Below are 288358 nucleotides of genomic sequence, written 5' to 3'. Positions count from 1 at the left end.
TACTTCCTACAGTACTTGTAGTACTCCCTACAGTACTTGTAGTACTTCTTCACACAGTACTTGTAGTACTTCCTACAGTACTTGTAGTACTTCATACAGTACTTGTAGTACTTCTTCCTACAGTACTTGTAGTACTTCATACAGTACTTGTCGTACTTCTTCACACAGTACTTGTAGTACTTCATACAGTACTTGTAGTACTTCTTCCTACAGTACTTGCAGTACTTCCTACAGTACTTGTAGTACTTCTTCCTACAGTACTTGTAGTACTTCATACAGTACTTGTCGTACTTCTTCACACAGTACTTGTAGTACTTCATACAGTACTTGCAGTACTTCCTACAGTACTTGTAGTACTTCTTCCTAAAGTACTTGTAGTACTTCATACAGTACTTGTAGTACTTCATACAGTACTTGTAGTACTTCTTCCTACAGTACTTGTAGTACTTCCTACAGTACTAGTAGTACTTCTTCACACAGTACTTGCAGTACTTCCTACAGTACTTGTAGTACTTCTTCCTAAAGTACTTGTAGTACTTCATACAGTACTTGTAGTACTTCTTCCTAAAGTACTTGTAGTACTTCTTCACACAGTACTTGCAGTACTTCCTACAGTACTTGTAGTACTTCTTCACACAGTACTTGCAGTACTTCCTACAGTACTTGTAGTACTTCTTCACACAGTACTTGTAGTACTTCCTACAGTACTTGTAGTACTTCCTACAGTACTTGTAGTACTTCATACAGTACTTGTCGTACTTCTTCACACAGTACTTGTAGTAGTACAGTACTTGCAGTACTTCCTACAGTACTTGTAGTACTTCTTCCTACAGTACTTGTAGTACTTCCTACAGTACTTGTCGTACTTCTTCACACAGTACTTGTAGTACTACAGTACTCATAGTACTACTCCTCACATGGCAGGATGTCTTTGTATCGGTTCTTCTTTGAGTTTTCCTTCAGAGCTCCGGCCTCGGAGGTCAAACCAGGATCTCTCTTCAACAACGAGGTCTGTGAACGCACCATCTGAAACACACACACACACACACACACACACATTTTTTTTTTCTTTCTTTCTTTCTGTTAATTAATTCATAATTTAAAAGAAGTGTTTCGTTATAACGGTTTCATAATGAATACAAACATGTTGAAATATTTACAACATACCACTGTGGCATTATGGGTAAGAATCGCTGAACAGAAAAGTACTGTAAAGTGTCAAAACTCACACACACACACACACACACACACACACACGCACGCACACACACACGCACACACACACACACACACTTCCTGTTTCAGAAGCAGAACATGTGTTACAGGTTGAAAGCCGAGTCAAAGACACACATAGTTTGTCATTTGTGTGTCAAAGTTACAAAGTTGTCTCCCTGTTGGTGCATTCAAGGACCGTCCGACATCTCACCACTGCCTCAGTTTAGGTTTAGATTAGATTCCACCGTGCGTTCATGCTCCACCGGTTGCAGAAAATGAGCCCAACTGCATGCTGGGAATCTCTTCTGAGGGTACTACAGTCTGTCACTTTCAATACGAACCTGAGGCCGGACTGCAGCAGCAGTTTCAGGTGCGTCTCTCAGGGGCCGACAGGAATGAGTCATTTCAGGAAACGACGAGGAGGAAGTTTCTCTGGCGGGTTAATGATGAACCGGCCTGAGAGAACGAGGAAGCGGGACTATTGACCAACTCGCCGCCACACGGCAAACTGCGTGTGTTCTCAGGCGAACTGCAGCTCACCTGAGAACACGCTCACTAGACACATCGTCCAACAAGGCAATACAAATCATTGCCTTCCTGGTCCGCACACATTTCCTAGACCGCGTCATACACGACACGCAGAAGCTGCTGAACATGTCGGTACGCAGCATGCCTGAATCGGACAGTGTTTTGGCATAAAATAAAAGTCGGGTTACACGCCGCTACTACCTTCGATCAGTGTCCCAGTGTCAGTGGCGCTCATGCTAGTTCCCCCGCTAACTTCCGCTAGCGCTCCGCTAGCTCCCCGACAACCACCGAACGTAGCGGGTCCAGCCCCGGCTCGACACCCGACTTGTGCAGAGCGGACGCGGACGGTAGCAGCAGGAGCGGGGAGCTAGCAGCAGGAGCAGGGAGCTAGCAGCAGGAGCAGGGAGCTAGCAACAGGAGCAGGGAGCTAGCAGCAGGAGCAGGGAGCTAGCAGCAGGAGCAGGGAGCTAGCAACAGGAGCAGGGAGCTAGCAGCAGGAGCAGGGAGCTAGCAGCAGGAGCGGGGAGCTAGCAGCAGGAGCAGGGAGCTAGCAGCAGGGAGCTAGCAGCAGGAGCAGGGAGCTAGCAGCAGGGGCAGGGAGCTAGCAGCAGGAGCAGGGAGCTAGCAGCAGGAGCGGGGAGCTAGCAGCAGGAGCAGGGAGCTAGCAGCAGGAGCGGGGAGCTAGCAGCAGGAGCAGGGAGCTAGCAGCAGGGAGCTAGCAGCAGGAGCAGGGAGCTAGCAGCAGGGGCAGGGAGCTAGCAGCAGGAGCAGGGAGCTAGCAGCAGGGGCAGGGAGCTAGCAGCAGGAGCAGGGAGCTAGCAGCAGGAGCAGGGAGCTAGCAGCAGGAGCGGGGAGCTAGCAGCAGGAGCAGGGAGCTAGCAGCAGGAGCGGGGAGCTAGCAGCAGGAGCAGGGAGCTAGCAGCAGGGAGCTAGCAGCAGGAGCAGGGAGCTAGCAGCAGGGGCAGGGAGCTAGCAGCAGGAGCAGGGAGCTAGCAGCAGGAGCAGGGAGCTAGTAGCAGGGGCAGGGAGCTAGCAGCAGGAGCAGGGAGCTAGCAGCAGGGGCAGGGAGCTAGCAGCAGGAGCAGGGAGCTAGCAGCAGGAGCAGGGAGCTAGCAGCAGGAGCAGGGAGCTAGCAGCAGTGCTAGCTAGCGCTGCTGCTAGCTTGCTACAGCGGGACACTGAGCGGAGGTAGGAGCGGCTTGTAACCCGACTTTTACGGTAAGTCATTTTTCCATTTTTTAACTGAACGACAGTTTTTTAACTGAATAACCTTCCTAACATGCCAATGCTTTGTTGGATTGTGATTTTTTGTTGTGAGAATCAGATTCTTTAGGTCCTAATCTTTCCAAAAATGTGTTATTAGTGTGTGGGTTGTTGTTGAGGCGCTGAACCAAACAGTTTGAAAAACTCTGGGACCGCTCAAGGAGACATTTTTGGGGGATCTTGCTCATATCATGCTGGATGTTCGTAGTTATGATGAAAATATGATATAATCGTGTATTTTTTTTAAATACACATTTTATTCACAAAGAAATTCTGAAAAGAATCATGTAAAATAACACAGGTATTATAACTCATTTGGGGTTCATACTGCTGGAACACGGGGAACAAGAGGTACAGAAGGCTTCTAGCCCCATTTTTAGGGGCTCAGAAGGATAAAGGACCTGGTGAGACTGTGTGAGAGGTGAGTGCGGCTCAATAAAGGGTCGGCTTCAGAAGACATGAATGTATTTCCTCTCTGTGGTTCCCAACTCCCCCGAATATAACGTGCACGCATGCACACACACACACACACACACACACACACACACACACACACACACACACACACACACACACACACACACACACACACACACACACACACAGACGCTTAACCCCTCTAGATGGAATACTACCCGGTTGAACATCAAACCATTTTCTAAACTTTAAAATAAAGACTCTGGTTCTTTATTCAAATTGTTCATGTTTGATGAAATGTTGTAAAACTAGAGTCTCGGTCTGTCATGAGCCCAAATAATCCAAAACCACCCGATTGAGTTTAAACTTGCAGAGTGAGGTGACCGAAGGACGAGGTCAGCGAAGCTGAGGAGCCTGGAGAAACTGACCCGATGAGGAGGTGGAGTTCTGTGCATCTGATCTCAGACTGACGAGAACGAAAGTTTCTCAGCGTTGCTATTTCAGGTTGTTTTTTTAGTTTGTTGGTTTGATGCTCGTGAAGCTGCTGCACGTAGTCACACCGGGACAGAGTTCATTGCTCAACGTTTCAGTTGGAGAGCCGGTGGAGGGCGAGGTGTCACCTCATCGTTATCACCAGAGTTAATAAGTACAGGGGAATATAGACGGGAGAATCATAACATGTGGCATAAGTTACACACGGCTCTCACAATGCAGTCAGGTTCCCAAATATGAAGCCTTTTGACATATAAGAAGAAAATCATCCGCGTATAAATGCACATTTTCTGGATGTCGTCGTTAAAACTCGAGGCCGCTGCGTCTTTTAACCCTGAAAGTGTCACGGAGGAGCAAAGAATACGAGAATAAACACGGCTGAGGGCAAATAAAGAGATCAGAGAGATTCAAACATCTGATTTTAAGATTTTATTCAGAGGAACATTAAAGGCCGATCTCAGCGGGTTTTATGCAACCGCTACTTTTTCTACCGCAGACATTTTGTGGCGAAAATTGCGAATGGTTTGCATCCCCATACTAAATAATGGGCTTTTTGAATAATTAAAAAAAGTACAGAAAACCCTTGTGAGACGAGATAAGAAGTTCTTATAGGTGTTACTGGTCTATCGGTTCATGATAGTACACAGGAAAGAAAAGAATGAATAAAACATTGGGGTCTGGAGTTAATAAAGTTAAGTTCTCAAATGTTTATACGTGATAATTAGAAATAACGCACCGTCATGGAGGACCTTTAAGTTCTCCATGAGAAGTCATTATGAAACCACTGAGGGTTTTTATTCAGTGAAGTTCAATACAAGTCGTATTGTTGGTGTTTATGAACACTGAGTTTAACTTTGCATACCTGACTCATTTGAATGAGATGCGATCAGAGCGCCTGCAGGTGTTGCGCAATAGACACAACGAGAGAGAGAGAACCTTCAGGCGAGTTCAGACCTCAACAACACGGACGCTGTGAGAAGAGCTCCATCCTGTCTGGTATTCATATTCATTATTATGTTGAGATCCTGAAACTCTCAAAGCCGTCGACGAGGAAATGTTGTTCATAAACAAAGCAACACACACACACACACACACACACACACACACACACACACACACACACACACACACACACACACACACACACACACACACACACACACACACTCACGTTGTACTCCTGGTCCAGAGTCCCGGTCTCCAGGTTCCTCAGAGAAGACAACAATGAGGAGAGACGGTCCATGTTTCATCGAGTAGCATCCAACACTCACAACTCTCTGTCTGTCTGTCTGTCTGTCTGTCTGCCTGTCTGTCTCTCTCTCTCTCTCTCTGTCTGTCTGTCTGTCTGCCTGTCTGCCTGTCTGTCTGTCTGTCTCTCTCTCTGTCTGTCTGTCTGTCTGCCTGTCTGTCTGTCTCTCTCTCTCTCTCTTTCTCCCTCTCTCTCTCTCCCTCTCTCTCTCTCATTTTCTCTCTCCCCCTCTCTCTCTCCCTCCTTCTCTTTCTCTCTCTTTATTTTTTTCTCCCTCCCTCTCTGTTAATAATTCAACTCTAGATAATTAAGCCCCTCCCTCTTTCTCTTTGAACCAATAGAGAACGAGGAGGAAGTGATGCAGCTCGTCTGTGAAATAACAGAAAGTTTGCAGACAGGAACTCGATTGTTTCGTTGAGTTCTGAGTTTGTTTCCTTCCTCGAGGAAAGGAACCAAACTAGGAACCTTTTAACCAAACGGTGGGAATCTAAACCAGTTCCACCAGTTCCACCAGTCTGAGTCTGCACTGGTTCTGTCACCTGGTAGAGATGTGAGCGTCTGACATCAGACAAGACATGAAAGGCACTAAAGATATTAAAGACATGAAAGACATTAAAGACATTAAATATATGACAGACATTAAAGACATTAAAGACATTAAAGATATTAAAGACATGAAAGACATTAAAGACATTAAAGATATGAAAGACATTAAAGACATTAAAGACATTAAAGATATTAAAGACATTAAAGACATTAAAGATATTAAAGACATTAAAGATATTAAAGACATGAAAGACATTAAAGACATGAAAGACATTAAAGACATTAAAGATATGAAAGACATTAAAGACATTAAAGACATTAAAGACATTAAAGACATTAAAGATATGAAAGACATTAAAGACACTAAAGATATTAAAGATATTAAAGATATTAAAGACATGAAAGACATGAAAGACATTAAAGACATGAAAGACATTAAAGACATTAAAGACATGAAAGACATTAAAGACATTAAAGATATGAAAGACATTAAAGACATTAAAGATATTAAAGACATGAAAGACATTAAAGACATGAAAGACATGAAAGACATGAAAGACATTAAAGACATTAAAGACATTAAAGACATTAAAGATATTAAAGACATTAAAGACATTAAAGATATTAAAGATATTAAAGACATTAAAGACATTAAAGATATGAAAGACATTAAAGACATTAAAGACATTAAAGATATGAAAGACATTAAAGATATGAAAGATATTAAAGATATGAAAGACATTAAAGACATTAAAGATATTAAAGACATTAAAGATATTAAAGATATTAAAGACATTAAAGACATTAAATATATGAAAGACATTAAAGACATTAAATACATTAAAGATATTAAAGATATTAAAGACATTAAAGACATTAAAGATATGAAAGATATGAAAGACATTACATATATTAAAGATATTAAAGACATTAAATATATAAAAGACATTAAAGATATTAAAGATATTAAAGATATGAAAGACATTAAAGACATTAAAGATATTAAAGACATTAAAGATATTAAAGACATTAAAGACATTAAAGACATTAAAGATATTAAAGACATGAAAGAGATTAAAGACATTAAAGATATGAAAGACATTAAAGACATTAAAGACATTAAAGATATGAAAGATATGAAAGACATAAAAGACATTAAAGATATTAAAGACATTAAAGACATTAAAGATATTAAAGACATTAAAGATATTAAATATATGAAAGACATTAACGACATTAAAGACATTAAAGATATTAAAGACATGAAAGACATTAAAGACATTAAAGATATGAAAGACATTAAAGACATTAAAGACATTAAAGACATTAAAGATATGAAAGACATTAAAGACATTAAAGATATTAAAGACATTAAAGATATTAAAGACATTAAAGACATTAAAGACATTAAAGATATTAAAGACATTAAAGACATTAAAGACATTAAAGATATTAAAGACATTAAAGATATTAAAGACATTAAAGACATTAAAGATATTAAAGACATTAAAGACATTAAAGACATTAAAGATATGAAAGACATTAAAGACATTAAAGATATGAAAGACATTAAAGATATTAAAGATATGAAAGACATTAAAGATATTAAAGATATTAAAGACATTAAAGACATTAAAGATATGAAAGACATTAAAGACATTAAAGATATTAAAGATATTAAAGACATTAAAGACATTAAAGACATTAAAGATATGAAAGATATGAAAGACATTACATATATTAAAGATATTAAAGACATTAAATATATGAAAGACATTAAAGATATTAAAGATATTAAAGATATGAAAGACATTAAAGACATTAAAGATATTAAAGACATTAAAGACGTTAAATATATTAAAGATATTAAAGACATTAAATACATTAAATATATGAAAGACATTAAAGACATTAAAGATATTAAAGACATTAAAGATATTAAAGACGTTAAATATATTAAAGATATTAAAGACATTAAATACATTAAAGACATTAAAGATATTAAAGACATTAAAGACGTTAAATATATTAAAGATATTAAAGACATTAAATACATTAAATATATGAAAGACATTAAAGACATTAAAGATATTAAAGACATTAAAGATATTAAAGACGTTAAATATATTAAAGATATTAAAGACATTAAATACATTAAATATATGAAAGACATTAAAGACATTAAAGATATTAAAGACATTAAAGATATTAAAGACATTAAATACATTAAATATATGAAAGACATTAAAGACATTAAATACATTAAAGACATTAAAGATATTAAAGACATTAAAGATATTAAAGACGTTAAATATATTAAAGATATTAAAGATATAAAGGAGCCGAGACGCCGGTTCAAACCTCACCTGTGTAGTTTTGTTTGTCACAACTTGATGTTTCAAACGTTTGATTTTTAACTTTAGCTCATTTCACTGTTGACCACGGAGGAGGAAGCTAGCTAGCTAGTTAGCTTAGCTTAGCTAGCTTGACGGGTGACTATTGTTAGTTTTAGTAGACTTTAAATTAATAACTTTACACCATTTCATTTGTATCTTCCAGAACCTGACATTTTCATGATTTACAAGTTGGGTCGAGCTAGCTAGCCTAGCTTAGCTTATCTAGCTTGACTCTTAGATCTCAGGCTCCTCCAATGAAACGAGAACGTGAAACAAGAAGAAAAAGAGCAGAAATCAAAATGTAAAGATAAATTACAATTTTTTTTAAATGAAATATAACTAAAATATAATTTTTTTTTGGCAGATAATAGCAGATATATACAAATATATAAATAAACAAACAGGAAGATATAGAGACTTTGTTGGGGACTATTTTCAGCGGCGGATTAATCCACAGTAGGCATTTTTTAAGTGGGCTTAATTCTGAATAAAATTGTATTAAGTTAATATTTTTATTAATTAAAATAATTACACTGTTTAACTATTATTATTGTTTTTATGCTGTTAATTATATTTCATAATATTGGTATTGCGTAGTATTGTGTTTCTTTCAGTGAAGTCAGCTGGAGTGAAACCACCACGACACCACCAGGGGGCAGCAGAACTGAGAGTGTTGAAATGTGTGTGTGTTTCTCGTGTTAGTGCGCATGCGTGCACGTGTGTGTGTGTGTGTGTGCGTGTGTGTGTGTGTGTGTGTGTGTGTGTGTGTGCGTGTGTGTGTGTGCTTGTGTGTGTGTGCGTGCGTGTGTGTGTGCGTGTGTGTGTGTGTGTGTGTGTGTGTGTGTGTGTGTGTGTGTGAAAGAGAGAAAGCAAGAGCCGAAAGAGCAAAAGAAAGGATGCATGATTGTGCAGACAAATGTGTGTATTTGAGTGTGAGCCAACCTTGTTTGTATGCTTGTGTTCGTAGGCCTGTCAGTGAGTGTGTGTGTGTGTGTGTGTGTGCGTGTTTGTGCGTGTGTGTGTGTGTGTGTGTGTGTGTGTGTGTGTGAGTGTGTGTCCTGACAAAGGCTCCATCCAGCCAGACTGCAGAGGGCTGCTGGTTCCCAGAGACCCTCAGAGCTCCAGGACGTCTCTCTGCTGCCTGCAGCCCCGACACAGCAGCCCCGACACGGACACGGAGCCTCAGCCTGCCCCTCCTGCTCCTGGAGCTCCTGGAACGCCGGTCTGGGTTACTAATGGACGGGACCAACGGAGTCAAGCTTTAAAGTGGGAAACTTCAAGAGGAGCATTGGGAGTTTAAAAACACAAGTCTGAGAAGAGAAGAGCTTCATCTCATCAGGACTACAATCTTAAAACGTCAGCGTTTCTTCATCATTTGGCAACTTGATGAAGAAACTTTGATCTTTTTATTAAAACTTCTGCCGGCTTTTTTCCGTAAATCAACATCTTCCTGGATTTTCTCGACTTCACCGAACAAACTGTCGTCTTTTCATCGATTTCCAGGAGCTCTGAATTAATCCTGCAAAACCTCTAAAAGGTTTCGGAGACTTTTCCCTGACATCAGGTCGGTCGTTTTGTTTGTTGGCATCGGGACTTTTGGAATTTAATTGGATCTCAGCGCCAACTGTCTTCTCGTGACATCCTTTAACTCTAAAGCAACCGAACCCCGATCAGTCCTGCCGTTCAAAGTCTCCGTCATGGTCCCGTCTGCCGGCCTGTGGCTGTTCCTCAACCTGCCGCTGCTGTTGACGGACGCCAAGAGCGTCGTGCCGCGCGGCGGTCGGAGCGACGCCCTCGAACCCGTCTGGATCGACGCCCCCAACCGGAGCCACCCCCTCCCCGAGATGCTGGACCTGGACGTGGAGCGGAACCGCCGCATGGCCCGCGGCGCCGACGAGGACGAGCAGCAGTCCACCTTCAGCCAGTCCTTCGAGAACGACTCGGTGACGGCGCCGCAGGCCACCGAGTTCGACAACGGGACGAAGGTGGGAGCCGGGGGCGCCGGCGGTGATGGCGGCCTCCGCGGAAACGGCTCTGGCTCGGACCGCGACCCTCCGGGACTCTTCAACCCCTTCTACCCGCTGGCGGACGGCTCGTACGCGGCATACGCCGTCCTCCTCCTGGGCGGCCTGGTGCTGGCCGTGGGCGTGGTGGGAAACATGGCGGTCATGTGCGTCGTCTGGAACAACTACTACATGAGGTCCGCCTGGAACTACCTGCTGGCCAGCATGGCATTCTGGGACTTCCTGGTCCTGGTGCTTTGCCTCCCCGTGGTGGTCCTCAACCAGCTCTCCCATAGGAGGATCCTGGGCGACATCACCTGCCGCATGGTGCCTTATATGGAGGTGGGTGGGGCTTATGTGGAAGTGGGAGGGGCTTGTGTGGAGGTGGGTGGGGCTTGTGTGGAGGTGGGAGGGAGTTGTGTGGAAGTGGGAGTCAGTGAGATTGATTTTGTGTTTTTGTGGTATAAATACTTTCAATGTGATTCGTCCCGGTGGCTCCAGAGGAAAGGGTTCATCCTCTGAGGAGCCTGAAGGTGTTCAGAGGTACCGCTGTGATAAACTGGTGGTTGGACTGGCCCCACCGGTCCATTCGGTTCTCAGGGACCAAACCAGGGACCCGAGCTCATTATTTTATTGTTCTCCTTCTCGTTGAGTGTCAACGTGATTAAATCTGCAGGAGACGTTTTAGGAAATCATCAGCTGACGTAAAAAAGTTCAACAGGTATTCAATTTGTGGAAGTCTATTTTATTTATTTATCGGAAGTCCAGTTGGCATCAGCACCATTATCAACATTATCACCACCACCACCATGAGTATAACCATCACTATCACCATCACTACCACCATCACTACCATTATAACCATCACTACCACCATCACTACCATTATAACCATCACTATCACCATCACTACCACCATCACTACCATTATAACCATCACTATCACCATCACTACCACCATCACTACCATTATAACCATCACTACCACCATCACTACCATTATAACCATCACTACCACCATCACTATCACCATCACTACCATTATAACCATCACTACTACCATCACTATCACCATCACTACCACCATCACTATCATTATAACCATCACTACCACCATCACCATCATTATAACCATCACTACCACCATCACTATCAACATCACTACCATTACCACCATCACTATCACAACCACCACCATCCATATTACCATCACCACCATTATTACCAGCACTATAATCACCACCACTATAACCACCATCATTACCACTATAACCAGCACCACCATTATCACCATCACTATAATCACCACCATCACAGGACAGAGCCATGAAAACCCGCCTCCCACAGCTGAAGCCCTGTTCTCAAGTCTAACCAGTCGGTCTCCATGGTGACCTGTTGCTCCGTCAGCTGGAACGTCCTGCTGCTGCTTTCACGGTTCGACGGGAACAAATTTGGGGTGAAACTGTGTTTGTATGATTTGTGACCCGGCGTCCATATTGGATCAGCAGGAATGAACAGACGAGATCAGCAACGTTGTGAAAGCAGATTAAAGTTGAAGCGCCGCGACTCACAGCCATTACAGTAATATCACGTATATTTAATAACTCACCACCATTACAGTAACATCACGTGTATTTAATAACTCACCACCATTACAGTAACATCACGTATATTTAATAACTCACCACCATTACAGTAACATCACGTATATTTAATAACTCAGCACCATTACAGTAACATCACGTATATTTAATAACTCAGCACCATTACAGTAACATCACGTATATTTAATAACTCACCACCATTACAGTAACATCACGTATATTTAATAACTCAGCACCATTACAGTAACATCACGTATATTTAATAACTCACCACCATTACAGTAACATCACGTATATTTAATAATTTACCACCATTACAGTAAAGTCACGTATATTTAATGACATTAAATTATAGCAGTGGTGGGCCGTGCATTTCTACCTGGGCCTTCAGTGCCGTCTGATATAGTTTACACAAATACGCACACGACGGGATGCGGTGTCATTAACGGACAATGCATCAACTAGAACCATCACATTTAGTTATAACAAAACATGACAAAACAATCCAACAAAACTGCGGCACTAAAACACCACACACTGAAGGGCCATCATCAGTAAATCCACCAGCTAGTCCGCTTCTCCTCCTTCAGCCATTGAGTGTTAAAAAACCTCACCAAGCAAAACACTAAACATGTCATAACTTCTCTTATGTTTCAACCTGAACCCTTCTTGCTACTACTGAGTTTTGCTAGCAGCTAGCTAGCTTTCTGTTGACCAAAGTCACGCATGTTAATGCCTCACAGGCACTGCACGTCAAAGAATACGGCCAGCATGTCAAACTAAAGATCTGATTGGTTGAAGACTATGACATCACAATAACATCCCTGTGTACTTTAATCTGCAAAGGCCAGCAGGAAGTGCTCTGCTTCCACAGAGACACAGGGGTGAAATCTGATTGGATAAGAGCTCTCCTTAAAAAAGCTTCAGGCGCTGCAGGCTGGAAGCAGAGCAACAGAGGAAGACAGGAGCTGTTCAATGAGAACATAAGCTAATAGGGAAAAATAATTATAATACCTGTAGTTTATTTGTGAAAAACTATTAAATTATGAAATAGCTATAACTTTGTGATTCTGTTTAGGTCAGCAGTGAAGACTTACAGGCCCTGACGGCCACCACTGCATTACAGTAACATGGAAGTAACACGGAAACTGGGCCTTTTTTTAAATGTAAATGAAAGTATGTATGTATATTTATTATATATATATATATATATATATATATATATATATATATATATATATATATATATACATCTTTCGGTTGACGATAAGACAGATTGAATATAACGGCAACCACTTTTTAAACCTTCTCCGAGACACAACTCAGGGAACTAAATGCACTTTTAACCGGCGGGAGACGGAAATGCACTTCCTGTTTCCCCAAAACAATACAGACTGGGTCCTCTGGGGGAGGTATTAACGACATGTGAGTGACGATAGAGATATTATATATATGTTTTGGTTTCTTCTTCTTCTTTTAATTGCAGACCTGAAACAAGTGCATTTCTGTGTCTCGGCCCTTTAAGACGACATCACATTAGACTCTCGTCTTTTCTTTTCTTCTTACATATCTAACAGGATGTTTTATACCATGAAGATGAGACAACGACTGAATGAAAATAAACTGCTCTTCTAACAACGGAGTTGGACCATATTACATATTATGATTTATATCATATTACATTCCGTTTCCTCTTTCAAGCAAACGGCCCGTGGATGCTAATGCTAACACCAGTTAGCGCTCCAATGGATTCCATGACTTTTCCATAACTTTAAACCAAATTTCCATGACAAACATTTAGTGAAATCTGGGTGTAAACAGTAAAAAGTGAGTAAATGTAGTATTTAAACTAACAATGAGAATACAAAGCATACAGTAAACCTTAAATGACTCAAATGAATGAGACAATAGTTTGATTAAAAGAATAAACATTTATATAGATGCCTGTATGTATGCCTGCTTATATTCTGAGTCTTTCTTTTAAAAGCATATTCATTATTTCAAACTCAGTGTAAATGAACGACATGAACACATGAATATAACACATTTACATGAACACATGAATATAACACATTTACATGAACACATGAATATAACACATTTACATGAACACATGATTATAACACATTTACATGAACACATGAATATAACACATTTACATGAACACATGAATATAACACATTTACATGAACACATGAATATAACACATTTACATGGCTGTTCCAGGTTTTCCATGACCGTAAGAACCCTCATGGTAAAACACCCGATTGACCTCTGACCTCCGTCCCTGCAGACCGTGTCTCTGGGCATCACCTCCTTCACCCTGTGCGCTCTGGGCATCGACCGCTTCCTCGCCGCCACCTCCTCCTCCTCCTCCTCCTCCTCCTCTTCCTCCTCCTCCTCGTCCTCCTCCCAGCTGAAGGCCCGGCGGGTGGAGCGCTGCGGCGCCGTGCTGCTGAAGCTGCTGCTGGTGTGGCTCGCCGCCCTGACGCTGTCCAGCCCCGAGGTCTTCCTGTGGCAGCTGAGCCGGGCCGAGTCCCCGTCCTCGGGCCGGCTGCTGGACTCCTGCAGCGTCACCCCGTCCTCCCCGCTGTCGCTGCTGCTGCCCGACTCGCTGCACTCGCTGCTGCTGCGCTACCACCAGGTATCAAACCGCATCACCACGTGCACGCGCTCTTACGTTCACCTTTCATCTCCGTAGAAAAGATGTTTGGGGAAAAACATCATTTTGTTTTTTTTGTGGAAAGTGAGAGTTGATGCACAAAATGAAATATGGAAAAACTTTTGTAGAGCAAATTCTGTTCAGCTGTTTCTGCTGTCAATGTCTTCCTGGAAATATATTTATATAAATGCACTTATATAGATATATATAAACCCTAACCCAGCATAAATTATATAAAATGTTTATTTAATAATTTATAAATACATATATTTCTATAAATATATATATATATTTCTATAAATATATGCATTTCTATAATATATATACAAATATTTATGTTTATATAAATATATATACAAATATAAATATATGTATATTGCCTTTATTTCCAGACCACACGTTGACATTATAACAACTATTCAAATGTCTTCTTCTTCTTCTTCTTCTTCTTCTTCTTCTTCTTCTTCTTCTTCTTCTTCTTCTTCTTCTTCTCTCATTACCGGTAGATTATAGAGGAAAGCTTTATTTGCTCGAAACCAGTTGATGGAAACGCGTCACATCACGTTTTGAGTTTGATTGAAGCGCAGCTACATGCTCACTAATAATCCACTATTATTAAAAAACATAATATTGTGATAGGTTTTAATGCAAACATGATATTCTGTTTTTACTGCACTTTGGGACTGTTAAAGTGTTTTGGGGGGAGTAGAGATGCATGAAGAAAAGAACATTATGACATTAACCTGACTGGATGCATGTTAATGGTAATATTTGTTGACTATTAGTGGAATATTTGTCTAATATTTTTTTTCTGTAATAATGATAAACCCAGAATATTGTGCGCATGTGAACGTAGTCATTATGAGTTTGAGCATCAAAACAAATAACAATAAAAAAGTAAAATCTACAACTTTTGGAGGCGCTTTCATCCACAGCTCCTAAATGAAGTTTAAAGTACAGTACACAGAACCCGACAGTACCACGATAAACACAGTACTCCTGCAGAGTAATGTAGTGGTAAAATATAGCATTGCTTATGTTACAACAGGCTTTAGAAGTTAACTAAGCCGATGTAAGCAGAAGTGATGTGGCGGCCTCTGTCCTGACGGCCCGCAAGCTAGCAGAGCTAGCAGCGGATCGCAATGTGCCTGGGAGAGGCCTTTAAGTACCTTTTGCAAACTTTACATTGATAAGAGTTGGTTGTATTGTATTGTGAGAAAAATGCTTACGAGGCAGAAAGCACATCTGGTTAGGAACAGTTCATTCTACTAGTGTTCCACTAAAAAGTGGTGCTACTTCTGATATGCATAAATATGCTGGTGACTTTTTCATGTCGAAGGAATCTTGCAGCAGACTGCCTTGGTAGCTGCTCCATGTTTCCTCCTTTCTTGCAAGAAACAAGCAGACAAAGACAACTTTGATTCTTGAGACTTTATTCCTCCTTCCTCGAAAATCTTCCATCACCGTAATCAGACTCCTGGCCTCCGTTTCAGGGACGGATGTGGTGGTGTTTCGGCTGCTACTTCTGCCTCCCCGTCCTCTTCACCGTCCTCTGCCAAATGGCCACCCGCAACGTCAACAGCGACTCCAGCTCCGCCCAAAAGCAGCGCGGCGGCCACGACGACCGCTCCTCCAGTCAGAAGCGGCAGCAGCACCGCGCGGTGGAGCGGCAGCTGAACTGCACGCTGCTGGCGCTGGCCGTGGTGTACGGCGTCTGCGCGCTGCCCGAACACGTCTGCAACATCACGCTGGCCTACGCGCGCATCAGCGTCTCCGAGGACACGGCCGCCACGCTGGCGCTGCTGCATCACTTCCTGCTGTTCTTCAAGTCGTCGGTGACGCCAGTGCTGCTGCTGTGTCTGTGCAAGGTTGGTCGAGAATCAGTGAGGCAGAAGCACCAGGAATGGCTGTACAGAAGTATATCTTCATGCGTTAAAGCTGACCACCAAGGGGAGACTCCTCTGGTTGTATAGAAGTGTATGCTTTATTTGTTAAAGCTGCATTCTCTCTTTGACCGCCAGGGGGTGACTCCTCTGGTTGTATAGAAGTCTATGCTTCATGTGTTAAAGCTGCATTCTCTCTCCTGACCACCAGGGGGTGACTCCTCTGGTTGTATAGAAGTCTATGCTTCATGTGTTAAAGCTGCATTCTCTCTCCTGACCACCAGGGGGTGACTCCTCTGGTTGTATAGAAGTCTATGATTCATGTGTTAAAGCTGCATTCACTCTATGACCACCAGGGGGCGACTCCTCTGGTTGTATAGAAGTCTTTGAGACGATGACTTCTCACTGCTCTGCATGTCGTCGTGTTTCAGGCTCTCGGTCAGGCCTTCATGGACTGCTGCTGCTGCTGCTGTCAGGAGTGTCAGCCAACCAGCGCTCAGGGATCGCCAAGCTCCGCCCAGATCAAACTGAAGGCAGCCAATGAGGCGTCCATCTTCTTCGACAAGGCTAAAGACACGTCGGCCATCTTGTCCATCACAAGCTAGAGCCACTTGTCCCTCTTCATCCATCAATCCATCTTCTTCTCCTCTTTTTTACGGTTTCTCTTCCATCATTACTTTTCGTTAACCCACCAGTTTCCTCTGTCCTCAACAGTCATCTTTTCTTCCTCCTCCTCCTCTTCCTCTTCCAGAGTTTCCATTTGTATGATACTCCTCTATGGACACAGTGTTTCTCCCTCCAGCTTCCTGTCTGTGCAGGAAGTGAAGTTTAATCTGTAGTAATGGTAGAAAAGTTGCTGTTTCAGGACTCTTCCCTCCGACGACTGGAACAACGTTTGATGTGAAACTGCAGGATGTTTTCCTCGGTCGGTCTGAAGATTTCATGTGTTTGATGGGAAAGCAGCAAATGTTCAGCTGAGGACGGGACGCTGAAATAAAACGGGCGTAGAACGGACTTTTAAACGGGCTGTTTGATCGGCACAAAATGAAATGCCGATTGTTGTCGTGACCCGCAAGTGTCGGCTGGCTAGTTAGCTGGTTAGCTTGTCCTTCTCCGGAACGATGGAGGAGGGCGGGAGCTATTGTTTTGCTAGCTAGCTAACTAGCCAGCTGTGAGCAAGTTAGCGTGCTAATTCCACCACGCTTCGATGCTACACTGGATAAAGAGGGACGATGAAAAGTCACAATGCATGCTGGGTAGATTTGTGTCCGACTTGATCCCGACCGGCTCTGACGCCGTGCACACATGGTCAACGACGATCTCACGAGAGCAAGATTTTAGAGCCACCGACTGCGTGGCCCAGTGCATGATGGGAAACGCCTGGCTACATCCACATCAGAGAGCTGATTGGCTCTTAGATTTGACAACAAACACCACGTTTTGTAGAAAAAAACATATTTTCTTTGTAGTTGTAATAATAATAATAATAGCTAGGATTTATATAGCGCCTTTCATGAAACCCAAGGACGCTTAACAAAGACATAAATAAACAATAAATAAATAGTCTCATGTTTAATCTAAAAACATATATTGTGTGGTTGATAATAGTAAAGCTTATTTATATAACACATATCAAAATGAGTAGTAATGTATTTCACATCAAAATAACAAATTGTATATATTTACAAACTTCTTGTGAGTTCACGTTGCCCGTGAACGTACGCTTTACTTCCATTTTACTTCCATTGAATCCGGCCGACACTGAAGCGGTCGTACAGGGTTTTTGTGAAGAATGTGTTCGGCTTCGGGAATGTTTCTCAGAGGGAAGGAAAGGAGTGAAGGAAAGGAGTGAAGGAAAGGAGGGAAGGAAAGGAGTGTTTGAACAAGACCCGGACCGTCTCGGTCTCTTTGTACAGGACGTGCGTAGGAAGTCGTATTAATGTTCCTTTAGCGCTGCAGCTTCCACTCAGACCGTCGAACTCAAAGAGCTAGAACAGAAGATACGAACTTAGCTGATTTTTAATGTTGTAACTAATCTCTATATGAAGGGAAGTGAGTTGTTTTGTGTCACACGGTTGTTCATGTCTCTGTTAGTCTCACGAGGTTAAATCATACAAGCGTCACTAACTTTACCTTCTTCTGCAGGATCCCTCCCAAAGCTGCAGGCGTTTACTTCGTTGTAGTCGGGATACGAACCCATCCAACGTGTTAATAAGTCAGACTTCATCTGCAGATGTTCGGTGCCATAAACATCTGCTGGTTTTACGGGTTACATTTAGATTCAACTCCGTATTAGACCTCATTTAACAGCCAAACCAATAAATTACACCGTAGTTTGTCAAACCTTCTGTAAAAGTGTATTTTGGGGAAAAACTGCAGAAGTATTTGCTTCACTTGAAAGCTTTAGCATCTTTCAAGATTTTATTTGTCATAATGCAAAATAAACATTATTATTATTCCCACCTTTTGGTTCCAATTTATCATCCGAATTGTTAATAATCGTAACCATTTGGCCGTTAGCCGAAGAGCTAAATACTTAAGACCATTTATTTATATTTCTGTGCGTTTTGCAACCAATATTGTTTTTTCACAATAATATAACCAGGAGCAACCACTACCATCCCATAATGCTCTGACGCAATGGAAAAGCTAATGTAACACTGGCATCTAGCTAACGGTATGCTGGCATCAAGCTAACGGTATGCTGGCATCAAGCTAACGGTATGCTGGCATCAAGCTAGCGTTTCGCTGGCGTCAAGCTAACGATATGATAGCATCAAGCTAACGTTATGCTGGCAAGATCCAAAGTCAACAACAAACAGTAAATGTGATTTAACAGTAAGTTACAATGTAATTAATTTGCCTTCTGTATTTGGCTCCTGTTGAAACAAGATGTGTTTTTTAATAACACAGTTAAAAGAAAATGTGAAGTGGAAATCTTTTGTAATAAATTTGAAAACAAGTAAAATCCCAAATGTCACTTCTGTCTTCATAAATAATCATAATATGAATTTATATTTGACATCCAGCACTTTGGCAGTGATCACGTTGTTGTTTGGGTCCTTCTTTACCAACTTTGCAGACAAGCTTTTACATTGTTTTTGTGTTTTTGTGTAAACTAGACAAAAGAAAGAAGACGTATGAACTCATGTCCTCCTGGTGTGTTGGAGTTCAGTGTAAATGTGAACAAAGTTGGCTTCTCTTCCATAACTCTTTAATAAAGGGGCAGTCCACACAAACTAATGCACTTCTGTCTTACATTTGTGTGTCTGTGGGTTGTTTTTTTCATCTGGATGGGGTGTCCGACATTTATCAATAAAGTTGTTGAATTTAACCTGAGAGTTTATTGACAGAATGAAGGTTTTATTGGCGTTAAACGGTTTTGGAAGTAAAGAGTCTTTGATTATAAATTGGACATAAAAACCTGAAGGAGATAAGTACTAAGACTCCCAGGGTGCACTTGGGCAAGAAACATCCAACTGGTCCAGCATTGAAGGAGAAGGCTGCAGACGCTACACAAGTTGTGAATTAACGTGCGGTTATTTATTAGTGTAGCTAATAGCTAACTGCTAACAGCTAATATTAGCTGTTAGCGGTTAGCTCGGTACCAAAGTATCGGTCCAGAAACCCGGACTAACCTTTGACCCGATGACATCATAAAACACACAAGAGGAGTCGTTTCAGTTTCCTGTTGGAGGACTTTGTCTTCAACGAGGCAGAGGAGGACTTTACCTCAGCAGAGCTGCTGAGCTGCATATCAATGACCTCACTACTGTCCCGTCGCCGTGGATACCAACCCAAATTCATTCTCTCACACACACACACACACACACACACACAGTTGTTCATTTAGAAACTTAAACTCTTTTCTAATCGATGCGAGTCTGTCTTTAGACAGGAGACAGAGAGAGAGACAGAGAGACAGAGAGAGAGAGAGAGAGAGAGAGAGAGACAGAGAGAGAGAGAGAGAGAGAGAGAGAGAGAGAGAGACAGAGAGAGAGAGAGAGAGAGACAGAGAGACAGAGACAGAGAGAGACAGAGAGAGAGACAGAGAGACAGAGAGAGAGAGACAGAGAGAGAGAGACAGAGAGACAGAGAGAGACAGAGAGAGAGAGAGAGAGAGAGAGAGAGACAGAGAGAGGCAGGCAGAGAGACAGAGAGACAGAGAGAGAGAGAGAGAGACAGAGAGAGAGAGAGAGAGAGAGAGAGAGACAGAGAGAGGCAGGCAGAGAGACAGAGAGACAGAGAGAGAGAGAGAGAGACAGAGAGAGAGAGAGAGAGAGACAGATAGAGGCAGGCAGAGAGAGAGAGAGACAGAGAGAGAGAGAGACAGAGAGACAGAGAGAGAGAGAGAGAGACAGATAAAGGCAGGCAGAGAGAGAGAGAGACAGAGAGAGAGAGACAGAGAGAGAGAGAGACAGAGAGAGAGAGAGAGAGAGAGAGACAGATAGAGGCAGGCAGAGAGAGAGAGAGACAGAGAGAGAGAGAGAGAGAGACAGATAGAGGCAGGCAGAGAGAGAGAGAGACAGAGAGAGAGAGAGACAGAGAGACAGAGAGAGAGAGAGAGAAAGCATTTGGGGTTAAGTGTCTTCGCCCAAGGAAGCCGGGGATCGAACCGCGGACCCTCTGGTTGAAGAAATATTCTGTTAAATCACATTTACTGTTTGTTGGTAACTTTGGATCTTGCCAGCATACCGTTAGCTTGATGCCAGCATAATGTTAGCTTGATGCCAGCATAGCGTTAGCTTGATGTCAGCATACCGTTAGCTTGATGCCAGCATAACGTTAGCTTGATGCCAGCATAATGTTAGCTTGATGCCAGCATAGCGTTAGCTTGATGCCAGCATCGCATTAGCTTGATGTCAGCATACCGTTAGCTTGATGCCAGCATAGCGTTAGCTTGATGCCAGCATAGCATTAGCTTGATGCTAGGATAACGTTAGCTTAATGCCAGCATAACGTTAGCTTGATGCTGAGCGGACAGATCTCCTGTTGTCAAGTCGTATCTGCGGTCCATCCTACGTTTCCATTGCGTCAGAGCATTATGGGATGGAAGTGGTTGTTCCTGGTTATATTATTGTGAAAAAACTATAATGGTTGCAAAACGAACTGAAATATAAATGAATGCACGTAAGTATTTAGCTCTTCGGCTAATGACCAAATGGTATCAGAGGTTGCGTCCATAATAAGGTGAGGTGTCCATAATAATATATATTTTACATTTTTTTTAAATAATAAGCCTTGGCTATACTTTCTGCACGGACAACTCATGTTTGAATGATTTATCTTGTGGTATAAAGTCACAAGATTCCTCAGACGTAGTCGTCAGGTGAGATCTCTCGTCGCCATCTTTTTTTTGTTGCAACCAGTGGACAGGAAGTGACCATATTTGGACTGAGAAGAAGTGACGCCAGAGATGCCTGGTTGTATAGAAGTCTCCTTCTCTCCTGGCTTCCCGACATGGTTGCGGCCGTAATCCAAGATGGAGGACTGGAGGTTTCTGACTGTTCTGACACATTTTCATCTATTTGTTTTGTATCTTCCCTCGCTGGAAATGAAGCAGCGAGGAAACGTGAGAAAACAACAACAACTTTAAAAGCTTCTAAAATATAATTTAAATGTGATGAACTTCTTCGTGGAAGCAGAGCGGCTGATGGAGGAACAGAGTGTTTCAGGAGGTGATGATGTCGTCCTCATTAGTAGTGATGAGAGCTCAGAACAGAGAACAGACCGCCTCTGTTCACTAATGAAGCCACACACACACACACACACACACACACACACACACACACACACTCTCAGGGGCGACTAGACCTCCATTGGTCACACAAACCTCTCTGAGACAGACTGGACGGGAACCAACTGCAAGCTGAAGTTACGAAACCCGGAAGGTCACAGGTTCGAGTCCCACATCTAATGTTAGGTGGGGGCGTGTTTCACCCCTACTTCTCTCTTACTTCTCACAACCAGTGAACAGGAAGTGACCATGTCAGGTGTGAACCTGTCAATCACCTTGTAGCCCCGCCCTAAATCATCAGTAGTAGAGAGAATGCAGCTTTAACACATGAAGCATAGACTTCTATACAACCAGAGGAGTCACCCCCTGGTGGTCAGGAGAGAGAATGCAGCGTTACCACATGAAGCATAGACTTCTATACAACCAGAGGAGTCACCCCCTTGTGGTCAGGAGAGAGAATGCAGCGTTACCACATGAAGCATATACTTCTATACAACCAGAGGAGTCACCCCCTGGTGGTCAGGAGAGAGAATGCAGCTTTAACACATGAAGCATATACTTCTATACAACCAGAGGAGTCACCCCCTGGTGGTCAGGAGAGAGAATGCAGCTTTACCACATGAAGTATAGACTTCTATACAACCAGAGGAGTCACCTGTTGGTGATCAGGAGAGAGAATGCAGCTTTACCACATGAAGCATAGACTTCTATACAACCAGAGAGCGTGTGAATCCAACTGTGTGTGAGTGTGTGTGTGTGTGTGTGTGTGTGTGCAACTTAGCCCTCTCATCAGCAGCACATTGTGAGTGAATGAAGAGCGTTAAGTGTGTGTGTTTCTCCCCGAACACAAGCTCAATGAACACAAACTAATCTGACCTGAATGTCTCACACACACACACACACACACACACACACACACACACACACACACACACACACACACACAGGAGCACAATGTTGGTTTTGTTCTGTGGGAAAACTGATGAGGGAAGGAGTGAGTGGGGGGGGGATACTGTTGCCACGACAACAAGCACGGTGTCCCCCGATGAGGAGCTAGGTTGACTCTCATTTTGGGAACAAACACACACACACACACACACACACACACACACACACACACACACACACACACACACTGGTGAGACCACCTTGTACTGCAGGCAGGAAACACTGAGGCCTGCTTCTTTGTTGATTGGTATAAAAGTAGCTCGACACACACACACACACACACACACACACACACACACACACACACACACACACACACACACACACACACACACACACACAGCTCTTCTCAGTTTGTTCACGTTGAAGCCGAATGACCGGCTTCTATTTTTTACTCCTTTTCGGTTATTTACTAATATATGTATTCATATATTTATTAAGTGATACATTAATTAATATATTAATTTCTTCATATATTAATTAATTTAGATATATACATATATATTGTTTTGTCCGTCTGCTTCTGAATTTCTGAGAAAACTGAACTTTTTTTCTTCTTCTCTAAACTCAATGAGAAGAAATAAAAGTCAGAGATGTGACGTCCTCTAGTGGTTCAGTAAAGTACTACATGTAGAAGTACTAGTAACTACATGTACATGTTACTAGTACTTGTACAAGTACTAGTAACTACATGTACAAGTACTAGAAACTACATGTACAAGCACTAGAAACATGTACAAGTACTAGTAACTACATGTACAAGTACTAGTAACTACATGTACAAGTACTAGAAACATGTACAAGTACTAGTAAGTTGAGTTCATACCAACCAATAACAAGTGTGTACACACACACACACACACACACACACACACACACACACACACACACACACACACACACACTTATTGGTTATTATGAACTCAACACAGAGCAGCAGGACGCACGGTGTCACGTGACGTCCCCCTCCTTCACACACTCTCTCGTGACGGCCCCTCCCTTCCGGGTTCCTTTACTTTCGCTTTGGGAGCTCGTGCGTCGCAGCTCTTCTTCTCGTCTGAAGGCTCGTGAGGACTCTTTTCTCTGAGGGACTCTTGGAGGACTCTCTGGTCCTCCAGGTCCACAGAACCAGTTCACGTGGAGGTCAGAGGAGGATCCGTGAAGAAGAACACGTCACAAAGTTTGCAGTGCGCGTGTCTTCTTTCCTCGTGAAGGAACCAACGGGACTTTGGATTCAGTCTCGCGAGAAGAAGTTACAGAAATACTTTGTTTTTCTTCATCAACGGAGTACAAATGATTTAAAACCAAGTTTCGTAAGTACAAGTAATACGTCATCGTCCGCTGTAAAGCCACCGCACCTTCCTCGTAGGGATACTTCTGTAGGGATACTTCCGGTCCGGATTTCAAAGTAAAACATCACGTGAGTTCTAATTTACGTTATTTTAGATTAAAGAGCAGAACATTAATTTATGAGCCTGTTATTTGGAATCAGTACTATTTAGACTACAGTCTAATATACTACTTGGACTTGTACTGTGTACTTCCTGTGTGGTGTCATGTCAAAGCAGAAGAGCAGTAATGTGTGATCTCTCCAGCAGGTGGTGGTGTTGGTGTGAAGGTGTGGACTCTGCTATGAGTCAGTGTGAGGACCGAGAGGAGGGAGTCCCTCCCTCTAAAACCAGTCTGTGTGGGGACCATGACCAGACCAGAGCTCAGAGGTGAGAGGACCATCTCTACCTGTCATGACTCTTCTCATGTCCCTTTCCTCTTCATGTGAGGTTTACATTTTAAACGCATATCTTTAGCTATGTTTATACTGAGCGTCCTCACTGCAGACAAACGGAGGAGGACGGATCCGTCTTTACTAGTGCTGGGCAGAGATGGACACATTTAACTGATTAATCAAATGATTTGTCTGAGATTAACAGCGATTAATCGCATTATGCGCAAAATTCTATAATGAAGTAAAACCTAGTGTATTGTACTCTGGAGCAACAGGAAGTTAACAACAGTGTATAAATCATTTTTTATCAGTTTATTTTATATAGCCCAACATCACAAATACAAGTTTGCCTCAGAGGGCTTTGCAATCTGTAACATAACATCCTGTCCCGGGACCTCACATCGGATCAGGAAAAACTCCCCCAATAAAGATAGTAAAAACCCTTTCACAGGGAAAAAAAGGAAGAAACCTGAGGGAGAGCAACAGAGGAGGATCCCTCTCCCCGGATGGACAGAAGCAATAGATGTCATGTGGCCAGAATGAATAACATGACGGAGTTACAGCACATCAGACAGTAGTCTCAGTAGATAACTGTGTTGCAGGAGTAGTATATAGGTTATAAAAATGCACGTGCACGCCAGTGTGTGCACATTTCAAAAAATGCAAATGGATAGGTGGAGTTATTCTGAAAAGTGGTTGTGACCGTATGTCATTTAGAGGTGTGTCATAACAGTGGGGTTTTGTTTAAATATTTGTATATATATATATATATATATATATATAGGACTGTTACCCCATGCTATTTTATTTGCTTCTGGACCTACTGGAATAAAATATCTATCGCAGGCTATCCTTTGTAGAAGCCTGAGCTCTGAGACACTGAGGATAATGGTGTTGTAGACCTAAAGTATACTTTATACTATATTAGTATAAACTATCAGCAAACCATGAACATGCTTATTGACTAGATTAGTTTTCTTTTTTATTATAATTGATAGATAAATATGTATATGTAAGGAGCTCCAAGTGTTTCAAGTTGAGACTTCTGAGGGGAAAAAGGGCCTGAAAGAGAACAGAAATAGTACACAGAACCCAGCAAGATATACAAAAGTTCCCCAGTACTTAAACTGAGACTATAGGTTTGCTGGTGTTATGATATTCATACAAATAGAAGCTACAAGTAAGCAGATATTCATAAAAACTGAGGCTATAAGTCAGCAGTGGTCTGACATTAATACAAAAGAACTATAGGGCAGTAAGTTAGCCGGTGTTCAGATATCATACGAACTATAGAGCTGTATGTTAGCCAGTGTTCTGATACTTATACAACATTGATAATATAGTGAGCTGGTGTTCTGATATTCATACAAACCAAGGCTATACAGTCAGGTCCATAAATATTTGGACATTGACACATTTTTCATTATTTTGGCTCTGTACACCAAAGCAATGAAGTTGAAATGAAAACATCAAGATGTGCTTTAAGTGCAGACTTTCAGCTTTAATTTGAGGGTATTTACATCCAAATCAGGTGAACGGTGTAGGAACTACAACGAATGTATAAGTGGCCACCCCGTTTTGAAGGGACCAAAAGTAATTGGACAAATTAATATAATCATATATCTCATTGTCACTTTTTCATTTCCACTTGTTCATTTCAACTTCATTGTTGTGGTGTACAGAGCCAAAATAATGAAAAATGTGTCAATGTCCAAATATTTATGGACCTGACTGTAAGTCAGCAGATGTTTTGATAGTCATAAAAACTGAGGCCATATAAGAGCAGGCTTGTTAACCGCAATTCTGATTTTATTTATACAAACATCCATCTCTAAGTTAGCCAAGCTTCTAACGTTTAATACAAACCAAGGCTGTAAGTTAGCTGGTGATCTGATATTATATACGGAGCTATAGTGCCAGCTTGTGCAAATCTTTGAGGATAACCAATGTACAATCTGTTGCTGTATGTAATTGTGTTCTGTTTCTTTCAACAGTTATGACTTCCAATCAGTTTTAATACAACCAGCTGGACTGTACAAAGCTAGCCTGCCTTTGGAACTATACCAATTCAAGTAGTCATGTTGAGACTACTTATATGACATATAACTTGTAGTAATAATAACAACTACAACTTCATATTCAACAACTTCAATTCTCATAATTGTTTTTATGTGTATGGATGCAAATTTGATTCATTAAAATGTCTTACTTTTTGCGTGACGTAAGCACACATTTAAGCGGTCACGGAGTTTCAGCTGCTCAACGTCAGTAGGAACATGCGTTATGAAATGTAAAAATAATATGAATTATAAAGGTCAGAATTCAATACTAAACTATTAATACAGCACACTATGATAGTCAGCGTACTATGCATTTTGTATAGTTTGGAGCATCAGCACAACTTTGTAAAATGTATTTAGAATTAAGGATATTAAAAACATAATAAGATATTAGCATATTTTTTTCTTTTTGAAGCACTGATGTTTTCGTGACACAAATTGAACAATGCAATGATAATATTTCTGCACTGACTCAAAGAAGTGAGACATGAAAACACCTTTCCTGACATTTGCAGTCCCCATTTGACCTATCCCATCCCCCAACCTCCACGGTCACTGAGTTTCAGCTGCTCACTGTCAGTAGGAACAAGCGTTATGAAATGTAAAAATAATATGAATTCTAAACGCGAGCATTCAATTCTAAACAATTAATTCAGCACATTATGATGGTCCGCTTAACTATGCTTTTTGTATAGTTTGGAGCATCAGCACAACTTTGTAAAATTAATTTACAATTAAGGATATTAAAAACATAATAACATATTGTTTAATATGAGTTGGTCTACTTTATAATAACTACACACTATTTAGTATTAGTAAAGCATGAGTAAAGACTTAATTCAATCATAATGCATTGTTCCAACATGAACACTTATTAGTAACTCATTAGAATGCAATTCATGAACACAGTTATGAATATTTCATTCTTGATTAATCAGCTTGACTATTATCTGTGTCATGATTGGGTTTTCATACTTTATAAATTATGGACCAACCCCCTTATGTAAATTAATTAATATGTGTTGCAAACCAATGATGTAATATATATTGCTAACCAATTATTAAGGACTTATAGATGATGCACATGTGCTTTTATGAATTTGTTTTAATACTCAATTGTGCATGTTCCTTTTTGTGAGCACAATCCTTTGCCCAGTGATATGTGCTTTGGCAGACTGCACATCTCGTCCTTCTCCCATATCTGTGGAGTGGATTCGTCCCTTGAACAGCCGTATGGTTTTGTGGGCTTGACCTGACATTACTTTCACGCTTGCCTGTAAACCGTGTGGAGTAGGCAGAGTCGCCAGCTCCCACACTCACACGGAGGTCATCAGCTCCCTCTTGTGGAGAGTTATCGCCAAAGATTCTCTTCTAGCCTGACTTCATGTTAACAAACGAAAGCTCTGGGCAAGCGGTAAGTGCCAGTTGTTTGTCTTTAACATGAAGTCCTGCAGTATCCAGTAGCTTGAAAGCTAACACAGCATCTGGAAGCTCCATCTTGAAGTAACGTAGTCTGTTGTACCGGCGCTCAAACTCGATAATGTAGTCGACCGTAGAGACGGCATTTTCTTTCCTGATCCGGTCAAACTCCGTGTACGCCTCGTACTAGCGATCCTTTTCCTCTTTCAAAAAAATCTAATTCCAATTTCGTGAGAAGTATAAGCATTCCTCCATCGACGCTCAAATCCGCTGCGGCGATTTCTAGCGCACTATCCCTCGCTCTTCCCGTCAGCGATCAAGCAACCGCCAAGGCCTGCTCCTCCTCCAGGTCCGTCACCAGCCCAAAATAATGACAGGTGAAGTCAAACTGCTACAAGATATGAGTAGTTTTATTTATTACGTCTTCGCAAACAAGTCACCATAAAGAAGCTGTGCCTTATTTACTATCAAAGAAATGTTGAAGCTGTAATAAAATGATATTTTCCGTCTAATAAAACCAGTGAAAGAAGAAATGTAAATCCTTTAAGTTCAGTAAATGTCAGTGTTTCTATCAGTTCACAGAGAGAAAAGTCTCCTGAACCCAGCTGTGTGTCCATGAAGAGTGATCGGTCTAAAGGTGGTTGGATTGACTTCAAAGATGGACGCCGTTCTTATGACCCAGAGTAAGTTCTTAAAACAGATGACTAAATGTTCTGATTCTCAGTCATGAAACACAGAATTGGTCGTGCATCATTTACAGTGTTGTTTTCATGATGATCAATCATGACAGAACTCAATATATTTAACTAACTGCTCAGTAGGTTCTGTATGAATCATAAACAATAAACAGTCTCTGGTGCAAACACAATGTGAGTTTATTCCTCCACAGACCAGGAGAGGTCAGAGTTTCAGAAAGCTCCAGAGTTCTGGGGACTCGGTACAGAATTTCAGGGACTACCTGCTGTGGTTTGTGGAGAAGTTTCAGAAGACTATGGGCACATATAATTGTGTGTTTATAAATATAAATATACATAATTGTACATATATTATGTTTATAAATATATGTATTTATATTTACATAAATAATTGCAAATAATTTGGTCAAAAGTAAAAAGACACCGCTGTAGTTCAAGGTTAAAGTTAAATAAAGTATTAAGTTATAAAACATAACCTTTCCCTCAGTCCAACTGATGTAACGTTACCTGTGAACAAATTATAAACTCTGAGAACAAAGACGGAATTATATCTCATGCTTAATCGCTATGGAGACATCGGAGTCAGCAGATCATTTCAAAAAGTCCTGCCGAGATGAGGCTGCTCTCGGTGGGCAGCAGAGCGCTGACTGCCTGGTCCCGTGAGCAGGACCTCAAATCTCCGAAATCGTCTCCGTATATTTTTAAGTAGGCTGAATCTTGACAAACCGACCACAGATTTGATGCTTAAACAACTAACTTCTCACCTGAAAACATCCTAAAATTACATTCTGTGACTCAAAAACACAGCATTCAGAACATTCTCATCCGCCACTGTTCCCTGTCGCTGGTGCGAAATGCATTCTGGGATATTGGCTGTCCCAAGTACGCACAAGTCACCTCTGATGCATCTTGGGTAAAATGAGCAGAGCAAGCCACATCCGGGCGTTTGGTCTGGGGACTAGCTGCAGGGTTCTGGGTCTACATTCAGAGGTCTGGGGACTAGCTGCAGGGTTCTGGGTCTACATTCAGAGGTCTGGGGACTAGCTGCAGGGTTCTGGGTCTACATTCAGAGGTCTGGGGACTAGCTGCAGGGTTCTGGGTCTACATTCAGAGTTAATAAGCTATGCAGACATGTGTCAGAAGTCTGCAGGCAGAGTGCAGTTTGATGAGGAGTCAGTGGTTTTAAAGAGTTGTCTGTTGGAGGGTTGTCCTCATGAATCCTAGTTGTTTTTGGGAACTAGGCTTTTTTGTTGGGACTTCCTAAGATTTGAACTGTTTAGACACATTCAACCATCGGTGGTTGAGCTTTGGGTTTCATATTGTCCTCTGACTGTATAATCACTGGTGAACTTTAAATGACTGTGTTCTTTGTGTTCTTTAATGTCTGCTGGTTATCTTTGGAAGATCCTAAATATAAGTGTCTCCACCGCTCAGAGACAAACTTCTACAAGATTTGACTCCAGTAGTTTTAGTTATTGTGTCTCATTGTAGCGAGTTGGTTGAATAAGAAAACAACAAGTCACAATCAAGAAGCTGTGTCTTCTTTACCATTAACTACAAGTTTTGATGAAAAATGACATCAATTTTACTGTCCAATGAAACCAGTGGAAGCAGAAAAATTAATCTTGTATGTTCAGAAATCCTTTATGTTCAGTAATTCTCAGTGTTTCTATCAGTTCACAGAGAGAAAAGTCTCCTGAACCCAGCTGTGTGTCCATGAAGAGTGATCGGTCTAAAGGTGGTTGGATTGACTTCAAAGATGGACGCCGTTCTTATGACCCAGAGTGAGTTCTTTAAACAGATGAAACAGATGACTAACTGTCACACAGATGGTCGTCCTTCATCTCCAGTCTTAAGCATCTGGTTTATGAAATGATTAATCATGACAGAACACAACATCTTTAACTTATTGTTGTATTATTGTTTTAATATCATGAACAATAAACAGTCTGTGGAGCAAACACAATGTGAGCTGATTGTTCATGACTCCTCCACAGAGAGGACCAGGAGAGCTCAGAGGTTCCCAGAGGTCCGTCTGCCCAGCAGCATCAAACACACCTGGACTCCATATTTATGGTCTGTACATGTACAACTACTTTTACATCTATTCTGTTCACATCATCTCCATGCTGCACTCTTTAGACCAGTGGGTTGTCAGTCTGTCCAACATGGATCTGATGTTTGCTTCCATGGTTTTAGTTTGTCATTCATAGAATATTCTGTTCCAGCTGCTGGAGGAGAACATCCTCACTTTTGTGAAGGACGAGCTGAAGAAGATCCAGAAGGTTGTGAGTTCAGATTACCCAGAATGCTTAGAGATTCAGAGTGAGGATGAAGAGGTGTTGGATGGTGAGGATGAAGAGCAGAGGAAGAGGAGCAGAGAAGCATTTCAGAAGATCTCACTGCACTTCCTGAGGAGCATGAAGCAGGAGGAGCTGGCTGACTGTCTGCAGAGCAGTAAGAGGATTTCTCTAAAGATTCAACATGCTGGATAAATGGGACGTTTACTAATGTCTCAAGAGATGGACCAGAATATATTCATAGACTCATTCTTTGAGGAAATGACATGTTGAAATCTATTCTTTGACTCATTGATGTTCTTTGTTGTGTGTTCATTCAGGACTTCCTGCTGGAGTTTGTCAGCGTAAACTCAAATCTAACCTGAAGAAGAAGTTCCAGTGTGTGTTTGAGGGGATCGCTAAAGCAGGAAACCCAACCCTTCTGAACCAGATCTACACAGAGCTCTACATCACAGAGGGAGGGACTGCAGAGGTCAATGATGAACATGAGGTCAGACAGATTGAAACAGCATCCAGGAAACCACACAGACCAGAAACCACCATCAGACAAGAAGACTTCTTTAAAGCCTCACCTGGAGGAGAGGAACGAATCAGAACAGTGATGACAAAGGGAGTGGCTGGCATCGGGAAAACAGTCTTAACACAGAAGTTCACTCTGGACTGGGCTGAAGACAAAGCCAACCAGGACATCCAGTTCACGTTTCCATTCACGTTCAGAGAGCTGAATGTGCTGAAAGAGAAGAAGTTCAGCTTGGTGGAACTTGTTCATCACTTCTTCACTGAAACCAAAGAAGCAGGAATCTGCAGGTTTGAAGAGTTCCCGGTTGTGTTCATCTTTGACGGTCTGGATGAGTGTCGACTTCCTCTGGACTTCCACAACAATGAGGTCCTGACTGACGTCAAAGAGTCCACCTCAGTGGATGTGCTGCTGACAAACCTCATCAGGGGGAAACTGCTTCCCTCTGCTCGCCTCTGGATAACCACACGACCTGCAGCAGCCAATCAGATCCCTCCTCACTGTGTTGGCTTGGTGACAGAGGTCAGAGGGTTCACTGACCCACAGAAGGAGGAGTACTTCAGGAAGAGGTTCAGAGATGAGAAGCAGGCCAGCAGGATCATCCCCCACATCAAGACCTCACAAAGTCTCCACATCATGTGCCACATCCCAGTCTTCTGCTGGATCACTGCTACAGTTCTGGAGGTCGTGTTGAAGACCACAGAGGGAGGACAGCTGCCCAAGACCCTGACTGAGATGTACATCCACTTCCTGGTGGTTCAGTCCAAAGTGAAGAAGGTCAAGTATGATGGAGGAGCTGAGACAGATCCACACTGGAGTCCAGAGAGCAGGAAGATGACTGAGTCTCTGGGAAAACTGGCTTTTGATCAGCTGCAGAAAGGGAACCTGATCTTCTATGAATCCGACCTGACAGAGTGTGGCATCGATATCAGAGCAGCCTCAGTGTACTCAGGAGTGTTCACACAGATCTTTAGAGAGGAGAGAGGACTGTACCAGGACAAGGTGTTCTGCTTCGTCCATCTGAGTGTTCAGGAGTTTCTGGCTGCTCTTCATGTCCATCTGACCTTCATCAACTCTGGTGTCAACCTGCTGGCAGAAGAACAAACAACCTCCCTGTTGTCTAAAGTATTTAAACAAACAACCTCCCTGTTGTCAAAACCTGAACCAAGACATCTCTACCAGAGTGCTGTGGAAAAGGCCTTACAGAGTCCTAATGGACACCTGGACTTGTTCCTCCGCTTCCTCCTGGGTCTTTCACTGGAGACCAATCAGACTCTCCTACGAGGTCTGCTGACACAGACAGGAAGTAGCTCACAGACCAATCAGGAAACAGTTGAATACATCAAGGAGAAGATCAATGAGGATGTGTCTCCAGAGAAAAGCATCAATCTGTTCCACTGTCTGAATGAACTGAATGATGGTTCTCTAGTGGAGGAGATCCAACAGTCCCTGAGTTCAGGACGTCTCTCCACAGATGAACTGTCTCCTGCTCAGTGGTCAGCTCTGGTCTTCATCTTACTGTCATCAGGAAAAGATCTGGAGGTGTTTGACCTGAAGAAATACTCTGCTTCAGATGAGGCTCTTCTGAGGCTGCTGCCAGTGGTCAAAGCCTCCAACAATGCTCTGTAAGTACAGAGAGAGTTAGATTCATAGATCATAACTTAAATACGCTGCTATCTTTTCCACGTATTATTGTTTTCTTCCTCCTTGTCTCTTCAGACTGAGTGTCTGTAACCTCTCAGAGAGAAGCTGTGAAGCTCTGTCCTCAGTCCTCAGCTCCCAGTCCTCTAGTCTGAGAGAGCTGGACCTGAGTAACAACAACCTGCAGGATTCAGGAGTGAAGCTGCTGTGTGCTGGACTGGAGAGCCCACACTGGAAACTGGAGATTCTCAGGTCAGATCAAGTTAGTTTGTCTTCAATGATATAAATGTGTCTCTAAACTATCAGGTCCATTTAGTGTGAACAGACTCTCTCTTTCTGAATCTATGAATTTGTTCATCAGGAGGTCAGATTTCATGAACCACTTAGAGCAGGGCTCAGCAACCTTTCCTATCCAAAGAGCCATTTTACCCTTTTTTTCTCCCAAAAAATGTGTCTTATAAAGTTGTATATATAGTCATATTATAAATACAAAAACTATAGTTTGTTGTATTCATGAAATTATAGAACAAGAATGAAGACAATTCTTGAGATTGTATTGCTATTTTACCTGTTTTAACTATCAAACTCTTATGAAGTCGGCTACATTGAGATCAATTATGATGACAACGATGTGGACCTTGAGTCCTATCAATATGTGTGGCTAATGTGGTAGAGCAGGGGTGGCCAACCAGTCAGAGACTAAGAGCCACATGTTTTACTGTGTTACCGAAAAGAGTCACATCATACACATGAACATCACCCCATCCCTTCCTCACACACACACACACACACACAGACCTCTGCTCAGCCAGATTTAGTGTAAATGTCACACACCAACATGATGATGACAGAAATTGACTCCTACAGTACTAAGACCACAGGCCAGTCATTCTCAACACACACACAAACTCTCAGTTCAACCAAGTCCACAAACAAAAACATAATAATTTACAATAGCGTTTTTCTTTTACTATGCATGTTGCTTAGTGGGACTTCTGGCATTCCTTGCCTTGAACAATCCTCTTCAAATCTGGCTTGTATTCCGTTGTTGCCACTCGAAGCAATTCTTCCACATGGGTGTCAGTCAGAACAGATGGATGCTTTGATTTCACGTGTTTCAGGGTAGAAAACAGACTCGCAGACGTATGTTGACCCAAACATTGACAGTATCTTAAGTAGGGATGGGTATCGTTTGGGTTTTTTCCGATACCGGTGCTAAACCGATACTTTTAAAACGATACCGGTGCCTGAACGGTGCCTGAACCGATACTTTTTTTTTGCTAAGGCAATTTTTTTTCTTCAAATTGAACAATATTATTAACTGTTTGAAGTATACTATAGATATAAATAAATAAGTACATACAAAACACACTTCAAACTAAAGCTTCAAACCTTTTAACTTCAAACTATGAAAATATATATTTAAAAAAGAACAGACACAAGCATCATGGCCTGATGGGACCGTGTGCAACAGAACTCAGACTCTGTTGGATCCTAAAACTGCTGCTTTATGGACTACACGTCATCATTAATATCAACTGGAGAGATTTGTTCCATCAAGCCGAGGACGGACGTTCAAAAGCTCGTGCTCGTGTCTCCAGCGATCTCTGTGTGCGCGCACTGTGTGTGAGCGCTGGAAGCCCCGCCCCTCGAGCCCCGCCCCCTCGAGCCCCGCCCCCTCGAGCCCCGCCCCCTCAAGCCCCGCTCTGCATGCAGGCGGACAGAGAGCAGAGCAGCAGTGTGCTCTGATCCGCTATTTTAATAATCGTTTTTATTGTGCGGGCACCGCGCTACCTTTTTAGTATCTATATACTGTGCAACTTTACAGAGTAGTGTAAAAAAAAAAAGTATTTAAATCGGCTCAGACACCGGAAGGAAGCACCGAAATCTGCGTTGCTTTTCGGTCCGGTAGGTACCGGACGTGTTGGTTCTCGGTACCCAACCCTAATCTTAAGCGCAGCTTAATTCATTTTCCCAAGGGGCCGCAGGAGAAATTTGTACCGTTGTGGAGCGCCGAACCAATAGGCTGAACTTAATTCAATTAACTCAATATGAATGTTATAGCTTGATTAAAAAACTGTAAATTATATGATTTTGAGCTGCTAATGGTGAGAATACATGTTACAATAAGGCTATGAAAATATGTAAAAAATGTGATTACATTTTTTATGATTCTTTTTAAACCTTAGCTTAAATATGTACAGTATGTTAAAGACCAGCAATTTATTAACTTTATACAAAAGCAATCAGTGCTTTTGATGTTTTCCAGTTCAGTTCAGTTGTTCTTTCTCAGTGAGAAAAGTCCAGTCTGTGTTGCTTAAAAAAGTGCACTGAAGTCTGGTTGAATGAGGTGGAGATGAAGGACAGCTGGCAGAGAGAGAGGATCTGATCTGTTGACCTTCATCACTAGAATGTTTGTTCTCATGAGTGTTGGTCCTAGAACTGCAAGGTATCAGGTTCAATCCCCACTGGAGGTTTACATTTTAAAACGCATATATTTTGCTTTGTTTCCACTGAGCGTCCTCACTGCGCCGGACTTTTTTACCAGCGGACGCCTCAGTGTCTCATGAGCTGCCACAGAACCAGCAGCAGTGGTGGAGTTTGGAGACGTGATCCACTTCCTGAAAGTAGATCTACTTCACTCAGTTTGCTGCAGCAGTTGAGGAATCGTTCTTCTGCAGCTTGATAGCTTGTTCTGGAAGAGTCTTTCAACAATAAATGTTTTGTTTGCTAATTTCTCGTCACATATCAAACATATCAGCATCGTTGGCAGTGAAAGCAAATTAATACGCCCACGAATTCAACTCTCTTTTTTCTCTGTGACTTTTATGTATTTATTTTTATCCGTTGATAGTTTAACGAGGGCGGGGCTCTGGAAATCACGAGTAGCCAGCTGCAGGGAGATCGATGTGATCGGTGAGATCGGTGTGAACATTTTTTTTGAACATTTTTGTTGAACAACCACAACATCGGTGTAAACATTTTTTTATTTCCATTGACCCAATATCACCTCAAACTCCAAGATAAGAGGAGTACCCTTTGATTTTCCGCTTGGCAAAAAAATAAAATTAAAAAAAAAGTTATTATTATTTTATTCCTTCCCAAAGCCTCCGGAGCTAAAGATCCGCGGGTTACCGACCCCTGACTTAGAGGAACTCGTCTCAGAGACTAAACTAGAGAACCTTGTAGAACAGACACATTTGATCCACAGTGGATTAATAAACGATGGTGGCGTTTGAAACATAATTTTATTTCAAAATAAGCTTGCTTTAAGATAATATATATTTGATATAAGTAAGGAATGAGAAGGAGAAATGCAGGAAAAGAGACTGAAAACTTGAATGTGTCTCTACATTCATGTCGATGCTCTGTTTTACTGTTGTTTATATCTTTTATGCTTATCTTTTACCCTGTATTATTTTATTGTATTTGTAAGGTGACCTTGGGTGCCTTGAAAGGCGCCTCCAAATTTAATGCATTATTATTATTATTATTACAGTGACGATCTGTTGAGAGTTTAATGGTTGTTTATTTCTGATTGAGAACGTAACAAACAGAATATCAAGTTTAATTTCTTGTGTAGCCCCCTCTCTAATTGCTGTTCTAAGCAGGGGCCTCATACCATACCCCTGTTGCACGGGAGGTGCAGTGGAGAGGGTCTACTCCAAATATCGCGATACTGTTAGTGTGAGCTCAAACTCCCATGCATTTATACACATATACCTGTAACCTTGGTTAGTACCCCTTATTTCTTTAAGTAAAAATAACATTAGGTTAACACATGAATGTCGTACACACACATTGAATGCAACACCATCGACATTTAATCTGACCACAAACAACAACCCACGTTGTGTAACAAGAACACCCAAAGAGTATCTAGTAGTCCATGCTAGGGAACCCTATGTTGGTGCGCTTGTTGGAGCTCATGTCAATCCTCCACACTAAGTGGCGGATTGACTCTCAGGTCAGATCAAGTTAATTTGTCTTCAATGATCAAATGTGTCAATAACATAAAGTTATAAATAAAGTTTAATTTCTCTTTCTCGCACTTTGTTTTCTCTGTCTCTCTCTCGTCGGGAAAAGAACAGAAAACCCAAACTGTGTTTTTAACTCTAATAATCAACATTAAATATTTACCCCTCATCCTGATATTAATAATTCAGTACTTCCTGTTTCCAGTAGAGAACACTGAACTGAATTATTTCATCTTGTTTAGATTAAAAAAGCAAGAGTTTTATCCACTTTCACTGAACACATCATATTTGTTCTTTCTGATTCTACTTTAGTCCAGACTCATTATCAAAGAGGATTTCATTTTGACATGAATATTATTACACACTGGAGACTGGAGACTCTCAGGTCAGGATGTAAACATGTAAAACTAGTTGACACTCAGATCCTGATTTACATTCATGGATAAACTCGTATCCTCCTCCAGATTGTCTTAAGATGTGACGTGTGTTGTGTTGTGTGTTTGCAGGCTGTCAGGCTGTCTGATCTCAGAGGAAGGCTGTGCTTCTCTGGCCTCAGCTCTGAGCTCCAACCCCTCCCATCTGAGAGAGCTGGACCTGAGCTACAATCATCCAGGAGACGCAGGAGTGAAGCTGCTGTCTGCTGGACTGGAGGATCCACTCTGGAGACTAGAGACTCTCAGGTATGAAGAGGCTGCAGCCACAGAGCATCAGTCTGATAGAGGAGGTAGAGCTGGAAACCTGTTCTCTGTCACACTGTCAGCCTGGTTAATATGACCCTGACACACCAAGCTGACCTCAAACTACCAGAGACTCATCTAACTGTTTGTGTCCCACACGATGTTGCACGGTGTATCGATACTAAAAGGTACCGCGGTACCCGTACGTTAAAAACAATGTGACTTTGCATATCTTTAGTATCGATGCTTCATTAAAATAGTGTGCGATCAGAGTGCACTCACTGCTCTGCTCTCTGTCATGCTGCCTGCATGCATTGACTGCAAGGGGGCGGGGCTTAAGGAGACAGGTCTTAAGGAGGCGTGGCTTAAGGAGGCTTAAGGAGGCTGCCCAGCGCTCTCACAGCGAGTGATCAGGGGAGACATGATGGCCTCAATGCAGGAGCTCTTGCCGACTGTCCTCGGCTTGTTGGAACAAAAGATGAAGAAGTGAAATGTGAAAGTACTTTGGCTCCATTACAGACTGAAGGAAAGCCCACTGACACACAGAGACCCGTCTAACAGACCAAGGGAGGACACGTCAAACATGGCAGAGCTCCTTTCAGACAGACACCAGACAACAGGCTACATAGCCGTGTAGAATCAATGCTGTGATGGCACCATGTAGTGTTCATTAATATCTTGCTGGAGGCTAATACTAATAATATGGCATTTGTTAAGTGTTCAAAAAGCTGATAAAAGCTGGTTAAAAGGGAACCAGACAGATGTTTGATTTATTACTTTTCAGTCTCCAGTGTGTGTTTCCCTTTAGTCCAGACATTACTGTGAAAAGACAAAGAAACAATCTGTTTAAACCTTCTTGATGAATCATCACAATAGGAATGTGTTGCTGTTTAAAAGAGTTCAGCTCCACCTGGTTTTGGTTTGTTTTGCACTGAGAGACAGTTCTCTGGCTGATAGAGTGGACTTGTTGAAGCTACAGGTGACAGTCGGCCACAGACGCTCAGCTGGTGAACATAGTGGAGCATTTAGCAGCTAAAGAGACAGATGTTTCCCTCAGGAGGTGGAGACCAAACACAGAGCTAAGAGAGAGAATAGTGGACTTCCATTCATCAGGTGACACAAACACAAAGAGTCCTGATGAGTCATCATGTTGATGTGGAACTGCTGGATGTGGAAGCAGCTGGTTGATATCATGTCAGACACAACTACTTCATAAGCTGATAATGTGTCAGATGTTGTGTTTACAGCTTGTTTTCACTGAACCACAAACAGACAAAGAATCAACTGATGCAGGTTTAAACATCTGATTTACTGACTGACTGGTAGAGGAAACTGAGTCTGAACTGGAGGATGATTGTCAATACAATACTGATAATAATAAATCATGAATCAGTGAACGTGATGAGCTGTCGTCATCGGCCAATCAGAAGAAGCTCCATGAAGTACCAGAATATGAGCTGATGAATAATAAGTGGTCCATGTGAACATGAATAACAAAGCTCTGTGATGAGAGTGATGTCATGTTCATGTGTTCATGCTGCTCTGACTCCTCCTCCTTTCAGGGTGGAGCCTGCTGGAGTCCGATGGGTCAGACCAGGTCTGAGGAAGTGTAAGTGTGCTTTGAGTTTGATTCATGAAAACATTCAACCGTCTTCAGACTGTGACATCACTCATTCACATCTCTGATGTCATCATCAAAGTGTCACTAGATGAACAGATGATAGATTCATAACTGCAGCTGTATTGTGTCTTGTTCTCTCCATCAGATTCCTGTGAACTCACACTCGACACAAACACAGTGAACAGGAACCTCAAACTGTCTGACAACAACAGGAAGGTGACATGTGTGGAGGAGCATCAGTCATATCCTGATCATCCAGACAGGTTTGACTCATGGGAGCAGCTGCTGTGTAGAACTGGTCTGACTGGTCGCTGTTACTGGGAGGTCGAGTGGAGAGGAAGAGTTTCTATATCAGTGAGTTACAGAGGAATCAGAAGGAGAGGATACAGTAGAGACTGTTGGTTTGGAATGAATGATCAGTCCTGGAGTCTGGAGTGCTGTGGTGGTTACTCTGTCTGTCACAATAAGACAGTAACACACATCTCCTCTTCCTCCTCCTCTTCCTCCTCCTCCTCCTCTGGTAGAGTAGCAGTGTATGTGGACTGTCCTGCTGGCTCTCTGTCCTTCTACAGAGTCTCCTCTGACACACTGATCCACCTCCACACCTTCAGCACCACATTCACTGAACCTCTTTATCCTGGGTTCAGGTTCTGGTTCTTGTCTGGTTCCTCAGTGTCTCTGTGTTCTCTGGAGGATTGAGAGTCTCCTCCTGGTAGAGAAACCTTCTCTCTGCTGTCCAGGTAGTTCAGCCTGTACAGGATCACACAGCTGATGTTAGTTAGCAGCAACCTGATCTCTCAGTGGTTGTAAACAGGTGCAGCAGGTGAGGGGTACCTGAGCTGGTCTGGACTCAGGGGGGTTGAGAGCTCTCTGGACTTGTGGTGTTGCAGATGGATGTGTGAGAGCTGAGCGAGGTCCATGTAATGACCTGAAATGATCTGTTTCTGAGAGAAGAAACATGTTTTACTTTGTGTATAAAACTCAACTTTGTTGTCTTGAAACATTTGTTTGTGTGAAGAAAAACCTCCGAATGTCAAACGAGAGTCTTTCTGGATCAGATTCAGCTTCTGTGGAGAAATAATCACAACTTGTAAAGAGTTGTTTTGATTTGAAGAAACTAAATTCATCATCTTTTGTTATTTTTTCATTAATTCTTTTTTTATTGTAAAAATAAAAAGACAATACATAGACATAACATCAAGAGGACGACAAAACCGTGAGATACAAGCCAGCAAAACATTATATATTCAGGGTATAGAAGTACGGTGTGTGTGTGTGTGTGTGTGTGTGTGTGTGTGTGTGTGTGTGTGTGTGTGTGTGTGTGTGTGTGTGTGTGTTTATTATTTCATCTAAAAAAGGCACAAAGTATAGATGAGGGCAGATTCATATGTGTGTGTGTGTGTGTGTGTGTGTGTGTGTGTGTGTGTGTGTGTGTGTGTGTGTGTGTGTGTGTGTGTGTGTGTGTGTGTGTTTTATTATTTCATCAAAAAAAGGCACAAAGTATAGATGAGGGCAGATTCATATGTGTGTGTGTATGCATGTACGTGGGTTTCAATTGGGTTTCAGGCTAAAAATGACAAACAAGTGAATATGAATAGAATGAGTCATGAAACAGTGAAGGACGACCAGGTGGAGTTCTGTTGTATTGTAAATGATGGAGGATGTTAGACTGTCCATTGAACTGTGTGATCATGAGGTTTCTCCAGTGTGTGATGTGTATGTTATTCCTTCATCTCCAGGTCATGAGGATAGTTTTCTTGGTGATAGTTGAGGCCACGAGGTCACCAGCGTTAGTTTGGCTGAGCTTTATTGTAGAAATGTCTCCTAGTAAACACAGGGATGATGGGACCAGGCCATTTTATCTTTTTCTTTTTTCATCTTTTCTTCTCTTCTTGCATTATCCGTTGTCGTAACCTTTAACCTTGTTATTGTCAAAACTAATAAAACTGGTTTGTATGTTGTACATTCCAACCAAAGTCCAGTGTTGCTGGTCTCTGAAGGCGTCTGGTCGTCTCCACACGGTGAGAGAGCTCTTCTCCTGCGATGGGCTGACAGGAGTGAATGATTGGTTCTCCTGAAGGTTCCAACCACACGGGGTTCCTCCTCCAGTGGTGGCCTCTACAACCTTTAAAAACCACCTATCTTTAGCCCTTTCCTCTAAATGTCATCCCCAAACTAAAAAGGGTGCATCTCTGCCACCACTAGGGCTGTTTGAATAATGTTGGTTATAATAAAAGGTACACATGTGAACATTTAGGTCAGATGTGTAAATATCAGTGGACTTCTTTGAACTTTGTTTTCAAACACATTTTTTTTGTATATTTCAAAATGTTTGCTCTAAATTTCCATTGAAACTATTTATTTAAAGCACATTTGATGAATACAGATTTAAAATATACCAAATATGTTGTATATTTTAAGTAATATTTTAGTGTAATTAGTAAGTAAACTTATTCGTGCTATTATTTCAATATATTAATATTCTTTTGTATTGTGTTAAAAAGTATTAGTGAAAATGCACCGAAAGCACTTTTTTAAATTATATATTTTGGTATCTTTCCGTTTTAGTATATCTTATTCATGCTTATATTTCAGTACATTATGTGTACATTTCCTTGAGAAAAATGTAAATTATTATTATAAATACAAATATTATTTATAAAAAGACATTTAGTCACAAACTAACATTTAACCAACAAACAACACAGAACAATAAATACAGTTGAAACTCTTCTTGTCGTTCAGAGCAGTGGAGGTAACCCTGCATATGGTTCCCCTACATACGTTCTCCTGGTTCTGCAGAACAGAACATGATGTGACAAATGCAGAATGTTTGACTCTCATGGGGCAAGTTTGTTGAAATATTCAGTGATTTATATTTAAGGAAAGACCTCTGCTGCCCTCTAGTGACCAAAGCTGAGCATATTGTTTAGTGGCCTGTTTGAAAAGCTTTTTCTGAGTACGAACCTGAGTTCTATGAAGAAGTCATGTTGCATGGCGTCGTCCACTCCCACATGAGGCTGGTAAGCAAATTGCACAGGGTCCATCGACGATTTCACCTGCGGTCGGAGGTGAGCCAAGACCAGCCTCTCCAGCACCTTCATCACATGGGAGGTGAGGGCAACCGGTCGGTAGTCGTTGAGGACGGATGGAGTCGACTTCTTCGGGACAGGGACCAGGCACGACGTCTTCCACAGCACCGGGACCTCCTCCTGCCTCAGGCTGAGGTTGTAGAGGTGCTGCAGGACACCAGACAGCTGGGTGGCGCAGGTCTTTAGGACCCTGGGGCTGATGCCATCATAGGGTCGAGAACCAAAGAGATGAGAACTGTCTGCTGAAGAAGATTGTGACTTATGGGTGAAAGCACCAGAACGGCCACTCAAGGGAGCGTGTGATTTTATGAATTATTATGATTATTTTTACTAGTTACGGCTTTTTAAAGGAAAGAAACCAGATCTCGGACAAATTGAGTCTCATTTACAGTCGAGAATAAACTTGTTTTATGCTTCAGGTGTTCAGTTCGTCAACATGTTTTAAAACGGGTTATATAATAATAATATATATATATATATATAAATATATATTAATAATATACATTTATATATATTATATATATCATAATATATATTATTATATATATTATAACATGTATTTTAATATATATGTATATATAATATATTATTATATACATATATACATATAACATATATAGATACATATATTATATATAATACTATATATATAGTTATTATATATATTATAACATATATAGATAGATATATTTTATATAATAATATATATAGTTATTATATATATTTTAACATATAGATATTATTATAATATATATATTATAATATATATATATATATATATATATAATATTATAATATATATTATAACATATATAGATAGATATATTATATATAATAATATAGTTATTATATATATTATAACATATATAGATAGATATATTATATATAATATTATATATAGTTATTATACATATTATAACATATATAGATAGATATATTATATATAATATTATATATAGTTATTATACATATTATAACATATATAGATAGATATATTATATATAATATTACATATAGTTATTATACATATAACATATATAGATAGATATATTATATATAATATTATGTATAGTTATTATACATATTATAACATATACAGATAGATATATTATATATAATATTACATATAGTTAATATATATATTATAACATATAGATATTATGATAACATATATATCATAATGTATATAGAAAGTGGTTTGCTGGTGAAAAAGATCTTTCAGAGTCTCTGTTCATGAGGATCCGTTTGTTTTGAGACGCTGAACCTTCAGTCTGGACTCCGTCATGTTTTTGGTTTTTATTTGAGGATGGAACCGTACGCTTCACTTCCTGTTGTTCCAGCTCGGCCGTGACCACAGGACGTTACTCCTTCCTGTTCCTGTTTGTCCTGCGCTCTGATTGGCTGCTGTCGGGACCAGGACGTGTCGTGAACCAATAGGAGAGCAGAGCTGACCAAGACGTTGTTGAAGGAGATCTACGTACGAAGGGTTTGGAGCTGAGAACTTTAGTTCTGGTTCTTTCCCTCAGTCTTTATTATATACAACACACATGTTATATGTATCAAATAATATCATGGCTGGAAATGCTTTATCACCAAAATGAAGATTTAAATAGTTTCCAGTTTTCTTTTGAGCTTAATAATAAAAAATAAACGTGAAATGGACATTTTTTCAAATTGTTTTATCAACCTGAAAATTAAACAAACTGGAGTTCCATTTGAATATTAGTTTAAATAAAATAAAGTAACTCATGCATTGGGATTCTTCCAGGTCTTTTCTCTGAAATTGACAAATATGAAACAGACCATGAAATAAACATCTTTTAATATTTAATATTCATTCGCCATGAAGCTAAAACAAGGATGGAACTAAAGTTGTTTATTTCACTTTAACTTTCTCGCTGAATGTTTTCATTTTCAACCATTACAATTATTTTCCGATTCAACTTCTTTCACTTCTTCAAACATCAAATGCAGAAAAGTACGTTTTTAATTTCAATTTCAATATTGTTCTGCAGACGAATATATTGTACATTATTAAATTAGCTCATAAACACGATGTAATGTTCGTGACCTCACGAGTCGTGAAAATCCGTCGGGAGAAAAACAAATAGATGAAAACGGTTCAGATAAATGGATTTTTAAAATAAACATTTAATATGCGGGAGTTTCAACGCTGAATTAATTACATGGCTGCGTTTCATACCGACGTGATGCGTGAACGCTGCGTGTGATCACGTGACACCCCGAGGTCCAATCAGCGGCTCGCATCCAGAGACATAACAATAATAATACAAAAAACAACAATATAAAACCAATAAGAATAAAAAGCTTATTACAGAGATATGAACAGAAACAACAACATTTCTCCAGGTCAGAGTACCGACTTCCTTAAATCTGGACAGACCAGCTTATGTTAAGAAGATTATTAACATTATTCTCATTATTAATATCTTACAAAAACCAAAATCAAAACAGTGCAATAAAAAGTTTTTTTGTTTTTAAATCCCTCGCTCGGCACGATGAGGGGGCGGGGCTTGTCGGCGGGGGGCGGGGCTTGTCGGCGAGGGAACGAGAGAAGGTAACATCCAAAAATAACAAAGGAAGGAAGGATAGAGGGAACACAGAGGAGGAGGAGGGAGGAAGAGGAGGAGGGAGGAAGAGGAGGAGGGAGGAAGAGGAGGAGGGAGGAAGAGGAGGGAGGAAGAGGAGGGAGGAAGAGGAGGAGGCGGAGCTTCTCAGGATTATATAAAGGTGAAATAAAGGAGGAGTGGATGGATGAACCATGTGGAGGAAGAGAGGAAGAGAGGGAGGATGAAGGCAGGTCTGTGACGTCATGAAGGAGGGACCAGGGGGAGAAGAGGAGCATCATGGGAAAACCCACACAACAGGCTCAGAGCTCCGTATTAACGAGGAAAAGTTGAGCAAACAGACGTTCTGAGGCTGCTGTGTGGATCTGAGAGGACGCTCTGATGACCACTTCCTGTTTGGTCGGCACCACATTTCAAAATAAAAGAAGTTTCTATCCATGAGACCTTTAGTGTCGACTGGTGTTTTTTAGGGAGTTTCTTCTCGTGGGGGAGGGGAGGACCTTTTATTAAATATTTTTAATTATAACTCATCTTGGTACCTCACAGTACTACAAAGTAATACTCACAGTACTACAAAGTAATACTCACAGTACTAGTGACTCCCTCTGTGCTTTTATAAACAATAGAATAAAGAGTATTGCATTCCCTTTCAAGTAAACCAGATCGCTCCATCAGACAAAAAGAAAAGAAAAGTACGATCACTGTTAGAAAAATGAAAATAAAGTTAATCAAAAAATAACTAATATTGAGTTACATCTTATTGTGGAAAACAATTAGCTATGTTCTAACTTTTAAGCCCAAGGCGTGGAGTCACACAGCTCATCAATAGGCTCGTTGGAGATGATCAGTTCTGATCAGAATCGATCGGCGCGCAATGCATGCTGGGTAGATTTGTGTCCGACTTGCTCTGGTTGACGTGGTCAACGATAATCCCACGAGAGCAAGCCGGCCTTCGATTTTAGAGCCAGGCGCCGCAGTAGCTCTCCCCCGACTGCCTGGCCCAGTGCATGATGGGAAACGCCTGGCTGTCGCCACATCAGAGAGCTGATTGGCTCTTAGATCTGACAGCAAACAGCACGTGTTGGAGAACATTATTATTTTATGTGTAGTAGTAATACTTAACGCTGGATTGTTGACTATTCGTCTCATGTTTGATCTGAAAACATATCTTGTGTGGTTGATAATACAAAATCGTATTTATATAACACACATAAACCAGTAGTAATGTGTTTCACAGGCAGACATAAAAAGAACAAAGGATGCAGCTACGCACACATTTCTACATAAATACATATTTATAAACACATATGAATAAATCCAAACGTGATCTGTAAACTACACGTAGCCAAAAGATCGGAACTAACAGGAAGTCATGTTTTCTGTGACTTCCTGTGTTTACTTTGAAGGCAGCTGAAAACTAAAGCTGTCCGACTTGACCTCAGGTTATTGTGAACTCCTCCTGCTGCGCCGCTGCTCTCTGGATCCCAGGAGGCGGAGCTCTAAGAACGAGCCGTGTCACTGCGGTTGCGCGCGCAGCTCTAAGAACGAGCCGTGTCACTGCGGTTGCGCGCGCAGCTCCACTCCACAGGCTTTTGCCAAGGCGTTTTTATAGCGGCTGCACTTTTAACAGTCAGAGCAGAGAAGTAGACGACCATGTAGAGACATACATGACAAGCTGTCTGCAGATATGATCAATAACATTCGGCCGTTTAGTTTGTTTAATAAAGAACAAGGTGTAGACCAGGGTCCTGTTCCTCGTACCTGGTTACTGAGTTAGTGGATAACTGTCAGGATAAGATGACGTAGGTCAGGCGTTCTCGGTTTCTCAAAGCAAGCTTAGATAAATCACCATAGCAACACATCCAAAAATGTAAACCTGCTCCCGGGCAGGTTAACTGAACTTCACTGGATAAGATGGACACTCCACCGGACAAAAAGGCAGCTCCCTTCCTCATTGATGAAGGAGCGATATTATTATATTAGTTTCATAGGGAGAGAGTTCTTTCAGATCACAGGATCCATCCTTCACATCATCATGACTTCCTGTACGCGGCGATATAGATTAGAAGAATAGAAGAAATAGAAGAAATACTTTATTTAGAGAGCTTCTCGAGCCGCGGACATTGATCACCACAGACGCAGCTGATCGTCTCAGACACAGACTGTCAGCCGCTGCATGCCGCTGTTCTTAAGGTTATTTAGCTCTTAAGAAACTTATGGATGTGTTGAAGCATCATAATTATATGACAGTGTTATTAGTACACCATGCATATCATTATTGTAGAACATGATTAAGGTGATCGTGATGAGAAGACAGAGAATCACACACAATGTATTTTCACTGCTTCAATTGATTGAATTTCTGATTATGAATAATACATACATACTGATCCGCCCATACACATATTCAAACTCCTAGTTATATAGTAATCTACACATACATGTATATATAGTACATGATGCATACGCGCAGACAGTACATATATCCTCATGAGTATATATTTATTCGTAAATATAATCTGATTGATTTGTGTGATGAAGCACTTCAATGTTGCAAAAACGTTGGAATATTCTCAACACGTTTGCTGTGAATGATGGTTACGGTCTTGACTTCCTCACATGCCTTCATGGTCATCTCCTGCTTCTCAGCAGAGGAATAAAAAGAGGTTCCTCTGAGTTTATTGTCATTGTACTGGTAGAACATGGTGGGGTCAGTGCTCCATTATTATCCTTCTGAAGAGGAGCGGCGCATTTATCAGATGACTGACGTCTGGCTAGAATGAACGAGACGTTTCAGCCGTGAAGAAACCCAGACAGCCTGATGTCAATCATCTCGCTCATTTAAACTGGAGATTAGGACATCTGCTTGACTTTGTTTAGCCAGGTACGAGAAACAGGGCCCTGGTCCGACGTTTCCTAAAAAAATAAACAAACAAAAATTTCAAAGCCTCGTCCGGCTGTTTACTGACGTCATGTTTAATGAAGAGAGAGAGGGAGAGACATACAGGCAGGCTTCTTCTTTGTGTTGTTGTATAAATGCCGTTTAGACAATTTTGAAAGGATGTTGAATTCATGTTCATAAATGTCACGAGAATTCACAGCTAGAAAAAATGTATAAAAATGCGACTAACTTGGCATTCATCCTCTGCATGGAAATCAGCACCAGCATGTGAAGTCACTGCTCTTCATCCAACGCTCTGCAGGAAGAAAGCCTGGACCACAGCCTACAAGCTAATGATGGAGTCATTCACACAACACAAGCATTGAGGTCTGAGGAGAAGTTCAGGAGATATTTCAAGGTGCGTCAGAGAAGCAGAGGCTCAACATTCCTTTACTGTTGTTCCTGGTCAGGAGAGGAAATGGAAAGTGCAGTGTGTTTCCAACACAACTGCATCACAAGTTAACTATGAGAGTGACTCTGTGGAGTCATACTGCAGGAAGAGTGTGTGCTACACATGTATTGATACCTTGACTGCAGAGCTCAACAGGAGATTCCATGGAGCATCACTGGAAGTCCAACTGGCACAACCATACAGTCCTTCCACTCCAACAGTGTGTGCCAACTGGACAAGCACCCAAACCAGAGGAAGAAGTCCATGTTCTGAGACTTCTATGAGGAACATGAGGACCAGCTGAAGACAGAGGTAAAGCTGTTCCACTCCAGCTTTCCTCCAAGAACCGGCAAGACATCCTGTCCATTGAGGAGGAGAACACTGGCCAGCTCATCTTTCCTACATGTGAAGATGGTAAGGATCTATGCAACACTGCAGTGACAACAGATTCAGTGGAAAGATCCTTTTCCAAACTGAAGATAATAAAGAACAGGCTCAGGAGTCTGTGGGGAAGAAAGACTCAGACCGTCTCCTGCTTGCATTGAGCAAGACATTGGAATAAATCACAGTGAAGTAATACAAATCTCCCAAGAGACGCACCAAGGAGGATGCTGGGAAGATCCTTTCATTTATCCACAGCAGAGTTTTGAGAAGTTTTAAGTGAGAATATTTTTGGATTGCATTTGGTTATAAATATGGCCTCTTTTGTCTGTTTTTACCCGTTATCCATTTATTTATTCCATTTGATCATTTGAGTTAGTTTGTTAACTAAAATAAATATGTAAGTTGAAAATATCCTGCTGTGTTTCTAATTCATTATTGTAAATACTTTTGCCGATGGGTGCCCTTTGTTCAGTTTGAGCACCTGCCCCCCAAAACGTCTGTGCACGTGCCTGGTTGAGAGTGAGGGGTTCAGGAACTGCTTCAGGTCCTTGAGCCTTCATATGTTTTGCCAACCAGAAAGGTTTGTATAGAACATGTCTAGAGAAGTAGTTGATGTATCCAATTCATTTAATATTTCATTTAAATATATTGATTTGCTTTTGGTTTAATTTTCAGACTGTCAAAGAAATGGTGGCCAAAAAATATGAGGAGGAACGAGAACGAGTGAAAATGAAAGTACAGCAAGCTGTGGCAGTGAGTAGAACAGCTGACATGTGGACATCTGTGAACATGGAGGCTTACTTGGCTCTTACCCGTCACTACATTCATGACAATATGCAGTTGTGTACATCTGTGTTGAGAGTGCAATACTTTCCACAAAGTCACACTGCTGACAGTTTGGCCCGAGTCACAAGGGGCATGATGGATGACTGGGCCATGACTAATAAAGTAAGGTGTCTTGTGACCGACGCAGCACCAAACATGGTTTCATCCACAAAAAATCTAAAAATTCGGCATTCGATTTGCATTGCACACACTCTAAATGTATTAGCAAAGAAATCATGAGATCAAATCCCTACACTTACATCCATCAGACACAAATTGTAACAGACTTCAGATCAAGCACCACAGCCAAAGAGAAGCTTGCTCAAGTGCAGCAACAGATGGGACGGCCAAGCCTGAAACTCACCAATGAGGTGCCAACACGCTGGAACAGCGCATATCAGAGGCTGGCAAGCGCGAAGGATATGGTTCATTCTTCTCTGTGAAAGCAGGGGGGCTTTGCGGGGGATAAGCACACGGACAAAGGGGTTTGCGGCCGACTGCAAGGTTGGTGGTTCGAACCCAGCCAAGGGCAAAGAAGATGCTGCACATCTGTCCTGGTTGCCTGGTGCTGAAATGGACTATATGAGGTCACCAGACAGCAGCTGGACAGCCTGAGCTTTATGGTCCATGTACAGTTATTTATTTATTTATTCTCATTCACAGCTGTATGAAGCTCCACATCTGGTCTCCTGATACTGGACTCCATGAGGTCATCAGACAGCTGGACATCCTGAGCTTCATGGTCATGTTTAGTTATTTATTGTCATTGTCATGTCACCATTTCTATCATAATGTCGAGAGCTTGTATTTAAGATCATATAAGAAATAATAAAGCTTCAAACAAAGTTCCGATTGCAAGACTTTTATTGAAATAAATAACAAACACAAAATAAAAGATGGCAAATAGTAATAAATAAAGAAACAAGATAAACAAACTAGTGTGTGTATATATACATATTATAAAAGCAAACAATAAAATGTCCCTCATCCAGAGGAACAGCCGACATGCAAAGAAGGGGTCGGGGGATGCGGGAGGCTGGGTGTAGATGGGCCGGGTTTGGGGGGGACCACCAGAGATTCAGCTCACCGATGAGTCGAGACCTCCCCCCGCCGTCCCTGGTAAACAGCACCCGACCGATCCACTGCTGCTGCTCTGCAGTGAGAGCTGCCTGCCAGGACTCGGGCAGCAACTGGTGAGACGACACAAACAGACGGGACATCTTCATACCTGAGGACACTTCATGAGGGCAGCAGAGACACATGAGGCCTCATGTGTTTGACAGACAGACTCACCTCAGCGCTGTCGGCAGGTGGTGGGGGAGGGAGGAAGGCTGGACCGGGGAACTCCTCCTGTTCCTCCGGTGGCGGCGTCCGGGTGGCGCCGTCCGGGTGGCGGCTGCAGGCCGGGCCGAGGGAGCTGGTGACTGCATGAGGCTGCACCAGGCCGTCTTTGTCCTGCGTGGCCTCCAGCAGCTCCTGGTCTGTGGGCTCATGCGGCACCGCAGAGTCACCAGCTCCAGGATGTGGTGCTGAGGAGGAGGAGGTGGAGCGAGAGAGGGGCCTGTACATCTGAGGCTTAAAGAGAAATAAACGGTTTGGGCTGTAATGACATGATGAGAGAAGAAGCAGGAAGTAAACAGTGCACACAGGAAGTTCAAAAAAGATGAATTAACTCTATAATTTATGCTGGACTTACCTGGAAATGCAGGCTCAGGGCCCACCATCTTCTTGACCTGGGCCTGCATTTCCAACGCAGACAGAGAACGCCGTCCAGAGACAAAGGCCGCAAGCGACGTACCTGATCTTTTTTGAGTCCTCAGACTCGTACAGGCTCTGCAGGGTCTCAAATTTAAAGTCCCCGAAGCCAACAAGGGCCTGTCCCTCCTGCCCGGGCTGGCGGGACTTCCCCCTCCTCAAACGCACAGTGGAACCTGACTGCCTCCACAAAGCCAGGGTACGCTGAGGAGTAGCGGGTGAAGACGTCCTGCAAGTTCACAAAGGAGGTTAAAACGGTCATTTCTCTCATTTGTGCTATGGCATGAACGTGTACTGAAGGACTCCACCTTGTTGGCCATCAGCGGGGACTGAGACGCTGTCCTCTCTCGCTCCTTCTGGTGGGAGGAGACCAGGTTCACTCAGTAGCCCACGTCGTTCTCCAAGAGCCAGTGGAAGGTCTGGCCCAGATACTGACCAAACTGCAGCTTCCACCGGCTCAGGTTGAGGGCGGCGTTGGCAGGGTCGCCCCCCTCGGAGACGACGTGGGCCCTGGCCTCTGCCTCCACCTCCTCTGGCTGCTTTGGCCTGTAGGGTTGGCCCCTGCCGACCTTCTGAGCCCGGGCTGCTGGCGAGGCCCTCAGCAGGAGAGTTCCATTGGAGGCCCTCACAAATGTTGGATGTTCCATCTAAACATAAAGAGGAACATAATAATATTACTATGAATAGTATGTGTATTATTATAATATACACACTAATATATAATACAAGTGTATTAAATAGACAGTGTGTGACATATAATATATACTATTATATATACTATAATAAGTTATAATAAAAGTGCATTGAACAGACAGCAGTGTTATCAGCTCAGCTTGCTGCAGGCAGGAGCTACACGTGAACAACAGGTTTAAACAGCAGCGACCCCCGCCCGGTAACACAATCATAATAAACTGACTATAATAATATTGAAATATATAATAAAAGTGCATTGAACCGACAGCAGTGTGTTAGCAGCTCGGCGCTGCGGCAGCCGCACGTCAACACAACACGTCAATAACACGTGAACAACAGGTTTAAACAGCAGCGACGTCCGCTGCCATAATAAATAGACTATAATAATATATAATATATAATAAGAGCATTGAACCGACACCTAACAGCGCAGCGGAAGCTACACGTAAACACAACACGGCAATAACAACAGAGCAGACTGGCTGATTATAAGTAACTCCGGGACTGTCAGCCACTAATAACAGCACTAATATGAGCACTAATGTGTCACACAGTCATATGTAACAGCAGTTCATAAGCACGGCGTCGATAAAGTGTAATAAAATGTACTCGTATTGTACTCACGTCAGTGTGGTCCGCTGTAGCGAGGATCCAAGATGGCGGAGCCTCGGGACTTTCCGGAGAGGTTCGGAAGGTGAGACAAGTTCGTGAGATGAGACAACCGAGCCATCTGATTGGACGGCAAAAGCTTGGATAGCGTGATTGGCTCGTACAAGTTGAGACAAGATGAGACAGATGAGACAGAGAAGAATGTTTTCTAGGGAGCGCGACAGGGGGAGAAGGAACCAGTGTGGGTTTCCCTCGCCTCACTAAAAACAGACATAACTCCACTTACGGCTGATGAGTTTACATCTCAGGAGAAACACTTCTTGTGCTGGCTCCTTTCCATCAAGCTACAGTGGAGTTGTCAGAAGAGAAGAGAGTTTCAGGGTCAAAGGTCATCCCCATGATGAAAACGCTCCATCATGCACTTGAGCGTAACGCTTCAAATGTGCACACGCAGGCAGCAATACACCTCCACGAACACCTGAGGCGACGAGTCACAGACACTGCTTCCAGTCTGGAGTCATGAAGTGTGTTGACCCCATCAACACTTCTAGAGCCCAGATTTAAATCACCGGGGTTTCGTAGTTCCTCCAAATGCAGTGAAATCTGAATGTGCGGCTGTAATTGGGCGCACACAGCCTGGACCTTCTTCACAACGGCGATCGGCACCCACTTCAGGCATGTTCTTCAGTTTTATCTGTTTTTTTGCTTGCAAATCATGTACTAAAATGCCAATGTGTTGTTTTTTAGATAACCTGTACAAGCACCTGGATGAGGAAGCTGGCAGGCAGACCACCAACGTCACAGCCGATGCAATCATTGAGGTTCAGAAATACCTGGTAGAGGGCAACATTCCAAGGTCCCAGGATCCTCTGAGATATTGGGACAACCAAAAGAACACATCCCCAAACCTCCTCCGGCTGTCCCTACAACTGTTGTGCACACCAGCCTCATCTGTGCCGTGTGAGCGGGTGTTCTCTAAAGCTGGAGAACTTGTGTCAAAGAAACGTAATCGCCTGAATGCCACGACATTGGAACAACTTCTTTTTTTGAATAAAAATGTATTAAAAAAAAATCCCCTCCCTGCCTCAAAGACAAGTACATAAGCATCCTCACATTCACATGTTAAAGATATCAAATATATGTTAAACTTACATTAAGATATAGAATAATACAATAACTTAAATGATATTATTCTATATACTAAGTCATTAAATCAGTATGGCAGTTGAGCCTGTCAACTAGGTTGCCTGTAATGGTGTTTAAGATCCAGCAGGTGGCAGTATTGTGCAACACAGTGACACAGTATCGATACAGTTTGGGTAATGTTGTTACGAGATGTGCCGACGCTTCGAAGCGTGTGTCGAGTAATGGAGGGGGCGTTTCCCTGAAGCGGTATCGAGGCTTGCTTCATTTAGGGGAGGAGCCAAAAATGATGACGTCCGAAGCCTCGCTGCCCGGCTGTACCACGTGACTGCTTCGGGAAGTGGTTCAGATTTTGCCGGGAGGTTTGACAGCAATATAAACCCCTCAGGCTCCATTCAAAATGTGGGTTGTTGGTTGAGAGTTTGGATAGTTTGGATAGCGTTTATGTAGTTTGGAGAGAGAGAGAGAGAGAGAGAGAGAGAGAGAGAGAGAGAGAGAAAGAGAGAGAGAGAGAGAGAGAGAGAGAGAGAGATGATAAGATGGAGCCAGCTAGGAAGAGGAGGATTTCCCCTGTGTGGCAACACTTTGATTTGATAAGTCCTAATAAGGTAAGCTAAATCTAACTCTATTTCAGACACATTAGGTTTGCTTATCAAGAACTGTATTTTTCACAGTTTCTTATGTTATCCAAAGGTGAGGTGTTTATTGTGCTATTGGGGTACAATGACAACACCTCGTCCATGCTAAGGCATTACCGTGCCTTGCATGAGAATAAGGAGGAAACTGGAGCTTCACCCAGCCATGGTAAGTCACTACAATATCACAAATGCACCATCACAATTTTTCCCTGTTCACTTTTGTTTATTGTGCAAATAAAGACAGGTAACAGACACTGTATTTATTCTCTTTTAACCAGCCACCAGAAAACAAGAGCTGGATGAGGCCCTCGTCTCCATGATAGTGAAGGACACACAGCCCTTCAGTATTGTGGATGATGTTGGATTCAGGGCATTTGTGTCCAAACTGGATCCTAATTATGTTATCCTTACAAGGCAGGTATGTATGGGTGCATGCATGAAACAATTGAGTACTTTATTGTGTCTCACAGTTCAGCACTATATATATATATTTTCCTTTAGGCGCTGAAGGTGGAGGCCAAGTATGAGTCAGCTAAGGAGAAGGCTAAGGCTAAAGTGGTAAAGGTGGCTGCTGTTAGCCTTACGTCTGACATGTGGACATCCATCAATATGGATGGCTGTAACATGCCATTTTGTGGGTGACAAAACCACACTCAGTTCAGTGCTGTTAGGAGTGCAGGCATTCCCCCAATCACACACTGCTGAAAATATAGCTTGTGTGAAAGCCTCCCTGATGGAGGAATGGGGAATTGCTAATAAGGTGACATGTATGGTCACTGATGGTGCTCCCAATATGGTTGCCTGTGTGAGAGGGCTGAAGCTTCGGCACCATATTTGCATTGCACACACACTGAATCTGATAGTGAAGAAGGCCCTTGACCAGCAGCCTGTGCTCTCTGGCATCCGGGCCAAAGCACGGAAGCTGGTTGGCTTCTTTAGAAGCAGCACCACTGCTAAGGTATGCTCGTTCCTTTTATTCCAATTTCTAATAACACTCATAGTTTGTCTGTGTTCCTACTGCAGTCATTTAATGGCCTACTTATCTGATCTGTATCTTTAAAGGAGAAGCTCACACAAGTGCAACTTCATCTGGGGATGGCAAACAGGAAGCTGATGCAAGAAGTGGAGACCAGATGGAACAGCACATATTTGATGCTGCAACGTTTGGTGGAGCAAAGGGAGCCAGTAGGAGCAGCGTTAGCAGGGTTACGACATGACGTCCCCTTCCTAACAGCAGAAGAGTTCAACATTGTCGGAGGGTGCCTTTCTTTGCTGTCTCCCTTCTCTGATGCCACTGTAGAGCTGTCGGCAGTGGAAAATGTGTCTGCCTCCAAAGTTGTCCCCCTCGTGAAGATGCTGGAGCACACCCTTCAGGAGGAAATAACAAAGCCGGCACCTGCAGCAGCATTGGAAACGGGAAACCAGCTCATCAGACAACTCCGGGAGAAGCTGTACACTTTGCAGTCGATGAGCATCATGTCTCTTGCTACCCTCCTGGACCCCCGATTTAAAGTAATAGGATTTTTCAGCCAAACAAAAGCCACCGAAGCAATAAAACGACTGACCTCCGAGTGTGCCGCCATTATACGGTCAAAACAAAGCAGAGAGGAAATCCCCCAGGCTTCCACCTCTCATGATGTCACAGGAGGTAATCTATTATTTTACATTTCGACAACAATTATTCCAATGAGAACACTTAGTAACATGAACCTGTTAATGCGTGCTAATTATTGGATGCCTGGTGTCGCCTCCAGAAGAACTCAGTTCAACAACTTCTCTCGTTCTCTATATTTATTTACTAAATGATCACAAGCAAAGTACTCAGCGCTGCAGTTGCAAAAGCAGTGAGTGGTCCAGCAACACGCAGGTTGGGTCCAGAACCACTGCCCCCCAAACGGAAGTGGGGCCTTTCATACACAGGTTATCGTCACAGGTTGGTCTCGCCTCGTCCTCACATCTGATTGGCTCTATCCTGTCAAGAGGAGGAGAATCCCGTGTCCTCATCTTTTCTCACAAGACTGGACCACAACGACCCGTCTGCTTCACTAGTGTCAACATACTGATAAACAGGTGTGAGTGTTGAAGTGCAGGCGTGTGACTGACTTCCCTTGAGAACTGGACCTTTCATAGACACAACCAACTCCAGCTGCATAGCTGTGTTATACTGACCTCGCTGACCTGAACTTTAATAGGCATGAAGAGTAATGGAGAATATCTGCAGAATATAAGGATTTATATTATCAATCCCCCTTTTTACATAATTTATTATGTAAACTAAACAATAATATAAAGCTCCAACCATGGACTATATCAGTTCATAGCTATGTGTGTTAATTATTTAACAGACTGGAAATCTCTAACAGACATGGGTTACATCAGTTCATAACTCTATGTGTGTGTGTTTCTTAACAGAGTGGAAATCTCTAAACAGACATAACAGCACACCTATGTTATAAATGTTTTTATAGAAAGCTAACATAATTTTTTATATAAAAAGCTGAGCTAAAACCACCTATATCCAGGAATGTATATATCCTTCGTACTAGAGAACCGTTGTCTCTAGGTATTTGTAACCCTCACACTCTACTGGATAATCCTCTAAGCACATAATATGGCACAATCAAAAACAGTATAAAATCACCCTGTCACACGCCTTCTACGTGGGTGTGTGTGTGTGTAGAGAGATAGAGATAGAGATAGAGAGAGAGAGAGAGAGAGACTATATGGGATATGGTCAACCATTAGCAAGTTATATGTACAGAAACGGTTGGTCTAACTCGTTCTCTTCTTCAGATCCATCGATGTTGAATCTTACCATACCATCCTCGCCATTCTCCTCCAACAACTGTATCTCTTCTGCTAATAGAGCCATTTGGTATGGTCGGGGCAATTTAGAGTCCACTGCGGTGGTGATACACTTCAGGCATAATTGTCTAATACAGGGGATGGAGCAACATCCACATAAGGCCATCACTACTATCCCTATCACTATGGAGAGGACTACAGATATGATCACGCCTTTCCACTTGCCGAACATACCGTTTAGCCAATCATTCAGGGGGTTCTCTCTGCCTGAGTGTTCTGCCAATTCATGGGACATTGCTCTCAGACCATCTAAGGCCGTAGTGAAAGATCCATCTGGGGCTGTGTTATTCGGGCTGAAAGTGCAACAAGTTTGGCCAAACATTGAGCGCACTCCTCCCTTCTCTGCTAACAACATATCGAGTGCCATCCTGTTCTGGTAAGTCATTAGGGAGGTGGCAGACAACTGTCCATGCACTCCCTCTAAGGCGTCTCGGGTCATGTTAGTCAGACGCTGGATGTTGAAATGCACATAGTTTAAACGGTCAACATTTTTGCCTATGGTTATCATTGGGATGATTGATTCAAAACCGGCGGCTATCTGATCGATCAGTTTGTACTCGTCTGGCACTCCTCTGGGTACTCCTATGGCGTCAAAATAGATTGGAGAGCCAGCTTTTAGGTCAAAACTTCTTTTCTTTCTATCTAGGGGGCCCTGGGGTTTTACGTGACTGACGAGCTCCTGGGCACCTAGTGGGATCACTCTGATTGGGACTATTAGTGGAACTGAGGCACAGGTTCCTTGCCAGTCACTAGGGAGGACATTCATCAATCGTCTTCCCCCACAGAACCAGTATACGACGCTACTATCTCTCGGTCTAAAGTCTGATGGCTGTGTCCGTCGCAGTAGTAGGTATCGTCTGGGTCAGTCAGTGCCTCTCTCTCTAAGGTCTGGTGCAACTTCATTTCCTGGTCCGTTGCCTCTGCACATACATGCTCGTCCCCATTGCCCATCTGTGTTGCCATGTTTTTAGCTGAAGCCTCGAAGTGTATGTGTGTCTTAGTCAAAAGGTTTTGCAGCGTTGCCTGCCTTGCCGCGGAGAGTGTGAAAGCGTTTGACTGCAGAAACGCCACTACTCCGTGTGTGGAATGTACAACAGTCTGGTGCTCCATCGTTAGATGGGCTGTTTTTATCAGTGCTTTCCCTATAGCCGCTACGTGTCTGACACACGTAGGATGTCCCACTTCCACATTGTCCAATTTCCCACTGTAGTACATCAAAATCCTTCTACCCGTGCACCCCTCCCCCTTTTGAAATAGGACGGAATTCACAAATCCGTCCTTTTCATCAACATCGAGGTGAAAAGGTTTTGAATAGTCGGGTGGGTTCAATGCAGTCGCACTGGCCATGGCTTGTTTAGTGGCTATAAAAGCGGCATCAGCTTCCTGGGTCCATACCAATGGTTTTGAGTAATTTTTATAGCCCGCCCCCTGTATAAGTCTCCTCAACGGGGATACCTGCTCTGAAAAATTAGCAATGAAATTCTTACTCCATGTCACCAACCCTAAAAACTTCATCATGTCTCTTACTGTTGCTGGTTTTGTATGCTGTAAAATCGAAGATTTCTGTCCCTCAGTCATAGACTGTCCTGTCCTGGCCACTATTCTTCCCAGGAAAGTGACCCTCTGTCTCCCAATCTGCAACTTAGACTTGGTTACCTTGAACCCATTTTTATGTAACCACCCCAAAACTACAGTTGTGGCCTCCATAATGGACTCTGAGCTGGTTCCTGCTAGCAAAATGTCATCCACATACTGCAACAGCACCACTCCAACTGGTAACTCCAGCTTTGCTAGAATATTCTTTAACACATGGTTGAATATGGAGGGCGAGTCTAAATAGCCCTGTGGCAGGCGTGTGTATGTGTACTGATTTCCCTGATATGAGAATGCAAATATCTGTCTTGAACTTTCAGCCAATGGAACACAGAAAAATGCATTTGCCAAGTCAATGCAGGAGAACCACGTCTTATCTGGACCCACAGCATTCAACATTGTGTATGGGTTAGGAGTGTCATAGTGAGTTGGTACTACCACCTTATTTATTGGCCTCAGATCATGGACCATTCTGTAGTCTGGTTTTCCAGGTTTAGACACCGGATTGATAGGCGTGTTCCAGGGGGACCTTGTTCTCTCCAATACACCTGCTTTCAACAGCCCTTCTATTGTCTTAGAAATCCCTACAGTTTGTTCTGCCCTTAAGGGGTATTGGTGACGATAAATTGGAATCGTCCCTGGTTTCATCTCTATTTCAACGGGAGCCATCGGAATCAGTCCCACATCAGCTCCCCCTTTTGTCCAAAAGGTGTCTGGAAAAAAGCCTAGCATGTTTTCAGTGCCTTCATGATCAGTGTTTTCTCTACCATGCGTGCGGCTAAGCATGTGTGTCTCCGGGACTAACTCAACCTCCGATGTGTGTGCAATTCTGTACATGTTTTCAGACGGTGAGTAGTGCAAGTTCTTATTCTGTGTGGGTACCCAGTCCGTTGCCTCAACCCCTGCTCTGACCATTGGACCCATGTTCTTCGATTCACTCCCACTCTGGACCAACACTGTGATGTGTGGGGCTGAGGTGTCATCGAGTGCAAACAAAACCTGCAACTCTGGTGTCAACTCTACAGCCGCCGCTCGCCCTTGCTTCCCTGCATAGATCTCTCGAGCCTTCACCGTCGGGTTTCCATGAACCTCACTCTCGTGTTCCAGGCCTTCCCACAGGATCTCATAATTCTCTTCTTGTATCAGGGAGTAATTAAAAGTACAATGTTGTGGGTCCACTGGGATGGAGTATGGATGTAGGACCTTGAACCAAGGCCCCCATTCCCGGATGGTGTCATGCAGAGGTGTAACGTCATAATCACTTACTCTGCCCCACCAGACCTCCGCTTCCCTTTCCAATGTCTCTCCAGTCTCCAGTTGAATCATTTGGTGACCATTGTAGCGGGGTGTGGCACATTTTTGCTGGGTTCCATCAGGGAACGACACTATAACACAGTCTTTAGTCATCTGCATGGTTACGTTTTGTGCACACAAAATGTCTCTTCCTACCAGATTCACTGGACAGGCAGTGGATACCAAAAATGATTGGTTAAAACAGAGTGATTTCCACTTACATGGAACTTGTATTGACAGCGGCCACTCTTCTGATTGGCCCGAAAATCCGACCACTGGCACAATATTCCTTGATGGTGGTAGTGGCGTATTTATCGTGGAATACCTGGCCCCTGAGTCCAGCATGAACATATAGTCTCTTCCATTTATCGTGAGAGTGATCATAGGCTCTGGATACAGGTCGCTGTCAGCCGTTGGATCTGGGCACCGCTATGGCATCTGTGTCTGGCCCGGGGCCTGGTGCCACGGACCACTATTGCCTTGTGGCTGTGGCTCTGTGTTGGGTGCTTGTTGGGGCGGGGGATAGACATTATAGGAGTACTGAGGTGGTCCTGACTGAGACTGCTGACCCTGTGATGCCTGTGCATAGGACTGAGACGGTCCTGGCTGATATTGCAGACCCTGTGGTGCCTGTGGACAGGTATTATACCAATGTCCAGGCTGCCCACAGTTGAAACAGTTATTATGTCTGTTGCCTCCACCTCGGCCCCTACCTCCTCCTCCCCACTGTTTTTTCGATCGTTTAAACCATCCGTACTGTGGGGCCCCAGTCATGGGCTGCTGACCCGCCTGCTGCGGGACATATGGTTGAGGGAACTGGGCTTGAGGTGGTGCAACTACGGCTTGCTGTGGCTGTTGATAGATCGGTGCATATGGATATGGCAGAGGGAATGGACACAGACCATAAGGGCCGTAAGGGCCGGGTGCTTGTGCTGGTACCTGCTGCTGCTGCAATACGGTCTGTGGCATCTGCTTTGCTTCTGCTTTGGTTAGGTTCACCTTCTCTCTGCTCTCTTTTAGCTGTGTTTTAGCTAATTGCAACTGTAGGTTACTCAGTTCCGTTCTGTCCTTATCCCACATTTCCTTTTGTTTATCTACATGGTGTTTCACCTGAGCCTTCCAGCGATCGTAATCCATGTCTGCCAGCCCTACTGTCCCTTTCACTGCTAGCACTGCATGTGTCTGCTCTCTTCCCCTTTTAGCCATGCTCAGATGGCTCACTAGTTCCCTGCTCGTTGGTTGGGGAGTTTTCTCGCCTCCGAGCATGCCCCTCTCTTGCATACTTCCTGCCCACTTCACATATCTCTTTGATGCATTCTTCTTGTCTACCTTTGGGGTTTTGTCCATAAACCTCTGATATGTTCTTAACAGGATATGCCCTAATGTACCTTCTGGGCACCCCTTCCATACCTCGATTGTTTTCATGGTCTTTCCCATTTTGATCAGCCTATGGAGGTTCGATGCGGCTAAAAAAAAATAAAAAATACCTACATGAACCAAAAAAGAAAATAATAATAAAAAATTAAAGCTAAAAAATTAAAACCCGAAAGGTTAAACGTCCCAAAAGAAACTTAAAAATTAAAATAATGTGATAAACTGTGATTAAATGATTATTTGCTTTCAGTTCCTGTTCTAATGATGTATGAGAGTGTAATCTGATTTTAGCTTAAAAATGTTTTATTTCTCTTATCAGTATTTTATCCTTATACTTATTCTTACTACTTATTCAACTCTATAATTATTATTAATCACTAGCTTTGATGTTTGGATGGTGTACGACAGCGTCAGTGTGGTTGCTAAAGTGTGTGTTAGTTCATGTGGAGGAACAAGTGGACATACATTTTGGTGCCAAAGGGTTAAATCCCTGCTGTACCCTATCTGCCCACTGGGGTATGAGTGTCTTGTCCCTACCTCTAGGGGCACTCTTTCTTATTTTGGGTGTAGTGCTCCCCCCGGCCACTAAGTGTCTCCCTTCTATCTTTATTGTGGCTTGAGATGTTCTTGACTCGTCTTTTCTTTTATTCCTTTATTCCTTATTCCTGTTATGCTAAGGGGGTTAGCTGATATGCTAGGCTAAGCCTCGTGGCTTTCTGCTCTCTTTTCCCTGTATCTCCTCCAAGTTTCCACTCTGCAGCTTCTGGAAGCGTTTTACAAAAACGCTGTTACGCTCCGCTCTGTACTCCCTATCTTATCAACCCTGACCTCGTCCAACCAGCCACAAATCAGACCGCCAGAGGACACAAATCAGACCGCCAGAGGACACAAATCAGACCGCCAGAGGACACAAATCAGACCGCCAACTCCCACAGCACCAGAAAAACTCTTTTCTTTTCTCTCTCATCCAGCACGCACAGCGACTCTCCGGTCTTGCTCTCTGTACGTTAGACTCTCTACGTTAGTTATTTCAACAGGACACGCCTCCACGTCACCAGCCGGACTCTCCGTGAAGACCGTACAGGACAAAGTTTATTTTATTTATTTACACGTATCCTTCGAAGCCAGGAGAAATGGATGCATTACCCAATATCGTGAATCCAATCAAGAAGCTTCTACTGTATCAGAGAGATACAGCGCTTGATTGCTGAGGACTTTAACGCCAATTCAACAATATTGTTTTATTTCTCCCTGCTTCGTAGTACCCTTAGACTATGATTTTCCCTTTTATTCCCCTTCAATGCCCCACAGGTATGTAGTCTGGTCGAACACCATTCATCCGAGGAATTCTCAGTTTCCTGATACACCCGGATTTCAGGTCTCGTCAAAAACACCAAGATCTACAACAACCTCCCACACATTTGCCCACACAGCATATGAAAAACAACAAATCTGTCCCTGTGTCCTTCCCTCGCCTTATAGCGGCATCGCTCCCTGCGATAAACTGACCGTACACGAGGACCCAGTCTTCCGTGCTTTGAATATAGTGGCTCAGTTGCCAGAGGTATCTACATATCTACGGATTTCAACTTGATTTAACAGAGGTATCTACATAGCCTACGGATTTCAACTTGGACTTCTATCGACTAAGAGTCGACTCCGGTAGCTCCAACGAGCGTCCCTTCGTCCTTTTTAAACACTTTATACACTTTTTACCTAGATCCCTACCAGCGGACACTTATTGTCTTTCCCTATAAAAAACCATGGAAATATGTGCTTTGTACTTTACGTGTGATCAGGAACACTTTAAAACCATTTCTAAACTATGGGTAGAGGCTTATTCTGCTGTTGACAACTAAATTTAGTTTATCCAATCACAGACATTTTATTCATTTGAACAAAAGGTTGTCTGCTCACCTGTTATCTCTGAGGCCTCTCGTTGTCAACCGCCAAACAGCCGCCGGCCCTCGGCAGGGGGCCCGGGAAACGGACGTCACCGCTCTTTGTCTTTATCTTTGTCCAGATCAACCATCACGTCAGGGTCACCACTGTTAATGCGTGCTAATTATTGGATGTCTGGTGTAGCCTCCAGAATAACTCAGTTCAACAACTTCTCTCGTTCTCTATATTTATTTACTAAATGATCACAAGCAAAGTACTCAGCGCTGCAATTGCAAAAGCAGTGAGTGGTCCAGCAACACGCAGGTTGGGTCCAGAACCACTGCCCCCCAAACGGAAGTGGGGCCTTTCATACACAGGTTATCGTCACAGGTTCGTCTCGCCTCGTCCTCACATCTGATTGGCTCTATCCTGTCAAGAGGAGGAGAATCCCGTGTTCTCATCTTTTCTCACAAGACTGGACCACAACGACCCGTCTGCTTCACTAATGTCAACATACTGATAAACAGGTGTGAGTGTTGAAGTGCGCAGGCGTGTGACTGACTTCCCTTGAGAACTGGACCTTTCATAGACACAACCAACTCCAGCTGCATAGCTGTGTTATACTGACCTCGCTGACCTGAACTTTAATAGGCATGAAGAGTAATGGAGAATATCTGCAGAATATAAGGATTTATATTATCAATCTGTGGTTTCCTCTTAGGTAGCAAACTGTGGCATCGTTTAGACACCAGCGTCATGGAGGCACGGAAGACTCAAAATGTAACAGCAGATGCCACTGTGGAGGTCCAGCGCTACCTTTCCGAGCCAAATATAAGCAGGCTGGAAAACCCTCTGGAGTACTGGGAGAGGCAAAAATTCCTCTATCAAAATGTACATAGACTTGCTCTTGCGTTTTTGTGCACGCCAGCATCTTCTGTACCCTGTGAAAGGGTGTTTTCAAAGGAATCGTTTAAAACCAAAAACTGTTGAGAAACTGTTATTTCTGAATACAAATTAATAAAATGTCCCCTGTCCTGTACATCACTGTCCAAGTTACACAAGCATATTCAGTCCCCTCTTCCTAGTTCCACAAGCACTTTCACTGTCCTCTGCCTGCTTAAGCCCATGCCATTTTCCTAAAGTGACATAATAACATTACACAACCTGCCATATCATATGATACTAGCATTTTGGGAAAACTTACACACAGAATATATTCAAAAAATATGTTATTATGCACATGTGATAATTTATGTACAGAAATTATTTGGTCATACATTTTTGTAATTCATAGTCATTCCCAACAGCCATAACAGACTCAAAAATGCAATGCATCACATTATGTGGTTCAGATACAGCTGCCTGTGATTATACACTTGGCCAGTAGGTGGTTTCGTGTGCACATGAAGCTTCGAGAAATGAACCCTTTCTCGAACCAATTGGCTGAAGTGGTTCGATGCCTCATGAGGCTTCATCTCACCATCACTAGCGTTCAGCCTTCCAATGTCCCTGCCCTCACAGTGATGACATCGCTCACTAGCCTCAAGCTGCAGCTCACCACGCCGACCACAACAACCACACATGTCTCTCTGCTCCGTTCCCCTCTTGGCTTTTGTTGACCTCCCAGACCAGGAGATCAGGATCAGGTGAGTCTCGTCCCACACCTGATCTCAATGCCCTCCTGACGAGTGGGCGGAGCCTTCTTGCTGGAATGTAGATGCCATCCACCACACCTCCCCTCAGGCCCCTACAATATATACACACATTATATCTACATGTATATACACACATACACACGTATGGCTAGCATGCAGACGTTTAGCAGCTGTAATGTTGCCTTTGTTTACGTCGTGCCGACTGCAGACTCAACACATTCTTTGGTTGATGGTAAAGTTTGTATTTGTTGTTCCGTTACTTCTGAACTCTGAGCTTAAAGGAAATTGCGCTCTTCGTAAACCTGGGTGTTGTTATTGTGTTTTGGGGATTTTGGGGAATCGGAACCAAATCAATTTAGAGAGCGAGCGACATCACCAGAAGTCAAACTATAATAATAATAACCAGATGTGCAGTAATTTCCATTGAGCTGCAGCTGTGATGAACTCTGCTTCCTGCTGACTCGGGGCTCTATATATTAGACACGTTTGGTGATCAGTTTAACGGAGGGAAAGGTTAGGATTCATAACTTAAGATTTGAATTGAACTTTTACTTTGAACTACAGAGGTGTCTTATTACTTTTGACCGCATTGATTGCATTTATATGTGTATCTACATATATAACTGTGTATATATATATAATACATATTTATAAACATATTGTATATAGAATTATATGTGTATCTATATAAATATATAACTGTGTATATATATAAAATACACATTTATAAACATATTATATATATATATATATATATATATATATATATATATATATATATATATATATACAATTATATGTGTATCTATATACATATATAACTGTGTGTGTATATATATATATATATATATATATATATATATATATATATATATATATATATATATATATATATATATATATAATGAGTTCTCTCTCATTGAGTCTCTTCCATAAAGGTTCATGTCTGAATGAAGCTGTGAGCTCATGTAAAAGTCTCCTCTGTCTGAATGAGTGATGTCATCACTTTAACAAACACATGCAGACAGCAATGGTTCATATTGATGTTTAAATGCAGCAGAACACTGATGGGTCTGACCTCTAGCAGCTGGACCACATGAAACCTTCCTGCTGGCTTCATTCACACCTGTGGAGGTGAAGTCATGTCCTCTGTTCAAGCCCAACACAGTGTGGAGGGTTGATGTTCAGGGAGGAGGAGCTTCATGTTCTCCGCTTGGTTCCAGTGGGTCAGAGGAAGCAGGAAGAAGCTGAGGGTTAATCTTTAACATGATCATAAAGTCATGACACATGATCAGCTCTCTGGACTGAGTGCTGCAGGTTCACACTGGTTCATCACAGTGGTGGAGTGGGACAGCAGCCTGAAGACACGCAGGACTGGTGAAGAAGAGGAGGAAGAGGAGTTAATCCTGGAAACTCTTCTTCCACACAGATCTGGTCCACACAGCAGAGGGTTGAAGTCCAGGAGGAGAAAGTGAGTAAGTGGCCCTTGAATTCCGTTAGAACAATTGTTACTCGACACTAATCAGACATTTATTGTTATCAAAGAAGTTGCAGAGCCAGAGACACAACGTGTTACTTTACTAATTTCATAACCAAGTCTGCTCCCTGAATCCTGAACCTTCCTCCCCTCATCATAGATATGTTTTGAGCCATTTTTCAGCTACACCTTGAATAAGGAAGGTAGCACCTAGTAGCACTTAGATGTCTCTTACTGATAGCACTTTGTAGTTTAACTATTGAAGAAATTGTACTTTCTTGATTCTTGTTGTTCTGACTTTGTCCTCATGGTGAATCACTTATTGTAAGTCTCTCTGGATAAAAGCATCAGCTACATGACATGTAATGTACTCATGACCAAAGAGCTGCTCTTTGCCTCCCGTCTGTCTGTCTCCATCAGGCTGCAGGTGAACCTGTCTGTCTCCATCAGGCTGCAGGTGAACCTGTCTGTCTCCATCAGGCTGCAGGTGAACCTGTCTGTCTCCATCAGGCTGCAGGTGAACCTGTCTGTCTCCATCAGGCTGCAGGTGAACCTGTCTGTCTCCATCAGGCTGCAGGTGAACCTGTCTGTCTCCATCAGGCTGCAGGTGATCACCAACATGAACAGGTATCACTCAACACTTTTTTCCTTCAGCGTATTCACTCTGACTGACTTCATGTTGACTGTTTCTCTGCTCGTTCACTTGAACCTTGACTCTTAATAAACCTATAAATCTATAAAACACATTCAGTCGTTAGATTGAGTTCTGATACTGGACTAAAGTCTGGACTTTGGTACTTCAGGGGTTTTATGAAGCTCATATTTCATGTTTATTGAGGCCTCTGCTGGTCAAAGTGCTCTCAGAGATCAAATATCTGCTCTGTTAATTAATAACTTCATCTATGAAGCAAGAATCAATGTATGCCACGTAGTCTGGGACCAGCTCCACATATCTGGGGACCAGGGGCGTTTCTAGGATTCAAGGAAAGGGGGGGCTTAGCCCCTAGAGAACCGGCATGTAGAACCGCAGCAATTTCTTTTGGGGCCCATTTGGGGCCCCGGATATTCATTGTTTCAGACAGTTCATAGATGGTTCAATCAGAAAGAGAGTGATTTTGTTCTGTAGTTTTGCATTCATTCAGTATATGATAACAGAAGAGACAGAATTTTAGGGTCATAGTGAACACAAATATGAACTTTTCTCAAATAACGAGAGAGAAATACTTTTCCTGCTTGTAGACGGATAAACTAGCTTTCATATCCACGTCACTCCCAAATCCAATGGATGGAGAATGGACCTGACAGCGTTAACTTTTGAGTTGTTTCCTTGTTTTATTTTGAGCAGAAGGGGATAATATTTTGATCAACATTTACATCTATTTTGTTGTCTGTGTAGTTTTTACAAACCAGTGATATTTTATGCTCATTTGGGCACTATCACTGAGATAAAGATGAACTAGTTCAGTGTCTAATATAACATTCAATAGTAATAAAAAACATGAATAACAAAAATAAAAAATAAACACATTTCAAGTACATCTTAATTATCGAATGATAAATATTGTATGATGGTACTCCTTGGTGTAGTTTACTATGAGATAAACTCCTTGGTTGATGAGAGACGTTACTTGGGTAGTGAGAAAGCCAGTGCAGCAGCCTCCCCAAGGTCCTAGTGCCCTAAGGTTAAATATGATGATAGGCTATTGGATTGTAATTTTAAGGGGAGAAAACATACAAACCAGAACACACGCACATATGTAGCATGTTAGAGTTATAAATAATTTGTCCATGTGATAAACAATAGTTTAATTTAATGACATCATTTTTTTAATTTTATTAACATTCAGGGCTAATTAAAAAACATCCGGGGCTTTAGCCTAGGGACGCCACTGCTGGGGACCAGCTCCACATATCTGGGGACCAGCTCCACATATCTGGGGACCAGCTCCACATATCTGGGGACCAGCTCCACATATCTGGAGACCAGCTCCACATATCTGGGGACCGGCTCCTGATCAAAACAGTGTATCTGCATTGTGATATGGCATAATCCAGATTGCATAATTAAATACAATACAATGGTGATTGCATAATGTACAGGTGAATCATTACTTTATATACCTGCTGTATCATATTTGATATCTATGTTTTCAAAACGATTGTACTATGAAATAAGGAAGGAAACATGAAGTAATTATAGGTTGCTTCAATACTGCAGCTACTGAGCTCCCCCTGGTGGTCAGTGAGGGTTACAGCTGGTCTCAGAGTTCCTGTCAGTCAGCAGAGTTCATGTTCAGCTGAGGTTAATTAAGCCTAATTACTTTCTTTAACTGTTTTGTTGTATAGCTTCCTTGGTGCAGTGTGAACCTTGTTGATTAAATGTCATCAGTTCAAATCCCTTCTGTCCAAGAAGATGCTACGTGTCACATAATTACAGCTTCTTTAATCATAATATTCAGATCCTCAGCACTCACACACATTTTCAGGAAATCTATGTCAAATATAACGTTTCTGTATTGATCCTTTTCTTGTTGATAGCTGATAGTTTTTACCAACAGCTGCTCTGGCTGAAGATTAAAAACAGAATTCCTCTCCCTGCTGGTCTTCTTCTCTGTTGTAGGACCCATCAGAGACCAAAGTCCCCTGGACCTGAACCTGAACCAGGACCTGGACCTGGACCTGAACCTGAACCTGAACCTGGACCAGGACCTGAACCCAGCTGTGTGTCCATGAAGAGTGATCGGTCTAAAGGTGCTATGATTGAATTCAAAGATGGACGCCGTTCTTCTGACCCAGAGTAAGTTCTTTAAACAGATGACTAAATGTTCTGATTCTCAGTCATGAAACACAGAATTGGTCGTGCATCATTTACAGTGTTGTTTTCATGATGATCAATCATGACAGAACTCAATATATTTAACTAACTGCTCAGTAGGTTCTGTATGAATCATAAACAATAAACAGTCTCTGGTGCAAACACAATGTGAGTTTATTCCTCCACAGACCAGGAGAGGTCAGAGTTTCAGAAAGCTGCAGAGTTCTGGGGACTCGGTACAGAATTTCAGGGACTACCTGTTGTGGTTTGTGGAGAAGTTTCAGAAGACTATGGGCACATATAATTGTGTGTTTATAAATATAAATATACATAATTGTATATATGTATTTATATTTACATAAATAATTGCAAATAATTTGGTCAAAAGTAAAAAGACACCGCTGTAGTTCAAGGTTAAAGTTAAATAAAGTATTAAGTTATAAAACATAACCTTTCCCTCAGTCCAACTGATGTAACGTTACCTGTGAACAAATTATAAACTCTGAGAACAAAGACTGAATTATATCTCATGCTTAATCGCTATGGACACATCGGAGTCAGCGGATCATTTCAAAAAGTCCTGCCGAGATGAGGCTGCTCTCGGTGGGCAGCAGAGCGCTGACTGCCTGGTCCCGTGAGCAGGACCTCAAATCTCCGAAATCGTCTCCGTATATTTTTAAGTAGGCTGAATCTTGACAAACCGACCACAGATTTGATGCTTAAACAACTAACTTCTCACCTGAAAACATCCTAAAATTACATTCTGTGACTCAAAAACACAGCATTCAGAACATTCTCATCCGCCACTGTTCCCTGTCGCTGGTGCGAAATGCATTCTGGGATATTGGCTGTCCCAAGTACGCACAAGTCACCTCTGATGCATCTTGGGTAAAATGAGCAGAGCAAGCCACATCCGGGCGTTTGGTTTGGGGACTAGCTGCAGGGTTCTGGGTCTACATTCAGAGTTAATAAGCTATGCAGACATGTGTCAGAAGTCTGCAGGCAGAGTGCAGTTTGATGAGGAGTCAGTGGTTTTAAAGAGTTGTCTGTTGGAGGGTTGTCCTCATGAATCCTAGTTGTTTTTGGGAACTAGGCTTTTTTGTTGGGACTTCCTAAGATTTGAACTGTTTAGACACATTCAACCATCGGTGGTTGAGCTTTGGGTTTCATATTGTCCTCTGACTGTATAATCACTGGTGAACTTTAAATGACTGTGTTCTTTGTGTTGTTTAATGTCTGCTGGTTATCTTTGGAAGATCCTAAATATAAGTGTCTCCACCGCTCAGAGACAAACTTCTACAAGATTTGACTCCAGTAGTTTTAGTTATTGTGTCTCATTGTAGCGAGTTGGTTGAATAAGAAAACAACAAGTCACAATCAAGAAGCTGTGTCTTCTTTACCATTAACTACAAGTTTTGATGAAAAATTACATACATTTTACTGTCCAATAAAACCAGTGGAAGCAGAAAAATGAATCTTGTATGTTCAGAAATCCTTTATGTTCAGTAATTCTCAGTGTTTCTATCAGTTCACAGAGAGAAAAGTCTCCTGAACCCAGCTGTGTGTCCATGAAGAGTGATCGGTCTAAAGGTGGTTGGATTTACTTCAAAGATGGACGCCGTTCTTATGACCCAGAGTGAGTTCTTAAAACAGATGAAACAGATGACTAACTGTCACACAGATGGTCGTCCTTCATCTCCAGTCTTCAGCATCTGGTTTATGAAATGATTAATCATGACAGAACACAACATCTTTAACTTATTGTTGTATTTGTGTTTTAATATCATGAACAATAAACAGTCTGTGGAGCAAACACAATGTGAGCTGATTGTTCATGACTCCTCCACAGAGAGGACCAGGAGAGCTCAGAGGTTCCCAGAGGTCCGTCTGCCCAGCAGCATCAAACACACCTGGACTCCATATTTATGGTCTGTACATGTGCAACTACTTTTACATCTATTCTGTTCACATCATCTCCATGCTGCACTCTTTAGACCAGTGGGTTGTCAGTCTGTCCAACATGGATCTGATGTTTGCTTCCATGGTTTTAGTTTGTCATTCATATAATATTCTGTTCCAGCTGCTGGAGGAGAACATCCTCACTTTTGTGAAGGACGAGCTGAAGAAGATCCAGAAGGTTGTGAGTTCAGATTACCCAGAATGCTTAGAGATTCAGAGTGAGGATGAGGAGGTATTGGATGGTGAGGATGAAGAGCAGAGGAGGAGGAGCAGAGAAGCCTTTCAGAAGATCTCACTGCACTTCCTGAGGAGCATGAAGCAGGAGGAGCTGGCTGACTGTCTGCAGAGCAGTAAGAGGATTTCTCTAAAGATTCAACATGCTGGATAAATGGGACGTTTACTAATGTCTCAAGAGATGGACCAGAATATATTCATAGACTCATTCTTTGAGGAAATGACATGTTGAAATCTATTCTTTGACTCATTGATGTTCTTTGTTGTGTGTTCATTCAGGACTTCCTGCTGGAGTTTGTCAGCGTAAACTCAAATCTAACCTGAAGAAGAAGTTCCAGTGTGTGTTTGAGGGGATCGCTAAAGCAGGAAACCCAACCCTTCTGAACCAGATCTACACAGAGCTCTACATCACAGAGGGAGGGACTGCAGAGGTCAATGATGAACATGAGGTCAGACAGATTGAAGCAGCATCCAGGAAACCACACAGACCAGAAACCACCATCAGACAAGAAGACTTCTTTAAAGCCTCACCTGGAGGAGAGGAACCAATCAGAACAGTGATGACAAAGGGAGTGGCTGGCATCGGGAAAACAGTCTTAACACAGAAGTTCACTCTGGACTGGGCTGAAGACAAAGCCAACCAGGACATCCAGTTCACGTTTCCATTCACGTTCAGAGAGCTGAATGTGCTGAAAGAGAAGAAGTTCAGCTTGGTGGAACTTGTTCATCACTTCTTCACTGAAACCAAAGAAGCAGGAATCTGCAGGTTTGAAGAGTTCCCGGTTGTGTTCATCTTTGACGGTCTGGATGAGTGTCGACTTCCTCTGGACTTCCACAACAATGAGGTCCTGACTGACGTCAAAGAGTCCACCTCAGTGGATGTGCTGCTGACAAACCTCATCAGGGGGAAACTGCTTCCCTCTGCTCGCCTCTGGATAACCACACGACCTGCAGCAGCCAATCAGATCCCTCCTCACTGTGTTGGCTTGGTGACAGAGGTCAGAGGGTTCACTGACCCACAGAAGGAGGACTACTTCAGGAAGAGGTTCAGAGATGAGGAGCAGGCCAGCAGGATCATCCCCCACATCAAGACCTCACAAAGTCTCCACATCATGTGCCACATCCCAGTCTTCTGCTGGATCACTGCTACAGTTCTGGAGGTCGTGTTGAAGACCACAGAGGGAGGACAGCTGCCCAAGACCCTGACTGAGATGTACATCCACTTCCTGGTGGTTCAGTCCAAAGTGAAGAAGGTCAAGTATGATGGAGGAGCTGAGACAGATCCACACTGGAGTCCAGAGAGCAGGAAGATGACTGAGTCTCTGGGAAAACTGGCTTTTGATCAGCTGCAGAAAGGGAACCTGATCTTCTATGAATCCGACCTGACAGAGTGTGGCATCGATATCAGAGCAGCCTCAGTGTACTCAGGAGTGTTCACACAGATCTTTAGAGAGGAGAGAGGACTGTACCAGGACAAGGTGTTCTGCTTTGTCCATCTGAGTGTTCAGGAGTTTCTGGCTGCTCTTCATGTCCATCTGACCTTCATCAACTCTGGTGTCAACCTGCTGGCAGAAGAACAAACAACCTCCCTGTTGTCAAAACCTGAACCAAGACATCTCTACCAGAGTGCTGTGGACAAGGCCTTCCAGAGTCCTAATGGACACCTGGACTTGTTCCTCCGCTTCCTCCTGGGTCTTTCACTGGAGACCAATCAGACTCTCCTACGAGGTCTGCTGACACAGACAGGAAGTAGCTCACGGACCAATCAGAGAACAGTTGAATACATCAAGGAGAAGATCAATGAGGATGTGTCTCCAGAGAAAAGCATCAATCTGTTCCACTGTCTGAATGAACTGAATGATGGTTCTCTAGTGGAGGAGATCCAACAGTCCCTGAGTTCAGGACGTCTCTCCACAGATAAACTGTCTCCTGCTCAGTGGTCAGCTCTGGTCTTCATCTTACTGTCATCAGGAAAAGATCTGGAGGTGTTTGACCTGAAGAAATACTCTGCTTCAGAGGAGGCTCTTTTGAGGCTGCTGCCAGTGGTCAAAGCCTCCAACAAAGCTCTGTAAGTACAGAGAGAGTTAGATTCATAGATCATAACTTAATACGCTGCTATCTTTTCCACGTATTATTGTTTTCTTCCTCCTTGTCTCTTCAGACTGAGTGGCTGTAACCTCTCAGAGAGAAGCTGTGAAGCTCTGTCCTCAGTCCTCAGCTCCCAGTCCTCTAGTCTGAGAGAGCTGGACCTGAGTAACAACAACCTGCAGGATTCAGGAGTGAAGCTGCTGTGTGCTGGACTGGAGAGCCCACACTGGAAACTGGAGATTCTCAGGTCAGATCAAGTTAGTTTGTCTTCAATGATATAAATGTGTCTCTAAACTATCAGGTCCATTTAGTGTGAACAGACTCTCTCTTTCTGAATCTATGAATTTGTTCATCAGGAGGTCAGATTTCATGAACCACTTAGAGCAGGGCTCAGCAACCTTTCCTATCCAAAGAGCCATTTTACCCTTTTTTTCTCCCAAAAATGTGTCTTATAAATTTGTATATATAGTCATATTATAAATACAAAAACTATAGTTTGTTGTATTCATGAAATTATAGAACAAGAATGAAGACAATTCTTGAGATTGTATTGCTATTTTACCTGTTTTAACTATCAAACTCTTATGAAGTCGGCTACATTGAGATCAATTATGATGACAACGATGTGGACCTTGAGTCCTATCAATATGTGTGGCTAATGTGGTAGAGCAGGGGTGGCCAACCAGTCAGAGACTAAGAGCCACATGTTTTACTGTGTTACCGAAAAGAGTCACATCATACACATGAACATCACCCCATCCCTTCCTCACACACACACACACACACACACACACACACACACACACACACACACACACACACACACACACACACACAGACCTCTGCTCAGCCAGATTTAGTGTAAATGTCACACACCAACATGATGATGACAGAAATTGACTCCTACAGTACTAAGACCACAGGCCAGTCATTCTCAACACACACACAAACTCTCAGTTCAACCAAGTCCACAAACAAAAACATAATAATTTACAATAGCGTTTTTCTTTTACTATGCATGTTGCTTAGTGGGACTTCTGGCATTCCTTGCCTTGAACAATCCTCTTCAAATCTGGCTTGTATTCCGTTGTTGCCACTCGAAGCAATTCTTCCACATGGGTGTCAGTCAGAACAGATGGATGCTTTGATTTCACGTGTTTCAGGGTAGAAAACAGACTCGCAGACGTATGTTGACCCAAACATTGACAGTATCTTAAGTAGGGATGGGTATCGTTTGGGTTTTTTCCGATACCGGTGCTAAACCGATACTTTTAAAACGATACCGGTGCCTGAACGGTGCCTGAACCGATACTTTTTTATTGCTAAGGCAATTTTTTTTCTTCAAATTGAACAATATTATTAACTGTTTAAAGTATACTATAGATATAAATAAATAAGTACATACAAAACACACTTCAAACTACAGCTTCAAACCTTTTAAATTCAAACTATAAAAATATATATATTTAAAAAAGAACAGACACAAGCATCATGGCCTGATGGGACCGTGTGCAACAGAACTCAGACTCTGTTGGATCCTAAAACTGCTGCTTTATGGACTACACGTCACCATTAATATCAACTGGAGAGATTTGTTCCATCAAGCCGAGGACGGACGTTCAAAAGCTCGTGTCTGCAGCGATCTCTGTGTGCGCGCACTGTGTGTGTGAGCGCTGGAAGCCCCGCCCCTCGAGCCCCGCCTCCTCGAGCCCCGCTCTGCATGCAGGCAGACAGAGAGCAGAGCAGCAGTGTGCTCTATCCGCTATTTTAATAATCGTTTTTAACGTGCGGGCACCGCGCTACCTTTTTAGTATCTATATACTGTGCAACTTTACAGAGTAGTGTAAAAAAAAAAGTATTTAAATTGGCTCAGGCACCGGAAGGAAGCACCGAAATCTGCGTTGCTTTTCGGTCCGGTAGGTACCGGACGTGTTGGTTCTCGGTACCCGACCCTAATCTTAAGCGCAGCTTAATTCATTTTCCCAAGGGGCCGCAGGAGAAATTTGGACCGTTGTGGAGCGCCGAACCAATAGGCTGAACTTAATTCAATTAACTCAATATGAATGTTATAGCTTGATTAAAAAACTGTAAATTATATGATTTTGAGCTGCTAATGGTGAGAATACATGTTACAATAAGGCTATGAAAAAATGTAAAAAATGTAATTACATTTTTTATGATTCTTTTTAAACCTTAGCTTAAATATGTACAGTATGTTAAAGACCAGCAATTTATTAACTTTATACAAAAGCAATCAGTGCTTTTGATGTTTTCCAGTTCAGTTCAGTTGTTCTTTCTCAGTGAGAAAAGTCCAGTCTGTGTTGCTTAAAAAAGTGCACTGAAGTCTGGTTGAATGAGGTGGAGATGAAGGACAGCTGGCAGAGAGAGAGGATCTGATCTGTTGACCTTCATCACTAGAATGTTTGTTCTCATGTAGGTAGATCCAAAGAGAACCAACATCTTCTGAGCATCTTTCCTCATGTGTTCTCCTCTTTAAGAGAAGAGTGAAGATCCAGAAGTGATCCTGACTTAAAGTGCTCTGCATAGTGGATCAGACCGCAGATCAGATCCGCGGCGGCTTTGCGCGATTAATGTTCAATCTGGAGGCGGAGGCTGCAGCGCGAGGCTCCTGTGAGACTGACCGCCTGTGAGAGCTCTGGACCGGCATAGCGGAACAGAAACTGCAGAACAAGACGCTTTCACTTCAGTCGTCAAGTTGGCAACACTGCTCGTCGTGAGGCTGCGTAAGCGCGCACGCACACATCAATAAACCGCCTTCAAAGTGAAAGCAGTGCCGTTTGTATTGCATTCATGGCGTGCATCTTATTTATTTTTCATTTTTGATTGACCTCACGCGGGCCAGACTGGGAGAGCCCGCGGGCCGTAAGATGCCCAGGTCTGGTCTGAAGTGTTTGCAAAATCAATGAAAAGATTTTAAAAGAAAAAAAACACAAACACAAACTTTGATATGAACGTAAGAGCCGCATGAAACCAGGCAAAGAGCCGCGGGTTGGCCAGGCCTGTGGTAGAGTGTTGGTCCTAGAACTGCAAGGTATCAGGTTCAATCCCCACTGGAGGTTTACATTTTAAAACGCATATATTTTGCTTTGTTTCCACTGAGCGTCCTCACTGCGCCGGACTTTTTTACTAGCGGACGCCTCAGTGTCTCATGAGCTGCCACAGAACCAGCAGCAGTGGTGGAGTTTGGAGACGTGATCCACTTCCTGAAAGTAGATCTACTTCACTCAGTTTGCTGCAGCAGTTGAGGAATCGTTCTTCTGCAGCTTGATAGCTTGTTCTGGAAGAGTCTTTCAACAATAAATGTTTTGTTTGCTAATTTCTCGTCACAAATCAAACATATCAGCATCGTTGGCAGTGAAAGCAAATTAATACGCCCACGAATTCAACTCTCTTTTTTCTCTGTGACTTTTATGTATTTATTTTTATCCGTTGATAGTTTAACGAGGGCGGGGCTCTGGAAATCACGAGTAGCCAGCTGCAGGGAGATCGGTGAGATCGGTGTGAACATTTTTTTTGAACATTTTTTTGAACATTTTTGTTGAACAACCACAACATCGGTGTAAACATTTTTTTATTTCCATTGACCCAATATCACCTCAAACTCCAAGATAAGAGGAGTTCCCTTTGATTTTCCGCTTGGCAAAAAAATAAAATTAAAAAAAAAGTTATTATTATTTTATTCCTTCCCAAAGCCTCCGGAGCTAAAGATCCGCGGGTTACCGACCCCTGACTTAGAGGAACTCGTCTCAGAGACTAAACTAGAGAACCTTGTAGAACAGACACATTTGATCCACAGTGGATTAATAAAGGATGGTGACGTGTGAAACATAATTTTCTTTCATAATGAAACATCACAGGGTCGTCTTGTTGTTCCTCTCATATATGCTTTAAGATAATATATATTTGATCGAAGTAATGAATGAGAAGGAGAAATGCAGGAAAAGAGACTGAAAACTTGAATGTGTCTCTACATTCATGTCGATGCTCTGTTTTACTGTTGTTTATATCTTTTATGCTTATCTTTTACCCTGTATTATTTTATTGTATTTGAAAGGTGACCTTGGGTGCCTTGAAAGGCGCCTCCAAATTTAATGTATTATTATTATTATTACAGTGACGATCTGTTGAGAGTTTAATGGTTGTTTATTTCTGATTGAGAACGTAACAAACAGAATATCAAGTTTAATTTCTTGTGTAGCCCCCTCTCTAATTGCTGTTCTAAGCAGGGGCCTCATACCATACCCCTGTTGCACGGGAGGTGCAGTGGAGAGGGTCTACTCCAAATATCGCGATACTGTTAGTGTGAGCTCAAACTCCCATGCATTTATACACATATACCTGTAACCTTGGTTAGTACCCCTTATTTCTTTAAGTAAAAATAACATTAGGTTAACACATGAATGTCGTACACACACATTGAATGCAACACCATCGACATTTAATCTGACCACAAACAACAACCCACGTTGTGTAACAAGAACACCCAAAGAGTATCTAGTAGTCCATGCTAGGGAACCCTATGTTGGTGCGCTTGTTGGAGCTCATGTCAATCCTCCACACTAAGTGGCGGATTGACTCTCAGGTCAGATCAAGTTAATTTGTCTTCAATGATCAAATGTGTCAATAATATAAAGTTATAAATAAAGTTTAATTTCTCTTTCTCGCACTTTGTTTTCTCTCTCTCTCTCTCTCTCTGTCTCTCTCTCGTCGGGAAAAGAACAGAAAACCCAAACTGTGTTTTTAACTCTAATAATCAACATTAAATATTTACCCCTCATCCTGATATTAATACTTCAGTACTTCCTGTTTCCAGTAGAGAACACTGAACTGAATTATTTTATCTTGTTTAGATTAAAAAAGCAAGAGTTTTATCCACTTTCACTGAACACATCATATTTGTTCTTTCTGATTCTACTTTAGTCCAGACTCATTATCAAAGAGGATTTCATTTTGACATGAATATTATTACACACTGGAGACTGGAGACTCTCAGGTCAGGATGTAAACATGTAAAACTAGTTGACACTCAGATCCTGATTTACATTCATGGATAAACTCGTATCCTCCTCCAGATTGTCTTAAGATGTGACGTGTGTTGTGTTGTGTGTTTGCAGGCTGTCAGGCTGTCTGATCTCAGAGGAAGGCTGTGCTTCTCTGGCCTCAGCTCTGAGCTCCAACCCCTCCCATCTGAGAGAGCTGGACCTGAGCTACAATCATCTAGGAGACGCAGGAGTGAAGCTGCTGTCTGCTGGACTGGAGGATCCACTCTGGAGACTGGAGACTCTCAGGTATGAAGAGGCTGCAGCCACAGAGCATCAGTCTGATAGAGGAGGTAGAGCTGGAAACCTGTTCTCTGTCACACTGTCAGCCTGGTTAATATGACCCTGACACACCAAGCTGACCTCAAACTACCAGAGACTCATCTAACTGTTTGTGTCCCACACGATGTTGCACGGTGTATCGATACTAAAAGGTACCGCGGTACCCGTACGTTAAAAACAATGTGACTTTGCATATCTTTAGTATCGATGCTTCATTAAAATAGTGTGCGATCAGAGCGCACTCACTGCTCTGCTCTCTGTCATGCTGCCTGCATGCATTGACTGCAAGGGGGCGGAGCTTAAGGAGACAGGTCTTAAGGAGGCGGGGCTTAATGAGGCTTAATGAGGCTTAAGGAGGCAGGGCTTAAGGAGGCGGGGCTTAATGAGGCTTAAGGAGACAGGTCTTTAGGAGGCGGGGCTTAATGAGGCTTAAGGAGGCAGGGCTTAAGGAGGCGGGGCTTAATGAGGCTTAATGAGGCTTAAGGAGACAGGTGTTAAGGAGGCGGGGCTTAATGAGGCTTAAGGAGGCTGCCCAGCGCTCACACAGCGAGTGATCAGGGGAGACATGATGGCCTCAATGCAGGAGCTCTTGCCGACTGTCCTCGGCTTGTTGGAACAAAAGATGAAGAAGTGAAATGTGAAAGTACTTTGGCTCCATTACAGACTGAAGGAAAGCCCACTGACACACAGAGACCCGTCTAACAGACCAAGGGAGGACACGTCAAACATGGCAGAGCTCCTTTCAGACAGACACCAGACAACAGGCTACATAGCCGTGTAGAATCAATGCTGTGATGGCACCATGTAGTGTTCATTAATATCTTGCTGGAGGCTAATACTAATAATATGGCATTTGTTAAGTGTTCAAAAAGCTGATAAAAGCTGGTTAAAAGGGAACCAGACAGATGTTTGATTTATTACTTTTCAGTCTCCAGTGTGTGTTTCCCTTTAGTCCAGACATTACTGTGAAAAGACAAAGAAACAATCTGTTTAAACCTTCTTGATGAATCATCACAATAGGAATGTGTTGCTGTTTAAAGGAGTTCAGCTCCACCTGGTTTTGGTTTGTTTTGCACTGAGAGACAGTTCTCTGGCTGATAGAGTGGACTTGTTGAAGCTACAGGTGACAGTCGGCCACAGACGCTCAGCTGGTGAACATAGTGGAGCATTTAGCAGCTAAAGAGACAGATGTTTCCCTCAGGAGGTGGAGACCAAACACAGAGCTAAGAGAGAGAATAGTGGACTTCCATTCATCAGGTGACACAAACACAAAGAGTCCTGATGAGTCATCATGTTGATGTGGAACTGCTGGATGTGGAAGCAGCTGGTTGATATCATGTCAGACACAACTACTTCATAAGCTGATAATGTGTCAGATGTTGTGTTTACAGCTTGTTTTCACTGAACCACAAACAGACAAAGAATCAACTGATGCAGGTTTAAACATCTGATTTACTGACTGACTGGTAGAGGAAACTGAGTCTGAACTGGAGGATGATTGTCAATACAATACTGATAATAATAAATCATGAATAAGTGAACGTGATGAGCTGTCGTCATCGGCCAATCAGAAGAAGCTCCATGAAGAATATGAGCTGATGAATAATAAGTGGTCCATGTGAACATGAATAACAAAGCTCTGTGATGAGAGTGATGTCATGTTCATGTGTTCATGCTGCTCTGACTCCTCCTCCTTTCAGGGTGGAGCCTGCTGGAGTCCGATGGGTCAGACCAGGTCTGAGGAAGTGTAAGTGTGCTTTGAGTTTGATTCATGAAAACATTCAACCGTCTTCAGACTGTGACATCACTCATTCACATCTCTGATGTCATCATCAAAGTGTCACTAGATGAACAGATGATAGATTCATAACTGCAGCTGTATTGTGTCTTGTTCTCTCCATCAGATTCCTGTGAACTCACACTCGACACAAACACAGTGAGCAGGAAACTCAAACTGTCTGACAACAACAGGAAGGTGACATGTGTGAAGGAGCATCAGTCATATCCTGATCATCCAGACAGGTTTGACTACTGGGAGCAGCTGCTGTGTAGAACTGGTCTGACTGGTCGCTGTTACTGGGAGGTCGAGTGGAGAGGAGCAGTTTCTATATCAGTGAGTTACAGAGGAATCAGAAGGAGAGGAGACAGTAGAGACTGTTGGTTTGGAGAGAATGATCAGTCCTGGAGTCTGTTGTGCTGTGGTGGTTACTCTGTCCGTCACAATAAGACAGAAACACCCATCTCCTCCTCCTCCTCCTCTGGTAGAGTAGCAGTGTATGTGGACTGTCCTGCTGGCTCTCTGTCCTTCTACAGAGTCTCCTCTGACACACTGATCCACCTCCACACCTTCAGCACCACATTCACTGAACCTCTTTATCCTGGGTTTGGGTTCAGGTTCAGGTCTAGGTTTGGGTTCTTTCCTGGTTCCTCAGTGTCTCTGTGTTCTCTGGAGGACTGAGAGTCTCCTCCTGGTAGAGAAACCTTCTCTCTGCTGTCCAGGTAGTTCAGCCTGTACAGGATCACACAGCTGATGTTAGTTAGCAGCAACCTGATCTCTCAGTGGTTGTAAACAGGTGCAGCAGGTGAGGGGTACCTGAGCTGGTCTGGACTCAGGGGGGTTGAGAGCTCTCTGGACTTGTGGTGTTGCAGATGGAGGTCTGAGAGCTGAGCGAGGTCCATGTAATGACCTGAAATGATCTGTTTCTGAGAGAAGAAACATGTGTATAAAACTCAACTTTGTTGTCTTGAAACATTTGTTTGTGTGAAGAAAAACCTCCGAATGTCAAACGAGAGTCTTTCTGGATCAGATTCAGCTTCTGTGGAGAAATAATCACAACTTGTAAAGAGCTGTTTTGATTTGAAGAAACTAAATTCATCATCTTTTGTTATTTTTTCATTAATTCTTTTTTTATTGTAAAAATAAAAAGACAATACATAGACATAACATCAAGAGGACGACAAAACCGTGAGATACAAGCCAGCAAAACATTATATATTCAGGGTATAGAAGTACGGTGTGTGTGTGTGTGTGTGTGTGTGTGTGTGTGTGTGTGTGTGTGTGTGTGTGTGTGTGTGTGTGTGTGTGTGTGTGTGTGTGTGTGTGTGTGTGTGTGTGTGTTTTATTATTTCATCTAAAAAAGGCACAAAGTATAGATGAGGGCAGATTCATATGTGTGTGTGTGTGCATGTACGTGGGTTTCAATTGGGTTTCAGGCTAAAAATGACAAACAAGTGAATATGAATAGAATGAGTCATGAAACAGTGAAGGATGACCAGGTGGAGTTCTGTTGTATTGTAAATGATGGAGGATGTTAGACTGTCCATTGAACTGTGTGATCATGAGGTTTCTCCAGTGTGTGATGTGTATGTTATTCCTTCATCTCCAGGTCATGAGGATAGTTTTCTTGGTGATAGTTGAGGCCACGAGGTCACCAGCGTTAGTTTGGCTGAGCTTTATTGTAGAAATGTCTCCTAGTAAACACAGGGATGATGGGACCAGGCCATTTTATCTTTTTCTTTTTTCATCTTTTCTTCTCTTCTTGCATTATCCGTTGTCGTAACCTTTAACCTTGTTATTGTCAAAACTAATAAAACTGGTTTGTATGTTGTACATTCCAACCAAAGTCCAGTGTTGCTGGTCTCTGAAGGCGTCTGGTCGTCTCCACACGGTGAGAGAGCTCTTCTCCTGCGATGGGCTGACAGGAGTGAATGATTGGTTCTCCTGAAGGTTCCAACCACACGGGGTTCCTCCTCCAGTGGTGGCCTCTACAACCTTTAAAAACCACCTATCTTTAGCCCTTTCCTCTAAATGTCATCCCCAAACTAAAAAGGGTGCATCTCTGCCACCACTAGGGCTGTTTGAATAATGTTGGTTATAATAAAAGGTACACATGTGAACATTTAGGTCAGATGTGTAAATATCAGTGGACTTCTTTGAACTTTGTTTTCAAACACATTTTTTTTGTATATTTCAAAATGTTTGCTCTAAATTTCCATTGAAACTATTTATTTAAAGCACATTTGATGAATACAGATTTAAAATATACCAAATATTTTGTGTATTTTAAGTAATATTTTAGTTTATTTAGTAAGTAAACTTATTCGTGCTATTATTTCAATATATTAATATTCTTTTGTATTGTGTTAAAAAGTATTAGTGAAAATGCACCGAAAGCACTTTTTTAAATTATATATTTTGGTATTTTGCCGTTTTAGTATATCTTATTTATGCTTATATTTCAGTACAATATGTGTACATTTCCTTGAGAAAAATGTAAATTATTATTATAAATACAAATATTATTTATAAAAAGACATTTAGTCACTGTTTCAACACAAACTAACATTTAACCAACAAACAACACAGAACAATAACTACAGTTGAAACTCTTCTTGTCGTTCAGAGCAGTGGAGGTAACCCTGCATATGGTTCCCCTACATACGTTCTCCTGGTTCTGCAGAACAGAACATGATGTGACAAATGCAGAATGTTTGACTCTCATGGGGCAAGTTTGTTGAAATATTCAGAGTGATTAATATTTAAGGAAAGACCTCTGCTGCCCTCTAGTGACCAAAGCTGAGCATATTGTTTAGTGGCCTGTTTGAAAAGCTTTTTCTGAGTATGAACCTGTGTTCTATGAAGAAATCATGTTGCATGAGAGAAGCCTGTTCAGATATGAAAACAACAACAATACAAAATAAAATGCAGCACAAGCAGCTCTCTCACTAGATGACATCACAATGACATCACAATGTCACGCTCTCCTGTTCTGAACCACGATCCTTTTGCACAGCAGATATATGAGCAAGAGGTCAAAGGTCATGAGGAAGTCGTATGTCCTCATTAATGCATAAAGCTGCAGTGTGTCCTAGAAGTAAACAGAAAGAGTAAAGGATCTGGAACGCAGCCTAAGACTCATACGTGGGTAAGTTGTCCCGCCCCAACAGGTTCAACCAGACCAACAAAGTGGAGTGAAGAATAAAAACACTGTCAGGTCAGACTCTGTTGTCTTAGTGAATGTATTTATTCAAGATCAACTCTACATGTACAAGAACACAAGGTCCCCACTAGTCTACATGTACAAGAACACAAGGTCCCCACTAGTCTACATGTACAAGAACACAAGGTCCCCACTAGTCTACATGTACAAGAACACAAGGTCCCCACTAGTCTACATGTACAAGAACACAAGGTCCCCACTAGTCTACATGTACAAGAACACAAAGTCCCCACTAGTCTACATGTAAAAGAACACAAGGTGACAAAGCTCCTCTGAACATCTGGTCTCCACTACAGAGTCCAGTCTGTTGGCAAAGACACTCTTTACAAGTTGTCTGGATTTGTCCACAGATGCTGGATTTGATCCTGAAAGACTCTTGTTGGAGCTGTGAGGAGGTTTCTGTGCACAATGACATGTGTGAACATGTGTGAACGCAGCTCAGACTGAGACTCAGTAAACCAGTCAGACTGCATACTCTGATAGTGACGTGAGGAACTCTCTCTGGTGAAGGATAAGAAGCTGCGTCACTTCACTTCGTCTGATGCAAGTTGAAGTTGAAGTGAAGCACGAAGCTCCTTTTCTCCACAGACCTGCTGAGGACAGAAGAGAGCTGCACTCTGATGAAGTCCACGGCTAAACCATCAGTAAGTGGAGCTGCGATTGGTTGAAATGACGTTATTGATTGTTGTGAACGTGTGACTCTTTAAAGCTGCTTTCAAACACGCGGCAGCTGGGAAACAAGATGGCCGCCTGTGTGCTTAAACAGAGAGAAGCTGCTGTTAGTTTGAATGTTGAAGTCCAGATGAAGTGTTGCTCTGAATGATGACACTGTGATGAAGAAGAGGAGTTCAGTCTGATCTGGGGTCTGTCAGGACTCTTACTGACGTGGGGGGGGAAGGCAGTAAAGGGTGAGCACTAGGACCCAGCAGAGACCAGAGAGCTCACCTGGGCCTTTGTTCCTGCACTGAAACACACCTGAGAGACTCTGTTTGCTCTCACCTGCTGCTTTCAGTCCTTTAAGTCCACAAAGCTTCATGTTCATTTCTCCTTCTGGTTAAAGACATTCAGTCCATTTTCTACAGTGTTTGAATGTGTTAGTGTTTTCTTTAGTGTTCACTTTTCCTCTCATTGGTCACCAGGTCGTAGTCGACCTTTTACTAACTGATCAGATGGTGACGTGAACGATCCCGTCCAATGAAAGCTTGCACATGTGACCATGTGACCACAGTGTTTCCTATGAGGACGTTACATGTCATCCTACTGTTCTGTGTTTTACTGACTTCTGGAGGAGATCATGAGGAGAAACAGCACAGCTCCATTTGTTGAAGTTGATGAACAATATTTAACTTGTAAAACATGTAAACTTATAGGATGAACATTTAAAATGACGTCTTTTGACATGTTGTTAACGGGGTTTAAAAGAAGCTGAAGTGAAGTTTGTTTAATATTCAGAGATCTCAACTTTAACAGACAAATGTTGGAGATCAATTGAATAATGATATGAAATAACCAAAGTTAAATTAGTGACATTCAATATGCAGTATTTATGCAGTTTTCTCTTACACCTTTTACATGTGTATTTACAGCCAATATCTGTATTTATTTGTATTAGAATATATTTTATTTGACTGTAATTCAATGAGAGCTTCTGCTGCCAGACTTTTTACCATTTTAAAAAGATGAATGCATATTTTGTTCAAAGTGTGCACAATAATCAGCAGGTTGTAGTCGACCTTTTCTTAACTCAACTGTCTGAGACACTTTTTCTATTCAACGTTTCTCTCCAGACTTTTCTGAGTTAAAGAGGAGCTGAGCAGCAGAGACAGAATGTTTCCTCGTGTGCTTTGAGTTTTCACTGTAAAAGAAAATCAAGATCAGTCTCAATCATCAAAAAATGCACACAGAAAGACTCACAAATACATTCCAATGCACACAGAAATAAATTACGATTTCTATAGATGTAAAAAAAAAATCACAAATATATTTCTGCATTTGTATGTATTAGTTTGTGGATCGCTCCACATGTGTGTATTTTTGTTAGACTCCTCTGACGTGGCTGGATTCCCAAATGTGTTTTTTTCAACACGGACCTATCTGTAGCCAATCAGACGTCGCCCTCATTTTCAACCAATCACATGAGGGCAGCTCCCCCTCCCCTCCCCACGAGGCTGCAGCGTTACAGCTGCACAGTTTGAGGAGGCGACAGGTGTTACGGGTTAACAGGCCGCCGTGTTATCTGGTGACTTTGGGCTGAAAGCGTCTGCTGTTGTCGTGGTTACGGCAGCTGTTGAGAATACAAGAGAACTCGTATCTGTCCTCGTGAATGTTGTTTTGTTTAATTCATTCAATGTCTAACCTTCTCTGAAGTCTCTGGTCTAAACACACCGGACTAGACGTTGTTGAGTCTCTTGAGGAAAAGAGTCCACTCCAGTTGAAGCGTCGCTTCTTGTTTATGTTGAAACAGGAAGTCAGCAAATTGCCCTTCCTTTGAAATAAAGTTGGTAAAAATAGTCTGTTTTATGCAAATATCTGTCACGTAAATAAACTCTGTAGTGCAGGAAAAAGAAGAAAAAGATATAAGTAAATTCAATTTATGGGATTGGAACTCATATCATTGGGTTAAAAGATGATCAAAGGTCAGAAGCATTACCACTACACCATGATAGAGATGGTGGGATGATGTCATAGGTCTACAACGAAATAATGTACAGTCAGCAGTCGCTCTTAAAAGACAACCAGAGCAACCAGAGAGCAACAGAGAGCAACAGAGAGCAACCAGAGCAACTTGTGACCACACTACCCAGCATGCAGCATGTTGACTTGAACTGCGCAGCACTTTACAATATCGCTGCTTTCTCAAACTAATAGACTGTTTAAAACCAGACAGTTCAACAGGTCTTAGTAGAGCTACACATTAATGAGGCAGATGTTAGTGATGTCGTCATGAGGTGAACATACACAATGTGGACAATAACGCAAAGGAGGCAACAAGAAAAGCAGAGCCGTGACATTAAGAATTCAATGTATTTGTGGATCGTTCTGCGTGCTTTTGTGAGTGAAATTAATTTTTCAGTCCTTCTGTGTGCATTTGTGAGTCTTTCTCTGCATTTGTAATTATTGAGACTGATCCCCATACTAACCAGCCAAGAGACTAAAGAGCATTGTGAATGTCTTTTCTTAGATACGACTCTGCAGCTAAAGTGACAACAACATGAAACTGTCCCATGAGTGTATTCAGTATTGAGGTGAATGAGCTGATTGTCACGATGAAGAGCAGTAATGTGTGATCTCTCCAGCAGGTGGTGGTGTTGGTGTGAAGGTGTGGACTCTGCTATGAGTCAGTGTGAGGACCGAGAGGAGGGAGTCCCTCCCTCTAAAACCAGTCTGTGTGGGGACCATGACCAGACCAGAGCTCAGAGGTGAGAGGACCATCTCTACCTGTCATGACTCTTCTCATGTCCCTTTCCTCTTCATGTGAGGTTTACATTTTAAACGCATATCTTTAGCTATGTTTACACTGAGCGTCCTCACTGCAGACAAACGGAGGAGGACGGATCCGTCTTTACTAGTGCTGGGCAGAGATGGACACATTTAACTGATTAATCAAATGATTTGTCTGAGATTAACAGCGATTAATCGCATTATGCGCAAAATTCTATAATGAAGTAAAAACTAGTGTATTGTACTCTGGAGCAACAGGAAGTTAACAACAGTGTATAAATCATTTTTTATCAGTTTATTTTATATAGCCCAACATCACAAATACAAGTTTGCCTCAGAGGGCTTTGCAATCTGTAACATAACATCCTGTCCCGGGACCTCACATCGGATCAGGAAAAACTCCCCCAATAAAGATAGTAAAAACCCTTTCACAGGGAAAAAAAGGAAGAAACCTGAGGGAGAGCAACAGAGGAGGATCCCTCTCCCCGGATGGACAGAAGCAATAGATGTCATGTGGCCAGAATGAATAACATGACGGAGTTACAGCACATCAGACAGTAGTCTCAGTAGATAACTGTGTTGCAGGAGTAGTATATAGGTTATAAAAATGCACGTGCACGCCAGTGTGTGCACATTTCAAAAAATGCAAATGGATAGGTGGAGTTATTCTGAAAAGTGGTTGTGACCGTATGTCATTTAGAGGTGTGTCATAACAGTGGGGTTTTGTTTAAATATTTGTATATATATATATATATATATATATATATATATATATATATATATATATATATATATAGGACTGTTACCCCATGCTATTTTATTTGCTTCTGGACCTACTGGAATAAAATATCTATCGCAGGCTATCCTTTGTAGAAGCCTGAGCTCTGAGACACTGAGGATAATGGTGTTGTAGACCTAAAGTATACTTTATACTATATTAGTATAAACTATCAGCAAACCATGAACATGCTTATTGACTAGATTAGTTTTCTTTTTTATTATAATTGATAGATAAATATGTATATGTAAGGAGCTCCAAGTGTTTCAAGTTGAGACTTCTGAGGGAAAAAAGGGCCTGAAAGAGAACAGCAATAGTACACAGAACCCAGCAAGATATACAAAAGTTCCCCAGTACTTAAACTGAGACTATAGGTTTGCTGGTGTTATGATATTCATACAAATAGAAGCTACAAGTAAGCAGATATTCATAAAAACTGAGGCTATAAGTCAGCAGTGGTCTGACATAAATACAAAAGAACTATAGGGCAGTAAGTTAGCCGGTGTTCAGATATCATACGAACTATAGAGCTGTATGTTAGCCAGTGTTCTGATACTTATACAAACTGAGAATATAGTGAGCTGGTGTTCTGATATTCAAACAAACCAAGGCTATAAGTCAGCACAGGAGGGGGATTTGATTTCCATTTGCACCAGCAAAGGTGGAGGGGGTTTCTGTGGGAAAGTGATGGTGACTGTAATACAAATTTTCATCACCTGTAACATATAGAACTGAATAACAATTCCTTTTAGGTAAAATGTTTTGTTAGTAAAACATAGTCATAAAACCTGAGGCCATGTAAAAGCAGGCTTGTTAGCCGCAGTTCTGATATTTATACAAAAATCCATCTCTAAGTTAGACAGTCCTCTGACGTTTAATACAAACCTAGACTGTAAGTTAGCTGGTGTTCTGATATTAACACAGACCATAGCTATATGTTAGCTGGTGTTATGATATTAACACAGACCATAGCTATATGTTAACTCAGGCAATGGCTGTAAGATATCATACAACCTATAGAGCTGTATGTTAGCCAGTGTGCTGATACTTATACAACATTGATAATATAGTGAGCTGGTGTTCTGATATTCATACAAACCAAGGCTATACAGTCAGGTCCATAAATATTTGGACATTGACACATTTTTCATTATTTTGGCTCTGTACATCAAAGCAATGAAGTTGAAATGAAAACATCAAGATGTGCTTTAAGTGCAGACTTTCAGCTTTAATTTGAGGGTATTTACATCCAAATCAGGTGAACGGTGTAGGAACTACAACGAATGTATAAGTGGCCACCCCGTTTTGAAGGGACCAAAAGTAATTGGACAAATTAATATAATCATATATCTCATTGTCACTTTTTCATTTCCACTTGTTCATTTCAACTTCATTGTTGTGGTGTACAGAGCCAAAATAATGAAAAATGTGTCAATGTCCAAATATTTATGGACCTGACTGTAAGTCAGCAGATGTTTTGATAGTCATAAAAACTGAGGCCATATAAGAGCAGGCTTGTTAACCGCAATTCTGATTTTATTTATACAAACATCCATCTCTAAGTTAGCCAAGCTTCTAACGTTTAATACAAACCAAGGCTGTAAGTTAGCTGGTGATCTGATATTATATACGGAGCTATAGTGCCAGCTTGTGCAAATCTTTGAGGATAACCAATGTACAATCTGTTGCTGTATGTAATTGTGTTCTGTTTCTTTCAACAGTTATGACTTCCAATCAGTTTTAATACAACCAGCTGGACTGTACTAAGCTAGCCTGCCTTTGGAACTATACCAATTCAAGTAGTCACGTTGAGACTACTTATATGACATATAACTTGTAGTAATAATAACAACTACAACTTCATATTCAACAACTTCAATTCTCATAATTGTTTTTATGTGTATGGATGCAAATTTGATTCATTAAAATGTCTTACTTTTTGCGTGACGTAAGCACACATTTAAGCGGTCACGGAGTTTCAGCTGCTCAACGTCAGTAGGAACATGCGTTATGAAATGTAAAAATAATATGAATTATAAAGGTCAGAATTCAATACTAAACTATTAATACAGCACACTATGATAGTCAGCGTACTATGCATTTTGTATAGTTTGGAGTATCAGCACAACTTTGTAAAATGTATTTAGAATTAAGGATATTAAAAACATAATAAGATATTAGCATATTTTTTTCTTTTTGAAGCACTGATGTTTTCGTGACACAAATTGAACAATGCAATGATAATATTTCTGCACTGACTCAAAGAAGTGAGATATGAAAACACCTTTCCTGACATTTGCAGTCCCCATTTGACCTATCCCATCCCCCAACCTCCACGGTCACTGAGTTTCAGCTGCTCACTGTCAGTAGGAACAAGCGTTATGAAATGTAAAAATAATATGAATTCTAAACGCGAGCATTCAATTCTAAACAATTAATTCAGCACACTATGATGGTCAGCTTAACTATGCTTTTTGTATAGTTTGGAGCATCAGCACAACTTTGTAAAATTAATTTACAATTAAGGATATTAAAAACATAATAACATATTGTTTAATATGAGTTGGTCTACTTTATAATAACTACACACTATTTAGTATTAGTAAAGCATGAGTAAAGACTTAATTCAATCATAATGCATTGTTCCAACATGAACACTTATTAGTAACTCATTAGAATGCAATTCATGAACACAGTTATAAATATTTCATTCTTGATTAATCAGCTTGACTATTATCTGTGTCATGATGGGGTTTTCATACTTTATAAATTATGGACCAACCCCCTTATGTAAATTAATTAATATGTATTGCAAACCAATGATGTAATATATATTGCTAACCAATTATTAAGGACTTATAGATGATGCACATGTGCTTTTATGAATTTGTTTTAATACTCAATTGTGCATGTTCCTTTTTGTGAGCACAATCCTTTGCCCAGTGATATGTGCTTTGGCAGACTGCACATCTCGTCCTTCTCCCATATCTGTGGAGTGGATTCGTCCCTTGAACAGCCGTATGGTTTTGTGGGCTTGACCTGACATTACTTTCACGCTTGCCTGTAAACCGTGTGGAGTAGGCAGAGTCGCCAGCTCCCACACTCACACGGAGGTCATCAGCTCCCTCTTGTGGAGAGTTATCGCCAAAGATTCTCTTCTAGCCTGACTTCATGTTAACAAACGAAAGCTCTGGGCAAGCGGTAAGTGCCAGTTGTTTGTCTTTAACATGAAGTCCTGCAGTATCCAGTAGCTTGAAAGCTAACACAGCATCTGGAAGCTCCATCTTGAAGTAACGTAGTCTGTTGTACCGGCGCTCAAACTCGATAATGTAGTCGACCGTAGAGACGCCATTTTCTTTCCTGATCCGGTCAAACTCCGTGTACGCCTCGTACTGACGATCCTTTTCCTCTTTCAAAAAAATCGAATTCCAATTTCGTGAGAAGTATAAGCATTCCTCCATCGACGCTCAAATCCGCTGCGGCGATTTCTAGCGCACTATCCCTCGCTCTTCCCGTCAGCGATCAAGCAACCGCCAAGGCCTGCTCCTCCTCCAGGTCCGTCACCAGCCCAAAATAATGACAGGTGAAGTCAAACCGCTACAAGATATGAGTAGTTTTATTTATTACGTCTTCGCAAACAAGTCACCATAAAGAAGCTGTGCCATATTTACTATCAAAGAAATGTTGAAGCTGTAATAAAATGATATTTTCCGTCTAATAAAACCAGTGAAAGAAGAAATGTAAATCCTTTAAGTTCAGTAAATGTCAATGTTTCTATCAGTTCACAGAGAGAAAAGTCTCCTGAACCCAGCTGTGTGTCCATGAAGAGTGATCGGTCTAAAGGTGCTATGATTGAATTCAAAGATGGACGCCGTTCTTATGACCCAGAGTAAGTTCTTTAAACAGATGACTAAATGTTCTGATTCTCAGTCATGAAACACAGAATTGGTCGTGCATCATTTACAGTGTTGTTTTCATGATGATCAATGATGACAGAACTCAATATATTTAACTAACTGCTCAGTAGGTTCTGTATGAATCATAAACAATAAACAGTCTCTGGTGCAAACACAATGTGAGTTTATTCCTCCACAGACCAGGTGAGGTCAGAGCTTCAGAAAGCTGGAGAGTTCTGGGGACTCGGTACAGAATTTCAGGGACTACCTGTTGTGGTTTGTGGAGAAGTTTCAGAAGACTATGGGCACATATAATTGTGTGTTTATAAATATAAATATACATAATTGTACATATATTATGTTTATAAATATATGTATTTATATTTACATAAATAATTGCAAATAATTTGGTCAAAAGTAAAAAGACACCGCTGTAGTTCAAGGTTAAAGTTAAATAAAGTATTAAGTTATAAAACATAACCTTTCCCTCAGTCCAACTGATGTAACGTTACCTGTGAACAAATTATAAACTCTGAGAACAAAGACTGAATTATATCTCATGCTTAATCGCTATGGAGACATCGGAGTCAGCGGATCATTTCAAAAAGTCCTGCCGAGATGAGGCTGCTCTCGGTGGGCAGCAGAGCGCTGACTGCCTGGTCCCGTGAGCAGGACCTCAAATCTCCGAAATCGTCTCCGTATATTTTTAAGTAGGCTGAATCTTGACAAACCGACCACAGATTTGATGCTTAAACAACTAACTTCTCACCTGAAAACATCCTAAAATTACATTCTGTGACTCAAAAACACAGCATTCAGAACATTCTCATCCGCCACTGTTCCCTGTCGCTGGTGCGAAATGCATTCTGGGATATTGGCTGTCCCAAGTACGCACAAGTCACCTCTGATGCATCTTGGGTAAAATGAGCAGAGCAAGTCACATCCGGGCGTTTGGTTTGGGGACTAGCTGCAGGGTTCTGGGTCTACATTCAGAGGTCTGGGGACTAGCTGCAGGGTTCTGCGTCTACATTCAGAGGTCTGGGGACTAGCTGCAGGGTTCTGGGTCTACATTCAGAGGTCTGGGGACTAGCTGCAGGGTTCTGGGTCTACATTCAGAGGTCTGGGGACTAGCTGCAGGGTTCTGGGTCTACATTCAGAGGTCTGGGGACTAGCTGCAGGGTTCTGGGTCTACATTCAGAGGTCTGGGGACTAGCTGCAGGGTTCTGGGTCTACATTCAGAGGTCTGGGGACTAGCTGCAGGGTTCTGGGTCTACATTCAGAGTTAATAAGCTATGCAGACATGTGTCAGAAGTCTGCAGGCAGAGTGCAGTTTGATGAGGAGTCAGTGGTTTTAAAGAGTTGTCTGTTGGAGGGTTGTCCTCATGAATCCTAGTTGTTTTTGGGAACTAGGCTTTTTTGTTGGGACTTCCTAAGATTTGAACTGTTTAGACACATTCAACCATCGGTGGTTGAACTTTGGGTTTCATATTGTCCTCTGACTGTATAATCACTGGTGAACTTTAAATGACTGTGTTCTTTGTGTTCTTTAATGTCTGCTGGTTATCTTTGGAAGATCCTAAATATAAGTGTCTCCACCGCTCAGAGACAAACTTCTACAAGATGTGACTCCAGTAGTTTTAGTTATTGTGTCTCATTGTAGCGAGTTGGTTGAATAAGAAAACAACAAGTCACAATCAAGAAGCTGTGTCTTCTTTACCATTAACTACAAGTTTTGATGAAAAATTACATACATTTTACTGTCCAATAAAACCAGTGGAAGCAGAAAAATGAATCTTGTATGTTCAGAAATCCTTTATGTTCAGTAATTCTCAGTGTTTCTATCAGTTCACAGAGAGAAAAGTCTCCTGAACCCAGCTGTGTGTCCATGAAGAGTGATCGGTCTAAACGTCGTCTGATTGACTTCAAAGATGGACGCCGTTCTTATGACCCAGAGTGAGTTCTTAAAACAGATGAAACAGATGACTAACTGTCACACAGATGGTCGTCCTTCATCTCCAGTCTTTAGCATCTGGTTTATGAAATGATTAATCATGACAGAACACAACATGTTTAACTTATTGTTGTATTTGTGTTTTAATATCATGAACAATAAACAGTCTGTGGAGCAAACACAATGTGAGCTGATTGTTCATGACTCCTCCACAGAGAGGACCAGGAGAGCTCAGAGGTTCCCAGAGGTCCGTCTGCCCAGCAGCATCAAACACACCTGGACTCCATATTTATGGTCTGTACATGTGCAACTACTTTTACATCTATTCTGTTCACACCATCTCCATGCTGCACTCTTTAGACCAGTGGGTTGTCAGTCTGTCCAACATGGATCTGATGTTTGCTTCCATGGTTTTAGTTTGTCATTCATAGAATATTCTGTTCCAGCTGCTGGAGGAGAACATCCTCACTTTTGTGAAGGACGAGCTGAAGAAGATCCAGAAGGTTGTGAGTTCAGATTACCCAGAATGCTTAGAGATTCAGAGTGACGATGAGGAGGTGTTGGATGGTGAGGATGAAGAGCAGAGGAAGAGGAGCAGAGAAGCCTTTCAGAAGATCTCACTGCACTTCCTGAGGAGCATGAAGCAGGAGGAGCTGGCTGACTGTCTGCAGAGCAGTAAGAGGATTTCTCTAAAGATTTAACATGCTGGATAAATGGGACGTTTACTAATGTCTCAAGAGATGGACCAGAATATATTCATAGACTCATTCTTTGAGGAAATGACATGTTGAAATCTATTCTTTGACTCATTGATCCTCTTTGTTGTGTGTTCATTCAGGACTTCTTGCTGCAGTTTGTCAGCGTGAACTCAAATCTAACCTGAAGAAGAAGTTCCAGTGTGTGTTTGAGGGGATCGCTAAAGCAGGAAACCCAACCCTTCTGAACCAGATCTACACAGAGCTCTACATCACAGAGGGAGGGACTGCAGAGGTCAATGATGAACATGAGGTCAGACAGATTGAAACAGCATCCAGGAAACCACACAGACCAGAAACCACCATCAGACAAGAAGACCTCTTTAAAGCCTCACCTGGAGGAGAGGAACCAATCAGAACAGTGATGACAAAGGGAGTGGCTGGCATCGGGAAAACAGTCTTAACACAGAAGTTCACTCTGGACTGGGCTGAAGACAAAGCCAACCAGGACATCCAGTTCACGTTTCCATTCACGTTCAGAGAGCTGAATGTGCTGAAAGAGAAGAAGTTCAGCTTGGTGGAACTTGTTCATCACTTCTTCACTGAAACCAAAGAAGCAGGAATCTGCAGGTTTGAAGAGTTCCCGGTTGTGTTCATCTTTGACGGTCTGGATGAGTGTCGACTTCCTCTGGACTTCCACAACAATGAGGTCCTGACTGACGTCACAGAGTCCACCTCAGTGGATGTGCTGCTGACAAACCTCATCAGGGGGAAACTGCTTCCCTCTGCTCGCCTCTGGATAACCACACGACCTGCAGCAGCCAATCAGATCCCTCCTGACTGTGTTGGCTTGGTGACAGAGGTCAGAGGGTTCACTGACCCACAGAAGGAGGAGTACTTCAGGAAGAGGTTCAGAGATGAGGAGCAGGCCAGCAGGATCATCCCCCACATCAAGACCTCACAAAGTCTCCACATCATGTGCCACATCCCAGTCTTCTGCTGGATCACTGCTACAGTTCTGGAGGTCGTGTTGAAGACCACAGAGGGAGGACAGCTGCCCAAGACCCTGACTGAGATGTACATCCACTTCCTGGTGGTTCAGTCCAAAGTGAAGAAGGTCAAGTATGATGGAGGAGCTGAGACAGATCCACACTGGAGTCCAGAGAGCAGGAAGATGACTGAGTCTCTGGGAAAACTGGCTTTTGATCAGCTGCAGAAAGGGAACCTGATCTTCTATGAATCCGACCTGACAGAGTGTGGCATCGATATCAGAGCAGCCTCAGTGTACTCAGGAGTGTTCACACAGATCTTTAGAGAGGAGAGAGGACTGTACCAGGACAAGGTGTTCTGCTTCGTCCATCTGAGTGTTCAGGAGTTTCTGGCTGCTCTTCATGTCCATCTGACCTTCATCAACTCTGGTGTCAACCTGCTGGCAGAAGAACAAACAACCTCCCTGTTGTCTAAAGTATTTAAACAAACAACCTCCCTGTTGTCAAAACCTGAACCAAGACATCTCTACCAGAGTGCTGTGGACAAGGCCTTACAGAGTCCTAATGGACACCTGGACTTGTTCCTCCGCTTCCTCCTGGGTCTTTCACTGGAGACCAATCAGAAACTCCTACGAGGTCTGCTGACACAGACAGGAAGTAACTCACAGATCAATCAGAAAACAGTTGAATACATCAAGGAGAAGATCAATGAGGATGTGTCTCCAGAGAAAAGCATCAATCTGTTCCACTGTCTGAATGAACTGAATGATGGTTCTCTAGTGGAGGAGATCCAACAGTCCCTGAGTTCAGGACGTCTCTCCACAGATAAACTGTCTCCTGCTCAGTGGTCAGCTCTGGTCTTCATCTTACTGTCATCAGGAAAAGATCTGGAGGTGTTTGACCTGAAGAAATACTCTGCTTCAGAGGAGGCTCTTCTGAGGCTGCTGCCAGTGGTCAAAGCCTCCAACAAAGCTCTGTAAGTACAGAGAGAGTTAGATTCATAGATCATAACTTAAATACGCTGCTATCTTTTCCACGTATTATTGTTTTCTTCCTCCTTGTCTCTTCAGACTGAGTGGCTGTAACCTCTCAGAGAGAAGCTGTGAAGCTCTGTCCTCAGTCCTCAGCTCCCAGTCCTCTAGTCTGAGAGAGCTGGACCTGAGTAACAACAACCTGCAGGATTCAGGAGTGAAGCTGCTGTGTGCTGGACTGGAGAGTCCACACTGGAAACTGGAGATTCTCAGGTCAGATCAAGTTAGTTTGTCTTCAATGATATAAATGTGTCTCTAAACTATCAGGTCCATTTAGTGTGAACAGACTCTCTCTTTCTGAATCTATGAATTTGTTCATCAGGAGGTCCGATTTCATGAACCACTTAGAGCAGGGGTCAGCAACCTTTCCTATCCAAAGAGCCATTTTACCCTTTTTTTCTCCCAAAAATGTGTCTTATAAAGTTGTATATATAGTCATATTATAAATACAAAAACTATAGTTTGTTGTATTCATGAAATTATAGAACAAGAATGAAGACAATTCTTGAGATTGTATTGCTATTTTACCTGTTTTAACTATCAAACTCTTATGAAGTCGGCTACATTGAGATCAATTATGATGACAACGATGTGGACCTTGAGTCCTATCAATATGTGTGGCTAATGTGGTAGAGCAGGGGTGGCCAACCAGTCAGAGACTAAGAGCCACATGTTTTACTGTGTTACCGAAAAGAGTCACATCATACACATGAACATCACCCCATCCCTTCCTCACACACACACACACACACACACACACACGCACACACACACACACACACACACACACACACACACACACACACACACACACACACACACACACACACACAGACCTCTGCTCAGCCAGATTTAGTGTAAATGTCACACACCAACATGATGATGACAGAAATTGACTCCTACAGTACTAAGACCACAGGCCAGTCATTCTCAACACACACACAAACTCTCAGTTCAACCAAGTCCACAAACAAAAACATAATAATTTACAATAGCGTTTTTCTTTTACTATGCATGTTGCTTAGTGGGACTTCTGGCATTCCTTGCCTTGAACAATCCTCTTCAAATCTGGCTTGTATTCCGTTGTTGCCACTCGAAGCAATTCTTCCACATGGGTGTCAGTCAGAACAGATGGATGCTTTGATTTCACGTGTTTCAGGGTAGAAAACAGACTCGCAGACGTATGTTGACCCAAACATTGACAGTATCTTAAGTAGGGATGGGTATCGTTTGGGTTTTTTCCGATACCGGTGCTAAACCGATACTTTTAAAACGATACCGGTGCCTAAACGGTGCCTGAACCGATACTTTTTTATTGCTAAGGCAATTTTTTTTCTTCAAATTGAACAATATTATTAACTGTTTGAAGTATACTATAGATATAAATAAGTACATACAAAACACACTTCAAACTACAGCTTCAAACCTTTTAACTTCAAACTATGAAAATATATATTTAAAAAAGAACAGACACAAGCATCATGGCCTGATGGGACCGTGTGCAACAGAACTCAGACTCTGTTGGATCCTAAAACTGCTGCTTTACTGGACTACACGTCACCATTAATATCAACTGGAGAGATTTGTTCCATCAAGCCGAGGACGGACGTTCAAAAGCTCGTGCTCGTGTCTCCAGCGATCTCTGTGTGCGCGCACTGTGTGTGTGAGCGCTGGAAGCCCCGCCCCTCGAGCCCCGCCCCCTCAAGCCCCGCCCCCTCGAGCCCCGCTCTGCATGCAGGCGGACAGAGAGCAGAGCAGCAGTGTGCTCTGATCCGCTATTTTAATAATCGTTTTTAGCGTGCGGGCACCGCGCTACCTTTTTAGTATCTATATACTGTGCAACTTTACAGAGTAGTGTAAAAAAAAAAGTATTTAAATCGGCTCAGGCACCGGAAGGAAGCACCGAAATCTGCGTTGCTTTTCGGTCCGGTAGGTACCGGACGTGTTGGTTCTCGGTACCCAACCCTAATCTTAAGCGCAGCTTAATTCATTTTCCCAAGGGGCCGCAGGAGAAATTTGTACCGTTGTGGAGCGCCGAACCAATAGGCTGAACTTAATTCAATTAACTCAATATGAATGTTATAGCTTGATTAAAAAAACTGTAAATTATATGATTTTGAGCTGCTAATGGTGAGAATACATGTTACAATAAGGCTATGAAAAAATGTAAAAAATGTGATTACATTTTTTATGATTCTTTTTAAACCTTAGCTTAAATATGTACAGTATGTTAAAGACCAGCAATTTATTAACTTTATACAAAAGCAATCAGTGCTTTTGATGTTTTCCAGTTCAGTTCAGTTGTTCTTTCTCAGTGAGAAAAGTCCAGTCTGTGTGGCTTAAAAAAGTGCACTGAAGTCTGGTTGAATGAGGTGGAGATGAAGGACAGCTGGCAGAGAGAGAGGATCTGATCTGTTGACCTTCATCACTAGAATATTTGTTCTCATGAGTGTTGGTCCTAGAACTGCAAGGTATCAGGTTCAATCCCCACTGGAGGTTTACATTTTAAAACGCATATACTTTGCTTTGTTTCCACTGAGCGTCCTCACTGCGCCGGACTTTTTTACCAGCGGACGCCTCAGTGTCTCATGAGCTGCCACAGAACCAGCAGCAGTGGTGGAGTTTGGAGACGTGATCCACTTCCTGAAAGTAGATTTACTTCACTCAGTTTGCTGCAGCAGTTGAGGAATCGTTCTTCTGCAGCTTGATAGCTTGTTCTGGAAGAGTCTTTCAACAAATGTTTTGTTTGCTAATTTCTCGTCACATATCAAACATATCAGCATCGTTGGCAGTGAAAGCAAATTAATACGCCCACGAATTCAACTCTCTTTTTTCTCTGTGACTTTTATGTATTTATTTTTATCCGTTGATAGTTTAACGAGGGCGGGGCTCTGGAAATCACGAGTAGCCAGCTGCAGGGAGATCGGTGTGATCGGTGTGATCGGTGTGATCGGTGTGAACATTTTTTTTGAACATTTTTGTTGAACAACCACAACATCGGTGTAAACATTTTTTTATTTCCATTGACCCAATATCACCTCAAACTCCAAGATAAGAGGAGTTCCCTTTGATTTTCCGCTTGGCAAAAAAATAAAATTAAAAAAAAAGTTATTATTGTTTTATTCCTTCCCAAAGCCTCACGAGCTAAAGATCCGCGGGTTACCGACCCCTGACTTAGAGGAACTCGTCTCAGAGACTAAACTAGAGAACCTTGTAGAACAGACACATTTGATCCACAGTGGGTTAATAAACGATGGTGACGTGTGAAACATAATTTTCTTTCATAATGAAACATCACAGGGTCGTCTTGTTGTTCCTCTCATATATGCTTTAAGATAATATATATTTGATCGAAGTAATGAATGAGAAGGAGAAATGCAGGAAAAGAGACTGAAAACTTGAATGTGTCTCTACATTTATGTCGATGCTCTGTTTTACTGTTGTTTATATCTTTTATGCTTATCTTTTACCCTGTATTATTTTATTGTATTTGAAAGGTGACCTTGGGTGCCTTGAAAGGCGCCTCCAAATTTAATGTATTATTATTATTATTACAGTGACGATCTGTTGAGAGTTTAATGGTTGTTTATTTCTGATTGAGAACGTAACAAACAGAATATCAAGTTTAATTTCTTGTGTAGCCCCCTCTCTAATTGCTGTTCTAAGCAGGGGCCTCATACCATACCCCTGTTGCACGGGAGGTGCAGTGGAGAGGGTCTACTCCAAATATCGCGATACTGTTAGTGTGAGCTCAAACTCCCATGCATTTATACACATATACCTGTAACCTTGGTTAGTACCCCTTATTTCTTTAAGTAAAAATAACATTAGGTTAACACATGAATGTCGTACACACACATTGAATGCAACACCATCGACATTTAATCTGACCACAAACAACAACCCACGTTGTGTAACAAGAACACCCAAAGAGTATCTAGTAGTCCATGCTAGGGAACCCTATGTTGGTGCGCTTGTTGGAGCTCATGTCAATCCTCCACACTAAGTGGCAGATTGACTCTCAGGTCAGATCAAGTTAATTTGTCTTCAATGATCAAATGTGTCAATAACATAAAGTTATAAATAAAGTTTAATTTCTCTTTCTCGCACTTTGTTTTCTCTCTCTCGTCGGGAAAAGAACAGAAAACCCAAACTGTGTTTTTAACTCTAATAATCAACATTAAATATTTACCCCTCATCCTGATATTAATACTTCAGTACTTCCTGTTTCCAGTAGAGAACACTGAACTGAATTATTTTATCTTGTTTAGATTAAAAAAGCAAGAGTTTTATCCACTTTCACTGAACACATCATATTTGTTCTTTCTGATTCTACTTTAGTCCAGACTCATTATCAAAGAGGATTTCATTTTGACATGAATATTATTACACACTGGAGACTGGAGACTCTCAGGTCAGGATGTAAACATGTAAAACTAGTTGACACTCAGATCCTGATTTACATTCATGGATAAACTCGTATCCTCCTCCAGATTGTCTTAAGATGTGACGTGTGTTGTGTTGTGTGTTTGCAGGCTGTCAGGCTGTCTGATCTCAGAGGAAGGCTGTGCTTCTCTGGCCTCAGCTCTGAGCTCCAACCCCTCCCATCTGAGAGAGCTGGACCTGAGCTACAATCATCCAGGAGACGCAGGAGTGAAGCTGCTGTCTGCTGGACTGGAGGATCCACTCTGGAGACTGGAGACTCTCAGGTATGAAGAGGCTGCAGCCACAGAGCATCAGTCTGATAGAGGAGGTAGAGCTGGAAACCTGTTCTCTGTCACACTGTCAGCCTGGTTAATATGACCCTGACACACCAAGCTGACCTCAAACTACCAGAGACTCACCTAACTGTTTGTGTCCCACACGATGTTGCACGGTGTATCGATACTAAAAGGTACCGCGGTACCCGTACGTTAAAAACAATGTGACTTTGCATATCTTTAGTATCGATGCTTCATTAAAATAGTGTGCGATCAGAGCGCACTCACTGCTCTGCTCTCTGTCATGCTGCCTGCATGCATTGACTGCAAGGGGGCGGGGCTTAAGGAGACAGGTCTTCAGGAGGCGGGGCTTAATGAGGCTTAAGGAGGCTGCCCAGCGCTCTCACAGCGAGTGATCAGGGGAGACATGATGGCCTCAATGCAGGAGCTCTTGCCGACTGTCCTCGGCTTGTTGGAACAAAAGATGAAGAAGTGAAATGTGAAAGTACTTTGGCTCCATTACAGACTGAAGGAAAGCCCACTGACACACAGAGACCCGTCTAACAGACCAAGGGAGGACACGTCAAACATGGCAGAGCTCCTTTCAGACAGACACCAGACAACAGGCTACATAGCCGTGTAGAATCAATGCTGTGATGGCACCATGTAGTGTTCATTAATATCTTGCTGGAGGCTAATACTAATAATATGGCATTTGTTAAGTGTTCAAAAAGCTGATAAAAGCTGGTTAAAAGGGAACCAGACAGATGTTTGATTTATTACTTTTCAGTCTCCAGTGTGTGTTTCCCTTTAGTCCAGACATTACTGTGAAAAGACAAAGAAACAATCTGTTTAAACCTTCTTGATGAATCATCACAATAGGAATGTGTTGCTGTTTAAAGGAGTTCAGCTCCACCTGGTTTTGGTTTGTTTTGCACTGAGAGACAGTTCTCTGGCTGATAGAGTGGACTTGTTGAAGCTACAGGTGACAGTCGGCCACAGACGCTCAGCTGGTGAACATAGTGGAGCATTTAGCAGCTAAAGAGACAGATGTTTCCCTCAGGAGGTGGAGACCAAACACAGAGCTAAGAGAGAGAATAGTGGACTTCCATTCATCAGGTGACACAAACACAAAGAGTCCTGATGAGTCATCATGTTGATGTGGAACTGCTGGATGTGGAAGCAGCTGGTTGATATCATGTCAGACACAACTACTTCATAAGCTGATAATGTGTCAGATGTTGTGTTTACAGCTTGTTTTCACTGAACCACAAACAGACAAAGAATCAACTGATGCAGGTTTAAACATCTGATTTACTGACTGACTGGTAGAGGAAACTGAGTCTGAACTGGAGGATGATTGTCAATACAATACTGATAATAATAAATCATGAATCAGTGAACGTGATGAGCTGTCGTCATCGGCCAATCAGAAGAAGCTCCATGAAGAATATGAGCTGATGAATAATAAGTGGTCCATGTGAACATGAATAACAAAGCTCTGTGATGAGAGTGATGTCATGTTCATGTGTTCATGCTGCTCTGACTCCTCCTCCTTTCAGGGTGGAGCCTGCTGGAGTCCGATGGGTCAGACCAGGTCTGAGGAAGTGTAAGTGTGCTTTGAGTTTGATTCATGAAAACATTCAACCGTCTTCAGACTGTGACATCACTCATTCACATCTCTGATGTCATCATCAAAGTGTCACTAGATGAACAGATGATAGATTCATAACTGCAGCTGTATTGTGTCTTGTTCTCTCCATCAGATTCCTGTGAACTCACACTCGACACAAACACAGTGAACAGGAACCTCAAACTGTCTGACAACAACAGGAAGGTGACATGTGTGAAGGAGCATCAGTCATATCCTGATCATCCAGACAGGTTTGACTACTGGGAGCAGCTGCTGTGTAGAACTGGTCTGACTGGTCGCTGTTACTGGGAGGTCGAGTGGAGAGGAAGAGTTTCTATATCAGTGAGTTACAGAGGAATCAGAAGGAGAGGAGACAGTAGAGACTGTTGGTTTGGAGAGAATGATCAGTCCTGGAGTCTGGAGTGCTGTTATGATGGTGGTTACTCTGTCTGTCACAATAAGACAGTAACACCCATCTCCTCCTCCTCCTCCTCTGGTAGAGTAGCAGTGTATGTGGACTGTCCTGCTGGCTCTCTGTCCTTCTACAGAGTCTCCTCTGACACACTGATCCACCTCCACACCTTCAGCACCACATTCACTGAACCTCTTTATCCTGGGTCTGGGTTCAGGTCTGGGTTTGGGTTCTTGTCTGGTTCCTCAGTGTCTCTGTGTTCTCTGGAGGATTGAGAGTCTCCTCCTGGTAGAGAAACCTTCTCTCTGCTGTCCAGGTAGTTCAGCCTGTACAGGATCACACAGCTGATGTTAGTTAGCAGCAACCTGATCTCTCAGTGGTTGTAAACAGGTGCAGCAGGTGAGGGGTACCTGAGCTGGTCTGGACTCAGGGGGGTTGAGAGCTCTCTGGACTTGTGGTGTTGCAGATGGAGGTCTGAGAGCTGAGCGAGGTCCATGTAATGACCTGAAATGATCTGTTTCTGAGAGAAGAAACATGTTTTACTTTGTGTATAAAACTCAACTTTGTTGTCTTGAAACATTTGTTTGTGTGAAGAAAAACCTCCGAATGTCAAACGAGAGTCTTTCTGGATCAGATTCAGCTTCTGTGGAGAAATAATCACAACTTGTAAAGAGCTGTTTTGATTTGAAGAAACTAAATTCATCATCTTTTTTTTTTATTTCATTAATTCTTTTTTTATTGTAAAAATAAAAAGACAATACATAGACATAACATCAAGAGGACGACAAAACCGTGAGATACAAGCCAGCAAAACATTATATATTCAGGGTATAGAAGTACGGTGTGTGTGTGTGTGTGTGTGTGTGTGTGTGTGTGTGTGTGTGTGTGTGTGTGTGTGTGTGTGTGTGTGTTTTATTATGTCATCTAAAAAAGGCACAAAGTATAGATGAGGGCAGATTCATATGTGTGTGTATGCATGTACGTGGGTTTCAATTGGGTTTCAGGCTAAAAATGACAAACAAGTGAATATGAATAGAATGAGTCATGAAACAGTGAAGGATGACCAGGTGGAGTTCTGTTGTATTGTAAATGATGGAGGATGTTAGACTGTCCATTGAACTGTGTGATCATGAGGTTTCTCCAGTGTGTGATGTGTATGTTTTTCCTTCATCTCCAGGTCATGAGGATAGTTTTCTTGGTGATAGTTGAGGCCACGAGGTCACCAGCGTTAGTTTGGCTGAGCTTTATTGTAGAAATGTCTCCTAGTAAACACAGGGATGATGGGACCAGGCCATTTTATCTTTTTCTTTTTTCATCTTTTCTTCTCTTCTTGCATTATCCGTTGTCGTAACCTTTAACCTTGTTATTGTCAAAACTAATAAAACTGGTTTGTATGTTGTACATTCCAACCAAAGTCCAGTGTTGCTGGTCTCTGAAGGCGTCTGGTCGTCTCCACACGGTGAGAGAGCTCTTCTCCTGCGATGGGCTGACAGGAGTGAATGATTGGTTCTCCTGAAGGTTCCAACCACACGGGGTTCCTCCTCCAGTGGTGGCCTCTACAACCTTTAAAAACCACCTATCTTTAGCCCTTTCCTCTAAATGTCATCCCCAAACTAAAAAGGGTGCATCTCTGCCACCACTAGGGCTGTTTGAATAATGTTGGTTATAATAAAAGGTACACATGTGAACATTTAGGTCAGATGTGTAAATATCAGTGGACTTCTTTGAACTTTGTTTTCAAACACATTTTTTTTTGTATATTTCAAAATGTTTGCTCTAAATTTCCATTGAAACTATTTATTTAAAGCACATTTGATGAAGACAGATTTAAAATATACCAAATATTTTGTATATTTTAAGCAATATTTTAGTGTAATTAGTAAGTAAACTTATTCGTGCTATTATTTCAATATATTAATATTCTTTTGTATTGTGTTAAAAAGTATTAGTGAAAATGCACCGAAAGCACTTTTTTAAATTATATATTTTGGTATCTTTCCGTTTTAGTATATCTTATTCATGCTTATATTTCAGTACATTATGTGTGCATTTCCTTGAGAAAAATGTAAATTATTATTATAAATACAAATATTATTTATAAAAAGACATTTAGTCACTGTTTCAACACAAACTAACATTTAACCAACAAACAACACAGAACAATAAATACAGTTGAAACTCTTCTTGTCGTTCAGAGCAGTGGAGGTAACCCTGCATATGGTTCCCCTACATACGTTCTCCTGGTTCTGCAGAACAGAACATGATGTGACAAATGCAGAATGTTTGACTCTCATGGGGCAAGTTTGTTGAAATATTCAGAGTGATTAATATTTAAGGAAAGACCTCTGCTGCCCTCTAGTGACCAAAGCTGAGCATATTGTTTAGTGGCCTGTTTGAAAAGCTTTTTCTGAGTATGAACCTGAGTTCTATGAAGAAATCATGTTGCATGAGAGAAGCCTGTTCAGATATGAAAACAACAACAATACAAAATAAAATGCAGCACAAGCAGCTCTCTCACTAGATGACATCACAATGACATCACAATGTCACGCTCTCCTGTTCTGAACCACGATCCTTTTGCACAGCAGATATATGAGCAAGAGGTCAAAGGTCATGAGGAAGTCGTATGTCCTCATTAATGCATAAAGCTGCAGTGTGTCCTAGAAGTAAACAGAAAGAGTAAAGGATCTGGAACGCAGCCTAAGACTCATACGTGGGTAAGTTGTCCCGCCCCAACAGGTTCAACCAGACCAACAAAGTGGAGTGAAGAATAAAAACACTGTCAGGTCAGACTCTGTTGTCTTAGTGAATGGATTTATTCAAGATCAACTCTACATGTACAAGAACACAAGGTCCCCACTAGTCTACATGTACAAGAACACAAGGTCCCCACTAGTCTACATGTACAAGAACACAAGGTCCCCACTAGTCTACATGTACAAGAACACAAGGTCCCCACTAGTCTACATGTACAAGAACACAAGGTCCCCACTAGTCTACATGTACAAGAACACAAGGTGACAAAGCTCCTCTGAACATCTGGTCTCCACTACAGAGTCCAGTCTGTTGGCAAAGACACTCTTTACAAGTTGTCTGGATTTGTCCACAGATGCTGGATTTGATCCTGAAAGACTCTTGTTGGAGCTGTGAGGAGGTTTCTGTGCACAATGACATGTGTGAACATGTGTGAACGCAGCTCAGACTGAGACTCAGTAAACCAGTCAGACTGCATACTCTGATAGTGACGTGAGGAACTCTCTCTGGTGAAGGATAAGAAGCTGCGTCACTTCACTTCGTCTGATGCAAGTTGAAGTTGAAGTGAAGCACGAAGCTCCTTTTCTCCACAGACCTGCTGAGGACAGAAGAGAGCTGCACTCTGATGAAGTCCACGGCTAAACCATCAGTAAGTGGAGCTGCGATTGGTTGAAATGACGTTATTGATTGTTGTGAACGTGTGACTCTTTAAAGCTGCTTTCAAACACACGGCAGCTGGGAAACAAGATGGCCGCCTGTGTGCTTAAACAGAGAGAAGCTGCTGTTAGTTTGAATGTTGAAGTCCAGATGAAGTGTTGCTCTGAATGATGACACTGTGATGAAGAAGAGGAGTTCAGTCTGATCTGGGGTCTGTCAGGACTCTTACTGACGTGGGGGGGAAGGCAGTAAAGGGTGAGCACTAGGACCCAGCAGAGACCACAGAGCTCACCTGGGCCTTTGTTCCTGCACTGAAACACACCTGAGAGACTCTGTTTGCTCTCACCTGCTGCTTTCAGTCCTTTAAGTCCACAAAGCTTCATGTTCATTTCTCCTTCTGGTTAAAGACATTTAGTCCATTTTCTACAGTGTTTGAATGTGTTAGTGTTTTCTTTAGTGTTCACTTTTCCTCTCATTGGTCACCAGGTCGTAGTCGACCTTTTACTAACTGATCAGATGGTGACGTGAACGATCCCGTCCAATGAAAGCTTGCACATGTGACCATGTGACCACAGTGTTTCCTATGAGGACGTTACATGTCATTCTACTGTTCTGTGTTTTACTGACTTCTGGACTCTGGAGGAGATCATGAGGAGAAACAGCACAGCTCCATTTGTTGAAGTTGATGAACAATATTTAACTTGTAAAACATGTAAACTTATAGGATGAACATTTAAAATGACGTCTTTTGACATGTTGTTAACGGGGTTTAAAAGAAGCTAAAGTGAAGTTTGTTTAATATTCAGAGATCTCAACTTTAACAGACAAATGTTGGAGATCAATTGAATAATTATATGAAATAACCAAAGTTAAATGAGTGACATTCAATATGCAGTATTTATGCAGTTTTCTTTTACACCTTTTACATGTGTATTTACAGCCAATATCTGTATTTATTTGTATTAGAATATATTTTATTTGACTGTAATTCAATGAGAGCTTCTGCTGCCAGACTTTTTAGCATTTTAAAAAGATGAATGCATATTTTGTTCAAAGTGTGCACAATAATCAGCAGGTTGTAGTCGACCTTTTCTTAACTCAACTGTCTGAGACACTTTTTCTATTCAACGTTTCTCTCCAGACTTTTCTGAGTTAAAGAGGAGCTGAGCAGCAGAGACAGAATGTTTCCTCGTGTGCTTTGAGTTTTCACTGTAAAAGAAAATCAAGATCAGTCTCAATCATAAAAGAATGCACACAGAAAGACTCACAAATACATTCCAATGCACACAGAAATAAATTACGATTTCTATAGATGTAAAAAAAAAATCACAAATATATTTCTGCATTTGTATGTATTAGTTTGTGGATCGCTCCACATGTGTGTGTTTTTGTTAGACTCCTCTGACGTGGCTGGATTCCCAAATGTGTTTTTTTCAACACGGACCTATCTGTAGCCAATCAGATGTCGCCCTCATTTTCAACCAATCACATGAGGGCAGCTCCCCCTCCCCTCCCCACGAGGCTGCAGCGTTACAGCTGCACAGTTTGAGGAGGCGACAGGTGTTACGGGTTAACAGGCCGCCGTGTTATCTGGTGACTTTGGGCTGAAAGCGTCTGCTGTTGTCGTGGTTACGGCAGCTGTTGAGAATACAAGAGAACTCGTATCTGTCCTCGTGAATGTTGTTTTGTTTAATTCATTCAATGTCTAACCTTCTCTGAAGTCTCTGGTCTAAACACACCGGACTAGACGTTGTTGAGTCTCTTGAGGAAAAGAGTCCACTCCAGTTGAAGCGTCGCTTCTTGTTTATGTTGAAACAGGAAGTCAGCAAATTGCCCTTCCTTTGAAATAAAGTTGGTAAAAATAGTCTGTTTTATGCAAATATCTGTCACGTAAATAAACTCTGTAGTGCAGGAAAAAGAAGAAAAAGATATAAGTAAATTCAATTTATGGGATTGGAACTCATATCATTGGGTTAAAAGATGATCAAAGGTCAGAAGCATTACCACTACACCATGATAGAGATGGTGGGATGATGTCATAGGTCTACAACGAAATAATGTACAGTCAGCAGTCGCTCTTAAAAGACAACCAGAGCAACCAGAGAGCAACAAAGAGCAACCAGAGAGCAACCAGAGAGCAACCAGAGCAACCAGAGCAACCAGAGCAACCAGAGAGCAACAGAGAGCAACCAGAGCAACCAGAGAGCAACAGAGAGCAACCAGAGAGCAACAGAGAGCAACAGAGAGCAACCAGAGCAACCAGAGCAACCAGAGAGCAACAGAGAGCAACCAGAGCAACCAGAGAGCAACCAGAGCAACCAGAGAGCAACCAGAGCAACCAGAGAGCAACCAGAGCAACCAGAGAGCAACAGAGAGCAACCAGAGCAACCAGAGAGCAACCAGAGAGCAACCAGAGAGCAACCAGAGCAACCAGAGAGCAACAGAGAGCAACCAGAGCAACCAGAGAGCAACAGAGAGCAACCAGAGAGCAACCAGAGCAACCAGAGAGCAACAGAGAGCAACCAGAGCAACAGAGAGCAACCAGAGAGCAACCAGAGAGCAACAGAGAGCAACCAGAGCAACCAGAGAGCAACCAGAGCAACTTGTGACCACACTACCCAGCATGCAGCATGTTGACTTGAACTGCGCAGCACTTTACAATATGGCTGCTTTCTCAAACTAATAGACTGTTTAAAACCAGACAGTTCAACAGGTCTTAGTAGAGCTACACATTAATGAGGCAGATGTTAGTGATGTCGTCATGAGGTGAACATACACAATGTGGACAATAACGCAAAGGAGGCAACAAGAAAAGCAGAGCCGTGACATTAAGAATTCAATGTATTTGTGGATCGTTCTGCGTGCTTTTGTGAGTGAAATTCATTTTTCAGTCCTTCTGTGTGCATTTGTGAGTCTTTCTCTGCATTTGTAATTATTGAGACTGATCCCCATACTAACCAGCCAAGAGACTAAAGAGCATTGTGAATGTCTTTTCTTAGATACGACTCTGCAGCTAAAGTGACAACAACATGAAACTGTCCCATGAGTGTATTCAGTATTGAGGTGAATGAGCTGATTGTCACGATGAAGAGCAGTAATGTGTGATCTCTCCAGCAGGTGGTGGTGTTGGTGTGAAGGTGTGGACTCTGCTATGAGTCAGTGTGAGGACCGAGAGGAGGGAGTCCCTCCCTCTAAAACCAGTCTGTGTGGGGACCATGACCAGACCAGAGCTCAGAGGTGAGAGGACCATCTCTACCTGTCATGACTCTTCTCATGTCACAGCGTCTTTGACTCACTGACTCTGTTTCTACATGTGTGACCAGGATCCACCACAGACCAGACTGTCCTGGACCTGGACCTGGACCTGGATCTGAACCTGGACCTGGACCTGGATCTGAACCTGGATCTGAACCTGAACCCAGCTGTGTGTCCCTGAAGAGTAATCGGTCTAAATACAATATTATTACCTTCAAAGATGGACGCCGTTCTCATGACCCAGAGTAAGTTGTTTATGAAACAGATGACTAACTGTTCTGATTCTCAGTTATGAAACACAGAATTGGTCGTGCATCATTTACAGTGTTGTTTTCATGATGATCAATCATGACAGAACTCAATATATTTAACTTACTCAGGTGTCAGCAACCTTTCATATCCAAAGAGACATTTTGATCTTTTTTCCACCCAAAATAATGTGTCTGGAGCCGCAAAATCTATTTGATATCACAGCTTATAAAGTTTTATATATAATCATATTATATATACAAAAACTATAGTTTGTTGTATTTATGAAATCATAGACCAAGAATAAAGACAATTGTTGACATTGTATTGCTATTTAACCTGTTATAACAATATCAAACTCTTATGAAGAGGAGACAAAAATACAGTCATGTGTCGACTACATTGAGGTGAATTAAAAACACAACTATGCGGATGTGAGTCATATCTATATTTGGGTTAATGAGGTAGAGTGTTCATCCTGTAATCACAAGGGAGCAGGTTTGATCCCTTTCCTCTTCATGTGAGGTTTACATTTTAAACGCATATCTTTAGCTATGTTTACACTGAGCGTCCTCACTGCAGACAAACGGAGGAGGACGGATCCGTCTTTACTAGTGCTGGGCAGAGATGGACACATTTAACTGATTAATCAAATGATTTGTCTGAGATTAACAGCGATTAATCGCATTATGCGCAAAATTCTATAATGAAGTAAAACCTAGTGTATTGTACTCTGGAGCAACAGGAAGTTAACAACAGTGTATAAATCATTTTTTATCAGTTTATTTTGTATAGCCCAACATCACAAATACACATTTGCCTCAGAGGGCTTTGCAATCTGTAACATAACATCCTGTCCCGGGACCTCACATCGGATCAGGAAAAACTCCCCCAATAAAGATAGTAAAAACCCTTTCACAGGGAAAAAAAGGAAGAAACCTGAGGGAGAGCAACAGAGGAGGATCCCTCTCCCCGGATGGACAGAAGCAATAGATGTCATGTGACCAGAATGAATAACATGACGGAGTTACAGCACATCAGACAGTAGTCTCAGTAGATAACTGTGTTGCAGGAGTAGTATATAGGTTATAAAAATGCACGTGCACGCCAGTGTGTGCACATTTCAAAACATGCAAATGGATAGGTGGAGTTATTCTGAAAAGTGGTTGTGACCGTATGTCATTTAGAGATGTGTCATAACAGTGGGGTTTTGTTTAAATATTTGTATATATATATATATATATATATATATATATATATATATATATATATATATATATATATATATATATATAGGACTGTTACCCCATGCTATTTTATTTGCTTCTGGACCTACTGGAATAAAATATCTATCGCAGGCTATCCTTTGTAGAAGCCTGAGCTCTGAGACACTGAGGATAATGGTGTTGTAGACCTAAAGTATACTTTATACTATATTAGTATAAACTATCAGCAAACCATGAACATGCTTATTGACTAGATTAGTTTTCTTTTTTATTATAATTGATAGATAAATATGTATATGTAAGGAGCTCCAAGTGTTTCAAGTTGAGACTTCTGAGGGGAAAAAGGGCCTGAAAGAGAACAGCAATAGTACACAGAACCCAGCAAGATATACAAAAGTTCCCCAGTACTTAAACTGAGACTATAGGTTTGCTGGTGTTATGATATTCATACAAATAGAAGCTACAAGTAAGCAGATATTCATAAAAACTGAGGCTATAAGTCAGCAGTGGTCTGACATTAATACAAAAGAACTATAGGGCAGTAAGTTAGCCGGTGTTCAGATATCATACGAACTATAGAGCTGTATGTTAGCCAGTGTTCTGATACTTATACAAACTGAGAATATAGTGAGCTGGTGTTCTGATATTCATACAAACCAAGGCTATACAGTCAGGTCCATAAATATTTGGACATTGACACATTTTTCATTATTTTGGCTCTGTACACCAAAGCAATGAAGTTGAAATGAAAACATCAAGATGTGCTTTAAGTGCAGACTTTCAGCTTTAATTTGAGGGTATTTACATCCAAATCAGGTGAACGGTGTAGGAACTACAACGAATGTATAAGTGGCCACCCCGTTTTGAAGGGACCAAAAGTAATTGGACAAATTAATATAATCATATATCTCATTGTCACTTTTTCATTTCCACTTGTTCATTTCAACTTCATTGTTGTGGTGTACAGAGCCAAAATAATGAAAAATGTGTCAATGTCCAAATATTTATGGACCTGACTGTAAGTCAGCAGATGTTTTGATAGTCATAAAAACTGAGGCCATATAAGAGCAGGCTTGTTAACCGCAATTCTGATTTTATTTATACAAACATCCATCTCTAAGTTAGCCAAGCTTCTAACGTTTAATACAAACCAAGGCTGTAAGTTAGCTGGTGATCTGATATTATATACGGAGCTATAGTGCCAGCTTGTGCAAATCTTTGAGGATAACCAATGTACAATCTGTTGCTGTATGTAATTGTGTTCTGTTTCTTTCAACAGTTATGACTTCCAATCAGTTTTAATACAACCAGCTGGACTGTACTAAGCTAGCCTGCCTTTGGAACTATACCAATTCAAGTAGTCACGTTGAGACTACTTATATGACATATAACTTGTAGTAATAATAACAACTACAACTTCATATTCAACAACTTCAATTCTCATAATTGTTATAAAGGTCAGAATTCAATACTAAACTATTAATACAGCACACTATGATAGTCAGCGTACTATGCATTTTGTATAGTTTGGAGCATCAGCACAACTTTGTAAAATGTATTTAGAATTAAGGATATTAAAAACATAATAAGATATTAGCATATTTTTTTCTTTTTGAAGCACTGATGTTTTCGTGACACAAATTGAACAATGCAATGATAATATTTCTGCACTGACTCAAAGAAGTGAGACATGAAAACACCTTTCCTGACATTTGCAGTCCCCATTTGACCTATCCCATCCCCCAACCTCCACGGTCACTGAGTTTCAGCTGCTCACTGTCAGTAGGAACAAGCGTTATGAAATGTAAAAATAATATGAATTCTAAACGCGAGCATTCAATTCTAAACAATTAATTCAGCACACTATGATGGTCCGCTTAACTATGCTTTTTGTATAGTTTGGAGCATCAGCACAACTTTGTAAAATTCATTTACAATTAAGGATATTAAAAACATAATAACATATTGTTTAATATGAGTTGGTCTACTTTATAATAACTACACACTATTTAGTATTAGTAAAGCATGAGTAAAGACTTAATTCATCAATCATAATGCATTGTTCCAACATGAACACTTATTAGTAACTCATTAGAATGCAATTCATGAACACAGTTATAAATATTTCATTCTTGATTAATCAGCTTGACTATTATCTGTGTCATGATGGGGTTTTCATACTTTATAAATTATGGACCAACCCCCTTATGTAAATTAATTAATATGTATTGCAAACCAATGATGTAATATATATTGCTAACCAATTATTAAGGACTTATAGATGATGCACATGTGCTTTTATGAATTTGTTTTAATACTCAATTGTGCATGTTCCTTTTTGTGAGCACAATCCTTTGCCCAGTGATATGTGCTTTGGCAGACTGCACATCTCGTCCTTCTCCCATATCTGTGGAGTGGATTCGTCCCTTGAACAGCCGTATGGTTTTGTGGGCTTGACCTGACATTACTTTCACGCTTGCCTGTAAACCGTGTGGAGTAGGCAGAGTCGCCAGCTCCCACACTCACACGGAGGTCATCAGCTCCCTCTTGTGGAGAGTTATCGCCAAAGATTCTCTTCTAGCCTGACTTCATGTTAACAAACGAAAGCTCTGGGCAAGCGGTAAGTGCCAGTTGTTTGTCTTTAACATGAAGTCCTGCAGTATCCAGTAGCTTGAAAGCTAACACAGCATCTGGAAGCTCCATCTTGAAGTAACGTAGTCTGTTGTACCGGCGCTCAAACTCGATAATGTAGTCGACCGTAGAGACGCCATTTTCTTTCCTGATCCGGTCAAACTCCGTGTACGCCTCGTACTGACGATCCTTTTCCTCTTTCAAAAAAATCTAATTCCAATTTCGTGAGAAGTATAAGCATTCCTCCATCGACGCTCAAATCCGCTGCGGCGATTTCTAGCGCACTATCCCTCGCTCTTCCCGTCAGCGATCAAGCAACCGCCAAGGCCTGCTCCTCCTCCAGGTCCGTCACCAGCCCAAAATAATGACAGGTGAAGTCAAACCGCTACAAGATATGAGTAGTTTTATTTATTACGTCTTCGCAAACAAGTCACCATAAAGAAGCTGTGCCATATTTACTATCAAAGAAATGTTGAAGCTGTAATAAAATGATATTTTCCGTCTAATAAAACCAGTGAAAGAAGAAATGTAAATCCTTTAAGTTCAGTAAATGTCAATGTTTCTATCAGTTCACAGAGAGAAAAGTCTCCTGAACCCAGCTGTGTGTCCATGAAGAGTGATCGGTCTAAAGGTGGTATGATTGAATTCAAAGATGGACGCCGTTCTTATGACCCAGAGTAAGTTCTTAAAACAGATGACTAACTGTTCTGATTCTCAGTCATGAAACACAGAATTGGTCGTGCATCATTTACAGTGTTGTTTTCATGATGATCAATCATGACAGAACTCAATATATTTAACTAACTGCTCAGTAGGTTCTGTATGAATCATAAACAATAAACAGTCTCTGGTGCAAACACAATGTGAGTTTATTCCTCCACAGACCAGGAGAGGTCAGAGTTTCAGAAAGCTGCAGAGTTCTGGGGACTCGGTACAGAATTTCAGGGACTACCTGCTGTGGTTTGTGGAGAAGTTTCAGAAGACTATGGGCACATATAATTGTGTGTTTATAAATATATATAATTGTACATATATTATGTTTATAAATATATGTATTTATATTTACATAAATAATTGCAAATAATTTGGTCAAAAGTAAAAAGACACCGCTGTAGTTCAAGGTTAAAGTTAAATAAAGTATTGAGTTATAAAACATAACCTTTCCCTCAGTCCAACTGATGTAACGTTACCTGTGAACAAATTATAAACTCTGAGAACAAAGACTGAATTATATCTCACGCTTAATCGCTATGGAGACATCGGAGTCAGCGGATCATTTCAAAAAGTCCTGCCGAGATGAGGCTGCTCTCGGTGGGCAGCAGAGCGCTGACTGCCTGGTCCCGTGAGCAGGACCTCAAATCTCCGAAATCGTCTCCGTATATTTTTAAGTAGGCTGAATCTTGACAAACCGACCACAGATTTGATGCTTAAACAACTAACTTCTCACCTGAAAACATCCTAAAATTACATTCTGTGACTCAAAAACACAGCATTCAGAACATTCTCATCCGCCACTGTTCCCTGTCGCTGGTGCGAAATGCATTCTGGGATATTGGCTGTCCCAAGTACGCACAAGTCACCTCTGATGCATCTTGGGTAAAATGAGCAGAGCAAGTCACATCCGGGCGTTTGGTTTGGGGACTAGCTGCAGGGATCTGGGTCTACATTCAGAGGTCTGGGGACTAGCTGCAGGGTTCTGGGTCTACATTCAGAGGTCTGGGGACTAGCTGCAGGGTTCTGGGTCTACATTCAGAGGTCTGGGGACTAGCTGCAGGGTTCTGGGTCTACATTCAGAGGTCTGGGGACTAGCTGCAGGGTTCTGGGTCTACATTCAGAGGTTTGGGGACTAGCTGCAGGGTTCTGGGTCTACATTCAGAGGTCTGGGGACTAGCTGCAGGGTTCTGGGTCTACATTCAGAGGTCTGGGGACTAGCTGCAGGGTTCTGGGTCTACATTCAGAGTTAATAAGCTATGCAGACATGTGTCAGCAGTCTGCAGGCAGAGTGCAGTTTGATGAGGAGTCAGTGGTTTTAAAGAGTTGTCTGTTGGAGGGTTGTCCTCATGAATCCTAGTTGTTTTTGGGAACTAGGCTTTTTTGTTGGGACTTCCTAAGATTTGAACTGTTTAGACACATTCAACCATCGGTGGTTGAACTTTGGGTTTCATATTGTCCTCTGACTGTATAATCACTGGTGAACTTTAAATGACTGTGTTCTTTGTGTTCTTTAATGTCTGCTGGTTATCTTTGGAAGATCCTAAATATAAGTGTCTCCCCCGCTCAGAGACAAACTTCTACAAGATGTGACTCCAGTAGTTTTAGTTATTGTGTCTCATTGTAGCGAGTTGGTTGAATAAGAAAACAACAAGTCACAATCAAGAAGCTGTGTCTTCTTTACCATTAACTACAAGTTTTGATGAAAAATTACATAAATTTTACTGTCCAATAAAACCAGTGGAAGCAGAAAAATGAATCTTGTATGTTCAGAAATCCTTTATGTTCAGTAATTCTCAGTGTTTCTATCAGTTCACAGAGAGAAAAGTCTCCTGAACCCAGCTGTGTGTCCATGAAGAGTGATCGGTCTAAAGGTGGTCTGATTGAATTCAAAGATGGACGCCGTTCTTATGACCCAGAGTGAGTTCTTAAAACAGATGAAACAGATGACTAACTGTCACACAGATGGTCGTCCTTCATCTCCAGTCTTAAGCATCTGGTTTATGAAATGATTAATCATGACAGAACACAACATCTTTAACTTATTGTTGTATTTGTGTTTTAATATCATGAACAATAAACAGTCTGTGGAGCAAACACAATGTGAGCTGATTGTTCATGACTCCTCCACAGAGAGGTCCAGGAGAGCTCAGAGGTTCCCAGAGGTCCGTCTGCCCAAACACACCTGGACTCCATATTTATGGTCTGTACATGTACAACTACTTTTGCATCTATTCTGTTCACATCATCTCCATGCTGCACTCTTTAGACCAGTGGGTTGTCAGTCTGTCCAACATGGATCTGATGTTTGCTTCCATGGTTTTAGTTTGTCATTCATAGAATATTCTGTTCCAGCTGCTGGAGGAGAACATCCTCACTTTTGTGAAGGACGAGCTGAAGAAGATCCAGAAGGTTGTGAGTTCAGATTACCCAGAATGCTTAGAGATTCAGAGTGAGGATGAGGAGCTGTTGGATGGTGAGGATGAAGAGCAGAGGAAGAGGAGCAGAGAAGCCTTTCAGAAGATCTCACTGCACTTCCTGAGGAGCATGAAGCAGGAGGAGCTGGCTGACTGTCTGCAGAGCAGTAAGAGGATTTCTCTAAAGATTCAACATGCTGGATAAATGGGACGTTTACTAATGTCTCAAGAGATGGACCAGAATATATTCATAGACTCATTCTTTGAGGAAATGACATGTTGAAATCTATTCTTTGACTCATTGATGTTCTTTGTTGTGTGTTCATTCAGGACTTCTTGCTGCAGTTTGTCAGCGTGAACTCAAATCTAACCTGAAGAAGAAGTTCCAGTGTGTGTTTGAGGGGATCGCTAAAGCAGGAAACCCAACCCTTCTGAACCAGATCTACACAGAGCTCTACATCACAGAGGGAGGGACTGCAGAGGTCAATGATGAACATGAGGTCAGACAGATTGAAACAGCATCCAGGAAACCACACAGACCAGAAACCACCATCAGACAAGAAGACCTCTTTAAAGCCTCACCTGGAGGAGAGGAACCAATCAGAACAGTGATGACAAAGGGAGTGGCTGGCATCGGGAAAACAGTCTTAACACAGAAGTTCACTCTGGACTGGGCTGAAGACAAAGCCAACCAGGACATCCAGTTCACGTTTCCATTCACGTTCAGAGAGCTGAATGTGCTGAAAGAGAAGAAGTTCAGCTTGGTGGAACTTGTTCATCACTTCTTCACTGAAACCAAAGAAGCAGGAATCTGCAGGTTTGAAGAGTTCCCGGTTGTGTTCATCTTTGACGGTCTGGATGAGTGTCGACTTCCTCTGGACTTCCACAACAATGAGGTCCTGACTGACGTCAAAGAGTCCACCTCAGTGGATGTGCTGCTGACAAACCTCATCAGGGGGAAACTGCTTCCCTCTGCTCGCCTCTGGATAACCACACGACCTGCAGCAGCCAATCAGATCCCTCCTCACTGTGTTGGCTTGGTGACAGAGGTCAGAGGGTTCACTGACCCACAGAAGGAGGAGTACTTCAGGAAGAGGTTCAGAGATGAGAAGCAGGCCAGCAGGATCATCCCCCACATCAAGACCTCACAAAGTCTCCACATCATGTGCCACATCCCAGTCTTCTGCTGGATCACTGCTACAGTTCTGGAGGTCGTGTTGAAGACCACAGAGGGAGAACAGCTGCCCAAGACCCTGACTGAGATGTACATCCACTTCCTGGTGGTTCAGTCCAAAGTGAAGAAGGTCAAGTATGATGGAGGAGCTGAGACAGATCCACACTGGAGTCCAGAGAGCAGGAAGATGACTAAGTCTCTGGGAAAACTGGCTTTTGATCAGCTGCAGAAAGGGAACCTGATCTTCTATGAATCCGACCTGACAGAGTGTGGCATCGATATCAGAGCAGCCTCAGTGTACTCAGGAGTGTTCACACAGATCTTTAGAGAGGAGAGAGGACTGTACCAGGACAAGGTGTTCTGCTTCGTCCATCTGAGTGTTCAGGAGTTTCTGGCTGCTCTTCATGTCCATCTGACCTTCATCAACTCTGGTGTCAACCTGCTGGCAGAAGAACGAACAACCTCCCTGTTGTCTAAAGTATTTAAACAAACAACCTCAATGTTGTCAAAACCTGAACCAAGACATCTCTACCAGAGTGCTGTGGACAAGGCCTTCCAGAGTCCTAATGGACACCTGGACTTGTTCCTCCGCTTCCTCCTGGGTCTTTCACTGGAGACCAATCAGAAACTCCTACGAGGTCTGCTGAGACAGACAGGAAGTAGCTCACGGACCAATCAGAGAACAGTCCAGTACATCAAGGAGAAGATCAATGAGGATGTGTCTCCAGAGAAAAGCATCAATCTGTTCCACTGTCTGAATGAACTGAATGATGGTTCTCTAGTGGAGGAGATCCAACAGTCCCTGAGTTCAGGACGTCTCTCCACAGATGAACTGTCTCCTGCTCAGTGGTCAGCTCTGGTCTTCATCTTACTGTCATCAGGAAAAGATCTAGAGGTGTTTGACCTGAAGAAATACTCTGCTTCAGAGAAGGCTCTTCTGAGGCTGCTGCCAGTGGTCAAAGCCTCCAACAAAGCTCTGTAAGTACAGACAGAGTTAGATTCATAGATCATAACTTAAATACGCTGCTATCTTTTCCACGTATTATTGTTTTCTTCCTCCTTGTCTCTTCAGACTGAGTGGCTGTAACCTCTCAGAGAGAAGCTGTGAAGCTCTGTCCTCAGTCCTCAGCTCCCAGTCCTCTAGTCTGAGAGAGCTGGACCTGAATAACAACAACCTGCAGGATTCAGGAGTGAAGCTGCTGTGTGCTGGACTGGAGAGCCCACACTGGAAACTGGAGACTCTCAGGTCAGATCAAGTTAGTTTGTCTTCAATGATATAAATGTGTCTCTAAACTATCAGGTCCATTTAGTGTGAACAGACTCTCTCTTTCTGAATCTATGAATTTGTTCATCAGGAGGTCAGATTTCATGAACCACTTAGAGCAGGGCTCAGCAACCTTTCCTATCCAAAGAGCCATTTTACCCTTTTTTTCTCCCAAAAAATGTGTCTTATAAAGTTGTATATATAGTCATATTATAAATACAAAAACTATAGTTTGTTGTATTCATGAAATTATAGAACAAGAATGAAGACAATTCTTGAGATTGTATTGCTATTTTACCTGTTTTAACTATCAAACTCTTATGAAGTCGGCTACATTGAGATCAATTATGATGACAACGATGTGGACCTTGAGTCCTATCAATATGTGTGGCTAATGTGGTAGAGCAGGGGTGGCCAACCAGTCAGAGACTAAGAGCCACATGTTTTACTGTGTTACCGAAAAGAGTCACATCATACACATGAACATCACCCCATCCCTTCCTCACACACACACACACACACAGACCTCTGCTCAGCCAGATTTAGTGTAAATGTCACACACCAACATGATGATGACAGAAATTGACTCCTACAGTACTAAGACCACAGGCCAGTCATTCTCAACACACACACAAACTCTCAGTTCAACCAAGTCCAGAAACAAAAACATAATAATTTACAATAGCGTTTTTCTTTTACTATGCATGTTGCTTAGTGGGACTTCTGGCATTCCTTGCCTTGAACAATCCTCTTCAAATCTGGCTTGTATTCCGTTGTTGCCACTCGAAGCAATTCTTCCACATGGGTGTCAGTCAGAACAGATGGATGCTTTGATTTCACGTGTTTCAGGGTAGAAAACAGACTCGCAGACGTATGTTGACCCAAACATTGACAGTATCTTAACTAGGGATGGGTATCGTTTGGGTTTTTTCCGATACCGGTGCTAAACCGATACTTTTAAAACGATACCGGTGCTAAACCGATACTTTTAAAACGATACCGGTGCCTAAACGGTGCCTGAACCGATACTTTTTTTTTGCTAAGGCAATTTTTTTTCTTCAAATTGAACAATATTATTAACTGTTTGAAGTATACTATAGATATAAATAATTAAGTACATACAAAACACACTTCAAACTACAGCTTCAAACCTTTTAACTTCAAATTATAAAAATATATATATTTAAAAAAGAACAGACACAAGCATCATGGCCTGATGGGACCGTGTGCAACAGAACTCAGACTCTGTTGGATCCTAAAACTGCTGCTTTATGGACTACACGTCACCATTAATATCAACTGGAGAGATTTGTTCCATCAAGCCGAGGACGGACGTTCAAAAGCTCGTGCTCGTGTCTCCAGCGATCTCTGTGTGCGCGCACTGTGTGTGTGAGCGCTGGAAGCCCCGCCCCTCGAGCCCCGCCCCCTCGAGCCCCGCTCTGCATGCAGGCGGACAGAGAGCAGAGCAGCAGTGTGCTCTGATCCGCTATTTTAATAATCGTTTTTAGCGTGCGGGCACCGCGCTACCTTTTTAGTATCTATATACTGTGCAACTTTACAGAGTAGTGTAAAAAAAAAAGTATTTAAATCGGCTCAGGCACCGGAAGGAAGCACCGAAATCTGCGTTGCTTTTCGGTCCGGTAGGTACCGGACGTGTTGGTTCTCGGTACCCAACCCTAATCTTAAGCGCAGCTTAATTCATTTTCCCAAGGGGCCGCAGGAGAAATTTGGACCGTTGTGGAGCGCCGAACCAATAGGCTGAACTTAATTCAATTAACTCAATATGAATGTTATAGCTTGATTAAAAAACTGTAAATTATATGATTTTGAGCTGCTAATGGTGAGAATACATGTTACAATAAGGCTATGAAAAAATGTAAAAAATGTGATTACATTTTTTATGATTCTTTTTAAACCTTAGCTTAAATATGTACAGTATGTTAAAGACCAGCAATTTATTAACTTTATACAAAAGCAATCAGTGCTTTTGATGTTTTCCAGTTCAGTTCAGTTGTTCTTTCTCAGTGAGAAAAGTCCAGTCTGTGTTGCTTAAAAAAGTGCACTGAAGTCTGGTTGAATGAGGTGGAGATGAAGGACAGCTGGCAGAGAGAGAGGATCTGATCTGTTGACCTTCATCACTAGAATGTTTGTTCTCATGAGTGTTGGTCCTAGAACTGCAAGGTATCAGGTTCAATCCCCACTGGAGGTTTACATTTTAAAACGCATATATTTTGCTTTGTTTCCACTGAGCGTCCTCACTGCGCCGGACTTTTTTACCAGCGGACGCCTCAGTGTCTCATGAGCTGCCACAGAACCAGCAGCAGTGGTGGAGTTTGGAGACGTGATCCACTTCCTGAAAGTAGATTTACTTCACTCAGTTTGCTGCAGCAGTTGAGGAATCGTTCTTCTGCAGCTTGATAGCTTGTTCTGGAAGAGTCTTTCAACAATAAATGTTTTGTTTGCTAATTTCTCGTCACATATCAAACATATCAGCATCGTTGGCAGTGAAAGCAAATTAATACGCCCACGAATTAAACTCTCTTTTTTCTCTGTGACTTTTATGTATTTATTTTTTATCCGTTGATAGTTTAACGAGGGCGGGGCTCTGGAAATCACGAGTAGCCAGCTGCAGGGAGATCGGTGTGATCGGTGAGATCGGTGAGATCGGTGAGATCGGTGTGAACATTTTTTTTGAACATTTTTGTTGAACAACCACAACATCGGTGTAAACATTTTTTTATTTCCATTGACCCAATATCACCTCAAACTCCAAGATAAGAGGAGTTCCCTTTGATTTTCCGCTTGGCAAAAAAATAAAATTAAAAAAAAAGTTATTATTATTTTATTCCTTCCCAAAGCCTCCGGAGCTAAAGATCCGCGGGTTACCGACCCCTGACTTAGAGGAACTCGTCTCAGAGACTAAACTAGAGAACCTTGTAGAACAGACACATTTGATCCACAGTGGATTAATAAAGGATGGTGACGTGTGAAACATAATTTTCTTTCATAATGAAACATCACAGGGTCGTCTTGTTGTTCCTCTCATATATGCTTTAAGATAATATATATGTGATCGAAGTAATGAAGGAGAAATGCAGGAAAAGAGCCTGAAAACTTGAATGTGTCTCTACATTTATGTCGATGCTCTGTTTTACTGTTGTTTATATCTTTTATGCTTATCTTTTACCCTGTATTATTTTATTGTATTTGTAAGGTGACCTTGGGTGCCTTGAAAGGCGCCTCCAAATTTAATGTATTATTATTATTATTACAGTGACGATCTGTTGAGAGTTTAATGGTTGTTTATTTCTGATTGAGAACGTAACAAACAGAATATCAAGTTTAATTTCTTGTGTAGCCCCCTCTCTAATTGCTGTTCTAAGCAGGGGCCTCATACCATACCCCTGTTGCACGGGAGGTGCAGTGGAGAGGGTCTACTCCAAATATCGCGATACTGTTAGTGTGAGCTCAAACTCCCATGCATTTATACACATATACCTGTAACCTTGGTTAGTACCCCTTATTTCTTTAAGTAAAAATAACATTAGGTTAACACATGAATGTCGTACACACACATTGAATGCAACACCATCGACATTTAATCTGACCACAAACAACAACCCACGTTGTGTAACAAGAACACCCAAAGAGTATCTAGTAGTCCATGCTAGGGAACCCTATGTTGGTGCGCTTGTTGGAGCTCATGTCAATCCTCCACACTAAGTGGCGGATTGACTCTCAGGTCAGATCAAGTTAATTTGTCTTCAATGATCAAATGTGTCAATAATATAAAGTTTAATTTCTCTTTCTCGCACTTTGTTTTCTCTCTCTCGTCGGGAAAAGAACAGAAAACCCAAACTGTGTTTTTAACTCTAATAATCAACATTAAATATTTACCCCTCATCCTGATATTAATAATTCAGTACTTCCTGTTTCCAGTAGAGAACACTGAACTGAATTATTTTATCTTGTTTAGATTAAAAAAGCAAGAGTTTTATCCACTTTCACTGAACACATCATATTTGTTCTTTCTGATTCTACTTTAGTCCAGACTCATTATCAAAGAGGATTTCATTTTGACATGAATATTATTACACACTGGAGACTGGAGACTCTCAGGTCAGGATGTAAACATGTAAAACTAGTTGACACTCAGATCCTGATTTACATTCATGGATAAACTCGTATCCTCCTCCAGATTGTCTTAAGATGTGACGTGTGTTGTGTTGTGTGTTTGCAGGCTGTCAGGCTGTCTGATCTCAGAGGAAGGCTGTGCTTCTCTGGCCTCAGCTCTGAGCTCCAACCCCTCCCATCTGAGAGAGCTGGACCTGAGCTACAATCATCCAGGAGACGCAGGAGTGAAGCTGCTGTCTGCTGGACTGGAGGATCCACTCTGGAGACTGGAGACTCTCAGGTATGAAGAGGCTGCAGCCACAGAGCATCAGTCTGATAGAGGAGGTAGAGCTGGAAACCTGTTCTCTGTCACACTGTCAGCCTGGTTAATATGACCCTGACACACCAAGCTGACCTCAAACTACCAGAGACTCATCTAACTGTTTGTGTCCCACACGATGTTGCACGGTGTATCGATACTAAAAGGTACCGCGGTACCCGTACGTTAAAAACAATGTGACTTTGCATATCTTTAGTATCGATGCTTCATTAAAATAGTGTGCGATCAGAGCGCACTCACTGCTCTGCTCTCTGTCATGCTGCCTGCATGCATTGACTGCAAGGGGGCGGGGCTTAAGGAGACAGGTCTTAAGGAGGCGGGGCTTAATGAGGCTTAATGAGGCAGGGCTTAAGGAGGCGGGGCTTAATGAGGCTTAATGAGGCTTAAGGAGACAGGTGTTAAGGAGGCGGGGCTTAATGAGGCTTAAGGAGGCTGCCCAGCGCTCTCACAGCGAGTGATCAGGGGAGACATGATGGCCTCAATGCAGGAGCTCTTGCCGACTGTCCTCGGCTTGTTGGAACAAAAGATGAAGAAGTGAAATGTGAAAGTACTTTGGCTCCATTACAGACTGAAGGAAAGCCCACTGACACACAGAGACCCGTCTAACAGACCAAGGGAGGACACGTCAAACATGGCAGAGCTCCTTTCAGACAGACACCAGACAACAGGCTACATAGCCGTGTAGAATCAATGCTGTGATGGCACCATGTAGTGTTCATTAATATCTTGCTGGAGGCTAATACTAATAATATGGCATTTGTTAAGTGTTCAAAAAGCTGATAAAAGCTGGTTAAAAGGGAACCAGACAGATGTTTGATTTATTACTTTTCAGTCTCCAGTGTGTGTTTCCCTTTAGTCCAGACATTACTGTGAAAAGACAAAGAAACAATCTGTTTAAACCTTCTTGATGAATCATCACAATAGGAATGTGTTGCTGTTTAAAGGAGTTCAGCTCCACCTGGTTTTGGTTTGTTTTGCACTGAGAGACAGTTCTCTGGCTGATAGAGTGGACTTGTTGAAGCTACAGGTGACAGTCGGCCACAGACGCTCAGCTGGTGAACATAGTGGAGCATTTAGCAGCTAAAGAGACAGATGTTTCCCTCAGGAGGTGGAGACCAAACACAGAGCTAAGAGAGAGAATAGTGGACTTCCATTCATCAGGTGACACAAACACAAAGAGTCCTGATGAGTCATCATGTTGATGTGGAACTGCTGGATGTGGAAGCAGCTGGTTGATATCATGTCAGACACAACTACTTCATAAGCTGATAATGTGTCAGATGTTGTGTTTACAGCTTGTTTTCACTGAACCACAAACAGACAAAGAATCAACTGATGCAGGTTTAAACATCTGATTTACTGACTGACTGGTAGAGGAAACTGAGTCTGAACTGGAGGATGATTGTCAATACAATACTGATAATAATAAATCATGAATAAGTGAACGTGATGAGCTGTCGTCATCGGCCAATCAGAAGAAGCTCCATGAAGAATATGAGCTGATGAATAATAAGTGGTCCATGTGAACATGAATAACAAAGCTCTGTGATGAGAGTGATGTCATGTTCATGTGTTCATGCTGCTCTGACTCCTCCTCCTTTCAGGGTGGAGCCTGCTGGAGTCCGATGGGTCAGACCAGGTCTGAGGAAGTGTAAGTGTGCTTTGAGTTTGATTCATGAAAACATTCAACCGTCTTCAGACTGTGACATCACTCATTCACATCTCTGATGTCATCATCAAAGTGTCACTAGATGAACAGATGATAGATTCATAACTGCAGCTGTATTGTGTCTTGTTCTCTCCATCAGATTCCTGTGAACTCACACTCGACACAAACACAGTGAACAGGAACCTCAAACTGTCTGACAACAACAGGAAGGTGACATGTGTGGAGGAGCATCAGTCATATCCTGATCATCCAGACAGGTTTGATGTCTGGCCTCAGCTGCTGTGTAGAACTGGTCTGACTGGTCGCTGTTACTGGGAGGTCGAGTGGAGAGGAGAAGTTTCTATATCAGTGAGTTACAGAGGAATCAGAAGGAGAGGAAACAGTAGAGACTGTTGGTTTGGAGAGAATGATCAGTCCTGGAGTCTGGAGTGTTATGATGGTGGTTACTCTGTCTGTCACAATGAGACAGGAACACCCATCTCCTCCTCCTCCTCCTCCTCCTCCTCCTTCTCTGGTAGAGTAGCAGTGTATGTGGACTGTCCTGCTGGCTCTCTGTCCTTCTACAGAGTCTCCTCTGACACACTGATCCACCTCCACACCTTCAGCACCACATTCACTGAACCTCTTTATCCTGGGTTTGGGTTCAGGTTCAGGTCTAGGTTTGGGTTCAGGTCTGGGTTTGGGTTCTTGTCTGGTTCCTCAGTGTCTCTGTGTTCTCTGGAGGATTGAGAGTCTCCTCCTGGTAGAGAAACCTTCTCTCTGCTGTCCAGGTAGTTCAGCCTGTACAGGATCACACAGCTGATGTTAGTTAGCAGCAACCTGATCTCTCAGTGGTTGTAAACAGGTGCAGCAGGTGAGGGGTACCTGAGCTGGTCTGGACTCAGGGGGGTTGAGAGCTCTCTGGACTTGTGGTGTTGCAGATGGATGTGTGAGAGCTGAGCGAGGTCCATGTAATGACCTGAAATGATCTGTTTCTGAGAGAAGAAACATGTTTTACTTTGTGTATAAAACTCAACTTTGTTGTCTTGAAACATTTGTTTGTGTGAAGAAAAACCTCCGAATGTCAAACGAGAGTCTTTCTGGATCAGATTCAGCTTCTGTGGAGAAATAATCACAACTTGTAAAGAGCTGTTTTGATTTGAAGAAACTAAATTCATCATCTTTTGTTATTTTTTCATTAATTCTTTTTTTATTGTAAAAATAAAAAGACAATACATAGACATAACATCAAGAGGACGACAAAACCGTGAGATACAAGCCAGCAAAACATTATATATTCAGGGTATAGAAGTACGGTGTGTGTGTGTGTGTGTGTGTGTGTGTGTGTGTGTGTGTGTGTGTGTGTGTGTGTGTGTGTGTTTTATTATTTCATCTAAAAAAGGCACAAAGTATAGATGAGGGCAGATTCATATGTGTGTGTGTGCATGCATGTACGTGGGTTTCAATTGGGTTTCAGGCTAAAAATGACAAACAAGTGAATATGAATAGAATGAGTCATGAAACAGTGAAGGATGACCAGGTGGAGTTCTGTTGTATTGTAAATGATGGAGGATGTTAGACTGTCCATTGAACTGTGTGATCATGAGGTTTCTCCAGTGTGTGATGTGTATGTTATTCCTTCATCTCCAGGTCATGAGGATAGTTTTCTTGGTGATAGTTGAGGCCACGAGGTCACCAGCGTTAGTTTGGCTGAGCTTTATTGTAGAAATGTCTCCTAGTAAACACAGGGATGATGGGACCAGGCCATTTTATCTTTTTCTTTTTTCATCTTTTCTTCTCTTCTTGCATTATCCGTTGTCGTAACCTTTAACCTTGTTATTGTCAAAACTAATAAAACTGGTTTGTATGTTGTACATTCCAACCAAAGTCCAGTGTTGCTGGTCTCTGAAGGCGTCTGGTCGTCTCCACACGGTGAGAGAGCTCTTCTCCTGCGATGGGCTGACAGGAGTGAATGATTGGTTCTCCTGAAGGTTCCAACCACACGGGGTTCCTCCTCCAGTGGTGGCCTCTACAACCTTTAAAAACCACCTATCTTTAGCCCTTTCCTCTAAATGTCATCCCCAAACTAAAAAGGGTGCATCTCTGCCACCACTAGGGCTGTTTGAATAATGTTGGTTATAATAAAAGGTACACATGTGAACATTTAGGTCAGATGTGTAAATATCAGTGGACTTCTTTGAACTTTGTTTTCAAACACATTTTTTTTTGTATATTTCAAAATGTTTGCTCTAAATTTCCATTGAAACTATTTATTTAAAGCACATTTGATGAAGACAGATTTAAAATATACCAAATATTTTGTATATTTTAAGCAATATTTTAGTGTAATTAGTAAGTAAACTTATTCGTGCTATTATTTCAATATATTAATATTCTTTTGTATTGTGTTAAAAAGTATTAGTGAAAATGCACCGAAAGCACTTTTTTAAATTATATATTTTGGTATCTTTCCGTTTTAGTATATCTTATTCATGCTTATATTTCAGTACATTATGTGTGCATTTCCTTGAGAAAAATGTAAATTATTATTATAAATACAAATATTATTTATAAAAAGACATTTAGTCACAAACTAACATTTAACCAACAAACAACACAGAACAATAAATACAGTTGAAACTCTTGTCGTTCAGAGCAGTGGAGGTAACCCTGCATATGGTTCCCGTACATATGTTCTCCTGGTTCTGCATAACAGAACATGTGACAAATGCAGAATGTTTGACTCTCATGGGGCAAGTTTGTTGAAATATTCAGTGATTAATATTTAAGGAAAGACCTCTGCTGCCCTCTAGTGACCAAAGCTGAGCATATTGTTTAGTGGCCTGTTTGAAAAGCTTTTTCTGAGTATGAACCTGAGTTCTATGAAGAAATCATGTTGCATGGCGTCGTCCACTCCCACATGAGGCTGGTAAGCAAATTGCACAGGGTCCATCGACGATTTCACCTGCGGTCGGAGGTGAGCCAAGACCAGCCTCTCCAGCACCTTCATCACATGGGAGGTGAGGGCTACCGGTCGGTAGTCGTTGAGGACGGATGGAGTCGACTTCTTCGGGACAGGGACCAGGCACGACGTCTTCCACAGCACCGGGACCTCCTCCTGCCTCTGGCTGAGGTTGTAGAGGTGCTGCAGGACACCAGACAGCTGGGTGGCGCAGGTCTTTAGGACCCTGGGGCTGATGCCATCATAGGGTCGAGAACCAAAGAGATGAGAACTGTCTGCTGAAGAAGATTGTGACTTATGGGTGAAAGCACCAGAACGGCCACTCAAGGGAGCGTGTGATTTTATGAATTATTATGATTATTTTTACTAGTTACGGCTTTTTAAAGGAAAGAAACCAGATCTCGGACAAATTGAGTCTCATTTACAGTCGAGAATAAACTTGTTTTATGCTTCAGGTGTTCAGTTCGTCAACATGTTTTAAAACGGGTTATATAATAATAATATATATTAATAATATACATTTATATATATCATAATATATATTATAACATATATTTTAATATATATAATATATTATTATAACACAGATACATATATTATATATATAGTTATTATATATTATAACATATATAGATAGTAATTATATATAGTTATTATATATATTTTAACATATAGATATTACATATATAATATATATGTATAATATGATATATACATATTACATAATATATAATATGATATATATATATATATATATATAATAACACATAGATAGAATATATATAATTATTATATATATTATAACATATATAGATATATTATATATAATATTACATATAGTTAATATATATTATAACATATAGATATTATTATAACATATATATCATAATGTATATTGAAAGTGGTTTGCTGGTGAAAAAGATCTGTCACGCCGGAGCACTAATGAAAGAACCCAAATGCACGACCCGAGGCAGAGAGTAAAGTTCACAAGGATTCCTTTATTGATAAAGGTAATATTGCAACAGGATAGAGTCTCTGGAGAAGGACCGCCGAAGGTTCTCCCGATGTAACTGGGGAGGGACTGAGGCCGGTCGGCAAGGCTCTGACCCGCTGTGGTGAGAGCAGCTGTCTCACTCAGGGGAGAGTAGAATCGCCAACGTAAACAGTCCAGGGTCATTCACAGGAAGGCAGTCAAACTCAGCAGAGGTACAGGCAGGGATCGGGCTTACTCGGAAACGAAGGGACGTCGGAATCAGAACAGGATATCAGGCAGGAAAACCGCTGGTAAGTTGACTCACAGGTGAAGAAAAACGAACTGGCAACGAGACAAGTGAAGCACCGAGTATATATACACACTGGGAGGGGAGTTAACGAGACACAGGTGAAACACATCAGGGCAGGGAGAGGTAATCACACATGAGGAAGTAAAGACAGCAGACATGACACAGGAGGATGATTTCAAAGTAAAACAGGAAGTGACAAGACAACAAAATAAAAGCACTACCGTCTAGTGACGGTTGTGACAGTGCCCCTCCCCTTACGGCCGGCACCTGACGGCCCAGGGCCATCATGATGGGACTGGTTGAATTCGTGGATGAGGGAAGGGTCAAGGATGTGCGAGGCGGGCACCCAGGAACGTTCCTCAGGTCCATAACCTTCCCAGTCCACCAGGTATTGAAACCCGCGGCCACGTCGGCGAGAGGACAGGAGCTTGCGGACGGTATAAACAGGACCCCCATCCACAAGTCGGGGGGGAGGCGGGGGCTGGGCAGTGGGCACCAACGAGCTCTCCTTAGCGGGTTTGATCTGGCTGACGTGGAAAGCTGGGTGCACTCTCATGGTCCTGGGGAGTTTCAGACGCACAGTGACAGGATTAATGATTTTTAGAGATGGGAAAAGGACCAACGAACCTGGGTGCCAGTTTTCTGCTCTCCATATGTAGGGGAAGGTTGCGGGTGGACAGCCAGACACGTTGGCCGTTCTGGTACTCTGGAGCAGGAGTGCGGCGGCGATCAGCGGCCTTCTTGTAACGCTCCGAACTGATGAGAAGGGAGCGCCTGGCCCGACTCCAGGTGCGTTTGCACCGCTGAATAAGGGCTAGAGCAGAGGGGACAGCAACCTCCTTTTCCAAGGACGGGAAGGCGGGGGGCTGGTACCCGAACACCACATGAAATGGGGATAAACCAGAAGATAAGCAGGGTAAAGAATTGTGTGCATACTCCACCCACACTAGCTGCTGACTCCAGGCGGCGGGGTTCTGGGTGACCAGACAGCGTAGTGTGGTCTCCATCTCCTGGTTGAGGCGTTCAGTCTGTCCATTGGACTGCGGATGGAAGCCGGAGGACAGGGAGACGGAGGCACCGATGAGGGAGCAGAAGGCCTTCCAGAATAGAGCAGTGAACTGGGGACCTCGATCAGAAACCACATCAACAGGGAAACCATGAATGCGGAAAACATTAGACAGGAGTGCCTCAGCAGTCTCCTTAGCAGACGGAAGCTTAGGCAAAGCAATGAAGTGAACCATCTTGGAGAACCTGTCTACCACCGTTAAGACGGTGGTGTTACCTGCAGAGGGAGGCAGTCCAGTGACGAAGTCCAGGGAGATGTGTGACCAGAGTCTTAGGGGGACAGGCAGAGGGTGAAGCTGACCCACAGGAGACTTGTGGGACACTTTGCAGGAGGCACAAACTGGACAGGCCGCAATGAACTCGGTGATGTCTTTCTCCATGGCGGGCCACCAGAAACGCTGTTGGGACATAAATAAGGTCCGTCGGACCCCGGGGTGACATGCCAATCGCGAAGCGTGGGCCCACTGGATGACTTGAGAGCGGAGGTGAGGTGGAACAAACAACCGATTGGGAGGGACGCCGTCCGGCGGTTGACAGGTCTGAAGAGCCTGGATGACCTGTTCCTCCACCCTCCACTTGAAAGCCCCAACCACACAGGCTGCAGGCAGGATAGGTTCAGGCACGGCAACAGGACCCTCTGAGGACGGAACTCGGGACAGAGCATCAGGCTTGCCATTCTTCGACCCTGGTCTATAGGAGAGAGCAAAGTCAAAACGGGTAAAGAACAGGGCCCACCTTGCCTGCCGGGAATTCAGCCTCTTTGCGGTCCGAAGATACTCCAGATTCTTGTGGTCGGTCCAGATAAGAAAAGGTAGCTCCGCCCCCTCCAGCCAGTGACGCCATTCCTCCAGAGCCACCTTGATGGCCAACAACTCCCGGTTCCCGATGTCGTAATTTTGTTCCGCCGCAGAAAGTTTCCTCGATAGGAAAGCGCAGGGGTGCAGCTTATCGTCGGTAGAGGACCGTTGGGACAGAACGGCCCCAACACCGACATCCGAGGCGTCCACCTCAACTATGAACTGGAGCGTAGGATCAGGAACAGAGAGAATGGGAGCGGTGGTGAAGGACACTTTAAGGCGTTGGAAGGCCCCTTCAGCCTTATCACACCACCTGAAGGGGAACTTAGGAGAGGTGAGGTTATGCAGGGGTGAAGCGACAGCACTGAAGTTACGGATGAACTTGCGGTAGAAATTGGCGAACCCTAAAAACCGCTGCACCTCCTTGCGGGAGTTAGGGGTAGGCCAACTTCTGACGGCACTGACTTTGTCGGGGTCCATCTGAATGTTGTCCTCCAAAATGATGAAGCCCAGGAAGGAAACCGAAGGCTGGTGAAACTCACATTTCTCTGCTTTGACAAACAGCTGATTCTCCAGGAGGCGCTGAAGTACCTGACGGACATGCTGAATGTGGGAGGACTCATCAGGAGAAAAGATGAGGATATCGTCCAGAAACACAAAAACAAAACTGTTCAGCATGTCACGTAACACATCGTTGACGAGAGCCTGAAACACAGCAGGGGCATTGGTTAATCCAAACGGAATTACTAAGTACTCGTAATGTCCACTGGGGGTGTTGAAGGCAGTCTTCCACTCATCTCCCTCCCTGATCCTCACGAGATGGTATGCGTTGCGGAGATCCAGCTTGGAGAAAACCTTGGCACCATGAATCAGCTCGAAGGCAGAGGACATGAGAGGAAGAGGGTACCGATTGCGGACCGTGATGTCGTTGAGACCCCTGTAGTCGATGCAAGGGCGGAGGGATTTATCTTTCTTTTCTACAAAGAAAAATCCAGCGCCAGCAGGAGAGGAGGACGGGCGGATGAGACCGGCAGCCAGGGATTCCTCCACATAGCTCCTCATGGCAGCAGTTTCTGGAACAGACAGTGAAAATAGTCTCCCCCGGGGAGGATGGGTGCCGGGACGGAGCGCAATCGCACAGTCATATTGTCTATGAGGAGGAAGTGCAGAGGCACGGGCTTTGTTAAAAACTTGCTTTAGGTCGTGATAACAAAGAGGTACTTTGTCCAGTGCGGGGAAGGTGTCCAGAGAGCCGGATAGCTGGGAGGTGCAGACCGGAGCTAGGCAGAGATCAGGAGGTCCTGGAGCCAAAATGGGTGCCACCCTGGCCCCACAGGAACGTGCACATCGGGGACCCCAGGCGAGGATTCTCCCAGTACTCCAGTCCACATGCGGGTTGTGCAGCTTCAGCCATGGGAGACCTAGGAGCAGGGGATGCAAGGGTGAGTAAAACAGGTGAAAAGATAGTGTTTCAGTGTGCTTGTCCGGGAACAGGAGGGTGACCGGTTGGGACCGGTGAGTGACCCTGCAAATGAGGCGGCCATCCAAGGCACGAGCCTCCAGGGAGCGTTGAAGACGGAAGGCCCGAAGGCCGAGTCTCTTGGCGAGAGCATAGTCCATGAGATCCGCATCGGAACCGGAGTCCACCAGAACCGGTTGCTGGAGCGAGGCAGAGGAAGAGCGAAGAAGAACCAGGGGTTGTAGGCGAGCGGGATTGGACAGGGTCAGGGTGCGGCTCACCAGTGCCCTCTCCTTCACTGGTGAGCCCTGGCTTTTACTGGGCAGGAGGAGATGATATGTCCCTGCTGACCACAGTAGAGGCAGAGACCCTCCGTCATGCGCCGCCGCCGTTCTTCCGGGGTGAGTTTGGTGCGACCAATCTGCATGGGTTCCTCTCCCTCCGTGGCTCAGGCATCGACATGGTGAGTAACAGCTCTGGGGAACTCTACAGGTGGTGCAGAAAAGCGAACAGCTGAGTCTTCAGGATTCCACTGCGCCATCTGGTCGGAGATCCTGATGGCAGAGGCAATGGCTCCATCCAGCGACTGCTGCTCCTCCCGTAGGGCGATCTCCCTGCCGATGGACCGATTGAGTCCGCTCTGGAAGGCGGTAAGTAGAGCCAGGTCATTCCAGCCGGAGTCCACAGCTAGGGAGCGGAACTCGCTGGCAAATTCCCTTACTGACTTCTTCCCCTGCCGGAGCTTAAGCAATCGTTGTCGGCCAGTTCGTCCTGTCACGCCGGAGCACTAATGAAAGAACCCAAATGCACGACCCGAGGCAGAGAGTAAAGTTCACAAGGATTCCTTTATTGATAAAGGTAATATTGCAACAGGATAGAGTCTCTGGAGAAGGACCGCCGAAGGTTCTCCCGATGTAACTGGGGAGGGACTGAGGCCGGTCGGCAAGGCTCTGACCCGCTGTGGTGAGAGCAGCTGTCTCACTCAGGGGAGAGTAGAATCGCCAACGTAAACAGTCCAGGGTCATTCACAGGAAGGCAGTCAAACTCAGCAGAGGTACAGGCAGGGATCGGGCTTACTCGGAAACGAAGGGACGTCGGAATCAGAACAGGATACCAGTCAGGAAAACCGCTGGTAAGTTGACTCACAGGTGAAGAAAAACGAACTGGCAACGAGACAAGTGAAGCACCGAGTATATATACACACTGGGAGGGGAGTTAACGAGACACAGGTGAAACACATCAGGGCAGGGAGAGGTAATCACACATGAGGAAGTAAAGACAGCAGACATGACACAGGAGGATGATTTCAAAGTAAAACAGGAAGTGACAAGACAACAAAATAAAAGCACTACCGTCTAGTGACGGTTGTGACACTTTCAGAGTCTCTGTTCATGAGGATCCGTTTGTTTTGAGACGCTGAACCTTCAGTCTGGACTCCGTCATGTTTTTGGTTTTTATTTGAGGATGGAACCGTACGCTTCACTTCCTGTTGTTCCAGCTCGGCCGTGACCACAGGACGTTACTCCTTCCTGTTCCTGTTTGTCCTGCGCTCTGATTGGCTGCTGTCGGGACCAGGACGTGTCGTGAACCAATAGGAGAGCAGAGCTGACCAAGACGTTGTTGAAGGAGATCTACGTACGAAGGGTTTGGAGCTGAGAACTTTAGTTCTGGTTCTTTCCCTCAGTCTTTATTATATACAACACACATGTTATATGTATCAAATAATATCATGGCTGGAAATGCTTTATCACCAAAATGAAGATTTAAATAGTTTCCAGTTTTCTTTTGAGCTTAATAATAAAAAATAAACGTGAAATGGACATTTTTTCAAATTGTTTTATCAACCTGAAAATTAAACAAACTGGAGTTCCATTTGAATATTAGTTTAAATAAAATAAAGTAACTCATACATTGGGATTCTTCCAGGTCTTTTCTCTGAAATTGACAAATATGAAACAGACCATGAAATAAACATCTTTTAATATTTAATATTCATTCGCCATGAAGCTAAAACAAGGATGGAACTAAAGTTGTTTATTTCACTTTAACTTTCTCGCTGAATGTTTTCATTTTCAACCATTACAATTATTTTCCGATTCAACTTCTTTCACTTCTTCAAACATCAAATGCAGAAAAGTACGTTTTTAATTTCAATTTCAATATTGTTCTGCAGACGAATATATTGTACATTATTAAATTAGCTCATAAACACGATGTAATGTTCGTGACCTCACGAGTCGTGAAAATCCGTCGGGAGAAAAACAAATAGATGAAAACGGTTCAGATAAATGGATTTTTAAAATAAACATTTAATATGCGGGAGTTTCAACGCTGAATTAATTACATGGCTGCGTTTCATACCGACGTGATGCGTGAACGCTGCGTGTGATCACGTGACACCCCGAGGTCCAATCAGCGGCTCGCATCCAGAGACATAACAATAATAATACAAAAAACAACAATATAAAACCAATAAGAATAAAAAGCTTATTACAGAGATATGAACAGAAACAACAACATTTCTCCAGGTCAGAGTACCGACTTCCTTAAATCTGGACAGACCAGCTTATGTTAAGAAGATTATTAACATTATTCTCATTATTAATATCTTACAAAAACAAAATCAAAACATCCAACATCCAAAAATAACAAAGGAAGGAAGGATAGAGGGAACACAGAGGAGGAGGAGGGAGGAAGAGGAGGAGGAGGGAGGAAGAGGAAGAGGCGGAGCTTCTCAGGATTATATAAAGGTGAAATAAAGGAGGAGTGGATGGATGAACTATGTGGAGGAAGAGAGGAAGAGAGGGAGGATGAAGGCAGGTCTGTGACGTCATGAAGGAGGGACCAGGGGGAGAAGAGGAGCATCATGGGAAAACCCACACAACAGGCTCAGAGCTCCGTATTAACGAGGAAAAGTTGAGCAAACAGACGTTCTGAGGCTGCTGTGTGGATCTGAGAGGACGCTCTGATGACCACTTCCTGTTTGGTCGGCACCACATTTCAAAATAAAAGAAGTTTCTATCCATGAGACCTTTAGTGTGGACTGGTGTTTTTTAGGGAGTTTCTTCTCGTGGGGGAGGGGAGGACCTTTTATTAAATATTTTTAATTATAACTCATCTTGGTACCTCACAGTACTACAAAGTAATACTCACAGTACTACAAAGTAATACTCACAGTACTAGTGACTCCCTCTGTGCTTTTATAAACAATAGAATAAAGAGTATTGCATTCCCTTTCAAGTGAACCAGATCGCTCCATCAGACAAAAAGAAAAGAAAAGTACGATCACTGTTAGAAAAATGAAAATAAAGTTAATCAAAAAATAACTAATATTGAGTTACATCTTATTGTGGAAAACAATTAGCTATGTTCTAACTTTTAAGCCCAAGGCGTGGAGTCACACAGCTCATCAATAGGCTCGTTGGAGATGATCAGTTCTGATCAGAATCGATCGGCGCGCAATGCTTGCTGGGTAGATTTGTGTCCGACTTGCTCTGGTTGACGTGGTCAACGATAATCCCACGAGAGCAAGCCGGCCTTCGATTTTAGAGCCAGGCGCCGCAGTAGCTCTCCCCCGACTGCCTGGCCCAGTGCATGATGGGAAACGCCTGGCTGTCGCCACATCAGAGAGCTGATTGGCTCTTAGATCTGACAGCAAACAGCACGTGTTGGAGAACATTATTATTTTATGTGTAGTAGTAATACTTAACGCTGGATTGTTGACTATTCGTCTCATGTTTGATCTGAAAACATCTCTTGTGTGGTTGATAATACAAAATCGTATTTATATAACACACATAAACCAGTAGTAATGTGTTTCACAGGCAGACATCAAAAGAACAAAGGATGCAGCTACGCACACATTTCTACATAAATACATATTTATAAACACATATGAATAAATCCAAACGTGATCTGTAAACTACACGTAGCCAAAAGATCGGAACTAACAGGAAGTCATGTTTTCTGTGACTTCCTGTGTTTACTTTGAAGGCAGCTGAAAACTAAAGCTGTCCGACTTGACCTCAGGTTATTGTGAACTCCTCCTGCTGCGCCGCTGCTCTCTGGATCCCAGGAGGCGGAGCTCTAAGAACGAGCCGTGTCACTGCGGTTGCGCGCGCAGCTCTAAGGAACGAGCCGTGTCACTGCGGTTGCGCGCGCAGCTCCACTCCACAGGCTTTTGCCAAGGCGTTTTTGAAGCGGCTGCACTTTTAAAAGTCAGAGCAGAGAAGTAGACGACCATGTAGAGACATACATGACAAGCTGTCTGCAGATATGATCAATAACATTCGGCCGTTTAGTTTGTTTAATAAAGAACAAGGTGTAGACCAGGGTCCTGTTCCTCGTACCTGGTTACTGAGTTAGTGGATAACTGTCAGGATAAGATGAAGTAGGTCAGGCGTTCTCGGTTTCTCAAAGCAAGCTTAGATAAATCACCATAGCAACACATCCAAAAATGTAAACCTGCTCCCGGGCAGGTTAACTGAACTTCACTGGATAAGATGGACACTCCACCGGACAAAAAGGCAGCTCCCTTCCTCATTGATGAAGGAGCGATATTATTATATTAGTTTCAGAGGGAGAGAGTTCTTTCAGATCACAGGATCCATCCTTTACATCATCATGACTTCCTGTACGCGGCGATATAGATTAGAAGAATAGAAGAAATAGAAGAAATACTTTATTTAGAGAGCTTCTCGAGCCGCGGACATTGATCACCACAGACGCAGCTGATCGTCTCAGACACAGACTGTCAGCCGCTGCATGCCGCTGTTCTTAAGGTTATTTAGCTCTTAAGAAACTTATGGATGTGTTAAAGCATCATAATTATATGACAGTGTTATTAGTACACCATGCATATCATTATTGTAGAACATGATTAAGGTGATCGTGATGAGAATACAGAGAATCACACACAATGTATTTTCACTGCTTCAATTGATTGAATTTCTGATTATGAATAATACATACACACTGATCCGCCCATACACATATTCAAACTCCTAGTTATATAGTAATCTACACATACATGTATATATAGTACATGATGCATACGCGCAGACAGTACATATATCCTCATAAGTATATATTTATTCGTAAATATAATCTGATTGATTTGTGTGATGAAGCACTTCAATGTTGCAAAAACGTTGGAATATTCTCAACACGTTTGCTGTGAATGATGGTTACGGTCTTGACTTCCTCATATGCCTTCATGGTCATCTCCTGCTTCTCAGCAGAGGAATAAAAAGAGGTTCCTCTGAGTTTATTGTCATTGTACTGGTAGAACATGGTGGGGTCAGTGCTCCATTATTATCCTTCTGAAGAGGAGCGGCGCATTTATCAGATGACTGACGTCTGGCTAGAATGAACGAGACGTTTCAGCCGTGAAGAAACCCAGACAGCCTGATGTCAATCATCTCGCTAATTTAAACTGGAGATTAGGACATCTGCTTGACTTTGTTTAGCCAGGTACGAGAAACAGGGCCCAGGTCCGACGTTTCCTAAAAAAATAAACAAACAAAAATTTCAAAGCCTCGTCCGGCTGTTTACTGACGTCATGTTTAATGAAGAGAGAGAGGGAGAGACATACAGGCAGGCGTCTTCTTTGTGTTGTTGTATAAATGCCGTTTAGACAATTTTGAAAGGATGTTGAATTCATGTTCATAAATGTCACGAGAATTCACAGCTAGAAAAAATGTATAAAAATGCGACTAACTTGGCATTCATCCTCTGCATGGAAATCAGCACCAGCATGTGAAGTCACTGCTCTTCATCCAACGCTCTGCAGGAAGAAAGCCTGGACCACAGCCTACAAGCTAATGATGGAGTCATTCACACAACACAAGCATTGAGGTCTGAGGAGAAGTTCAGGAGATATTTCAAGGTGCGTCAGAGAAGCAGAGGCTCAACATTCCTTTACTGTTGTTCCTGGTCAGGAGAGGAAATGGAAAGTGCAGTGTGTTTCCAACACAACTGCATCACAAGTTAACTATGAGAGTGACTCTGTGGAGTCATACTGCAGGAAGAGTGTGTGCTACACATGTATTGATACCTTGACTGCAGAGCTCAACAGGAGATTCCATGGAGCATCACTGGAAGTCCAACTGGCACAACCATACAGTCCTTCCACTCCAACAGTGTGTGCCAACTGGACAAGCACCCAAACCAGAGGAAGAAGTCCATGTTCTGAGACTTCTATGAGGAACATGAGGACCAGCTGAAGACAGAGGTAAAGCTGTTCCACTCCAGCTTTCCTCCAAGAACCGGCAAGACATCCTGTCCATTGAGGAGGAGAACACTGGCCAGCTCATCTTTCCTACATGTGAAGATGGTAAGGATCTATGCAACACTGCAGTGACAACAGATTCAGTGGAAAGATCCTTTTCCAAACTGAAGATAATAAAGAACAGGCTCAGGAGTCTGTGGGGAAGAAAGACTCAGACCGTCTCCTGCTTGCATTGAGCAAGACATTGGAATAAATCACAGTGAAGTAATACAAATCTCCCAAGAGACGCACCAAGGAGGATGCTGGGAAGATCCTTTCATTTATCCAGAGCAGAGTTTTGAGAAGTTTTAAGTGAGAATATTTTTGGATTGCATTTGGTTATAAATATGGCCTCTTTTGTCTGTTTTTACCCGTTATCCATTTATTTATTCCATTTGATCATTTGAGTTAGTTTGTTAACTAAAATAAATATGTAAGTTGAAAATATCCTGCTGTGTTTCTAATTCATTATTGTAAATACTTTTGCCGATGGGTGCCCTTTGTTCAGTTTGAGCACCTGCCCCCCAAAACGTCTGTGCACGTGCCTGGTTGAGAGTGAGGGGTTCAGGAACTGCTTCAGGTCCTTGAGCCTTCATATGTTTTGCCAACCAGAAAGGTTTGTATAGAACATGTCTAGAGAAGTAGTTGATGTATCCAATTCATTTAATATTTCATTTAAATATATTGATTTGCTTTTGGTTTAATTTTCAGACTGTCAAAGAAATGGTGGCCAAAAAATATGAGGAGGAACGAGAACGAGTGAAAATGAAAGTACAGCAAGCTGTGGCAGTGAGTAGAACAGCTGATCTGTGAACATGGAGGCTTACTTGGCTCTTACCCGTCACTACATTCATGACAATATGCAGCTGTGTACATCTGTGTTGAGAGTGCAATACTTTCCACAAAGTCACACTGCTGACAGTTTGGCCCGAGTCACAAGGGGCATGATGGATGACTGGGCCATGACTAATAAAGTAAAGTGTCTTGTGACCGACGCAGCACCAAACATGGTTTCATCCACAAAAAATCTAAAAATTCGGCATTCGATTTGCATTGCACACACTCTAAATGTATTAGCAAAGAAATCATGAGATCAAATCCCTACACTTACATCCATCAGACACAAATTGTAACAGACTTCAGATCAAGCACCACAGCCAAAGAGAAGCTTGCTCAAGTGCAGCAACAGATGGGACGGCCAAGCCTGAAACTCACCAATGAGGTGCCAACACGCTGGAACAGCGCATATCAGAGGCTGGCAAGGCTACATGGGGAGAAGGAACCAGTGTGGGTTTCCCTCGCCTCACTAAAAACAGACATAACTCCACTTACGGCTGATGAGTTTACATCTCAGGAGAAACACTTCTTGTGCTGGCTCCTTTCCATCAAGCTACAGTGGAGTTGTCAGAAGAGAAGAGAGTTTCAGGGTCAAAGGTCATCCCCATGATGAAAACGCTCCATCATGCACTTGAGCGTAACGCTTCAAATGTGCACACGCAGGCAGCAATACACCTCCACGAACACCTGAGGCGACGAGTCACAGACACTGCTTCCAGTCTGGAGTCATGAAGTGTGTTGACCCCATCAACACTTCTAGAGCCCAGATTTAAATCACCGGGGTTTCGTAGTTCCTCCAAATGCAGTGAAATCTGAATGTGCGGCTGTAATTGGGCGCACACAGCCTGGACCTTCTTCACAACGGCGATCGGCACCCACTTCAGGCATGTTCTTCAGTTTTATCTGTTTTTTTGCTTGCAAATCATGTACTAAAATGCCAATGTGTTGTTTTTTAGATAACCTGTACAAGCACCTGGATGAGGAAGCTGGCAGGCAGACCACCAACGTCACAGCCGATGCAATCATTGAGGTTCAGAAATACCTGGTAGAGGGCAACATTCCAAGGTCCCAGGATCCTCTGAGATATTGGGACAACCAAAAGAACACATCCCCAAACCTCTTCCGGCTGTCCCTACAACTGTTGTGCACACCAGCCTCATCTGTGCCGTGTGAGCGGGTGTTCTCTAAAGATGGAGAACTTGTGTCAAAGAAACGTAATCGCCTGAATGCCACGACATTGGAACAACTTCTTTTTTTGAATAAAAATGTATTAAAAAAAAATCCCCTCCCTGCCTCAAAGACAAGTACATAAGCATCCTCACATTCACATGTTAAAGATATCAAATATATGTTAAACTTACATTAAGATATAGAATAATACAATAACTTAAATGATATTATTGTACATACTAAGTCATTAAATCAGTATGGCAGTTGAGCCTGTCAACTAGGTTGCCTGTAATGGTGTTTAAGATCCAGCAGGTGGCAGTATTGTGCAACACAGTGACACAGTATCGATACAGTTTGGGTAATGTTGTTACGAGATGTGCCGACGCTTCGAAGCGTGTGTCGAGTAATGGAGGGGGCGTTTCCCTGAAGCGGTATCGAGGCTTGCTTCATTTAGGGGAGGAGCCAAAAATGATGACGTCCGAAGCCTCGCTGGCCGGCTGTACCACGTGACTGCTTCGGGAAGTGGTTCAGATTTTGCCGGGAGGTTTGACAGCAATATAAACCCCTCAGGCTCCATTCAAAATGTGGGTTGTTGGTTGAGAGTTTGGATAGTTTGGATAGCGTTTATGTAGTTTGGAGAGAGAGAGAGAGAGAGAGACAGAGAGAGAGAGAGAGAGAGAGAGAGACAGAGAGAGAGAGAGAGAGAGAGAGAGAGAGAGACAGAGAGAGAGAGAGAGAGAGAGAGAGAGACAGAGAGAGAGAGAGAGAGAGAGAGAGATGATAAGATGGAGCCAGCTAGGAAGAGGAGGATTTCCCCTGTGTGGCAACACTTTGATTTGATAAGTCCTAATAAGGTAAGCTAAATCTAACTCTATTTCAGACACATTAGGTTTGCTTATCAAGAACTGTATTTTTCACAGTTTCTTATGTTATCCAAAGGTGAGGTGTTTATTGTGCTATTGGGGTACAATGACAACACCTCGTCCATGCTAAGGCATTACCGTGCCTTGCATGAGAATAAGGAGGAAACTGGAGCTTCACCCAGCCATGGTAAGTCACTACAATATCACAAATGCACCATCACAATTTTTCCCTGTTCACTTTTGTTTATTGTGCAAATAAAGACAGGTAACAGACACTGTATTTATTCTCTTTTAACCAGCCACCAGAAAACAAGAGCTGGATGAGGCCCTCGTCTCCATGATAGTGAAGGACACACAGCCCTTCAGTATTGTGGATGATGTTGGATTCAGGGCATTTGTGTCCAAACTGGATCCTAATTATGTTATCCTTACAAGGCAGGTATGTATGGGTGCATGCATGAAACAATTGAGTACTTTATTGTGTCTCACAGTTCAGCACTATATATATATATATTTTCCTTTAGGCTCTGAAGGCCATGGTGGAGGCCAAGTATGAGTCAGCTAAGGAGAAGGCTAAGGCTAAAGTGGTAAAGGTGGCTGCTGTTAGCCTTACGTCTGACATGTGGACATCCATCAATATGGATGGCTGTAACATGCCATTTTGTGGGTGACAAAACCACACTCAGTTCAGTGCTGTTAGGAGTGCAGGCATTCCCCCAATCACACACTGCTGAAAATATAGCTTGTGTGAAAGCCTCCCTGATGGAGGAATGGGGAATTGCTAATAAGGTGACATGTATGGTCACTGATGGTGCTCCCAATATGGTTGCCTGTGTGAGAGGGCTGAAGCTTCGGCACCATATTTGCATTGCACACACACTGAATCTGATAGTGAAGAAGGCCCTTGACCAGCAGCCTGTGCTCTCTGGCATCCGGGCCAAAGCACGGAAGCTGGTTGGCTTCTTTAGAAGCAGCACCACTGCTAAGGTATGCTCGTTCCTTTTATTCCAATTTCTAATAACACTCATAGTTTGTCTGTGTTCCTACTGCAGTCATTTAATGGCCTACTTATCTGATCTGTATCTTTAAAGGAGAAGCTCACACAAGTGCAACTTCATCTGGGGATGACAAACAGGAAGCTGATGCAAGAAGTGGAGACCAGATGGAACAGCACATATTTGATGCTGCAACGTTTGGTGGAGCAAAGGGAGCCAGTAGGAGCAGCGTTAGCAGGGTTACGACATGACGTCCCCTTCCTAACAGCAGAAGAGTTCAACATTGTCGGCGGGTGCCTTTCTTTGCTGTCTCCCTTCTCTGATGCCACTGTAGAGCTGTCGGCAGTGGAAAATGTGTCTGCCTCCAAAGTTGTCCCCCTCGTGAAGATGCTGGAGCACACCCTTCAGGAGGAAATAACAAAGCCGGCACCTGCAGCAGCATTGGAAACGGGAAACCAGCTCATCAGACAACTCCGGGAGAAGCTGTACACTTTGCAGTCGATGAGCATCATGTCTCTTGCTACCCTCCTGGACCCTCGATTTAAAGTAATAGGATTTTTCAGCCAAACAAAAGCCACCGAAGCAATAAAACGACTGACCTCCGAGTGTGCCGCCATTATACGGTCAAAACAAAGCAGAGAGGAAATCCCCCAGGCTTCCACCTCTCATGATGTCACAGGAGGTAATCTATTATTTTACATTTTGACAACAATTATTCCGATGAGAACACTTAGTAACATGAACCTGTTAATGCGTGCTAATTATTGGATGCCTGGTGTAGCCTCCAGAAGAACTCAGTTCAACAACTTCTCTCGTTCTCTATATTTATTTACTAAATGATCACAAGCAAAGTACTCAGCGCTGCAACTGCAAAAGCAGTGAGTGGTCCAGCAACACGCAGGTTGGGTCCAGAACACTGCCCCCCAAACGGAAGTGGGGCCTTTCATACACAGGTTATCGTCACAGGTTGGTCTCGCCTCGTCCTCACATCTGATTGGCTCTATCCTGTCAAGAGGAGGAGAATCCCGTGTTCTCATCTTTTCTCACAAGACTGGACCACAACGACCCGTCTGCTTCACTAATGTCAACACACTGATAAACAGGTGTGAGTGTTGAAGTGCAGGCGTGTGACTGACTTCCCTTGAGAACTGGACCTTTCACAGACACAACCAACTCCAGCTGCATTAGCTGTGTTATACTGACCTCGCTGACCTGAACTTTAATAGGCATGAAGAGTAATGGAGAATATCTGCAGAATATAAGGATTTATATTATCAATCCCCCTTTTTACATAATTTACTATGTAAACTAAACAATAATATAAAGCTCCAACCATGGACTATATCAGTTCATAACTATGTGTGTTAATTATTTAACAGACTGGAAATCTCTAACAGACATGGGTTACATCAGTTCATAACTCTATGTGTGTGTTTCTTAACAGAGTGGAAATCTCTAAACAGACATAAAAGCACACCTATGTTATAAATGTTTTTATAGAAAGCTAACATAATTTTTTATATAAAAAGCTGAGCTAAAACCACCTATATCCAGGAATTTATATATCCTTCGTACTAGAGAACCGTTGTCTCTAGGTATTTGTAACCCTCACACTCTACTGGATAATCCTCTAAGCACATAATATGGCACAATCAAAAACAGTATAAAATCACCCTGTCACACGCCTTCTACGTGGGTGTGTGTGTGTGTAGAGAGAGAGAGAGAGAGAGAGAGAGAGAAAGAGAGAGAAAGAGAGAGAGAGAGAGAGAGAGAGAGAGAGAGAGAGAGAGAGAGAGAGAGAGAGAGAGAGAGAGAGAGAGAGACTATATGGGATATGGTCAACCATTAGCAAGTTATATGTACAGGAACGGTTGGTCTAACTCGTTCTCTTCTTCGGATCCATCGGTGTCAAATCTTACCATACCATCCTCGCCATTCTCCTCCAACAACTGTATCTCTTCTGCTAATAGAGCCATTTGTTATGGTCGGGGCAATTTAGAGTCCACTGCGGTGGTGATACACTTCAGGCATAATTGTCTAATACAGGGGATGGAGCAACATCCACATAAGGCCATCACTACTATCCCTATCACTATGGAGAGGACTACAGATATGATCACGCCTTTCCACTTGCCGAACATACCGTTTAGCCAATCATTCAGGGGGTTCCCTCTGCCTGAGTGTTCTGCCAATTCATGGGACATTGCTCTCAGACCATCTAAGGCCTTAGTGAAAGATCCATCTGGGGCTGTGTTATTCGGGCTGAAAGTGCAACAAGTTTGGCCAAACATTGAGCGCACTCCTCCCTTCTCTGCTAACAACATATCGAGTGCCATCCTGTTCTGGTAAGTCATTAGGGAGGTGGCAGACAACTGTCCATGCACTCCCTCTAAGGCGTCTCGGGTCATGTTAGTCAGACGCTGGATGTTGAAATGCACATAGTTTAAACGGTCAACATTTTTGCCTATGGTTATCATTGGGATGATTGATTCAAAACCGGCGGCTATCTGATCGATCAGTTTGTACTCGTCTGGCACTCCTCTGGGTACTCCTATGGCGTCGAAATAGATTGGAGAGCCAGCTTTTAGGTCAAAACTTCTTTTCTTTCTATCTAGGGGGCCCTGGGGTTTTACGTGACTGACGAGCTCCTGGGCACCTAGTGGGATCACTCTGATTGGGACTATTAGTGGAACTGAGGCACAGGTTCCTTGCCAGTCACTAGGGAGGACATTCATCAATCGTCTTCCCCCACAGAACCAGTATACGACGCTACTATCTCTCGGTCTAAAGTCTGATGGCTGTGTCCGTCGCAGTAGTAGGTGTCGTCTGGGTCAGTCAGTGCCTCTCTCTCTAAGGTCTGGTGCAACTTCATTTCCTGGTCCGTTGCCTCTGCACATACATGCTCGTCCCCATTGCCCATCTGTGTTGCCATGTTTTTAGCTGAAGCCTCGAAGTGTATGTGTGTCTTAGTCAAAAGGTTTTGCAGCGTTGCCTGCCTTGCCGCGGAGAGTGTGAAAGCGTTTGACTGCAGAAACGCCACTACTCCGTGTGTGGAATGTACAACAGTCTGGTGCTCCATCGTTAGATGGGCTGTTTTTATCAGTGCTTTCCCTATAGCCGCTACGTGTCTGACACACGTAGGATGTCCCACTTCCACATTGTCCAATTTCCCACTGTAGTACATCAAAATCCTTCTACCTGTGCACCCCTCCCCCTTTTGAAATAGGACGGAATTCACAAATCCGTCCTTTTCATCAACATCGAGGTGAAAAGGTTTTGAATAGTCGGGTGGGTTCAATGCAGTCGCACTGGCCATGGCTTGTTTAGTGGCTATAAAAGCGGCATCAGCTTCCTGGGTCCATACCAATGGTTTTGAGTAATTTGTATAGCCCGCCCCCTGTATAAGTCTCCTCAACGGGGATACCTGCTCTGAAAAATTAGCAATGAAATTCTTACTCCATGTCACCAACCCTAAAAACTTCATCATGTCTCTTACTGTTGCTGGTTTTGTATGCTGTAAAATCGAAGATTTCTGTCCCTCAGTCATAGACTGTCCTGTCCTGGCCACTATTCTTCCCAGGAAAGTGACCCTCTGTCTCCCAATCTGCAACTTAGACTTGGTTACCTTGAACCCATTTTTATGTAACCACCCCAAAACTACAGTTGTGGCCTCCATAATGGACTCTGAGCTGGTTCCTGCTAGCAAAATGTCATCCACATACTGCAACAGCACCACTCCAACTGGTAACTCCAGCTTTGCTAGAATATTCTTTAACACATGGTTGAATATGGAGGGCGAGTCTAAATAGCCCTGTGGCAGGCGTGTGTATGTGTACTGATTTCCCTGATATGAGAATGCAAATATCTGTCTTGAACTTTCAGCCAATGGAACACAGAAAAATGCATTTGCCAAGTCAATGCAGGAGAACCACGTCTTATCTGGACCCACAGCATTCAACATTGTGTATGGGTTAGGAGTGTCATAGTGAGTTGGTACTACCACCTTATTTATTGGCCTCAGATCATGGACCATTCTGTAGTCTGGTTTTCCAGGTTTAGACACCGGATTGATAGGCGTGTTCCAGGGGGACCTCGTTCTCTCCAATACACCTGCTTTCAACAGCCCTTCTATTGTCTTAGAAATCCCTACAGTTTGTTCTGCCCTTAAGGGGTATTGGTGACGATAAATTGGAATCGTCCCTGGTTTCATCTCTATTTCAACGGGAGCCATCGGAATCAGTCCCACATCAGCTCCCCCTTTTGTCCAAAAGGTGTCTGGAAAAAAGCCTAGCATGTTTTCAGTGCCTTCATGATCAGTGTTTTCTCTACCATGCGTGCGGCTAAGCATGTGTGTCTCCGGGACTAACTCAACCTCCGATGTGTGTGCAATTCTGTACATGTTTTCAGACGGTGAGTAGTGCAAGTTCTTATTCTGTGTGGGTACCCAGTCCGTTGCCTCAACCCCTGCTCTGACCATTGGACCCATGTTCTTCGATTCACTCCCACTCTGGACCAACACTGTGATGTGTGGGGCTGAGGTGTCATCGAGTGCAAACAAAACCTGCAACTCTGGTGTCAACTCTACAGCCGCCGCTCGCCCTTGCTTCCCTGCATAGATCTCTCGAGCCTTCACCGTCGGGTTTCCATGAACCTCACTCTCGTGTTCCAGGCCTTCCCACAGGATCTCATAATTCTCTTCTTGTATCAGGGAGTAATTAAAAGTACAATGTTGTGGGTCCACTGGGATGGAGTATGGATGTAGGACCTTGAACCAAGGCCCCCATTCCCGGATGGTGTCATGCAGAGGTGTAACGTCATAATCACTTACTCTGCCCCACCAGACCTCCGCTTCCCTTTCCAATGTCTCTCCAGTCTCCAGTTGAATCATTTGGTGACCATTGTAGCGGCGTGTGGCACATTTTTGCTGGGTTCCATCAGGGAACGACACTATAACACAGTCTTTAGTCATCTGCATGGTTACGTTTTGTGCACACAAAATGTCTCTTCCTACCAGATTCACTGGACAGGCAGTAGAGACCAAAAATGATTGGTTAAAACAGAGTGATTTCCACTTACATGGAACTTGTATTGACAGCGGCCACTCTTCTGATTGGCCCGAAAATCCGACCACTGGCACAATATTCCTTGATGGTGGTAGTGGCGTATTTATCGTGGAATACCTGGCCCCTGAGTCCAGCATGAACATATAGTCTCTTCCATTTATCGTGAGAGTGATCATAGGCTCTGGATACAGGTCGCTGTCAGCCGTTGGATCTGGGCACCGCTATGGCATCTGTGTCTGGCCCGGGGCCTGGTGCCACGGACCACTATTGCCTTGTGGCTGTGGCTCTGTGTTGGGTGCTTGTTGGGGCGGGGGATAGACATTATAGGAGTACTGAGGTGGTCCTGACTGAGACTGCTGACCCCGTGATGCCTGTGCATAGGACTGAGACGGTCCTGGCTGATATTGCAGACCCTGTGGTGCCTGTGGACAGGTATTATACCAATGTCCAGGCTGCCCACAGTTGAAACAGTTATTATGTCTGTTGCCTCCACCTCGGCCCCTACCTCCTCCTCCCCACTGTTTTTTCGATCGTTTAAACCCTCCGTACTGTGGGGCCCCAGTCATGGGCTGCTGACCCGCCTGCTGCGGGACATATGGTTGAGGGAACTGGGCTTGAGGTGGTGCAACTACGGCTTGCTGTGGCTGTTGATAGATCGGTGCATATGGATATGGCAGAGGGAATGGACACAGACCATAAGGGCCGTAAGGGCCGGGTGCTTGTGCTGGTACCTGCTGCTGCTGCAATACGGTCTGTGGCATCTGCTTTGCTTCTGCTTTGGTTAGGTTCACCTTCTCTCTGCTCTCTTTTAGCTGTGTTTTAGCTAATTGCAACTGTAGGTTACTCAGTTCCGTTCTGTCCTTATCCCACATTTCCTTTTGTTTATCTACATGGTGTTTCACCTGAGCCTTCCAGCGATCGTAATCCATGTCTGCCAGCCCTACTGTCCCTTTCACTGCTAGCACTGCATGTGTCTGCTCTCTTCCCCTTTTAGCCATGCTCAGATGGCTCACTAGTTCCCTGCTCGTTGGTTGGGGAGTTTTCTCGCCTCCGAGCATGCCCCTCTCTTGCATACTTCCTGCCCACTTCACATATCTCTTTGATGCATTCTTCTTGTCTACCTTTGGGGTTTTGTCCATAAACCTCTGATATGTTCTTAACAGGATATGCCCTAATGTACCTTCTGGGCACCCCTTCCATACCTCGATTGTTTTCATGGTCTTTCCCATTTTGATCAGCCTATGGAGGTTCGATGCGGCTAAAAAAAAATAAAAAATACCTACATGAACCAAAAAAGAAAATAATAATAAAAAATTAAAGCTAAAAAATTAAAACCCGAAAGGTTAAACGTCCCAAAAGAAACTTAAAAATTAAAATAATGTGATAAACTGTGATTAAATGATTATTTGCTTTCAGTTCCTGTTCTAATGATGTATGAGAGTGTAATCTGATTTTAGCTTAAAAATGTTTTATTTCTCTTATCAGTATTTTATCCTTATACTTATTCTTACTACTTATTCAACTCTATAATTATTATTAATCACTAGCTTTGATGTTTGGATGGTGTACGACAGCGTCAGTGTGGTTGCTAAAGTGTGTGTTAGTTCATGTGGAGGAACAAGTGGACATACATTTTGGTGCCAAAGGGTTAAATCCCTGCTGTACCCTATCTGCCCACTGGGGTATGAGTGTCTTGTCCCTACCTCTAGGGGCACTCTTTCTTATTTTGGGTGTAGTGCTCCCCCCGGCCACTAAGTGTCTCCCTTCTATCTTTATTGTGGCTTGAGATGTTCTTGACTCGTCTTTTCTTTTATTCCTTTATTCCTTATTCCTGTTATGCTAAGGGGGTTAGCTGATATGCTAGGCTAAGCCTCGTGGCTTTCTGCTCTCTTTTCCCTGTATCTCCTCCAAGTTTCCACTCTGCAGCTTCTGGAAGCGTTTTACAAAAACGCTGTTACGCTCCGCTCTGTACTCCCTATCTTATCAACCCTGACCTCGTCCAACCAGCCACAAATCAGACCGCCAGAGGACACAAATCAGACCGCCAGAGGACACAAATCAGACCGCCAGAGGACACAAATCAGACCGCCAGAGGACACAAATCAGACCGCCAGAGGACACAAATCAGACCGCCAACTCCCACAGCACCAGAAAAACTCTTTTCTTTTCTCTCTCATCCAGCACGCACAGCGACTCTCCGGTCTTGCTCTCTGTACGTTAGACTCTCTACGTTAGTTATTTCAACAGGACACGCCTCCACGTCACCAGCCGGACTCTCCGTGAAGACCGTACAGGACAAAGTTTATTTTATTTATTTACACGTATCCTTCGAAGCCAGGAGAAATGGATGCATTACCCAATATCGTGAATCCAATCAAGAAGCTTCTACTGTATCAGAGAGATACAGCGCTTGATTGCTGAGGACTTTAACGCCAATTCAACAATATTGTTTTATTTCTCCCTGCTTCGTAGTACCCTTAGACTATGATTTTCCCTTTTATTCCCCTTCAATGCCCCACAGGTATGTAGTCTGGTCGAACACCATTCATCCGAGGAATTCTCAGTTTCCTGATACACCCGGATTTCAGGTCTCGTCAAAAACACCAAGATCTACAACAACCTCCCACACATTTGCCCACACAGCATATGAAAAACAACAAATCTGTCCCTGTGTCCTTCCCTCGCCTTATAGCGGCATCGCTCCCTGCGATAAACTGACCGTACACGAGGACCCAGTCTTCCGTGCTTTGAATATAGTGGCTCAGTTGCCAGAGGTATCTACATATCTACGGATTTCAACTTGATTTAACAGAGGTATCTACATAGCCTACGGATTTCAACTTGGACTTCTATCGACTAAGAGTCGACTCCGGTAGCTCCAACGAGCGTCCCTTCGTCCTTTTTAAACACTTTATACACTTTTTACCTAGATCCCTACCAGCGGACACTTATTGTCTTTCCCTATAAAAAACCATGGAAATATGTGCTTTGTACTTTACGTGTGATCAGGAACACTTTAAAACCATTTCTAAACTATGGGTAGAGGCTTATTCTGCTGTTGACAACTAAATTTAGTTTATCCAATCACAGACATTTTATTCATTTGAACAAAAGGTTGTCTGCTCACCTGTTATCTCTGAGGCCTCTCGTTGTCAACCGCCAAACAGCCGCCGGCCCTCGGCAGGGGGCCCGGGAAACGGACGTCACCGCTCTTTGTCTCTATCTTTGTCCAGATCAACCATCACGTCAGGGTCACCACTGTTAATGCGTGCTAATTATTGGATGTCTGGTGTAGCCTCCAGAATAACTCAGTTCAACAACTTCTCTCGTTCTCTATATTTATTTACTAAATGATCACAAGCAAAGTACTCAGCGCTGCAATTGCAAAAGCAGTGAGTGGTCCAGCAACACGCAGGTTGGGTCCAGAACCACCGCCCCCCAAACGGAAGTGGGGCCTTTCATACACAGGTTATCGTCACAGGTTGGTCTCGCCTCGTCCTCACATCTGATTGTCTCTATCCTGTCAAGAGGAGGAGAATCCCGTGTTCTCATCTTTTCTCACAAGACTGGACCGTGCAACGACCCGTCTGCTTCACTAATGTCAACATACTGATAAACAGGTGTGAGTGTTGAAGTGCAGGTGTGTGACTGACTTCCCTTGAGAACTGGACCTTTCATAGACACAACCAACTCCAGCTGCATAGCTGTGTTATACTGACCTCGCTGACCTGAACTTTAATAGGCATGAAGAGTAATGGAGAATATCTGCAGAATATAAGGATTTATATTATCAATCTGTGGTTTCCTCTTAGGTAGCAAACTGTGGCATCGTTTAGACACCAGCGTCATGGAGGCACGGAAGACTCAAAATGTAACAGCAGATGCCACTGTGGAGGTCCAGCGCTACCTTTCCGAGCCAAATATAAGCAGGCTGGAAAACCCTCTGGAGTACTGGGAGAGGCAAAAATTCCTCTATCAAAATGTACGTAGACTTGCTCTTGCGTTTTTGTGCACGCCAGCATCTTCTGTACCCTGTGAAAGGGTGTTTTCAAAGGAATCGTTTAAAACCAAAAACTGTTGAGAAACTGTTATTTCTGAATACAAATTAATAAAATGTCCCCTGTCCTGTACATCACTGTCCAAGTTACACAAGCATATTCAGTCCCCTCTTCCTAGTTCCACAAGCACTTTCACTGTCCTCTGCCTGCTTAAGCCCATGCCATTTTCCTAAAGTGACATAATAACATTACACAACCTGCCATATCATATGATACTAGCATTTTGGGAAAACTTACACACAGAATATATTCAAAAAATATGTTATTATGCACATGTGATAATTTATGTACAGAAATTATTTGGTCATACATTTTTGTAACTCATAGTCATTCCCAACAGCCATAACAGACTCAAAAATGCAATGCATCACATTATGTGGTTCAGATACAGCTGCCTGTGATTATACACTTGGCCAGTAGGTGGTTTCGTGTGCACATGAAGCTTCGAGAAATGAACCCTTTCTCGAACCAATTGGCTGAAGTGGTTCGATGCCTCATGAGGCTTCATCTCACCATCACTAGCGTTCAGCCTTCCAATGTCCCTGCCCTTACAGTGATGACATCGCTCACTAGCCTCAAGCTGCAGCTCACCACGCCGACCACAACAACCACACATGTCTCTCTGCTCCGTTCCCCTCTTGGCTTTTGTTGACCTCCCAGACCAGGAGATCAGGATCAGGTGAGTCTCGTCCCACACCTGATCTCAATGCCCTCCTGACGAGTGGGCGGAGCCTTCTTGCTGGAATGTAGATGCCATCCACCACACCTCCCCTCAGGCCCCTACAATATATACACACATTATATCTACATGTATATACACACATACACACGTATGGCTAGCATGCAGACGTTTAGCAGCTGTAATGTTGCCTTTGTTTACGTCGTGCCGACTGCAGACTCAACACATTCTTTGGTTGATGGTAAAGTTTGTATTTGTTGTTCCGTTACTTCTGAACTCTGAGCTTAAAGGAAATTGCGCTCTTTGTAAACCTGGGTGTTGTTATTGTGTTTTGGGGATTTTGGGGAATCGGAACCAAATCAATTTAGAGAGCGAGCGACATCACCAGAAGTCAAACTATAATAATAATAACCAGATGTGCAGTAATTTCCATTGAGCTACAGCTGTGATGAACTCTGCTTCCTGCTGACTCGGGGCTCTATATATTAGACACGTTTGGTGATCAGTTTAACGGAGGGAAAGGTTAGGATTCATAACTTAAGATTTGAATTGAACTTTTACTTTGAACTACAGAGGTGTCTTATTACTTTTGACCGCATTGATTGCATTTATATGTGTATCTACACATATAACTGTATATATGCATAAAATACATATTTATAAACATATTGTATATAGAATTATATGTGTATCTATATAAATATATAACTGTGTATATATATAAAATACACATTTATAAACATATTATATATATATACAATTATATGTGTATCTATATACATATATAACTGTGTGTGTATATATATGTATATATATATATATATATATATGTGTATATATATATATACACATATATATTTATGAGTTCTCTCTCATTGAGTCTCTTCCATAAAGGTTCATGTCTGAATGAAGCTGTGAGCTCATGTAAAAGTCTCCTCTGTCTGAATGAGTGATGTCATCACTTTAACAAACACATGCAGACAGCAATGGTTCATATTGATGTTTAAATGCAGCAGAACACTGATGGGTCTGACCTCTAGCAGCTGGACCACATGAAACCTTCCTGCTGGCTTCATTCACACCTGTGGAGGTGAAGTCATGTCCTCTGTTCAAGCCCAACACAGTGTGGAGGGTTGATGTTCAGGGAGGAGGAGCTTCATGTTCTCCGCTTGGTTCCAGTGGGTCAGAGGAAGCAGGAAGAAGCTGAGGGTTAATCTTTAACATGATCATAAAGTCATGACACATGATCAGCTCTCTGGACTGAGTGCTGCAGGTTCACTGGTTCACCACAGTGGTGGAGTGGGACTCACACTGGTTCATCACAGTGGTGGAGTGGGACTCACACTGGTTCACCACAGTGGTGGAGTGGGACTCACACTGGTTCACCACAGTGGTGGAGTGGGACTCACACTGGTTCACCACAGTGGTGGAGTGGGACTCACACTGGTTCACCACAGTGGTGGAGTGGGACTCACACTGGTTCACCACAGTGGTGGAGTGGGACTCACACTGGTTCACCACAGTGGTGGAGTGGGACTCACACTGGTTCATCACAGTGGTGGAGTGGGACTCACACTGGTTCACCACAGTGGTGGAGTGGGACAGCAGCCTGAAGACACGCAGGACTGGTGAAGAAGAGGAGGAAGAGGAGTTAATCCTGGAAACTCTTCTTCCACACAGATCTGGTCCACACAGCAGAGGGTTGAAGTCCAGGAGGAGAAAGTGAGTAAGTGGCCCTTGAATTCCGTTAGAACAATTGTTACTCGACACTAATCAGACATTTATTGTTATCAAAGAAGTTGCAGAGCCAGAGACACAACGTGTTACTTTACTAATTTCATAACCAAGTCTGCTCCCTGAATCCTGAACCTTCCTCCCCTCATCATAGATATGTTTTGAGCCATTTTTCAGCTACACCTTGAATAAGGAAGGTAGCACCTAGTAGCACTTAGATGTCTCTTACTGATAGCACTTTGTAGTTTAACTATTGAAGAAATTGTACTTTCTTGATTCTTGTTGTTCTGACTTTGTCCTCATGGTGAATCACTTATTGTAAGTCTCTCTGGATAAAAGCGTCAGCTACATGACATGTAATGTAATCATGACCAAAGAGCTGCTCTTTGCCTCCCGTCTGTCTGTCTCCATCAGGCTGCAGGTGAACCTGTCTGTCTCCATCAGGCTGCAGGTGATCACCAACATGAACAGGTATCACTCAACACTTTTTTCCTTCAGCGTATTCACTCTGACTGACTTCATATTGACTGTTTCTCTGCTCGTTCACTTGAACCTTGACTCTTAATAAACCTATAAATCTATAAAACACATTCAGTCGTTAGATTGAGTTCTGATACTGGACTAAAGTCTGGACTTTGGTACTTCAGGGGTTTTATGAAGCTCATATTTCATGTTTATTGAGGCCTCTGCTGGTCAAAGTGCTCTCAGAGATCAAATATCTACTCTGTTGATTAATAACTTCATCTATGAAGCAAGAATCAATGTATGCCACGTAGTCTGGGACCAGCTCCACATATCTGGGGACCAGGGGCGTTTCTAGGATTCAAGGAAAGGGGGGGCTTAGCCCCTAGAGAACCGGCATGTAGAACCGCAGCAATTTCTTTTGGGGCCCATTTGGGGCCCCGGATATTCATTGTTTCAGACAGTTCATAGATGGTTCAATCAGAAAGAGAGTGATTTTGCTCTGTAGTTTTGCATTCATTCAGTATATGATAACAGAAGAGACAGAATTTCAGGGTCATAGTGAACACAAATATGAACTTTTCTCAAATAACGAGAGAGAAATACTTTTCCTGCTTGTAGACGGATAAACTAGCTTTCATATCCACGTCACTCCCAAATCCAATGGATGGAGAATGGACCTGACAGCGTTAACTTTTGAGTTGTTTCCTTGTTTTATTTTGAGCAGAAGGGGATAATATTTTGATCAACATTTACATCTATTTTGTTGTCTGTGTAGTTTTTACAAACCAGTGATATTTTATGCTAATTTGGGCACTATCACTGAGATAAAGATGAACTAGTTCAGTGTCTAATATAACATTCAATAGTAAAAAAAACCATGAATAACAAAAATAAAAAATAAACACATTTCAAGTATCTCTTGATTATCGAATGATAAATATTGTATGATGGTACTCCTTGGTGTAGTTTACTATGAGATAAACTCCTTGGTGTAATCCTGCTGTGGTTGATGAGAGACGTTACTTGGGTAGTGAGAAAGCCAGTGCAGCAGCCTCCCCAAGGTCCTAGTGCCCTAAGGTTAAGTATGATGATAGGCTATTGGATTGTAATTTTAAGGGGAGAAAACATACAAACCAGAACACACGCACATATGTAGCATGTTAGAGTTATAAATAATTTGTCCATGTGATAAACAATAGTTTAATTTAATGACATCATTTTTTTTATTTTATTAACATTCAGGGCTAATTAAAAAACATCCGGGGCTTTAGCCTAGGGACGCCACTGCTGGGGACCAGCTCCACATATCTGGGGACCAGCTCCTGATCAAAACAGTGTATCTGCATTGTGATATGGCATAATCCAGATTGCATAATGAAATACAATACAATGGTGATTGCATAATGTACAGGTGAATCATTACTTTATATACCTGCTGTATCATATTTGATATCTATGTTTTCAAAACGATTGTACTATGAAATAAGGAAGGAAACATGAAGTAATTCTAGGTTGCTTCAATACTGCAGCTACTGAGCTCCCCCTGGTGGTCAGTGAGGGTTACAGCTGGTCTCAGTGTTCCTGTCAGTCAGCAGAGTTCATGTTCAGCTGAGGTTAATTAAGCCTAATTACTTTCTTTAACTGTTTTGTTGTATAGCTTCCTTGGTGCAGTGTGAACCTTGTTGATTAAACGTCATCAGTTCAAATCCCTTCTGTCCAAGAAGATGCTACGTGTCACATAATTACAGCTTCTTTAATCATAATATTCAGATCCTCAGCACTCACACACATTTTCAGGAAATCTATGTCAAATATAACGTTTCTGTATTGATCCTTTTCTTGTTGATAGCTGATAGTTTTTACCAACAGCTGCTCTGGCTGAAGATTAAAAACAGAATTCCTCTCCCTGCTGGTCCTCTTCTCTGTTGTAGGACCCATCAGAGACCAAAGTCCCCTGGACCTGAACCTGAACCTGAACCAGGACCTGGACCTGAACCTGGACCTGAACCTGAACCTGGACCTGAACCCAGCTGTGTGTCCATGAAGAGTGATCGGTCTAAAGGTGCTATGATTGACTTCAAAGATGGACGCCGTTCTTATGACCCAGAGTAAGTTCTTAAAACAGATAACTAACTGTTCTGATTCTCAGTCATGAAACACAGAATTGGTCGTGCATCATTTACAGTGTTGTTTTCATGATGATCAATCATGACAGAACTCAATATATTTAACTAACTGCTCAGTAGGTTCTGTATGAATCATAAACAATAAACAGTCTCTGGTGCAAACACAATGTGAGTTTATTCCTCCACAGACCAGAAGAGGTCAGAGTTTCAGAAAGCTGGAGAGTTCTGGGGACTCGGTACAGAATTTCAGGGACTACCTGCTGTGGTTTGTGGAGAAGTTTCAGAAGACTATGGGCACATATAATTGTGTGTTTATAAATATAAATATACATAATTGTATATATGTATTTATATTTACATAAATAATTGCAAATAATTTGGTCAAAAGTAAAAAGACACCGCTGTAGTTCAAGGTTAAAGTTAAATAAAGTATTAAGTTATAAAACATAACCTTTCCCTCAGTCCAACTGATGTAACGTTACCTGTGAACAAATTATAAACTCTGAGAACAAAGACTGAATTATATCTCATGCTTAATCGCTATGGAGACATCGGAGTCAGCGGATCATTTCAAAAAGTCCTGCCGAGATGAGGCTGCTCTCGGTGGGCAGCAGAGCGCTGACTGCCTGGTCCCGTGAGCAGGACCTCAAATCTCCGAAATCGTCTCCGTATATTTTTAAGTAGGCTGAATCTTGACAAACCGACCACAGATTTGATGCTTAAACAACTAACTTCTCACCTGAAAACATCCTAAAATTACATTCTGTGACTCAAAAACACAGCATTCAGAACATTCTCATCCGCCACTGTTCCCTGTCGCTGGTGCGAAATGCATTCTGGGATATTGGCTGTCCCAAGTACGCACAAGTCACCTCTGATGCATCTTGGGTAAAATGAGCAGAGCAAGTCACATCCGGGCGTTTGGTTTGGGGACTAGCTGCAGGGTTCTGGGTCTACATTCAGAGGTCTGGGGACTAGCTGCAGGGTTCTGGGTCTACATTCAGAGGTCTGGGGACTAGCTGCAGGGTTCTGGGTCTACATTCAGAGGTCTGGGGACTAGCTGCAGGGTTCTGGGTCTACATTCAGAGTTAATAAGCTATGCAGACATGTGTCAGAAGTCTGCAGGCAGAGTGCAGTTTGATGAGGAGTCAGTGGTTTTAAAGAGTTGTCTGTTCGAGGGTTGTCCTCATGAATCCTAGTTGTTTTTGGTAACTAGGCTTTTTTGTTGGGACTTCCTAAGATTTGAACTGTTTAGACACATTCAACCATCGGTGGTTGAACTTTGGGTTTCATATTGTCCACTGACTGTATAATCACTGGTGAACTTTAAATGACTGTGTTCTTTGTGTTCTTTAATGTCTGCTGGTTATCTTTGGAAGATCCTAAATATAAGTGTCTCCACCGCTCAGAGACAAACTTCTACAAGATGTGACTCCAGTAGTTTTAGTTATTGTGTCTCATTGTAGCGAGTTGGTTGAATAAGAAAACAACAAGTCACAATCAAGAAGCTGTGTCTTCTTTACCATTAACTACAAGTTTTGATGAAAAATTACATAAATTTTACTGTCCAATAAAACCAGTGGAAGCAGAAAAATGAATCTTGTATGTTCAGAAATCCTTTATGTTTAGTAATTCTCAGTGTTTCTATCAGTTCACAGAGAGAAAAGTCTCCTGAACCCAGCTGTGTGTCCATGAAGAGTGATCGGTCTAAAGGTGGTATGATTGAATTCAAAGATGGACGCCGTTCTTATGACCCAGAGTGAGTTCTTTAAACAGATGAAACAGATGACTAACTGTCACACAGATGGTCGTCCTTCATCTCCAGTCTTCAGCATCTGGTTTATGAAATGATTAATCATGACAGGACACAACATCTTTAACTTATTGTTGTATTTGTGTTTTAATATCATGAACAATAAACAGTCTGTGGAGCAAACACAATGTGAGCTGATTGTTCATGACTCCTCCACAGAGAGGACCAGGAGAGCTCAGAGGTTCCCAGAGGTCCGTCTGCCCAAACACACCTGGACTCCATATTTATGGTCTGTACATGTGCAACTACTTTTGCATCTATTCTGTTCACATCATCTCCATGCTGCACTCTTTAGACCAGTGGGTTGTCAGTCTGTCCAACATGGATCTGATGTTTGCTTCCATGGTTTTAGTTTGTCATTCATAGAATATTCTGTTCCAGCTGCTGGAGGAGAACATCCTCACTTTTGTGAAGGACGAGCTGAAGAAGATCCAGAAGGTTGTGAGTTCAGATTACCCAGAATGCTTAGAGATTCAGAGTGAGGATGATGAGGTGTTGGATGGTGAGGATGAAGAGCAGAGGAAGAGGAGCAGAGAAGCATTTCAGAAGATCTCACTGCACTTCCTGAGGAGCATGAAGCAGGAGGAGCTGGCTGACTGTCTGCAGAGCAGTAAGAGGATTTCTCTAAAGATTCAACATGCTGGATAAATGGGACGTTTACTAATGTCTCAAGAGATGGACCAGAATATATTCATAGACTCATTCTTTGTGGAAATGACATGTTGAAATCTATTCTTTGACTCATTGATGTTCTTTGTTGTGTGTTCATTCAGGACTTCCTGCTGGAGTTTGTCAGCGTAAACTCAAATCTAACCTGAAGAAGAAGTTCCAGTGTGTGTTTGAGGGGATCGCTAAAGCAGGAAACCCAACCCTTCTGAACCAGATCTACACAGAGCTCTACATCACAGAGGGAGGGACTGCAGAGGTCAATGATGAACATGAGGTCAGACAGATTGAAACAGCATCCAGGAAACCACACAGACCAGAAACCACCATCAGACAAGAAGACCTCTTTAAAGCCTCACCTGGAGGAGAGGAACCAATCAGAACAGTGATGACAAAGGGAGTGGCTGGCATCGGGAAAACAGTCTTAACACAGAAGTTCACTCTGGACTGGGCTGAAGACAAAGCCAACCAGGACATCCAGTTCACGTTTCCATTCACGTTCAGAGAGCTGAATGTGCTGAAAGAGAAGAAGTTCAGCTTGGTGGAACTTGTTCATCACTTCTTCACTGAAACCAAAGAAGCAGGAATCTGCATGTTTGAAGAGTTCCCGGTTGTGTTCATCTTTGACGGTCTGGATGAGTGTCGACTTCCTCTGGACTTCCACAACAATGAGGTCCTGACTGACGTCAAAGAGTCCACCTCAGTGGATGTGCTGCTGACAAACCTCATCAGGGGGAAACTGCTTCCCTCTGCTCGCCTCTGGATAACCACACGACCTGCAGCAGCCAATCAGATCCCTCCTCACTGTGTTGGCTTGGTGACAGAGGTCAGAGGGTTCACTGACCCACAGAAGGAGGAGTACTTCAGGAAGAGGTTCAGAGATGAGAAGCAGGCCAGCAGGATCATCCCCCACATCAAGACCTCACAAAGTCTCCACATCATGTGCCACATCCCAGTCTTCTGCTGGATCACTGCTACAGTTCTGGAGGTCGTGTTGAAGACCACAGAGGGAGGACAGCTGCCCAAGACCCTGACCGGGATGTACATCCACTTCCTGGTGGTTCAGTCCAAAGTGAAGAAGGTCAAGTATGATGGAGGAGCTGAGACAGATCCACACTGGAGTCCAGAGAGCAGGAAGATGACTGAGTCTCTGGGAAAACTGGCTTTTGATCAGCTGCAGAAAGGGAACCTGATCTTCTATGAATCCGACCTGACAGAGTGTGGCATCGATATCAGAGCAGCCTCAGTGTACTCAGGAGTGTTCACACAGATCTTTAGAGAGGAGAGAGGACTGTACCAGGACAAGGTGTTCTGCTTCGTCCATCTGAGTGTTCAGGAGTTTCTGGCTGCTCTTCATGTCCATCTGACCTTCATCAACTCTGGTGTCAACCTGCTGGCAGAAGAACAAACAACCTCCCTGTTGTCAAAACCTGAACCAAGACATCTCTACCAGAGTGCTGTGGACAAGGCCTTCCAGAGTCCTAATGGACACCTGGACTTGTTCCTCCGCTTCCTCCTGGGTCTTTCACTGGAGACCAATCAGACTCTCCTACGAGGTCTGCTGACACAGACAGGAAGTAGCTCACAGACCAATCAGGAAACAGTTGAATACATCAAGGAGAAGATCAATGAGGATGTGTCTCCAGAGAAAAGCATCAATCTGTTCCACTGTCTGAATGAACTGAATGATGGTTCTCTAGTGGAGGAGATCCAACAGTCCCTGAGTTCAGGACGTCTCTCCACAGATGAACTGTCTCCTGCTCAGTGGTCAGCTCTGGTCTTCATCTTACTGTCATCAGGAAAAGATCTGGAGGTGTTTGACCTGAAGAAATACTCAGCCTCAGAGGAGGCTCTTCTGAGGCTGCTGCCAGTGGTCAAAGCCTCCAACAAAGCTCTGTAAGTACAGAGAGAGTTAGATTCATAGATCATAACTTAAATACGCTGCTATCTTTTCCACGTATTGTTGTTTTCTTCCTCCTTGTCTCTTCAGACTGAGTGTCTGTAACCTCTCAGAGAGAAGCTGTGAAGCTCTGTCCTCAGTCCTCAGCTCCCAGTCCTCTAGTCTGAGAGAGCTGGACCTGAGTAACAACAACCTGCAGGATTCAGGAGTGAAGCTGCTGTGTGCTGGACTGGAGAGCCCACACTGGAAACTGGAGATTCTCAGGTCAGATCAAGTTAGTTTGTCTTCAATGATATAAATGTGTCTCTAAACTATCAGGTCCATTTAGTGTGAACAGACTCTCTCTTTCTGAATCTATGAATTTGTTCATCAGGAGGTCAGATTTCATGAACCACTTAGAGCAGGGGTCAGCAACCTTTCCTATCCAAAGAGCCATTTTACCCTTTTTTTCTCCCAAAAAATGTGTCTGATAAAGTTGTATATATAGTCATATTATAAATACAAAAACTATAGTTTGTTGTATTCATGAAATTATAGAACAAGAATGAAGACAATTCTTGAGATTGTATTGCTATTTTACCTGTTTTAACTATCAAACTCTTATGAAGTCGGCTACATTGAGATCAATTATGATGACAACGATGTGGACCTTGAGTCCTATCAATATGTGTGGCTAATGTGGTAGAGCAGGGGTGGCCAACCAGTCAGAGACTAAGAGCCACATGTTTTACTGTGCTACCGAAAAGAGTCACATCATACACATGAACATCACCCCATCCCTTCCTCACACACACACACACACACACACACACACACACACACACACACACACACACACACACACACACACACACACACACACACACAGACCTCTGCTCAGCCAGATTTAGTGTAAATGTCACACACCAACATGATGATGACAGAAATTGACTCCTACAGTACTAAGACCACAGGCCAGTCATTCTCAACACACACACAAACTCTCAGTTCAACCAAGTCCACAAACAAAAACATAATAATTTACAATAGCGTTTTTCTTTTACTATGCATGTTGCTTAGTGGGACTTCTGGCATTCCTTGCCTTGAACAATCCTCTTCAAATCTGGCTTGTATTCCGTTGTTGCCACTCGAAGCAATTCTTCCACATGGGTGTCAGTCAGAACAGATGGATGCTTTGATTTCACGTGTTTCAGGGTAGAAAAAAGACTCGCAGACGTATGTTGACCCAAACATTGACAGTATCTTAAGTAGGGATGGGTATCGTTTGGGTTTTTTCCGATACCGGTGCTAAACCGATACTTTTAAAACGATACCGTTGCCTGAACCGATACTTTTTTATTGCTAAGGCAATTTTTTTTTCTTCAAATTGAACAATATTATTAACTGTTTGAAGTATACTATAGATATAAATAATTAAGTACATACAAAACACACTTCAAACTACAGCTTCAAACCTTTTAACTTCAAACTATAAAAATATATATTTAAAAAAGAACAGACACAAGCATCATGGCCTGATGGGACCGTGTGCAACAGAACTCAGACTCTGTTGGATCCTAAAACTGCTGCTTTACTGGACTACACGTCACCATTAATATCAACTGGAGAGATTTGTTCCATCAAGCCGAGGACGGACGTTCAAAAGCTCGTGCTCGCTGGAAGCCCCGCCCCCTTGAGCCCCGCCCCTTGAACCCCGCCCCCTCGAGCCCCGCCCTGCATGCAGGCGGACAGAGAGCAGAGCAGCAGTGTGCTCTGATCCGCTATTTTAATAATCGTTTTTAGCGTGCGGGCACCGCGCTACCTTTTTAGTATCTATATACTGTGCAACTTTACAGAGTAGTGTAAAAAAAAAAGTATTTAAATCGGCTCAGGCACCGGAAGGAAGCACCGAAATCTGCGTTGCTTTTCGGTCCGGTAGGTACCGGACGTGTTGGTTCTCGGTACCCGACCCTAATCTTAAGCGCAGCTTAATTCATTTTCCCAAGGGGCCGCATGAGAAATTTGTACCGTTGTGGAGCGCCGAACCAATAGGCTGAACTTAATTCAATTAACTCAATATGAATGTTATAGCTTGATTAAAAAACTGTAAATTATATGATTTTGAGCTGCTAATGGTGAGAATACATGTTACAATAAGGCTATGAAAATATGTAAAAAATGTGATTACATTTTTTATGATTCTTTTTAAACCTTAGCTTAAATATGTACAGTATGTTAAAGACCAGCAATTTATTAACTTTATACAAAAGCAATCAGTGCTTTTGATGTTTTCCAGTTCAGTTCAGTTGTTCTTTCTCAGTGAGAAAAGTCCAGTCTGTGTTGCTTAAAAAAGTGCACTGAAGTCTGGTTGAATGAGGTGGAGATGAAGGACAGCTGGCAGAGAGAGAGGATCTGATCTGTTGACCTTCATCACTAGAATGTTTGTTCTCATGTAGGTAGATCCAAAGAGAACCAACATCTTCTGAGCATCTTTCCTCATGTGAGGAACGTTCTCCTCTTTGAGAGAAGAGTGAAGATCCAGAAGTGATCCTGACTTAAAGTGCTCTGCATAGTGGATCAGACCGCAGATCAGATCCGCGGCGGCTTTGCGCGATTAATGTTCAATCTGGAGGCGGAGGCTGCAGCGCGAGGCTCCTGTGAAACTGACCGCCTGTGAGAGCTCTGGACCGGCATAGCGGAACAGAAACTGCAGAACAATACGCTTTCACTTCAGTCGTCAAGTTGGCAACACTGCTCGTCGTGAGGCTGCGTAAGCGCGCACGCACACATCAATAAACCGCCTTCAAAGTGAAAGCAGTGCCGTTTGTATTGCATTCATGGCGTGCATCTTATTTATTTTTCATTTTTGATTGACCTCACGCGGGCCAGACTGGGAGAGCCCGCGGGCCGTAAGATGCCCAGGTCTGGTCTGAAGTGTTTGCAAAATCAATGAAAAGATTTTAAAAGAAAAAAAACACAAACACAAACTTTGATATGAACGTAAGAGCCGCATGAAACCAGGCAAAGAGCCGCGGGTTGGCCAGGCCTGTGGTAGAGTGTTGGTCCTAGAACTGCAAGGTATCAGGTTCAATCCCCACTGGAGGTTTACATTTTAAAACGCATATATTTTGCTTTGTTTCCACTGAGCGTCCTCACTGCGCCGGACTTTTTTACCAGCGGACGCCTCAGTGTCTCATGAGCTGCCACAGAACCAGCAGCAGTGGTGGAGTTTGGAGACGTGATCCACTTCCTGAAAGTAGATTTACTTCACTCAGTTTGCTGCAGCAGTTGAGGAATCGTTCTTCTGCAGCTTGATAGCTTGTTCTGGAAGAGTCTTTCAACAATAAATGTTTTGTTTGCTAATTTCTCGTCACATATCAAACATATCAGCATCGTTGGCAGTGAAAGCAAATTAATACGCCCACGAATTCAACTCTCTTTTTTCTCTGTGACTTTTATGTATTTATTTTTATCCGTTGATAGTTTAACGAGGGCGGGGCTCTGTAAATCACGAGTAGCCAGCTGCAGGGAGATCGATGTGATCGGTGTGATCGGTGTGATCGGTGAGATCGGTGAGATCGGTGAGATCGGTGTGATCGGTGTGATCGGCTGCTGCTCGGCGGCGACGTGGATGTGATGCACATTTTAGTTAAAACTATATTTAAACATTTTTTTATTTTCATTGACCCAATATCACCTCAAACTCCAAGATAAGAGGAGTTCCCTTTGATTTTCCGCTTTGCAAAAAAATAAAATAATAAAAGTTATTATTATTTTATTCCTTCCCAAAGCCTCCGGAGCTAAAGATCCGCGGGTTACCGACCCCTGACTTAGAGGAACTCGTCTCAGAGACTAAACTAGAGAACCTTGTAGAACAGACACATTTGATCCACAGTGGATTAATAAACGATGGTGACGTGTGAAACATAATTTTCTTTCATAATGAAACATCACAGGGTCGTCTTGTTGTTCCTCTCATATATGCTTTAAGATAATATATATTTGATCGAAGTAATGAATGAGAAGGAGAAATGCAGGAAAAGAGACTGAAAACTTGAATGTGTCTCTACATTTATGTCGATGCTCTGTTTTACTGTTGTTTATATCTTTTATGCTTATCTTTTACCCTGTATTATTTTATTGTATTTGTAAGGTGACCTTGGGTGCCTTGAAAGGCGCCTCCAAATTTAATGTATTATTGTTATTATTACAGTGACGATCTGTTGAGAGTTTAATGGTTGTTTATTTCTGATTGAGAACGTAACAAACAGAATATCAAGTTTAATTTCTTGTGTAGCCCCCTCTCTAATTGCTGTTCTAAGCAGGGGCCTCATACCATACCCCTGTTGCACGGGAGGTGCAGTGGAGAGGGTCTACTCCAAATATCGCGATACTGTTAGTGTGAGCTCAAACTCCCATGCATTTATACACATATACCTGTAACCTTGGTTAGTACCCCTTATTTCTTTAAGTAAAAATAACATTAGGTTAACACATGAATGTCGTACACACACATTGAATGCAACACCATCGACATTTAATCTGACCACAAACAACAACCCACGTTGTGTAACAAGAACACCCAAAGAGTATCTAGTAGTCCATGCTAGGGTACCCTATGTTGGTGCGCTTGTTGGAGCTCATGTCAATCCTCCACACTAAGTGGCGGATTGACTCTCAGGTCAGATCAAGTTAATTTGTCTTCAATGAACAAATGTGTCAATAATATAAAGTTTAATTTCTCTTTCTCGCACTTTGCTTTCTCTCTCTCTCTCTCGTCGGGAAAAGAACAGAAAACCCAAACTGTGTTTTTAACTCTAATAATCAACATTAAATATTTATCCCTCATCCTGATATTAATAATTCAGTACTTCCTGTTTCCAGTAGTGAACACTGAACTGAATTATTTTATCTTGTTTAGATTAAAAAAGCAAGAGTTTTATCCACTTTCACTGAACACATCATATTTGTTCTTTCTGATTCTTCTTTAGTCCAGACTCATTATCAAAGAGGATTTCATTTTGACATGAATATTATTTTTCTTCTTGTTGATTGTTGTCTCTTCAGACTGAGTAACTGTAACCTCTCAGAGAGAAGCTGTGAAGCTCTGTCCTCAGTCCTCAGCTCCCAGTCCTCTAGTCTGAGAGAGCTGGACCTGAGTAACAACAACCTGCAGGAGTCAGGAGTGAAGCTGCTGTCTGCTGGACTGGAGAGTCCACACTGGAGACTGGAGACTCTCAGGTCAGGATGTAAACATGTAAAACTAGTTGACACTCAGATCCTGATTTACATTCATGGATAAACTCGTATCCTCCTCCAGATTGTCTTAAGATGTGACGTGTGTTGTGTTGTGTGTTTGCAGGCTGTCAGGCTGTCTGATCTCAGAGGAAGGCTGTGCTTCTCTGGCCTCAGCTCTGAGCTCCAACCCCTCCCATCTGAGAGAGCTGGACCTGAGCTACAATCATCCAGGAGACGCAGGAGTGAAGCTGCTGTCTGCTGGACTGGAGGATCCACTCTGGAGACTGGAGACTCTCAGGTATGAAGAGGCTGCAGCCACAGAGCATCAGTCTGATAGAGGAGGTAGAGCTGGAAACCTGTTCTCTGTCACACTGTCAGCCTGGTTAATATGACCCTGACACACCAAGCTGACCTCAAACTACCAGAGACTCATCTAACTGTTTGTGTCCCACACGATGTTGCACGGTGTATCGATACTAAAAGGTACCGCGGTACCCGTACGTTAAAAACAATGTGACTTTGCATATCTTTAGTATCGATGCTTCATTAAAATAGTGTGCGATCAGAGCGCACTCACTGCTCTGCTCTCTGTCATGCTGCCTGCATGCATTGACTGCAAGGGGGCGGGGCTTAAGGAGACAGGTCTTAAGGAGGCGTGGCTTAAGGAGGCTTAAGGAGGCTGCCCAGCGCTCTCACAGCGAGTGATCAGGGGAGACATGATGGCCTCAATGCAGGAGCTCTTGCCGACTGTCCTCGGCTTGTTGGAACAAAAGATGAAGAAGTGAAATGTGAAAGTACTTTGGCTCCATTACAGACTGAAGGAAAGCCCACTGACACACAGAGACCCGTCTAACAGACCAAGGGAGGACACGTCAAACATGGCAGAGCTCCTTTCAGACAGACACCAGACAACAGGCTACATAGCCGTGTAGAATCAATGCTGTGATGGCACCATGTAGTGTTCATTAATATCTTGCTGGAGGCTAATACTAATAATATGGCATTTGTTAAGTGTTCAAAAAGCTGATAAAAGCTGGTTAAAAGGGAACCAGACAGATGTTTGATTTATTACTTTTCAGTCTCCAGTGTGTGTTTCCCTTTAGTCCAGACATTACTGTGAAAAGACAAAGAAACAATCTGTTTAAACCTTCTTGATGAATCATCACAATAGGAATGTGTTGCTGTTTAAAAGAGTTCAGCTCCACCTGGTTTTGGTTTGTTTTGCACTGAGAGACAGTTCTCTGGCTGATAGAGTGGACTTGTTGAAGCTACAGGTGACAGTCGGCCACAGACGCTCAGCTGGTGAACATAGTGGAGCATTTAGCAGCTAAAGAGACAGATGTTTCCCTCAGGAGGTGGAGACCAAACACAGAGCTAAGAGAGAGAATAGTGGACTTCCATTCATCAGGTGACACAAACACAAAGAGTCCTGATGAGTCATCATGTTGATGTGGAACTGCTGGATGTGGAAGCAGCTGGTTGATATCATGTCAGACACAACTACTTCATAAGCTGATAATGTGTCAGATGTTGTGTTTACAGCTTGTTTTCACTGAACCACAAACAGACAAAGAATCAACTGATGCAGGTTTAAACATCTGATTTACTGACTGACTGGTAGAGGAAACTGAGTCTGAACTGGAGGATGATTGTCAATACAATACTGATAATAATAAATCATGAATCAGTGAACGTGATGAGCTGTCGTCATCGGCCAATCAGAAGAAGCTCCATGAAGAATATGAGCTGATGAATAATAAGTGGTCCATGTGAACATGAATAACAAAGCTCTGTGATGAGAGTGATGTCATGTTCATGTGTTCATGCTGCTCTGACTCCTCCTCCTTTCAGGGTGGAGCCTGCTGGAGTCCGATGGGTCAGACCAGGTCTGAGGAAGTGTAAGTGTGCTTTGAGTTTGATTCATGAAAACATTCAACCGTCTTCAGACTGTGACATCACTCATTCACATCTCTGATGTCATCATCAAAGTGTCACTAGATGAACAGATGATAGATTCATAACTGCAGCTGTATTGTGTCTTGTTCTCTCCATCAGATTCCTGTGAACTCACACTCGACACAAACACAGTGAACAGGAAACTCAAACTGTCTGACAACAACAGGAAGGTGACATATGTGGAGGAGCATCAGTCATATCCTGATCATCCAGACAGGTTTGACTACTGTCCTCAGCTGCTGTGTAGAACTGGTCTGACTGGTCGCTGTTACTGGGAGGTCGAGTGGAGAGGAGGAGTTTCTATATCAGTGAGTTACAGAGGAATCAGAAGGAGAGGAGAGAGTAGAGACTGTTGGTTTGGAGAGAATGATCAGTCCTGGAGTCTGGAGTGTTATGGTGGTTACTCTGTCTATCACAATAAGACAGTAACACCCATCTCTTCCTCCTCCTCTTCCTCCTCCTCCTCCTCCTCCTCTGGTAGAGTAGCAGTGTATGTGGACTGTCCTGCTGGCTCTCTGTCCTTCTACAGAGTCTCCTCTGACACACTGATCCACCTCCACACCTTCAGCACCACATTCACTGAACCTCTTTATCCTGGGTTTGGGTTTGGGTTCAGGTTCAGGTTTGGGTCCTTGCCTGGTTCCTCAGTGTCTCTGTGTTCTCTGGAGGATTGAGAGTCTCCTCCTGGTAGAGAAACCTTCTCTCTGCTGTCCAGGTAGTTCAGCCTGTACAGGATCACACAGCTGATGTTAGTTAGCAGCAACCTGATCTCTCAGTGGTTGTAAACAGGTGCAGCAGGTGAGGGGTACCTGAGCTGGTCTGGACTCAGGGGGGTTGAGAGCTCTCTGGACTTGTGGTGTTGCAGATGGAGGTCTGAGAGCTGAGCGAGGTCCATGTAATGACCTGAAATGATCTGTTTCTGAGAGAAGAAACATGTTTTACTTTGTGTATAAAACTCAACTTTGTTGTCTTGAAACATTTGTTTGTGTGAAGAAAAACCTCAGAATGTCAAACGAGAGTCTTTCTGGATCAGATTCAGCTTCTGTGGGGAAATAATCACAACTTGTAAAGAGCTGTTTTGATTTGAAGAAACTAAATTCATCATCTTTTGTTATTTTTTCATTAATTCTTTTTTTATTGTAAAAATAAAAAGACAATACATAGACATAACATCAAGAGGACGACAAAACCGTGAGATACAAGCCAGCAAAACATTATATATTCAGGGTATAGAAGTACGGTGTGTGTGTGTGTGTGTGTGTGTGTGTGTGTGTGTGTGTGTGTGTGTGTGTGTGTGTGTGTGTGTATGTTTTATTATTTCATCTAAAAAAGGCACAAAGTATAGATGAGGGCAGATTCATATGTGTGTGTGTATGCATGTACGTGGGTTTCAATTGGGTTTCAGGCTAAAAAGGACAAACAAGTGAATATGAATAGAATGAGTCATGAAACAGTGAAGGATGACCAGGTGGAGTTCTGTTGTATTGTAAATGATGGAGGATGTTAGACTGTCCATTGAACTGTGTGATCATGAGGTTTCTCCAGTGTGTGATGTGTATGTTATTCCTTCATCTCCAGGTCATGAGGATAGTTTTCTTGGTGATAGTTGAGGCCACGAGGTCACCAGCGTTAGTTTGGCTGAGCTTTATTGTAGAAATGTCTCCTAGTAAACACAGGGATGATGGGATCAGGCCATTTTATCTTTTTCTTTTTTCATCTTTTCTTCTCTTCTTGCATTATCTTTAACCTTGTTATTGTCAAAACTAATAAAACTGGTTTGTATGTTGTACATTCCAACCAAAGTCCAGTGTTGCTGGTCTCTGAAGGCGTCTGGTCGTCTCCACACGGTGAGAGAGCTCTTCTCCTGCGATGGGCTGACAGGAGTGAATGATTGGTTCTCCTGAAGGTTCCAACCACACGGGGTTCCTCCTCCAGTGGTGGCCTCTACAACCTTTAAAAACCACCTATCTTTAGCCCTTTCCTCTAAATGTCATCCCCAAACTAAAAAGGGTGCATCTCTGCCACCACTAGGGCTGTTTGAATAATGTTGGTTATAATAAAAGGTACACATGTGAACATTTAGGTCAGATGTGTAAATATCAGTGGACTTCTTTGAACTTTGTTTTCAAACACATTTTTTTTGTATATTTCAAAATGTTTGCTCTAAATTTCCATTGAAACTATTTATTTAAAGCACATTTGATGAAGACAGATTTAAAATATACCAAATATTTTGTGTATTTTAAGTAATATTTTAGTTTATTTAGTAAGTAAACTTATTCGTGCTATTATTTCAATATATTAATATTCTTTTGTATTGTGTTAAAAAGTATTAGTGAAAATGCACCGAAAGCACTTTTTTAAATTATATATTTTGGTATCTTTCCGTTTTAGTATATCTTATTCATGCTTATATTTCAGTACATTATGTGTACATTTCCTTGAGAAAAATGTAAATTATTATTATAAATACAAATATTATTTATAAAAAGACATTTAGTCACTGTTTCAACACAAACTAACATTTAACCAACAAACAACACAGAACAATAAATACAGTTGAAACTCTTCTTGTCGTTCAGAGCAGTGGAGGTAACCCTGCATATGGTTCCCCTACATACGTTCTCCTGGTTCTGCAGAACAGAACATGATGTGACAAATGCAGAATGTTTGACTCTCATGGGGCAAGTTTGTTGAAATATTCAGAGTGATTAATATTTAAGGAAAGACCTCTGCTGCCCTCTAGTGACCAAAGCTGAGCATATTGTTTAGTGGCCTGTTTGAAAAGCTTTTTCTGAGTATGAACCTGAGTTCTATGAAGAAATCATGTTGCATGAGAGAAGCCTGTTCAGATATGAAAACAACAACAATACAAAATAAAATGCAGCACAAGCAGCTCTCTCACTAGATGACATCACAATGACATCACAATGTCACGCTCTCCTGTTCTGAACCACGATCCTTTTGCACAGCAGATATATGAGCAAGAGGTCAAAGGTCATGAGGAAGTCGTATGTCCTCATTAATGCATAAAGCTGCAGTGTGTCCTAGAAGTAAACAGAAAGAGTAAAGGATCTGGAACGCAGCCTAAGACTCATACGTGGGTAAGTTGTCCCGCCCCAACAGGTTCAACCAGACCAACAAAGTGGAGTGAAGAATAAAAACACTGTCAGGTCAGACTCTGTTGTCTTAGTGAATGTATTTATTCAAGATCAACTCTACATGTACAAGAACACAAGGTCCCCACTAGTCTACATGTACAAGAACACAAGGTCCCCACTAGTCTACATGTACAAGAACACAAGGTCCCCACTAGTCTACATGTACAAGAACACAAGGTCCCCACTAGTCTACATGTACAAGAACACAAGGTCCCCACTAGTCTACATGTACAAGAACACAAGGTCCCCACTAGTCTACATGTACAAGAACACAAGGTCCCCACTAGTCTACATGTAAAAGAACACAAGGTCCCCACTAGTCTACGTGTACAAGAACACAAGGTCCCCACTAGTCTACATGTAAAAGAACACAAGGTGACAAAGCTCCTCTGAACATCTGGTCTCCACTACAGAGTCCAGTCTGTTGGCAAAGACACTCTTTACAAGTTGTCTGGATTTGTCCACAGATGCTGGATTTGATCCTGAAAGACTCTTGTTGGAGCTGTGAGGAGGTTTCTGTGCACAATGACATGTGTGAACATGTGTGAACGCAGCTCAGACTGAGACTCAGTAAACCAGTCAGACTGCATACTCTGATAGTGACGTGAGGAACTCTCTCTGGTGAAGGATAAGAAGCTGCGTCACTTCACTTCGTCTGATGCAAGTTGAAGTTGAAGTGAAGCACGAAGCTCCTTTTCTCCACAGACCTGCTGAGGACAGAAGAGAGCTGCACTCTGATGAAGTCCACGGCTAAACCATCAGTAAGTGGAGCTGTGGTTGGTTGAAATGACGTTATTGATTGTTGTGAACGTATGACTCTTTAAAGCTGCTTTCAAACACGCGGCAGCTGGGAAACAAGATGGCCGCCTGTGTGCTTAAACAGAGAGAAGCTGCTGTTAGTTTGAATGTTGAAGTCCAGATGAAGTGTTGCTCTGAATGATGACACTGTGATGAAGAAGAGGAGTTCAGTCTGATCTGGGGTCTGTCAGGACTCTTACTGACGTGGAGGGGAAGGCAGTAAAGGGTGAGCACTAGGACCCAGCAGAGACCAGAGAGCTCACCTGGGCCTTTGTTCCTGCACTGAAACACACCTGAGAGACTCTGTTTGCTCTCACCTGCTGCTTTCAGTCCTTTAAGTCCACAAAGCTTCATGTTCATTTCTCCTTCTGGTTAAAGACATTTAGTCCATTTTCTACAGTGTTTGAATGTGTTAGTGTTTTCTTTAGTGTTCACTTTTCCTCTCATTGGTCACCAGGTCGTAGTCGACCTTTTACTAACTGATCAGATGGTGACGTGAACGATCCCGTCCAATGAAAGCTTGCACATGTGACCATGTGACCACAGTGTTTCCTATGAGGACGTTACATGTCATTCTACTGTTCTGTGTTTTACTGACTTCTGGACTCTGGAGGAGATCATGAGGAGAAACAGCACAGCTCCATTTGTTGAAGTTGATGAACAATATTTAACTTGTAAAACATGTAAACTTATAGGATGAACATTTAAAATGACGTCTTTTGACATGTTGTTAACGGGGTTTAAAAGAAGCTGAAGTGAAGTTTGTTTAATATTCAGAGATCTCAACTTTAACAGACAAATGTTGGAGATCAATTGAATAATGATATGAAATAACCAAAGTTAAATTAGTGACATTCAATATGCAGTATTTATGCAGTTTTCTCTTACACCTTTTACATGTGTATTTACAGCCAATATCTGTATTTATTTGTATTAGAATATATTTTATTTGACTGTAATTCAATGAGAGCTTCTGCTGCCAGACTTTTTAGCATTTTAAAAAGATGAATGCATATTTTGTTCAAAGTGTGCACAATAATCAGCAGGTTGTAGTCGACCTTTTCTTAACTCAACTGTCTGAGACACTTTTTCTATTCAACGTTTCTCTCCAGACTTTTCTGAGTTAAAGAGGAGCTGAGCAGCAGAGACAGAATGTTTCCTCGTGTGCTTTGAGTTTTCACTGTAAAAGAAAATCAAGATCAGTCTCAATCATCAAAGAATGCACACAGAAAGACTCACAAATACATTCCAATGCACACAGAAATAAATTACGATTTCTATAGATGTAAAAAAAAAAATCACAAATATATTTCTGCATTTGTATGTATTAGTTTGTGGATCGCTCCACATGTGTGTGTTTTTGTTAGACTCCTCTGACGTGGCTGGATTCCCAAATGTGTTTTTTTCAACACGGACCTATCTGTAGCCAATCAGACGTCGCCCTCATTTTCAACCAATCACATGAGGGCAGCTCCCCCTCCCCTCCCCACGAGGCTGCAGCGTTACAGCTGCACAGTTTGAGGAGGCGACAGGTGTTACGGGTTAACAGGCCGCCGTGTTATCTGGTGACTTTGGGCTGAAAGCGTCTGCTGTTGTCGTGGTTACGGCAGCTGTTGAGAATACAAGAGAACTCGTATCTGTCCTCGTGAATGTTGTTTTGTTTAATTCATTCAATGTCTAACCTTCTCTGAAGTCTCTGGTCTAAACACACCGGACTAGACGTTGTTGAGTCTCTTGAGGAAAAGAGTCCACTCCAGTTGAAGCGTCGCTTCTTGTTTATGTTGAAACAGGAAGTCAGCAAATTGCCCTTCCTTTGAAATAAAGTTGGTAAAAATAGTCTGTTTTATGCAAATATCTGTCACGTAAATAAACTCTGTAGTGCAGGAAAAAGAAGAAAAAGATATAAGTAAATTCAATTTATGGGATTGGAACTCATATCATTGGGTTAAAAGATGATCAAAGGTCAGAAGCATTACCACTAGACCATGATAGAGATGGTGGGATGATGTCATAGGTCTACAACGAAATAATGTACAGTCAGCAGTCGCTCTTAAAAGACAACCAGAGCAACCAGAGAGCAACAGAGAGCAACCAGAGAGCAACCAGAGAGCAACCAGAGCAACCAGAGAGCAACCAGAGCAACCAGAGAGCAACAGAGAGCAACCAGAGCAACCAGAGAGCAACAGAGAGCAACAGAGAGCAACCAGAGCAACCAGAGCAACCAGAGAGCAACAGAGCAACCAGAGCAACAGAGAGCAACCAGAGCAACCAGAGAGCAACAGAGAGCAACCAGAGCAACCAGAGAGCAACCAGAGCAACTTGTGACCACACTACCCAGCATGCAGCATGTTGACTTGAACTGCGCAGCACTTTACAATATCGCTGCTTTCTCAAACTAATAGACTGTTTAAAACCAGACAGTTCAACAGGTCTTAGTAGAGCTACACATTAATGAGGCAGATGTTAGTGATGTCGTCATGAGGTGAACATACACAATGTGGACAATAACGCAAAGGAGGCAACAAGAAAAGCAGAGCCGTGACATTAAGAATTCAATGTATTTGTGGATCGTTCTGCGTGCTTTTGTGAGTGAAATTAATTTTTCAGTCCTTCTGTGTGCATTTGTGAGTCTTTCTCTGCATTTGTAATTATTGAGACTGATCCCCATACTAACCAGCCAAGAGACTAAAGAGCATTGTGAATGTCTTTTCTTAGATACGACTCTGCAGCTAAAGTGACAACAACATGAAACTGTCCCATGAGTGTATTCAGTATTGAGGTGAATGAGCTGATTGTCACGATGAAGAGCAGTAATGTGTGATCTCTCCAGCAGGTGGTGGTGTTGGTGTGAAGGTGTGGACTCTGCTATGAGTCAGTGTGAGGACCGAGAGGAGGGAGTCCCTCCCTCTAAAACCAGTCTGTGTGGGGACCATGACCAGACCAGAGCTCAGAGGTGAGAGGACCATCTCTACCTGTCATGACTCTTCTCATGTCACAGCGTCTTTGACTCACTGACTCTGTTTCTACATGTGTGACCAGGATCCACCAGAGACCAGACTGTCCTGGACCTGGACCTGGACCTGAACCTGAACCTGGACCTGAACCTGAACCTGGACCTGGACCTGAACCTGGATCTGAACCTGGACCTGGACCTGAACCTGGATCTGAACCCAGCTGTGTGTCCCTGAAGAGTAATCGGTCTAAATACGATATTATTAACTTCAAAGATGGACGCCGTTCTCATGACCCAGAGTAAGTTGTTTATGAAACAGATGACTAACTGTTCTGATTCTCAGTTATGATACACAGAATTGGTCGTGCATCATTTACAGTGTTGTTTTCATGATGATCAATCATGACAGAACTCAATATATTTAACTTACTCAGGTGTCAGCAACCTTTCATATCCAAAGAGACATTTTGATCTTTTTTCCACCCAAAAGAATGTGTCTGGAGCCGCAAAATCTATTTGATATCACAGCTTATAAAGTTTTATATATAGTCATATTATATATACAAAAACTATAGTTTGTTGTATTTATGAAATTATAGACCAAGAATAAAGACAATTGTTGACATTGTATTGCTATTTAACCTGTTATAACAATATCAAACTCTTATGAAGAGGAGACAAAAATACAGTCATGTGTCGACTACATTGAGGTGAATTAAAAACACAACTATGCGGATGTGAGTCATATCTATATTTGGGTTAATGAGGTAGAGTGTTCATCCTGTAATCACAAGGGAGCAGGTTTGATCCCTTTCCTCTTCATGTGAGGTTTACATTTTAAACGCATATCTTTAGCTATGTTTACACTGAGCGTCCTCACTGCAGACAAACGGAGGAGGACGGATCCGTCTTTACTAGTGCTGGGCAGAGATGGACACATTTAACTGATTAATCAAATGATTTGTCTGAGATTAACAGCGATTAATCGCATTATGCGCAAAATTCTATAATGAAGTAAAAACTAGTGTATTGTACTCTGGAGCAACAGGAAGTTAACAACAGTGTATAAATCATTTTTTATCAGTTTATTTTATATAGCCCAACATCACAAATACAAGTTATCCTCAGAGGGCTTTGCAATCTGTAACAGAACATCCTGTCCCGGGACCTCACATCGGATCAGGAAAAACTCCCCCAATAAAGATAGTAAAAACCCTTTCACAGGGAAAAAAAGGAAGAAACCTGAGGGAGAGCAACAGAGGAGGATCCCTCTCCCCGGATGGACAGAAGCAATAGATGTCATGTGACCAGAATGAACAACATAACGGAGTTACAGCACATCAGACAGTAGTCTCAGTAGATAACTGTGTTGCAGGAGTAGTATATAGGTTATAAAAATGCATGTGCACGCCAGTGTGTGCACATTTCAAAAAATGCAAATGGATAGGTGGAGTTATTCTGAAAAGTGGTTGTGACTGTATGTCATTTAGAGGTGTGTCATAACAGTGGGGTTTTGTTTAAATATTTGTATATATATATATATATATATATATATATATATATATATATATATATATATATATATATATATATATATATATATATATAGGACTGTTACCCCATGCTATTTTATTTACTTCTGGACCTACTGGAATAAAATATCTATCGCAGGCTATCCTTTGTAGAAGCCTGAGCTCTGAGACACTGAGGATAATGGTGTTGTAGACCTAAAGTATACTTTATACTATATTAGTATAAACTATCAGCAAACCATGAACATGCTTATTGACTAGATTAGTTTTCTTTTTTATTATAATTGATAGATAATTACGTATATGTAAGGAGCTCCAAGTGTTTCAAGTTGAGACTTCTGAGGGAAAAAAGGGCCTGAAAGAGAACAGCAATAGTACACAGAACCCAGCAAGATATACAAAAGTTCCCCAGTACTTAAACTGAGACTATAGGTTTGCTGGTGTTATGATATTCATACAAATAGAAGCTACAAGTAAGCAGATATTCATAAAAACTGAGGCTATAAGTCAGCAGTGGTCTGACATTAATACAAAAGAACTATAGGGCAGTAAGTTAGCCGGTGTTCAGATATCATACGAACTATAGAGCTGTATGTTAGCCAGTGTTCTGATACTTATACAAACTGAGAATATAGTGAGCTGGTGTTCTGATATTCAAACAAACCAAGGCTATAAGTCAGCACAGGAGGGGGATTTGATTTCCATTTGCACCAGCAAAGGTGGAGGGGGTTTCTGTGGGAAAGTGATGGTGACTGTAATACAAATTTTCATCACCTGTAACATATAGAACTGATTAACAATTACTTTTAGGTAAAACGTTTTGTTAGTAAAACATAGTCATACAACCTGAGGCCATGTAAAAGCAGGCTTGTTAGCCGCAGTTCTGATATTTATACAAAAATCCATCTCTAAGTTAGACAGTCCTCTGACGTTTAATACAAACCTAGACTGTAAGTTAGCTGGTGTTATGATATTAAAACAAACCATAGCTATATAGAGCTGTATGTTAGCCAGTGTTCTGATACTTATACAACATTGATAATATAGTGAGCTGGTGTTCTGATATTCATACAAACCAAGGCTATACAGTCAGGTCCATAAATATTTGGACATTGACACATTTTTCATTATTTTGGCTCTGTACACCAAAGCAATGAAGTTGAAATGAAAACATCAAGATGTGCTTTAAGTGCAGACTTTCAGCTTTAATTTGAGGGTATTTACATCCAAATCAGGTGAACGGTGTAGGAACTACAACGAATGTATAAGTGGCCACCCCGTTTTGAAGGGACCAAAAGTAATTGGACAAATTAATATAATCATATATCTCATTGTCACTTTTTCATTTCCACTTGTTCATTTCAACTTCATTGTTGTGGTGTACAGAGCCAAAATAATGAAAAATGTGTCAATGTCCAAATATTTATGGACCTGACTGTAAGTCAGCAGATGTTTTGATAGTCATAAAAACTGAGGCCATATAAGAGCAGGCTTGTTAACCGCAATTCTGATTTTATTTATACAAACATCCATCTCTAAGTTAGCCAAGCTTCTAACGTTTAATACAAACCAAGGCTGTAAGTTAGCTGGTGATCTGATATTATATACGGAGCTATAGTGCCAGCTTGTGCAAATCTTTGAGGATAACCAATGTACAATCTGTTGCTGTATGTAATTGTGTTCTGTTTCTTTCAACAGTTATGACTTCCAATCAGTTTTAATACAACCAGCTGGACTGTACTAAGCTAGCCTGCCTTTGGAACTATACCAATTCAAGTAGTCACGTTGAGACTACTTATATGACATATAACTTGTAGTAATAATAACAACTACAACTTCATATTCAACAACTTCAATTCTCATAATTGTTTTTATGTGTATGGATGCAAATTTGATTCATTAAAATGTCTTACTTTTTGCGTGACGTAAGCACACATTTAAGCGGTCACGGAGTTTCAGCTGCTCAACGTCAGTAGGAACATGCGTTATGAAATGTAAAAATAATATGAATTATAAAGGTCAGAATTCAATACTAAACTATTAATACAGCACACAATGATAGTCAGCGTACTATGCATTTTGTATAGTTTGGAGTATCAGCACAACTTTGTAAAATGTATTTAGAATTAAGGATATTAAAAACATAATAAGATATTAGCATATTTTTTTCTTTTTGAAGCACTGATGTTTTCGTGACACAAATTGAACAATGCAATGATAATATTTCTGCACTGACTCAAAGAAGTGAGATATGAAAACACCTTTCCTGACATTTGCAGTCCCCATTTGACCTATCCCATCCCCCAACCTCCACGGTCACTGAGTTTCAGCTGCTCACTGTCAGTAGGAACAAGCGTTATGAAATGTAAAAATAATATGAATTCTAAACGCGAGCATTCAATTCTAAACAATTAATTCAGCACACTATGATGGTCCGCTTAACTATGCTTTTTGTATAGTTTGGAGCATCAGCACAACTTTGTAAAATTAATTTACAATTAAGGATATTAAAAACATAATAACATATTGTTTAATATGAGTTGGTCTACTTTATAATAACTACACACTATTTAGTATTAGTAAAGCATGAGTAAAGACTTAATTCAATCATAATGCATTGTTCCAACATGAACACTTATTAGTAACTCATTAGAATGCAATTCATGAACACAGTTATGAACATTTCATTCTTGATTAATCAGCTTGACTGTTATCTGTGTCATGATGGGGTTTTCATACTTTATAAATTATGGACCAACCCCCTTATGTAAATTAATTAATATGTGTTGCAAACCAATGATGTAATATATATTGCTAACCAATTATTAAGGACTTATAGATGATGCACATGTGCTTTTATGAATTTGTTTTAATACTCAATTGTGCATGTTCCTTTTTGTGAGCACAATCCTTTGCCAAGTGATATGTGCTTTGGCAGACTGCACATCTCATCCTTCTCCCATATCTGTGGAGTGGATTCGTCCCTTGAACAGCCGTATGGTTTTGTGGGCTTGACCTGACATTACTTTCACGCTTGCCTGTAAACCGTGTGGAGTAGGCAGAGTCGCCAGCTCCCACACTCACACGGAGGTCATCAGCTCCCTCTTGTGGAGAGTTATCGCCAAAGATTCTCTTCTAGCCTGACTTCATGTTAACAAACGAAAGCTCTGGGCAAGCGGTAAGTGCCAGTTGTTTGTCTTTAACATGAAGTCCTGCAGTATCCAGTAGCTTGAAAGCTAACACAGCATCTGGAAGCTCCATCTTGAAGTAACGTAGTCTGTTGTACCGGCGCTCAAACTCGATAATGTAGTCGACCGTAGAGACGCCATTTTCTTTCCTGATCCGGTCAAACTCCGTGTACGCCTCGTACTGACGATCCTTTTCCTCTTTCAAAAAAATCTAATTCCAATTTCGTGAGAAGTATAAGCATTCCTCCATCGACGCTCAAATCCGCTGCGGCGATTTCTAGCGCACTATCCCTCGCTCTTCCCGTCAGCGATCAAGCAACCGCCAAGGCCTGCTCCTCCTCCAGGTCCGTCACCAGCCCAAAATAATGACAGGTGAAGTCAAACCGCTACAAGATATGAGTAGTTTTATTTATTACGTCTTCGCAAACAAGTCACCATAAAGAAGCTGTGCCTTATTTACTATCAAAGAAATGTTGAAGCTGTAATAAAATGATATTTTCCGTCTAATAAAACCAGTGAAAGAAGAAATGTAAATCCTTTAAGTTCAGTAAATGTCAATGTTTCTATCAGTTCACAGAGAGAAAAGTCTCCTGAACCCAGCTGTGTGTCCATGAAGAGTGATCGGTCTAAAGGTGGTATGATTGAATTCAAAGATGGACGCCGTTCTTATGACCCAGAGTGAGTTCTTAAAACAGATGAAACAGATGACTAACTGTCACACAGATGGTCGTCCTTCATCTCCAGTCTTCAGCATCTGGTTTATGAAATGATTCATCATGACAGGACACAACATCTTTAACTTATTGTTGTATTTGTGTTTTAATATCATGAACAATAAACAGTCTGTGGAGCAAACACAATGTGAGCTGATTGTTCATGACTCCTCCACAGAGAGGACCAGGAGAGCTCAGAGGTTCCCAGAGGTCCGTCTGCTCAAACACACCTGGACTCCATATTTATGGTCTGTACATGTGCAACTACTTTTACATCTATTCTGTTCACATCATCTCCATGCTGCACTCTTTAGACCAGTGGGTTGTCAGTCTGTCCAACATGGATCTGATGTTTGCTTCCATGGTTTTAGTTTGTCATTCATAGAATATTCTGTTCCAGCTGCTGGAGGAGAACATCCTCACTTTTGTGAAGGACGAGCTGAAGAAGATCCAGAAGGTTGTGAGTTCAGATTACCCAGAATGCTTAGAGATTCAGAGAGAGGATGAGGAGGTGTTTGATGGTGAGGATGAAGAGCAGAGGAAGAGGAGCAGAGAAGCATTTCAGAAGATCTCACTGCACTTCCTGAGGAGCATGAAGCAGGAGGAGCTGGCTGACTGTCTGCAGAGCAGTAAGAGGATTTCTCTAAAGATTCAACATGCTGGATAAATGGGACGTTTACTAATGTCTCAAGAGATGGACCAGAATATATTCATAGACTCATTCTTTGAGGAAATGACATGTTGAAATCTATTCTTTGACTCATTGATCCTCTTTGTTGTGTGTTCATTCAGGACTTCCTGCTGCAGTTTGTCAGCGTAAACTCAAATCTAACCTGAAGAAGAAGTTCCAGTGTGTGTTTGAGGGGATCGCTAAAGCAGGAAACCCAACCCTTCTGAACCAGATCTACACAGAGCTCTACATCACAGAGGGAGGGACTGCAGAGGTCAATGATGAACATGAGGTCAGACAGATTGAAACAGCATCCAGGAAACCACACAGACCAGAAACCACCATCAGACAAGAAGACCTCTTTAAAGCCTCACCTGGAGGAGAGGAACCAATCAGAACAGTGATGACAAAGGGAGTGGCTGGCATCGGGAAAACAGTCTTAACACAGAAGTTCACTCTGGACTGGGCTGAAGACAAAGCCAACCAGGACATCCAGTTCACGTTTCCATTCACGTTCAGAGAGCTGAATGTGCTGAAAGAGAAGAAGTTCAGCTTGGTGGAACTTGTTCATCACTTCTTCACTGAAACCAAAGAAGCAGGAATCTGCAGGTTTGAAGAGTTCCCGGTTGTGTTCATCTTTGACGGTCTGGATGAGTGTCGACTTCCTCTGGACTTCCACAACAATGAGGTCCTGACTGATGTCACAGAGTCCACCTCAGTGGATGTGCTGCTGACAAACCTCATCAGGGGGAAACTGCTTCCCTCTGCTCGCCTCTGGATAACCACACGACCTGCAGCAGCCAATCAGATCCCTCCTTACTGTGTTGGCTTGGTGACAGAGGTCAGAGGGTTCACTGACCCACAGAAGGAGGAGTACTTCAGGAAGAGGTTCAGAGATGAGGAGCAGGCCAGCAGGATCATCCCCCACATCAAGACCTCACGAAGCCTCCACATCATGTGCCACATCCCAGTCTTCTGCTGGATCACTGCTACAGTTCTGGAGGTCGTGTTGAAGACCACAGAGGGAGGACAGCTGCCCAAGACCCTGACTGAGATGTACATCCACTTCCTGGTGGTTCAGTCCAAAGTGAAGAAGGTCAAGTATGATGGAGGAGCTGAGGCAGATCCACACTGGAGTCCAGAGAGCAGGAAGATGACTGATTCTCTGGGAAAACTGGCTTTTGATCAGCTGCAGAAAGGGAACCTGATCTTCTATGAATCCGACCTGACAGAGTGTGGCATCGATATCAGAGCAGCCTCAGTGTACTCAGGAGTGTTCACACAGATCTTTAGAGAGGAGAGAGGACTGTACCAGGACAAGGTGTTCTGCTTCGTCCATCTGAGTGTTCAGGAGTTTCTGGCTGCTCTTCATGTCCATCTGACCTTCATCAACTCTGGTGTCAACCTGCTGGCAGAAAAACAACTAAAGTATAGGCCTAAACTATTGAAAGTGAAACCTAAACCAAGACATCTCTACCAGAGTGCTGTGGACAAGGCCTTACAGAGTCCTAATGGACACCTGGACTTGTTCCTCCGCTTCCTCCTGGGTCTTTCACTGGAGACCAATCAGACTCTCCTACGAGGTCTGCTGACACAGACAGGAAGTAGCTCACGGACCAATCAGAGAACAGTCCAGTACATCAAGGAGAAGATCAATGAGGATGTGTCTCCAGAGAAAAGCATCAATCTGTTCCACTGTCTGAATGAACTGAATGATGGTTCTCTAGTGGAGGAGATCCAACAGTCCCTGAGTTCAGGACGTCTCTCCACAGATGAACTGTCTCCTGCTCAGTGGTCAGCTCTGGTCTTCATCTTACTGTCATCAGGAAAAGATCTGGAGGTGTTTGACCTGAAGAAATACTCTGCTTCAGAGAAGGCTCTTCTGAGGCTGCTGCCAGTGGTCAAAGCCTCCAACAAAGCTCTGTAAGTACAGAGAGAGTTAGATTCATAGATCATAACTTAAATACGCTGCTATCTTTTCCACGTATTATTGTTTTCTTCCTCCTTGTCTCTTCAGACTGAGTGGCTGTAACCTCTCAGAGAGAAGCTGTGAAGCTCTGTCCTCAGTCCTCAGCTCCCAGTCCTCTAGTCTGAGAGAGCTGGACCTGAGTAACAACAACCTGCAGGATTCAGGAGTGAAGCTGCTGTGTGCTGGACTGGAGAGCCCACACTGGAAACTGGAGATTCTCAGGTCAGATCAAGTTAGTTTGTCTTCAATGATATAAATGTGTCTCTAAACTATCAGGTCCATTTAGTGTGAACAGACTCTCTCTTTCTGAATCTATGAATTTGTTCATCAGGAGGTCAGATTTCATGAACCACTTAGAGCAGGGGTCAGCAACCTTTCCTATCCAAAGAGCCATTTTACCCTTTTTTTCTCCCAAAAATGTGTCTTATATAGTTGTATATATAGTCATATTATAAATACAAAAACTATAGTTTGTTGTATTCATGAAATTATAGAACAAGAATGAAGACAATTCTTGAGATTGTATTGCTATTTTACCTGTTTTAACTATCAAACTCTTATGAAGTCGGCTACATTGAGATCAATTATGATGACAACGATGTGGACCTTGAGTCCTATCAATATGTGTGGCTAATGTGGTAGAGCAGGGGTGGCCAACCAGTCAGAGACTAAGAGCCACATGTTTTACTGTGTTACCGGAAAGAGTCACATCATACACATGAACATCACCCCATCCCTTCCTCACACACACACACACACACACACACACACACACACACACACACACACACACACACACACACACACACAGAGACCTCTGCTCAGCCAGATTTAGTGTAAATGTCACACACCAACATGATGATGACAGAAATTGACTCCTACAGTACTAAGACCACAGGCCAGTCATTCTCAACACACACACAAACTCTCAGTTCAACCAAGTCCACAAACAAAAACATAATAATTTACAATAGCATTTTTCTTTTACTATGCATGTTGCTTAGTGGGACTTCTGGCATTCCTTGCCTTGAACAATCCTCTTCAAATCTGGCTTGTATTCCGTTGTTGCCACTCGAAGCAATTCTTCCACATGGGTGTCAGTCAGAACAGATGGATGCTTTGATTTCACGTGTTTCAGGGTAGAAAACAGACTCGCAGACGTATGTTGACCCAAACATTGACAGTATCTTAAGTAGGGATGGGTATTGTTTGGGTTTTTTCCGATACCGGTGCTAAACCGATACTTTTAAAACGATACCGGTGCCTGAACGGTGCCTGAACCGATACTTTTTTATTGCTAAGGCAATTTTTTTTCTTCAAATTGAACAATATTATTAACTGTTTGAAGTATACTATAGATATAAATAAATAAGTACATACAAAACACACTTCAAACTACAGCTTCAAACCTTTTAACTTCAAACTATAAAAATATATATTTAAAAAAGAACAGACACAAGCATCATGGCCTGATGGGACCGTGTGCAACAGAACTCAGACTCTGTTGGATCCTAAAACTGCTGCTTTATGGACTACACGTCACCATTAATATCAACTGGAGAGATTTGTTGCATCAAGCCGAGGACGGACGTTCAAAAGCTCGTGCTCGTGTCTCCAGCGATCTCTGTGTGCGCGCACTGTGTGTGAGCGCTGGAAGCCCCGCCCCCTCGAGCCCCGCCCTCTCGAGCCCCGCCCTCTCGAGCCCCGCCCCCTCGAGCCCCGCTCTGCATGCAGGCAGACAGAGAGCAGAGCAGCAGTGTGCTCTGATCCGCTATTTTAATAATCGTTTTTAGCGTGCGGGCACCGCGCTACCTTTTTAGTATCTATATACCGTGCAACTTTACAGAGTAGTGTAAAAAAAAAAGTATTTAAATCGGCTCAGGCACCGGAAGGAAGCACCGAAATCTGCGTTGCTTTTCGGTCCGGTAGGTACCGGACGTGTTGGTTCTCGGTACCCAACCCTAATCTTAAGCGCAGCTTAATTCATTTTCCCAAGGGGCCGCATGAGAAATTTGTACCGTTGTGGAGCGCCGAACCAATAGGCTGAACTTAATTCAATTAACTCAATATGAATGTTATAGCTTGATTAAAAAACTGTAAATTATATGATTTTGAGCTGATAATGGTGAGAATACATGTTACAATAAGGCTATGAAAATATGAAAAAAATGTGATTACATTTTTTATGATTCTTTTTAAACCTTACCTTAAATATGTACAGTATGTTAAAGACCAGCAATTTATTAACTTTATACAAAAGCAATCAGTGCTTTTGATGTTTTCCAGTTCAGTTCAGTTGTTCTTTCTCAGTGAGAAAAGTCCAGTCTGTGTTGCTTAAAAAAGTGCACTGAAGTCTGGTTGAATGAGGTGGAGATGAAGGACAGCTGGCAGAGAGAGAGGATCTGATCTGTTGACCTTCATCACTAGAATGTTTGTTCTCATGTAGGTAGATCCAAAGAGAACCAACATCTTCTGAGCATCTTTCCTCATGTGAGGAACGTTCTCCTCTTTGAGAGAAGAGTGAAGATCCAGAAGTGATCCTGACTTAAAGTGCTCTGCATAGTGGATCAGACCGCAGATCAGATCCGCGGCGGCTTTGCGCGATTAATGTTCAATCTGGAGGCGGAGGCTGCAGCGCGAGGCTCCTGTGAGACTGACCGCCTGTGAGAGCTCTGGACCGGCATAGCGGAACAGAAACTGCAGAACAAGACGCTTTCACTTCAGTCGTCAAGTTGGCAACACTGCCCGTAGTGAGGCTGCGTAAGCGCGCACGCACACATCAATAAACCGCCTTCAAAGTGAAAGCAGTGCCGTTTGTATTGCATTCATGGCGTGCATCTTATTTATTTTTCATTTTTGATTGACCTCACGCGGGCCAGACTGGGAGAGCCCGCGGGCCGTAAGATGCCCAGGTCTGGTCTGAAGTGTTTGCAAAATCAATGAAAAGATTTTAAAAGAAAAAAAACACAAACACAAACTTTGATATGAAGGTAAGAGCCGCATGAAACCAGGCAAAGAGCCGCGGGTTGGTCAGGCCTGTGGTAGAGTGTTGGTCCTAGAACTGCAAGGTATCAGGTTCAATCCCCACTGGAGGTTTACATTTTAAAACGCATATATTTTGCTTTGTTTCCACTGAGCGTCCTCACTGCGCCGGACTTTTTTACTAGCAGACGCCTCAGTGTCTCATGAGCTGCCACAGAACCAGCAGCAGTGGTGGAGTTTGGAGACGTGATCCACTTCCTGAAAGTAGATCTACTTCACTCAGTTTGCTGCAGCAGTTGAGGAATCGTTCTTCTGCAGCTTGATAGCTTGTTCTGGAAGAGTCTTTCAACAATAAATGTTTTGTTTGCTAATTTCTCGTCACATATCAAACATATCAGCATCGTTGGCAGTGAAAGCAAATTAATACGCCCACGAATTCAACTCTCTTTTTTCTCTGTGACTTTTATGTATTTATTTTTATCCGTTGATAGTTTAACGAGGGCGGGGCTCTGGAAATCACGAGTAGCCAGCTGCAGGGAGATCGGTGTGATCGGTGAGATCGGTGAGATCGGTGAGATCGGTGTGATCGGTGTGATCGGCTGCTGCTCGGCGGCGACGTGACAGGATGTGATGCACATTTTAGTTAAAACAATATTTAAACATTTTTTTATTTCCATTGACCCAATATCACCTCAAACTCCAAGATAAGAGGAGTTCCCTTTGATTTTCCACTATGCAAAAAAATAAAATAATAAAAGTTGTTATTGTTTTATTTCTTCCCAAAGCCTCACGAGCTAAAGATCCGCGGGTTACCGACCCCTGACTTAGAGGAACTCGTCTCAGAGACTAAACTAGAGAACCTTGTAGAACAGACACATTTGATCCACAGTGGATTAATAAACGATGGTGGCGTTTGAAACCTAATTTTATTTCAAAATAAGCTTGCTTTAAGATAATATATATTTGATATAAGTAATGAATGAGAAGGAGAAATGCAGGAAAAGAGACTGAAAACTTGAATGTGTCTCTACAGTGATGATCTGTTGAGAGTTTAATGGTTGTTTATTTCTGATTTAGAACGTAACAAACATTAAATCAGAATATGAAGTTTAATTTCTTTTTTTTCTTTCACTTTGTCATGAAAACAACAGAAAACCATAACTGTTTTTTTTTATTCACCCATCCTCCTGATATTGATACTACAGTCCTTCCTGCTTACAGTAGAGAACACTGAACTGAATTGTTTTATCTTGTTCAGATAAAAACGGCAAGAATTTTATCCATTTCACTGAACACATCATATTTGTTCTTTCTGATTCTACTTTAGTCCAGACTCATTATCAAAGAGGATTTCATTTTGACATGAATATTATTTTTCTTCTTGTTGATTGTTGTCTCTTCAGACTGAGTGGCTGTAACCTCTCAGAGAGAAGCTGTGAAGCTCTGTCCTCAGTCCTCAGCTCCCAGTCCTCTAGTCTGAGAGAGCTGGACCTGAGTAACAACAACCTGCAGGATTCAGGAGTGAAGCTGCTGTCTGCTGGACTGGAGAGTCCACACTGGAGACTGGAGACTCTCAGGTCAGGATGTAAACATGTAAAACTAGTTGACACTCAGATCCTGATTTACATTCATGGATAAACTCGTATCCTCCTCCAGATTGTCTTAAGATGTGACGTGTGTTGTGTTGTGTGTTTGCAGGCTGTCAGGCTGTCTGATCTCAGAGGAAGGCTGTGCTTCTCTGGCCTCAGCTCTGAGCTCCAACCCCTCCCATCTGAGAGAGCTGGACCTGAGCTACAATCATCCAGGAGACGCAGGAGTGAAGCTGCTGTCTGCTGGACTGGAGGATCCACTCTGGAGACTAGAGACTCTCAGGTATGAAGAGGCTGCAGCCACAGAGCATCAGTCTGATAGAGGAGGTAGAGCTGGAAACCTGTTCTCTGTCACACTGTCAGCCTGGTTAATATGACCCTGACACACCAAGCTGACCTCAAACTACCAGAGACTCATCTAACTGTTTGTGTCCCACACGATGTTGCACGGTGTATCGATACTAAAAGGTACCGCGGTACCCGTACGTTAAAAACAATGTGACTTTGCATATCTTTAGTATCGATGCTTCATTAAAATAGTGTGCGATCAGAGCGCACTCACTGCTCTGCTCTCTGTCATGCTGCCTGCATGCATTGACTGCAAGGGGGCGGGGCTTAAGGAGACAGGTCTTAAGGAGGCGGGGCTTAAGGAGGCTTAAGGAGGCTGCCCAGCGCTCTCACAGCGAGTGATCAGGGGAGACATGATGGCCTCAATGCAGGAGCTCTTGCCGACTGTCCTCGGCTTGTTGGAACAAAAGATGAAGAAGTGAAATGTGAAAGTACTTTGGCTCCATTACAGACTGAAGGAAAGCCCACTGACACACAGAGACCCGTCTAACAGACCAAGGGAGGACACGTCAAACATGGCAGAGCTCCTTTCAGACAGACACCAGACAACAGGCTACATAGCCGTGTAGAATCAATGCTGTGATGGCACCATGTAGTGTTCATTAATATCTTGCTGGAGGCTAATACTAATAATATGGCATTTGTTAAGTGTTCAAAAAGCTGATAAAAGCTGGTTAAAAGGGAACCAGACAGATGTTTGATTTATTACTTTTCAGTCTCCAGTGTGTGTTTCCCTTTAGTCCAGACATTACTGTGAAAAGACAAAGAAACAATCTGTTTAAACCTTCTTGATGAATCATCACAATAGGAATGTGTTGCTGTTTAAAGGAGTTCAGCTCCACCTGGTTTTGGTTTGTTTTGCACTGAGAGACAGTTCTCTGGCTGATAGAGTGGACTTGTTGAAGCTACAGGTGACAGTCGGCCACAGACGCTCAGCTGGTGAACATAGTGGAGCATTTAGCAGCTAAAGAGACAGATGTTTCCCTCAGGAGGTGGAGACCAAACACAGAGCTAAGAGAGAGAATAGTGGACTTCCATTCATCAGGTGACACAAACACAAAGAGTCCTGATGAGTCATCATGTTGATGTGGAACTGCTGGATGTGGAAGCAGCTGGTTGATATCATGTCAGACACAACTACTTCATAAGCTGATAATGTGTCAGATGTTGTGTTTACAGCTTGTTTTCACTGAACCACAAACAGACAAAGAATCAACTGATGCAGGTTTAAACATCTGATTTACTGACTGACTGGTAGAGGAAACTGAGTCTGAACTGGAGGATGATTGTCAATACAATACTGATAATAATAAATCATGAATCAGTGAACGTGATGAGCTGTCGTCATCGGCCAATCAGAAGAAGCTCCATGAAGTACCAGAATATGAGCTGATGAATAATAAGTGGTCCATGTGAACATGAATAACAAAGCTCTGTGATGAGAGTGATGTCATGTTCATGTGTTCATGCTGCTCTGACTCCTCCTCCTTTCAGGGTGGAGCCTGCTGGAGTCCGATGGGTCAGACCAGGTCTGAGGAAGTGTAAGTGTGCTTTGAGTTTGATTCATGAAAACATTCAACCGTCTTCAGACTGTGACATCACTCATTCACATCTCTGATGTCATCATCAAAGTGTCACTAGATGAACAGATGATAGATTAATAACTGCAGCTGTATTGTGTCTTGTTCTCTCCATCAGATTCCTGTGAACTCACACTCGACACAAACACAGTGAACAGGAACCTCAAACTGTCTGACAACAACAGGAAGGTGACATATGTGGAGGAGCATCAGTCATATCCTGATCATCCAGACAGGTTTGATGTCTGGCTTCAGCTGCTGTGTAGAACTGGTCTGACTGGTCGCTGTTACTGGGAGGTCGAGTGGAGAGGAGGAGTTTCTATATCAGTGAGTTACAGAGGAACCAGAAGGAGAGGAGAGAGTATGGACTGTTGGTTTGGAATGAATGATCAGTCCTGGAGTCTGGAGTGTTATGATGGTTACTCTGTCTGTCACAATAAGACAGTAACACACATCTCCTCCTCTTCTTCCTCCTCCTCTTCCTCCTCCTCCTCCTCCTCCTCTGGTAGAGTAGCAGTGTATGTGGACTGTCCTGCTGGCTCTCTGTCCTTCTACAGAGTCTCCTCTGACACACTGATCCACCTCCACACCTTCAGCACCACATTCACTGAACCTCTTTATCCTGGGTTTGGGTTCAGGTTCTGGTCTGGTTCCTCAGTGTCTCTGTGTTCTCTGGAGGATTGAGAGTCTCCTCCTGGTAGAGAAACCTTCTCTCTGCTGTCCAGGTAGTTCAGCCTGTACAGGATCACACAGCTGATGTTAGTTAGCAGCAACCTGATCTCTCAGTGGTTGTAAACAGGTGCAGCAGGTGAGGGGTACCTGAGCTGGTCTGGACTCAGGGGGGTTGAGAGCTCTCTGGACTTGTGGTGTTGCAGATGGATGTGTGAGAGCTGAGCGAGGTCCATGTAATGACCTGAAATGATCTGTTTCTGAGAGAAGAAACATGTTTTACTTTGTGTATAAAACTCAACTTTGTTGTCTTGAAACATTTGTTTGTGTGAAGAAAAACCTCCGAATGTCAAACTCTCGTTTAGCCCTCGCCCCCTGGTGGCGGGGAGCTCTCGTCTTTCTGGATCAGATTCAGCTTCTGTGGAGAAATAATCACAACTTGTAAAGAGTTGTTTTGATTTGAAGAAACTAAATTCATCATCTTTTGTTATTTTTTCATTAATTCTTTTTTTATTGTAAAAATAAAAAGACAATACATAGACATAACATCAAGAGGACGACAAAACCGTGAGATACAAGCCAGCAAAACATTATATATTCAGGGTATAGAAGTACTGTGTGTGTGTGTGTGTGTGTGTGTGTGTGTGTGTGTGTGTGTGTGTGTGTTTGTGTGTGTGTTTGTGTGTTTTATTATTTCATCTAAAAAAGGCACAAAGTATAGATGAGGGCAGATTCATATGTGTGTGTATGCATGTACGTGGGTTTCAATTGGGTTTCAGGCTAAAAATGACAAACAAGTGAATATGAATAGAATGAGTCATGAAACAGTGAAGGATGACCAGGTGGAGTTCTGTTGTATTGTAAATGATGGAGGATGTTAGACTGTCCATTGAACTGTGTGATCATGAGGTTTCTCCAGTGTGTGATGTGTATGTTATTCCTTCATCTCCAGGTCATGAGGATAGTTTTCTTGGTGATAGTTGAGGCCACGAGGTCACCAGCGTTAGTTTGGCTGAGCTTTATTGTAGAAATGTCTCCTAGTAAACACAGGGATGATGGGACCAGGCCATTTTATCTTTTTCTTTTTTCATCTTTTCTTCTCTTCTTGCATTATCCGTTGTCGTAACCTTTAACCTTGTTATTGTCAAAACTAATAAAACTGGTTTGTATGTTGTACATTCCAACCAAAGTCCAGTGTTGCTGGTCTCTGAAGGCGTCTGGTCGTCTCCACACGGTGAGAGAGCTCTTCTCCTGCGATGGGCTGACAGGAGTGAATGATTGGTTCTCCTGAAGGTTCCAACCACACGGGGTTCCTCCTCCAGTGGTGGCCTCTAGAACCTTTAAAAACCACCTATCTTTAGCCCTTTCCTCTAAATGTCATCCCCAAACTAAAAAGGGTGCATCTCTGCCACCACTAGGGCTGTTTGAATAATGTTGGTTATAATAAAAGGTACACATGTGAACATTTAGGTCAGATGTGCAAATATCAGTGGACTTCTTTGAACTTTGTTTTCAAACACATTTTTTTTGTATATTTCAAAATGTTTGCTCTAAATTTCCATTGAAACTATTTATTTAAAGCACATTTGATGAATACAGATTTAAAATATACCAAATATTTTGTATATTTTAAGTAATATTTTAGTGTAATTAGTAAGTAAACTTATTCGTGCTATTATTTCAATATATTAATATTCTTTTGTATTGTGTTAAAAAGTATTAGTGAAAATGCACCGAAAGCACTTTTTTAAATTATATATTTTGGTATCTTGCCGTTTTAGTATATCTTATTCATGCTTATATTTCAGTACATTATGTGTACATTTCCTTGAGAAAAATGTAAATTATTATTATAAATACAAATATTATTTATAAAAAGACATTTAGTCACTGTTTCAACACAAACTAACATTTAACCAACAAACAACACAGAACAATAAATACAGTTGAAACTCTTCTTGTCGTTCAGAGCAGTGGAGGTAACCCTGCATATGGTTCCCCGTACATACGTTCTCCTGGTTCTGCAGAACAGAACATGATGTGACAAATGCAGAATGTTTGACTCTCATGGGGCAAGTTTGTTGAAATATTCAGAGTGATTTATATTCAAGGAAAGACCTCTGTTGCCCTCTAGTGACCAAAGCTGAGCATATTGTTTAGTGGCCTGTTTGAAAAGCTTTTTCTGAGTATGAACCTGTGTTCTATGAAGAAATCATGTTGCATGAGAGAAGCCTGTTCAGATAGAGATAGATAGATCCATCCATCCATCCATCCATTATCAGCCGCTTATCCGGGGTCGGGTCGCGGTGGCAGCAGGTTCAGCAGGCCGACCCAGGCTTCCCTCTCACCCGCAACACTTTCCAGCTCATTCTGGGGGATCCCGAGGCGTTCCAAGGCCAGCCGGGAGATATAATCCCTCCAGCGTGTCCTCGGTCTTCCCCGGGGTCTCCTACCAGTTGGACGTGCCTGGAAAACCTCTAATGGGAGGCGTCCAGGAGGCATCCTGACTAGATGCCCGAACCACCTCAGCTGACTCCTTTCGACACGAAGGAGCAGCGACTCGACTCCAAGCTCCCTCCTGATGTCCGAGCTCCTTACCCTATCTCTAAGGGTGAGCCCGGCCACCCTGCGGAGGAAGCTCATTTCGGCCGCTTGTATTCGAGATCTCGTTCTTTCGGTCACGACCCAGAGTTCGTGACCATAGGTGAGGGTTGGAACATAGACCGACCAGTAAATGGAGAGCTTCGCCTTCCGGCTCAGCTCCCTCTTCACCAGGACGGACCGGTACAGCGCCTGTTTTATTGCTGCAGCCGCACTGATCCGTCTGTCGATCTCCCGCTCCACCTTACCCTCACTCGTGAACAAGACCCCGAGATACTTGAACTCCTTCGCTTGGGGTAGGCAGTTTGTCCCCACCTGGAGGGAGCAATCCACCGGTTTCCGGCAGAGCACCATGGCCTCAGATTTGGAGGCGCTAACTCTCATCCCTGCCGCTTCACACTCGGCTGCAAAACGCCCCAGTGAATGCTGGAGGTCACAGTCCGAGGAGGCAAACAGGACCACATCATCCGCGAACAGCAGAGAGGCGATCCCGAGACTCCCGAACCGGATCCTCTCCGCCCCCTGGCTGCGCCTAGATATCCTGTCCATGAAGGTCACGAACAGGACTGGTGATAAAGGGCAGCCCTGGCGGAGGCCAACACCCACCGGGAACGTGTCTGACTTATTACCGAGGATACGAACACAGCTCCTACTGCAGGCGTACAAAGACCGGATAGCCCGTGCCAACGGGTCCGGCACCCCATACTCCCGCAGCACCCCCCACAAAAACCCCCGAGGGACCCGGTCGAAAGCCTTCTCCAAGTCCACAAAGCACATGTAGACTGGTTGGGCAAACTCCCAGGACCCCTCCAGTAGTCTTGCAAGTGTAAAGAGCTGGTCCACTGTTCCACGACCGGGACGGAATCCGCACTGCTCGTCTTGAATCTGAGGTTCGACAAGCGGTCGGAGCCTCCTTTCCAGCACCCTGGCAAAAGCTTTTCCCGGGAGGCTGAGCAGTGTGATGCCACGATAGTTTGAGCACACTCTCCGGTCCCCCTTCTTGAAGATGGGAACCACCACCCCGGTCTGCCAGTCCATGGGCACTGTTCCCGACCCCCATGCGACACTGAAAAGGCGTGTCAACCAAGACAGCCCAACAATGTCCAGCGCTTTCAGCATCTCAGGGCGGATCTCATCCACCCCTGGCGCCTTGCCACCAAGGAGCTTTTTGACTACCTTAGCGACCTCTGCCAGGGATATGGGAGAAACCACCCCAAAGACTTCCGGCGCTGCCCCCTCTCCGGGGGACATGTTAGCCGGGTTTAGGAGTTCCTCAAAGTGCTCTTTCCACCGCCCGACGATGTCCCCAGTCCGGGTCAGCAGTTCCCCTCCCCTGCTGAGAACAGCCTGGGGTAGGCCCTGCTTTCCCTTCCTGAGCCGTCGGATGGTTTGCCAGAACTTCCTTGAGGCCAACCGAAAGTCCTTCTCCATGGCCTCCCCGAACTCCTCCCATGCCCGAGTTTTAGCATCCGCGACCATCGCAGCTGCAGCCCTTCTGGCCTGCCGGTACCCGTCAGCTGCTTCAGGAGACCCCTGGACCAGCCAGGCCCGAAAGGCCTCCTTCTTCAGTTTGACGGCTTCCCTCACCCCCCGTGTCCACCACCGGGTTCTCGGGTTGCCGCCACGACAGGCACCGATGACCTTCCGGCCACAGCTCCGAGCAGCCGCGTCCACAATAGAGGCTTTGAACATGGTCCACTCGGGTTCCATGTCCCCAGCCTCCCTTGGGATTTGTGAGAAGTTCTTCCGGAGGTGGGAGTTGAAGACCTCCCGGACAGGATCCTCCGCCAGACGTTCCCAGTTCACCCTCACTACACGTTTGGGCTTGCCAGGTCTTTCTAGCCGACTCCCCCGCCATCTGATCCAACTCACCACCAGGTGGTGATCAGTTGACAGCTCTGCTCCTCTCTTCACCCGAGTATCCAAGACATACGGCCGCAGATCAGATGATACGACTACAAAGTCGATCATTGATCTCCGGCCTAAGGTGTTCTGGTACCAGGTACACTTATGAGCCACCTTATGCTCGAACATGGTGTTCGTTATGGACAAACTGTGGCTAGCACAGAAGTCCAACAACAAAACACCATTCGGGTTCAGATCAGGCAAGCCGTTCCTCCCAATCACGCCCCGCCAGGTTTCTCTGTCATTGCCCACGTGAGCGTTGAAGTCTCCCAGGAGAACTATGGAGTCGGCAGGTGGCGCCCTTTCCAGGACCCCTACCACCGACTCCAAGAAGGCCGGATACTCCGAACTGCTGTTCGGTGCATAAGCACAAACAACAGTCAGAGCTTTACTCCCTGCAACCCGTAGGCGCAGGGAGGCGATCCTCTCGTTCTCCGGGGAAAACTCCAACATAGCGGCGCTCAGCCGGGGGCTCGTGAGTATCCCCACTCCCGCCCGGCGCCTCTCACCCTGAACAACTCCAGAAAAGGACAAAGTCCAACCCTTCTCCAGGAGCTTGGTTCCAGAGCCCATGCTGTGCGTGGAGGTGAGCCCAACTAAATCTAGCTGGTACCGCTCCACCTCCTGCACCAGCTCCGGCTCTTTCCCCGCTAGCGAGGTGACGTTCCACGTCCCTAGAGCTAGTCTATGCTGCCGGCGATCAATCGGCTCGCCCAGGTCTCCTGCCTGGCCCGCCGCCCGGTCTGCATAGCACCCGACCCCGATAATTCTCCCCGCGGGTGGTGGGTCCACGGGGTGACTGCTGCTCCATGTTGTTTCTTCGGGCTGAGCCCGACCGGGCCCCATGGGCGAAAGCCCGGCCACCAGACGCTCGCCGACGAGCTCCCCTCCTGGGTCTGGCTCCGGGAGGGTGCCCCGGTTTCCCTTGTCCGGGCGAGGTAGCTTTAGACCGTGGGCTGCTATTCATCAGGGTTTTTTGAATCGCTCTTAGTCTGGGCTCTCCCCCGAGACCTGTTTGTGATGAATTAATCACAGAGGATCTAGCAGGAAGTGACTTATTATAAAGTCTTAAAGCCGTAGGCAGGAATGTTCTCCTGTAGCGGTTCTTGTTGCAGCGAAGCCTCTTGGAGAAAGAGCTCCTCTGACCCTGCAGCAGGTGGAGAGGATAGTTATATATATATATATATATATATATATATATATATATATATATATATATATATATATATATGACCCTGCAGTAGTGGTGGAGAGGGTGGTCCAGGTTGTCCAATATGGACAGTAGTTTCTTCAGCGTCCTCCTCCACCTGCTCCAGAAACTCCTGCTTGCAGCCGATGATGGAGCCGGCCTTCTTAACCAGTTTGTTAAGTCTGTTGGTGTCACCGGCTCCAATGCTGCTCCCCAGCAGATGATGGAGAAGTACCTGTACTCCTCCATGTGATGAGACACCAGGTACCTGTACTCCTCCATGTGATGAGACACCAGGTACCTGTACTCCTCCATGTGATGAGACACCAGGTACCTGTACTCCTCCATGTGATGAGACACCAGGTACCTGTACTCCTCCATGTGATGAGACACCAGGTACCTGTACTCCTCCACCATGTGATGAGACACCAGGTACCTGTACTCCTCCTCCATGTGATGAGACACCAGGTACCTGTACTCCTCCATGTGATGAGACACCAGGTACCTGTACTCCTCCACCATGTGATGAGACACCAGGTACCTGTACTCCTCCTCCATGTGATGAGACACCAGGTACCTGTACTCCTCCATGTGATGAGACACCAGGTACCTGTACTCCTCCACTGTGTCCACATCCTCTCCCAGAACACTCAGAGGACTAGGAGCTGTTGTCTTCCTCCTGAAGTCCACCACCATCTCTCTGGTCTTGGCCACGTTCAGAAGCAGGTGATTCTCACCGGCCCACTCCACAAAGTCACTCACACTGCCCTGTACTCCTCCTCCCGTCCATCCCTAATACACCCGGCCACTGCAGAGTCATCAGAGAACTTCTGCAGATGGCATGACTCTGTGTTGTACTGGAAGTCAGTAGTGTACAGGGTGAACAGGAAGGGAGACAGAACAGTTCCCTGTGGGGCTCCAGCATCACTGACCACCGTCCCAGACAGCACACGGCCCATTCTGACAAACTGTGGTCTGCCTGTGAGGTAGTCAGTGATCCAGGAGACGGTGGACGAGTCTACCCCCACCACCCGCAGCTTCTCACCCAGTAGCAGTGGTTGGATGGTGTTAAATGCACTGGAGAAGTCAAAGAAAGTGACTCTCACAGAGACATCGGCTCCATCCAGGTGCGACTGAGCTCGTTGCAGCAGGTAGATGATGGCGTCGTCCACTCCCACATGAGGCTGGTAAGCAAATTGCACAGGGTCCATCGACGATTTCACCTGCGGTCGGAGGTGAGCCAAGACCAGCCTCTCCAGCACCTTCATCACATGGGAGGTGAGGGCTACCGGTCGGTAGTCGTTGAGGACGGATGGAGTCGACTTCTTCGGGACAGGGACCAGGCACGACGTCTTCCACAGCACCGGGACCTCCTCCTGCCTCAGGCTGAGGTTGTAGAGGTGCTGCAGGACACCAGACAGCTGGGTGGCGCAGGTCTTTAGGACCCTGGGGCTGATGCCATCATAGGGCCGAGAACCAAAGAGATGAGAACTGTCTGCTGAAGAAGATTGTGACTTATGGGTGAAAGCACCAGAACGGCCACTCAAGGGAGCGTGTGATTTTATGAATTATTATGATTATTTCTACTAGTTACGGCTTTTTAAAGGAAAGAAACCAGATCTCGGACAAATTGAGTCTCATTTACAGTCGAGAATAAACTTGTTTTATGCTTCAGGTGTTCAGTTCGTCAACATGTTTTAAAACGGGTTATATAATAATAATATATATATATATATATATATTAATATATATTAATAATATACATTTATATATTATATATATATCATAATATATATTATTATTATATATAATAACATATATTTTAATATATATATGTATATATATATAATATATTATTATATACATATATACATATTATAACATATATAGATACATATATGATATATATAATACTATATATATAGTTATTATATATATTATAACATATATAGATAGATATATTATATATAATAATATATATAGTTATTATATATATATTTTAACATATAGATATTATTATAACTAGTGATGGCGAGATGAAGCTTCCTGAAGCGTTGAAGCTTTCCATCGAATTGGTTCGCTCATGGACCGAAGCTTCATGATGCTTCATTTGCTCCACTGCGCCATCAAGTGGATAATAAATGTAAAACAGGCAGTGGTTATAACAACACCATGACTTTGGAGTCCGAAGCTTTGAAATTAATAAATGAACAAATGATGTTTGTGATGCCAATACATACATTATGAACTTATTAATATGGTGTCTGTCTTTATGATACAATTGTGGGGTCCAAAGGGAAAGTGGAAACAAAGTGGGGAGACTGTGCTTATGTTACTCGGGACAACAGTTTATCCATTTTTATTAGAAAGAGCAACATTTCTACAGTGCTGGACTTCAGGCGGTTTCTTTTTTTCGAGACGATTTCGCCTGCTTTTGAAAACCCCCGTTCACAGGGCACAGATGGAGCTGGAGTACAGAGAAAAGCAACCGCCAGTTTGTACAAATTGGGATAAACTATTTTCCGTCCTTCCCAATACTCAAGGGGGTTCTCCAGTCTTCCAATGTTTGGTTCCCCCAGGTGCGTTTGGACCTCCACTGTTGCGTCCGCAGTGACGTTCGGGTCCTCGCCTGCAGGACTGTGGTGTCCAAACGACGCCACAGTTTGCTCCCTAAGAAAGACAAACAGGCTGTAAGAGACTACATACAATAACACAATTAGAATGTATCCAGTATCCATTACCTTGAGTCACAGGCTGAGAAGCTTCAGATGTGTGTGGTTCTGAGGAGGAGGAGGAGGAGGAGGAAGACACACGGTTTCGGATCCCAGCACATTCAGAAGTGAGCCTTCTCTCGGCATCTGCTGCTTTGTTGGGGCTAAAGAAGCCTATCTTCTTAAACCTGGGATCCAACAGTGTCGCCAGTGATATGGCGGTCATCGATTGCATAGTGTACAGCTTCTCCCTTAACTGTCTCCTCAGACTCTCAGCCATTGCAATGCTCTCTGCACTTTGGACACGTCCCATTTCTTCCTCCACCGTGTGGTGCAGCATTGATAGAAGAGGAATGACTTTTGATCCAGACACTCTCTTCTCCTCTGACAGCTCAACGGCGGCATCATGAAATGGGGACAGCACTTTCAGACATTCTGCAATAATGACATCATGTTGTGACGACAGTGGCGCAACGTAGACCTGCCAAAGCTGCTCCTACAGGTTCCCTGAGGTCGTAAACACGCTGGAGCATATGCTACGTGCTAATCCAGCGTGTATCCACCTCTTGGATCAGCTTCAGTGCTGGCAGGCCCAGTTGCTCCTGCATCTGTGTCAGCCTCTCCTATAAGTTCTGCTTTTACAGCAGCCAAATTTGCAGCAGTATGTGCCTCAGGAAAATGCAGCACCCCAAGAACAACTGAATGCAAAGAGGTGTTTGCATCTATGAAATGGCATGTCAATGCTAGATATGCATCAGTGTTGATAGAGGTCCACATATCTGATGTCAAACTAACTGCTGATGCATTCGACACACTGACTTTGGCTTTCTCCTTGGCTTCCTTATATCTGTCCTCCACCATAGCTTTCAAAGCCTAAAGGAAAGAAGATAACACTCTTAGAATGGCAAATATGGGGAAATAGGGAGAATGCTTCATGTGCTCACATACACACCTGCCTAGTGGGGAGAACATAGGTAGAATTGAAAGCTCCTCCACAATACTGAAGGGCTGGGAATCCTCAATCACCATATTGACCAAGGCCTCATCCACATCATTGTTCTTTCCTGATGAAAAAAAAATACATATATTATGCAAATGCACTATGGGGGTTGAACCAGCTACCTTGTGGCTACAGGTTTAACACTCATTCCCCTGCGCCAAAGCTCCACATAACACAGATATATCATGTCATTCTAATGTTATGCCTTACCTGAGCTTGGTTCAGCTAGGTTGGTCTCCCTGTTCTCATGCAGGGCTCTATAATGCCTCAGCATAGATGAGGTGTTATTGCTGTATGCAAGTTCCTTTGAACACAACAGACACTTCACCTTTCGAAATACCAGAAATTAGAATAAATGCATTAGAACAAGGGATAAGCTGTGTTGTCACATTTATTTACAGTTTATTATGATAGTTATTATTAGTATGTGCATACCTTATTAGGAGAGATCAGCTCAAAGTTCCCAGACGGGGGAAAATCTCCTCTTTCTTGCTGGTTCCATCACAAAAAAAGAAGCTCGAATAGAATACTTTGCAAACAAATGCGTAGTAAAGTCCCGTTCACAAAATGCGATTGGGGAAGCCATTGCGTTTCGCCGCACCTTATATTACGACTCACGCGCCAAATACGAACCACTTTCTGAATCAGTCACGTGGTACGGCCGGCTCAGCGCTTCGAACGTCACCGCATACGTCATCGACACAAGCCTCGATACGCTTCACCAAAATCTACCTGGTTACTGGACACGCGCATCGAAGCCTCGACATGAAAGGACACATCACTAATTATAACATATATATTATAATATATATATGTACATATATAATATATTATTATATATATAATATGATATAGATAATATGTTATTATATACATATTATAACATATATATATATATTATATATAATATTATATATAGTTATGTATATTATAACATATATAGATATATTATATATAATAACATATAGTTATTATATATATATATTATAACATCTATAGATAGATATATTATATATAATATTATATATAGTTATTATATATATTATAACATATATAGATAGATATATTATATATAATATTATATATAGTTATTATACATATTATAACATATATAGATAGATATATTATATATAATATTACATATAGTTAATATATATATATTATAACATATAGATATTATGATAACATATATATCATAATGTATATAGAAAGTGGTTTGCTGGTGAAAAAGATCTTTCAGAGTCTCTGTTCATGAGGATCCGTTTGTTTTGAGACGCTGAACCTTCAGTCTGGACTCCGTCATGTTTTTGGTTTTTATTTGAGGATGGAACCGTACGCTTCACTTCCTGTTGTTCCAGCTCGGCCGTGACCACAGGACGTTACTCCTTCCTGTTCCTGTTTGTCCTGCGCTCTGATTGGCTGCTGTCGGGACCAGGACGTGTCGTGAACCAATAGGAGAGCAGAGCTGACCAAGACGTTGTTGAAGGAGATCTACGTACGAAGGGTTTGGAGCTGAGAACTTTAGTTCTGGTTCTTTCCCTCAGTCTTTATTATATACAACACACATGTTATATGTATCAAATAATATCATGGCTGGAAATGCTTTATCACCAAAATGAAGATTTAAATAGTTTCCAGTTTTCTTTTGAGCTTAATAATAAAAAATAAACGTGAAATGGACATTTTTTCAAATTGTTTTATCAACCTGAAAATTAAACAAACTGGAGTTCCATTTGAATATTAGTTTAAATAAAATAAAGTAACTCATGCATTGGGATTCTTCCAGGTCTTTTCTCTGAAATTGACAAATATGAAACAGACCATGAAATAAACATCTTTTAATATTTAATATTCATTCGCCATGAAGCTAAAACAAGGATGGAACTAAAGTTGTTTATTTCACTTTAACTTTCTCGCTGAATGTTTTCATTTTCAACCATTACAATTATTTTCCGATTCAACTTCTTTCACTTCTTCAAACATCAAATGCAGAAAAGTACGTTTTTAATTTCAATTTCAATATTGTTCTGCAGACGAATATATTGTACATTATTAAATTAGCTCATAAACACGATGTAATGTTCGTGACCTCACGAGTCGTGAAAATCCGTCGGGAGAAAAACAAATAGATGAAAACGGTTCAGATAAATGGATTTTTAAAATAAACATTTAATATGCGGGAGTTTCAACGCTGAATTAATTACATGGCTGCGTTTCATACCCGACGTGATGCGTGAACGCTGCGTGTGATCACGTGACACCCCGAGGTCCAATCAGCGGCTCGCATCCAGAGACATAACAATAATAATACAAAAAACAACAATATAAAACCAATAAGAATAAAAAGCTTATTACAGAGATATGAACAGAAACAACAACATTTCTCCAGGTCAGAGTACCGACTTCCTTAAATCTGGACAGACCAGCTTATGTTAAGAAGATTATTAACATTATTCTCATTATTAATATCTTACAAAAACAAAATCAAAACATCCAACATCCAAAAATAACAAAGGAAGGAAGGATAGAGGGAACACAGAGGAGGAGGAGGGAGGAAGAGGAGGAGGAGGGAGGAAGAGGAAGAGGCGGAGCTTCTCAGGATTATATAAAGGTGAAATAAAGGAGGAGTGGATGGATGAACCATGTGGAGGAAGAGAGGAAGAGAGGGAGGATGAAGGCAGGTCTGTGACGTCATGAAGGAGGGACCAGGGGGAGAAGAGGAGCATCATGGGAAAACCCACACAACAGGCTCAGAGCTCCGTATTAACGAGGAAAAGTTGAGCAAACAGACGTTCTGAGGCTGCTGTGTGGATCTGAGAGGACGCTCTGATGACCACTTCCTGTTTGGTCGGCACCACATTTCAAAATAAAAGAAGTTTCTATCCATGAGACCTTTAGTGTGGACTGGTGTTTTTTAGGGAGTTTCTTCTCGTGGGGGAGGGGAGGACCTTTTATTAAATATTTTTAATTATAACTCATCTTGGTACCTCACAGTACTACAAAGTAATACTCACAGTACTACAAAGTAATACTCACAGTACTAGTGACTCCCTCTGTGCTTTTATAAACAATAGAATAAAGAGTATTGCATTCCCTTTCAAGTAAACCAGATCGCTCCATCAGACAAAAAGAAAAGAAAAGTACGATCACTGTTAGAAAAATGAAAATAAAGTTAATCAAAAAATAACTAATATTGAGTTACATCTTATTGTGGAAAACAATTAGCTATGTTCTAACTTTTTTGGAGTCACACAGCTCATCAATAGGCTCGTTGGAGATGATCAGTTCTGATCAGAATCGATCGGCGCGCAATGCATGCTGGGTAGATTTGTGTCCGACTTGCTCTGGTTGACGTGGTCAACGATAATCCCACGAGAGCAAGCCGGCCTTCGATTTTAGAGCCAGGCGCCGCAGTAGCTCTCCCCCGACTGCCTGGCCCAGTGCATGATGGGAAACGCCTGGCTGTCGCCACATCAGAGAGCTGATTGGCTCTTAGATCTGACAGCAAACAGCACGTGTTGGAGAACATTATTATTTTATGTGTAGTAGTAATACTTAACGCTGGATTGTTGACTATTCGTCTCATGTTTGATCTGAAAACATCTCTTGTGTGGTTGATAATACAAAATCGTATTTATATAACACACATAAACCAGTAGTAATGTGTTTCACAGGCAGACATAAAAAGAACAAAGGATGCAGCTACGCACACATTTCTACATAAATACATATTTATAAACACATATGAATAAATCCAAACGTGATCTGTAAACTACACGTAGCCAAAAGATCGGAACTAACAGGAAGTCATGTTTTCTGTGACTTCCTGTGTTTACTTTGAAGGCAGCTGAAAACTAAAGCTGTCCGACTTGACCTCAGGTTATTGTGAACTCCTCCTGCTGCGCCGCTGCTCTCTGGATCCCAGGAGGCGGAGCTCTAAGAACGAGCCGTGTCACTGCGGTTGCGCGCGCAGCTCTAAGGAACGAGCCGTGTCACTGCGGTTGCGCGCGCAGCTCTAAGGAACGAGCCGTGTCACTGCGGTTGCGCGCGCAGCTCCACTCCACAGGCTTTTGCCAAGGCGTTTTTGAAGCGGCTGCACTTTTAAAAGTCAGAGCAGAGAAGTAGACGACCATGTAGAGACATACATGACAAGCTGTCTGCAGATATGATCAATAACATTCGGCCGTTTAGTTTGTTTAATAAAGAACAAGGTGTAGACCAGGGTCCTGTTCCTCGTACCTGGTTACTGAGTTAGTGGATAACTGTCAGGATAAGATGACGCAGGTCAGGCGTTCTCGGTTTCTCAAAGCAAGCTTAGATAAATCACCATAGCAACACATCCAAAAATGTAAACCTGCTCCCGGGCAGGTTAACTGAACTTCACTGGATAAGATGGACACTCCACCGGACAAAAAGGCAGCTCCCTTCCTCATTGATGAAGGAGCGATATTATTATATTAGTTTCATAGGGAGAGAGTTCTTCCAGATCACAGGATCCATCCTTTACATCATCATGACTTCCTGTACGCGGCGATATAGATTAGAAGAATAGAAGAAATAGAAGAAATACTTTATTTAGAGAGCTTCTCGAGCCGCGGACATTGATCACCACAGACGCAGCTGATCGTCTCAGACACAGACTGTCAGCCGCTGCATGCCGCTGTTCTTAAGGTTATTTAGCTCTTAAGAAACTTATGGATGTGTTGAAGCATCATAATTATATGACAGTGTTATTAGTACACCATACATATCATTATTGTAGAACATGATTAAGGTGATCGTGATGAGAAGACAGAGAATCACACACAATGTATTTTCACTGCTTCAATTGATTGAATTTCTGATTATGAATAATACATACACACTGATCCGCCCATACACATATTCAAACTCCTAGTTATATAGTAATCTACACATACATGTATATATAGTACATGATGCATACGCGCAGACAGTACATATATCCTCATAAGTATATATTTATTCGTAAATATAATCTGATTGATTTGTGTGATGAAGCACTTCAATGTTGCAAAAACGTTGGAATATTCTCAACACGTTTGCTGTGAATGATGGTTACGGTCTTGACTTCCTCATATGCCTTCATGGTCATCTCCTGCTTCTCAGCAGAGGAATAAAAAGAGGTTCCTCTGAGTTTATTGTCATTGTACTGGTAGAACATGGTGGGGTCAGTGCTCCATTATTATCCTTCTGAAGAGGAGCGGCGCATTTATCAGATGACTGACGTCTGGCTAGAATGAACGAGACGTTTCAGCCGTGAAGAAACCCAGACAGCCTGATGTCAATCATCTCGCTCATTTAAACTGGAGATTAGGACATCTGCTTGACTTTGTTTAGCCAGGTACGAGAAACAGGGCCCAGGTCCGACGTTTCCTAAAAAAATAAACAAACAAAAATTTCAAAGCCTCATCCGGCTGTTTACTGACGTCATGTTTAATGAAGAGAGAGAGGGAGAGACATACAGGCAGGCGTCTTCTTTGTGTTGTTGTATAAATGCCGTTTAGACAATTTTGAAAGGATGTTGAATTCATGTTCATAAATGTCACGAGAATTCACAGCTAGAAAAAATGTATAAAAATGCGACTAACTTGGCATTCATCCTCTGCATGGAAATCAGCACCAGCATGTGAAGTCACTGCTCTTCATCCAACGCTCTGCAGGAAGAAAGCCTGGACCACAGCCTACAAGCTAATGATGGAGTCATTCACACAACACAAGCATTGAGGTCTGAGGAGAAGTTCAGGAGATATTTCAAGGTGCGTCAGAGAAGCAGAGGCTCAACATTCCTTTACTGTTGTTCCTGGTCAGGAGAGGAAATGGAAAGTGCAGTGTGTTTCCAACACAACTGCATCACAAGTTAACTATGAGAGTGACTCTGTGGAGTCATACTGCAGGAAGAGTGTGTGCTACACATGTATTGATACCTTGACTGCAGAGCTCAACAGGAGATTCCATGGAGCATCACTGGAAGTCCAACTGGCACAACCATACAGTCCTTCCACTCCAACAGTGTGTGCCAACTGGACAAGCACCCAAACCAGAGGAAGAAGTCCATGTTCTGAGACTTCTATGAGGAACATGAGGACCAGCTGAAGACAGAGGTAAAGCTGTTCCACTCCAGCTTTCCTCCAAGAACCGGCAAGACATCCTGTCCATTGAGGAGGAGAACACTGGCCAGCTCATCTTTCCTACATGTGAAGATGGTAAGGATCTATGCAACACTGCAGTGACAACAGATTCAGTGGAAAGATCCTTTTCCAAACTGAAGATAATAAAGAACAGGCTCAGGAGTCTGTGGGGAAGAAAGACTCAGACCGTCTCCTGCTTGCATTGAGCAAGACATTGGAATAAATCACAGTGAAGGAATACAAATCTCCCAAGAGACGCACCAAGGAGGATGCTGGGAAGATCCTTTCATTTATCCAGAGCAGAGTTTTGAGAAGTTTTAAGTGAGAATATTTTTGGATTGCATTTGGTTATAAATATGGCCTCTTTTGTCTGTTTTTACCCGTTATCCATTTATTTATTCCATTTGATCATTTGAGTTAGTTTGTTAACTAAAATAAATATGTAAGTTGAAAATATCCTGCTGTGTTTCTAATTCATTATTGTAAATACTTTTGCCGACGGGTGCCCTTTGTTCAGTTTGAGCACCTGCCCCCCAAAACGTCTGTGCACGTGCCTGGTTGAGAGTGAGGGGTTCAGGAACTGCTTCAGGTCCTTGAGCCTTCATATGTTTTGCCAACCAGAAAGGTTTGTATAGAACATGTCTAGAGAAGTAGTTGATGTATCCAATTCATTTAATATTTCATTTAAATATATTGATTTGCTTTTGGTTTAATTTTCAGACTGTCAAAGAAATGGTGGCCAAAAAATATGAGGAGGAACGAGAACGAGTGAAAATGAAAGTACAGCAAGCTGTGGCAGTGAGTAGAACAGCTGGCATGTGGACATCTGTGAACATGGAGGCTTACTTGGCTCTTACCCGTCACTACATTCATGACAATATGCAGTTGTGTACATCTGTGTTGAGAGTGCAATACTTTCCACAAAGTCACACTGCTGACAGTTTGGCCCGAGTCACAAGGGGCATGATGGATGACTGGGCCATGACTAATAAAGTAAAGTGTCTTGTGACCGACGCAGCACCAAACATGGTTTCATCCACAAAAAATCTAAAAATTCGGCATTCGATTTGCATTGCACACACTCTAAATGTATTAGCAAAGAAATCATGAGATCAAATCCCTACACTTACATCCATCAGACACAAATTGTAACAGACTTCAGATCAAGCACCACAGCCAAAGAGAAGCTTGCTCAAGTGCAGCAACAGATGGGACGGCCAAGCCTGAAACTCACCAATGAGGTGCCAACACGCTGGAACAGCGCATATCAGAGGCTGGCAAGCGCGAAGGATATGGTTCATTCTTCTCTGTGAAAGCAGGGGGGCTTTGCGGGGGATAAGCACACGGACAAAGGGGTTTGCGGCCGACTGCAAGGTTGGTGGTTCGAACCCAGCCAAGGGCAAAGAAGATGCTGCACATCTGTCCTGGTTGCCTGGTGCTGAAATGGACTATATGAGGTCACCAGACAGCAGCTGGACAGCCTGAGCTTTATGGTCCATGTACAGTTATTTATTTATTTATTCTCATTCACAGCTGTATGAAGCTCCACATCTGGTCTCCTGATCCTGGACTCCATGAGGTCATCAGACAGCTGGACATCCTGAGCTTCATGGTCATGTTTAGTTATTTATTGTCATTGTCATGTCACCATTTCTATCATAATGTCGAGAGCTTGTATTTAAGATCATATAAGAAATAATAAAGCTTCAAACAAAGTTCCGATTGCAAGACTTTTATTGAAATAAATAACAAACACAAAATAAAAGATGGCAAATAGTAATAAATAAAGAAACAAGATAAACAAACTAGTGTGTGTATATATACATATTATAAAAGCAAACAATAAAATGTCCCTCATCCAGAGGAACAGCCGACATGCAAAGAAGGGGTCGGGGGATGCGGGAGGCTGGGTGTAGATGGGCCGGGTTTGGGGGGGGACCACCAGAGATTCAGCTCACCGATGAGTCGAGACCTCCCCCCGCCGTCCCTGGTAAACAGCACCCGACCGATCCACTGCTGCTGCTCTGCAGTGAGAGCTGCCTGCCAGGACTCGGGCAGCAACTGGTGAGACGACACAAACAGACGGGACATCTTCATACCTGAGGACACTTCATGAGGGCAGCAGAGACACATGAGGCCTCATGTGTTTGACAGACAGACTCACCTCAGCGCTGTCGGCAGGTGGTGGGGGAGGGAGGAAGGCTGGACCGGGGAACTCCTCCTGTTCCTCCGGTGGCGGCGTCCGGGTGGCGCCGTCCGGGTGGCGGCTGCAGGCGGCTTCCGGGTGGCGACTGCAGGCCGGGCCGAGGGAGCTGGTGACTGCATGAGGCTGCACCAGGCCGTCTTTGTCCTGCGTGGCCTCCAGCAGCTCCTGGTCTGTGGGCTCATGCGGCACCGCAGAGTCACCAGCTCCAGGATGTGGTGCTGAGGAGGAGGAGGTGGAGCGAGGAGCGAGAGAGGGGCCTGTACATCTGAGGCTTAAAGAGAAATAAACGGTTTGGGCTGTAATGACATGATGAGAGAAGAAGCAGGAAGTAAACAGTGCACACAGGAAGTTCAAAAAAGATGAATTAACTCTATAATTTATGCTGGACTTACCTGGAAATGCAGGCTCAGGGCCCACCATCTTCTTGACCTGGGCCTGCATTTCCAACGCAGACAGAGAACGCCGTCCAGAGACAAAGGCCGCAAGCGACGTACCTGATCTTTTTTGAGTCCTCAGACTCGTACAGGCTCTGCAGGGTCTCAAATTTAAAGTCCCCGAAGCCAACAAGGGCCTGTCCCTCCTGCCCGGGCTGGCGGGACTTCCCCCTCCCCAAACGCACGGTGGAACCTGACTGCCTCCACAAAGCCAGGGTACGCTGAGGAGTAGCGGGTGAAGACGTCCTGCAAGTTCACAAAGGAGGTTAAAACGGTCATTTCTCTCATTTGTGCTATGGCATGAACGTGTACTGAAGGACTCCACCTTGTTGGCCATCAGCGGGGACTGAGAGGCTGTCCTCTCTCGCTCCTTCTGGTGGGAGGAGACCAGGTTCACTCAGTAGCCCACGTCGTTCTCCAAGAGCCAGTGGAAGGTCTGGCCCAGATACTGACCAAACTGTAGCTTCCACCGGCTCAGGACGAGGGCGGCGTTGGCAGGGTCACCGCCCTCGGAGACGGCGTGGGCCCTGGCCTCTGCCTCCACCTCCTCTGGCTGCTTTGGCCTGTAGGGTTGGCCCCTGCCGACCTTCTGAGCCCGGGCTGCTGGCGAGGCCCTCAGCAGGAGAGTTCCACTGGAGGCCCTCACAAATGTTGGATGTTCCATCTAAACATAAAGAGGAACATAATAATATTACTATGAATAGTATGTGTATTATTATAATATATACACTAATATATAATACAAGTGTATTAAATAGACAGTGTGTGACATATAATATATACTATTATATATACTATAATAAGTTATAATAAAAGTGCATTGAACCGACAGCAGTGTGTTAGCAGCTCGGCGCTGCGGCAGCCGCACGTCAACACAACACGTCAATAACACGTGAACAACAGGTTTAAACAGCAGCGACGTCCGCTGCCATAATAAATAGACTATAATAATATATAATATATAATAAAAGAGCATTGAACCGACACCTAACAGCGCAGCGGAAGCTACACGTAAACACAACACGGCAATAACAACAGAGCAGACTGGCTGATTATAAGTAACTCCGGGACTGTCAGCCACTAATAACAGCACTAATATGAGCACTAATATGTCACACAGTCATATGTAACAGCAGTTCATAAGCACGGCGTCGATAAAGTGTAATAAAATGTACTCGTATTGTACTCACGTCAGTGTGGTCCGCTGTAGCGAGGATCCAAGATGGCGGAGCCTCGGGACTTTCCGGAGAGGTTCGGAAGGTGAGACAAGTTCGTGAGATGAGACAACCGAGCCATCTGATTGGACGGCAAAAGCTTGGATAGCGTGATTGGCTCGTACAAGTTGAGACAAGGTGAGACAGATGAGACAGAGAAGAATGTTTTCTAGGGAGCGCGACAGGGGGAGAAGGAACCAGTGTGGGTTTCCCTCGCCTCACTAAAAACAGACATAACTCCACTTACGGCTGATGAGTTTACATCTCAGGAGAAACACTTCTTGTGCTGGCTCCTTTCCATCAAGCTACAGTGGAGTTGTCAGAAGAGAAGAGAGTTTCAGGGTCAAAGGTCATCCCCATGATGAAAACGCTCCATCATGCACTTGAGCGTAACGCTTCAAATGTGCACACGCAGGCAGCAATACACCTCCACGAACACCTGAGGCGACGAGTCACAGACACTGCTTCCAGTCTGGAGTCATGAAGTGTGTTGACCCCATCAACACTTCTAGAGCCCAGATTTAAATCACCGGGGTTTCGTAGTTCCTCCAAATGCAGTGAAATCTGAATGTGCGGCTGTAATTGGGCGCACACAGCCTGGACCTTCTTCACAACGGCGATCGGCACCCACTTCAGGCATGTTCTTCAGTTTTATCTGTTTTTTTGCTTGCAAATCATGTACTAAAATGCCAATGTGTTGTTTTTTAGATAACCTGTACAAGCACCTGGATGAGGAAGCTGGCAGGCAGACCACCAACGTCACAGCCGATGCAATCATTGAGGTTCAGAAATACCTGGTGGAGGGCAACATTCCAAGGTCCCAGGATCCTCTGAGATATTGGGACAACCAAAAGAACACATCCCCAAACCTCCTCCGGCTGTCCCTACAACTGTTGTGCACACCAGCCTCATCTGTGCCGTGTGAGCGGATGTTCTCTAAAGCTGGAGAACTTGTGTCAAAGAAACGTAATCGCCTGAATGCCACGACATTGGAACAACTTCTTTTTTTGAATAAAAATGTATTAAAAAAAAATCCCCTCCCTGCCTCAAAGACAAGTACATAAGCATCCTCACATTCACATGTTAAAGATATCAAATATATGTTGAACTTACATTAAGATATAGAATAATACAATAACTTAAATGATATTATTGTACATACTAAGTCATTAAATCAGTATGGCAGTTGAGCCTGTCAACTAGGTTGCCTGTAATGGTGTTTAAGATCCAGCAGGTGGCAGTATTGTGCAACACAGTGACACAGTATCGATACAGTTTGGGTAATGTTGTTACGAGATGTGCCGACGCTTCGAAGCGTGTGTCGAGTAATGGAGGGGGCGTTTCCCTGAAGCGGTATCGAGGCTTGCTTCATTTAGGGGAGGAGCCAAAAATGATGACGTCCGAAGCCTCGCTGGCCGGCTGTACCACGTGACTGCTTCGGGAAGTGGTTCAGATTTTGCCGGGAGGTTTGACAGCAATATAAACCCCTCAGGCTCCATTCAAAATGTGGGTTGTTGGTTGAGAGTTTGGATAGTTTGGATAGCGTTTATGTAGTTTGGAGAGAGAGAGAGAGAGAGAGAGAGAGAGAGAGAGAGAGAGAGAGAGAGAGAGAGAGAGAGAGAGAGAGAGAGAGAGAGAGAGAGAGAGAGAGAGAGAGAGATGATAAGATGGAGCCAGCTAGGAAGAGGAGGATTTCCCCTGTGTGGCAACACTTTGATTTGATAAGTCCTAATAAGGTAAGCTAAATCTAACTCTATTTCAGACACATTAGGTTTGCTTATCAAGAACTGTATTTTTCACAGTTTCTTATGTTATCCAAAGGTGAGGTGTTTATTGTGCTATTGGGGTACAATGACAACACCTCGTCCATGCTAAGGCATTACCGTGCCTTGCATGAGAATAAGGAGGAAACTGGAGCTTCACCCAGCCATGGTAAGTCACTACAATATCACAAATGCACCATCACAATTTTTCCCTGTTCACTTTTGTTTATTGTGCAAATAAAGACAGGTAACAGACACTGTATTTATTCTCTTTTAACCAGCCACCAGAAAACAAGAGCTGGATGAGGCCCTCGTCTCCATGATAGTGAAGGACACACAGCCCTTCAGTATTGTGGATGATGTTGGATTCAGGGCATTTGTGTCCAAACTGGATCCTAATTATGTTATCCTTACAAGGCAGGTATGTATGGGTGCATGCATGAAACAATTGAGTACTTTATTGTGTCTCACAGTTCAGCACTATATATATATATATATATTTTCCTTTAGGCTCTGAAGGCCATGGTGGAGGCCAAGTATGAGTCAGCTAAGGAGAAGGCTAAGGCTAAAGGTAAAGGTGGCTGCTGTTAGCCTTACGTCTGACATGTGGACATCCATCAATATGGATGGCTGTAACATGCCATTTTGTGGGTGACAAAACCACACTCAGTTCAGTGCTGTTAGGAGTGCAGGCATTCCCCCAATCACACACTGCTGAAAATATAGCTTGTGTGAAAGCCTCCCTGATGGAGGAATGGGGAATTGCTAATAAGGTGACATGTATGGTCACTGATGGTGCTCCCAATATGGTTGCCTGTGTGAGAGGGCTGAAGCTTCGGCACCATATTTGCATTGCACACACACTGAATCTGATAGTGAAGAAGGCACTTGACCAGCAGCCTGTGCTCTCTGGCATCCGGGCCAAAGCACGGAAGCTGGTTGGCTTCTTTAGAAGCAGCACCACTGCTAAGGTATGCTCGTTCCTTGTATTCCAATTTCTATTAACACTAATAGTTTGTCTGTGTTCCTACTGCAGTCATTTAATGGCCTACTTATCTGATCTGTATCTTTAAAGGAGAAGCTCACACAAGTGCAACTTCATCTGGGGATGGCAAACAGGAAGCTGATGCAAGAAGTGGAGACCAGATGGAACAGCACATATTTGATGCTGCAACGTTTGGTGGAGCAAAGGGAGCCAGTAGGAGCAGCGTTAGCAGGGTTACGACATGACGTCCCCTTCCTAACAGCAGAAGAGTTCAACATTGTCGGCGGGTGCCTTTCTTTGCTGTCTCCCTTCTCTGATGCCACTGTAGAGCTGTCGGCAGTGGAAAATGTGTCTGCCTCCAAAGTTGTCCCCCTCGTGAAGATGCTGGAGCACACCCTTCAGGAGGAAATAACAAAGCCGGCACCTGCAGCAGCATTGGAAACGGGAAACCAGCTCATCAGACAACTCCGGGAGAAGCTGTACACTTTGCAGTCGATGAGCATCATGTCTCTTGCTACCCTCCTGGACCCCCCATTTAAAGTAATAGGATTTTTCAGCCAAACAAAAGCCACCGAAGCAATAAAACGACTGACCTCCGAGTGTGCCACCATTATACGGTCAAAACAAAGCAGAGAGGAAATCCCCCAGGCTTCCACCTCTCATGATGTCACAGGAGGTAATCTATTATTTTACATTTCGACAACAATTATTCCGATGAGAACACTTAGTAACATGATCTTGTTAATGCGTGCTAATTATTGGATGCCTGGTGTCGCCTCCAGAAGAACTCAGTTCAACAACTTCTCTCGTTCTCTATATTTATTTACTAAATGATCACAAGCAAAGTAGTCAGCGCTGCAGTTGCAAAAGCAGTGAGTGGTCCAGCAACACGCAGGTTGGGTCCAGAACCACTGCCCCCAAACGGAAGTGGGGCCTTTCATACACAGGTTATCGTCACAGGTTCGTCTCGCCTCGTCCTCACATCTGATTGGCTCTATCCTGTCAAGAGGAGGAGAATCCCGTGTTCTCATCTTTTCTCACAAGACTGGACCACAACGACCCGTCTGCTTCACTAATGTCAACATACTGATAAACAGGTGTGAGTGTTGAAGTGCAGGTGTGTGACTGACTTCCCTTGAGAACTGGACCTTTCACAGACACAACCAACTCCAGCTGCATAGCTGTGTTATACTGACCTCGCTGACCTGAACTTTAATAGGCATGAAGAGTAATGGAGAATATCTGCAGAATATAAGGATTTATATTATCAATCCCCCTTTTTACATAATTTACTATGTAAACTAAACAATAATATAAAGCTCCAACCATGGACTATATCAGTTCATAACTATGTGTGTTAATTATTTAACAGACTGGAAATCTCTAACAGACATGGGTTACATCAGTTCATAACTCTATGTGTGTGTTTCTTAACAGAGTGGAAATCTCTAAACAGACATAAAAGCACACCTATGTTATAAATGTTTTTATAGAAAGCTAACATAATTTTTTATATAAAAAGCTGAGCTAAAACCACCTATATCCAGGAATTTATATATCCTTCGTACTAGAGAACCGTTGTCTCTAGGTATTTGTAACCCTCACACTCTACTGGATAATCCTCTAAGCACATAATATGGCACAATCAAAAACAGTATAAAATCACCCTGTCACACGCCTTCTACGTGGGTGTGTGTGTAGAGAGAGAGAGAGAGAGAGAGAGAGAGAGAGAGAGAGAGAGAGAGAGAGAGAGAGAGAGAGACTATATGGGATATGGTCAACCATTAGCAAGTTATATGTACAGGAACGGTTGGTCTAACTCGTTCTCTTCTTCGGATCCATCGGTGTCAAATCTTACCATACCATCCTCGCCATTCTCCTCCAACAACTGTATCTCTTCTGCTAATAGAGCCATTTGTTATGGTCGGGGCAATTTAGAGTCCACTGCGGTGGTGATACACTTCAGGCATAATTGTCTAATACAGGGGATGGAGCAACATCCACATAAGGCCATCACTACTATCCCTATCACTATGGAGAGGACTACAGATATGATCACGCCTTTCCACTTGCCGAACATACCGTTTAGCCAATCATTCAGGGGGTTCTCTCTGCCTGAGTGTTCTGCCAATTCATGGGACATTGCTCTCAGACCATCTAAGGCCTTAGTGAAAGATCCATCTGGGGCTGTGTTATTCGGGCTGAAAGTGCAACAAGTTTGGCCAAACATTGAGCGCACTCCTCCCTTCTCTGCTAACAACATATCGAGTGCCATCCTGTTCTGGTAAGTCATTAGGGAGGTGGCAGACAACTGTCCATGCACTCCCTCTAAGGCGTCTCGGGTCATGTTAGTCAGACGCTGGATGTTGAAATGCACATAGTTTAAACGGTCAACATTTTTGCCTATGGTTATCATTGGGATGATTGATTCAAAACCGGCGGCTATCTGATCGATCAGTTTGTACTCGTCTGGCACTCCTCTGGGTACTCCTATGGCGTCGAAATAGATTGGAGAGCCAGCTTTTAGGTCAAAACTTCTTTTCTTTCTATCTAGGGGGCCCTGGGGTTTTACGTGACTGACGAGCTCCTGGGCACCTAGTGGGATCACTCTGATTGGGACTATTAGTGGAACTGAGGCACAGGTTCCTTGCCAGTCACTAGGGAGGACATTCATCAATCGTCTTCCCCCACAGAACCAGTATACGACGCTACTATCTCTCGGTCTAAAGTCTGATGGCTGTGTCCGTCGCAGTAGTAGGTATCGTCTGGGTCAGTCAGTGCCTCTCTCTCTAAGGTCTGGTGCAACTTCATTTCCTGGTCCGTTGCCTCTGCACATACATGCTCGTCCCCATTGCCCATCTGTGTTGCCATGTTTTTAGCTGAAGCCTCGAAGTGTATGTGTGTCTTAGTCAAAAGGCTTTGCAGCGTTGCCTGCCTTGCCGCGGAGAGTGTGAAAGCGTTTGACTGCAGAAACGCCACTACTCCGTGTGTGGAATGTACAACAGTCTGGTGCTCCATCGTTAGATGGGCTGTTTTTATCAGTGCTTTCCCTATAGCCGCTACGTGTCTGACACACGTAGGATGTCCCACTTCCACATTGTCCAATTTCCCACTGTAGTACATCAAAATCCTTCTACCCGTGCACCCCTCCCCCTTTTGAAATAGGACGGAATTCACAAATCCGTCCTTTTCATCAACATCGAGGTGAAAAGGTTTTGAATAGTCGGGTGGGTTCAATGCAGTCGCACTGGCCATGGCTTGTTTAGTGGCTATAAAAGCGGCATCAGCTTCCTGGGTCCATACCAATGGTTTTGAGTAATTTTTATAGCCCGCCCCCTGTATAAGTCTCCTCAACGGGGATACCTGCTCTGAAAAATTAGCAATGAAATTCTTACTCCATGTCACCAACCCTAAAAACTTCATCATGTCTCTTACTGTTGCTGGTTTTGTATGCTGTAAAATCGAAGATTTCTGTCCCTCAGTCATAGACTGTCCTGTCCTGGCCACTATTCTTCCCAGGAAAGTGACCCTCTGTCTCCCAATCTGCAACTTAGACTTGGTTACCTTGAACCCATTTTTATGTAACCACCCCAAAACTACAGTTGTGGCCTCCATAATGGACTCTGAGCTGGTTCCTGCTAGCAAAATGTCATCCACATACTGCAACAGCACCACTCCAACTGGTAACTCCAGCTTTGCTAGAATATTCTTTAACACATGGTTGAATATGGAGGGCGAGTCTAAATAGCCCTGTGGCAGGCGTGTGTATGTGTACTGATTTCCCTGATATGAGAATGCAAATATCTGTCTTGAACTTTCAGCCAATGGAACACAGAAAAATGCATTTGCCAAGTCAATGCAGGAGAACCACGTCTTATCTGGACCCACAGCATTCAACATTGTGTATGGGTTAGGAGTGTCATAGTGAGTTGGTACTACCACCTTATTTATTGGCCTCAGATCATGGACCATTCTGTAGTCTGGTTTTCCAGGTTTAGACACCGGATTGATAGGCGTGTTCCAGGGGGACCTTGTTCTCTCCAATACACCTGCTTTCAACAGCCCTTCTATTGTCTTAGAAATCCCTACAGTTTGTTCTGCCCTTAAGGGGTATTGGTGACGATAAATTGGAATCGTCCCTGGTTTCATCTCTATTTCAACGGGAGCCATCGGAATCAGTCCCACATCAGCTCCCCCTTTTGTCCAAAAGGTGTCTGGAAAAAAGCCTAGCATGTTTTCAGTGCCTTCATGATCAGTGTTTTCTCTACCATGCGTGCGGCTAAGCATGTGTGTCTCCGGGACTAACTCAACCTCCGATGTGTGTGCAATTCTGTACATGTTTTCAGACGGTGAGTAGTGCAAGTTCTTATTCTGTGTGGGTACCCAGTCCGTTGCCTCAACCCCTGCTCTGACCATTGGACCCATGTTCTTCGATTCACTCCCACTCTGGACCAACACTGTGATGTGTGGGGCTGAGGTGTCATCGAGTGCAAACAAAACCTGCAACTCTGGTGTCAACTCTACAGCCGCCGCTCGCCCTTGCTTCCCTGCATAGATCTCTCGAGCCTTCACCGTCGGGTTTCCATGAACCTCACTCTCGTGTTCCAGGCCTTCCCACAGGATCTCATAATTCTCTTCTTGTATCAGGGAGTAATTAAAAGTACAATGTTGTGGGTCCACTGGGATGGAGTATGGATGTAGGACCTTGAACCAAGGCCCCCATTCCCGGATGGTGTCATGCAGAGGTGTAACGTCATAATCACTTACTCTGCCCCACCAGACCTCCGCTTCCCTTTCCAATGTCTCTCCAGTCTCCAGTTGAATCATTTGGTGACCATTGTAGCGGCGTGTGGCACATTTTTGCTGGGTTCCATCAGGGAACGACACTATAACACAGTCTTTAGTCATCTGCATGGTTACGTTTTGTGCACACAAAATGTCTCTTCCTACCAGATTCACTGGACAGGCAGTAGAGACCAAAAATGATTGGTTAAAACAGAGTGATTTCCACTTACATGGAACTTGTATTGACAGCGGCCACTCTTCTGATTGGCCCGAAAATCCGACCACTGGCACAATATTCCTTGATGGTGGTAGTGGCGTATTTATCGTGGAATACCTGGCCCCTGAGTCCAGCATGAACATATAGTCTCTTCCATTTATCGTGAGAGTGATCATAGGCTCTGGATACAGGTCGCTGTCAGCCGTTGGATCTGGGCACCGCTATGGCATCTGTGTCTGGCCCGGGGCCTGGTGCCACGGACCACTATTGCCTTGTGGCTGTGGCTCTGTGTTGGGTGCTTGTTGGGGCGGGGGATAGACATTATAGGAGTACTGAGGTGGTCCTGACTGAGACTGCTGACCCTGTGATGCCTGTGCATAGGACTGAGACGGTCCTGGCTGATATTGCAGACCCTGTGGTGCCTGTGGACAGGTATTATACCAATGTCCAGGCTGCCCACAGTTGAAACAGTTATTATGTCTGTTGCCTCCACCTCGGCCCCTACCTCCTCCTCCCCACTGTTTTTTCGATCGTTTAAACCCTCCGTACTGTGGGGCCCCAGTCATGGGCTGCTGACCCGCCTGCTGCGGGACATATGGTTGAGGGAACTGGGCTTGAGGTGGTGCAACTACGGCTTGCTGTGGCTGTTGATAGATCGGTGCATATGGATATGGCAGAGGGAATGGACACAGACCATAAGGGCCGTAAGGGCCGGGTGCTTGTGCTGGTACCTGCTGCTGCTGCAATACGGTCTGTGGCATCTGCTTTGCTTCTGCTTTGGTTAGGTTCACCTTCTCTCTGCTCTCTTTTAGCTGTGTTTTAGCTAATTGCAACTGTAGGTTACTCAGTTCCGTTCTGTCCTTATCCCACATTTCCTTTTGTTTATCTACATGGTGTTTCACCTGAGCCTTCCAGCGATCGTAATCCATGTCTGCCAGCCCTACTGTCCCTTTCACTGCTAGCACTGCATGTGTCTGCTCTCTTCCCCTTTTAGCCATGCTCAGATGGCTCACTAGTTCCCTGCTCGTTGGTTGGGGAGTTTTCTCGCCTCCGAGCATGCCCCTCTCTTGCATACTTCCTGCCCACTTCACATATCTCTTTGATGCATTCTTCTTGTCTACCTTTGGGGTTTTGTCCATAAACCTCTGATATGTTCTTAACAGGATATGCCCTAATGTACCTTCTGGGCACCCCTTCCATACCTCGATTGTTTTCATGGTCTTTCCCATTTTGATCAGCCTATGGAGGTTCGATGCGGCTAAAAAAAAATAAAAAATACCTACATGAACCAAAAAAGAAAATAATAATAAAAAATTAAAGCTAAAAAATTAAAACCCGAAAGGTTAAACGTCCCAAAAGAAACTTAAAAATTAAAATAATGTGATAAACTGTGATTAAATGATTATTTGCTTTCAGTTCCTGTTCTAATGATGTATGAGAGTGTAATCTGATTTTAGCTTAAAAATGTTTTATTTCTCTTATCAGTATTTTATCCTTATACTTATTCTTACTACTTATTCAACTCTATAATTATTATTAATCACTAGCTTTGATGTTTGGATGGTGTACGACAGCGTCAGTGTGGTTGCTAAAGTGTGTGTTAGTTCATGTGGAGGAACAAGTGGACATACATTTTGGTGCCAAAGGGTTAAATTCCTGCTGTACCCTATCTGCCCACTGGGGTATGAGTGTCTTGTCCCTACCTCTAGGGGCACTCTTTCTTATTTTGGGTGTAGTGCTCCCCCCGGCCACTAAGTGTCTCCCTTCTATCTTTATTGTGGCTTGAGATGTTCTTGACTCGTCTTTTCTTTTATTCCTTTATTCCTTATTCCTGTTATGCTAAGGGGGTTAGCTGATATGCTAGGCTAAGCCTCGTGGCTTTCTGCTCTCTTTTCCCTGTATCTCCTCCAAGTTTCCACTCTGCAGCTTCTGGAAGCGTTTTACAAAAACGCTGTTACGCTCCGCTCTGTACTCCCTATCTTATCAACCCTGACCTCGTCCAACCAGCCACAAATCAGACCGCCAGAGGACACAAATCAGACCGCCAGAGGACACAAATCAGACCGCCAGAGGACACAAATCAGACCGCCAGAGGACACAAATCAGACCGCCAACTCCCACAGCACCAGAAAAACTCTTTTCTTTTCTCTCTCTTGCAGCACGCACAGCGACTCTCCGGTCTTGCTCTCTGTACGTTAGACTCTCTACGTTAGTTATTTCAACAGGACACGCCTCCACGTCACCAGCCGGACTCTCCGTGAAGACCGTACAGGACAAAGTTTATTTTATTTATTTACACGTATCCTTCGAAGCCAGGAGAAATGGATGCATTACCCAATATCGTGAATCCAGTCAAGAAGCTTCTCCTGTATCAGAGAGACACAGCGCTTGATTGCTGAGGACTTTAACGCCAATTCAACAATATTGTTTTATTTCTCCCTGCTTCGTAGTACCCTTAGACTATGATTTTCCCTTTTATTCCCCTTCAATGCCCCACAGGTATGTAGTCTGGTCGAACACCATTCATCCGAGGAATTCTCAGTTTCCTGATACACCCGGATTTCAGGTCTCGTCAAAAACACCAAGATCTACAACAACCTCCCACACATTTGCCCACACAGCATATGAAAAACAACAAATCTGTCCCTGTGTCCTTCCCTCGCCTTATAGCGGCATCGCTCCCTGCGATAAACTGACCGTACACGAGGACCCAGTCTTCCGTGCTTTGAATATAGTGGCTCAGTTGCCAGAGGTATCTACATATCTACGGATTTCAACTTGATTTAACAGAGGTATCTACATAGCCTACGGATTTCAACTTGGACTTCTATCGACTAAGAGTCGACTCCGGTAGCTCCAACGAGCGTCCCTTCGTCCTTTTTAAACACTTTATACACTTTTTACCTAGATCCCTACCAGCGGACACTTATTGTCTTTCCCTATAAAAAACCATGGAAATATGTGCTTTGTACTTTACGTGTGATCAGGAACACTTTAAAACCATTTCTAAACTATGGGTAGAGGCTTATTCTGCTGTTGACAACTAAATTCAGTTTATCCAATCACAGACATTTTATTCATTTGAACAAAAGGTTGTCTGCTCACCTGTTATCTCTGAGGCCTCTCGTTGTCAACCGCCAAACAGCCGCCGGCCCTCGGCAGGGGGCCCGGGAAACGGACGTCACCGCTCTTTGTCTCTATCTTTGTCCAGATCAACCATCACGTCAGGGTCACCACTGTTAATGCGTGCTAATTATTGGATGTCTGGTGTAGCCTCCAGAATAACTCAGTTCAACAACTTCTCTCGTTCTCTATATTTATTTACTAAATGATCACAAGCAAAGTACTCAGCGCTGCAATTGCAAAAGCAGTGAGTGGTCCAGCAACACGCAGGTTGGGTCCAGAACCACTGCCCCCCAAACGGAAGTGGGGCCTTTCATACACAGGTTATCGTCACAGGTTGGTCTCGCCTCGTCCTCACATCTGATTGGCTCTATCCTGTCAAGAGGAGGAGAATCCCGTGTTCTCATCTTTTCTCACAAGACTGGACCACAACGACCCGTCTGCTTCACTAATGTCAACATACTGATAAACAGGTGTGAGTGTTGAAGTGCAGGCGTGTGACTGACTTCCCTTGAGAACTGGACCTTTCATAGACACAACCAACTCCAGCTGCATAGCTGTGTTATACTGACCTCGCTGACCTGAACTTTAATAGGCATGAAGAGTAATGGAGAATATCTGCAGAATATAAGGATTTATATTATCAATCTGTGGTTTCCTCTTAGGTAGCAAACTGTGGCATCGTTTAGACACCAGCGTCATGGAGGCACGGAAGACTCAAAATGTAACAGCAGATGCCACTGTGGAGGTCCAGCGCTACCTTTCCGAGCCAAATATAAGCAGGCTGGAAAACCCTCTGGAGTACTGGGAGAGGCAAAAATTCCTCTATCAAAATGTACATAGACTTGCTCTTGCGTTTTTGTGCACGCCAGCATCTTCTGTACCCTGTGAAAGGGTGTTTTCAAAGGAATCGTTTAAAACCAAAAACTGTTGAGAAACTGTTATTTCTGAATACAAATTAATAAAATGTCCCCTGTCCTGTACATCACTGTCCAAGTTACACAAGCATATTCAGTCCCCTCTTCCTAGTTCCACAAGCACTTTCACTGTCCTCTGCCTGCTTAAGCCCATGCCATTTTCCTAAAGTGACATAATAACATTACACAACCTGCCATATCATATGATACTAGCATTTTGGGAAAACTTACACACAGAATATATTCAAAAAATATGTTATTATGCACATGTGATAATTTATGTACAGAAATTATTTGGTCATACATTTTTGTAATTCATAGTCATTCCCAACAGCCATAACAGACTCAAAAATGCAATGCATCACATTATGTGGTTCAGATACAGCTGCCTGTGATTATACACTTGGCCAGTAGGTGGTTTCGTGTGCACATGAAGCTTCGAGAAATGAACCCTTTCTCGAACCAATTGGCTGAAGTGGTTCGATGCCTCATGAGGCTTCATCTCACCATCACTAGCGTTCAGCCTTCCAATGTCCCTGCCCTCACAGTGATGACATCGCTCACTAGCCTCAAGCTGCAGCTCACCACGCCGACCACAACAACCACACATGTCTCTCTGCTCCGTTCCCCTCTTGGCTTTTGTTGACCTCCCAGACCAGGAGATCAGGATCAGGTGAGTCTCGTCCCACACCTGATCTCAATGCCCTCCTGACGAGTGGGCGGAGCCTTCTTGCTGGAATGTAGATGCCATCCACCACACCTCCCCTCAGGCCCCTACAATATATACACACATTATATCTACATGTATATACACACATACACACGTATGGCTAGCATGCAGACGTTTAGCAGCTGTAATGTTGCCTTTGTTTACGTCGTGCCGACTGCAGACTCAACACATTCTTTGGTTGATGGTAAAGTTTGTATTTGTTGTTCCGTTACTTCTGAACTCTGAGCTTAAAGGAAATTGCGCTCTTTGTAAACCTGGGTGTTGTTATTGTGTTTTGGGGATTTTGGGGAATCGGAACCAAATCAATTTAGAGAGCGAGCGACATCACCAGAAGTCAAACTATAATAATAATAACCAGATGTGCAGTAATTTCCATTGAGCTACAGCTGTGATGAACTCTGCTTCCTGCTGACTCGGGGCTCTATATATTAGACACGTTTGGTGATCAGTTTAACGGAGGGAAAGGTTAGGATTCATAACTTAAGATTTGAATTGAACTTTTACTTTGAACTACAGAGGTGTCTTATTACTTTTGACCGCATTGATTGCATTTATATGTGTATCTACACATATAACTGTATATATGTATAAAATACATATTTATAAACATATTGTATATAGAATTATATGTGTATCTATATAAATATATAACTGTGTATATATATAAAATACACATTTATAAACATATTATATATATATATATATATATATATATATATATATATATATATATATATAATTATATGTGTATCTATATACATATATAACTGTGTGTGTATATATATATATATATATATATATATATATATATATATATATATATATATATATATATATATATATATATATATACACACATATACATATTTATGAGTTCTCTCTCATTGAGTCTCTTTCCATAAAGGTTCATGTCTGAATGAAGCTGTGAGCTCATGTAAAAGTCTCCTCTGTCTGAATGAGTGATGTCATCACTTTAACAAACACATGCAGACAGCAATGGTTCATATTGATGTTTAAATGCAGCAGAACACTGATGGGTCTGACCTCTAGCAGCTGGACCACATGAAACCTTCCTGCTGGCTTCATTCACACCTGTGGAGGTGAAGTCATGTCCTCTGTTCAAGCCCAACACAGTGTGGAGGGTTGATGTTCAGGGAGGAGGAGCTTCATGTTCTCCGCTTGGTTCCAGTGGGTCAGAGGAAGCAGGAAGAAGCTGAGGGTTAATCTTTAACATGATCATAAAGTCATGACACATGATCAGCTCTCTGGACTGAGTGCTGCAGGTTCACACTGGTTCACCACAGTGGTGGAGTGGGACTCACACTGGTTCACCACAGTGGTGGAGTGGGACTCACACTGGTTCATCACAGTGGTGGAGTGGGACAGCAGCCTGAAGACACGCAGGACTGGTGAAGAAGAGGAGGAAGAGGAGTTAATCCTGGAAACTCTTCTTCCACACAGATCTGGTCCACACAGCAGAGGGTTGAAGTCCAGGAGGAGAAAGTGAGTAAGTGGCCCTTGAATTCCGTTAGAACAATTGTTACTCGACACTAATCAGACATTTATTGTTATCAAAGAAGTTGCAGAGCCAGAGACACAACGTGTTACTTTACTAATTTCATAACCAAGTCTGCTCCCTGAATCCTGAACCTTCCTCCCCTCATCATAGATATGTTTTGAGCCATTTTTCAGCTACACCTTGAATAAGGAAGGTAGCACCTAGTAGCACTTAGATGTCTCTTACTGATAGCACTTTGTAGTTTAACTATTGAAGAAATTGTACTTTCTTGATTCTTGTTGTTCTGACTTTGTCCTCATGGTGAATCACTTATTGTAAGTCTCTCTGGATAAAAGCGTCAGCTACATGACATGTAATGTACTCATGACCAAAGAGCTGCTCTTTGCCTCCCGCCTGTCTGTCTCCATCAGGCTGCAGGTGAACCTGTCTGTCTCCATCAGGCTGCAGGTGAACCTGTCTGTCTCCATCAGGCTGCAGGTGAACCTGTCTGTCTCCATCAGGCTGCAGGTGAACCTGTCTGTCTCCATCAGGCTGCAGGTGATCACCAACATGAACAGGTATCACTCAACACTTTTTTCCTTCAGCGTATTCACTCTGACTGACTTCATATTGACTGTTTCTCTGCTCGTTCACTTGAACCTTGACTCTTAATAAACCTATAAATCTATAAAACACATTCAGTCGTTAGATTGAGTTCTGATACTGGACTAAAGTCTGGACTTTGGTACTTCAGGTGTTTTATGAAGCTCATATTTCATGTTTATTGAGGCCTCTGCTGGTCAAAGTGCTCTCAGAGATCAAATATCTACTCTGTTAATTAATAACTTCATCTATGAAGCAAGAATCAATGTATGCCACGTAGTCTGGGACCAGCTCCACATATCTGGGGACCAGGGGCGTTTCTAGGATTCAAGGAAAGGGGGGGCTTAGCCCCTAGAGAACCGGCATGTAGAACCGCAGCAATTTCTTTTGGGGCCCATTTGGGGCCCCGGATATTCATTGTTTCAGACAGTTCATAGATGGTTCAATCAGAAAGAGAGTGATTTTGTTCTGTAGTTTTGCATTCATTCAGTATATGATAACAGAAGAGACAGAATTTCAGGGTCATAGTGAACACAAATATGAACTTTTCTCAAATAACGAGAGAGAAATACTTTTCCTGCTTGTAGACGGATAAACTAGCTTTCATATCCACGTCACTCCCAAATCCAATGGATGGAGAATGGACCTGACAGCGTTAACTTTTGAGTTGTTTCCTTGTTTTATTTTGAGCAGAAGGGGATAATATTTTGATCAACATTTACATCTATTTTGTTGTCTGTGTAGTTTTTACAAACCAGTGATATTTTATGCTAATTTGGGCACTATCACTGAGATAAAGATGAACTAGTTCAGTGTCTAATATAACATTCAATAGTAATAAAAAACATGAATAACAAAAATAAAAAATAAACACATTTCAAGTACATCTTAATTATCGAATGATAAATATTGTATGATGGTACTCCTTGGTGTAGTTTACTATGAGATAAACTCCTTGGTTGATGAGAGACGTTACTTGGGTAGTGAGAAAGCCAGTGCAGCAGCCTCCCCAAGGTCCTAGTGCCCTAAGGTTAAATATGATGATAGGCTATTGGATTGTAATTTTAAGGGGAGAAAACATACAAACCAGAACACACGCACATATGTAGCATGTTAGAGTTATAAATAATTTGTCCATGTGATAAACAATAGTTTAATTTAATGACATCATTTTTTTTATTTTATTAACATTCAGGGCTAATTAAAAAACATCCGGGGCTTTAGCCTAGGGACGCCACTGCTGGGGACCAGCTCCACATATCTGGGGACCAGCTCCACATATCTGGGGACCAGCTCCACATATCTGGAGACCAGCTCCACATATCTGGGGACCAGCTCCACATATCTGGGGACCAGCTCCACATATCTGGGGACCGGCTCCTGATCAAAACAGTGTATCTGCATTGTGATATGGCATAATCCAGATTGCATAATTAAATACAATACAATGGTGATTGCATAATGTACAGGTGAATCATTACTTTATATACCTGCTGTATCATATTTGATATCTATGTTTTCAAAACGATTGTACTATGAAATAAGGAAGGGAACATGAAGTAATTCTAGGTTGCTTCAATACTGCAGCTACTGAGCTCCCCCTGGTGGTCAGTGAGGGTTACAGCTGGTCTCAGTGTTCCTGTCAGTCAGCAGAGTTCATGTTCAGCTGAGGTTAATTAAGCCTAATTACTATCTTTAACTGTTTTGTTGTATAGCTTCCTTGGTGCAGTGTGAACCTTGTTGATTAAACGTCATCAGTTCAAATCCCTTCTGTCCAAGAAGATGCTACGTGTCACATAATTACAGCTTCTTTAATCATAATATTCAGATCCTCAGCACTCACACACATTTTCAGGAAATCTATGTCAAATATAACGTTTCTGTATTGATCCTTTTCTTGTTGATAGCTGATAGTTTTTACCAACAGCTGCTCTGGCTGAAGATTAAAAACAGAATTCCTCTCCCTGCTGGTCTTCTTCTCTGTTGTAGGACCCATCAGAGACCAAAGTCCCCTGGACCTGAACCTGAACCAGGACCTGGACCTGGACCTGAACCTGAACCTGAACCAGAACCTGGATCTGAACCTGAACCAGAACCAGGACCTGGACCTGGACCTGAACCCAGCTGTGTGTCCATGAAGAGTGATCGGTCTAAAGGTGGTATGATTGACTTCAAAGATGGACGCCGTTCTTCTGACCCAGAGTAAGTTCTTTAAACAGATGACTAAATGTTCTGATTCTCAGTCATGAAACACAGAATTGGTCGTGCATCATTTACAGTGTTGTTTTCATGATGATCAATCATGACAGAACTCAATATATTGTACTAACTGCTCAGTAGGTTCTGTATGAATCATAAACAATAAACAGTCTCTGGTGCAAACACAATGTGAGTTTATTCCTCCACAGACCAGGAGAGGTCAGAGTTTCAGAAAGCTGCAGAGTTCTGGGGACTCGGTACAGAATTTCAGGGACTACCTGCTGTGGTTTGTGGAGAAGTTTCAGAAGACTATGGGCACATATAATTGTGTGTTTATAAATATATATAATTGTACATATATTATGTTTATAAATATATGTATTTATATTTACATAAATAATTGCAAATAATTTGGTCAAAAGTAAAAAGACACCGCTGTAGTTCAAGGTTAAAGTTAAATAAAGTATTGAGTTATAAAACATAACCTTTCCCTCAGTCCAACTGATGTAACGTTACCTGTGAACAAATTATAAACTCTGAGAACAAAGACTGAATTATATCTCATGCTTAATCGCTATGGACACATCGGAGTCAGCGGATCATTTCAAAAAGTCCTGCCGAGATGAGGCTGCTCTCGGTGGGCAGCAGAGCGCTGACTGCCTGGTCCCGTGAGCAGGACCTCAAATCTCCGAAATCGTCTCCGTATATTTTTAAGGAGGCTGAATCTTGACAAACCGACCACAGATTTGATGCTTAAACAACTAACTTCTCACCTGAAAACATCCTAAAATTACATTCTGTGACTCAAAAACACAGCATTCAGAACATTCTCATCCGCCACTGTTCCCTGTCGCTGGTGCGAAATGCATTCTGGGATATTGGCTGTCCCAAGTACGCACAAGTCACCTCTGATGCATCTTGGGTAAAATGAGCAGAGCAAGTCACATCCGGGCGTTTGGTTTGGGGACTAGCTGCAGGGATCTGGGTCTACATTCAGAGGTCTGGGGACTAGCTGCAGGGTTCTGGGTCTACATTCAGAGGTCTGGGGACTAGCTGCAGGGTTCTGGGTCTACATTCAGAGTTAATAAGCTATGCAGACATGTGTCAGAAGTCTGCAGGCAGAGTGCAGTTTGATGAGGAGTCAGTGGTTTTAAAGATTTGTCTGTTGGAGGGTTGTCCTCATGAATCCTAGTTGTTTTTGGGAACTAGGCTTTTTTGTTGGGACTTCCTAAGATTTGAACTGTTTAGACACATTCAACCATCGGTGGTTGAACTTTGGGTTTCATATTGTCCTCTGACTGTATAATCACTGGTGAACTTTAAATGATTGTGTTCTTTGTGTTCTTTAATGTCTGCTGGTTATCTTTGGAAGATCCTAAATATAAGTGTCTCCACCGCTCAGAGACAAACTTCTACAAGATGTGACTCCAGTAGTTTTAGTTATTGTGTCTCATTGTAGCGAGTTGGTTGAATAAGAAAACAACAAGTCACAATCAAGAAGCTGTGTCTTCTTTACCATTAACTACAAGTTTTGATGAAAAATGACATCAATTTTACTGTCCAATGAAACCAGTGGAAGCAGAAAAATTAATCTTGTATGTTCAGAAATCCTTTAAGTTCAGTAAATGTCAGTGTTTCTATCAGTTCACAGAGAGAAAAGTCTCCTGAACCCAGCTGTGTGTCCATGAAGAGTGATCGGTCTAAAGGTGGTATGATTTACTTCAAAGATGGACGCCGTTCTTATGACCCAGAGTAAGTTCTTTAAACAGATGACTAAATGTTCTGATTCTCAGTCATGAAACACAGAATTGGTCGTGCATCATTTACAGTGTTGTTTTCATGATGATCAATCATGACAGAACTCAATATATTTAACTAACTGCTCAGTAGGTTCTGTATGAATCATAAACAATAAACAGTCTCTGGTGCAAACACAATGTGAGTTTATTCCTCCACAGACCAGGAGAGGTCAGAGTTTCAGAAAGCTGCAGAGTTCTGGGGACTCGGTACAGAATTTCAGGGACTACCTGTTGTGGTTTGTGGAGAAGTTTCAGAAGACTATGGGCACATATAATTGTGTGTTTATAAATATATATAATTGTACATATATTATGTTTATAAATATATGTATTTATATTTACATAAATAATTGCAAATAATTTGGTCAAAAGTAAAAAGACACCGCTGTAGTTCAAGGTTAAAGTTAAATAAAGTATTAAGTTATAAAACATAACCTTTCCCTCAGTCCAACTGATGTAACGTTTCCTGTGAACAAATTATAAACTCTGAGAACAAAGACTGAATTATATCTCATGCTTAATCGCTATGGAGACATCGGAGTCAGCGGATCATTTCAAAAAGTCCTGCCGAGATGAGGCTGCTCTCGGTGGGCAGCAGAGCGCTGACTGCCTGGTCCCGTGAGCAGGACCTCAAATCTCCGAAATCGTCTCCGTATATTTTTAAGTAGGCTGAATCTTGACAAACCGACCACAGATTTGATGCTTAAACAACTAACTTCTCACCTGAAAACATCCTAAAATTACATTCTGTGACTCAAAAACACAGCATTCAGAACATTCTCATCCGCCACTGTTCCCTGTCGCTGGTGCGAAATGCATTCTGGGATATTGGCTGTCCCAAGTACGCACAAGTCACCTCTGATGCATCTTGGGTAAAATGAGCAGAGCAAGCCACATCCGGGCGTTTGGTTTGGGGACTAGCTGCAGGGTTCTGGGTCTACATTCAGAGGTCTGGGGACTAGCTGCAGGGTTCTGGGTCTACATTCAGAGTTAATAAGCTATGCAGACATGTGTCAGAAGTCTGCAGGCAGAGTGCAGTTTGAAGAGTCAGTGGTTTTAAAGAGTTGTCTGTTGGAGGGTTGTCCTCATGAATCCTAGTTGTTTTTGGGAACTAGGCTTTTTTGTTGGGACTTCCTAAGATTTGAACTGTTTAGACACATTCAACCATCGGTGGTTGAGCTTTGGGTTTCATATTGTCCACTGACTGTATAATCACTGGTGAACTTTAAATGACTGTGTTCTTTGTGTTGTTTAATGTCTGCTGGTTATCTTTGGAAGATCCTAAATATAAGTGTCTCCACCGCTCAGAGACAAACTTCTACAAGATGTGACTCTAGTAGTTTTAGTTATTGTGTCTCATTGTAGCGAGTTGGTTGAATAAGAAAACAACAAGTCACAATAAATAAGCTGTGTCTTCTTTACCATTAACTACAAGTTTTGATGAAAAATTACATCAATTTTACTGTCCAATAAAACCAGTGGAAGCAGAAAAATGAATCTTGTATGTTCAGAAATCCTTTATGTTCAGTAATTCTCAGTGTTTCTATCAGTTCACAGAGAGAAAAGTCTCCTGAACCCAGCTGTGTGTCCATGAAGAGTGATCGGTCTAAAGGTGGTATGATTGACTTCAAAGATGGACGCCGTTCTTATGACCCAGAGTGAGTTCTTAAAACAGATGAAGCAGATGACTAACTGTCACACAGATGGTCGTCCTTCATCTCCAGTCTTAAGCATCTGGTTTATGAAATGATTAATCATGACAGAACACAACATCTTTAACTTATTGTTGTATTTGTGTTTTAATATCTTGAACAATAAACAGTCTGTGGAGCAAACACAATGTGAGCTGATTGTTCATGACTCCTCCACAGAGAGGACCAGGAGAGCTCAGAGGTTCCCAGAGGTCCGTCTGCCCAGCAGCATCAAACACACCTGGACTCCATATTTATGGTCTGTACATGTACAACTACTTTTACATCTATTCTGTTCACATCATCTCCATGCTGCACTCTTTAGACCAGTGGGTTGTCAGTCTGTCCAACATGGATCTGATGTTTGCTTCCATGGTTTTAGTTTGTCATTCATAGAATATTCTGTTCCAGCTGCTGGAGGAGAACATCCTCACTTTTGTGAAGGACGAGCTGAAGAAGATCCAGAAGGTTGTGAGTTCAGATTACCCAGAATGCTTAGAGATTCAGAGTGAGGATGAGGAGGTGTTGGATGGTGAGGATGAAGAGCAGAGGAAGAGGAGCAAAGAAGCCTTTCAGAAGATCTCACTGCACTTCCTGAGGAGCATGAAGCAGGAGGAGCTGGCTGACTGTCTGCAGAGCAGTAAGAGGATTTCTCTAAAGATTCAACATGCTGGATAAATGGGACGTTTACTAATGTCTCAAGAGATGGACCAGAATATATTCATAGACTCATTCTTTGAGGAAATTACATGTTGAAATCTATTCTTTGACTCATTGATGTTCTTTGTTGTGTGTTCATTCAGGACTTCCTGCTGGAGTTTGTCAGCGTAAACTCAAATCTAACCTGAAGAAGAAGTTCCAGTGTGTGTTTGAGGGGATCGCTAAAGCAGGAAACCCAACCCTTCTGAACCAGATCTACACAGAGCTCTACATCACAGAGGGAGGGACTGCAGAGGTCAATGATGAACATGAGGTCAGACAGATTGAAACAGCATCCAGGAAACCACACAGACCAGAAACCACCATCAGACAAGAAGACCTCTTTAAAGCCTCACCTGGAGGAGAGGAACCAATCAGAACAGTGATGACAAAGGGAGTGGCTGGCATCGGGAAAACAGTCTTAACACAGAAGTTCACTCTGGACTGGGCTGAAGACAAAGCCAACCAGGACATCCAGTTCACGTTTCCATTCACGTTCAGAGAGCTGAATGTGCTGAAAGAGAAGAAGTTCAGCTTGGTGGAACTTGTTCATCACTTCTTCACTGAAACCAAAGAAGCAGGAATCTGCAGGTTTGAAGAGTTCCCGGTTGTGTTCATCTTTGACGGTCTGGATGAGTGTCGACTTCCTCTGGACTTCCACAACAATGAGGTCCTGACTGACGTCAAAGAGTCCACCTCAGTGGATGTGCTGCTGACAAACCTCATCAGGGGGAAACTGCTTCCCTCTGCTCGCCTCTGGATAACCACACGACCTGCAGCAGCCAATCAGATCCCTCCTCACTGTGTTGGCTTGGTGACAGAGGTCAGAGGGTTCACTGACCCACAGAAGGAGGAGTACTTCAGGAAGAGGTTCAGAGATGAGAAGCAGGCCAGCAGGATCATCCCCCACATCAAGACCTCACGAAGCCTCCACATCATGTGCCACATCCCAGTCTTCTGCTGGATCACTGCTACAGTTCTGGAGGTCGTGTTGAAGACCACAGAGGGAGGACAGCTGCCCAAGACCCTGACTGAGATGTACATCCACTTCCTGGTGGTTCAGGCCAAAGTGAAAAAGGTCAAGTATGATGGAGGAGCTGAGACAGATCCACACTGGAGTCCAGAGAGCAGGAAGATGACTAAGTCTCTGGGAAAACTGGCTTTTGATCAGCTGCAGAAAGGGAACCTGATCTTCTATGAATCCGACCTGACAGAGTGTGGCATCGATATCAGAGCAGCCTCAGTGTACTCAGGAGTGTTCACACAGATCTTTAGAGAGGAGAGAGGACTGTACCAGGACAAGGTGTTCTGCTTCGTCCATCTGAGTGTTCAGGAGTTTCTGGCTGCTCTTCATGTCCATCTGACCTTCATCAACTCTGGTGTCAACCTGCTGGCAGAAGAACAAACAACCTCCCTGTTGTCAAAACCTGAACCAAGACATCTCTACCAGAGTGCTGTGGACAAGGCCTTACAGAGTCCTAATGGACACCTGGACTTGTTCCTCCGCTTCCTCCTGGGTCTTTCACTGGAGACCAATCAGACTCTCCTACGAGGTCTGCTGACACAGACAGGAAGTAGCTCACAGACCAATCAGGAAACAGTTGAATACATCAAGGAGAAGATCAATGAGGATGTGTCTCCAGAGAAAAGCATCAATCTGTTCCACTGTCTGAATGAACTGAATGATGGTTCTCTAGTGGAGGAGATCCAACAGTCCCTGAGTTCAGGACGTCTCTCCACAGATGAACTGTCTCCTGCTCAGTGGTCAGCTCTGGTCTTCATCTTACTGTCATCAGGAGAAGATCTGGAGGTGTTTGACCTGAAGAAATACTCTGCTTCAGAGAAGGCTCTTCTGAGGCTGCTGCCAGTGGTCAAAGCCTCCAACAAAGCTCTGTAAGTACAGAGAGAGTTAGATTCATAGATCATAACTTAAATACGCTGCTATCTTTTCCACGTATTATTGTTTTCTTCCTCCTTGTCTCTTCAGACTGAGTGGCTGTAACCTCTCAGAGAGAAGCTGTGAAGCTCTGTCCTCAGTCCTCAGCTCCCAGTCCTCTAGTCTGAGAGAGCTGGACCTGAGTAACAACAACCTGCAGGATTCAGGAGTGAAGCTGCTGTGTGCTGGACTGGAGAGCCCACACTGGAAACTGGAGATTCTCAGGTCAGATCAAGTTAGTTTGTCTTCAATGATATAAATGTGTCTCTAAACTATCAGGTCCATTTAGTGTGAACAGACTCTCTCTTTCTGAATCTATGAATTTGTTCATCAGGAGGTCAGATTTCATGAACCACTTAGAGCAAGGGTCAGCAACCTTTCCTATCCAAAGAGCCATTTTACCCTTTTTTTCTGTGTCCGGCGCCGCAAAAGCTATTTGATATCACAACTTACAAAGTTGTATATATAGTCTTATTATAAATACAAAAAATATAGTTTGTTGTATTCATGAAATTATAGAACAAGAATGAAGACAATTCTTGAGATTGTATTGCTATTTTACCTGTTTTAACTATCAAACTCTTATGAAGTCGGCTACATTGAGATCAATTATGATGACAACGATGTGGACCTTGAGTCCTATCAATATGTGTGGCTAATGTGGTAGAGCAGGGGTGGCCAACCAGTCAGAGACTAAGAGCCACATGTTTTACTGTGTTACCGAAAAGAGTCACATCATACACATGAACATCACCCCATCCCTTCCTCACACACACACACACACACACACACACACACACACACACACACACACACACACACACACACACACAGACACACAGACCTCTGCTCAGCCAGATTTAGTGTAAATGTCACACACCAACATGATGATGACAGAAATTGACTCCTACAGTACTAAGACCACAGGCCAGTCATTCTCAACACACACACAAACTCTCAGTTCAACCAAGTCCACAAACAAAAACATAATAATTTACAATAGCGTTTTTCTTTTACTATGCATGTTGCTTAGTGGGACTTCTGGCATTCCTTGCCTTGAACAATCCTCTTCAAATCTGGCTTGTATTCCGTTGTTGCCACTCGAAGCAATTCTTCCACATGGGTGTCAGTCAGAACAGATGGATGCTTTGATTTCACGTGTTTCAGGGTAGAAAACAGACTCGCAGACGTATGTTGACCCAAACATTGACAGTATCTTAAGTAGGGATGGGTATCGTTTGGGTTTTTTCCGATACCGGTGCTAAACCGATACTTTTAAAACGATACCGGTGCCTAAACGGTGCCTGAACCGATACTTTTTTATTGCTAAGGCAATTTTTTTTCTTCAAATTGAACAATATTATTAACTGTTTGAAGTATACTATAGATATAAATAAATAAGTACATACAAAACACACTTCAAACTACAGCTTCAAACCTTTTAACTTCAAACTATAAAAATATATATATTTAAAAAAGAACAGACACAAGCATCATGGCCTGATGGGACCGTGTGCAACAGAACTCAGACTCTGTTGGATCCTAAAACTGCTGCTTTATGGACTACACGTCACCATTAATATCAACTGGAGAGATTTGTTCCATCAAGCCGAGGACGGACGTTCAAAAGCTCGTGCTCGTGTCTCCAGCGATCTCTGTGTGCGCGCACTGTGTGTGTGAGCGCTGGAAGCCCCGCCCCCTCGAGCCCCGCCCCCTCGAGCCCCGCCTCCTCGAGCCCCGCTCTGCATGCAGGCAGACAGAGAGCAGAGCAGCAGTGTGCTCTGATCCGCTATTTTAATAATCGTTTTTAGCGTGCGGGCACCGCGCTACCTTTTTAGTATCTATATACCGTGCAACTTTACAGAGTAGTGTAAAAAAAAAAGTATTTAAATCGGCTCAGGCACCGGAAGGAAGCACCGAAATCTGCGTTGCTTTTCGGTCCGGTAGGTACCGGACGTGTTGGTTCTCGGTACCCGACCCTAATCTTAAGCGCAGCTTAATTCATTTTCCCAAGGGGCCGCAGGAGAAATTTGGACCGTTGTGGAGCGCCGAACCAATAGGCTGAACTTAATTCAATTAACTCAATATGAATGTTATAGCTTGATTAAAAAACTGTAAATTATATGATTTTGAGCTGCTAATGGTGAGAATACATGTTACAATAAGGCTATGAAAAAATGTAAAAAATGTAATTACATTTTTTATGATTCTTTTTAAACCTTAGCTTAAATATGTACAGTATGTTAAAGACCAGCAATTTATTAACTTTATACAAAAGCAATCAGTGCTTTTGATGTTTTCCAGTTCAGTTCAGTTGTTCTTTCTCAGTGAGAAAAGTCCAGTCTGTGTTGCTTAAAAAAGTGCACTGAAGTCTGGTTGAATGAGGTGGAGATGAAGGACAGCTGGCAGAGAGAGAGGATCTGATCTGTTGACCTTCATCACTAGAATGTTTGTTCTCATGTAGGTAGATCCAAAGAGAACCAACATCTTCTGAGCATCTTTCCTCATGTGAGGAACGTTCTCCTCTTTGAGAGAAGAGTGAAGATCCAGAAGTGATCCTGACTTAAAGTGCTCTGCATAGTGGATCAGACCGCAGATCAGATCCGCGGCGGCTTTGCGCGATTAATGTTCAATCTGGAGGCGGAGGCTGCAGCGCGAGGCTCCTGTGAGACTGACCGCCTGTGAGAGCTCTGGACCGGCATAGCGGAACAGAAACTGCAGAACAAGACGCTTTCACTTCAGTCGTCAAGTTGGCAACACTGCCCGTAGTGAGGCTGCGTAAGCGCGCACGCACACATCAATAAACCGCCTTCAAAGTGAAAGCAGTGCCGTTTGTATTGCATTCATGGCGTGCATCTTATTTATTTTTCATTTTTGATTGACCTCACGCGGGCCAGACTGGGAGAGCCCGCGGGCCGTAAGATGCCCAGGTCTGGTCTGAAGTGTTTGCAAAATCAATGAAAAGATTTTAAAAGAAAAAAAACACAAACACAAACTTTGATATGAACGTAAGAGCCGCATGAAACCAGGCAAAGAGCCGCGGGTTGGCCAGGCCTGTGGTAGAGTGTTGGTCCTAGAGCTGCAAGGTATCAGGTTCAATCCCCACTGGAGGTTTACATTTTAAAACGCATATATTTTGCTTTGTTTCCACTGAGCGTCCTCACTGCGCCGGACTTTTTTACTAGCGGACGCCTCAGTGTCTCATGAGCTGCCACAGAACCAGCAGCAGTGGTGGAGTTTGGAGACGTGATCCACTTCCTGAAAGTAGATCTACTTCACTCAGTTTGCTGCAGCAGTTGAGGAATCGTTCTTCTGCAGCTTGATAGCTTGTTCTGGAAGAGTCTTTCAACAATAAATGTTTTGTTTGCTAATTTCTCGTCACATATCAAACATATCAGCATCGTTGGCAGTGAAAGCAAATTAATACGCCCACGAATTCAACTCTCTTTTTTCTCTGTGACTTTTATGTATTTATTTTTATCCGTTGATAGTTTAACGAGGGCGGGGCTCTGGAAATCACGAGTAGCCAGCTGCAGGGAGATCGGTGTGATCGGTGAGATCGGTGAGATCGGTGTGATCGGTGTGATCGGTGTGATCGGTGTGATCGGTGTGATCGGTGTGATCGGCTGCTGCTCGGCGGCGACGTGACAGGATGTGATGCACATTTTAGTTAAAACTATATTTAAACATTTTTTTATTTTCATTGACCCAATATCACCTCAAACTCCAAGATAAGAGGAGTTCCCTTTGATTTTCCGCTTTGCAAAAAGATAAAATAATAAAAGTTGTTATTGTTTTATTTCTTCCCAAAGCCTCACGAGCTAAAGATCCGCGGGTTACCGACCCCTGACTTAGAGGAACTCGTCTCAGAGACTAAACTAGAGAACCTTGTAGAACAGACACATTTGATCCACAGTGGATTAATAAACGATGGTGACGTGTGAAACCTAATTTTATTTCAAAATAAGCTTGCTTTAAGATAATATATATTTGATATAAGTAATGAATGAGAAGGAGAAATGCAGGAAAAGAGACTGAAAACTTGAATGTGTCTCTACAGTGATGATCTGTTGAGAGTTTAATGGTTGTTTATTTCTGATTTAGAACGTAACAAACATTAAATCAGAATATGAAGTTTAATTTCTTTTTTTTCTTTCACTTTGTCATGAAAACAACAGAAAACCATAACTGTTTTTTTTTTATTCACCCATGCTCCTGATATTGATACTACAGTCCTTCCTGCTTACAGTAGAGAACACTGAACTGAATTATTTTATCTGGTTCAGATAAAAACGGCAAGAATTTTATCCATTTCACTGAACAAATAATTTTTGTTCTTTCTGATTCTACTTTAGTCCAGACTCATTATCAAAGAGGATTTCATTTTGACATGAATATTATTTTTCTTCTTGTTGATTGTTGTCTCTTCAGACTGAGTGGCTGTAACCTCTCAGAGAGAAGCTGTGAAGCTCTGTCCTCAGTCCTCAGCTCCCAGTCCTCTAGTCTGAGAGAGCTGGACCTGAGTAACAACAACCTGCAGGATTCAGGAGTGAAGCTGCTGTGTGCTGGACTGGAGAGTCCACACTGGAAACTGGAGACTCTCAGGTCAGGATGTAAACATGTAAAACTAGTTGACACTCAGATCCTGATTTACATTCATGGATAAACTCGTATCCTCCTCCAGATTGTCTTAAGATGTGACGTGTGTTGTGTTGTGTGTTTGCAGGCTGTCAGGCTGTCTGATCTCAGAGGAAGGCTGTGCTTCTCTGGCCTCAGCTCTGAGCTCCAACCCCTCCCATCTGAGAGAGCTGGACCTGAGCTACAATCATCCAGGAGACGCAGGAGTGAAGCTGCTGTCTGCTGGACTGGAGGATCCACTCTGGAGACTGGAGACTCTCAGGTATGAAGAGGCTGCAGCCACAGAGCATCAGTCTGATAGAGGAGGTAGAGCTGGAAACCTGTTCTCTGTCACACTGTCAGCCTGGTTAATGTGACCCTGACACACCAAGCTGACCTCAAACTACCAGAGACTCACCTAACTGTTTGTGTCCCACACGATGTTGCACGGTGTATCGATACTAAAAGGTACCGCGGTACCCGTACGTTAAAAACAATGTGACTTTGCATATCTTTAGTATCGATGCTTCATTAAAATAGTGTGCGATCAGAGCGCACTCACTGCTCTGCTCTCTGTCATGCTGCCTGCATGCATTAGGCTCGTTCCAGATGAGCCAGTTCTGCGCAGAATCGATCGGCGGTGATCGGCGCGCAATGCATGCCGGTTAGATTTGTGTCCGACTTGCTCTGACGTCATGCACACGTGGTCAACGATACTCTCACGAGACCAAGTCGCCGTCGATTTCAGAGTCAGCCGCCGCAGTTGCTCTCAAACGACTGCGTGGCCCAGTGCATGATGGGAAACGCCTGGCTGTCGCCACATCAGAGAGCTGATTGGCTCTTAGATCTGACAGCAAACACCACGTGTTGTAGAAAATTCTTATTTTGTGTGTAGTTGTAATACTTAACGCTGGATTATTGACTATTCGTCTCATGTTTAATCTTAAAACATATCTTGTGTGGTTGATAATACAAAATCGTATTTATATAACACACATAAACCAGTAGTAATGTGTTTCACAGGCAGACATCAAAAGACCAAAGGATGCAGCTACACACTAATTTTTACATAAATATATATTCATAAACACATGAATAAATCCAAACGTGATCTGTAAACTACAAGTAAACAAAAGTTCGGAACTAACAGGAAGTACTTTTTTCTGTGACTTCCTGCGTATACACAGCTGAAAACTGTCCGACTTGATTGCAGTTTTTTGTCAACGCCTCCTGCTGCGGCCGCTGCTCTCGTCTGGATTCCAGGCGAGGCGCAGCTCTAACGAACGAGCCTATTGACTGCAAGGGGGCGGGGCTTAAGGAGACAGGGCTTGAGGAGGCGGGGCTTAATGAGGCTTAATGAGGCTTAAGGAGGCGGGGCTTAAGGAGGCTTAAGGAGGCTGCCCAGCGCTCTCACAGCGAGTGATCAGGGGAGACATGATGGCCTCAATGCAGGAGCTCTTGCCGACTGTCCTCGGCTTGTTGGAACAAAAGATGAAGAAGTGAAATGTGAAAGTACTTTGGCTCCATTACAGACTGAAGGAAAGCCCACTGACACACAGAGACCCGTCTAACAGACCAAGGGAGGACACGTCAAACATGGCAGAGCTCCTTTCAGACAGACACCAGACAACAGGCTACATAGCCGTGTAGAATCAATGCTGTGATGGCACCATGTAGTGTTCATTAATATCTTGCTGGAGGCTAATACTAATAATATGGCATTTGTTAAGTGTTCAAAAAGCTGATAAAAGCTGGTTAAAAGGGAACCAGACAGATGTTTGATTTATTACTTTTCAGTCTCCAGTGTGTGTTTCCCTTTAGTCCAGACATTACTGTGAAAAGACAAAGAAACAATCTGTTTAAACCTTCTTGATGAATCATCACAATAGGAATGTGTTGCTGTTTAAAGGAGTTCAGCTCCACCTGGTTTTGGTTTGTTTTGCACTGAGAGACAGTTCTCTGGCTGATAGAGTGGACTTGTTGAAGCTACAGGTGACAGTCGGCCACAGACGCTCAGCTGGTGAACATAGTGGAGCATTTAGCAGCTAAAGAGACAGATGTTTCCCTCAGGAGGTGGAGACCAAACACAGAGCTAAGAGAGAGAATAGTGGACTTCCATTCATCAGGTGACACAAACACAAAGAGTCCTGATGAGTCATCATGTTGATGTGGAACTGCTGGATGTGGAAGCAGCTGGTTGATATCATGTCAGACACAACTACTTCATAAGCTGATAATGTGTCAGATGTTGTGTTTACAGCTTGTTTTCACTGAACCACAAACAGACAAAGAATCAACTGATGCAGGTTTAAACATCTGATTTACTGACTGACTGGTAGAGGAAACTGAGTCTGAACTGGAGGATGATTGTCAATACAATACTGATAATAATAAATCATGAATCAGTGAACGTGATGAGCTGTCGTCATCGGCCAATCAGAAGAAGCTCCATGAAGTACCAGAATATGAGCTGATGAATAATAAGTGGTCCATGTGAACATGAATAACAAAGCTCTGTGATGAGAGTGATGTCATGTTCATGTGTTCATGCTGCTCTGACTCCTCCTCCTTTCAGGGTGGAGCCTGCTGGAGTCCGATGGGTCAGACCAGGTCTGAGGAAGTGTAAGTGTGCTTTGAGTTTGATTCATGAAAACATTCAACCGTCTTCAGACTGTGACATCACTCATTCACATCTCTGATGTCATCATCAAAGTGTCACTAGATGAACAGATGATAGATTCATAACTGCAGCTGTATTGTGTCTTGTTCTCTCCATCAGATTCCTGTGAACTCACACTCGACACAAACACAGTGAGCAGGAACCTCCAACTGTCTGACAACAACAGGAAGGTGACATGTGTGAAGGAGCATCAGTCATATCCTGATCATCCAGACAGGTTTGACTACTGGGAGCAGCTGCTGTGTAGAACTGGTCTGACTGGTCGCTGTTACTGGGAGGTCGAGTGGAGAGGAGGAGTTTATATATCAGTGAGTTACAGAGGAATCAGAAGGAGAGGAAACAGTAGAGACTGTTGGTTTGGAAGGAATGATCAGTCCTGGAGTCTGGAGTGCTGTTATGATGGTTACTCTGTCTGTCACAATAAGACAGAAACACACATCTCCTCCTCCTCCTCTTTCTCCTTCTCTGGTAGAGTAGCAGTGTATGTGGACTGTCCTGCTGGCTCTCTGTCCTTCTACAGAGTCTCCTCTGACACACTGATCCACCTCCACACCTTCAGCACCACATTCACTGAACCTCTTTATCCTGGGTTCAGGTTCAGGTTCTTTCCTGGTTCCTCAGTGTCTCTGTGTTCTCTGGAGGATTGAGAGTCTCCTCCTGGTAGAGAAACCTTCTCTCTGCTGTCCAGGTAGTTCAGCCTGTACAGGATCACACAGCTGATGTTAGTTAGCAGCAACCTGATCTCTCAGTGGTTGTAAACAGGTGCAGCAGGTGAGGGGTACCTGAGCTGGTCTGGACTCAGGGGGGTTGAGAGCTCTCTGGACTTGTGGTGTTGCAGATGGAGGTCTGAGAGCTGAGCGAGGTCCATGTAATGACCTGAAATGATCTGTTTCTGAGAGAAGAAACATGTTTTACTTTGTGTATAAAACTCAACTTTGTTGTCTTGAAACATTTGTTTGTGTGAAGAAAAACCTCCGAATGTCAAACGAGAGTCTTTCTGGATCAGATTCAGCTTCTGTGGAGAAATAATCACAACTTGTAAAGAGCTGTTTTGATTTGAAGAAACTAAATTCATCATCTTTTGTTATTTTTTCATTAATTCTTTTTTTATTGTAAAAATAAAAAGACAATACATAGACATAACATCAAGAGGACGACAAAACCGTGAGATACAAGCCAGCAAAACATTATATATTCAGGGTATAGAAGTACGGTGTGTGTGTGTGTGTGTGTGTGTGTGTGTGTGTGTGTGTGTGTGTGTGTGTGTGTGTGTGTGTGTTTTATTATGTCATCTAAAAAAGGCACAAAGTATAGATGAGGGCAGATTCATATGTGTGTGTATGCATGTACGTGGGTTTCAATTGGGTTTCAGGCTAAAAATGACAAACAAGTGAATATGAATAGAATGAGTCATGAAACAGTGAAGGATGACCAGGTGGAGTTCTGTTGTATTGTAAATGATGGAGGATGTTAGACTGTCCATTGAACTGTGTGATCATGAGGTTTCTCCAGTGTGTGATGTGTATAATATTCCTTCATCTCCAGGTCATGAGGATAGTTTTCTTGGTGATAGTTGAGGCCACGAAGTCACCAGCGTTAGTTTGGCTGAGCTTTATTGTAGAAATGTCTCCTAGTAAACACAGGGATGATGGGACCAGGCCATTTTATCTTTTTCTTTTTTCATCTTTTCTTCTCTTCTTGCATTATCCGTTGTCGTAACCTTTAACCTTGTTATTGTCAAAACTAATAAAACTGGTTTGTATGTTGTACATTCCAACCAAAGTCCAGTGTTGCTGGTCTCTGAAGGCGTCTGGTCGTCTCCACACGGTGAGAGAGCTCTTCTCCTGCGATGGGCTGACAGGAGTGAATGATTGGTTCTCCTGAAGGTTCCAACCACACGGGGTTCCTCCTCCAGTGGTGGCCTCTACAACCTTTAAAAACCACCTATCTTTAGCCCTTTCCTCTAAATGTCATCCCCAAACTAAAAAGGGTGCATCTCTGCCACCACTAGGGCTGTTTGAATAATGTTGGTTATAATAAAAGGTACACATGTGAACATTTAGGTCAGATGTGTAAATATCAGTGGACTTCTTTGAACTTTGTTTTCAAACACATTTTTTTTGTATATTTCAAAATGTTTGCTCTAAATTTCCATTGAAACTATTTATTTAAAGCACATTTGATGAGTACAGATTTAAAATACACCAAATATTTTGTGTATTTTAAGTAATATTTTAGTGTAATTAGTAAGTAAACTTATTGGTGCTATTATTTCAATATATTAATATTCTTTTGTATTGTGTTAAAAAGTATTAGTGAAAATGCACCGAAAGCACTTTTTTTAAATTATATATTTTGGTATCTTGCCGTTTTAGTATATCTTATTTATGCTTATATTTCAGTACATTATGTGTACATTTCCTTGAGAAAAATGTAAATTATTATTATAAATACAAATATTATTTATAAAAAGACATTTAGTCACTGTTTCAACACAAACTAACATTTAACCAACAAACAACACAGAACAATAAATACAGTTGAAACTCTTCTTGTCGTTCAGAGCAGTGGAGGTAACCCTGCATATGGTTCCCCTACATACGTTCTCCTGGTTCTGCAGAACAGAACATGTGACAAATGCAGAATGTTTGACTCTCATGGGGCAAGTTTGTTGAAATATTCAGAGTGATTAATATTTAAGGAAAGACCTCTGCTGCCCTCTAGTGACCAAAGCTGAGCATATTGTTTAGTGGCCTGTTTGAAAAGCTTTTTCTGAGTATGAACCTGAGTTCTATGAAGACATCATGTTGCATGAGAGAAGCCTGTTCAGATATGAAAACAACAACAATACAAAATAAAATGCAGCACAAGCAGCTCTCTCACTAGATGACATCACAATGACATCACAATGTCACGCTCTCCTGTTCTGAACCACGATCCTTTTGCACAGCAGATATATGAGCAAGAGGTCAAAGGTCATGAGGAAGTCGTATGTCCTCATTAATGCATAAAGCTGCAGTGTGTCCTAGAAGTAAACAGAAAGAGTAAAGGATCTGGAACGCAGCCTAAGACTCATACGTGGGTAAGTTGTCCCGCCCCAACAGGTTCAACCAGACCAACAAAGTGGAGTGAAGAATAAAAACACTGTCAGGTCAGACTCTGTTGTCTTAGTGAATGGATTTATTCAAGATCAACTCTACATGTACAAGAACACAAGGTCCCCACTAGTCTACATGTACAAGAACACAAGGTCCCCACTAGTCTACATGTACAAGAACACAAGGTCCCCACTAGTCTACGTGTACAAGAACACAAGGTCCCCACTAGTCTACATGTAAAAGAACACAAGGTCCCCACTAGTCTACATGTACAAGAACACAAGGTCCCCACTAGTCTACATGTAAAAGAACACAAGGTCCCCACTAGTCTACATGTACAAGAACACAAGGTCCCCACTAGTCTACATGTAAAAGAACACAAGGTCCCCACTAGTCTACATGTACAAGAACACAAGGTCCCCACTAGTCTACATGTACAAGAACACAAGGTGACAAAGCTCCTCTGAACATCTGGTCTCCACTACAGAGTCCAGTCTGTTGGCAAAGACACTCTTTACAAGTTGTCTGGATTTGTCCACAGATGCTGGATTTGATCCTGAAAGACTCTTGTTGGAGCTGTGAGGAGGTTTCTGTGCACAATGACATGTGTCAACATGTGTGAACGCAGCTCAGACTGAGACTCAGTAAACCAGTCAGACTGCATACTCTGATAGTGACGTGAGGAACTCTCTCTGGTGAAGGATAAGAAGCTGCGTCACTTCACTTCGTCTGATGCAAGTTGAAGTTGAAGTGAAGCACGAAGCTCCTTTTCTCCACAGACCTGCTGAGGACAGAAGAGAGCTGCACTCTGATGAAGTCCACGGCTAAACCATCAGTAAGTGGAGCTGCGATTGGTTGAAATGACGTTATTGATTGTTGTGAACGTGTGACTCTTTAAAGCTGCTTTCAAACACACGGCAGCTGGGAAACAAGATGGCCGCCTGTGTGCTTAAACAGAGAGAAGCTGCTGTTAGTTTGAATGTTGAAGTCCAGATGAAGTGTTGCTCTGAATGATGACACTGTGATGAAGAAGAGGAGTTCAGTCTGATCTGGGGTCTGTCAGGACTCTTACTGACGTGGAGGGGAAGGCAGTAAAGGGGGAGCACTAGGACCCAGCAGAGACCAGAGAGCTCACCTGGGCCTTTGTTCCTGCACTGAAACACACCTGAGAGACTCTGTTTGCTCTCACCTGCTGCTTTCAGTCCTTTAAGTCCACAAAGCTTCATGTTCATTTCTCCTTCTGGTTAAAGACATTTAGTCCATTTTCTACAGTGTTTGAATGTGTTAGTGTTTTCTTTAGTGTTCACTTTTCCTCTCATTGGTCACCAGGTCGTAGTCGACCTTTTACTAACTGATCAGATGGTGACGTGAACGATCCCGTCCAATGAAAGCTTGCACATGTGACCATGTGACCACAGTGTTTCCTATGAGGACGTTACATGTCATTCTACTGTTCTGTGTTTTACTGACTTCTGGACTCTGGAGGAGATCATGAGGAGAAACAGCACAGCTCCATTTGTTGAAGTTGATGAACAATATTTAACTTGTAAAACAAAAAACTTATAGGATGAACATTTAAAATGACGTCTTTTGACATGTTGTTAACGGGGTTTAAAAGAAGCTGAAGTGAAGTTTGTTTAATATTCAGAGATCTCAACTTTAACAGACAAATGTTGGAGATCAATTGAATAATTATATGAAATAACCAAAGTTAAATTAGTGACATTCAATATGCAGTATTTATGCAGTTTTCTCTTACACCTTTTACATGTGTATTTACAGCCAATATCTGTATTTATTTGTATTAGAATATATTCTATTTGACTGTAATTCAATGAGAGCTTCTGCTGCCAGACTTTTTACCATTTTAAAAAGATGAATGCATATTTTGTTCAAAGTGTGCACAATAATCAGCAGGTTGTAGTCGACCTTTTCTTAACTCAACTGTCTGAGACACTTTTTCTATTCAACGTTTCTCTCCAGACTTTTCTGAGTTAAAGAGGAGCTGAGCAGCAGAGACAGAATGTTTCCTCGTGTGCTTTGAGTTTTCACTGTAAAAGAAAATCAAGATCAGTCTCAATCATCAAAAAATGCACACAGAAAGACTCACAAATACATTCCAATGCACACAGAAATAAATTACGATTTCTATAGATGTAAAAAAAAAATCACAAATATATTTCTGCATTTGTATGTATTAGTTTGTGGATCGCTCCACATGTGTGTGTTTTTGTTAGACTCCTCTGACGTGGCTGGATTCCCAAATGTGTTTTTTTCAACACGGACCTATCTGTAGCCAATCAGATGTCGCCCTCATTTTCAACCAATCACATGAGGGCAGCTCCCCCTCCCCTCCCCACGAGGCTGCAGCGTTACAGCTGCACAGTTTGAGGAGGCGACAGGTGTTACGGGTTAACAGGCCGCCGTGTTATCTGGTGACTTTGGGCTGAAAGCGTCTGCTGTTGTCGTGGTTACGGCAGCTGTTGAGAATACAAGAGAACTCGTATCTGTCCTCGTGAATGTTGTTTTGTTTAATTCATTCAATGTCTAACCTTCTCTGAAGTCTCTGGTCTAAACACACCGGACTAGACGTTGTTGAGTCTCTTGAGGAAAAGAGTCCACTCCAGTTGAAGCGTCGCTTCTTGTTTATGTTGAAACAGGAAGTCAGCAAATTGCCCTTCCTTTGAAATAAAGTTGGTAAAAATAGTCTGTTTTATGCAAATATCTGTCACGTAAATAAACTCTGTAGTGCAGGAAAAAGAAGAAAAAGATATAAGTATATTCAATTTATGGGATTGGAACTCATATCATTGGGTTAAAAGATGATCAAAGGTCAGAAGCATTACCACTAGACCATGATAGAGATGGTGGGATGATGTCATAGGTCTACAACGAAATAATGTACAGTCAGCAGTCGCTCTTAAAAGACAACCAGAGCAACCAGAGAGCAACAGAGAGCAACCAGAGAGCAACCAGAGCAACCAGAGAGCAACCAGAGCAACCAGAGAGCAACAGAGAGCAACCAGAGCAACCAGAGAGCAACAGAGAGCAACAGAGAGCAACCAGAGAGCAACAGAGAGCAACAGAGAGCAACCAGAGCAACCAGAGCAACCAGAGAGCAACAGAGAGCAACCAGAGCAACAGAGAGCAACCAGAGCAACCAGAGAGCAACAGAGAGCAACCAGAGCAACCAGAGAGCAACCAGAGCAACTTGTGACCACACTACCCAGCATGCAGCATGTTGACTTGAACTGCGCAGCACTTTACAATATGGCTGCTTTCTCAAACTAATAGACTGTTTAAAACCAGACAGTTCAACAGGTCTTAGTAGAGCTACACATTAATGAGGCAGATGTTAGTGATGTCGTCATGAGGTGAACATACACAATGTGGACAATAACGCAAAGGAGGCAACAAGAAAAGCAGAGCCGTGACATTAAGAATTCAATGTATTTGTGGATCGTTCTGCGTGCTTTTGTGAGTGAAATTCATTTTTCAGTCCTTCTGTGTGCATTTGTGAGTCTTTCTCTGCATTTGTAATTATTGAGACTGATCCCCATACTAACCAGCCAAGAGACTAAAGAGCATTGTGAATGTCTTTTCTTAGATACGACTCTGCAGCTAAAGTGACAACAACATGAAACTGTCCCATGAGTGTATTCAGTATTGAGGTGAATGAGCTGATTGTCACGATGAAGAGCAGTAATGTGTGATCTCTCCAGCAGGTGGTGGTGTTGGTGTGAAGGTGTGGACTCTGCTATGAGTCAGTGTGAGGACCGAGAGGAGGGAGTCCCTCCCTCTAAAACCAGTCTGTGTGGGGACCATGACCAGACCAGAGCTCAGAGGTGAGAGGACCATCTCTACCTGTCATGACTCTTCTCATGTCACAGCGTCTTTGACTCACTGACTCTGTTTCTACATGTGTGACCAGGATCCACCAGAGACCAGACTGTCCTGGACCTGGACCTGGACCTGGACCTGAACCTGAACCTGGACCTGAACCTGAACCTGGACCTGGACCTGGACCTGAACCTGAACCCAGCTGTGTGTCCCTGAAGAGTAATCGGTCTAAATACGATATTATTAACTTCAAAGATGGACGCCGTTCTCATGACCCAGAGTAAGTTGTTTATGAAACAGATGACTAACTGTTCTGATTCTCAGTTATGAAACACAGAATTGGTCGTGCATCATTTACAGTGTTGTTTTCATGATGATCAATCATGACAGAACTCAATATATTTAACTTACTCAGGTGTCAGCAACCTTTCATATCCAAAGAGACATTTTGATCTTTTTTCCACCCAAAAGAATGTGTCTGGAGCCGCAAAATCTATTTGATATCACAGCTTATAAAGTTTTATATATAGTCATATTATATATACAAAAACTATAGTTTGTTGTATTTATGAAATTATAGACCAAGAATAAAGACAATTATTGACATTGTATTGCTATTTAACCTGTTATAACAATATCAAACTCTTATGAAGAGGAGACAAAAATACAGTCATGTGTCGACTACATTGAGGTGAATTAAAAACACAACTATGCGGATGTGAGTCATATCTATATTTGGGTTAATGAGGTAGAGTGTTCATCCTGTAATCACAAGGGAGCAGGTTTGATCCCTTTCCTCTTCATGTGAGGTTTACATTTTAAACGCATATCTTTAGCTATGTTTACACTGAGCGTCCTCACTGCAGACAAACGGAGGAGGACGGATCCGTCTTTACTAGTGCTGGGCAGAGATGGACACATTTAACTGATTAATCAAATGATTTGTCTGAGATTAACAGCGATTAATCGCATTATGCGCAAAATTCTATAATGAAGTAAAAACTAGTGTATTGTACTCTGGAGCAACAGGAAGTTAACAACAGTGTATAAATCATTTTTTATCAGTTTATTTTATATAGCCCAACATCACAAATACAAGTTTGCCTCAGAGGGCTTTGCAATCTGTAACATAACATCCTGTCCCGGGACCTCACATCGGATCAGGAAAAACTCCCCCAATAAAGATAGTAAAAACCCTTTCACAGGGAAAAAAAGGAAGAAACCTGAGGGAGAGCAACAGAGGAGGATCCCTCTCCCCGGATGGACAGAAGCAATAGATGTCATGTGACCAGAATGAATAACATAACGGAGTTACAGCACATCAGACAGTAGTCTCAGTAGATAACTGTGTTGCAGGAGTAGTATATAGGTTATAAAAATGCACGTGCACGCCAGTGTGTGCACATTTCAAAAAATGCAAATGGATAGGTGGAGTTATTCTGAAAAGTGGTTGTGACCGTATGTCATTTAGAGGTGTGTCATAACAGTGGGGTTTTGTTTAAATATTTGTATGTATATATATATATATATATATATATATATATATATATATATATATATATATATATATATATATATATATATATATAGGACTGTTACCCCATGCTATTTTATTTGCTTCTGGACCTACTGGAATAAAATATCTATCGCAGGCTATCCTTTGTAGAAGCCTGAGCTCTGAGACACTGAGGATAATGGTGTTGTAGACCTAAAGTATACTTTATACTATATTAGTATAAACTATCAGCAAACCATGAACATGCTTATTGACTAGATTAGTTTTCTTTTTTATTATAATTGATAGATAAATATGTATATGTAAGGAGCTCCAAGTGTTTCAAGTTGAGACTTCTGAGGGAAAAAAGGGCCTGAAAGAGAACAGCAATAGTACACAGAACCCAGCAAGATATACAAAAGTTCCCCAGTACTTAAACTGAGACTATAGGTTTGCTGGTTATGATATTCATACAAATAGAAGCTACAAGTAAGCAGATATTCATAAAAACTGAGGCTATAAGTCAGCAGTGGTCTGACATTAATACAAAAGAACTATAGGGCAGTAAGTTAGCCGGTGTTCAGATATCATACGAACTATAGAGCTGTATGTTAGCCAGTGTTCTGATACTTATACAAACTGAGAATATAGTGAGCTGGTGTTCTGATATTAAAACAAACCATAGATATATGTTAGCTGGTGTTCTGATATTAACACAGACCATAGCTATATGTTAACTCAGGCAATGGTTGTAAGTTAGATGGTGTTATGATATTAAAACAAACCATAGCTATATGTTAGCTGGTGTTCTGATATTAACACAGACCATAGCTATATGTTAACTCAGGCAATGGCTGTAAGATATCATACAACCTATAGAGCTGTATGTTAGCCAGTGTTCTGATACTTATACAACATTGATAATATAGTGAGCTGGTGTTCTGATATTCATACAAACCAAGGCTATACAGTCAGGTCCATAAATATTTGGACATTGACACATTTTTCATTATTTTGGCTCTGTACACCAAAGCAATGAAGTTGAAATGAAAACATCAAGATGTGCTTTAAGTGCAGACTTTCAGCTTTAATTTGAGGGTATTTACATCCAAATCAGGTGAACGGTGTAGGAACTACAACGAATGTATAAGTGGCCACCCCGTTTTGAAGGGACCAAAAGTAATTGGACAAATTAATATAATCATATATCTCATTGTCACTTTTTCATTTCCACTTGTTCATTTCAACTTCATTGTTGTGGTGTACAGAGCCAAAATAATGAAAAATGTGTCAATGTCCAAATATTTATGGACCTGACTGTAAGTCAGCAGATGTTTTGATAGTCATAAAAACTGAGGCCATATAAGAGCAGGCTTGTTAACCGCAATTCTGATTTTATTTATACAAACATCCATCTCTAAGTTAGCCAAGCTTCTAACGTTTAATACAAACCAAGGCTGTAAGTTAGCTGGTGATCTGATATTATATACGGAGCTATAGTGCCAGCTTGTGCAAATCTTTGAGGATAACCAATGTACAATCTGTTGCTGTATGTAATTGTGTTCTGTTTCTTTCAACAGTTATGACTTCCAATCAGTTTTAATACAACCAGCTGGACTGTACTAAGCTAGCCTGCCTTTGGAACTATACCAATTCAAGTAGTCACGTTGAGACTACTTATATGACATATAACTTGTAGTAATAATAACAACTACAACTTCATATTCAACAACTTCAATTCTCATAGTTGTTTTTATGTGTATGGATGCAAATTTGATTCATTAAAATGTCTTACTTTTTGCGTGACGTAAGCACACATTTAAGCGGTCACGGAGTTTCAGCTGCTCAACGTCAGTAGGAACATGCGTTATGAAATGTAAAAATAATATGAATTATAAAGGTCAGAATTCAATACTAAACTATTAATACAGCACACTATGATAGTCAGCGTACTATACATTTTGTATAGTTTGGAGTATCAGCACAACTTTGTAAAATGTATTTAGAATTAAGGATATTAAAAACATAATAAGATATTAGCATATTTTTTTCTTTTTGAAGCACTGATGTTTTCGTGACACAAATTGAACAATGCAATGATAATATTTCTGCACTGACTCAAAGAAGTGAGACATGAAAACACCTTTCCTGACATTTGCAGTCCCCATTTGACCTATCCCATCCCCCAACCTCCACGGTCACTGAGTTTCAGCTGCTCACTGTCAGTAGGAACAAGCATTATGAAATGTAAAAATAATATGAATTCTAAACGCGAGCATTCAATTCTAAACAATTAATTCAGCACACTATGATGGTCAGCTTAACTATGCTTTTTGTATAGTTTGGAGCATCAGCACAACTTTGTAAAATTAATTTACAATTAAGGATATTAAAAACATAATAACATATTGTTTAATATGAGTTGGTCTACTTTATAATAACTACACACTATTTAGTATTAGTAAAGCATGAGTAAAGACTTAATTCATCAATCATAATGCATTGTTCCAACATGAACACTTATTAGTAACTCATTAGAATGCAATTCATGAACACAGTTATAAATATTTCATTCTTGATTAATCAGCTTGACTATTATCTGTGTCATGATGGGGTTTTCATACTTTATAAATTATGGACCAACCCCCTTATGTAAATTAATTAATATGTATTGCAAACCAATGATGTAATATATATTGCTAACCAATTATTAAGGACTTATAGATGATGCACATGTGCTTTTATGAATTTGTTTTAATACTCAATTGTGCATGTTCCTTTTTGTGAGCACAATCCTTTGCCCAGTGATATGTGCTTTGGCAGACTGCACATCTCGTCCTTCTCCCATATCTGTGGAGTGGATTCGTCCCTTGAACAGCCGTATGGTTTTGTGGGCTTGACCTGACATTACTTTCACGCTTGCCTGTAAACCGTGTGGAGTAGGCAGAGTCGCCAGCTCCCACACTCACACGGAGGTCATCAGCTCCCTCTTGTGGAGAGTTATCGCCAAAGATTCTCTTCTAGCCTGACTTCATGTTAACAAACGAAAGCTCTGGGCAAGCGGTAAGTGCCAGTTGTTTGTCTTTAACATGAAGTCCTGCAGTATCCAGTAGCTTGAAAGCTAACACAGCATCTGGAAGCTCCATCTTGAAGTAACGTAGTCTGTTGTACCGGCGCTCAAACTCGATAATGTAGTCGACCGTAGAGACGCCATTTTCTTTCCTGATCCGGTCAAACTCCGTGTACGCCTCGTACTGACGATCCTTTTCCTCTTTCAAAAAAATCTAATTCCAATTTCGTGAGAAGTACAAGCATTCCTCCATCGACGCTCAAATCCGCTGCGGCGATTTCTAGCGCACTATCCCTCGCTCTTCCCGTCAGCGATCAAGCAACCGCCAAGGCCTGCTCCTCCTCCAGGTCCGTCACCAGCCCAAAATAATGACAGGTGAAGTCAAACCGCTACAAGATATGAGTAGTTTTATTTATTACGTCTTCGCAAACAAGTCACCATAAAGAAGCTGTGCCTTATTTACTATCAAAGAAATGTTGAAGCTGTAATAAAATGATATTTTCCGTCTAATAAAACCAGTGAAAGAAGAAATGTAAATCCTTTAAGTTCAGTAAATGTCAATGTTTCTATCAGTTCACAGAGAGAAAAGTCTCCTGAACCCAGCTGTGTGTCCATGAAGAGTGATTGGTCTAAAGGTGGTTGGATTGACTTCAAAGATGGACGCCGTTCTTATGACCCAGAGTGAGTTCTTAAAACAGATGACTAAATGTTCTGATTCTCAGTCATGAAACACAGAATTGGTCGTGCATCATTTACAGTGTTGTTTTCATGATGATCAATCATGACAGAACTCAATATATTTAACTAACTGCTCAGTAGGTTCTGTATGAATCATAAACAATAAACAGTCTCTGGTGCAAACACAATGTGAGTTTATTCCTCCACAGACCAGGAGAGGTCAGAGCTTCAGAAAGCTGCAGAGTTCTGGGGACTCGGTACAGAATTTCAGGGACTACCTGCTGTGGTTTGTGGAGAAGTTTCAGAAGACTATGGGCACATATAATTGTGTGTTTATAAATATAAATATACATAATTGTACATATATTATGTTTATAAATATATGTATTTATATTTACATAAATAATTGCAAATAATTTGGTCAAAAGTAAAAAGACACCGCTGTAGTTCAAGGTTAAAGTTAAATAAAGTATTAAGTTATAAAACATAACCTTTCCCTCAGTCCAACTGATGTAACGTTACCTGTGAACAAATTATAAACTCTGAGAACAAAGACTGAATTATATCTCATGCTTAATCGCTATGGACACATCGGAGTCAGCGGATCATTTCAAAGAGTCCTGCCGAGATGAGGCTGCTCTCGGTGGGCAGCAGAGCGCTGACTGCCTGGTCCCGTGAGCAGGACCTCAAATCTCCGAAATCGTCTCCGTATATTTTTAAGTAGGCTGAATCTTGACAAACCGACCACAGATTTGATGCTTAAACAACTAACTTCTCACCTGAAAACATCCTAAAATTACATTCTGTGACTCAAAAACACAGCATTCAGAACATTCTCATCCGCCACTGTTCCCTGTCGCTGGTGCGAAATGCATTCTGGGATATTGGCTGTCCCAAGTACGCACAAGTCACCTCTGATGCATCTTGGGTAAAATGAGCAGAGCAAGCCACATCCGGGCGTTTGGTTTGGGGACTAGCTGCAGGGTTCTGGGTCTACATTCAGAGGTCTGGGGACTAGCTGCAGGGTTCTGGGTCTACATTCAGAGGTCTGGGGACTAGCTGCAGGGTTCTGGGTCTACATTCAGAGGTCTGGGGACTAGCTGCAGGGTTCTGGGTCTACATTCAGAGGTCTGGGGACTAGCTGCAGGGTTCTGGGTCTACATTCAGAGGTCTGGGGACTAGCTGCAGGGTTCTGGGTCTACATTCAGAGTTAATAAGCTATGCAGACATGTGTCAGAAGTCTGCAGGCAGAGTGCAGTTTGATGAGGAGTCAGTGGTTTTAAAGAGTTGTCTGTTGGAGGGTTGTCCTCATGAATCCTAGTTGTTTTTGGGAACTAGGCTTTTTTGTTGGGACTTCCTAAGATTTGAACTGTTTAGACACATTCAACCATCGGTGGTTGAGCTTTGGGTTTCATATTGTCCTCTGACTGTATAATCACTGGTGAACTTTAAATGACTGTGTTCTTTGTGTTCTTTAATGTCTGCTGGTTATCTTTGGAAGATCCTAAATATAAGTGTCTCCACCGCTCAGAGACAAACTTCTACAAGATTTGACTCCAGTAGTTTTAGTTATTGTGTCTCATTGTAGCGAGTTGGTTGAATAAGAAAACAACAAGTCACAATCAAGAAGCTGTGTCTTCTTTACCATTAACTACAAGTTTTGATGAAAAATTACCTACATTTTACTGTCCAATAAAACCAGTGGAAGCAGAAAAATGAATCTTGTATGTTCAGAAATCCTTTATGTTCAGTAATTCTCAGTGTTTCTATCAGTTCACAGAGAGAAAAGTCTCCTGAACCCAGCTGTGTGTCCATGAAGAGTGATCGGTCTAAAGGTGGTTGGATTTACTTCAAAGATGGACGCCGTTCTTATGACCCAGAGTGAGTTCTTTAAACAGATGAAGCAGATGACTAACTGTCACACAGATGGTCGTCCTTCATCTCCAGTCTTCAGCATCTGGTTGATGAAATGATTAATCATGACAGAACACAACATCTTTAACTTATTGTTGTATTTGTGTTTTAATATCATGAACAATAAACAGTCTGTGGAGCAAACACAATGTGAGCTGATTGTTCATGACTCCTCCACAGAGAGGACCAGGAGAGCTCAGAGGTTCCCAGAGGTCCGTCTGCCCAGCAGCATCAAACACACCTGGACTCCATATTTATGGTCTGTACATGTGCAACTACTTTTACATCTATTCTGTTCACATCATCTCCATGCTGCACTCTTTAGACCAGTGGGTTGTCAGTCTGTCCAACATGGATCTGATGTTTGCTTCCATGGTTTTAGTTTGTCATTCATATAATATTCTGTTCCAGCTGCTGGAGGAGAACATCCTCACTTTTGTGAAGGACGAGCTGAAGAAGATCCAGAAGGTTGTGAGTTCAGATTACCCAGAATGCTTAGAGATTCAGAGTGAGGATGAGGAGGTATTGGATGGTGAGGATGAAGAGCAGAGGAGGAGGAGCAGAGAAGCCTTTCAGAAGATCTCACTGCACTTCCTGAGGAGCATGAAGCAGGAGGAGCTGGCTGACTGTCTGCAGAGCAGTAAGAGGATTTCTCTAAAGATTCAACATGCTGGATAAATGGGACGTTTACTAATGTCTCAAGAGATGGACCAGAATATATTCATAGACTCATTCTTTGAGGAAATTACATGTTGAAATCTATTCTTTGACTCATTGATGTTCTTTGTTGTGTGTTCATTCAGGACTTCCTGCTGGAGTTTGTCAGCGTAAACTCAAATCTAACCTGAAGAAGAAGTTCCAGTGTGTGTTTGAGGGGATCGCTAAAGCAGGAAACCCAACCCTTCTGAACCAGATCTACACAGAGCTCTACATCACAGAGGGAGGGACTGCAGAGGTCAATGATGAACATGAGGTCAGACAGATTGAAGCAGCATCCAGGAAACCACACAGACCAGAAACCACCATCAGACAAGAAGACTTCTTTAAAGCCTCACCTGGAGGAGAGGAACCAATCAGAACAGTGATGACAAAGGGAGTGGCTGGCATCGGGAAAACAGTCTTAACACAGAAGTTCACTCTGGACTGGGCTGAAGACAAAGCCAACCAGGACATCCAGTTCACGTTTCCATTCACGTTCAGAGAGCTGAATGTGCTGAAAGAGAAGAAGTTCAGCTTGGTGGAACTTGTTCATCACTTCTTCACTGAAACCAAAGAAGCAGGAATCTGCAGGTTTGAAGAGTTCCCGGTTGTGTTCATCTTTGACGGTCTGGATGAGTGTCGACTTCCTCTGGACTTCCACAACAATGAGGTCCTGACTGACGTCAAAGAGTCCACCTCAGTGGATGTGCTGCTGACAAACCTCATCAGGGGGAAACTGCTTCCCTCTGCTCGCCTCTGGATAACCACACGACCTGCAGCAGCCAATCAGATCCCTCCTCACTGTGTTGGCTTGGTGACAGAGGTCAGAGGGTTCACTGACCCACAGAAGGAGGAGTACTTCAGGAAGAGGTTCAGAGATGAGGAGCAGGCCAGCAGGATCATCCCCCACATCAAGACCTCACAAAGTCTCCACATCATGTGCCACATCCCAGTCTTCTGCTGGATCACTGCTACAGTTCTGGAGGTCGTGTTGAAGACCACAGAGGGAGGACAGCTGCCCAAGACCCTGACTGAGATGTACATCCACTTCCTGGTGGTTCAGTCCAAAGTGAAGAAGGTCAAGTATGATGGAGGAGCTGAGACAGATCCACACTGGAGTCCAGAAAGCAGGAAGATGACTGAGTCTCTGGGAAAACTGGCTTTTGATCAGCTGCAGAAAGGGAACCTGATCTTCTATGAATCCGACCTGACAGAGTGTGGCATCGATATCAGAGCAGCCTCAGTGTACTCAGGAGTGTTCACACAGATCTTTAGAGAGGAGAGAGGACTGTACCAGGACAAGGTGTTCTGCTTTGTCCATCTGAGTGTTCAGGAGTTTCTGGCTGCTCTTCATGTCCATCTGACCTTCATCAACTCTGGTGTCAACCTGCTGGCAGAAGAACAAACAACCTCCCTGTTGTCAAAACCTGAACCAAGACATCTCTACCAGAGTGCTGTGGACAAGGCCTTCCAGAGTCCTAATGGACACCTGGACTTGTTCCTCCGCTTCCTCCTGGGTCTTTCACTGGAGACCAATCAGACTCTCCTACGAGGTCTGCTGACACAGACAGGAAGTAGCTCACGGACCAATCAGGAAACAGTTGAATACATCAAGGAGAAGATCAATGAGGATGTGTCTCCAGAGAAAAGCACGGGAGGTGCAGTGGAGAGGGTCTACTCCAAATATCGCGATACTGTTAGTGTGAGCTCAAACTCCCATGCATTTATACACATATACCTGTAACCTTGGTTAGTACCCCTTATTTCTTTAAGTAAAAATAACATTAGGTTAACACATGAATGTCGTACACACACATTGAATGCAACACCATCGACATTTAATCTGACCACAAACAACAACCCACGTTGTGTAACAAGAACACCCAAAGAGTATCTAGTAGTCCATGCTAGGGAACCCTATGTTGGTGCGCTTGTTGGAGCTCATGTCAATCCTCCACACTAAGTGGCGGATTGACTCTCAGGTCAGATCAAGTTAATTTGTCTTCAATGATCAAATGTGTCAATAATATAAAGTTATAAATAAAGTTTAATTTCTCTTTCTCGCACTTTGTTTTCTCTCTCTCTCTCTCGTCGGGAAAAGAACAGAAAACCCAAACTGTGTTTTTAACTCTAATAATCAACATTAAATATTTACCCCTCATCCTGATATTAATACTTCAGTACTTCCTGTTTCCAGTAGAGAACACTGAACTGAATTATTTTATCTTGTTTAGATTAAAAAAGCAAGAGTTTTATCCACTTTCACTGAACACATCATATTTGTTCTTTCTGATTCTACTTTAGTCCAGACTCATTATCAAAGAGGATTTCATTTTGACATGAATATTATTTTTCTTCTTGTTGATTGTTGTCTCTTCAGACTGAGTGGCTGTAACCTCTCAGAGAGAAGCTGTGAAGCTCTGTCCTCAGTCCTCAGCTCCCAGTCCTCTAGTCTGAGAGAGCTGGACCTGAGTAACAACAACCTGCAGGATTCAGGAGTGAAGCTGCTGTGTGCTGGACTGGAGAGCCCACACTGGAAACTGGAGATTCTCAGGTCAGATCAAGTTAGTTTGTCTTCAATGATATAAATGTGTCTCTAAACTATCAGGTCCATTTAGTGTGAACAGACTCTCTCTTTCTGAATCTATGAATTTGTTCATCAGGAGGTCAGATTTCATGAACCACTTAGAGCAGGGCTCAGCAACCTTTCCTATCCAAAGAGCCATTTTACCCTTTTTTTCTCCCAAAAATGTGTCTTATAAATTTGTATATATAGTCATATTATAAATACAAAAACTATAGTTTTGTTGTATTCATGAAATTATAGAACAAGAATGAAGACAATTCTTGAGATTGTATTGCTATTTTACCTGTTTTAACTATCAAACTCTTATGAAGTCGGCTACATTGAGATCAATTATGATGACAACGATGTGGACCTTGAGTCCTATCAATATGTGTGGCTAATGTGGTAGAGCAGGGGTGGCCAACCAGTCAGAGACTAAGAGCCACATGTTTTACTGTGTTACCGAAAAGAGTCACATCATACACATGAATATCACCCCATCCCTTCCTCACACACACACACACACACACACACACACACACACACACACACACACACACACACACACACACACACACACACACACACACACACACACACACAGAGACCTCTGCTCAGCCAGATTTAGTGTAAATGTCACACACCAACATGATGATGACAGAAATTGACTCCTACAGTACTAAGACCACAGGCCAGTCATTCTCAACACACACACAAACTCTCAGTTCAACCAAGTCCACAAACAAAAACATAATAATTTACAATAGCGTTTTTCTTTTACTATGCATGTTGCTTAGTGGGACTTCTGGCATTCCTTGCCTTGAACAATCCTCTTCAAATCTGGCTTGTATTCCGTTGTTGCCACTCGAAGCAATTCTTCCACATGGGTGTCAGTCAGAACAGATGGATGCTTTGATTTCACGTGTTTCAGGGTAGAAAACAGACTCGCAGACGTATGTTGACCCAAACATTGACAGTATCTTAAGTAGGGATGGGTGTCGTTTGGGTTTTTTCCGATACCGGTGCTAAACCGATACTTTTAAAACGATACCGGTGCCTAAACGGTGCCTGAACCGATACTTTTTTATTGCTAAGGCAATTTTTTTTCTTCAAATTGAACAATATTATTAACTGTTTAAAGTATACTATAGATATAAATAAATAAGTACATACAAAACACACTTCAAACTACAGCTTCAAACCTTTTAACTTCAAACTATAAAAATATATATTTAAAAAAGAACAGACACAAGCATCATGGCCTGATGGGACCGTGTGCAACAGAACTCAGACTCTGTTGGATCCTAAAACTGCTGCTTTATGGACTACACGTCACCATTAATATCAACTGGAGAGATTTGTTGCATCAAGCCGAGGACGGACGTTCAAAAGCTCGTGCTCGTGTCTGCAGCGATCTCTGTGTGCGCGCACTGTGTGTGTGAGCGCTGGAAGCCCCGCCCTTCGAGCCCCGCCCCCTCGAGCCCCGCCTCCTCGAGCCCCGCTCTGCATGCAGGCAGACAGAGAGCAGAGCAGCAGTGTGCTCTGATCCGCTATTTTAATAATCGTTTTTAACGTGCGGGCACCGCGCTACCTTTTTAGTATCTATATACTGTGCAACTTTACAGAGTAGTGTAAAAAAAAAAGTATTTAAATCGGCTCAGGCACCGGAAGGAAGCACCGAAATCTGCGTTGCTTTTCGGTCCGGTAGGTACCGGACGTGTTGGTTCTCGGTACCCAACCCTAATCTTAAGCGCAGCTTAATTCATTTTCCCAAGGGGCCGCATGAGAAATTTGGACCGTTGTGGAGCGCCGAACCAATAGGCTGAACTTAATTCAATTAACTCAATATGAATGTTATAGCTTGATTAAAAAACTGTAAATTATATGATTTTGAGCTGCTAATGGTGAGAATACATGTTACAATAAGGCTATGAAAAAATGTAAAAAATGTAATTACATTTTTTATGATTCTTTTTAAACCTTAGCTTAAATATGTACAGTATGTTAAAGACCAGCAATTTATTAACTTTATACAAAAGCAATCAGTGCTTTTGATGTTTTCCAGTTCAGTTCAGTTGTTCTTTCTCAGTGAGAAAAGTCCAGTCTGTGTTGCTTAAAAAAGTGCACTGAAGTCTGGTTGAATGAGGTGGAGATGAAGGACAGCTGGCAGAGAGAGAGGATCTGATCTGTTGACCTTCATCACTAGAATGTTTGTTCTCATGTAGGTAGATCCAAAGAGAACCAACATCTTCTGAGCATCTTTCCTCATGTGAGGAACGTTCTCCTCTTTGAGAGAAGAGTGAAGATCCAGAAGTGATCCTGACTTAAAGTGCTCTGCATAGTGGATCAGACCGCAGATCAGATCCGCGGCGGCTTTGCGCGATTAATGTTCAATCTGGAGGCGGAGGCTGCAGCGCGAGGCTCCTGTGAGACTGACCGCCTGTGAGAGCTCTGGACCGGCATAGCGGAACAGAAACTGCAGAACAATACGCTTTCACTTCAGTCGTCAAGTTGGCAACACTGCTCGTAGTGAGGCTGCGTAAGCGCGCACGCACACATCAATAAACCGCCTTCAAAGTGAAAGCAGTGCCGTTTGTATTGCATTCATGGCGTGCATCTTATTTATTTTTAATTTTTGATTGACCTCACGCGGGCCAGACTGGGAGAGCCCGCGGGCCGTAAGATGCCCAGGTCTGGTCTGAAGTGTTTGCAAAATCAATGAAAAGATTTTAAAAGAAAAAAAACACAAACACAAACTTTGATATGAACGTAAGAGCCGCATGAAACCAGGCAAAGAGCTGCGGGTTGGCCAGGCTTGTGGTAGAGTGTTGGTCCTAGAACTGCAAGGTATCAGGTTCAATCCCCACTGGAGGTTTACATTTTAAAACGCATATATTTTGCTTTGTTTCCACTGAGCGTCCTCACTGCGCCGGACTTTTTTACTAGCGGACGCCTCAGTGTCTCATGAGCTGCCACAGAACCAGCAGCAGTGGTGGAGTTTGGAGACGTGATCCACTTCCTGAAAGTAGATCTACTTCACTCAGTTTGCTGCAGCAGTTGAGGAATCGTTCTTCTGCAGCTTGATAGCTTGTTCTGGAAGAGTCTTTCAACAATAAATGTTTTGTTTGCTAATTTCTCGTCACATATCAAACATATCAGCATCGTTGGCAGTGAAAGCAAATTAATACGCCCACGAATTAAACTCTCTTTTTTCTCTGTGACTTTTATGTATTTATTTTTATCCGTTGATAGTTTAACGAGGGCGGGGCTCTGGAAATCACGAGTAGCCAGCTGCAGGGAGATCGATGTGATCGGTGAGATCGGTGTGAACATTTTTTTTGAACATTTTTTTGAACATTTTTGTTGAACAACCACAACATCGGTGTAAACATTTTTTTATTTCCATTGACCCAATATCACCTCAAACTCCAAGATAAGAGGAGTTCCCTTTGATTTTCCGCTTGGCAAAAAAATAAAATTAAAAAAAAAGTTATTATTATTTTATTCCTTCCCAAAGCCTCCGGAGCTAAAGATCCGCGGGTTACCGACCCCTGACTTAGAGGAACTCGTCTCAGAGACTAAACTAGAGAACCTTGTAGAACAGACACATTTGATCCACAGTGGATTAATAAACGATGGTGACGTGTGAAACATAATTTTCTTTCATAATGAAACATCACAGGGTCGTCTTGTTGTTCCTCTCATATATGCTTTAAGATAATATATATTTGATCGAAGTAATGAATGAGAAGGAGAAATGCAGGAAAAGAGACTGAAAACTTGAATGTGTCTCTACATTTATGTCGATGCTCTGTTTTACTGTTGTTTATATCTTTTATGCTTATCTTTTACCCTGTATTATTTTATTGTATTTGTAAGGTGACCTTGGGTGCCTTGAAAGGCGCCTCCAAATTTAATGCATTATTATTATTATTATTACAGTGACGATCTGTTGAGAGTTTAATGGTTGTTTATTTCTGATTGAGAACGTAACAAACAGAATATCAAGTTTAATTTCTTGTGTAGCCCCCTCTCTAATTGCTGTTCTAAGCAGGGGCCTCATACCATACCCCTGTTGCACGGGAGGTGCAGTGGAGAGGGTCTACTCCAAATATCGCGATACTGTTAGTGTGAGCTCAAACTCCCATGCATTTATACACATATACCTGTAACCTTGGTTAGTACCCCTTATTTCTTTAAGTAAAAATAACATTAGGTTAACACATGAATGTCGTACACACACATTGAATGCAACACCATCGACATTTAATCTGACCACAAACAACAACCCACGTTGTGTAACAAGAACACCCAAAGAGTATCTAGTAGTCCATGCTAGGGAACCCTATGTTGGTGCGCTTGTTGGAGCTCATGTCAATCCTCCACACTAAGTGGCGGATTGACTCTCAGGTCAGATCAAGTTAATTTGTCTTCAATGATCAAATGTGTCAATAATATAAAGTTATAAATAAAGTTTAATTTCTCTTTCTCGCACTTTGTTTTCTCTCTCTCTCTCTCGTCGGGAAAAGAACAGAAAACCCAAACTGTGTTTTTAACTCTAATAATCAACATTAAATATTTACCCCTCATCCTGATATTAATACTTCAGTACTTCCTGTTTCCAGTAGAGAACACTGAACTGAATTATTTTATCTTGTTTAGATTAAAAAAGCAAGAGTTTTATCCACTTTCACTGAACACATCATATTTGTTCTTTCTGATTCTACTTTAGTCCAGACTCATTATCAAAGAGGATTTCATTTTGACATGAATATTATTTTTCTTCTTGTTGATTGTTGTCTCTTCAGACTGAGTGGCTGTAACCTCTCAGAGAGAAGCTGTGAAGCTCTGTCCTCAGTCCTCAGCTCCCAGTCCTCTAGTCTGAGAGAGCTGGACCTGAGTAACAACAACCTGCAGGAGTCAGGAGTGAAGCTGCTGTCTGCTGGACTGGAGAGTCCACACTGGAGACTGGAGACTCTCAGGTCAGGATGTAAACATGTAAAACTAGTTGACACTCAGATCCTGATTTACATTCATGGATAAACTCGTATCCTCCTCCAGATTGTCTTAAGATGTGACGTGTGTTGTGTTGTGTGTTTGCAGGCTGTCAGGCTGTCTGATCTCAGAGGAAGGCTGTGCTTCTCTGGCCTCAGCTCTGAGCTCCAACCCCTCCCATCTGAGAGAGCTGGACCTGAGCTACAATCATCCAGGAGACGCAGGAGTGAAGCTGCTGTCTGCTGGACTGGAGGATCCACTCTGGAGACTGGAGACTCTCAGGTATAAAGAGGCTGCAGCCACAGAGCATCAGTCTGATAGAGGAGGTAGAGCTGGAAACCTGTTCTCTGTCACACTGTCAGCCTGGTTAATATGACCCTGACACACCAAGCTGACCTCAAACTACCAGAGACTCATCTAACTGTTTGTGTCCCACACGATGTTGCACGGTGTATCGATACTAAAAGGTACCGCGGTACCCGTACGTTAAAAACAATGTGACTTTGCATATCTTTAGTATCGATGCTTCATTAAAATAGTGTGCGATCAGAGCGCACTCACTGCTCTGCTCTCTGTCATGCTGCCTGCATGCATTGACTGCAAGGGGGCGGGGCTTAAGAAGACAGGTCTTAAGGAGGCGGGGCTTAAGGAGGCTTAAGGAGGCTGCCCAGCGCTCTCACAGCGAGTGATCAGGGGAGACATGATGGCCTCAATGCAGGAGCTCTTGCCGACTGTCCTCGGCTTGTTGGAACAAAAGATGAAGAAGTGAAATGTGAAAGTACTTTGGCTCCATTACAGACTGAAGGAAAGCCCACTGACACACAGAGACCCGTCTAACAGACCAAGGGAGGACACGTCAAACATGGCAGAGCTCCTTTCAGACAGACACCAGACAACAGGCTACATAGCCGTGTAGAATCAATGCTGTGATGGCACCATGTAGTGTTCATTAATATCTTGCTGGAGGCTAATACTAATAATATGGCATTTGTTAAGTGTTCAAAAAGCTGATAAAAGCTGGTTAAAAGGGAACCAGACAGATGTTTGATTTATTACTTTTCAGTCTCCAGTGTGTGTTTCCCTTTAGTCCAGACATTACTGTGAAAAGACAAAGAAACAATCTGTTTAAACCTTCTTGATGAATCATCACAATAGGAATGTGTTGCTGTTTAAAGGAGTTCAGCTCCACCTGGTTTTGGTTTGTTTTGCACTGAGAGACAGTTCTCTGGCTGATAGAGTGGACTTGTTGAAGCTACAGGTGACAGTCGGCCACAGACGCTCAGCTGGTGAACATAGTGGAGCATTTAGCAGCTAAAGAGACAGATGTTTCCCTCAGGAGGTGGAGACCAAACACAGAGCTAAGAGAGAGAATAGTGGACTTCCATTCATCAGGTGACACAAACACAAAGAGTCCTGATGAGTCATCATGTTGATGTGGAACTGCTGGATGTGGAAGCAGCTGGTTGATATCATGTCAGACACAACTACTTCATAAGCTGATAATGTGTCAGATGTTGTGTTTACAGCTTGTTTTCACTGAACCACAAACAGACAAAGAATCAACTGATGCAGGTTTAAACATCTGATTTACTGACTGACTGGTAGAGGAAACTGAGTCTGAACTGGAGGATGATTGTCAATACAATACTGATAATAATAAATCATGAATAAGTGAACGTGATGAGCTGTCGTCATCGGCCAATCAGAAGAAGCTCCATGAAGAATATGAGCTGATGAATAATAAGTGGTCCATGTGAACATGAATAACAAAGCTCTGTGATGAGAGTGATGTCATGTTCATGTGTTCATGCTGCTCTGACTCCTCCTCCTTTCAGGGTGGAGCCTGCTGGAGTCCGATGGGTCAGACCAGGTCTGAGGAAGTGTAAGTGTGCTTTGAGTTTGATTCATGAAAACATTCAACCGTCTTCAGACTGTGACATCACTCATTCACATCTCTGATGTCATCATCAAAGTGTCAATAGATGAACAGATGATAGATTAATAACTGCAGCTGTATTGTGTCTTGTTCTCTCCATCAGATTCCTGTGAACTCACACTCGACACAAACACAGTGAACAGGAACCTCAAACTGTCTGACAACAACAGGAAGGTGACATGTGTGAAGGAGCATCAGTCATATCCTGATCATCCAGACAGGTTTGACTACTGGGAGCAGCTGCTGTGTAGAACTGGTCTGACTGGTCGCTGTTACTGGGAGGTCGAGTGGAGAGGAAGAGTTTCTATATCAGTGAGTTACAGAGGAATCAGAAGGAGAGGAGACAGTGGAGACTGTTGGTTTGGAGATAATGATCAGTCCTGGAGTCTGGAGTGTTTTAATGGTGGTTACTCTGTCTGTCACAATAAGACAGTAACACCCATCTCCTCCTCCTCCTCCTCCTCTTCCTCCTCCTCCTCCTCCTCCTCTGGTAGAGTAGCAGTGTATGTGGACTGTCCTGCTGGCTCTCTGTCCTTCTACAGAGTCTCCTCTGACACACTGATCCACCTCCACACCTTCAGCACCACATTCACTGAACCTCTTTATCCTGGGTTTGGGTCCTTGCCTGGTTCCTCAGTGTCTCTGTGTTCTCTGGAGGACTGAGAGTCTCCTCCTGGTAGAGAAACCTTCTCTCTGCTGTCCAGGTAGTTCAGCCTGTACAGGATCACACAGCTGATGTTAGTTAGCAGCAACCTGATCTCTCAGTGGTTGTAAACAGGTGCAGCAGGTGAGGGGTACCTGAGCTGGTCTGGACTCAGGGGGGTTGAGAGCTCTCTGGACTTGTGGTGTTGCAGATGGATGTGTGAGAGCTGAGCGAGGTCCATGTAATGACCTGAAATGATCTGTTTCTGAGAGAAGAAACATGTTTTACTTTGTGTATAAAACTCAACTTTGTTGTCTTGAAACATTTGTTTGTGTGAAGAAAAACCTCCGAATGTCAAACGAGAGTCTTTCTGGATCAGATTCAGCTTCTGTGGAGAAATAATCACAACTTGTAAAGAGCTGTTTTGATTTGAAGAAACTAAATTCATCATCTTTTGTTATTTTTTCATTAATTCTTTTTTTATTGTAAAAATAAAAAGACAATACATAGACATAACATCAAGAGGACGACAAAACCGTGAGATACAAGCCAGCAAAACATTATATATTCAGGGTATAGAAGTACGGTGTGTGTGTGTGTGTGTTTTATTATTTCATCTAAAAAAGGCACAAAGTATAGATGAGGGCAGATTCATATGTGTGTGTATGCATGTACGTGGGTTTCAATTGGGTTTCAGGCTAAAAATGACAAACAAGTGAATATGAATAGAATGAGTCATGAAACAGTGAAGGATGACCAGGTGGAGTTCTGTTGTATTGTAAATGATGGAGGATGTTAGACTGTCCATTGAACTGTGTGATCATGAGGTTTCTCCAGTGTGTGATGTGTATGTTATTCCTTCATCTCCAGGTCATGAGGATAGTTTTCTTGGTGATAGTTGAGGCCACGAGGTCACCAGCGTTAGTTTGGCTGAGCTTTATTGTAGAAATGTCTCCTAGTAAACACAGGGATGATGGGACCAGGCCATTTTATCTTTTTCTTTTTTCATCTTTTCTTCTCTTCTTGCATTATCCGTTGTCGTAACCTTTAACCTTGTTATTGTCAAAACTAATAAAACTGGTTTGTATGTTGTACATTCCAACCAAAGTCCAGTGTTGCTGGTCTCTGAAGGCGTCTGGTCGTCTCCACACGGTGAGAGAGCTCTTCTCCTGCGATGGGCTGACAGGAGTGAATGATTGGTTCTCCTGAAGGTTCCAACCACACGGGGTTCCTCCTCCAGTGGTGGCCTCTACAACCTTTAAAAACCACCTATCTTTAGCCCTTTCCTCTAAATGTCATCCCCAAACTAAAAAGGGTGCATCTCTGCCACCACTAGGGCTGTTTGAATAATGTTGGTTATAATAAAAGGTACACATGTGAACATTTAGGTCAGATGTGTAAATATCAGTGGACTTCTTTGAACTTTGTTTTCAAACACATTTTTTTTGTATCTTTCAAAATGTTTGCTCTAAATTTCCATTGAAACTATTTATTTAAAGCACATTTGATGAGTACAGATTTAAAATATACCAAATATTTTGTATATTTTAAGTAATATTTTAGTGTAATTAGTAAGTAAACTTATTCGTGCTATTATTTCAATATAGAGCAAATTGTTTAGTGGCCTGTTTGAAAAGCTTTTTCTGAGTATGAACCTGTGTTCTATGAAGAAATCATGTTGCATGAGAGAAGCCTGTTCAGATAGAGATAGATAGATCCATCCATCCATCCATTATCAGCCGCTTATCCGGGGTCGGGTCGCGGTGGCAGCAGGTTCAGCAGGCCGACCCAGGCTTCCCTCTCACCCGCAACACTTTCCAGCTCATTCTGGGGGATCCCGAGGCGTTCCAAGGCCAGCCGGGAGATATAATCCCTCCAGCGTGTCCTCGGTCTTCCCCGGGGTCTCCTACCAGTTGGACGTGCCTGGAAAACCTCTAATGGGAGGCGTCCAGGAGGCATCCTGACTAGATGAACCACCTCAGCTGACTCCTTTAACACGAAGGAGCAGCGACTCGACTCCAAGCTCCCTCCTGATGTCCGAGCTCCTTACCCTATCTCTAAGGGTGAGCCCGGCCACCCTGCGGAGGAAGCTCATTTCGGCCGCTTGTATTCGAGATCTCGTTCTTTCGGTCACGACCCAGAGTTCGTGACCATAGGTGAGGGTTGGAACATAGACCGACCAGTAAATGGAGAGCTTTGCCTTCCGGCTCAGCTCCCTCTTCACCAGGACGGACCGGTACAGCGCCTGTTTTATTGCTGCAGCCGCACCGATCCGTCTGTCGATCTCCCGCTCCACCTTACCCTCACTCGTGAACAAGACCCCGAGATACTTGTACTCCTTCGCTTGGGGTAGGCAGTTTGTCCCCACCTGGAGGGAGCAATCCACCGGTTTCCGGCAGAGCACCATGGCCTAGATTTGGAGGCGCTAACTCTCATCCCTGCCGCTTCACACTCGGCTGCAAAACGCCCCAGTGAATGCTGGAGGTCACAGTCCGAGGAGGCAAACAGGACCACATCATCCGCGAACAGCAGAGAGGCGATCCCGAGACTCCCGAACCGGATCCTCTCCGCCCCCTGGCTGCGCCTAGATATCCTGTCCGTGAAGGTCACGAACAGGACCGGTGATAAAGGGCAGCCCTGGCGGAGGCCAACACCCACCGGGAACGTGTCTGACTTATTACCGAGGATACGAACACAGCTCCTACTGCAGGCGTACAAAGACCGGATAGCCCGTGCCAACGGGTCCGGCACCCCATACCCCCCACAAAAACCCCCGAGGGACCCGGTCGAAAGCCTTCTCCAAGTCCACAAAGCACATGTAGACTGGTTGGGCAAACTCCCAGGACCCCTCCAGTAGTCTTGCAAGGGTAAAGAGCTGGTCCACTGTTCCACGACCGGGACGGAATCCGCACTGCTCGTCTTGAATCTGAGGTTCGACAAGCGGTCGGAGCCTCCCTTCCAGCACCCTGGCATAAGCTTTTCCCGGGAGGCTGAGCAGTGTGATGCCACGATAGTTTGAGCACACTCTCCGGTCCCCCTTCTTGAAGATGGGAACCACCACCCCGGTCTGCCAGTCCATGGGCACTGTTCCCGACCCCCATGCGACACTGAAAAGGCGTGTCAACCAAGACAGCCCAACAATGTCCAGCGCTTTCAGCATCTCAGGGCGGATCTCATCCACCCCTGGCGCCTTGCCACTAAGGAGCTTTTAGACTACCTTAGCAACCTCTGCCAGGGATATGGGAGAAACCACCCCAAAGACTTCCGGCGCTGCCCCCTCTCCGGGGGACATGTTAGCCGGGTTTAGGAGTTCCTCAAAGTGCTCTTTCCACCGCCCGACAATGTCCCCAGTCCGGGTCAGCAGTTCCCCCCCCCTGCTGAGAACAGCCTGGGGTAGGCCCTGCTTTCCCTTCCTGAGCCGTCGGATGGTTTGCCAGAACTTCCTTGAGGCCAACCAAAAGTCCTTCTCCATGGCCTCCCCGAACTCCTCCCATGCCCGAGTTTTAGCATCCGCGACCATCGCAGGTGCAGCCCTTCTGGCCTGCCGGTACCCGCCAGCTGCTTCAGGAGACCCCTGGGCCAGCCAGGCCCGAAAGGCCTCCTTCTTCAGTTTGACGGCTTCCCTCACCCCCCGTGTCCACCACCGGGTTCTCGGGTTGCCGCCACGACAGGCACCGATGACCTTCTGGCCACAGCTCCGAGCAGCCACGTCCACAATAGAGGCTTTGTGTTAGAGGGGGTGTGGTGTTGAGGACCCAAATGCACAGACGCAGCAGTTCAAGTTCCAAGGGCGGACTTTATTGCGACAAAACAAAACACAACAAATAGACAAACTAATACCAGCGGTAATGTCCAGCGAACACCAGAGATCCACCTCCCCTGCTCCAGAGTTGGGAGGGCAACTCAACCACTCTTGTGAAGGCTGCTCTTGAAGCACGCCGGACGGATTACGCTCCAGAGTCGGGAGGGCAACTCAACCGCTCTTGTAGTCAATGCTCTTGAAGCACACCAGACTGATTCCGCTCCAGAGTCGGGAGGGCAACTCAACCGCTCTTGTGGTCAATGCTCTTGAAGCACACCAGACTGATTCCGCTCCAGAGTCGGGAGGGCAACTCAACCGCTCTTGTGGTCAATGCTCTTGAAGCACACCAGACTGATTCCGCTCCAGAGTCGGGAGGGCAACTCAACCGCTCTTGTGATCCACTCTCACCTGAAGAAGCAAACCAGACTGGAACTGGAACAACCCGACAAATGAGCCAGGTACGCAGTGGTCCCTAAATCACCTGCCAGTGATCAAGGCAATGCACAACAGCTGGGATGAAGGAGAGGGGCGTGGCAGTGGGCGGAAACCGGGGGTGGAGACTTACGAGCAGACAGGGAATCCAACACTTTGAACATGGTCCACTCGGGTTCCATGTCCCCAGCCTCCCTCGGGATTTGTGAGAAGTTCTTCCGGAGGTGGGAGTTGAAGACCTCCCGGACAGGATCCTCCGCCAGACGTTCCCAGTTCACCCTCACTACACGTTTGGGCTTGCCAGGTCTTTCTAGCCGACTCCCCCGCCATCTGATCCAACTCACCACCAGGTGGTGATCAGTTGACAGCTCTGCTCCTCTCTTCACCCGAGTGTCCAAGACATACGGCCGCAGATCAGATGATACGACTACAAAGTCGATCATTGATCTCCGGCCTAAGGTGTTCTGGTACCAGGTACACTTATGAGCCACCTTATGCTCGAACATGGTGTTCGTTATGAACAAACTGTGGCTAGCACAGAAGTCCAACAACAAAACACCATTCGGGTTCAGATCGGGCAAGCCGTTCCTCCCAATCACGCCCTGCCAGGTTTCTCTGTCATTGCCCACGTGAGCGTTGAAGTCTCCCAGGAGAACTATGGAGTCGGCAGGCGGCGCCCTTTCCAGGACCCCTCCCACCGACTCCAAGAAGGCCGGATACTCTGAACTGCTGTTCGGTGCATAAGCACAAACAGTCAGAGCTTTACTCCCTGCAACCCGTAGGCGCAGGGAGGCGATCCTCTCGTTCTCCGGGGAAAACTCCAACATAGCGGCGCTCAGCCGGGGGCTCGTGAGTATCCCCAGTCCCGCCCGGCGCCTCTCACCCTGGGCAACTCCAGAAAGGGACAAAGTCCAACCCTTCTCCAGGAGCTTGGTTCCAGAGCCCATGCTGTGCGTGGAGGTGAGCCCAACTAAATCTAGCTGGTACCGCTCCACCTCCTGCACCAGCTCCGACTCTTTCCCCGCTAGCGAGGTGACGTTCCACGTCCCTAGAGCTACTCTATGCTGCCGGCGATCGGCTCGCCCAGGTCTCCTGCCTGGCCCGCCGCCCGGTCTGCATAGCACCCGACCCCGATAATTCTCCCCGCGGGTGGTGGGTCCACGGGGTGACTGCTGCTCCATGTTGTTTCTTCGGGCTGAGCCCGACCGGGCCCCATGGGGGAAAGCCCGGCCACCAGACGCTCGCTGACGAGCTCCCCTCCTGGGTCTGGCTCCGGGAGGGTGCCCCGGTTTCCCTTGTCCGGGCGAGGTAGCTTTAGACCGTGGGCTGCTATTCATCAGGGTTTTTTGAATCGCTCTTAGTCTGGGCTCTCCCCCGAGACCTGTTTGCCTTGGGAGACCCTACCAGGGGCTGACGCCCCGGACAACATCGCTCCCAGGATCACTGAGCCACTCAAACTCCTCCACCACGTTAAGGTGGCGATTCATTGGAGGAGATAGATAGATAGATACTTTATTAATCCCCAAGGGGAAATGTCATAGTAGCGCCGTACAACTTGAAGATACAAATAAACACACAAGATAAAAGATAAAATATATAAAGAAGCAACAGGGATGAAAGATATATACAAATACAATAAAATAAAAATAAAGTGTAATATATATATACACAAAAGAATAGAATACAACTAACTGGAATGAAATATATTTACAGCCGCAGAGTGTATTCATTAATTAAGCAAATTAAATGTAAACAATAGAGTGCAAAATGCAAAGTATGTATGTGAACTGTAATAGCATACACGTGTACAGTGATGAATTAATCCACAGAGGATCTAGCAGGAAGTGACTTATTATAAAGTCTTAAAGCCGTAGGCAGGAATGTTCTCCTGTAGCGGTTCTTGTTGCAGCGAAGCCTCTTGGAGAAAGAGCTCCTCTGACCCTGCAGCAGGTGGAGAGGATGGTTATATATATATATATATATATATATATATATATATATATATATGACCCTGCAGTAGTGGTGGAGAGGGTGGTCCAGGTTGTCCAATATGGACAGTAGTTTCTTCAGCGTCCTCCTCCACCTGCTCCAGAAACTCCTGCTTGCAGCCGATGATGGAGCCGGCCTTCTTAACCAGTTTGTTAAGTCTGTTGGTGTCACCGGCTCCAATGCTGCTCCCCAGCAGACGATGGAGAAGTACCTGTACTCCTCCATGTGATGAGACACCAGGTACCTGTACTCCTCCATGTGATGAGACACCAGGTACCTGTACTCCTCCATGTGATGAGACACCAGGTACCTGTACTCCTCCATCATGTGATGAGACACCAGGTACCTGTACTCCTCCATGTGATGAGACACCAGGTACCTGTACTCCTCCTCCATGTGATGAGACACCAGGTACCTGTACTCCTCCACTGTGTCCACATCCTCTCCCAGAACACTCAGAGGACTAGGAGCTGTTGTCTTCCTCCTGAAGTCCACCACCATCTCTCTGGTCTTGGCCACGTTCAGAAGCAGGTGATTCTCACCGGCCCACTCCACAAAGTCACTCACCACTGCCCTGTACTCCTCCTCCCGTCCATCCCTAATACACCCGACCACCGCAGAGTCATCAGAGAACTTCTGCAGATGGCATGACTCTGTGTTGTACTGGAAGTCAGTGGTGTACAGGGTGAACAGGAAGGGAGACAGAACAGTTCCCTGTGGGGCTCCAGCATCACTGACCACCGTTCCAGACAGCACACGGCCCATTCTGACACACTGTGGTCTGCCTGTGAGGTAGTCAGTGATCCAGGAGATGGTGGACGAGTCTACCCCCACCACCCGCAGCTTCTCACCCAGTAGCAGTGGTTGGATGGTGTTAAATGCACTGGAGAAGTCAAAGAAAGTGACTCTCACAGAGACATCGGCTCCATCCAGGTGCGACTGAGCTCGTTGCAGCAGGTAGATGATGGCGTCGTCCACTCCCACATGAGGCTGGTAAGCAAATTGCACAGGGTCCATCGACGATTTCACCTGCGGTCGGAGGTGAGCCAAGACCAGCCTCTCCAGCACCTTCATCACATGGGAGGTGAGGGCTACCGGTCGGTAGTCGTTGAGGACGGATGGAGTCGACTTCTTCGGGACAGGGACCAGGCACGACGTCTTCCACAGCACCGGGACCTCCTCCTGCCTCAGGCTGAGGTTGTAGAGGTGCTGCAGGACACCAGACAGCTGGGTGGCGCAGGTCTTTAGGACCCTGGGGCTGATGCCATCATAGGGTCGAGAACCAAAGAGATGAGAACTGTCTGCTGAAGAAGATTGTGACTTATGGGTGAAAGCACCAGAACGGCCACTCAAGGGAGCGTGTGATTTTATGAATTATTATGATTATTTTTACTAGTTACGGCTTTTTAAAGGAAAGAAACCAGATCTCGGACAAATTGAGTCTCATTTACAGTCGAGAATAAACTTGTTTTATGCTTCAGGTGTTCAGTTCGTCAACATGTTTTAAAACGGGTTATATAATAATAATATATATATATATATATTAATATATATTAATAATATACATTTATATATTATATATATATCATAATATATATTATTATTATATATAATAACATATATTTTAATATATATATGTATATATATATAATATATTATTATATACATATATACATATTATAACATATATAGATACATATATGATATATATAATACTATATATATATAGTTATTATATATATTATAACATATATAGATAGATATATTATATATAATAATATATATAGTTATTATATATATATTTTAACATATAGATATTATTATAACTAGTGATGGCGAGATGAAGCTTCCTGAAGCGTTGAAGCTTTCCATCGAATTGGTTCGCTCATGGACCGAAGCTTCATGATGCTTCATTTGCTCCACTGCGCCATCAAGTGGATAATAAATGTAAAACAGGCAGTGGTTATAACAACACCATGACTTTGGAGTCCGAAGCTTTGAAATTAATAAATGAACAAATGATGTTTGTGATGCCAATACATACATTATGAACTTATTAATATGGTGTCTGTCTTTATGATACAATTACGGGGTCCAAAGGGAAAGTGGAAACAAAGTGGGGAGACTGTGCTTATGTTACTCGGGACAACAGTTTATCCATTTTTATTAGAAAGAGCAACATTTCTACAGTGCTGGACTTCAGGCGGTTTCTTTTTTTCGAGACGATTTCGCCTGCTTTTGAAAACCCCCGTTCACAGGGCACAGATGGAGCTGGAGTACAGAGAAAAGCAACCGCCAGTTTGTACAAATTGGGATAAACTATTTTCCGTCCTTCCCAATACTCAAGGGGGTTCTCCAATCTTCCAATGTTTGGTTCCCCCAGGTGCGTTTGGACCTCCACTGTTGCGTCCGCAGTGACGTTCGGGTCCTCGCCTGCAGGACTGTGGTGTCCAAACGACGCCACAGTTTGCTCCCTAAGAAAGACAAACAGGCTGTAAGAGACTACATACAATAACACAATTAGAATGTATCCAGTATCCATTACCTTGAGTCACAGGCTGAGAAGCTTCAGATGTGTGTGGTTCTGAGGAGGAGGAGGAGGAGGAGGAAGACACACGGTTTCGGATCCCAGCACATTCAGAAGTGAGCCTTCTCTCGGCATCTGCTGCTTTGTTGGGGCTAAAGAAGCCTATCTTCTTAAACCTGGGATCCAACAGTGTCGCCAGTGATATGGCGGTCATCGATTGCATAGTGTACAGCTTCTCCCTTAACTGTCTCCTCAGACTCTCAGCCATTGCAATGCTCTCTGCACTTTGGACACGTCCCATTTCTTCCTCCACCGTGTGGTGCAGCATTGATAGAAGAGGAATGACTTTTGATCCAGACACTCTCTTCTCCTCTGACAGCTCAACGGCGGCATCATGAAATGGGGACAGCACTTTCAGACATTCTGCAATAATGACATCATGTTGTGACGACAGTGGCGCAACGTAGACCTGCCAAAGCTGCTCCTACAGGTTCCCTGAGGTCGTAAACACGCTGGAGCATATGCTACGTGCTAATCCAGCGTGTATCCACCTCTTGGATCAGCTTCAGTGCTGGCAGGCCCAGTTGCTCCTGCATCTGTGTCAGCCTCTCCTATCAATTTTGCCAACAAAAAGTGATTTGGTCAAGTGTCTGCAGCAATTTAAACAAAACAGCGTCATTTAGAATATTGCAGTGAAATAAAGGAATTCACCTTTGCAGTGGTGCTGCTCTTGAAATAGCCCGCTATCTTTCTGGAGTTTGCCCGAATGTCAGACAACACTGTGTTTTGGGCAAGAGCCTTTTTTATGAGCAAATTTAAAGTACGAAGCTCCTTGGCACAAGCACCCATATTTGCTGCCCCATCGGTCACAAGGCAAGTCACTTTGTTTGCTACACCCCACTGTGACAGCAGTTCTGCTTTTACAGCAGCCAAATTTGCAGCAGTATGTGCCTCAGGAAAATGCAGCACCCCAAGAACAACTGAATGCAAAGAGGTGTTTGCATCTATGAAATGGCATGTCAATGCTAGATATGCATCAGTGTTGATGGAGGTCCACATATCTGATGTCAAACTAACTGCTGATGCATTCGACACACTGACTTTGGCTTTCTCCTTGGCTTCCTTATATCTGTCCTCCACCATAGCTTTCAAAGCCTAAAGGAAAGAAGATAACACTCTTAGAATGGCAAATATGGGGAAATAGGGAGAATGCTTCATGTGCTCACATACACACCTGCCTAGTGGGGAGAACATAGGTAGAATTGAAAGCTCCTCCACAATACTGAAGGGCTGGGAATCCTCAATCACCATATTGACCAAGGCCTCATCCACATCATTGTTCTTTCCTGATGAAAAAAAAATACATATATTATGCAAATGCAAACTACGGGGGTTGAACCAGCTACCTTGTGGTCACAGGTCTAACACTCATTCCCCTGCACCAAAGCTCCACATAACACAGATACATCATGTCATTCTAATGTTATGCCTTACCTGAGCTTGGTTCAGTGAGGTTGGTCTCCCTGTTCTCATGCAGGGCTCTATAATGCCTCAGCATAGATGAGGTGTTATTGCTGTATGCAAGTTCCTTTGAACACAACAGACACTTCACCTTTCGAAATACCAGAAATTAGAATAAATGCATTAGAACAAGGGATAAGCTGTGTTGTCACATTTATTTACAGTTTATTATGATAGTTATTATTAGTATGTGCATACCTTATTAGGAGAGATCAGCTCAAAGTGTTCCCAGACGGGGGAAAATCTCCTCTTTCTTGCTGGTTCCATCACAAAAAAAGAAGCTCGAATAGAATACTTTGCAAACAAATGCGTAGTAAAGTCCCGTTCACAAAATGCGATTGGGGAAGCCATTGCGTTTCGCCGCACCTTATATTACGACTCACGCGCCAAATACGAACCACTTTCTGAATCAGTCACGTGGTACGGCCGGCTCAGAGCTTCGAACGTCACCGCATACGTCATCGACACAAGCCTCGATATGCTTCACCAAAATCTACCTGGTTACTGGACACGCGCATCGAAGCCTCGACATGAAAGGACACATCACTAATTATAACATAAATATTATAATATATATATGTACATATATAATATATTATTATATATATAATATGATATATATAATATATTATTATATACATATTATAACATATATATATATTATATATAATATTATATATAGTTATGTATATTATAACATATATAGATATATTATATATAATAACATATAGTTATTATATATATATATTATAACATATATAGATAGATATATTATATATAATATTATATATAGTTATTATATATATTATAACATATATAGATAGATATATTATATATAATATTATATATAGTTATTATATATATAATAACATATATAGATAGATGTATTATATATAATATTATATATAGTTATTATACATATTATAACATATATAGATAGACATATTATATATAATATTACATATAGTTAATATATATATCATAACATATAGATATTATGATAACATATATATCATAATGTATATAGAAAGTGGTTTGCTGGTGAAAAAGATCTTTCAGAGTCTCTGTTCATGAGGATCCGTTTGTTTTGAGACGCTGAACCTTCAGTCTGGACTCCGTCATGTTTTTGGTTTTTATTTGAGGATGGAACCGTACGCTTCACTTCCTGTTGTTCCAGCTCAGCCGTGACCACAGGACGTTACTCCTTCCTGTTCCTGTTTGTCCTGCGCTCTGATTGGCTGCTGTCGGGACCAGGACGTGTCGTGAACCAATAGGAGAGCAGAGCTGACCAAGACGTTGTTGAAGGAGATCTACGTACGAAGGGTTTGGAGCTGAGAACTTTAGTTCTGGTTCTTTCCCTCAGTCTTTATTATATACAACACACATGTTATATGTATCAAATAATATCATGGCTGGAAATGCTTTATCACCAAAATGAAGATTTAAATAGTTTCCAGTTTTCTTTTGAGCTTAATAATAAAAAATAAACGTGAAATGGACATTTTTTCAAATTGTTTTATCAACCTGAAAATTAAACAAACTGGAGTTCCATTTGAATATTAGTTTAAATAAAATAAAGTAACTCATGCATTGGGATTCTTCCAGGTCTTTTCTCTGAAATTGACAAATATGAAACAGACCATGAAATAAACATCTTTTAATATTTAATATTCATTCGCCATGAAGCTAAAACAAGGATGGAACTAAAGTTGTTTATTTCACTTTAACTTTCTCGCTGAATGTTTTCATTTTCAACCATTACAATTATTTTCCGATTCAACTTCTTTCACTTCTTCAAACATCAAATGCAGAAAAGTACGTTTTTAATTTCAATTTCAATATTTTTCTGCAGACGAATATATTGTACATTATTAAATTAGCTCATAAACACGATGTAATGTTCGTGACCTCACGAGTCGTGAAAATCCGTCGGGAGAAAAACAAATAGATGAAAACGGTTCAGATAAATGGATTTTTAAAATAAACATTTAATATGCGGGAGTTTCAACGCTGAATTAATTACATGGCTGCGTTTCATACCGACGTGATGCGTGAACGCTGCGTGTGATCACGTGACACCCCGAGGTCCAATCAGCGGCTCGCATCCAGAGACATAACAATAATAATACAAAAAACAACAATATAAAACCAATAAGAATAAAAAGCTTATTACAGAGATATGAACAGAAACAACAACATTTCTCCAGGTCAGAGTACCGACTTCCTTAAATCTGGACAGACCAGCTTATGTTAAGAAGATTATTAACATTATTCTCATTATTAATATCTTACAAAAAACAAAATCAAAACAGTGCAATAAAAAGTTTTTTTGTTTTTAAATCCCTCGCTCGGCAAGATGAGGGGGCGGGGCTTGGCGGCGGGGGGGCGGGGCTTGGCGGCGAGGGAACGAGAGAAGGTAACATCCAAAAATAACAAAGGAAGGAAGGATAGAGGGAACACAGAGGAGGAGGAGGGAGGAAGAGGAGGGAGGAAGAGGAGGGAGGAAGAGGAGGAGGCGGAGCTTCTCAGGATTATATAAAGGTGAAATAAAGGAGGAGTGGATGGATGAACCATGTGGAGGAAGAGAGGAAGAGAGGGAGGATGAAGGCAGGTCTGTGACGTCATGAAGGAGGGACCAGGGGGAGAAGAGGAGCATCATGGGAAAACCCACACAACAGGCTCAGAGCTCCGTATTAACGAGGAAAAGTTGAGCAAACAGACGTTCTGAGGCTGCTGTGTGGATCTGAGAGGACGCTCTGATGACCACTTCCTGTTTGGTCGGCACCACATTTCAAAATAAAAGAAGTTTCTATCCATGAGACCTTAAGTGTCGACTGGTGTTTTTTAGGGAGTTTCTTCTCGTGGGGGAGGGGAGGACCTTTTATTAAATATTTTTAATTATAACTCATCTTGGTACCTCACAGTACTACAAAGTAATACTCACAGTACTACAAAGTAATACTCACAGTACTAGTGACTCCCTCTGTGCTTTTATAAACAATAGAATAAAGAGTATTGCATTCCCTTTCAAGTAAACCAGATCGCTCCATCAGACAAAAAGAAAAGAAAAGTACGATCACTGTTAGAAAAATGAAAATAAAGTTAATCAAAAAATAACTAATATTGAGTTACATCTTATTGTGGAAAACAATTAGCTATGTTCTAACTTTTTTGGAGTCACACAGCTCATCAATAGGCTCGTTGGAGATGATCAGTTCTGATCAGAATCGATCGGCGCGCAATGCATGCTGGGTAGATTTGTGTCCGACTTGCTCTGGTTGACGTGGTCAACGATAATCCCACGAGAGCAAGCCGGCCTTCGATTTTAGAGCCAGGCGCCGCAGTAGCTCTCCCCCGACTGCCTGGCCCAGTGCATGATGGGAAACGCCTGGCTGTCGCCACATCAGAGAGCTGATTGGCTCTTAGATCTGACAGCAAACAGCACGTGTTGGAGAACATTATTATTTTATGTGTAGTAGTAATACTTAACGCTGGATTGTTGACTATTCGTCTCATGTTTGATCTGAAAACATCTCTTGTGTGGTTGATAATACAAAATCGTATTTATATAACACACATAAACCAGTAGTAATGTGTTTCACAGGCAGACATAAAAAGAACAAAGGATGCAGCTACGCACACATTTCTACATAAATACATATTTATATACACATATGAATAAATCCAAACGTGATCTGTAAACTACACGTAGCCAAAAGATCGGAACTAACAGGAAGTCATGTTTTCTGTGACTTCCTGTGTTTACTTTGAAGGCAGCTGAAAACTAAAGCTGTCCGACTTGACCTCAGGTTATTGTGAACTCCTCCTGCTGCGCCGCTGCTCTCTGGATCCCAGGAGGCGGAGCTCTAAGAACGAGCCGTGTCACTGCGGTTGCGCGCGCAGCTCTAAGGAACGAGCCGTGTCACTGCGGTTGCGCGCGCAGCTCCACTCCACAGGCTTTTGCCAAGGCGTTTTTGAAGCGGCTGCACTTTTAACAGTCAGAGCAGAGAAGTAGACGACCATGTAGAGACATACATGACAAGCTGTCTGCAGATATGATCAATAACATTCGGCCGTTTAGTTTGTTTAATAAAGAACAAGGTGTAGACCAGGGTCCTGTTCCTCGTACCTGGTTACTGAGTTAGTGGATAACTGTCAGGATAAGATGACGCAGGTCAGGCGTTCTCGGTTTCTCGAAGCAAGCTTAGATAAATCACCATAGCAACACATCCAAAAATGTAAACCTGCTCCCGGGCAGGTTAACTGAACTTCACTGGATAAGATGGACACTCCACCGGACAAAAAGGCAGCTCCCTTCCTCATTGATGAAGGAGCGATATTATTATATTAGTTTCAGAGGGAGAGAGTTCTTTCAGATCACAGGATCCATCCTTTACATCATCATGACTTCCTGTACGCGGCGATATAGATTAGAAGAATAGAAGAAATAGAAGAAATACTTTATTTAGAGAGCTTCTCGAGCCGCGGACATTGATCACCACAGACGCAGCTGATCGTCTCAGACACAGACTGTCAGCCGCTGCATGCCGCTGTTCTTAAGGTTATTTAGCTCTTAAGAAACTTATGGATGTGTTGAAGCATCATAATTATATGACAGTGTTATTAGTACACCATGCATATCATTATTGTAGAACATGATTAAGGTGATCGTGATGAGAAGACAGAGAATCACACACAATGTATTTTCACTGCTTCAATTGATTGAATTTCTGATTATGAATAATACATACATACTGATCCGCCCATACACATATTCAAACTCCTAGTTATATAGTAATTTACACATACATGTATATATAGTACATGATGCATACGTGCAGACAGTACATATATCCTCATGAGTATATATTTATTCGTAAATATAATCTGATTGATTTGTGTGATGAAGCACTTCAATGTTGCAAAAACGTTGGAATATTCTCAACACGTTTGCTGTGAATGATGGTTACGGTCTTGACTTCCTCACATGCCTTCATGGTCATCTCCTGCTTCTCAGCAGAGGAATAAAAAGAGGTTCCTCTGAGTTTATTGTCATTGTACTGGTAGAACATGGTGGGGTCAGTGCTCCATTATTATCCTTCTGAAGAGGAGCGGCGCATTTATCAGATGACTGACGTCTGGCTAGAATGAACGAGACGTTTCAGCCGTGAAGAAACCCAGACAGCCTGATGTCAATCATCTCGCTCATTTAAACTGGAGATTAGGACATCTGCTTGACTTTGTTTAGCCAGGTACGAGAAACAGGGCCCAGGTCCGACGTTTCCTAAAAAAATAAACAAACAAAAATTTCAAAGCCTCGTCCGGCTGTTTACTGACGTCATGTTTAATGAAGAGAGAGAGGGAGAGACATACAGGCAGGCGTCTTCTTTGTGTTGTTGTATGAATGCCGTTTAGACAATTTTGAAAGGATGTTGAATTCATGTTCATAAATGTCACGAGAATTCACAGCTAGAAAAAATGTATAAAAATGCGACTAACTTGGCATTCATCCTCTGCATGGAAATCAGCACCAGCATGTGAAGTCACTGCTCTTCATCCAACGCTCTGCAGGAAGAAAGCCTGGACCACAGCCTACAAGCTAATGATGGAGTCATTCACACAACACAAGCATTGAGGTCTGAGGAGAAGTTCAGGAGATATTTCAAGGTGCGTCAGAGAAGCAGAGGCTCAACATTCCTTTACTGTTGTTCCTGGTCAGGAGAGGAAATGGAAAGTGCAGTGTGTTTCCAACACAACTGCATCACAAGTTAACTATGAGAGTGACTCTGTGGAGTCATACTGCAGGAAGAGTGTGTGCTACACATGTATTGATACCTTGACTGCAGAGCTCAACAGGAGATTCCATGGAGCATCACTGGAAGTCCAACTGGCACAACCATACAGTCCTTCCACTCCAACAGTGTGTGCCAACTGGACAAGCACCCAAACCAGAGGAAGAAGTCCATGTTCTGAGACTTCTATGAGGAACATGAGGACCAGCTGAAGACAGAGGTAAAGCTGTTCCACTCCAGCTTTCCTCCAAGAACCGGCAAGACATCCTGTCCATTGAGGAGGAGAACACTGGCCAGCTCATCTTTCCTACATGTGAAGATGGTAAGGATCTATGCAACACTGCAGTGACAACAGATTCAGTGGAAAGATCCTTTTCCAAACTGAAGATAATAAAGAACAGGCTCAGGAGTCTGTGGGGAAGAAAGACTCAGACCGTCTCCTGCTTGCATTGAGCAAGACATTGGAATAAATCACAGTGAAGTAATACAAATCTCCCAAGAGACGCACCAAGGAGGATGCTGGGAAGATCCTTTCATTTATCCAGAGCAGAGTTTTGAGAAGTTTTAAGTGAGAATATTTTTGGATTGCATTTGGTTATAAATATGGCCTCTTTTGTCTGTTTTTACCCGTTATCCATTTATTTATTCCATTTGATCATTTGAGTTAGTTTGTTAACTAAAATAAATATGTAAGTTGAAAATATCCTGCTGTGTTTCTAATTCATTATTGTAAATACTTTTGCCGATGGGTGCCCTTTGTTCAGTTTGAGCACCTGCCCCCCAAAACGTCTGTGCACGTGCCTGGTTGAGAGTGAGGGGTTCAGGAACTGCTTCAGGTCCTTGAGCCTTCATATGTTTTGCCAACCAGAAAGGTTTGTATAGAACATGTCTAGAGAAGTAGTTGATGTATCCAATTCATTTAATATTTCATTTAAATATATTGATTTGCTTTTGGTTTAATTTTCAGACTGTCAAAGAAATGGTGGCCAAAAAATATGAGGAGGAACGAGAACGAGTGAAAATGAAAGTACAGCAAGCTGTGGCAGTGAGTAGAACAGCTGACATGTGGACATCTGTGAACATGGAGGCTTACTTGGCTCTTACCCGTCACTACATTCATGACAATATGCAGTTGTGTACATCTGTGTTGAGAGTGCAATACTTTCCACAAAGTCACACTGCTGACAGTTTGGCCCGAGTCACAAGGGGCATGATGGATGACTGGGCCATGACTAATAAAGTAAGGTGTCTTGTGACCGACGCAGCACCAAACATGGTTTCATCCACAAAAAATCTAAAAATTCGGCATTCGATTTGCATTGCACACACTCTAAATGTATTAGCAAAGAAATCATGAGATCAAATCCCTACACTTACATCCATCAGACACAAATTGTAACAGACTTCAGATCAAGCACCACAGCCAAAGAGAAGCTTGCTCAAGTGCAGCAACAGATGGGACGGCCAAGCCTGAAACTCACCAATGAGGTGCCAACACGCTGGAACAGCGCATATCAGAGGCTGGCAAGCGCGAAGGATATGGTTCATTCTTCTCTGTGAAAGCAGGGGGGCTTTGCGGGGGATAAGCACACGGACAAAGGGGTTTGCGGCCGACTGCAAGGTTGGTGGTTCGAACCCAGCCAAGGGCAAAGAAGATGCTGCACATCTGTCCTGGTTGCCTGGTGCTGAAATGGACTATATGAGGTCACCAGACAGCAGCTGGACAGCCTGAGCTTTATGGTCCATGTACAGTTATTTATTTATTTATTCTCATTCACAGCTGTATGAAGCTCCACATCTGGTCTCCTGATACTGGACTCCATGAGGTCATCAGACAGCTGGACATCCTGAGCTTCATGGTCATGTTTAGTTATTTATTGTCATTGTCATGTCACCATTTCTATCATAATGTCGAGAGCTTGTATTTAAGATCATATAAGAAATAATAAAGCTTCAAACAAAGTTCCGATTGCAAGACTTTTATTGAAATAAATAACAAACACAAAATAAAAGATGGCAAATAGTAATAAATAAAGAAACAAGATAAACAAACTAGTGTGTGTGTATATATACATATTATAAAAGCAAACAATAAAATGTCCCTCATCCAGAGGAACAGCCGACATGCAAAGAAGGGGTCGGGGGATGCGGGAGGCTGGGTGTAGATGGGCCGGGTTTGGGGGGGGACCACCAGAGATTCAGCTCACCGATGAGTCGAGACCTCCCCCCGCCGTCCCTGGTAAACAGCACCCGACCGATCCACTGCTGCTGCTCTGCAGTGAGAGCTGCCTGCCAGGACTCGGGCAGCAACTGGTGAGACGACACAAACAGACGGGACATCTTCATACCTGAGGACACTTCATGAGGGCAGCAGAGACACATGAGGCCTCATGTGTTTGACAGACAGACTCACCTCAGCGCTGTCGGCAGGTGGTGGGGGAGGGAGGAAGGCTGGACCGGGGAACTCCTCCTGTTCCTCCGGTGGCGCCGTCCGGGTGGCGGCTGCAGGCGGCTTCCGGGTGGCGACTGCAGGCCGGGCCGAGGGAGCTGGTGACTGCATGAGGCTGCACCAGGCCGTCTTTGTCCTGCGTGGCCTCCAGCAGCTCCTGGTCTGTGGGCTCATGCGGCACCGCAGAGTCACCAGCTCCAGGATGTGGTGCTGAGGAGGAGGGAGGTGGAGCGAGGAGCGAGAGAGGGGCCTGTACATCTGAGGCTTAAAGAGAAATAAACGGTTTGGGCTGTAATGACATGATGAGAGAAGAAGCAGGAAGTAAACAGTGCACACAGGAAGTTCAAAAAAGATGAATTAACTCTATAATTTATGCTGGACTTACCTGGAAATGCAGGCTCAGGGCCCACCATCTTCTTGACCTGGGCCTGCATTTCCAACGCAGACAGAGAACGGCGTCCAGAGACAAAGGCCGCAAGCGACGTACCTGATCTTTTTTGAGTCCTCAGACTCGTACAGGCTCTGCAGGGTCTCAAATTTAAAGTCCCCGAAGCCAACAAGGGCCTGTCCCTCCTGACCGGGCTGGAGGGACTTCCCCCTCCTCAAACGCACGGTGGAACCTGACTGCCTCCACAAAGCCAGGGTACGCTGAGGAGTAGCGGGTGAAGACGTCCTGCAAGTTCACAAAGGAGGTTAAAACGGTCATTTCTCTCATTTGTGCTATGGCATGAACGTGTACTGAAGGACTCCACCTTGTTGGCCATCAGCGGGGACTGAGACGCTGTCCTCTCTCGCTCCTTCTGGTGGGAGGAGACCAGGTTCACTCAGTAGCCCACGTCGTTCTCCAAGAGCCAGTGGAAGGTCTGGCCCAGATACTGACCAAACTGTAGCTTCCACCGGCTCAGGACGAGGGCGGCGTTGGCAGGGTCACCGCCCTCGGAGACGGCGTGGGCCCTGGCCTCTGCCTCCACCTCCTCTGGCTGCTTTGGCCTGTAGGGTTGGCCCCTGCCGACCTTCTGAGCCCGGGCTGCTGGCGAGGCCCTCAGCAGGAGAGTTCCACTGGAGGCCCTCACAAATGTTGGATGTTCCATCTAAACATAAAGAGGAACATAATAATATTACTATGAATAGTATGTGTATTATTATAATATATACACTAATATATAATACAAGTGTATTAAATAGACAGTGTGTGACATATAATATATACTATTATATATACTATAATAAGTTATAATAAAAGTGCATTGAACCGACAGCAGTGTGTTAGCAGCTCGGCGCTGCGGCAGCCGCACGTCAACACAACACGTCAATAACACGTGAACAACAGGTTTAAACAGCAGCGACGTCCGCTGCCATAATAAATAGACTATAATAATATATAATATATAATAAGAGCATTGAACCGACACCGAGTGTGTTAACAGCGCAGCGCAGCGGAAGCTACACGTAAACACAACACGGCAATAACAACAGAGCAGACTGGCTGATTATAAGTAACTCCGGGACTGTCAGCCACTAATAACAGCACTAATATGAGCACTAATATGTCACACAGTCATATGTAACAGCAGTTCATAAGCACGGCGTCGATAAAGTGTAATAAAATGTACTCGTATTGTACTCACGTCAGTGTGGTCCGCTGTAGCGAGGATCCAAGATGGCGGAGCCTCGGGACTTTCCGGAGAGGTTCGGAAGGTGAGACAAGTTCGTGAGATGAGACAACCGAGCCATCTGATTGGACGGCAAAAGCTTGGATAGCGTGATTGGCTCGTACAAGTTGAGACAAGGTGAGACAGATGAGACAGAGAAGAATGTTTTCTAGGGAGCGCGACAGGGGGAGAAGGAACCAGTGTGGGTTTCCCTCGCCTCACTAAAAACAGACATAACTCCACTTACGGCTGATGAGTTTACATCTCAGGAGAAACACTTCTTGTGCTGGCTCCTTTCCATCAAGCTACAGTGGAGTTGTCAGAAGAGAAGAGAGTTTCAGGGTCAAAGGTCATCCCCATGATGAAAACGCTCCATCATGCACTTGAGCGTAACGCTTCAAATGTGCACACGCAGGCAGCAATACACCTCCACGAACACCTGAGGCGACGAGTCACAGACACTGCTTCCAGTCTGGAGTCATGAAGTGTGTTGACCCCATCAACACTTCTAGAGCCCAGATTTAAATCACCGGGGTTTCGTAGTTCCTCCAAATGCAGTGAAATCTGAATGTGCGGCTGTAATTGGGCGCACACAGCCTGGACCTTCTTCACAACGGCGATCGGCACCCACTTCAGGCATGTTCTTCAGTTTTATCTGTTTTTTTGCTTGTAAATCATGTACTAAAATGCCAATGTGTTGTTTTTTAGATAACCTGTACAAGCACCTGGATGAGGAAGCTGGCAGGCAGACCACCAACGTCACAGCCGATGCAATCATTGAGGTTCAGAAATACCTGGTAGAGGGCAACATTCCAAGGTCCCAGGATCCTCTGAGATATTGGGACAACCAAAAGAACACATCCCCAAACCTCCTCCGGCTGTCCCTACAACTGTTGTGCACACCAGCCTCATCTGTGCCGTGTGAGCGGGTGTTCTCTAAAGATGGAGAACTTGTGTCAAAGAAACGTAATCGCCTGAATGCCACGACATTGGAACAACTTCTTTTTTTGAATAAAAATGTATTAAAAAAAAATCCCCTCCCTGCCTCAAAGACAAGTACATAAGCATCCTCACATTCACATGTTAAAGATATCAAATATATGTTAAACTTACATTAAGATATAGAATAATACAATAACTTAAATGATATTATTGTATATACTAAGTCATTAAATCAGTATGGCAGTTGAGCCTGTCAACTAGGTTGCCTGTAATGGTGTTTAAGATCCAGCAGGTGGCAGTATCGTGCAACACAGTGACACAGTATCGATACAGTTTGGGTAATGTTGTTACGAGATGTGCCGACGCTTCGAAGCGTGTGTCGAGTAATGGAGGGGGCGTTTCCCTGAAGCGGTATCGAGGCTTGCTTCATTTAGGGGAGGAGCCAAAAATGATGACGTCCGAAGCCTCGCTGCCCGGCTGTACCACGTGACTGCTTCGGGAAGTGGTTCAGATTTTGCCGGGAGGTTTGACAGCAATATAAACCCCTCAGGCTCCATTCAAAATGTGGGTTGTTGGTTGAGAGTTTGGATAGTTTGGATAGCGTTTATGTAGTTTGGAGAGAGACAGAGAGAGAGAGAGAGAGAGAGAGATGATAAGATGGAGCCAGCTAGGAAGAGGAGGATTTCCCCTGTGTGGCAACACTTTGATTTGATAAGTCCTAATAAGGTAAGCTAAATCTAACTCTATTTCAGACACATTAGGTTTGCTTATCAAGAACTGTATTTTTCACAGTTTCTTATGTTATCCAAAGGTGAGGTGTTTATTGTGCTATTGGGGTACAATGACAACACCTCGTCCATGCTAAGGCATTACCGTGCCTTGCATGAGAATAAGGAGGAAACTGGAGCTTCACCCAGCCATGGTAAGTCACTACAATATCACAAATGCACCATCACAATTTTTCCC

The 288358-nt window shown here is 42.9% G+C and overlaps 11 protein-coding genes across 11 annotated transcripts in view; 8 read left to right on the top strand and 3 right to left on the bottom strand.

Moving 5' to 3' along the window:
* The window catches only part of ptpn18 (protein tyrosine phosphatase non-receptor type 18), a gene marked incomplete at both ends in the record, with an annotated part of 8751 nt that extends 7725 nt beyond the window's left edge, over window positions 1-1026 (bottom strand). The window contains one exon of the mRNA XM_079226415.1: window positions 918-1026. Coding sequence (XP_079082541.1) covers window positions 918-1026 — 109 coding nt within the window. The remainder of the gene's footprint in view (window positions 1-917) is intronic.
* An 8777-nt stretch (window positions 1027-9803) lies between these two features.
* Window positions 9804-16863, top strand: LOC306743278 (G-protein coupled receptor 37-like 1; the record flags this gene model as incomplete). The annotated part of the gene is made up of 4 exons (XM_079225783.1): window positions 9804-10451; window positions 14007-14357; window positions 15869-16243; window positions 16690-16863. The coding sequence occupies 4 exons, from the start codon at window positions 9804-9806 to the stop codon at window positions 16861-16863; spliced, it is 1548 nt and encodes a 515-aa protein (XP_079081909.1).
* Window positions 16864-24575: 7712 nt separating this feature from the next.
* Window positions 24576-40889, top strand: LOC306743538 (protein NLRC3-like; the record flags this gene model as incomplete). Its single annotated transcript, XM_079226059.1, has 8 exons — window positions 24576-24661; window positions 30838-30916; window positions 31069-31297; window positions 31461-33282; window positions 33377-33550; window positions 37782-37955; window positions 39515-39561; window positions 39719-40889. 8 exons carry the CDS (start codon window positions 24576-24578, stop codon window positions 40270-40272), a joined length of 3165 nt encoding a protein of 1054 aa, XP_079082185.1. The 3' UTR covers window positions 40273-40889.
* Window positions 40890-50640: 9751 nt separating this feature from the next.
* On the bottom strand, window positions 50641-52196 carry LOC306743848 (uncharacterized protein; the record flags this gene model as incomplete). Its single annotated transcript, XM_079226413.1, has 4 exons — window positions 50641-50984; window positions 51088-51369; window positions 51593-51753; window positions 51942-52196. The coding sequence occupies 4 exons, from the start codon at window positions 52194-52196 to the stop codon at window positions 50873-50875; spliced, it is 810 nt and encodes a 269-aa protein (XP_079082539.1). The 3' UTR covers window positions 50641-50872.
* A 17315-nt stretch (window positions 52197-69511) lies between these two features.
* LOC306743540 (protein NLRC3-like) lies at window positions 69512-81873 on the top strand. Its single transcript, XM_079226061.1, is given in 10 exon segments — window positions 69512-69567; window positions 71114-71221; window positions 71435-71513; window positions 71666-71894; window positions 72058-73846; window positions 73940-74113; window positions 79002-79175; window positions 80909-80955; window positions 81113-81663; window positions 81667-81873. Coding segments are annotated over 10 exon segments (3237 nt in total). The 5' UTR covers window positions 69512-69526; the 3' UTR covers window positions 81712-81873.
* A 12305-nt stretch (window positions 81874-94178) lies between these two features.
* On the top strand, window positions 94179-128054 carry LOC306743539 (uncharacterized protein). Its single transcript, XM_079226060.1, is given in 11 exon segments — window positions 94179-94276; window positions 94490-94568; window positions 94721-94949; window positions 95113-96934; window positions 97029-97202; window positions 101525-101698; window positions 119881-120054; window positions 124313-124486; window positions 126130-126176; window positions 126334-126920; window positions 126924-128054. Coding segments are annotated over 11 exon segments (3573 nt in total). The 5' UTR covers window positions 94179-94208; the 3' UTR covers window positions 126969-128054.
* Window positions 128055-160021: 31967 nt separating this feature from the next.
* Window positions 160022-170447, top strand: LOC306743542 (NLR family CARD domain-containing protein 3-like). The gene is made up of 7 exons (XM_079226063.1): window positions 160022-160039; window positions 160192-160420; window positions 160584-162372; window positions 162467-162640; window positions 167423-167596; window positions 169445-169491; window positions 169649-170447. Exons 1-7 carry the CDS (start codon window positions 160037-160039, stop codon window positions 170221-170223), a joined length of 2991 nt encoding a protein of 996 aa, XP_079082189.1. The 5' UTR covers window positions 160022-160036; the 3' UTR covers window positions 170224-170447.
* Window positions 170448-182486: 12039 nt separating this feature from the next.
* LOC306743537 (uncharacterized protein) lies at window positions 182487-266360 on the top strand (the record flags this gene model as incomplete). Its single annotated transcript, XM_079226058.1, is given in 14 exon segments — window positions 182487-182523; window positions 182687-184486; window positions 184489-184554; window positions 184557-184755; window positions 188919-189092; window positions 189214-189387; window positions 234107-234280; window positions 238487-238660; window positions 238782-238955; window positions 258527-258700; window positions 263521-263694; window positions 263816-263989; window positions 265543-265589; window positions 265747-266360. Coding segments are annotated over 14 exon segments (4101 nt in total). The 3' UTR covers window positions 266307-266360.
* Window positions 208973-210560, bottom strand: LOC306743827 (uncharacterized protein; the record flags this gene model as incomplete). The annotated part of the gene is made up of 4 exons (XM_079226391.1): window positions 208973-209317; window positions 209421-209733; window positions 209957-210142; window positions 210367-210560. 4 exons carry the CDS (start codon window positions 210558-210560, stop codon window positions 209111-209113), a joined length of 900 nt encoding a protein of 299 aa, XP_079082517.1. The 3' UTR covers window positions 208973-209110.
* On the top strand, window positions 231608-234009 carry LOC306743498 (protein NLRC3-like; the record flags this gene model as incomplete). The annotated part of the gene is given in 4 exon segments (XM_079226013.1): window positions 231608-231679; window positions 231832-232060; window positions 232224-233998; window positions 234004-234009. Coding segments are annotated over 4 exon segments (2013 nt in total), but the record flags the coding sequence as incomplete, so codon positions are not given.
* LOC306743543 (protein NLRC3-like) lies at window positions 255628-258126 on the top strand. The gene is made up of 3 exons (XM_079226064.1): window positions 255628-255706; window positions 255859-256087; window positions 256251-258126. The coding sequence occupies exons 1-3, from the start codon at window positions 255704-255706 to the stop codon at window positions 257888-257890; spliced, it is 1872 nt and encodes a 623-aa protein (XP_079082190.1). The 5' UTR covers window positions 255628-255703; the 3' UTR covers window positions 257891-258126.
* Window positions 266361-288358: the final 21998 nt, after the last annotated feature.

The sequence above is a fragment of the Taurulus bubalis genome, assembly GCF_910589615.1.
Source record: "Taurulus bubalis genome assembly, chromosome: 11".
NCBI classification, from domain to species: Eukaryota; Metazoa; Chordata; class Actinopteri; order Perciformes; family Cottidae; genus Taurulus; species Taurulus bubalis.
The sequence above is the reverse complement of the archived record's forward strand: the minus strand, read 5'-3'. Positions and strand labels throughout refer to the sequence as shown.

What these genes read in the sequence shown, in the direction of transcription:
- LOC306743542 (XM_079226063.1), top strand. An exon ending in GGCTGACTGTCTGCAGAGCA is followed by an intron (nt 160,421 to 160,583) that starts GTAAGAGGATTT and finishes GTGTTCATTCAG; the next exon opens with GACTTCCTGCTGGAGTTTGT. An exon ending in TGGAAACTGGAGATTCTCAG is followed by an intron (nt 162,641 to 167,422) that starts GTCAGATCAAGT and finishes TTGTCTCTTCAG; the next exon opens with ACTGAGTAACTGTAACCTCT.
- LOC306743543 (XM_079226064.1), top strand. An exon ending in GGCTGACTGTCTGCAGAGCA is followed by an intron (nt 256,088 to 256,250) that starts GTAAGAGGATTT and finishes GTGTTCATTCAG; the next exon opens with GACTTCCTGCTGGAGTTTGT.